This window comes from Lethenteron reissneri, chromosome 27 (assembly GCF_015708825.2).
Source record: "Lethenteron reissneri isolate LAM-NWPU_2019-01 chromosome 27, ASM1570882v1, whole genome shotgun sequence".
NCBI classification, from domain to species: Eukaryota; Metazoa; Chordata; class Hyperoartia; order Petromyzontiformes; family Petromyzontidae; genus Lethenteron; species Lethenteron reissneri.
Genome location: NC_083805.1, coordinates 14874396 through 15109482, shown reverse-complemented (window position 1 = coordinate 15109482; position 235087 = coordinate 14874396). Strand labels below are relative to the sequence as shown.

The window sequence follows — 235087 nt, the reverse complement described above, 5'->3', positions numbered from 1 at the left end:
TATAAATTTTGATGATCTTTATTTACATTTCAGACCAAAAGAAGTACCAAAAAGCATGTTTCCTACTTGAACATAAATGTTTCTCTTTTATATACATTTCAGACCAAAGTACCAAAAAGCATGTTTCCTACTTGAACATAAATGTTTCTCTTTTATATACATTTCAGACCAAAGTACCAAAAAGCATGTTTCTTACTTGAACATAAAAACGTTAGTTTCATGCTATTATCAATATGGCTGCGGCTACTTTCATGACGTTTGCATTTGTCAGAGAGATGTTTGAGGTCTCTTACCCCCGTCGTTGTCCACAAAACTTCAGTGCCGACACTTTGAAATAAAAGACAGGGAAAACAAAAAAGAGAATTGCTAACATCACATCCAGCCAGCCACCTCCGTTTCTCATAACAAGCGCGGGTGAAGCTTCGTGTGTAGCTTCGTCCTCTGTCACTGGCCTGCTGCTGGATTTGTAAATCGGGTTGGTCCGGTCCGAGATCCTTTATCTTTTTTATTTCTTCCAGCGAAAGCCTTGTGAAAGGGTTTTTTTGTAAATAAATTACAGAATTTGGATGAACTGCTGCCATTGTTTACACAAAAAATTTGATCAGCCTAGCAAGTGTCAAAGTGGTGTCGCCTTCGCACTCGCAGTAGTGGCCTACAGCGTAAATTTGAATGACAGGTGACGAGAACCAATCAGATTGGATAAAATAACATGTATCCAATTCTGATTGGCCAGGGACGCAACGACTTGCGCCCCGAGGAGAATCTTTAAGAAACCAATTAGAGACCAGCTTCAGGTCACATGCTGTCCGAAAATGTAAAGTCTCACATAGACATCCATTTGTCCGGCGCCCCGCATGAAACACATTGAAAAACATAGAAAATAGTTGACCGATTAAAGCCAGTTTTTATTAAATGCTGATGCTTTTCTTACTACCAGCCGGCACATCGTATGAAAAAAATATTTTATTTATGTATTTTTATATAAATTTTGCATATGTATATTTCTTGAATATTGATGGGGGCGGCGCCCCTGCGCCCTCTATTGACGAGCCGCCACTGCATCAGACCCAATGGTTCAAACTTTATTTGAAGCTTTCGTGACTGCAGGAATTACTCTTTGGTTCTTTCGGTAAAGCCACGTAGAAAGAAAATAAATGTAATAGAATACGACGTTTCGATTGCAACACAAGCAACTGTCATCAGATAGAACTAAATTTGAGAAAGAGATAAAACACAGACACACAACATAGACACACAGATACCCAATGCCTATTGCTTCTGTTGCAATCGAAACGTCGTATTCTATTATTTAATTTGTTAAATTTATTTTCTTTCTACGTGACTTTACCGAAAGAACCAAAGAGTAGACCCCATGGTGTTAAGCGCAGAGCCCACCCCATATGAACTTTATCTCTGGCCCACGTTCACGTAGCAGGGCCATTGTTCGCGATGCTAATTATGTACTATAGAATTAAGGGAATGTTGTTTATGTTACGTGTTTATTTTTGTCGTTTACATGACATACTTGTAATGATTCATTGGGAATGTCGCGTTGAGCGGTGGTTGCACAATCAATAATAAAAACGTGTGATTGGAACCGCTGGGCTCAACTTTCAGATTTACTTGAACTGGCCCAAAACTACACACAGCAGATGACGCTTCGGGCAATGACCCTTCATAAGCGCAGTAACCAGAGGAGAGCCAGAGAGATACCGCTAGTGGATAATACACGTTGAAGACTGTACTTTACACCGTGGGGTCTGATGAGAATGAAATTAAAAACATCCATATTAGAGGTTTTTGGGTTAGATCGCGTAAATGTGTCGTTAAATCCGCCACCATCCCACAACCAATTAGGTTTGTCATGTAAACAAAACATTAACAATTCATTGAATTGTAAATGCTGTACTAGAAACGAATTAGATTTTTTTTTTTACATGACAAACCTTACTAATTGGCTGTGGGGTGGTGGTATAACGACACATTTATATTTACGCGATTGAACCCAGAAACCTCTATTATGGATAATATTGGTCGCGAAAGCCAAGCACGTGTTACATTTAAGAACATCTTGACTTAACGCTTTCGTGACTGCAGAAATTCTTTTTTTTTATCTATGTGGCTTTACCGAAAGACACAAAGAATCTTTAAGAATTTTTTTTATGACCGGTTTTTAAAGTCCACTTTTAGCTTTAAATTAATTAATGTATTCACGTGTGGTGCCACAACCTCAAGGCCACTCTGCAAGCACCCCCCCCCCGGCCCCCCCACACACACAGCGCACACACATATTGTCCTGGCGTGGGATTGCTTGGCACAAAGGGGTTTAATCCGAAGGGTTCCTATGAGGAAAGTCCCACGGTTTCCTGGTGCCAGGGGATTGGCCGACCATCGCAGGACAATTTACATCGAATTGGCTGAATAGTGTATGGGCGCAAAAAAGGTTACCGGGCCAGCTACGATGAGTCATTCACGGCGTTGGGAGAAGGTCGGGCAAAAAAAGCGAGAAAAGCAGACGATGAGGTCAGGGGAGCACAGCGCCACGATCCCACCTGACCCCCATACTGAATACACATCCGTAGGGTGTGTATTCGGTATGGGTATTGTAGAGACACGTATTGTAGAGACACGTTCTGCTGATCTCCACCGCAATACATTTCTAAAGACACAGAGACGATATTCCGGATATGATGCCTGAGGAAGTTAATTCTGATCTTCTCCATGATCAGACGATATCTTTTCTTTCTTTAGCAAGGCTGATGTAGATGTGGAGCAACAACTACAATTTCACATTCAGGTGGTCAAGATAGATAACTGCGTCAGGAGCAGCGGAGTGTATCGTCGTGATGTCTCCTTCGCATTTGTGGATCGGGCATTCCATCGTTATATGTTGTACGATCTGTTCTGGATGGTTTGTGTGGATGCGATTTAGGGTGAACCATAAGCTTCGTGGATATGACATCAAAGTAACGGGACTGGCTCTCACATTTGATTTCTTTCAACCAGGTAAGAATGCAAGAGACCAGCCTGAGTCTCATTTGCAAGAGAGACCTGGGTGGTCACCAAAATTACAAAAGCAAACACAACCAAAATGAATTAGAGCGATGAAGCAAACAGACATCAAAGCAAAACAACTGCACCATATGATAAATGAAAAATATTGCTTAAGCATGAAACAATGTTGAATAATATATGCCCTGTAACCTAGTGTAAGTCGGCTGGGGCCAGATTATTTTTAGGCTGATCAAAGTACAATTATGAATAAATTACACAAGCAACTGTCTCTCCTCATCCCTGTCACCATAGCGTTGGTGTACGGTACCTTTTCTGGAAGATTTTTGCTGTTTTTTCCTGAATTTTTCTGTTTGCGCATAGTCACTTTAAGATGTTTTCTTGATCATGTTTTTGTTTGTTGCGGTTGCACCCGATTCAAGAGCCGAATGGCTCACAGGGCTATACCAAATAAATGAAACTGAAACTGAAACAATTCACGTCGTTAACTTCCTCCCCTTTGTTGCCACAATTTGCCCATTCCATAGAGTGCCCCGAAATGTTGTGTTCAGACACGTTATACAGTCAAGTTGTACTGTACACAAGACATATCCCGATGCTCGACTTTTAGAAATACAGTAGTCAATAAAAGAGTTCTACGAGTTTGGTTTAAATATGATTGGTTTAATATTGAGAATTTATAAAAAAAAGTCACTAAAATGTACAATACAGCAATATATTACAACACCATCATAATACACAAGGCAGCCACGCTGGGCGAATTTGGATGTTTCTCCTACCACTCCTTAGATCTTTGATGAGCTGTGTATGTTTGACTGTTGGACCCTTTAGCATTTAGACCAAATCACAACAATCCTAAACAAGGCCTGGTTTAACTTGGGTAACTTACAGCTGAGACCCAGATGAAATTAAGCCCCGAGTACACGAGGTTGTGAATGTAATAATAATATTAAATCATGAAACAATTTGTAATGCGCACACATTTCGACCAACAGACAAGTAAGTCGTTGTGTTGGCGCGAATTCGGAGGCGCGATGCGCACAGGCTCACAGTTCCTCGTGCGCTGGCCTGAACAAGGGTTGCACATTCAGCTGGGTCCTAACGCGAGAGCAGGGGTCGGCAACTTGCAGCTTCGGAGCCGCATTTGGCTCTTAAAGGACTGCTTCGTGACGTTATTTATTAAGGACCGTCTCAAACGCACATGCATTGCGGCTCTTGAAACATTGAGGGGTTTTTTCACCGAATTTGAAAATAAATGGCTCGTTTTGTGATTTTGGTGTTCGACCCCTGCGCTAGAGGGAGTGTGAATGCTTCCTTTGTGGGAGACAGAGTTCCATATGACGGGAGCGGCCACAGAGAAGCGCCACTCAGCCAGGATCGACGGTCTTGGCTCCGCAGACGATCAACAGAAGTCGAACTTGGGACGCGCTCCAAAGAACGTGGCACTTTTTCGCCGTGGTCAAAGTGTTAAGGAGAGTGAAGAGATACCGCCGCTTGATGTGTCCCTCCCTCCAGCCTGCCAGCCAGGCAGCAAAGCTTTTTTCTAATAGATTATGATAGTGTGATAGAACATCCCGCGCATTTGCGTTACAAGTTCACGTTATGAGTAACACACATTATCTTCTCAACGGTGTCAATAACCAACTTCTCCACCGCCGCCGCAGCAGGAATGGCAGTGAAGCAATCGCCTGAAGAAGGGACGCAGTCTCTTGTTGGCGAAGAGAAAACGCTGCGATGGATTATTGTGCCGATGCGACGCAGCCTGGACGACCTCCTCAGCCGGAAGGGCCTTCGCATGGCCAGCATCCTCTCGATCAGCAGCTCGAATCGTTTCGCGCGGAGTGCGAGCCGCCCTGTGCGAACGCACACCACGCAACCAAAAGACAAGTCAAAAAGTGTTCTTGCTCGGGAAAACATTGCAGTGGTGATCATCTTATTGGTGACCAAAGTGGGAGGTTGATATCTGGATAAGATGACCATCTGTGAATGTGTGCTTTATTGTTCTACCACAGTACCTTCGATTAGCACTGTTGCACTCCTTATTATGTTTTCGTATTGTTTGTTGTTGTAACGTTCTGACCTGCGCCTACTGGACATCTGTGAAAAAGAGCTTTTTCGCTCATTGGATTCCTCCAGTCTAAATGTATAATCTGATTCTGGCTACGCATGGTGTGAAAGAAGTTCAACTTACGTAACGGGAAAAGTCTGCTTCACTCATTGTGTCTGCGTGTGGAGTAGTTCTATACATGTCGGTGATGTGTTCTGCTGGTCACACCACCCCCTTTTCAGGCGTCCCGACCTTAATAGGTGCTCGCTAGTAGTACTTTTCCCCAACAATCTGTCAAATAGTAAAAATAATAACCTCTATTGTATACAGTACCTTTCATCTGAAGTATCTCAAAGCGCTGTACTTACAAATAAAACTACTCACAAGTAGAGATCAAATCTAAGCGAAATAGAAAGCTGATGAATAACAATGTCAATGACTACACCCGAAAATCCAATCAAATTAAGAACTATGATAACAGTGAATAATAATTACAGAATAATCCAAACAGACAACAGTTGAAGGCTACATTGCAGTGACGGTGCATTTGCTGTTACCAGTGGAGACAGCAATGGTCTCTTTGGAGGCACGCTTGTGAAATAAAAAGTGTATTTTGTGTAGAGAACACGAGATACCAGGCATTAGTTCAATTTGTGAGAGTGACCTGGGACACGAGATTGTCAGTAGGAGATAACGATTTTTACATGCTTAATCCCAATTTGGTAATTTGTGGGTGTTTTTAGAATTTGGCAAATTTGGACCCGGACGCCACTGTGTGGCTGGTGCCAACTGTCCCACAAGAAGGATGGGAAGTGGATGAGCAATGCTCATAACAGCGAGCAGAGCACGGGCAGATAGATCAGAACAAGCAACAACCGTGGGGAGTGGTGCCAGTGTATTTGCCTGTGTTACATCCTCAACACTTGGATCTGTCCCGTGACTTTATATTGGCAAACCCACACCACTATACTTGGCCTCAAAGTGCACCTCATCCTGGCACAAGCGCTGTAGCAGCATCACCACCACTGGCCGGCCAATGGTGGATGTTGTTGCTCTTGTCGTAGTGTGTGTGTCTGTAGTCACTTACTGCTGCTGCTTATTGCAGGAATCTGTAGCCAAACTCCTGTTGCAGTCGGATGCTGCAGCTGGGCTGGGGTCAACCGGGGTCATGGTCAAGTTGCCCCCGTTTGTTGAAGCCTCGGCAGCTTCGGCTTTCGGGCCACAAGGTGGATTTGGGTCCCGCTGTGCAACTGACGATGTGACCAGGCACTCGTGACTTTGAGATGTGCCATCAGCTTCCTGCCGAGTGCAGGAAGCCAAGGCTGGGCACTGCTGCGCAGAGCGAGCTGTAGTCAGGTCCTCCTGAATCAGAAGTGTTCCAGCAGTGTCCCTCTTACGGCCGAGAGCAAAGACAAGAGCCTCCTCTATGACTTGGTCTGCCCAGTTATCATGTGACGGCGAGGCAATGCCCTGGTTATCACTGCTCGCCAAGGTTGCATCCGGGTGTACGTGTAGTGCTGCGCCTGGGTCCTTCGCATCACGGAGTGGAGCAGCGGAACCGCATGTGTTGCCGGACGGTGGCCCTGGGCCCTCTTCATCGTCGAGGTCAGGGGCGGCCGATTGGGCAGGAGGCATCCTCGGGGCCCGTACCCATTCGTGATCCATGGCACCGTGCGGCGTGAGGCGCCACTCCGGATCCCACCTGCGAGAAGGGGCAGTGACAACGTCGTCTGTTTGGTTGGCAGGGCCGCTCGAGAGAACGGCGATCCATCTCGGGATTCCTGACTCTGGAAGAGATCGCTCGAGTAGCACCGGAGCGGTGCTGGTGGTTAACCTCGGAAATAACGGCGCTTGTGGTGATGAGCATTGGCTGTGTCGCGTGACCGATGCGCACTGGCTTCCATTTAAAAGTACTGCAATTACCTCGTGCAAGCTGAGAAACACGAACCGTGACTACACGCTGAGACAAAGTCCTGTAGTGGGAGGGGATTTCTCGTTCTCCTCTGCCGCTCCCACAGTCTGGAACTCCTTTCCCCCACGCATCCGTGCGGTGAGGTGCAAACCAAACTGCCCAAAAACACGTGTACTCTGGAGAAACTCGTGTATTCTACCCAGCTACCCGGGATGCTATGGTGAAGCTTACAAAAACATTTACCCTGCTGATTTTGTCAAACGCCGCCAATTGCTCAATTGGCGACTTATTCACCTGGGTGGGGGAGAGACGGTGAGGGGGGGGAGAAGGGAAGTGAGAGTGCCCTTTGTGATTCCACGGCTGCTGCTGCATTCGAAAAAAAGTAAGCGCGTCGCGTACTGCAGGCAGCTCCGAATGAAGTCGATGAAGAGCTCGTCCGTCGTTCCGAGCGCCAGCGGGAGGGCTCGGCTCCCCGGGGCCCTCACGAGGCGGCGGTGCAGCTGGGCACGGCCGCTGTCATCTGGCGGAGCAACAAGGGCAGAGGTCGCAAACGGGTTTTGATTCCTTACCCGTACCAGGCCGCACCAGGGTCGCAAACGGGTGGGTACCCGTACCCGGGTATCGGGTACCTGATTGCGACCTCTGGGATGAAGCCATGTTGCAGGCGCGGGTGGGTTGATTCTAGGAACTTGAATTGTGAGAAGAGACAAGACGTTGGGAAATGAGTGACAAACGGTGACTCACCAGTGACTCACGGCCTACCCGTACCCGGCCGCACCAGGGTCGCAAACCGGTACCCGTACCCGGGTATCGGGTAGGGTACGGGTATCGGGTACCCGGTTGCGACCTCTGACCAAGGGGCCGTCCATAAATGACGTCACGCGATTTTGGACGATTTTTGACCCCCCCCTCCTTCGTCACAAAAAGTCAGACCCCCCCCTCCTTAAATAAGACGTCACAAAGCTATGCCCCCCCCTCCCCCCAAAATAAAACATGCTTAAAATCGCTTTAAATTATTGTCATTGTAGTGCGTATTTAATGTGGCGCTGCACTCTGATGTTGTAGGAGGAAACGTTTATTTAAAAGTATATTTAATTAAGTAGAACGTGTTGTCTATATTTATTTAAAGTTGCGCATTTTGATGTGACGTCACATTTCTCACCCCCCCCCATCGTCACACATCGTCACAAATGTTTGACCCCCCCCCTAGGTGCGTGACGTCATTTATGGACGTCAAAGATGCATTTCAGCGTGCGCCACTACAGTCGACGAAACACCGCACGACGCTTCAACGCCACCATTGGACACAGCCAATCCACTGCTGGATGAAGGTCGCCGCCATCTGTATGTATGTTGAACTTCTTTCGAATTGTACGCAGCCGACCGTGCTAATTGGAGGTGCAGGGCAAGGACACCAAACTAAACACAAAAAGCAGTTTTAAAGAAATTAGTTTTCAATTTTGAGTTGCAAATGCATATAGCTCCAATGGCATCCTAATATCGGAAGAGCGTCCCAAACGACCGCAGAAGCGCATCCAAAAGCACGCAATGCAGCGACGGTCTTTGTTCGATGGGTAGCCAAATAGCCACTGCGAGGGTGACCTGAGTTTGCGTGATGGTTTATGCTCCTTGATGAGATCAGTAAGGTATTGTGGTTCATTTGGGGCAAGCACTTTGTGTTTAATGAGTGCAACGTTTTCATGTATTCGTTCAGCAACCGGAAGCCAATACAGCTCAGTGGATGGACGCGGTCGCATCTTGCAGTACCCGTCACGACACGTGCCAAAGAAATGTGTACTCGCTGAATTATTTGGCAACCTCTCGCGGCCCTGCGATGTGACGATCCGCCCCGCACCTGCGCTCCATCTCCACAGTGCCGTCCTCTCGGGAACATTCCTTCGTTTTGGCTGCCACTCCGCCGTCGTTCCTGTCCTCTGGCCCTTGTCCCATCTAGCTACGACGTGTCCCTGCCCAAGGGCCAATGACTTTTATTATCAGTCACTGTAAACGTAGAAGTTAAGTAAAATGTGCCCCCAGCCATCCGTGCTGTTTATTGTCTTTCCGCCGCACTTCAAATTAGCACGGTTGGCTCCGCGTGGTGCGAAAGAAGTTCAGCATACATGCAGAAAAAAAACTCATGTAGGTGAAGTACCGGTGAGGACGCTTGACACCGAGGTTGAGGCACACGTGTATTTATTTTACAAGTCGTCACGACAGGACAGTACTAGAGGGGGTATCGGCCCCCTCACCCGTATACTGGGGATACACCACTAGCTATCCCTGACCTACCCCGAGTCCTCCACTAATGGGCTAGGGGAGGCTGTCTGGCCCGACACTGGTGAGTCGGGCTACGGTACCCGGAGTCCCAGAGTGCTGACTCTGGTTCACGGGACCACGCCACTGGCTCGGTCCTGCGCGGCCCTGACAAGGGCGGCGTCTCAGGGGAGTCCAGGGCTCTAGCTACCCAGGTCTTCAATCTTCCCTCCTTTGTTCTAATACTGAGCCCCGAGCTCTCTCTGTCATCCCCTTTTATATCCCCCCCAGGATCACAACCCCGGGCAGCCCTACCCCCAGGCTGCCCGATGCGGACGTCGTTGCGGGCACCCCCCCCCCCCCCGTGTACTCCCGGAGCTCCGCCCACTGTGTTTGTTCGCCGTTTGATCCTATGTACAAACAGCCCCTCGATAACAGCCCTACATAGGTAGTGATGAGAAGGAAACTGGCACTATTTGGAATCATATGTAGGATGGACAACAGGAAAACTAAAAGTGTTTTGTTGTTCGGAAAAATGGAAGGAGCCGGTAAGAGAGGAATAACTAAATGGCTTAATGACGATATAACGAGATTGGTGCCAGAAAAATGTGGTCACTACTCGATAATATTGGTACATGACGGAGGAAAGTGGAAACAAATGACGACATCTGCAGTGGACACCTACGGCCTATCTGCCCATGCATCGTAATGATGATAATGATCAGTCATTACCACGTGTCAAACCTGTTGAGAAATGTTATTATAATCCATGCGCATGCCATGGTGGCGAGAGGTTATCTCCCTCGCCATGGTAGGCAGGAGGTCGTGGGTTCGATCCCGACCCTGACGCCTGCTGTAATACAGCAAACCCTTCCCTCTCGCAGGTTTAGCCATCGCGGTTTCGCACCAAATTTGATTGAGGTATAGTTCGCTTATCGCGCCCACCATGTTGCTCGACCATTTGCGGTTGACCACGAGATGAATATACGCGTCGTAACTGCACTGCTCGCGATGATGATGCTGCCGTAGAAGCAATGCACGTGTGCTGCCTTATCTCCAGCGTGTCTCCCAAGCGGCCCATCGCGGGTCCCTGGTCACGCGGTGTTCCTTCTTCAAGCTATTTTCAACACGATGGAATATTAATCGTGTTTTACATCCAAAAATACGGTCTGTTTCATGTTTGGGTTGATGCAGGGTAACGTAAAACTAAAGGAGGGATGGGTGTCGCATTTTTAACCGTGAGCCAAACCCCTCGTTTTCCCATTTGCCTTTGAATTTGTGGGTCGCGGATTTGCAGAATGTGGATATTTTCAAGAACATGGGCAAGAGTTTGTCGTATTTGGAGTTCGCGTGTTCTCTCTTTCCCCGTGTGATGAAGTAAGCCACTTCGATGAGCGTATCATCATGCGCGGCCAGGTCTGCAAAAGAGCTCATAGCACGGTTGGCTACGTACGGTGCGAAAGAAGTTCAACGTACCTGGTAAGTCGTACGTTTGAACTAAAAGAGATCATGCCTTGATACCACCACTAGAGGGCAGCATCGACCACGTGGTGGATAGCAAAGCCCAAGGGCCACGTGAGGCCAATCGTCACCGGCAATGGTTGCCAGCAACAAAAGCCAATCGTTAAAAACTCGCCGCTCAAAAGTCTGAACAGATCTGATCGCAGCTCCCCCTAGCGGGAAACTGCGACGGCGATTTCCAATCAGCTCACTGCACGAGTGGGGAGCGGTGGTGTCGCGGTTAGCGCGCTGCGCTACGAACCCGGCGACCCGAGTTCGATTCCCACTTCACGGCCACCAACACCGATTATCTGAACCCGTCCTGGGCCTCCCCCCTAGGGAATATTTGTTTTGTTGGCATGCGGACAGGTGAACGTGGAAGCGTTCTTATTGCTTTTCCAGTAAGAAAAACTTATAATGGAATTTGCTGTTAAAAAGGGCCATTTCCCGAAACGTCACCTTATCAGTGCCGGATTATCCTAGTAGCAAAAGTAGCTACATATGCTACGGGCCCCGCATTTTCAAAGGCTCTGCGCTAAATGCTTTCAAGTGATCAATTCAGGTTCATTGATTCTGCACTTGCTCTAATACTAAAGTACTATACTGCCTTCAACTTTTATGAACGACTGGGTGTTTAAGGTTAGCGATTTGTCGTATTATCTGGCTGTATAGCAAATTAAAAAATACAATTACTTCACTATGCAAGTTACAAATTTGTGTTTTAATATTTATGTGTTTTTTTTATTTAGGGCCCCTTTATAACATATGCTACAGGCACTGCACTAGCTTAATCTGGCACTCCACCTTACATATGTTTTTTATTTTAAGGACACAGTGTTATTGACGAATGTGTTGATGTTGTTTGTATGGACTGTGCTTTGTGCACCGCTGCCAACACAGCATCAGCATTGTACTTAAAAACGTCTGCCGCTCTTGGCTACAGAAACCTCCGTCACTCCGTTCCAAGTTGCCGCAGCTGCTCGCGGTGAACGCGTTGCTGGTGACGGCTGCCGACAACAATTGTGATGGAAATAAATTCCCCAGTAGATCGTGGCCCAAAGGAAGCTTCGGGTCACTCGTATGCAATGAAGTTTCGTTTAGGACTGTGGTTTAGATATATTAATATCCCAGTAGCGTAGGCTGGGCTGGTTCTGGCATGTTCAGTATGTGCAGTCACAATACAATTGGGATAATACTGTGTAACTTTTAAATGCTAGCCCTTGCCACAGGAATGTGGAATTGTCAAGCTGGCTCAGAAAGAAGCACGGTTCCACCTTTGTAAAAGTATGAAGGCGTTTTACCTTTGTCGCTACAAACTACTGTAAACATTCATAGTCTTGGTTCTTTCGGTAAAGTCACGTAGAAGGGAAACAATAAAATAAGAAAAATAAAGAATAATAAAATTCTCACGACGTTTCGACTGCAACACAAGCAATCATCATCAGGTGTGAAAAACACAGCAAGAAATTTTGAAGAAAAAAAACGCCACTTTTTTCAAATTTTCTTGCTGTGTTTTTCACACCTGATGACGATTGCTTGTGTTGCAGTCGAAACGTCGTGATAATTTTCTATTTTTATTCTTTTATTGTATCCCTTCTACGTGACTTTACCGAAAGAAGCAATAATATTAATCACTGTAGTCACGAAAGCTTTAATTAAAAATGTACTGTAAACATTGTTTTTTAACGAGAGAATACATTTCCAATTCACAAAATACAACCCTTCCCGTACCTGTCTCTTTACATAACAAACATAAAAACATTTAACACATCCCATGAGCCACATGGCATTCTGGGAGTGATTTTTTCCAGCAGCATTGGTTCAGCACAAGCAAACGCGTTGGACCGATTTCGACATTCAATGTCTCATCAGCGGACTCGCGCTCGTTCAGACCAACAATGCTGGTGAACTGACATTGGCAAGGACCCCCTCTCGATGAGGCATGGGTCCTCGTTTGACACGCACACACACACATAAAAACACAGATGGAACACATAATCAGCGTCGACATAATAATTAAGCAGATAGTCCGACTTATTTTGGTCTACTTGTGTATATTTATTACCCACATTCTTCACAAGTGTTATGTTGTAGTAATAGGGTTTTACCCTTTCAACTGGTACAAAAACTGACACCTTTACACAAGGGATCATGTTTGCAATAACCACAACACAAGCAGTCAAAATGCAAACAAAAAGAAACAACTCTGATAATGATAATGATATGCACTGTCCTTGAAGTTGATTGGTCCACACCCGAGACAGCTTTCCTTAGAGCCTAGTCCCCATTGGTGTTGGGACCAGATGACGCCAAAAGGCGCACAACTCAAAAACAGCGCACTATCAGAGTATTGGGAGCTCGGGGTAAGCATTTACACTATGAGACCTCCTTTACCTGATAATGATCATTATCATTATCAGAGTTGTTTCTTTTTGTTTGCATTTTGACTGCTTGTGTTGTGGTTATTGCAAACATGGTCCCTTCGTTACGCGCCGAACGAGTGAAAGTTGCTCTTTCAATGCAGCGTGCACATCAGAGTTACAAACAGCGCGTCGCAGACATAGGCAGTGACAGTGTGAAACCCACCGAAAAATTCAAGTTGGACACTGGACTCTTCGATCATGTTCTGGGGCGGGAGTCCAAACACCTGACAGAAAACAAAGACAAAGATCCCCCATAGAACCTTTAACAGACCGTTGGGGGACAAGTGCTGTTGGCGAGCACCTATTGAGGCCGACACAGCACACAGGAGTGGGTGGGTTGTCAGCAGCACCCCCGGCCGCCTTTGTCTCCCTAGCGGCAAATGTTTACACATCACACCAGGTAATCGTTTGAGGCCGAGTCTACCTAGGGGACGCCCAGGACCGGTTTAAATATTCGCTGTCACCGTTTTTGGCCGTGAGCAGGAATCTAACTCGGGTCGCCGGGTTCGTAGCGCGGTGCGCTAACCGCTGCGCCACCGCTCCTCACAAACACTTGCACGCACACGTGCACATTCACATGACATTCACATGACATTCACACGGAGCTTGTGAATGAATAGAGAGGTGACGATTAATCCCCACGGCGAGTCCAGAAATTAGCGATGAATCGGAAGTTACTAGTTAAGAATCAATTATTTTTGGTTTCATTTTCACCATCTTGCTTGTACTGTTTCTCGGGTTATTTGTGTTGTATTACTTCCTCTCTGGTTTGTGCAGTTAGTTTGCTCCAATCGCCTACGTGAAACACGCACGTATGATATTTGCATAACACGTAAAATAATAGATTTTCGTATAAACGATTTGATGCATGCATCGCGAGAATTGGTTTCCATCTACAAATCGATGCACGATTTACACGCCTGGCAAAGGACACACTTACAGGAGCAGCTCAGTGCAATGACACTGGCCTCGACGTAGGAATGTGGAATTTCCACCTCAGGGCTAGTTACATATTGGGAAATTACTCAGTCCATCGTTTCTCCACGTTCAATACTTGTAGTCCCGTTTTGTGGAAAAAAAAACAATGATTTTTCTTTCGGTAAACAATGTGGAAATTCCACTGCTGATTAAAATCTGAATTTGAAGCTTCCGTGACTGCAGGAATCCATTCGCATTGGTTCTTTCGGTAAAGTCACGTAGGTGGAAAAAAATAATAATAGATCACGACGTTTCGATCGCCACGCAAGCAATCGTCTTCAGGTGGGAGATAGAAACAGGCTGCTGAAACAAGTCCTTATATAGAGAGCCGAGAGGGGTGGGGGGTGCCGCATCGGGCAAGAGGGTGGGGGCTAGAGATTGTGCCTAAGCGAGTTGGAAATCCAAAGATGGGAACCGAGATGGGGGGGAAGGGGGGGTTGATGCACCTCCAGGTGGCCATTGTATTGTGAGAGATGAGCATTTCAATGTGTAGTGACGGTATATCCGCCACTAGGGGGATAAAGCGCGCAACAGGAGACACAGACAGAGAGAGAGATACACACAGAGAGACAGAGAGAGAGACACACACGGAGAGACACATAGAGCGAGAGACACACCTAGAGAGAGACACAGAGAGAAAGACACACACAGAGAGAGACACACACAGAGACACACACAGAGGGACACACCCAGAGAGAGAGAGAGAGACACACACACAGAAAGACACCCACACACAGAGAGAAACACACACACAAAGTGACACAGAGAGAGACACACACATACACACACAGAGACACGAAGAGAGAGAGAGAGAGACAAACAGGGAGACACAGAGAGAGAGACACAGAGAGACACACAAACCGAGAGACACACACACAGAAAGACACACACACAGAGACACACACACAACAACATCACATCCAGTTATAATCTGCTAAAAAACGAGAGCCACCGCCACATCGAGGGAAAGGGGGCAACGTTGGCTTTGTTAGTGAGACATTTAGCCCGTTAAAGTAAAGACATTTAACTTGGTAATGTAACTCAGAGAGTCGGAAATAACTGCTGACAATGGCAGGTAGGATGGAAACATCAACAACCAGTTAAGGCTTTACCTGGTTAATAACGTCCTAGATTTGAAGTTTTCGTGACTGCAAGGATCCAAACTATTTGGTACTTTCGGTAAAGTCACGTAGATGAAAAAAAAATATTTAATTTTGTTATTTTCATTTTATTTGTATTATTATTTTTATTTTTCATCTACCTGACTTTACCGAAAGAACCAAAGAGTATAATAACGTCCTTCCAATGATTTCTCAATTTGTACCCATCTTCTCGGTTGAAGTTATGTCTGTGTTTATTTATCTGGATGGCTTCATGAACAAATCTTTGATGGTAGCCCGAAGGTTTGCCGAGTACCTTGGTCTCAGAAAAAACAATGTCGTGTGAGCCCACCGCGTTCAAGCAGTGATCAGCCACGGCAGAGGTATTGGTTCTGCCGTGTTTCAAATCTGACTTGTGTTCGCGAACACGGTCCGAGACATGGCGTTTAGTTTCCCCAATGTAACTGCTACCGCAGACGCAACTTATTTTGTAGACACCAGGGTACTGCATGTCAGGAATCACATCTTTCACAGATGGGATCAGGTCACGGATTTTGTGTACTGTGTTGAATCGAACCTGGATCTTGTGTTTGTTCAAGATTTTGGAAATCTTTTTGGTAACCCCTGCTATGTATGGCAAGGTGATGGTTTTGATTGGGTCCCAAGATGGTTCTCTACCCAATAGCTATATAGCTCAGTGGGCATTACCTGGTAAAAAAACAACTTTTTAAAGAGTTTCTAGTTTAGTCGAGTGTGAGGCCACGGCATTTGTAACGGTGACAAAAAAATATTGATTTTGCCAAATGCCACGAGACATCTGGACAGTCGCCGCCAAAGTGGCATGTGTGCAAGTGGCGTCGTACCTCCATAATAGAATGCAGCTGGTCTTCGTTCGTGTGTCCTGGGAATAGCGTCTGGCCTGAGTGCAGCTCTGCCAGAGTGCAGCCCAGGGACCACATGTCGGCAGGGAAGCTGTAGCCCAGATCCAGTATGACTTCGGGTGCTCGGTAGTGTCGGGTCTGGATCTTAGTGAAGTCTGTTTGCCATGTGGTGGCACAGGCACAAAGACAAAGGTCCCCGTTATAGTCTTCACAGACCGTTAAGGCAAGTGCAGCTGACTAGCACCTATGAAGGCTGGCATGGCACACGAGAGGGGTGGGTGGTAAGGCCCATTGAGCTGTATAGCTTTTTTCAGAATGGACCTGGCCACAAATGATAGCTCAACAAAGTGGATTATCACGTGGAAATGTATAGCTGCCAAATACTCTAAACGTATGTTGATTATAAATGTGGAGGGGAAAAGCGGAGGACCCGGAGAAAAATGAACTCGACCACAAGTAGAACATGCAAACTCCAAATATACAACAGGTGTCAGGATCAGGATCGAACTCACGACCTCCTGCATACCAGGCAAGAGAGTTAACATCTCGCCACCGCGGCGCCACAGTGGAATGGACCCAGGTATCATAGATGAACAGATTGGGGTTGCCTGACGGATAGAGTAGCTGCTATCCATACTGTGTAATTTCTACACACGAATGCACACACACAGAGAGACTTACTGAGTCTCAAGACTATTTCAAGTGAGTCCTGCACTGGGATATTTTGCCAATTCCTTTTTAAGGACTAATTTGGAAGTGGAGAAATGTGTTAATTACTCTGCAATACTGACTGTAAATTATTGGTAAGACGCTTTGATTGAATTGCACTAACAATCACACCACCGCTTCCTATAACGGGCTGGTTAAAATTAATAACATGTTTCTCTCCGTCACTGGTGGTAAAAATCCTGGACATTGGACATATGGGCGTACGGTACTGGTCTTTTTTTTTCTGTAGACCTCATCAATAAGAAGGGGAGTCGGCAGAAACGTCAACATTTTCGACATTTTTTCTGAGTGACCTCTTTGTTATTTTTCATCATTGATCGCCACACGAACATTTGCACATTGGATCGCCTGGCTGGGACTTGTTGGAACTGCGCGGGCTGCCCCCGGCTGTCCCTGGGGTTCGTTGTTTCACACCTCTGATTAGCACGGTTGGCTACATACGATGCAAAAGACGTTCAACATACATACATACATTGTTGTTGTTCTCATTGTTGTTGGTGCTGGGCCCTGGTAAATTAATCTTCGGCTGTGTTTCCCTGCCCTGACCGATGTGGCCGGATAGAGGGGGTTAAACGGGGGCGCCACGGGCTGGAGAAGAGATGGACTGATGTGTCACAGGAGGATGTGGAGCTGAGTGGACTTGCGGATCACTGTGTCCAAATCGGCCTCTGTGGAGGGGGCTAGTGAAAGGACGCTACTGGGCAGTGGGAGGCAATCGCCCTCCTGCAACAATGGAGGACGGAGGAGCGATGCTCACAACAACCAGTGAAGCGCCGGGTAGATAAAATACAGCAAGTTGGCACAGTGGGGAGCACAAGTGGTGCATCTGCCAGTCATCTCAGTCAGTCAACCCATGGCACCTGGGTCCGTCCCATTACCTTCTGCACCTAGCCTGGGCACATCAGTCAACCCATAGCACCTGGGTCTGTCCCGTGACCTGCCAGCAGCAGCGAGCCGTTCAAAGTGCACCTGGCCTGGCAATATGCGAACGGTGGCTGCTGTCTTTGACCACCGCAACTCCTAGCCGAATGCACTTGAACTTTTGTGATTATTGAAAAGCAACCTTGAGATGTGACCACGTTCTTAGAAAATGAATTCGATCTGTTGTTGGGAAAGAGCGCCGCAAACTCACGCTCTTCATGATCGAAACAGCTGCAGCCAAAGTCGAAGAGCTTCACTTCGCCAGCCTCATAACTGCAGATGCCGATGTTCCCCTGAGAGGAGGAAACGGGACACACTTCGTTACTCCGAGCTCGGTCACCATCAACACCGGCAGCCAGTCGAGTAACGAGCGTGGGGGGCAGGGGGTGTCTTGGCGGCCTCCCCTGGTGGCCAAAGCTACGAGCTGGGCAGTCCCCACTCTTGACAATCACCATGACAACAGCGTAAAAGAACAACAATTATTTAAAACGCGGTTTTAATGTATTTTTTTTTTTATTCAAAAGCTTTCATTTACGTTCCAAGTTGTATTTTAATTTAATCAGCGCAGCCATTTAATAATTGGAGAGAGTTCCCACGGAGCTGTCCGTGGCCGCATTTTGAGGCAGGCGGGAGCATCCCGACCGCGTGAAATGTTCGAGACCGCGAGCGTTTCGATGTGATTCGCGGCAACAGGAGCGGCGATATACAATGGCCCATAGGTGCGACCCTGGGAGACAAATCAAATACTGAGGCTCCACCTAACCGATTGCCGGCATCCCCCCCTACCCCCCGAGCTGAGGGTCGTTAAAAGTGGAGGGGACAAATCCACGTCACCACAGGGAAAGCGAGATAGAGACATGCAAACTCAAAATATACAGGCATCAGAGTCGGGGATCGAACCCACGACCTCCTGTAATCCAGGCGAGGTAGTTAACATCTCGCCACCGTGGCACCCCACTTGTTTTGAGCATCCCTCCCCCCGCACCGTGGGGACAAAGTCAACAAAAATAAAACAATGTCAGGCGGTCTTTCTCTCTCTCTCGCAGAAGAGCCAGGAATAAAAATGTATCCGGACCGGAAACAAATAATGAGGCAATCCACTTACGCACAACGGCACAACTATTTTCAGCCGCAATTATCTGGTGGCTGAGGTCTCGAATATATTCCGGGCCCAACCCGGCGCTGTCAGCTCGGTGGCGTTGGGAGGTTGGGAGGCCTCGGAATATATTCCTGTGAGATACCAACGCGTCCGCTGGGAGCTCAGCGAGCGGGTCGGTGTTTAAAACGGCTCGTCAGCGTCGTCACTCGCCGGCTTGAGGTCACCGTGGATCACGTTCACGTCACGGAGCTGCTGGAGGCTCTTGAGCAGCGAGATGGCGAAGAGGCGCACCGTCTCCAGGACAAACCCCTGGCGATGGGTCAGCTTCAGCTGCGACCGCAGATTTCCGCTGTAACAGACGACGTGCGTGTGTGTGTGCATCGTGCGTCGCCCTCGATCAGCACGGTTGGCTACGTACGGTGCGAAAGAAGTTCAATGTCCAGTCTGTTCTCCTATAACGCGGCAGTAGTTGCGTTCCTGAAGAACACCGCGTTATGGAAAAATCGTGATAATGCCGTGAGATGCGTACGCAGGCTGAACAAAGACTGAGGCGCGTGGGTAGCATCTATAAGCATCCAGCAGCATCCCGCCTTGCGTGATGCTACGACGAGGGAGCCGCACGATCACTTATTCCGACTCGCGCGACGTAGTTCCGTTCACTCGATCGCGTTTCATCAACTTCGCACCCGCGTTATAAAAAAATGTGTTCCCTAATAAATTCATCATCGCGTTGTATCCAATTCGCGTTATGAAAACACGCATTGTAGGAGAACAAACACGTATCGTCCAGGATTACCAAAGTGAGTGAGTCTTGTCGGGATAGATGGGTGCGTTTCACTGTAAGATGTAGGTTGTACTGATGAATGCCTGGTAATTCTTAGTATTGGTTTTTGTAGCCTATATCATAATCGTATTGTGTTAATATACAGTGTGAAAACTGCAGTATAATCGGCAAGAGTGGTGGTGCAGAGTTTCGTGCATTGGACTCTGAACCCGAAGGGCTGAGTTCGACTCCCGAACTCAGCAGCGCCACGTGACACCTGAACCGGTCCTCTGGTGGTGAAGTATGGTCAAACATTTCGAGTTAAAGCTTTCGTGACTGCAGGGATTCATCTTCTTGGTTCTTTCGGTAAAGTCACGTAGAAGGGAAGTAATAAAATAATAAAAATAAAACATAATAAAATAATTCTCACCAGGTCTGTCGAGGCGACAGCGTCTATGGTCAAACAACCCCCCATGACCGCCCCAGTGTGGGGGTGAATCTCGTCCAGCAGTGCCAGTTAATTATCATCTTCGCTCGAAGAGATGAGGGCTGGAGGTGGAAACTGGTGGCAGCGGAGTGACGCCCAAAGGAGGAAAGGCACCAAGAGGATGACCACGATGGAAACGGGACGACGAGGTGGCGAGATGTTAACTACCTCGCCTGGTATACAGAATGGCATGGGTTCGATCCCAACCATGATGCCTGCTGTATATTTGGAGTTTGCATGTCCTTTCGCCCCATGGTCGCGTGGAGTTTTCTTCGAGTCCTCCAGTTTTTCCTTACACATTTAGAAGCAATACATTTCCACGTGATAAGCCACTTGGCTGAACTATCATTTGTGGCCAGGTCACTTCTGAAAAAGAGCTATACTGTATTGCTCAGTGGGCCTTACCTGGTAAAATAAAAGTATAGTTGATAGTGTTTTTTTTATCATGTGCATGAGTGAGGCGGGTTATATCAGCGTAAGAGCATGACGGATGGCAACAACTTTGGCTCAGGTGGCTTCCTAATATCGGAAGGAAGAGCATTCCAGACGGCCGCAGACGCGCATCTGAAAGCGCGCGATGCGGTGACCGTCTTTGTTAAATGGTGAACCAAAAGCCGCTTCTGCTGCAAGGACGACCCGAGTTCGCGTGATGTTGGCTTATGCTCCTTGGCCAGATCAGCGAGGTATCTTTGTGTGTAACGAGCGTGACCTCATAACGTATTCGTTCGGCAAGCGGAAGCGTCACAATGCACGTTTTACTGGTAGGAACCTTCTGGTTACACCAGCTCACAGGGGATTATTGTGTCCGTCCGTCGAGCAGGGAGGGACTGGGTGGGGAGGGAGGGGCTGGGTGGGGAGGGGAGGGTGGGGAGGAGCTGGCTGGGGAGAGTGGGGAGGGACTGGGTGGGGAGGGTGGGGAGGGGCTGGGTGGGGAGGGTGGGGCTGGATGTGGGGTGGGGAGGGGCTGGTCACCCCGTGGTGCCCTTATAAAACTCAACGTTTAACCTACTCACGCCGGCTTGTGCCCGCCCTCACAGTCGGGAATATTTGCGGAATACACCACGCCGCCGTTGACCCTGGCCATTGACCGAGCAACCCATCGTTCCTACCAGCTCCCTCCGCAGGAATGTGTTCCATTTAGATTTAAAAGTGTCCCCCCTGTGCGACTCGTGTGTGCTTACTTCAACAGCTCGAAGACCACGCACTCGCGGCCGCGAAAAGAGAAGTGCTCCATCATGCGGATGATTTTGCTGCTCTCTCTCGCCGTCTGCAGCCTCTTGAGAATCTCAATCTCCCGCCGATGAACGCTCTCGTTGAACCTGTTGATGAGGCCGCATGGCCGCGTGGACACTGTGAGCCAGGCGTCAATTGCTGATGTAATTGCTTTGGGCAGCCTGCTTCATTGCAGTGGCGTGGCGAGAGGTGGGGCCGGCAGGGGGTGCCTTGCCCCCCCCCCCCCACCGCCGCCCCCCCTTTAGTGGCCAAAGCTACGAGTTGGGGCACCCTCTTGACAACCACCAGGAGATGTGTTTTCAGCAGCAGTGTCAGCGACTAAAAACGTATTTTAAACGCGGCTTAAATTCGTTTACGTTTTATTTTAATTTAATGAGAGCAGCAAACGTTTGGCTTCCGCAAAAAATTCGCCAAGCTAATATTCGGGGCCCCACCTGACCGATAATGTAGTGACTATGCCCACTGATAATGTAGTTTACGACGCCACTGATAGTGTAGTTACTGCTTCATTGACCTCGCCAGCTGCCGTGCGCATTCATGTCTGGCTGTGCCCAGCAAGCCGGCTATGTGCTCGGTACTCCTACAGTGCCCAACAACTGCATTGTGTCATTCTAGATTTGAAGTTTTCGTGACTGCAAGGATCCATACTCTTTGGTCTTTTCGGTAAAGTCACGTAGGTGAAAAATAATAAATAAATAATGTTTTTTTTCACCTACGTGACTTTACCGAAAGAACAAAACAGAACTGGATTGTGCTGCAGTTAAGATTGATTTAACTCGCAATCACATGACTGTGGTGAGTTTCATTCCAAATTGTGAATCAATACAGCATATTCAACTATCCAGGGGTCGATTCAATTGGTCTAGCACTTTGTGTGAAGTCAAAACACCGTAGTGGTAATTTTATAAACTGTCGCTTGCCATAGCAATGTGGAATTTCCATCACCGGTTCAGGGCCTCCAACAAAGATAAGCGCCAGGACAAAACAACGATCGGTCGATTCTTTACGACAAATTTTGGTTTTGTTCACTGAAAAACTCCATTATCTTAACTTAAACATAATGTATTCCTATATTAGTGCTTTTTCGCATAGAGATCTGCGGAAAATTGTTATATTTTCAGGATTATCCGCGTTTTTGAATCATCAGCGACCGTCCTCCCGGTCATTAGCGCGGATAATCGAGAGTCAACGGTGTACATTTTACGTGGAGATCGAGATGCGAAGGAGACACATTGTCTGCTTATTTATTTCGTTATTTGTATTTGTAGTGGGTTCACAAGCGACAGAGACGTTGTAGTCGAGGCACACTATTTATTATAACTTTACAGGGTAACAATGGAAGGGGTAACGGCCCCTTCACCCGTACTGGACTGGGATACACCCCGAGGCTATCTGCCTCACTGTTATGCTCCCAGGTCCTCCGCTAAGGGTGCTAGGGGAGGCTATCTGACCTGGCCCTGGTCAAGGCACAGGTCACGACACCCAGCCAGACAGACCCGGCTCTTAGAAGAACATCGGCTCTTGGGCTCTGGGGCTCTGGGGCCGCGCCACTGGCTTGCTCTGCCCGGTCCTGAGAAGGACAGCGAGTCGGAGGAGTTCCAGGGCCTATCTGCCCGGTCTTCGGTCTTCACTGGCTCTTCGCTCTTTAGCTCCCCAACACTTCTCCTCGAGCTCTCTGGCTCCCCGCCTTTAATACCAACTTGCCACCGAGGGGTGGGGCTGTGTGGGATCACAGCATCCTCCCACAGCCCCCCAGGGTGGTAACCGTTTGCGGACGTGGATGTGGACACCCCTGTGTACCCGTCCGTTTTCCTCCCGTAACACCCCTACATATTCACGACAACGCTCTCTGCGGTGAACCCATTTGCTCTCATGTCTCGGCAGAGACGAAGAGGCGGATTTGAGAATTTGAGAAACTTGCGCCGTCGCTTCAATTGCCGCGCCGGGAGATATACAATGAATTGCTTCGTGCGGTGGCAGTGCCGCGTGTTTGAAACACGAAACGACGCGCGCGACACCGCGTCGGCAAACACCGCCGAGCCGAGCCGAGCGACGTAAACCCGCCCGCGAGCTCACCGGGCTCGATTGAGCACCTTGACGGCGACGAACTCCTTGCTCTTGTGGTCCAGGCACTTGAGCACCTTCCCGAAGCTGCCCTGGCCCAGTACGTCCAGCACCTCGTAGCGGTAGAGGAGGTGTTCGTGCCAAACCTTTGCGCGCAGGTGCCACGGGGGGTAGAGGAGGGTGGGGGTGCAGTGAGAGTGAAAATCGGATGGCTCGCCAGAGCTGCAGCTTCCACGTTCGATTCACAATTTGCAGTCGATCCTCGATGGTTATTCAGCGGCTTTGGTTGGCGTGGGCTGGGGAAGGGGGCGCGGGATTTAAAAAAACGCCGGATTATCGCAGCATGATTTAAAATAGCTATATTTTTGCACATTATTGAATCACGTGTTTTTAGGTTGCTAGTCTTTGACGTTTTGTTTACTATCCATAATGCGGATTTTTTTTGGGGTTAGATCGCGTAAATATAAATGTGTCGTTAAACCCGCCACCACCCGACACAGCCAATTAGTAAGTTTTGTCACGTAAATAGAACATGCCAATTCGTTACTAGTAGAACACACCAGTGTGTTGGAGAGCAAATCCACAACATTTACAATGTGAGTACGACGTTTACTATATCGAATTGGTTTAAATAAACACAAAAACAGACAAATATCCTACTGTAAAAGTTACTATAATTACTGTACCGTATGTACCACTCCGATCTCGAAGACTCTGCATGGGGTGATGATATGAGGGTGTAGAATTGGAGGTGGCTATTCAGTCTGAATCCAACTCCCATCAGCTGTGATGGAGGTTCGCCGGATCGGCCCGGGACAGCCGGATAATGTTGGAAGCCGGATTATCGCGCGCCAGATAATTGATGATCTACCGTAGTTTACTTCGGGTTAGATCACTATGTAGGTATAATGCCAACATTACACCATCTTAGCTTATGTTATATCTATAGAGCGCCTTTATTCAAGGTGCTTAACATAGTAAAAAATAAACGATATAACACAAGAATGATTTAGATGGCAGGGGCCTGCAAGGGATGAGGAGTGGGTGACCGCGATCGAGGTTAAGTAGAGATCACGAAAGGGTTGGGGGGGACGGTGAGGAGTGGAGGGGCGGGGGGAGGGAAGAGGAAGAGAATGATCAATGGAGAAGAGGTGAGGCTTCAAGAGAGACATGGAGGGAGGTCAAGTAGGGGAGGGGCTGCTTAGCAGTATATTCCACTACCTGACAGAGCCAATCAGAATTTTTAAAATATTTATTGGAGAAATCCGATGAGCTATAAAGCTCTTGTTCACAGATGTCCAGTCGGGGCACGGGGTCAGAACGTTACATCAACAACAAAATATAAAAACACGATAGAAGCACAAAGTGTAAGAAAGGTAAGCAAATCACAAAAAAACTAAACACATTTTTTAAAATTTTACCTGATAAAGCCCACTGAGCTATGAGCTTATTTGTCAGAAGCGACCACAAATTAGAGCTCAACGAAGTGGGTTATATTTTTTATTTAAAGCTTTCGTGACTGCAGGGATTCATATTCTTGGTTCTTTCGGTAAAATCACGTAGAAGGGAAATAATAAAATAATATAAATATAATAATTAAAAAAATATATATACAATAAAAAAGATACAATAAAACTTGTTTCAAATTTATATTATTTATTATTTCCCTTCTATATGACTTTACCGAAAGAACCAATAATATGAAGTGGGTTATCGTGTGAAACAGTATAGCAGCCCAATAATCTAAGTAATCAAATTGAATTTGTCGCATGGGCAAATTTGCCAATTGATTTGGAAATCTACCTGCTTTTGTTCTATGCAACCCCTGTAGACACTCCCTTCACATGCAACGTGCTGGCTACCGTCGTATCAGCTGTGCTGGCCGGGTCACCCACGGACTGACTGATACAGGCGTAGCATCGTGCGTTGATTACAATAAACTATTACAAAAACATTTACTTTACAAGGTAATGCCCACTGAGATATATAACTCTTTTTGCAGAAGCCACCTGGCTACAAAGGAAAGCTCAACGAAGTGGCTTATCATGTGGACATTTGTAGCAGACAAATACTCAAAATGTATAATGTTTCTAAATATGGAGGGGGAAAACCGGAAACCCCGGAGAAAAATCCACGCGAACACAGTGAGAGGGAACGCGCAAACTCCAAATATACAGGCTTCAGGGTCGAGATGGAACCCACGACCTCCTGTAAACCAGGCGAGGTAGTTAACACCTCGCCGCAGTGGCACCCTACATGCAAATGCGTGGCAGGGACGTGCGGTCAGGGGAGGCAGGGGAGGCAGAGCCTCATCTGTCATACTCCAATGAAAATAGCTGTTACGAAAATAAAAAGAATAAGCAAATAAAATAAATATTAAGATTTTTCCACTGATGTGTCATTTCTGTACGATTCCAATCATTTTTATCGTCACAATCGCCAAATTTGCGGAGCTCCGCTGCAAATACAGGAAGAGACGAGAGGTGAGGCAGAGACGAGCTCAGCCTCTCCTCTGATTGCGCAACCCCTCAGTAACTGGATGGAGCGCGGGCAATAAGCGCGTGCCTGTTACTATCTCAGTATGTCACCAATGTAATGTTTGTAGACCCCTTCATTTCATGTGCTCGCCTTCCATACTCCAGGTAACTTATTTCACGTACGTGTATAAAGATATTTAGGCTCGCTGGTCTCGTCATGAAACTGCAATGAAAAAGCACCAGGGGAGGCAGCTATCACATCTGCCTCACTGAGGGGGACGTGTCTAACACGCCCCCCTCTGTGAGGACACGCCTCTCTCCGTGAGACCACGCCCCCCTCAGTGTGTGAATCTGGCTCTGACACTTGCCAATGGCCTCCCAAGCCATGGACCTCACCGCACGTCACTGATGCGTGGAGGGTTTGTGGGTGGCCAGGGAGTCTAACCGGAATGTAGTGGCCGTCGGCTCCATAACAGGTGACTTTGCCACGTCCCATCCTCCGTGGCGTCGCGCTGTAATACCAGATCTCCTTGCAAGCGCTCAGCTCCTTGCGCTCGCGTTTGTTAATGCGGGGTCCGTACATCTTCATAATGTCTGCGAACAAGTGTGCAGGACACAAACAAAGATCCCCCGTGTCGCCTCGACAGACTGCTGAGGCAAGCGCTGTTTAGCGAGCGGCACCGATGAAGGCCGGAACGGTACACGACAGGGTGGTGGGTGTCCAGCACCACGCCCGGCCGCCTTTGTCTCCCCAGTGGCGATGTTTTACACACCGCACGACGAGGTACTCATTTGAGGCTGTGTCGACCTAGGGAAGGCCCAAGACCGCTTCAAATAATTGTTACTGGTGATGTACACACACACATCCACTACATAAATTAGAGTCACATTTCCGTTAAACTAACCTATGATCAAACCATCCCGAATTGCGCCTGAGCAGGTTTGAGCCTACACACCAGGCGTCAGTAGTCTGCATGGCTATGTGGTGGGCAGCAGAGGGCAGTGACGAAACACGATTTATTGTACTCTACTTCTATGCTCCCACGTCTGAGCTCCCCTCCTTCACCAACCCGCCCTGACGAGTGCAGTGAAGTGCGATCAAATGACTCCCACGACCCGTACGGCATGAGGTGACCCTCATCCAGCAGTGGATTGACACATGGCGTTACAGGATCCATCCGTATGCACGGTTTTTATTTTTTTATTTTGATCCTGGAAGGATATTGGGCAGAGTTGACCCCCCTGACGAGGATCTGAACTCGTGGCCTTCCGGTTGTGAGCCGGGCGACAGCCGGTGCGACACAGCGCCGCCTGAACCTGCGAAGTCAATCGTTCCAGTAAACGTGGAACGTTGGGTCAACATGTGTCGCAACGGTCCCAACCCCGTGCCAACATTAGCCCGTCGTCGGTGTGTTTAGTTTGGGTGGTGAATTATGGATCCAGACCTTTTGAAGAGAAGCGGGTGTCACGGTCATTCTTCACCCCGTCCGAGTGAGGCAGGGCTGGACTTCCCCTCTGACCGTTCGAGGGCACGCGCTCAACTCGGGCACGGACGTCACAGGTGAACCGAACGGCCTGGCGACACGAGGCGAGGTCAAGAGGTCAGTGGCTTCAAGTAATCATAAATAATACTTTCATTTTTATATAGCGTCATTCATGCCAACAGCATCCCACAATGATGTGGAATGAGTGCTGCTTACAATGTGGGACATACAGGCAGAGCCGCGATTAAGCGCTCAAGATGCGCTCCTGAAGAAGTGAGCGCTAAGAGGGGTTATCAAGGCCGTAATTATAATATATATTGGGGGGAAACGTCGTGATATGCTCAAATGTCCCCCCCCCCCCCAATATATTGCTATAAAATAGATTTTTGTTTATATGATTGTGGTTATGATTGTACTTTATTAATCCCTAATCTCTGCCATTACATACAATGAAACAAGAAAAGGTAAAAAAAACAGAGCAATGAAATACAATACACTATTAGACATTATTGTAAAAAAATAAATCAATAATCCATCCTATGTGTTAGTGATTTTTTTTATATTTTAGGCAGGAAATGGCAGAAAATTTGTTTTCAAACTTAGATTTTTTTTTCTGGGGGGGGGGGGGGGGGCAGACCCCCTGGAAGATTTGGTCCCCCCCAATGTTGACTCCATGGCTACGGCCTTGCATTGTATAAATGGACATGCGTTCCCGACAGCGCTATTTTTCGTATGAGCAATGTACGAGTGCTTCATTGGGGTATCGGTCATAGCGCTAACAATAATACAGATGGTAAACGTTAATTCATAAGTAAACAACAATTTATGATACTATCATTATTATGCACTGCACTCACGAGGGCATTCTATTGTACTACTGCATGGCAGCGGTGGGAGATGAGGTTGGAGGAGCTACGCTCCCAATCTGGGTCTTCGTGATGTCCTCAGTCAACATTTATGTGGCGAGGTTTCTTTTTGAAATGGAGCCTGAGACGATTACTTGTGTTGCGATCGAAACGTCGTGATATTGTTATTATTTTATTATTTGTTCTATCTACGTGGCTTTACCGAAAGAACCCAAAGAATATTTTCTTAATTGTTTTCGTATTTTTTTTTTCTGGGGTGGCACGTGCTCCACCAATGAGCCGATCGAAATCCCTAATTTCGATCGGATCATTGGGGTGACCCCCACTGCCACTGTGTAGCATATTATTACGTGCCAGGGACTCTATGAGATGATTGGACAATAGTCTGAGTCCATATTTGGCAATAAGTAACGGCAAAGGAGTTATGTGTGACTCTCAGAATTGTGCGCAGTTGCGTATACAGGACACGACTTCCTTGAAGGCATTCACCTTCAGCGAGCGCGATGCCGATCACACACGGTTCGAATTCGACCCTCGATCGATGGCTGCGCCATCGCCGCACACGCGTCGAATAAAAGGCAAGGGACATGTCCTTACTTGCTAACAACTCCTATCATTTTTCATTGCTGGAAGGGTTGCCCCCCTTACCTGAAAATCCTGGCTCTGCCATTGTCTGCCTGTATGGTCAATTGTGAAACCATTCCTGAGAGATTAATGCCAATTGTGAGTACATTGAAGATCTGAGAAAAGTCAAGGAAAATCTGGAGAAAACCAAAACGAGACTTGGCTCCCAGTGCCTTCCACGTTGTTTCAACAGTTATTAAGGAAGAACCCAGCAAACATGCTGATACCCAGTGAACATGCCAATGTCCGGCCAACATTGGCACGTGGTTGGAACCGTTGGACAAACGTTGGCCCAACGGTGGCCCAACGTTCCTTGTTTACTGGGCACTTGGAGGGAGAGCGATGTTTTTGCCAGTGACCACGAAGCTACGGACTGGCTTGAGGGGCGAGACCAGGAGTCCTTCCGGGCGGAGATTCAAGCCTGAGGACATCTCTTGCAACGATGCATTTGGGGTTCGAGACTCAAGAGCTTTTGTAGTCGTACCTTGATTAAAACAAAATGTAAACGCCTGCGTAAGCAAAATACGTTTTTTTCTTTATTTGGTGCAATTGTGAACAACAGCCATATCAGACATGAGTACATCTAATCACCATACTAATTGGGTTCACTGCTGCTCAAAGACTCACTCCTACAATGCGTGTGGCGAAATTAGGAGATTTACATGTACTCGTCATTTGAAGGCCTGAAGACCAGAATCGATGATCTCGAAGACAATGTGTTCAGGGAGGCAGTCCCATATCCGAACAGCAGAGTGAAGAAAGCTTCTGATCAGGGAGGAATGTTCTAGAAACTGTTCATCTCCTTTGGCATGCTCTAAGCCAGTGATGCGGCAAGGGACGAGTCTATTCCAGGTGAACAAATTTCCCCACAAAATTGTGATCACGTGATTGTAAGTAGAGTGCTCTTTGGCAAACAACCAGCCAGATGGCACAGAAAACCAACAGATGTGCACCGAGTTTGCGGACCGAGTATTTATCTAAGATTGCCGGTCTATGTACTCGGTAGACATCTGTTGCACGCCACGGCAGCAGACACTCGCAAGACTGCACCGTGCTTTGCGTAGTCTCAGGTCAATTGCTTAGGCGCCCTTTGCCGGTTTTAGTGAAAGTGTTCATCGCTGGGAGATTGAGATTCTGAAAAGGGTTCCCGTCGGATCGAGAGAGGAACGACGACTTCGTTCGCCTGTTGCACAACTCTGATGGACAACTTGTTGGGCAACTCTGATGGACAACTCTGATGGGCAACTTGTTGGGCAACTCTGACGGACAACTCTGATGGACAAATGGCGCTCCCAGACACGCGTAAGATTTTAGCAGATTCCAACGATGCGTGCATTCTCCCAGCAACTTTCAACGCTCTGATATGGCCACAGCTGCCCCATACGCCTTCATGGGTACGTCCTCCCTCCCCTTACCTGTTGCTCGGCAATTTCTTCCCGACGGCTCCCAATGGCAGGGGAAGGTGGCCTCTTGAACACGCTCTGTTTCAATATCCCGAGGAGCCTGCAGGCAACAACGCACATTTCTCATATGAGAGTTCATCACTAGCTGTGGGTGGAGGTGTACGTGTGTGATCCAGCACTTTGGAGGTGAATGGTTGGTGGATTTGCAGACGTATGAGGCTTACAAACCCACTGGGCCGCGAGGTGACCAGGGCGTGGCAGTACAGCAAATTGATGATTGAATCCAACTTTGCAGAGTTTTTAGTGTCTTCTACCCGAATGTGCTGGCTTTCTCCGGGTACTCAGTTTATTCCCACTCGCCGAAAATTAATGTATATATGTATGTTGAACTTCTTTCGCCCCGTACGTAGCCAACCGTGCTAATTGGAAGTGCCGGGGATAGACAACAAACTAAACACAAAAAGTAGTTCTAAAGAAACTGGTTTTCAATCTAGATGATCTAAAAGTGCATAGCTAAAGTGGCTTCCGAATATCGGAGAGAAGAGCGTTCCAGAAGGCCATGGAAGCGCATCTTGAAAGCGCGCTACGCAGTAGACGTATTTGTTCGTGATGGTGATGATGATGACGATGATGCGGCTAATCAATCCCCAACCAGGACTCAAACTCATTGCCACTTCTTCTTGGTTCTTTCGGTAAAGTCACGTAGAATGGACAGACCTGCTCTCCACCTGAGGACGGCTGCTTGCGTTGTGGCCGAAACATCGTGAAAATTCCATTCTACGTGACTTTACCGAAAGAACCAAGAAGATGAATCCCTGCAGTCACGAAAGCTTTAAATCGAAATTCATTGCCACTTTTTTGCAAAATTGAGTTGGGTGCTTTGGCCACTCCGCTTAATGCACCACGTGGCTGGATCAGTGGAATTTACACGCACGCTCGTGCAACAGCCAAAGCCTCAACGAGGGGTCTATTCGAGATAGTGACGGATGTTTGTTTTTGTTTTTAAACACGTATACAAATATGATGTCGGCTATAATTATAAACATTGTTTTAGTTGCACCGTGCATTGGGTTTAGAGGAAGACAGCCTCACAGTTACGGTATTAATAAATAAACATATTGAAAGGTACAATACTCACAATTAAGTTAACATGCGTTTTGCTTTCATGGGCATGTCAGTTATCAAACAAGCCTGGTGGTGTTCAGAAACAAACACCAGCAGTAGCGTTACTAGATTTTTCACGCTGTGTGTAATTATTATAAATGTATATTTTTCATTTGTAACAATGTTTTCGTTTGCATTCATGGTTAATTGTTGGAATTTTTTTTTATAATTGTTCTTAACATTTTCTTGTTAACTGGGCCCCGTATGAGTCGCATAACGCTGCCACTTACACACTCCTCCCCATAGTTGCGCCCTGGCTGCGAGGATGACGACACTGGCTGACACTTGTCCCACACATGGACCCGTGACTTTTTAAATCCTTTATATTAAGTTCACTTGCTTGCTTGCTTGCGCGCTTACGACCGTGCAAATCTTTCGGTCGTTTTTTAACCCACTTCCCGTGATCCAATCGAGCTGACATTTTGCACACAGACTCGTTGTTCGTGACAATTTATTTTCGTGAAATTTTTTTTCCAAAATTTTACACTTTTTAGGATTTTTTTTTATATTTAATTACCAATTGCTTAATGGTGGCAGGCAATCATCTGACCCATAGGTGGCAGCCATCTCAAGCCAGAGGACGAGAGGACTCTAGCCGCCACGCATATAAAGGATTTATAGTGAAATGAAACACTTTGTTTTTACGGGTTAATTTTTTTTCACAACCTCTTGTTGAGTTATTGAAGATGGGCACTAGGTGGAGGCAACGCGCCGAGTAATTCCTGGTGAGAAGCGCGTGTCACTAATAATACTCGGTGCTGCTGCCAGGGCTCGCATGAGTCTGGGACGGTGCACATCTTCAACTGGTTACACCGGGCCGTCGAATAATGGAAATTACACGTTCCTGTGCCAGGAAGGCAGGCTACCGATTTCGACTTGCTTTCCCATAAAAAGTAAAATTTTAACAATATTTCTCTATACTCTTTGGTTTTTTCGGTAAAGTCACGTAGGTTAAAAAAGAAAACAAATACATATTTCTCTACTTATTATTTATATTATTTACCATATATTTTTGTTATAGACGTGGCTATCTGCCCATGATGATGATGATGATATTTCTTACGCGATATATTTGTTGCACTCGGTTGCACTTTATTTTGCTCAGTCGGTGTTAGCCGCTGAGATCGTGGTGGGGTTTCTTTTCATTCCTGTTGATCCATGCTCCTGTACTGATGCCTACTTTATTGGGGGGGGGGGGGTGATATTGGAATGTAAAATAAAGATGTATTGATTCTATCGTTGCGTGTGACAATATGGTTCAGGACCTACATGCCAAAGCGGATGTCTGCTATCTACGACGAGAGGGCTTCAGGAGAGATACAGAGTTGGTGTCGTTTTGCTGTTCCTCCTCCGTTGAAGGAACACAGACTGCAGTGGTCTGCTGAGCGGTCCGCAGTTTGGGTTGTATGATAACAGTTGGGCTGTGCTTGTCTTTAATTGCCCGTTCGTGAAAGCAAAGTGCGCATCAGCCGAAAAGACGAAGAGAGACCCAGGGAGCTCCCTTGAATAGTCTCAGCGGGCTTTCAAAGGGGTGAAAAATGTAACTGGAGATGGTAATTTTTTGTATTGTGTTTTTTTTTATTGAGCAAGAGTCCATGGGATAGAGAAATGTTCTTCATTGCAAGGCCCGCGGGCCACTGGCGGCCCCTGGTGGCCTTTAGTGCGGCCCCTGACGCGCGGCTCTCAACAATACACAACACGTGAAAACAACCCCCACCATCATCATCGTGCTGTTGTCAAACCCTCAGTGGGGGAGGAATTTCACCTATCTGTTAGAGTTTTTAACAGACAACGAGACAAGAAGTTACAGCTTCTCGAGACGCTGGCCTTTCTTTCAATCGTGCTGTGACGGTTTCACCTGAAGACGGAAGCTTGTGTTGCCTCCGAAACGTCGTGATTTTTATTTTACTTTTATTAATTTTAATTAAAAATTTTACCTACGTGACTTTACCGAAAAAACACAAGAGTATGAATCATTGCAGTCACGAAAGCTTAAAATCTAGAATTAAACCCCCAATGGTTTCAAATGTGTGGCAGAACCTCACACTGCTGATGTCTTATCAGCGAAAGTGGTCTCCCTCTGAAAATGAGTGAAGAACACCGCTGTAAATCGTCAAGTCATCGTGATAGCCCAGAGTCTACGGTGGAAATTACACCTTCCTATGGCGGGGACGAGTCTATCCACAGGACAACCACTGTCCTGTGGCGGCCCTCACACTAATGTCTTATCGGCGAAAGTGGCCCCCCTTTAAAAACGAGTGAAGGACACGAGCGGAAAGGGAAGGATGATTGGGCTCACTGCCCTACTCACGTAGTAGGGGCAACGTTCGGTAACGTGGTATTCTTATGGGAGGGGAAGGAGAGGGAAGGGGTGGATATACCTAAACAGAACAGCAAAATGAAATGACGTAGACACGCTGAGCGAACTTGCCTATAACAACTATAAGCTAAAGCATTTTTTTTTATTTTACCTGGTAAGGCCCACTGAGCTGTAAAGCTCTTTTTCAGAAGCGACCTGGCCACCAATGAGAGCTCAACAAAGCGGCTTATCACGTGGAAGTGTATAGCAGCCAAATACTCTGAACGCGTGTTTCTAAATGTGGAAGGAAAACCCGGAGGACCCGGAGAAAAATCCACCCGACCACGGGAAGGGAGAGACACGAGAACTCCAAATATAGAGCAGCAGTCAGGCGTCAGGGATCGGGATCGAACCCACGGACCTTCCTACATACCCGGCGAGGGAGTTAACATCTCACCACCGAGGCGTCCCTTGCCTATCCATGGGATGGTGCGTTGGGAGTCTATCCCCCCTCCCACCCGGGTCCCCAACAATGTGCTCACTCACGCTGAGTTCAATAAGGACGGGGATCATTTTTTTAGAACTGCTATTTGTGTTTACGTAGTTTTTTGTCCTTCCCCGCACCTCCGATTAGCATGGTTTGCGACGTACACTGCGAAAGAAATTCAACATACATACATTGTAGAGGTGTATTTGTTATATCGACACGTTTAGGATGCAGTGAACGAAAATGACATTTTTCATTCGTACAGACTTGCAATGGGAAACCCAGTGAATGTAACTTTGGAGTTTGAGCAGTGATAGTAAGCGTGTAGTAATGCGATTAGAGTTGACTCTTGCGATACTCGTAATGAATTGTGAGAATCGATGCTATCGTTCGTATCCAAGAACAATTACTGAAGTCACACGATAATTGTCTAAATTATAAAATAAACAGACGAGCAAGAAGCGGTTGGAGTACTTTGAGAAAACGTAACTTAATATATATTTGCTTTGGTTACCAGGTTGTTTACACCAGAAAGCCTCGCTGAGGCTCTGCTCTTTTAACAAGGGTCCTGCAACATTAGAATCAGAATATTTATTTATACACTGGAGGAATCCGATGAGCTATTAAGCTCTTTTCACACATATGTCCAGTGGGAGCGAATCACAACGTTACAATTGCAAACAATACAAAAACACGATTAGAGTGCAAAGTATAGGAAAGGTAAACAAATGACTGAAGAAATCTATATAAATAAAACTGAACTATTTTTTATCGTACCAGGTCAAGCCCACCTCTTTCAGAAGCGACCTGGCCACAAATGATAGCTCAATGAAGTGGCTTATCATGTGATAAATATATAGCAGCAAAATTATCTAAATCATCTTCCACACGTTTCTAAATGTGGAGCGACAAATCGGAGGACCCGGAGAAATAAACCCACGCGACCATGGGGAGAACACGCAAACTCCAAATATACAGGCATCAGCGGTTGGGATCGAACCTTCGGCCTCCTGCATACCAGCCAAGGAAGATAACATCACACCGCCCCTTAAATCAATAATAAACATAAGTTCAATCTTGCCAGTCAGGGGCAATGTTGCTGCAGCTGCTTGCAATCACAATTGAGTGATTTGCAGGAAATGTATCAGCATTGGGATGTTTGCCCAATGCCAGTTACATTGTATATTGTGTTTTTTTTTTAAATCTGTGGGCGGAAACCGGAAAACCCCATGCAAAACGCGGGGGAGAACATACACACTCCATGCAGGAAAGGTGCCCGAGTCGGGAGTCGAACCCAGGACACTTTTTTGCCGTGACGGCCGCGAGGCCTACCACCTGCGCCAGGGCTCCCGCCCAACTAGTAATGAAGTCATACTCTTAGGTTTTTTCGGTAAAGTCACGTAGGTAAAAATAAATAATGAAAATAATATAAATAATAATAGAAATAAAATAATAAATCACTAGTGATTTATTATTTTATTTCTATTATTATTCTATTATTTTCATTATTTATTTTTACCTACGTGACTTTACCGAAATAACCTAAGCGTATGAATCCTTGCAGGTAACGAAAGCTTCAAATCTAGAATTAGTAATGAAGTCATCATATCTGGGTGCCAGGTGGAGTATGTTTTCATACTGAAGCATTGACACTGATACGGCATAATAGCGGGTTTTTTGGGTTAGATCGCGGAAATATAAATGTGTCATATTCTTGGTTCTTACGTGACTTTACCGAAAGAACCAAGAATATGAATCCCTGCAGTCACGAAAGCTTTAAATCAAAATATAAATGTGTCGTTAAACCCGCCACCACCCGACACGGAAAATGAGTAAGGTTTGTGTGCACGTGCTGTTTACGTAACAACCCTTACTAATTGGCCATGTAGGTTGGTGGCGGCTTTACTGACACATCTATATTTACGCGATCTAACCCAAAACACCTCTATTATGGATAATATTGGTCGCGAAAGCCTACGGCGTGTTCAACTGGCTGGCGAGGTGAATGGCACACGAGCTGAGAAGTCGACAAGGAAGTATGAAGAGATGCATGCTGGGAATTACTTCTAGAAAGAGGAACACATGGATCAGAGAACAAACTGCAACATCGCATTGCTCGAGGAAAATAATTACGCTTGGGCAGTATTAGTTCACGTTACTAGAAGGCAGAGGTGTGGACTCGAGTCATGTGACTTGGACTCGAGTCAGACTCGAGTCATGAATTTGATGACTTCAGACTCGACTTGGACTTGCATGACAATGACTTTGTCCCACCTCTGAGGTGTGGACTCGAGTCATGTGACTTGGACTCGAGTCAGACTCGAGTCATGAATTTGATGACTTCAGACTCGACTTGGACTTGCATGACAATGACTTTGTCCCACCTCTGAGGTGTGGACTCGAGTCATGTGACTTGGACTCGAGTCAGACTCGAGTCATGGATTTGATGACTTCAGACTCGACTTGGACTTGCATGACAATGACTTTGTCCCACCTCTGCTAGAAGGGATGGTGACGGATGGTGGAAAGTGTTGACATTGGCAGTCAATGGAGGGTTCGATCCTGACACCTGCTGTATATTTTGAGTTCTTGTGTCGGTGGATTTTTCTCCGGGTCCTCCGGGTTTTCCTTCCACATTTAGAAACACGCGTTCAGAGTATTCGGTTGCGAAACATTACCACGTGATAAGCCACTTCGTTGGGCTATCATTTGTGGCTAAGTCCCTTCTGAAAAAGAGCTATATAGCTCATTGGGCCCTACCTTATAAAATAAAAAATAGTTTAGTTTAATATATTCGAGTCATCCACACTGTGTTCGACCACCGCACTGCAGGGCACAACGCCCCTCTCTCTCTCTCTCTGCTTCTACTTTATAATTCCCACCAATCGTCTCTCTTTTCCCAAGCTCGTACAATAAATAACCTCGGTCAATTCAAGACACGTGCTACGCTCTTATCTATTTCATCTTTAATCGTGCTCTTTTGTTTGCTGGCCACTCGATGTTTTGGGCCTTTGATCCTGTGCTCAGCAACTGTGTACACAAACACAGGATGACCCACCGTGGAGATGGAATCGTGAGATCAGCTGATGTGCAGGAACCCGATGGATTGTTGTGTCAAAGGAAAGGCGATGACTCGAGGACATTGTCATCCAGCAGTGGATAACACAAAGCTGCTGATAATTCTTTGAACTTTATTCTCTTGGTGAGAACCCATCGGAGAACCCTGGGTCAACAAGGGACAACGCAGCGGCACACTGCGGTGCACGTGTCCTCATAACCACTCTGAATATTCAAACTCCATTTTCTTTATCCACGTGTGTAAAAGGCAGGCTGCAGGATCACCTCTGCCACTATTGCTATGAATGCTTTAATCAAGCTCCGTTATGTCTCAGGCTGTATGTACAGTGCCGAGAACAAGTTTGTGAACCCCAATGATAATGATGTAAATTCTATAGTTTTACCATGATAGCCTTCTTGAATCAAAAACCGGTCTTTTCTTAAATATCCAATATGGGTTATGTTAAATATTTCCATGTCTTTTGGAACAAAATGATGGATGAATTAAATAAACAATGAGTAATTGAGTTTCAGGGTATTTGGGAAAATTGTTGGACCCCTGGTTTCATTCTCTGAAATAAAATAATTAGAATCAGGTGTTTACATCATTAGGTAGATCTTCAGGGGTGAGTTTGGGAGGCCACACCCTATATAATGATCAGAAACGTTGTGAGTGTGGTCTTCACCATGCAGGTGTACGGGAAACAAGTTATGCCACGGTCAAAATAAATCTCTGAGGACCTCAGAACAAAAGAGTTATTGATGCTCATAAGTCCGGAAAGGGTTACAAAATAATTTTGAAGGATTTGGGGCTCTACCAATCCACTGTCAGAAAAAAGTCTACAAATGGCGAAAGTTCAAGACCACAGTCACTCGACCCAGGAGTGGTCGTCCGACCAACATCTCACTAGGAACAAACTGGAAAATCATTAAGGAAGTCACAAAGAACCCCAGAGAAACATCCAGAGATCTACATGTCACTCTCTTCTTGGCTAATGTGTTTATGACTCAACAATCAGAAAAAAGACTGAACACGAATGGTGTTCATGGGAGGATGGCAAGGATAAACCCACTGCTCTCCAAAAAGAACATTGCTGTCTGTCTGAAGTTCGCCGAAGGGCACATAGATGATCCACAAGACTTGTAGAACAATGTTCTCTGGACGGACGAGTTACATGTAAACTTTTTGGCCTCGATGAGAAACGTCATGTTTGGCGAAAACCAAACACTGCTTTCGAACAGACAAACCTCATCCTCACCGTCAAACATCGTGATGGTGGTGGTGGGAATGAGGTTGTTTGGGGCTGCTTTGCTGCCTCAGGACCTGGACGGCTTGCTATCATTGAGACAACCATGAATTCTGCATTGTATCAGAACATTCTAGAGGAGATTGTCAGGCCATCTGTCCGTGAGCTGAAGCTGAAGCCGAAAGTGGGTCTTGCAGCAAGACAATTGTCCTAAACATACAAGCAGATCTCCAAAAGAATGGCTGCAGAAGAATAAAATCTGCAGTTAAACAATGGCCAAGTCAAAGTCTGGACCTAAACCCAATCTAAATGATGTGGCAGAACCTGAAGCGAGCTGTCCATGCAAGGCAACCATCAAATGTCACAGAGTTCAAGGAGTTCTGTCAGGAGGTATGGGCCAACATTCTTGTTCAGTGAATGGGCCAACATTCCTCAAATTCGATGTGAGAGAGACTGACCAACGGTTCCAAGAAACGCTTCGTTGCAGTTATTGCTGCTTAAGGGAGTGTCACCAGTTACTGGATCTAAAGATTCACATACTTTTTCGCACGTGGTTCTTGAATGTAGAATCCTTTGAGGATAAATAAATGTTAAAAGAGTATCATGTTTTTGCGGCATTTGTTTAACTAGGTTATCTTTGTCTATTATTAGGGACTTAGATTAAGATCTAATAACATTTAAGGTTTGAAATATGTAAAATATGTGAAAATCCTACGGGGTTCACACACTTTTTCTTGCCACTGTACGATTTATTTACACGCGTACGTGACAGGATTTTGTTGACGCAATTTATTTTTTTGTTTCTTTGTATACAAGCACCGTTTATTGTTTGTCCAGTTTTCAGTGAGTTCTGGCGTGGCTTTCGTGTCAATAATGTGTCGTTGTTCGTCTGCTCTGGCTCGTTTGTCACATTCCCACCGTGCGATGCCCCTGTAAATGCCACCACTGCCGACCGCCTTGGGCTGTGGTCGTCTTCGTAACAGAGCTGCTTAGATTTCGATTTAAAGCTTTCGTGACTGCAGGGATTCATCTTCTTGGTTCTTTCGGTAAAGTAACGTAGAAGGGAAATAATAAAATAATAAAAATAAAACATAATAAGATAATTCTCAAAGTGAGAATTCTCAAAGTGAGAATTATTTTATTATGTTTTATTTTTATGATTATATTATTTCCCTTCTACGTGACTTTACCGAAAGAACCAAGAAGAAGAGCTGCTTAGCTCAATGGGGGCCTCGCCAGCTGGCACGGAGTCTGAGTGAGTGGTACCGCCGCGAACCGAGCTCGATTCCGGCTTGCGGCCAACACCGGTGACGATTATCTGAACCGTTACCTGTGCCTCCTCTAGGTCGACTCGGCCTCGAATGAGTACCTGGTGCGGCGTGTAAACATCGCCACTGGGGAGACAAAGGCGGTCTGAGCGTGGTGTTGGCCACTCACCCCCTCGTGTGCCATGCCGGCCTTCATAGGTGCTACTCGGTAACAGCACTTGCCCCAACAGCCTGTTAAGGCTATACGGGAGATCTTTGTCTTTGTGGTAACCGCGGAGCTCCGGTGTCAACTTAAACCGCCTAAGGAGATTGAAGAGGAGAGAGAGAGACGTGCTAAAATTCTCAACAAATAATGAACGCCACACACGCCAGGTGAACGCACGCGCACACACACACACGAACTCGTGAGTTGCACAGAAAGGTCTGCGCTGAATAATGTTGGCAGGTGTGAGTCTCGATGACTTCTCCGCAGTGCGTTTCTTCTTCCGCTGTTCAAATGCAAAGGCACAGCAGAAGTTCGATGCTGACTTGAAGCTTGCTGACCAATAATCACCCCAATGTGGCCGGCCTGGCCAGACCTCAGAAGTCAAGCGACGCGCAGCCCCGGACGGATGGAACCCCCCCCCCCCCCTACGGTGCACTGGGACGCGTGGCTGTGGGCTGCTGTGGGCGCTGCGTTGTCAGCAGAGGACGAGAGTGATGCAAAATCCATTGCTGTGCTGCACGATGCTCCCACGTTTGTACTCCCCGCCATTCACCAACAGTCGTGGCCGGTGTGGTGAAGTTTGGGCAAATGACCCCCATGATTTAAAGCTTTCGTGACTGCAGGGATTCATCTTCTTGGTTCTTTCGGTAAAGTCACGTAGAAGGGAAATAATAAAATAATACAAATAAAACATAATAAAATAATTCTCACGACGTTTCGGCCACAACGCAAGCAGCCGTCCTCAGGTGAAGAACAGGTCTGTCGGGAAGACAGCGTTTGAATGCATTCATGACTTTACCGAAAGAACCAAGAAGATGACCGCCATGAGTTTCACATCGGTGTGAGGGGGGGGGGGGGGTGCGCCTTATTTGGCAATGGGATTTGACAAATCGGGCTGAATGTATGCGTGCGCCTATTCAAGATCCCTGCACCCCATTCGTGAAGTTGCGCGTCTTGAGCCGTGTGAAGGCAACCCTGTGCGTGGCTTCTCCTGTGTTGTACATACACCGGTGGGCCGCAGGTTAACTACGGCGTTCAGCTCGTGCAGCATCTGAAACTCTTAATTCTAGTTATATTCTTAGGTTTTTTTCGGTAAAGTCACGTAGGTAAAACATTTAAATTAATAAAAGTTAAATAAAAATAAAATAATATAATAAAATATTTGTATTAATTTTTATTTTTTACCTACGTGACTTTATTGAAAAAACCTAAGAATATGAATCCTTGCAGTCACGAAAGCTTCAAACCTAAGAATATGAATCCTTGCAACGCCATACGAGCTTCAAATCTTGAAGCTTTCGTGACTGCAAGGATTCATACTCTTAGGTTTTTTCGGTGAAGTCACGTAGGTAAAAATTTTAAATTCAAATTAATAAAAGTAATAAAGTTATTACTTTTATTAATTTTTATTTCATTTTTTAAAATAAAAATGTATAAAAAAAATGATAAAAGTAATAAAGTTATTACTTTTTATAAATTTTTAGTTTATTTTTTAAAATTAAAATTAATACAAAATTTATAAAAGTAATAAAGTTATTACTTTTATTAATTTTAATTTAATTTTCTACCTACGTGACTTTACCGAAAAAACCTAAGGTCTAAAAATTCAACCCAATTGTACACACGAACGCCGTACGAGCGTCTTGCCACGCGTGAACCCACACTACCTTGCAGATCTCGTCGAGGAGCGTAAGGCATCACTCGAGCCCCGGTCATCCTCGCTGCAGGTTTTGGCTGGCCATCGAACAAAGACGGTCGCCGCATCGTGCGCTTCTGCGGGCCGTCTGGAACGCTCTCTCTCTTCCGATATTCGGAAGCCACTGGGGAGCGATGCGCTTTTACATCTAGACTGAAAACTCGTTTCTTTAGAACTGCTTTTTGTATTTCATTTGCTGTCCTTCCCCCGCGCACCTCCGATTGGCATGGTTGGCTATGTACGGTGCGAAAGAAGTTCAACAATCATACATCTGCCCAGGAACGCCACCACCTTGGCTTGTGCAGCTCCCCCGACTCTCCAACATGGAGCTGCCACGGTGAGGTGTTGGATTCGGCCTAGGCTCTGTTGCAACTGATGATTGTCCTCGGTGAGACCCCCCCCCCCCCCACGTGTCTCACCGCCTGTCTCCTCGACTCCAAGCCGCTTGTTCCTTCCCGTATTAAATCACCTCGAGAAGGGAATGCGTTGGCTCTGCTGCAGGTGTTCCTGCCAGCCAAAGCCTGGCATTACATAACCAGTCTCGCCAGCGATAAAGAGAAAGATCTCCCATACAGCCATAATAGGCTGCGGCAAATGCTGTTAGCGAGCACCTATTAATGTGCTGGCTGGCGGGCACACGAGGGGATGGGTGGCCAGCACCACGCCTGGCCGCCCAGTATCTCCCCCGCTGCTGATGTTTACACACCGCACCAGGTACTCATTTCGGGCTGTGTCGACCAAGGAGAGAGCCCAGGATCGCTTTAGATATTCCTCGCCGATGTTGGCCGCGAGCTAGAATCGAACTCGGGTCACCGGCTTGGAAGCGTCAGCGCCACCGCTCACCTACCCTCCCAAGCACAAGCGTCACCCCTTTTGACCTTGTGTGCGACCCGGCCACGTTTAGCCATCAACATTGAGCACGAAGAGATCGATAAGAGATCGATAAGAGGTCACTTTCTCGTGAACAGGAGTACACGTTGTGTGCAATGGGCTCTCATCACCCCCTGCGGTCACTCCCCGTGTAGGGCACCGGCATTTAACCCCCCCCCCCCCATGTAATAGAAACCCAAACTGCCTAAAATAATCGATATCTTTATAATTTGTTTTCATTGAAAAACAATACTTGTTAAGAGGGGTTTAAGGGTTTGTCTGTTAAGAGATATAAACCACTTCAGCAGTTTTTTCTTGCTGTGGTCGTCCCACCTGATGACGATTTGCTTGTGTTGCGATCGAAACGTGACTTCACCGAAAGAACCAAAGAGTATGTATGGATTCCTGCAGTCACGAAAGCTTCAAATCAGATACACAGTCGTACCCCGGTTTAGGTCGGAGATGCGTTCCTGAAAGGTGCGAAACGACGTCTATCAAAGCGATGTACAGGGTGTAGGTGCAGGTGGAGGCTAAGACTGAGAGGTGACAGATTCGAGGAAGGATGGACGATGCTGTCTGCCACGTGTGGGGTTGAGGCGATGCAAATCGGGTAGCGGTATTCATAATATAGAGACGTGTTGGCGAAACGATATTGAAGGGGGATAAGTAAATCGGGGCATTGTCGTGCTACTCGGTAACGATTGACACGCCGATTTAAAAGTTGCTCATCAAGAATGAAAATGTTTTTATCTTCAGGCCCCATGGTGTAAAGTGCAGTCTCTGGTTCTCCAATAATAATTGACATTTGCAAAGCGCAGATCCCGATGCGCCGTGTAGAGAAAACAGAAAACAACCGGAACAAAATTCATATTCTTGGTTCTTTCGGTAAAGTCACGTAGAAGGGAAATAATAAAATAATAAAACATGATAAAATTCTCACGACGTTTCGGCCACAACGCAAGCAGCCGTCCTCAGGTCTTTCCTGCAGCTCTGTTCTTCACTGAGGACGGCTGCTTGAGTTGTGGCCGAAACGTCGTGAGATATAAAAAAATGTTTTATTATTGTATTATTTCCCTTCTACGTGACTTTACCGAAAGAACCAAGGATATGAATCCCTGCAGTCACGAAAGCTTTAAATCGAAATTTAAACACATTCCTGCGGAGGGAGCTGGTAGGAACGTTGGGTTGCTCGGTCAATGGCCAGGGTCAACGGCGGCGTGGTGTATTCCGCAAATATGCCCGACTGTGAGGGCGGGCACAAGCCGGCGTGAGTAGGTTAAACGTTGAGTTGTATAAGAGCACCACGGGGTGACCAGCCCCTCCCCACCCAGCCCCACCTCTCCCACCCCCCACCCAGCCCCACCCTCCCCACCCACCCACCCTCCCCACCCAGCCCTCTCCACCCAGCCCCACCCCTCCCATTTTTGGATGCACGACGGACGGACACAATAATCCCCTGTGGGCTGGTGGAACCAGGTGGTTCCTACCAGTACCAGAACCAAGTCTGTCTCTCTGGCCTCTCTGTGTCTGTGCTACGAAGAAGGGCCATTGTCCGAACTGTCATCTGTTGTATACGTATCCTTTTTAAGCCCCACAGTGTTATCGCTGAACGTGTTGAGTTGTTTTGTTGTTTGGGTGTGCTCCATTGCCATTCCTTCCACCTCTATCCAGCAAATAGGCCGGGACCGTGCGGGTGTTTGCGTGTCAGGAGGTGTCACTTGGCACGAATTCCTCAAAATCAACAAACACATTTCGCCTCGTGTGTCTCTCTCACACGCAAAGACACAGATTCCCCCCCCCCCCCCACCGTGTAGCCTTCGCAGACTGTTGGGGCAAGTGCTGTTGGCGAGTAGGACCTATGAAGGCCGACACGACACACGAGGGGGTGGGTGGCCAATTTCACGCCCGGCCGCCTTTGTCTCCCTAATGGCAATTTTTTTTTCTTTCATTTTTACACCGCACCAGGTACTCATTTGAGGCTGAGTCGACCTAGGGGAGGCCCAGGACCGGGTCAGACAATCTTCGATCTCGGGGTCGCCGGGTTCGTAGCGCAGCGCTAACCACTACGCTACCGCTGCCCGCTCTCTCTCTCTCTCTCTCACTCCTCCCTCCCTCCACGAGGGCTTTAATAGAAACCAGGCCCTTTTACAGTCACTCTGGCACAAGCTGCCTCGTGACACCAACACACACCTCCTCCCACGCACATCTCCCCCCCCCAACACTTCTCGGGGGTGAGTAAATAACTGTTGCGTGTATGTCTCTCTCTCTCTTCTCAAAATCAGCAATGCTAAACCTCAGCTAGGCTGGCTGTCCAGAAGCAGTGGTGGAAATTCCACGTTTTCGCGTGGCACGCCGATGAGGGCAATGAAAAAGATGAGCACTGAATGTTGAATTGTCACGAAATAATACACAGGTTTTTTGTTGTTGTTGTTGTATCAACTCCGGAAAGATGATAGATAGGGCTTAGTCGATTGACCCCCCCAACCCCCTCGTCATAATTCAAACTTGTGGCTATATCGCTGCTGGCATGCATGCCTCTTGCACAGTGTCACGAGTCATGGAGGCAGGGGGGTTGTTTGACCATATTTCACCAAGCTGGTGAGTGCGGGTTGATGGTGACGGATGATGTGATGGAAGCGATGCTGTGACGTGCCAATGGATTTGAGAATGAAAAGCAGCGTGGACAATGTGCCTGAATATAGTTTCCAATCGGCGCATGGCCGTATACAGTGTTGGCACATTAAACTAAATTATTTATTATTAAGAAGCGACCTGGCTGTCGCTTTATATAGCAGTGGCCAAAATGCTCTATAAACGTGTGATGTTGATTCTAAATGGTGGGTGGGTGCTGGTGGGTGGTGGTGGGTGCTAGTGGGTGGATTGGTGGTGGGTGGGTGGTGAATGGTGATGAGTGGTGGTGGGTGTGGGTGGGTGGTGGTGGGTGAGTGGATGGGTGAGTGAGTGGGTGAGTGAGTGGGTGAATGGGAAGGTAAGTGAGTGAGTGGGTGAGTGGGAAGGTGAGTGGGTGAGTGGGTGGGTGAGTGAGTGGGTGAGTGAGTGGGTGAATGGGAAGGTAAGTGAGTAGGTGGGTGAGTGGGTGGGTGAGTGGGTGGTTGAGTGGGTGGGTGGTTGAGTGGGTGGGTGAGTGGTTGAGTGGGTGGGTGAGTGGTTGAGTGGGTGGGTGGGTGGTTGAGTGGGTGGGTGGGTGGTTGAGTGGGTGGGTGGGTGAGTGGGTGGGTGGGTGGTTGAGTGGGTGGGTGAGTGGTTGAGTGGGTGGGTGGGTGGTTGAGTGGGTGGGTGGGTGGTTGAGTGGGTGGGTGGGTGGTTGAGTGGGTGGGTGAGTGGTTGAGTGGGTGGGTGGGTGGTTGAGTGGGTGGGTGGGTGGTTGAGTGGGTGGGTGAGTGGTTGAGTGGGTGGGTGGGTGGTTGAGTGGGTGGGTGGGTGGTTGAGTGGGTGGGTGGGTGGTTGAGTGGGTGGGTGGGTGGTTGAGTGGGTGGGTGGGTGGTTGAGTGGGTGGGTGGGTGGGTGGTTGAGTGGGTGGGTGGGTGGGTGGTTGAGTGGGTGGGTGGGTGGGTGGTTGAGTGGGTGGGTGGGTTTGGGGAAACCGGAGGACCCAGATAAAAACTCCACGCGACCACGGCGAGAGAGAAAGGGACACGCAGACTCCCAACATCCAGCAGCCGCATCCATCACTTGCCTCCCTCCACTCTGCCTCTCTCTCTCTCACGAACAAAGACAACCCACCCCCTCCACCATCACCTTGACAAGATTGTTGGGGGTAAGTGCCGTTAGCGAGCAGCGATGTGTCCTACACATCGCACCAGGTACTCATTTGAGGCTGAGTCGACCTAGGGGGGCGGCTGGAAAGGGGGGGGGGTCCTGGCCCCGGTTCAGACAATCGTCGCCGGTGTTGGCCGTGAGCGCGAATCGAACTCGATGATCGCCGGGTTCAGTAGCGTGGCGCGCTAACCACGACACGGCCGCTCTCTTGCCAAACCCAACCCTCCATCCTCCTCCTCCTCACCATCACCATCATCACCACCACCACCAACCATCATCCACCCTCTTCCTCACCATCATCACCACCATCATCTTCACCATCATCACCACCACCATCATCACCACCACCAACCATCACCCACCCTCTTCCTCACCACCATCATCACCACCACCAACCACCCTCTTCCTCACCATCACCACCACCATCATCATCATCACCAACCACCCTCCTCCTCACCATCATCACCACCACCACCATCATCATTATCACCACCATCATCATCACCACCAACCATCAACCACCCTCTTCCTCACCATCACCACCACCATCATTCTCCACCCTCTTTCTCACCACCATCATCACCACCACCCTCTTCCTCACCATCATCATCACCACCACCACCATCATCATCACCACCATCATCATCATCATCACCACCATCATCATCACCACCAACCATCAACCACCCTCTTCCTCACCATCACCATCATTCTCCACCCTCTTTCTTACCACCATCATCACCACCACCCTCTTCCTCACCATCACCACCACCACCATCATCATCACCACCAACCATCATCAACCACCCTCTTCCTCACCATCAACACCACCATCCTCCTCCTGCTAACCCAGAGAGTGGCTCAAACAAAAGTCTCCCTCTGCCTCTCCGCTCCCCCATCCCCCACGTCTCCCTCCCTCGCAGCAGCAACTTCTCCCCCTGCACTCTCCACCCCCTTCCCCCCCGACTCTCTCTCCCCAAATCTCTCACTGCCTCTCCAGACATTCGGCCAAAAAAATGTTTGGTCCTGGCGTCACAAATTGAGCCACGTACTGTACGGCCCGTGGCGGCATTTCAGAGTGGAGGAGGAGGAGAGAGGGAGGAGGAGGAGAGAGAGCGGCCAAACTTTTAGCTCCCTAGGAGGAGGAGAGAGGAGGAGAGGGGGAGAGGCGCGACTTTTAGCTCCCAAGGAGGCCGCCACGGAGCGAAAACAGCCGCCTCACATTGCCTGAGGTGAGGCCCGCAGACTCGCTCACTCACACAGACACACAGACACTCACACAGACACACAGACACTCACTCACACAGACACTCACACAGACACACAGACACTCACTCACACAGACACTCACTCACTCACACAGACACACAGACACTCACTCACAGAGACATTCATTCACACACTCACACAAACACTCACACACTCACTCACACAGACACTCACTCACACAGACTCTCACACAGCCACTCACACAGACACTCACACAGACACTCACACAGACACTCACACAGACACTCACTCACACAGGCACTCACTCACACAGGCACTCACTCACACAGGCACTCACACAGACTCATTCACACAGACACACACTCACTCACACAGACACACAGAGACTCACACAGACACACACTCACTCACACAGACACACACAGACACTCACACAGACACTCACACAGACACTCACACAGACACTCACTCACACAGGCACTCACTCACACAGGCACTCACTCACACAGGCACTCACACACACAGGCACTCACACAGACTCATTCACACAGACACACACTCACTCACACAGACACACAGAGACTCACACAGACACACACTCACTCACACAGACACACACAGACACTCACACAGACACTCACAGAGACACTCACACAGACACTTACTCACGCAGACACTCACTCACACAGACACTCACACAGACACTCACTCACAGAGACATTCACACACACAGACACTCACACACTCACACAGACACTCACTCACAGAGACATTCACACAAGACACTCACACAGGCACTCACTCTCACAGACACTCACACAGACACACAGACACTCACTCACACAGACACTAACACAGACACTCACTCACGCAGACACTCACTCACACAGACACTCACACACTCACACAGACACTCACTCACAGAGACATTCACACACACAGACACTCACACACTCACACAGACACTCACTCACAGAGACATTCACACACAGACACTCACACAGGCACTCACTCACACAGACACTCACACAGACACACAGACACTCACTCACACAGACACTAACACAGACACTCACTCACAAAGACATTCACTCAGACACTCACACACACAGACACTCACACAGACACTCACTCACACAGACACTCACACAGACACTCACTCAGACACTCACTCACTCAGACACTCACACAGACACTCACTCACTCAGACACTCACTCAGAGACTCACTCAGACACTCACACAGACACTCACTCACTCAGAGACTCACTCAGACACTCACACAGACACTCACTCACACAGACACTCACACAGACACTCACTCACTCAGACACTCACTCAGAGACTCACTCAGACACTCACACAGACACTCACTCACTGAGACACTCACTCCGACACTCGCAGAGAGACAGAGTGTGTTGACAGACAGGATCAGGGAGAAGTGGCAGAAGAGAGGGAGTTGACGAAGAACAGTTACGTTTATGGAGAGAGATGCGTTAATGGAGACATACGTTGGACCATAGATAAGTCGACGGAGAGATACGTTGATGGAGAGATACGTTGGAGAGAGATAAATGGATACAGATATACGTTGGAGAGAGATATGTTGATGCAGAGATAAGTTGGAGAGAGATACGTCGACTGAGAGATAAGTTGATGCGGTGAGAGAGACAGAGAAGTGGATGGAGAGATAAGCTGATGAAAGGAATACTTCGTTGTAAAAAGAGAGAAAGGCTTGATTGGTAAAGTAACAGTTTTTGGGGGAGACTGAAGTCGATTCAGAGACGTGACTTTACGTACAGCGGAGCTGATAACCGAGAGAGTGACACGAGGCGTGTGATGCGGGGAACAGAGAAAGCGAGATTTACGGAGAGAGGAAAGAGTGTAGTTAGTATAGAGAGAGAGTGAGATAAGTTGACGTTGGGAAGAAAGTTTTAGGAGACAGATGCAAGAGCAGCTGATGGTGTGGATAGAAATGTGTTGCAGGAGGACGAATATTGTTCGGAGATGAACTTCGATGCAGCGAAGCTAAACGGAACGAGAGGGGGGGGGGGGTGGGCGAGGTTGACAATAGAGAGATGGGGGGAGATAACCCGGTACAAATCGTGCGACTTTGGGTCAACGTTGTTGGCACTTTTGTTAGAAGCGTTGGGCGTTGGCTCCATGTTACCAGGGAAGGTGATGTAGAGAGAGAGACACACAGAGGAGTTGATATTGAGAGTGTGGCCCTGATGGAGTTGCTATTGAGTGTGGAGTGAAGTTGAAGGGGAGATGGTCGATTTCGATTTAAAGCGTTCGTGACTGCAGGGATTAATCTTCTTGGTTCTGTCGGTAAAGTCACGTAGAAGTGACTTTCCCTACGTGAAAGAACCAATAAGAGATGGTCGATGTCGAGGCAACTTGCTCTGGTTACACACAACCGTCCACTCACTCCCCCCCTACTCATTCTGCCCTTCGATGGGCTCGGTGCCTACTTAAGCCCGCATACCTGTCAACCTCTTATCAGTGCCTGCCCTTGTTACAGACCAATTCGGATCTTATTGGTCACCCCGTGCCCCTTATACATCTCAACGTTCATCCTGTAAAGTCCCATCACAAGGCAGAAAAACAAACAAATAGACAAAAACAATTTTTTAACAACTGTACTCCGTATGGACATGAAAACTCAATTTCCCTGTACAAGAATACAGGTAAACCGTATGGTTTGACAATTCCTTTTATTAATTTTAATTTTACCTACGTGACTTTACCAAAAAAACCTAAGAATATGAATACGCAGTCGTATTTTTGTATCATTATTATTATTGTTGTGCATTCATGTTACACCGTGGCTGGTGGATATACTCTTGTGTTTTTTCTGAGCCCTTCACTTGTGGCTGGAGAGAAGCCACCCACTCACCACGGCGGCGACTTTTTCCAGCGTGTATTTAATCCCCCCCCCGTGTTGATCAAGCGTTTAGGCCCTTAATGCGGAGTGCTTTTCAACAAATTAGGACCGCGCGGGGACGATTAGCTCACGGGGAAGGCCCCGTGCTGCGAACAGCAGCCCTACTCTTAGGTTTGTTCGGTAAAGTCACGTAGGTAAAAATAAAATAATTAAAATTAATAGAAGTAAAAATAGAAATTAAATAATAAATCACGACGTTTCGGAGGCAACACAAGTCTCCGTCATCAGGTGGGACCGTCACAGCTAAATTTACTGCACCACACTTGATCACACTTGATGCAGTAAATTTAGCTGTGACGATCCCACCTGATGACGGAGACTTGTGTTGCCTCCGAAACGTCGTGATTTATTATTTTATTTCTATTATTCTATTAATTTTATTTTTACCTACGTGACTACCGAAAAAACCTAAGGGTATGAATCCTTGCAGTCACGAAAGCTCAAATCTAGAACAGCAGCCCTATCTTTGCGGTGGGGCCCTCAAATCAACGCACGTATTTACAGCGGCTCCCTCTTGCTCAATGCCACCGTCGCCACCGCGCGAACGAGCAGCTTCGTAATTGCCCGCGAGCGGAGGCGACGAGTGTGGAAATCAGCCAGGGCCTGCGATAGTGTCGACTTCACCGCTGGAAACAAGAATCCAGATGGTTGGTAATGGCTGCGCAGAGCGGTGCCTCGGAGGTCAGGTGACGGGTGCGCAGCAACTGCTGGATCAAGCAGGATGAAGGAAGCGATGGCGATGAGGAAGACATTGTTATTGGCCGTTGGTGACCTCTTAAAAGCCAAGGATTGTTTCATAGATATCATCGTAAAGAGAGGGTCCTTGGCTGTCAGATCGGCAGTCGGCCAACAATTTATTCAAGCGAGCCTGGTACTGATGATTAGGCGCTGTGTGCCGAAATCGGGCCCGAGTGTTGCTTGTCTTGAAATAATTTCGCTGAAATGATGCACTCCCAGAAGGCTGTGTGGCTGACGGGACGTGTAAAAAATTACTTTCATAGATATTATTTTGTGACGTGGAGAGATGGATACGTTAAGTAGACTTTGTTTAGTTGTTTACCTTGAAGCAAGAAATAGTTTGACATTTATTTAAATTTGCAAGCCCTTTGTCAAAGTGCTGGTGCCCTGTCAGGCATGGCGGGAAAGGGAAAGGGCCCAGGACTGATTCACATATCCACTCGCCAATTTACGTTTTTAACTTTGGCCATAAATCGAACCCAGTACTCCCACGTTCGTCGCGCAGTGCGCAAAACGCTACACATCTTGTCAGGCGCGTGTTAAATCTGCAAATACTCTTTTTGTTGTTAAATGTGCATGCGAAAAGATAACCCATTTAAAGCAGAGATTTAACAGTTGCTGTAAAGTCCATGGGTTCTATTTACAACGTGGATCGTGCGCATTTCGTGATGCGTCGTATTAGCCATTGGCTTGTTTTTGTATTTTATCCCACTCAGAGCTGCCATTCAATTCAACGCACAAGTCACTTTACTTGACCCTCCCACTCGTGAATTTTGGACAGCAGAGGGACGAACATTTTCAAACAATTATCGCACTCAACTCAAAAATAAACAACAGTGAGGCTGAAACATTTAGTTTTTTGCCTTCCCGCCCCCCTCATAAAGGAAATATTAAGGAAGTTGATGTCGGTTTGAAATTGACGAAGCTAAGTCTGAATGTGGGTTGAGTGAAACTACTGTCGTGGATGTCGTCATCTATGACGTAAATCGAGTAGTTAATGACATTAATGGCATTAACTACTCCCACACCTCCGATTAGCACGGTTGACTACGTACGGTGAAAAAGAAGTGCAACGTACATCCATTGACGTAATTGGAAGTCAATTTCCAACGCCTCGATGCCCACACAAGAATTGGGGCAATGCTCACCTCTATTGCCATCCCCGAGCCAGTGAAGGAAATTCCATATTCCCATGATGGGACCTGTCTTCTACTAATACTATCATGACTTTATCGACTCTGGAGGACACATGGGACCGAGCCTTGAATTTCGATTCAATATCAGCCGGTAGCCGGCAAGCATCACGGAATGAAACGACAGTAAAATATAAGCAGCGTTACTCCGTGCATTGATTAGCACGCTGGCACCACGAAACCGGCAGATTCGATTGTGTCTAACATCGGTGGAGAGTAAATTCTACGCTCGTCCTGCCACCTCCACTCTGCTGGATGCCACCTCTCTGCTCGGGCTACGTAAGCGGCACGTTCGGCCACGCACAGTGTTCAACATGCGCACATGCGTACGAAGGGGAGCGCCGTCGGAAGTCCGCTGTTGTACTGCACTTCTGCTCTCGCGTCCGCGGTGCCCGCCTTCACCAAACCAAGCGCTGACGAGCGAGGTGAAGTACGGTCGAATAACCCCCGCGACCCACGCGGTGCCGGGGAGGCCTTCTCAGTTTTCTGTGTCATTTGTGGCCCTTGCCAAGTGTAAAAATGCAGCACCAGGGCTATTTTGGAACACAACAACAGAGGGCAGGGGGTGGATCAGGGCCGCACCCCGATAGCTCAGGGGGGACACTACAAACCACACGCCGTCCTTCTCCCCAATCTCTCTCTGTATTCCCCCACCCTTTCACCCTTTTGCCATTCCTATGATGTACTCATCGTACGTGTACGTCATCACTATCGGTACCGAGGCTCCTACAAAGCCATGCGGGAGGGCGTGTGGCACAGTTTGGCGCCAGCTATCGTGGCGTGCGGTCGTGTCGCTACGGTTCTCTGCGGTGAGTAGCAATGTCTTTAAAAACAACGGCGCTTTGCCTCTCTAAATAAAATTCACGCCGAGCCGCTTGCCCGTTCCGAGATTCGGCGGTGAACGGGACGACGCACCCTGCAACTTGCAGACGTGTCGGAACGGGAGAGGGGTTAACTTGCGACGACAATATCCCGGGGTCAACGGCTTCCATTAGAAGCGTACACCACCTTCGCAGGCCCTGCACGTGGCTTGAAACGCGGGCCCGAGGCTCTGCGACAGGATGAAAACCCAGAGTGAAAGTTCACTAGGAGGTGCACGCGCTGTCCTTTTGCCGATCCACTGCTGAAATGACCGCCTCCCCCCACACACCGTGCGGGTCCCACGGGAGGTTCTTTGACCATACTTCCCCATTCTGGTCAGCGCCGGTTGGTGAAGGCGGGCGGCATTGACGTCGAGGGAGTAGAAGTACCGGTGCAATGATTGAATCTGCCATGCTGCCTTCTGTGGCCCACCGCGTAGCCGAGCAGCAGCCGGTGACGTTCCTCGTTGCGCGTGGTGGTGATCGCCCACCCACGCACCACCCACGCACCACCCACGCACCATCCACGCACCACCCACGCACCACCCACGCAACATCCACGCAACATCCACGCACCATCCACGCACCATCCACGCCAAGGCCTCGCGTGGCTCTTGTGGCCATGACAGTTTTGGCGCGAGCGGCAGATGTAGTGGAACGTTGAGCGTGTAGAAGGTCAAAGTGGCTTAGCGCTTGCTTGGGCACGAGGCTCTGCTCATCTCTAATTTACAGCCCCCTGAGCAGCATGTGTTGAAAATTCCACATTGCCATGGCAGGGGGGGGGGGGGGTGCCGAGTGTTTAGTTAAACAATCACTGTTCACATCCCGCGGCGCTCATTTGATCTCATCCCAGGATGGAGGGATGGCGGAGAGGGTGGGAAGCTGATGGAATCCTCGACCGTTATTTGACCCTCTGCATCTCTTTGTTCGGACAGCGAAGCTCTGCTCACAGTGGCCAAACGTCATGCGACTACAACTAATACTCGTATTATTTTTTGTCGCGTATTTTTTTTTTTTAGCAAACGCACATGAATAGCGAGTGAGCGTCCCGTGTTGTGTATTGGCAGTGGCAGTGAGTGATGTTTACAGAGAAAGGAGGCTCGGTTCCGCTCAGCGATAAACGCACATTCTTGTCCGCATTGACGTCACCGTACCTAAAAATCTCTCGTTCTTGCCAAATTTACTTCTCTCTTTTTTTTTCATCATCGCCGGCCAAGGAGCGCGGAGCCGAGCGGTTGAAGTCAAAACTGTTGTTGTGTTTCATAAGTGTGGACGGCTTGGCTCACGTCGTTTCGTGGGCATGCAAAAACTCACATCTGCTGGGAATTACATTTCACTGGTGAATTCAGATGTCACCGACTTATGAATAATGACTGCATACATACCTATCCAAGAGACAAAGACAAAGCTCCCCCGTATAGCCTTAACAGACTGTAGGGGCAAGTGCTGTTAGCGTGCACCTATGAAGGCCGCCACGGCACACGAGGTGGTGGGTGGCCAGCACCACGCCCGACCGACCGCCTTTGTCTCCCTAGTGGCGATGTTTACACACCACACCAGGTAGTCATTTGAGGCTGAGTCGACCTAGGGGAGGCCCGGGACCGGTTCAGATAATCGTCACTGGTGTTGGTCGTGAGCGGGAATCGAACCCGTGTCGCCGGGTTCCAAGCGCAGCGCGCTAACCGCTACACTACCGCTCCCCACAACTAACTCAGCTACCACCCCCTTATCTACCCACTCACCTACCTACCTACACATCTACCCACCCACTCATCAACCTATAACCCACCCACTCAACTACCTACATATTTACCTACCCCCTCACCTATATACAAACGTATATAAGAGCTTTATAACTCGTCGGATTCCTCCAGTATAAATAAATATTCTGATTCTGAAATCTGCCGACCCACTCGTCTTCCGACCTCCCACTCCTGGTGGGTAACACACTAGTTACATCGTTTAACTCGTATCTAGGGTTGAATTTCTATGATACATTGGAGTATCAAATATCAGTAATAATCGTAGCATCTGTTTAGCAAGATATAATTATGCCACGTTGGCCGTGGGTCATTACGTTTTTCTGAAATGCGCCCGATCTGGTCATATCTCAGAAAACGAAGCCGGTTCCAGCCATCGCGCTGCACATTCGTAGCGGCGTTAAATCTGCACCTCTTTTCCCTTTCCTTCCCTTTTCTTTCCTGCTCATTGCCCCCGCCAATCTGCCCTGTTACACAACCGACTCGACTCCCCTTCCCGTTGTATAATGACTAGAGCAGCAGGCTTAAGTTGAGTGAAGCGCAGATGAGGAACCTTGTTCAGTAACATTTATTCATACTGGACGTATTTTGAAAAGCACAAAACCATCCGTACGGATTTGAAATGCAAGGCTATGGGAAACTGACATGGTAATCATCGTCGTGTCGTGAAATGTTATATTGTGTCGTGAACATTTGTATCACGGCCACCCTCCCAGTAAACGCGCAAGGTGTCGCCAATGTCGACGTGGTCAGGAACATTGGACCAACGTTGGCCCAGCGTTCCATATTTACTGGGCTACTTACGTACACAAACGACCCGTACACCTGCCCATCTAAACCTCTATCTACCCATCCATCCACCTGCCCAAACGGGTGGGTGGTACTGCAGTCGCACCTACGATTAGCACGGTTGGCTACGTACGGTGCAAAAGAAGTTCCACATACGTGCATAGTTAGATCCTTTGAAACGTACCAAGTGGGAAAAAAACAATGGGTGATAAAGATAAGGATCTGGGACCATGGAAAAACAGCAATGCAAAACGTGACCGTACACATTGACTGCATCCCACATCCAGCCAGGCTGTGATGTTTCCAAATTGCTGGAAGATTCTTGAATTAAATCCCAAGATGGGAGTCGAATTATCTCCATAACACCTACAGGAGAACATGAGAAACCACTCGGTGGGATGTGAATAGTGTTAGTCGTTTGGATCGACTATCCCCCACCCCCCAGTCTGCCCCCCCCCCCCCCCCCCACCAGCATGGGAATGTGGAATTGCCACCGCCGTCTCAGGGCTGCCAACGTTAACGAGCGCCGCTCTGTCACTCGTCTTTGTTTGGCCGCGGTGGCACTTTGACTGCTGACACAACTTGGCCAGAACAGCTGGAAAACGCAGAAGGGCTCCCAATTGTGGGTTGATGAATTCACATCCAGGTCATGCCAACTGACCACCGACACCATCACCCACCGCCGCCAGCAAAGTGAGCCTTCGTGGCCCAGATCACTCTTGTGAATGAGGCTATGCGGAAATCAACTTGACTTGCCCGGGGCGAAATGCGTATCACGTCGTGAGGTTGGTGGCACGTTCCCAGTGCCCGTGTTCAGGTGGGACTGGGCCCCTTCGTAGGACTGTATAACTTGCCCCGGCTGACTTAGAAATACCGATGAGTAAAATAACGGAATAAAAACTAAACCCAGAGGGAGATTTACTCGCAGACAACGTAACACAAAAACCCGTTATTATAATAATAATAAGATCATAATTTTCACATTTATAAATCGTAACAAAAAATACCAAATGATTATGGCTCAACACACATTCAGGTATGGGGACACGGCCATACAGCTGCCGCATGTATTATTTGATAGCCTTGTGAAATGAAGGCCTACTTATGCCATGTCAGTTATGGAGTACGTTTGACCATACACCACCACACTGGTCAGTGCGGGGGTGTTGGTGAAGAGGTAAGGGTGGCAGCGGGTGGGTGGGAGGGTGCCGATAACCGGGACCGGTGCAGATATCACTCGCCACTGACATTATCTGTGGCCAGTAATCATCAAACTTGGGTCACCTGGTTCACAGCGCGGTGCGTCAACCGCTGCGCCTCCGCTCCGCCCCATGTGTGTGCGTGAAAAATCCACGCGTGGTTCCAACTCCCCAAACGGGTTTCCAGCGAAAAAAATAAAAATAAAGTCGGGAGTGAGCGATGGAACCACGGCAATGGCCATGCTCCACCGCAGGATTGTCGCGAGCTGGACCGGCTGGCGACAACTCCCCACGCAACTCGAAAGTCACGATCGCCGACGCCGATATTGCGAGGGATATGACGGCGACAGCGCCGCTGAGGGAATCCGGCGAGCCAGAGATTGTGGTTAGCGGAGAAAGAGCGGTAATCGTTTTTTGCCCTCGTGCTTCGAGGGGCTGCGAGGGCGCTCCGGTAACGGAAACCCGAGCCGGGGGGCAGCTGCAGGATGGGGGGGGGGGGGGCGGTGGCGTGCGTACATGGGCAAGGCCCCCCATTAAACATTCATGGGAGAGGGGGATAGCTGGCACATTCGACCCCTGCAAAGTGCCGCCGTGGTTTTTTGTCTCGCATGTTTAATCCAGAGGGAGTGATTCACGACTCTTGATGAGTGATCCCACCGGTGACGATGATGATGATGATAATTCACCGCGAACGGAAAGTTGGTGTTCACACCTCGGCGTTGGCCAAAGCAATCGCGGCAATATTTCAAGGGGACCTTTTAGCCCACCTAATCCAGCGTCGCTCAAGTGTTAATCCAGCATTGCGACCAGCATTAATCCAGCATTACAACAGCATTCGTCGAGAATTCCGGGCAGCATTAATCCAACATGAGAGGAGGATTAACCCTGGATCCCACGGACGTGAACCCATCATCCAATCAGGATTAAAGTACCTAGCCGGCGTGGCTCGGTGGGATGGCGAGTGGCTCGCAATTGGGAAGGTTGCGAGTTCAAATCCTGGTTGGGGGTTCACTCAGCCCATCATCCCTTTGGGGTCGATAAAATACGCACCACTGTGTGTGGGGAAGGCAACAGTGGTTGTCCTGTGGATAGACTCGTCCCCACGATAGGAAGGTGTAATATCCACCGCAGGCTCAGGGCTATACACGGATATAAGCACTGTCACAATGCTCATTTGAGCAGCAAATCACTGACTTGACGATCTACAGCGGTATTCTTCGCTCATTTTCAGAGGGGGGGGGCACTTTCGCCGATAAGACATCATCAGTGTGTGAGGGCCGCCACACATTTGAAACAATTGGGTTTTGACAGCAGCACGATGATGCGGGGGGGGGGGGTGTTTTTATCCTTTTTGTATTGTCGGAGGCCGCACTAAAGGCCCCCGGGCCTTGCAACGAAGAACACTTATCTACAGTAAACCAGCTGCCCTCCAGTATTAATCCATTGTGCTGTCTCAATTAACTTGTTATTTATTCTTTATTCAATGCGAATTAATCCAGAGCGTTAACATTCACGTAATTTCACTGCCCAGGTGTGTTGTGGGATTCGAGCTGAACGCCGCGTTAGCAGGTAGAAGGTGAAAATACGCTGAGCGGGTTCACCGTGATCACTCGCCATTTGTATCGTCCGTGGCCAGGAATGAAAATCGGGTCATCGGGTTCGTGGCGCAGTGCGCCACAACCATTTCTTCCTCTCACTCCACCCAATGCGTGCTTGAGATACGTGCACTGTTCCAACTCCGCAAAGTGGTTTCCAGTTAAAATGCAGTTGGAGTGAGCGATTGGGGCAACACAGAACCATGGCAAAGGGCCATTCTCCCCGCAAGATGATCGCAACGATGAGTTGTGTGATGGAGGCGATGCGTTGTGTCAGGATAAAAAAAATGATAGCGGAGAGACGAATTATGTGGAGATACATTCTGCTTTGCTATTTTGTTATTTCTATTTTCCACAATGACGCGAATGATTGTTTTGAGTAGCCACAATTAGGCAGGAGCGGTTTAATGTGCTTACAATTTAGTTGTGGGCAATTTTCAAAAGTATTATCTGTCCAGGTGCCACTATGGGTAGTTAAAATCAATCTCATGGGTCAAATCAGCGCATCATCTCTGCGATTGATTCAATGAGTACTCCTTTGTGGAACGTTATACTCAAACAACTATTTTTTATTTTACCAGGTCAGGCTCACTGAGCTACATAGCTCTTTTTCACAAGCTACCTGGCCACACACGACAGCTCAACGAAGTGTGTATGTGTATATATATAGAACGTCTTTCGCACCGTACGTAGCAAATCGTGCTAGTCGGAGGCGGATTGTCACGTGGAAATAACTAGCAGCAAAATACTCTAAAAGCGTGATGTTGTTTCTAAACATGGAGGGAAAACCCGGAGGACCCGGATAAAAATCCACGCGACCACGGGGAGAACGTGCAAACTCCAAATAGACAGGCGTCAGGGTTGGGATCGAACCCACGACCTCCTGTATATCAGACGATGTAGTTAACATTTCGCCACCATAGTGCCCCAACACCCGGGCAGCTGTAGCCGCAATCTATCCGTTGCCTCTGTAAACAATGGCTCTGACTGCGAAGCTACACAGTCGCAATTTCACCAGAATTCCAATGGGATTGCATCATCATTCTCGACAGAAAGTATTCGTCACTGCAACTGCAAGCACATTCCATTGGTTCTCACACAAACAAGCCTCAGCTTTTATCCGGCATTTCTCCAACATCTCTGCCCGAATGTTCCCATCATTCCGACAGCATTCCACCAGTAGCTGTTGCTCAGGCTCTATCAGCCTTCCACGAATTCTGCGGGTCAGAATTCCTCCGGCATTCCGACAACATTCCACAAGCATAATTTGCAAGCTCATATTCTCTCTCGGGCTCATGGGCATCCCCATTAGCTGAAGAAAAAAACATTACAATAGTTCAGTGCACATGTGTTTAGTTCTACACAGTATCGTTAAATATATTTTGTTGTTTTTTAATATATATATTTTAATCTATATACAGTATACGCAGTGCCGGATTATCCTAGTAGCAAAAGTAGCTGCATTTGCTACAGGCCCCGCACTTTCAAGGGCCCCGCGCTAAATGCCTTCAAGCTATCAATTCCGGTTTAGTGATTCTACACTTGCTCTATTACTATAGTACTATACCGCCTTCGACTTTTGTGAATGACTGGGTGTTTAAGGTTAGCGATTTGTCGTAGTATCTGGCTGTATAGCAAATGAAAAAATACCTTAACTTTACTATGCAAGTAAAATTTTGCGTTTTAATATTTGTGTTTTTATTTTATTTATGGCTCCTTTATAACATATGCTACAGGCCCCGCACTAGCTTAATCCGGCACTGAGTATATGGGATGTTCCCTGATCCATGTGATTATCTGTCAGTGTGATTCTTAACACACGTTAAAGGCGTCGTGTTGACTTGATGCCTTGCAATAGGGTATCTGTTTGGTGTTTGAGCATCTTAACATCTGTTTTGTTGCCAGAATGGTTAAAGCCTATTCTTATTTTTACATCGTTTCGATAAATTTCGATTTAAAGCTTTCGTGACTGCAGGGATTCATCTTCTTGGTTCTTTCGGTAAAGTCACGTAGAAGGGAAATAATAAAATAATAAAAAATAAAACATAATAAAATACAATTCTCACGACGTTTAGGCCACAACGCAAGCAGCCGTCCTCAGGTGAAGAACAGGTCTGTCGGAAAGACAGCGTCTGAATGAACACCACCAGGCTTGGCAGCGTATATTTAAGCTGGGTTAGGGGAGGAAGGGCGCCTTGGCAAAGGAATTTGCATATCAACAGAGGAATTTAGCATATGACCTTTGTGGAGATCGAGCCATTAGATCAGTTCCTATACACGAGTGACATGGATCGTGGAATCGCAGGGCCCGGCGGGATGGCGTCGACACAGGAAGGTCACCGTCCATACCTGATGATGATTATGATGCGGTTTATTCTGCTCATCTCCGCTGGTGGCCCAAACCAGTGGTAGGAAATTCCACATTCTTTTGGCAGAGGGTTCCCTCTGTCGATTTCCCTCAAAGTGGTGTGCATTTGTCCAGTGCCGTAAGGATGATGAGCCCTGGCCAGGATTTAAACTTGAACTTTCAGACTTGAGAGATGAGCAATCTAACCATAGTGCCACCTGGGCATATAATACGTACTGTATAATACAGAGCATATACAGTGAACAGTAAAACCTCGTTATTTGGGTATTTGATCGTTTGTAATTGGGGATCATTCGGCACGGCTGCGCTTTCGGCATATATACCATATTAGTAATTCGCCACGAGCCGAATTCCCGTACCGGATGACCCAATTTCGGCATGCAGTCTAGTGGCAGCGTGTGTGGTGAGCGTTAGTGCAGACCTGTTGTTGTGGATTTTACCTTTTTTTACACACTTTTATTTAACTCACTCTGTCGTTGTTGTTGTCGTTGTCGTATCCTAAAATCTTATAACTCAATTTTAACCCACTTCCCAATAGGTTATCGACTGCAAACTTGGTATACTTATGTCATACTGATGACAATACTATATTCTATAATAAAAAAAAATATTTTTTAAACATTCTTTTTTCATATGTTATGTTTCGGCTTGGGTCTAATTGTCCACGCTCAACTAACGTTGGCTGTAATTGCCCACGGTCCCTTACGTTGTGGCAAGCTTCGGGGCCACTTTCTGGAGTCGTGGAGTTCTGCCATTACTAGTACATTTCATAAAAGTGTGTTTTAAAAAAAAAGTTGAGAAAAAAATATTGCTTATTTCCATCAAAGCCTGGTTCGCCTCAAATGTCGACAAATTAACTCGTGGTTAGTGACGGCCTTTTATTCGTGTCAGGAGTTTGATGGCTTATGGACGCCAACAACCAAACAAAACGAGTCGACGACTTCCCAATGGCGCTTTAAAAATATTCTTCCACGGACCTCTGGCCCTGCGTCACAACGATGAAGGATTATCCTCTGCGAGCGTGTTTATCGGTGGGAGTGTGCGCGCGCGTGCATGGTGCATACGCGCGTTGCCTTTTGAAAGTCTGTGCGGAGCCAAGCCCCATCTGCAAGTCTGGACCATAAATGACCACGTGAGGCTGATTTAATAGCTCTGACCTAGATTGGGAGCTGAGGAAACAGCGGCTCGCCTCAATCAAAATCCACTTTGCCCCTCCCCCACCTTTTCTCTGGATTGCGATATTGCATCGGGGAGTAAGATGCACCCCAAAATCGTGCGCGGTGTTAACAAGAGTTATACAAATCTCGTCTCGCACGCACACGCGCGCGCATACCGGACTATTAGGCGCCGTGGTGGCGAGATGTTAACTACCTTGCCTGGTATGCAGGAAGTTGTGGGTTCGATTCCCACCCTGAAGCCGGTAATATTTGGAATTTGCATGTTCACTCCTCCCCGTGGTCACATCGGTTTTTCTCCAGGTCCTCTGGTTTTTTGCCTCCACGTTTAGAGTCAACATGCTTTCGGAGTATTTGGCTGCTATAAATTGCCACGTGACAACCCACTACATTGGACTGTCATTTATGGCCAGGTCGCTTGTGGAAAAATAACTACGTAGCTCAATGGGCCCTACCTGGTAAAATAAAAATAGTAAGAGTAGATATAAGACATCACTCCCCCCCCCCCCCCCCCCGTGTATTTTAAAGCTGTGTGGAGATTACGGCTCCAATGAGCAGCATGGCAGCGATCGTCCACTCGGTCGGCATCTGCGAGTCGGCAGTGGAAATTCCACGTTCTCATTGATAGAGTGAATCTCTGCACAGGCATTGCCGAGGTATCGTGAGCGTAGTTTACCTCTCACCCTCTGCCCAAAACCAGAATATTATGAACTCAAGGATCTTCCGATTGGAAGTCCACCATTATATGGCCACATTAACTAGGAGTCAATGTTGTTGGCTATTACGCATTGCTAGAGCTGGGCTGTAGTCTTGATTGTTTAATGAATCTACGACTTTATAGATTTTCTGTTCATTTACTCGAATCTTCCTTTGTATGGCTGATGTTGATGTAGAGCAACAGCTATAATTTTAGAGCCAGATAATTGCATCAGGGGTAGCGGAGTGGTGTATCACTGCTGTCACGATGTCCCCTTTTTTGCGGATTAGGCGCCGAGTCGTATGTTCGATGGTCCTGTCTGGGTTACCTTGTCGCACGCCGGAGGGTTTTTAATTTCCCATTTGTGCATCAAGTAACCGCATCTGCCATGGTGTGTACTCTCCGATTACATGCCACCCAATTACTAAAATAATCTGATAACATGAAAATAGTTTTGGGGGAAAAAAATATATCGCCTTTGCTCCCTCATTTCCCGCTGAATGGGAAGTGATGGGCGGAATTTGGGCAAGTCATTGGGATCATTGTCACGTTGGGTGTGGCTTGTAGGGAGTTTTCTCACCTTTAGGAGGCAGGATATGGGATGGCCATCATATTTAAGGGCCTTGAGTAAAAACACATTTTTGTGTAAATTCACCGAGTCGACAAATTGTGCATGCTCTGCTCAATACTTTACCAAATAGTTTTGGGAGGTTTACGGCTCAAATCTAAAGGCCGCCCTGATTAATACTATGAGTGTATTATGTGTATGTGTGTACATACGTTGAACCTCTTTCACACCGTACGTAGCCAGCCCAACCGTGCTTGTAATGCGCACACCGTCTGCTTCACAGCAGACGTTAAAGTTCGCTTGACATCATTTCGCAAGGGTAGATGGTCGTGTGCTGGCGTCACGGTCCCAATTTGATAAAATTACCCCCCCTTCCCCCACTGTACACATTAGGAATCATTGCCCCTCACCCCCACTCCCCCCACTGCGAAACACTTAGCAGGACCCTCCTGAAAAAGCCAAGAGACTCGGTGAGGCTTTCGTGGATAAACAAGGGTAGTAGTATATTACTACTCCTAATAACAATGGAGATGTTGTTGGCTTTTGGTCGTTATGATGGAACAGATGAAGATGGCTGTTGCACAGTGCTCGTCGTTTAGGCCCATGGTGTTTTTGTTGAGCCCAGGCCATGGGTTTTCAGCCTTGTTGTTTTACTTGCTATAACAAAAAATTATCAGGACCAGAGGGCATTTCTCAAGCACTGTGTTATGTGTTGTTTTTCTGAATGTCAATTTTAGCGGTCATATTTTCTTTCTTTTTGCTTCTATTTTTTTTTGCAACTGAAAAATGTGGATGATGCAAGAAAATCTTTTTTTTGTCCCTTGTGTCAAACCAAAAATGTTCCCTCTCCATACTTTCGGTCGTATTTTTAAAAAAAAAAAACACACGCGCACATTTACGCCAATTACTTGCTTACGGTGATGTCAAGTCGACGCAGGAAATAATTACGGCAATTTCCAAATTACGCGGCGCTGATAAACATGAAACGTTTGAAAACGTCGGCTTAACGTTACCGACGATCGGGTGAAGACGCAGCCCTGCAAGATCTTGCTCACGCCACTGCTGCTTGTAGAAGGGCCTCGACGAAAAGGGTTTGTTGGCCTCCTCTTCCCTGGCCAGACATTATGAAAGAGGTCGGAATACCCACACTTTTCTCCACCACACGTGAACTGACAATCGACTAAACTGTGGTGCAACTGTTTACGCTGCCTGGCGAACAGATGCGGTGGGGGAGGGCGGGGAATTTAAGAGACTTGCATGATACTGTAGCAATAATGTTACTGGTTACTTTTTTTTTTATACAATACTAACACTGCCCGGGCACTGCGGTGGCGAGATGGCGCTGTGGTGGCGAGATGTTAACTCCCTCACCTGGTATGCAGGAGGTCGTTGGGTTCGATCCCAACCCTGACGCCTGCTGTGTATTTGGAGTTTGCGTGTCTCTCTCTCTCTCCCCGTGGTTGCCGTGGATTTTTCCCCGGGTCCTTTGGTTTTTCCCTCCACATTTAGAATCAACATGAGTTTTACGAGTAATTTAGCTGCTCTAAAGTTGCACGCGATAAGCCACTTCATTGCGCTATCATTTGTTGCCAGGCTATTTCTATTAAAAGTCATACAGCTCAGTGGGCCTTACCTGGTCAAATAAAAAAATGTTTCTAGATTACTTCGTGGGATCAACAGCCAGAAAACCCCGTTTCTAAAATAGTATGATGATGCTTTCTGTTATCTGCTACCCTTTTATCCACAAATCTTGTCATGCAGGGGAACCCCACTCAGTCATTTCACGGCTGTTACCCATCGGAACAGCATTTCACGTTATCCGTTGATTCACAGATAACAGGCAGATGTGGCGTAAACGATGAATAGGGAATGTTGACTTTGCTCCGGGTGTGGGGAGGAATGTGCAACGCATTCATACTGTTATCCGTGATTATGCGGATAACAGAACTTTATACATTGATCAGGAATATTATTTTCGCTGGGTAAAGCTGACTTCACACACCTCAGGGAGGCTGAGTCAAGTTTGTGTGTCTGCGTGCGACACTGTGATTCCACTTCGTAGCACTTCCTCACCCATTCAAGGCTTGGCTAGTTCATTACAGGCCACTTGAGAATCTGCGATCAACTCCGATCATCATCGTCATCCGCTATGATCTTTACCAGGGTCATGGGTAACAACGCTTCATTGGCCTTCTCTTTGTTTGGCTGATGTTGTCGAGCTCCAGCTATAATTTATCATTGAGGTGGTTGAGCCAGGTGATTGCGTCGGGAGTAGCGGAGTGTATCGTTGTGATGATGCCTCCTTCGTATTTGTAAATTGGCCATTGGGTCCTTTTACATTCCGTGGTCTGTTCTCGGTGACCACAGTCTCCGCACACCGCAGGAGATTTGATAAATGTTCCATTTTGTGCATTAAATATTCGCATTTGCTCCTGCTATAGTTTGCGTGTGGACGCGGTTGAGGGGTTGTGCCCATGAGCTTCGCCTTCACGAGATGTTTGTTTGTCACTTCCTGACCCTATGGGCCACAAACCGAAATCTTCATAGGGCCGAGAGTCACAGACCACACATATCGTGTGAGGTTGTCCGTGGAGTTTTTTGGATTTAGAAATCTGCGGGAGCGCCCTGGGAGTACTCTTGTGTCGCTCCGCTGCCAGGGGTGAGTGCCCTCGGCTAATTACGCTTCCGCAGATTTTTTTTCCCCCCCGTTTAAAATAAGACTCGTATTGAAAAGTTACAAATTTCCTCTCGTCTCTAATCGAGCAGCACTTGAACTGCCCAGAAGCCGTATGTTCTTCACCTGGCTTGGTTTGGCCACCCCTGATCTATCAGCTGCTGGATGAAGGCCCCTACCCCACATCCCCCCCCTCTCTCTCACCCCCCTTGCTCCTCCCCCCCTTTCTTACCTATATAACCTCTTGCTACGGCAGCTCTCTCGCCCACTGAATTGGCATTGTTGCTGCATTGGCATTGCTGCTGCATTGGCATTGCTGCTGCATTGGCATTGTTGTTGAATTGGCATTGCTGCTGCATTGGCATTGCTGCTGCATTGGCATTGCTGCTGCATTGGCATTGATGCTACATTGGCATTGTTGCTGCATTGGCATTGCTGCTACATTGGCATTGTTGCTGGTATTGGCATTGTTGCTGCATTGGCATTGTTGCTGCATTGGCATTGTTGCTGAATTGGGCATTGTTGCTGCATTGGCATTGCTGCTGCATTGGCATTGTTGCTGCATTGGCATTGCTGTTACAGTGGCATTGCTGCTACATTGGCATTGTTGCTGCATTGGCATTGCTGTTACAGTGGCATTGCTGCTACATGTATATGTTAAAGCGTATCGCTCCCAATGGCTTCCAAATTTCGGGAGAGCGTTCCAGACGGCCGCAAAAGCGCATCTGAAAGCGCACGATGCGGTGGCCGTCTTAGTTAGTGATGGTGATGGTGATGACGATGATGCGGTTAATCAACCCCCAACCAGGACTCAAACTTATTGCCACTTTTAGCGAAATTGAGTTGGGTGCTTTGACCACTTCACTGCATGCACCACGTGACTGGATCAGTGGAATTTACACGCACACTCGTGCAACATTTAATACTAGCCTTTTGCCCGTCCAAGGACGGGTGTATTTCAGTAAATCTGAAACTTGCAAGCAAAAAGCAGACCGCGACGTGATATTCATTGCATCCATTCGTGTGCAATTTGTAAGGCCGCAGTGACACAGACCTATTTCATTTAAAGGTTATAATCCCTTGTTCATCATGACGTCCTTTTTACTTTGATGTCTCAACAGCGTTACAGAGACCGCGTGAAGTGAGGGTTCTGCCTTTGTAGTGAGGGTTGTGAGTTGACGCCGAGGAGGGGGGTGGAGGCACCTCGCCCCCCCCCCCCATGTGGAGTGACGTCACCCGATAATTATTATGAATGGGGGGGGGTCTATTTGAAGGACCTCTTCATGATTATTAATGAGGGGGGCTGTTTGATGTGGAGTGACGTCACCCACTCATGATTATTGAGGGGGGGGGTCCATGTGGAGGACGTCACCTGTTCATGATTATTAATGAGGGGGGCTGGCCGACGTGGAGTGACGTCACGCACGGGACACACAGACATTCTTGGCTCATTATAGTAGTAAATGGCTCGGTATGGGGGGCTAACGGGGGTGGGAGAATTTCAAAGTGCTGGATTATTGCAGGCTGGTGGTGGCTCGTGACCAGCAGAAGCATGTATTGTTAAAATTAAGTAATATTATAGTAGAAATTACCTATTACACTGATCAACACACTTTTTCTGGCATAAGGTATTCCAACGGTTTTAAGGTAATTTTAGGATGTTGATTCCAAATATGGCATCAGTTTTTGTCTATCACATCAGGTTTTTGAGATATCAAATATTGCATTTTTAATAAAAACTGCAGAAGAAAAATATTAAATAAATGTGGATATCTACATAAAATTATATTATAAACACACTATCCTAAATATACAGCACCATATTTTAACACTAAAGCAGTCACTGACTCGCAACAACTTGCAATCATAAGCGACAGAGTTAATTTCGGGTAAAATCAATGAAAATGATTTGGAATCAGCACCCTGAAATTAGTCTAAAACAGCTGCAAAAGTCCAGGCCAGAATTGTTTTGTTGTTGACCAGTGTTATCACGCAAACTCCGGTCATCCTTGCAGCAACTTTTGGCTGACCCATCGCACAAAGACGCGTCTGCGGCCGTCCGGAATGCCCTGGCTTCCGATATGACGGAGCCACCGGGAGGGAACTAAGAGCACTTTTAAGTCATCTCGAGTGCCAAACTCATTTCTTCACAACTGCTTATTTTGTTTCGATTTAAAGCTTTCGTGACTGCAGGGATTCATCTTCTTGGTTCTTTCGGTAAAGTCACGTAGAATGGAAATAAAAAAATAATATACTATTTTATTATGTTTTATTTTTATTATTTTATCATTTCCATTCTACGTGACTCTACCGAAAGAACCAAGAAGATGCTTATTTTGTGTCGAGTTTGTCGTCCTTCGATCAGCACGGTTGGCTACGTACGGTGCGAAAGAAGTTCGGCACATTGTAGGCGTATTGCACAGCTCGGTGAATGGATGGTGTTGGTGGTGGTGGTGATGGGCCCATCATCCAGTAGAGCCCCCGATGCTTACAGTAAGTCGGCCGGCCCCGACGAGACTTCTTAACGCAACTAAATGTTTTTTTTCCGCCGGTTGCTGTGGCGACCCCAAGTGTTGGATTGTGTTTCGGACCGCAAGGGGAAGAACGAAGCTGGGGCTGGAACGCGTGCACGGGACAAGGAGCACTGTCTGTGTGGGGGGGAGGTGGGGGGCAAGGGTGGGGGAGGGGGGGCAAGAGTAGGGGGGGGCAAGAGGTGGTGTGGGGGGGTGGTGTGGGGGGTGGTGTGGGGGGGATGGAGAGGGGGGTGTGTGGGGGGGGTGTGTGGATGGAGAGGGGGTGGTGTGGGCGGGTGGTGCAGGGATTGAGTTAACGTGCCAGACTGTACCACTTGTGAGAGAGTTGGGGTTGGGGGGGTTGCTGGGATGTGGAAGTGCCCGACTGTACCACTTGTGGGAAAGTGAGTAGGGGGGGAAATTTTGCGCTTGGGATGGAGTTGACTAAAAAGCACGATGAACTCTTTTAGATTGACCATTTGTGTGGAGTTTGCGTGTATCTTGCTCCCCGTGGTCACGTGGATTTTACTCGGGATTTACCCGCCACATTTAGAAACGTGTCAAGAGTACTTGGCTAGTCGAAATTTCCACTTGATGATCATCCACTTTGCCGAGCTATCATTTGCGGCCAGGTCGCTTCTGAAAAAAACACATCTATGTAGCTCAGTAGGCCTTACTTGGTAAAATAAAAAAATAGTTTTGTTGAATTATAATTAAGAAGTACTGTGTTGAAAGTTGGTTACAGAATGATAGGCCATTATTATCAACGACAGTTAATAAACAATGATTGTGATTAACAATTGGTGATCACGATTTTTTAAAAATCCGATGACTTAAAGATTGAGAAATGAAAGGCACAAGGCTGTACCATTGCAAAGAGTAGGGGAGAGAGAAGTTGGATAGAGGCCAGGCCACTGAATGAACAAGGCCTGCTCATATCTGGATTTCAGATTCGAATTGACGACGACCATTCCCACCTAGACGACCGTGTTCGTGTTTTAAGGCGGCGTGAAAACACGGAGGAGGCTTCCCTCGATGGAACCGTCGAGCAAACCACTCTAGTCTAAGCTGCTTCAACGGAGGAGGAAGAGAAGGAAGAGCAAACCTCCGCAAACTCTCGCCTGAAGCCCTCTCGTCCTGGCTTAGCGGACCTCGACATTGGCATTCATCAAAATCTTTATTTATCCTGGAGAAATCCGATGAGCTGTGAAGCTCTTTTTGCACAGATGTCCTGTAGGGGGCATCTGTGCAACAACAAACAATACAAAATTAACACCATAGGAATACAAATTAAACGGAAGGTAAGCCGATCACTAAAACGAATTAAATAACATGGATAACGTGTTTTAAGTTCAAATCTAGGTCCTGCACATATTGCCACCGTCGTACGTGACAATCGAATGTGGAATGGAGCCTACGGTATTTTTCTTGGGGAGGGCACCGGCCGATGTCGGCGGGATCACGGGCCACACTGCTGAACTCCGGTCACCCTCGCAGCAGCAGCAGCAGCAGCAGCTTTTGGCGAGCATTCGAACAAGGACGGTTACTTCTTCTTGGTTCCTTCGGTAAAGTCACGTAGAATGGAAATAATAAAAATAAAACATAAGAAGACAGAGTCTGAAATTCATTCAGTCTGTCTTCTCGACAGACCTATTCTTCACCTGAGGACGGCTGCTTGCGTTGTGGCCGAAACGTCGTGAGAATTATTTTATAATGTTTTATTTTTATTATTTTATTATTTCCATTCTATGTGACTTTACCGAAAGAACCAAGAAGATGAATCCCTGCAGTCACGAAAGCTTTAAATCGAAATTTAAGGACGGTTACGGCATCGCGCGCTTTCAGGTGCGCTTCTGCGGCCGGTTGGAACGCTCTTCCGAGATTAGGAAGTCGCACGAGCTATGCACGTTTAAATCTATATTTAAAAAAAAACTAATTTCTTCGCGGCTGCTTTTTGTGTGTTTGGTTTGTTGTCCTTCCCGCACGGTGGGCTACGTACGGCGCGAAAGAAGTTAAATATATATTCATGCATGATACTCGGAGAACTCAAAACTGGTCCAGTCTTCCGCTGCCAAAGCAAGTGCTCCTGCTGGAGAGAGTTGGCGCAGTGTAGGGGCCGATAAGACCGCAATGTTATTCTATTTGTTTATTCGGCAAAACAGAGCCTCGGAGTGTGTTTTTATTAGTTTGTTACGGTAAACCGATGCCTTTACCTTGATGACCTACAACATTTCCATATAATAAAAATAAATTCCCAACTTTCAACATTTCAGTATTACATAATATTCGAAGAGCAAGCGATTTGTATTCCCTTTGGCAATCCACCGCTGGATCTTTGCCATCGAGGCTTCTCGACCATACTCCGCCATTCTGTGTAAGGGGCCTCACCCCCGTTCCATTCTCGCTTCACTCGCCCAGCACTCGCCATCATGGCGAGGTATGGTCAAAACAACCCCCCATGGCTGACACAGGGTGATCGGGAGTGGGGGTGGCGGTCTTCACTCAACAAAGGATTGACGAAAAAATTCAGAATTAGAATTGAGAATTATTGTATTATGTTTTATTTTGTATTATTTTATTATTTCCATTCTACGTGACTTTACCGAAAGAACCAAGAAGAAAAAATTCAGTGCATTATTACGTTTGCGCTCGGGAGTTTCGATGTTCAAACCTTGGTCGTGGTTTGACTCGGCCCATCATTCCTCTGCGGTGAATAAAACGAGTACCACAGTGTGGTAAGTCGGTAAGCGGTTTGCCTCTGGACAGACTGGCCTTCACCATAGGAATGTGGAACTTCCACCGCTGGCCATGGCCTGCCAACGGAGATGAGTGCCCCCCCCCGCCCACACTCGTTTGGGCAGAGATACTTTGACCTTTGGCTCGTAGAAATCGTAAAATATCGTCTCCGAATATAAGCGACAATCATCTGTCTCTCTCCTCGCTCTGCGTGTAAATATTACTGGCCGAAACATTAGCTTATGTATCTTTCCAATTATAAGACAGTGGTTGTTATTGATGATAGTGCTGAGAGTATCTTTAGCATATGCTGGGCCTCAATTTGGCTGCGGTAGTAGGAACTAACCTTAGTATTTTTAAACTTGTTTTTCAAATCGCTGCTGCTGCTACTGAAGCAGTGGCGGTCTTAAGGAATCATCAAAATCATCAGCCATGTTCCATCCACTGCTGGATGAAGGCCTCCCCAAGCTGTTACCATCTCTAATGATTACGCGATGCAATAAAGATTCCCCATGTAGCTTTAACAGAGTTTTGAGGCAAGTGCTAAGAGCAAACACCTACGAAGGCTGGCACGGCACACGAGGGGGTGGGTGGTCAGAACCATGCCCGGCCGCGTTTGTCTCCCGAATGACGATTTTTACACACCGCATCAGGTATTCACTTGAGGCTGAGTCGACCTAGAGGAGGCCCAGGACCAGTTCACATAATCATCACCGATGTTTGCCGTGAGCAGGAATAGAACACCGGGTTCGTAGTGCAGCTTACTAACCACTACACTACCGCTCCCCACTTACACACACACACATATAGACACCGATATTGGCTGTGCGCGGAAATTGAACTCGGCTCCACCGAGCACGAGCCGATTTCATCGCTTCATCTCCTCGGTAGACGTACACCTTCCTGCCAAATGGTCCATTCGGTTTTTGCTTGTCCGCAAAGGGGGCCATGTGTGCTTAAAAAAACAAATCAGTGGCACATTTGCCCACGTGACAGCGTGGTTTGTGCGACTGCGTTGGGTGATGGAGGGCCTTGTACAACAGCTCCGATTGACGTCACTCCTATGGCAGACCGAACCCGAAAGGAAAACCCAATTGTGATACGGGATAACGATAAACGTGAGAGCCTGCGTATGAAATTTGATTGTGTAAGTGTTATCCGCTCACATGTGTGAGTTTATCTTCAGGCTCGTCGGTTTCCTCCCACATGTTAAATTACTCGGTCAAATAATTCCCCAAAGATCCCTAGGGCCCTCGTGTATAATTGAATCCTGAGTCTCCAGAGAGGATGTCCTGAAAAAAATTACAAGACTAATAATTAGTGTATTTTACTCCTCTTTGAAAGTAACAATATTGTATCATACCCAACGTGGGCACATGGTTGATACAAATTCTGTGGTGAATCATCATCATCATCATCACTTTTAATAATATTCAAAGGTCACCCGAAATCAACACCATTTCCTAATCAACTTTTAGCAGTTGCTATTCAAGGATAGACTCAAGGTGAATGCTAGACGTAAAAAAAGAAATCCACATTTTCTAAATTTACCCCTGCAGCACCGTCTTTGCACGGACAATAACATGTCCGTGCATGACCACATGCATACGTGCACATGGTCCCAGGCATGAGAGCTGGGGGCTGTGATCGTGGTGTTGCGCGTGTGTGTGTGTGTGCGCTTGTGTGTGTGTGGGTGAGGAGTGGAGAGTGGGGCGCGGTGGTGTAGCGGTTAGTGCTCCGCGCTTTGAACCCAGTGATGTGAGTTTCCAATCACAGCCAATACCAGTGACGCTTATCTGAACCGGTCCTGAGCGTCCCCTAGGTTCGCTCAGCTTCAAATGAGTACCTGGTGCAATGTGTAAACATCGTCACTGGGGAGACAAAGGCGGCCGGGTGTGGTGCTGGCCACCCACCCCCCCCCCCCTCGTGTGCCGTGCCGGCCTTCATAGTTACTCGTTAGCAGCACTTGCCCCAAGTCTGTTAAATGCTTTATGGGAGAAATTTAGTCTTTTTTGTTTGTATATGTGTGTGTGAGTGTCAATGTATATATGGTTTACTGTGTGTTTGTGTGTTTATTGTATGTGTGTGTTTGTTGAAGCATAGACGTTTTACTCTGTGTCTGCGTGTTTATGTTGCGTTTGTGTGAACATAGCCACGTGTTTACTTCAGGCGCAGATAAAATTATCGCTTCTATAAAAATTGACTCGCCACGATTTATGCGTCACACTTGCTCTTTGAAGAACAGGTCATATTGACACGAACGAATGACGCCCGTTTATTCCCAGTTTTCCCGCTTGTGCTCAGATTGCGTTTTCTCAAAGCTGCCACGCGTAACGCATTTCTCTGTCGCATATTTGTTGATCATCATCACACCGTCACACATCAACTGCAACTAAAATAATTTTACCAGTTAAGACTCGCTGAGCTATATAGCTTTTTTTCACAAGCGACCTGGCCACAAATTATTTCTCAAATAGCCTTTTGCCCGTCCAAGGTGTATTGCAGTAAATCTGACACTTGCCAGCGAAAAGCAGATCGCGACGTGATATATTCATTGCATCAATGCGTGTGCAATTTGTAAGGCCGCAGTGACACAGACATATTTCATTTAAAGGTTATAATCCCTTGTTCATCATGACGTCCTTTTTACTTCAATGTCTCAACAGCGTTACGGAGATCGCGTGACGTGAGGGTTCTGCCTTTGTAGTGAGGGTTGTAAGTTTACGCCGAGGAAGGGGGAGGAGGCGCCTCGCCCCCCATGTGGAGTGACGTCAGCCGCTAATTATTATGAATGGGGGGGGGTCAATTTGGAGTGAATGTCACCTGCTCATGATTATTAATGAGGGGGGCTGGTCGACGTGGAGTGACGTCACGAGCGTTGCACACAGACATTCTTGGCTCATTTTATTTCTCAACGAAGTGGCTTATCACGTGGAAATTTAAAGCAGCCAAATACTCTAAACGCGTGTTTCCAAATGTGGAGGGAAAACCCGCAGAAAAAGCCACGCGACCAAGCGGAGAACTTGCTAACACCAAATATACCGTGGTGACCCTTTTGTAAATCGTTACACCGTCACATATACGCCCGTGCTGTTGTCATCCGACTTGCCGGGGGACCGTGTTATTGGCGGATATGTGAAAAATGTGGACAGTGTGAACATCGATAGGAAACCACCATTACACCCGTATTTAGGTCGCTGGGCAAAAACCAAGTGCCCACCCCACAGTAGTAAATCAAGTTGTTACGTGATACAAACGTGGCCGACTTAACACTGCGGCAGCAGCAACCACCGTTGTGTTAGAGAGCTATCCGTGCACACTCAACAATTGGGAAATTACGTTTTGCCAGTGGTTACAACCAGAATCATCAGGGAGTTGCCAGAATGGCTTGACTCTGCTTTAGAAGTGCGTGACACTCTGGTCATCCTCGCAGCGGCGGCTTCTGGCTGGCCATCAAACAAAGGCGGTCACCGTATCGTGCGCTTTCAGGTGCACTTTTGCGGCGGTCTGGAACGCTCTTCCTTCCGATATTAGGAAGCCGCTGGAGCTGTGAACTTTTAAATCCAGATTGAAAACTCATTTCACTGGAACTGCTCTTTGTGTTTAGTCTGTTGTCCTCCCCCCACACCTCCGATTAGCACAGTTGACTACGTACGGCACGAAAGAAGTTCAACATACACACGTACATTAAGAACACGCGACCGTATCTGAAGACATATTTGTTAACTTCTACAGGAAATTGCATTTACACCCACGTGTACCTAACGTGCTGCCGGCAGATAGAACTGGCGACCACTGGATCTGCTAACAACTGCAGCGCAGGAGCGTCCCGCTTCTCCTCTTATGTTCACATGGCTTGGTAATTGTGTCACGTTGTTGCTCGCAGGAAATGAAGTCGGAGCTTTCAAGGTGCTTCGCCGAGTGAGACGTCACAAGGTCGCCCAACGATGCAACGCCACCGCCTCCAAGTGCGACATCTCCTCCCCAAGATGCACTGCTACCTACCCAGGATGCACATCTCCGTGGTCGTGCTGTGGTTGGCCGGCTGGGCAGAGGCACAAGTCAACCCGAGTAAGTGCGGAAAGCGATCGTTGCCCCCACCATGCTCGTGCGTGCGCCAAGCAGAGGTCGCAAACGGGTTTTGATTCCTTACCCGTACCCGGCCGCACCAGGGTCGTAAACGGGTACCCGTACCCTACCCGATACCCAGCTACCCGTACCCGGCCGGGTATCGGGTAGGGTACGGGTACGGGTACCCGATTGCGACCTCTGGGATGAAGCCATGTTGCAGGCGTGGGTGGGTTGATTCTAGGAACTTGAATTGTGAGAAGAGACAAGACGTTGGGAAATGAGTGACAAACGCTTACTCACCAGTGACTCACGGTTTACCCATACCCGGACCCGGCCGCACCAGGGTCGCAAACGGGTACCCGTACCCGGGTATCGGGTAGGGTACGGGTATCGGGTACCTTATTGCGACCTCTGGCGCCAAGCGATGTCCCCGTTTGTGGCGAAGGCTCGTTGGCAGGGGGTCATGGGACAGACTCCAAATGCTTTGGTTTAACAGACCATGGTTAACAGTGTAGAGAGCGCTCATGGTTCGAAGGCAAAGATTGCCCGCATAGCCTGCATGGAATATCGGGGAGAGTGCTGTTGAGCGAGCACATAGGAAGGCCAGAGTGGGGCTTGAGTGGGTGGTGTGGCTAGTGCCCTGCCCAGCCGCATTTGTCTTCCCAATGATGTTCATACACAACATCCCTCTTGCGGGCGAGTCGACCGAGGGGAGCGCCTGCAGCAAGTTCTGACATCGCTCGCCACCGATGTTAGCCATGGCCGGTAATCGAACTCTGGGTGGCTCCATGCCTGCACGGTGCTGCTTATGCGTGTGCAGCTTATCCAGGTCACGTGACTCGCAGTGGGGAAGTTTGCGAGTTCAATCCCTGGCTGGGGTCCAACTGGCGCCGCCATCATCCAGAATCAAAATAATTATTTGCACTGGAGAAATCCAAAGAGCTATGAAGCTCCATTGTCACAGATGTCCAGTAGGAATTTTATTTGTATCCCTCTCTTTGGCGGATAACATCAAATCAACAGCGGACGGTGCTCATTTCCATCATCGGCGGCCCTGAGTTTGTGTTGTAAATTCCACATTCCTATGGTGACTTTGCACAAAAGGCATTTATTTATTTAGTTATTTATTTACTTATTCAATGGAGATGACGATGGTGGGCTGAGTCGTGGGGAGCGGTGGCACAGCGGTTAGTGCGCCGCGCTATGAACTTGGTAGCCTAAGTTCGATTTCTGCTCACGGGCAATACCAGTGACGATTATCTGAATCAGTTCCGAGCCTCCCCAAGGTTGACCTAGCCTGAAATTAGTCATTTGTCCAATGTGTTAACATCACCTCTCGAGAGACAAACGCGGCCAGGCGTGGTGGTGGCCAACCATCCCCTTCGTGTGCCGTGCCGGCCTTCATAGGTGCTCGCGAACAGCACTTAGGCTATACGGGGGCTCTTTACCACTTCGCCGGGGGTCTGTGTTTCCGATCCGCACGTTACATACATAGCGGGTACCAAACAGCGACCTCAACTTTTTCCCCAACGGTCTGTTAAAGGCTACACGGGGGGTGGCCGAGTCAAACCTCAACATGGGGTTTGAACTCGGTGACGTGGTCAAGCGGCAGCCCGCTTGCTGCAAAGGGTTTGCCGTGGCTTCGCGTGGAATTTCTCACACGTTTCGTAAATTCGCACACCAAAAACCACGTGGGCAACATCGCCCCCCTACTGACAGTTGACACTCGTCTGGGAATGCGCGCGGTACCTTCTTGCGCTACGAGGATGGCGCGGATATCGAAACGTACGAAAGGACCGTCGTGAGCAGAGCGCTCGCCACAGCGCCACCCAGCCGCACACGAATGGACCGTTCCAATTCCCGTCTCCACCCGCCGCACCCCCCCACTTCCCCTCCCTCCCCCACCCCTCCCCTAGCTCCCCCTCATGCTTGGCCTGGATGCGAGCTGGCAGTCACTTCGTGCTGTCAGCCCCTGCTTGTGAAAGCCCATATGCGGAGCACATTTCTTGCAACGCTGCCACGCAACGCAGCCAGATGTTCCGATCGGCCCAAACCCCCCCTTGGGGATCGCCTGTTGATGAGCCGACTGACCGGCCAATTGTCAAAGCGTTGCTCGTGCGGGCGGCTTTTTGGAGCGAGACGTTTTTGCAAAGCGGAGCGTCGTCGCAGAGTCATGCCGTTGGAACGATGGCGCGGTGCGTGGTGAGAGTGGCCGAAATGTTTTCGCCCTCGCCTGATGTACAGGAGGTCGTGGGTTCGATCCCGACCCTGACACCTGTTGTGTATTTGGAGTTTGCGGTGTCTTTCTCTTTCCCCGAGGTCACGTGGATTTTTCTCCGCGTCCTCCGGTTTTCCCCTCCACATTTAAAATCAACATCACCACGCGTTTAGAGGCTTTGACGGCTATAAATTTCCACGTGATGATAAGTCGCTTCTGAAAAAGAGCTATATAGCTCAGTGGGCCTTGCCGGGTAAAATCAAAACAAATTCGTTTAGATAGTAACTGCCATCCTCACGACCCTCCACGGTCGTCCCTTCCACGAGTTTCTTGCTGTGTGATGAAGAGATGATAAGAAGCCAATGAGGGGGCAGGGAGATCGGCTAAGCGGCAGCGTGAGAGCAGGGAACGAGCTTTGCTGTGTTCGTGTTTATTTCTCAATTAGGGGGGAGCGCGTTGTGAGAAAGGGCAGAGAAGCGTGGAGAAGTGCAGTCTGGGAATTCATTATACCGGGGGACACAAAGAGGAACGAATGCGTGAGAGAAACGTTCGTAGTTTAAAGACGTAATTGCTAACTGTTAAGAAAAGTAATTGCGCTTGGGCAGGATGCAGCACGGCTGAAAGGGACGATGGCTGGTGGTCGAGACTAATGTTGAACTGGCAGCCAAGGGATGGAGGACGTCCATGAGTGTGTTGTATGTATGTGTGTTGAACTTATGTCGCAACGTACGTAGCCAACCGGGCTAATTGGGGGAAGGACAACAAACTAAACACATAAAGCGGTTGTCATGAAATTAGTTTTCCATCCACGTTTCGAATCAACGGGCATTTAGTATATTTGGCTGCCATAAATTACCACGTGATCAGCCACTTCAGTTGAGCTATCATTTGTGGCCAGGTCAGGTTGTGAAAAAGAGCTACATGGCTCGCTGGGCCTTACCTGGTAAGATAAACTAGTTAAGATAAAAAAATAACTAAAATACTACAGTATTTATGATCTATAGTAATCCAGCTGCCCTCCAGTATTAATCCACTCTGCAGGCACAGTTAACTTGTTATACCACTGCCCTTCATGCCCTGTTCAAAGTCCATTAATCCAGAGCATTTATGTTCACATAATTTCACTGCCCAAGTATGTTGTGCGATTTTAGCTAAACGCCGAATGAGCAGGTGAAAATATACCGAGCGTCACTTTCTCTTGCATGGGAGATCAGGTCCACCATGATCACTCGCCATTTGTGTTGTCCGTGGCCAGGAATCAAACTCGTGGCGCAGTGCGCCGCAACTATCGCTCTTTCTCGCTCCACCCAATGCGTGCTTAAAATCCGTGCGCGATTCCAACTCCGGTTGCCCCATGGACAGACTCGCGCCTGCCATAGGAATTGCGTAATTTGCGCCATTGGCTCATGGCTGTGGACCGGAGATGAGCGCTGCCTCTGTGATCGTTTGAGCCGCGAAATCGCCCTTGAGTGGGGAAGCGGCGTTGAGATCCAGCGGTAATGATTCACTTTGAGGGCTCGCTGTGTCTCTCCTCATCCCTGGCCGACCACTGCAAGCTCCCCCCCACTAGTGGCGCACGCCCCAGACCCATCAGCACGTCCTCACCACCTCCATGATCTCCGTCATCTCCGCACGTCCAATTCACAGGGTCGGCTACGTACGGCGCGAAATAAGTTCGGCCTACGTACACACGCCAAGTTCAATCGACACCCATCAGCGCCCTATGATTGTGGAACGGGCGTGCATCTGTGCCAAGCTATTGTAAACGGTTTTCACCTGAGGACGGCTGCTTGCGTTGTGGCCGAAACGTCGTGAGAATTGTTTTATTATGTTTTATTTTTATTATTTGATTACTTCCCTTCTACGTGACTTTACCGAAAGAACCAAGAAGATGATGTATCTTGGTTGCTTTTCATGATTAAGGGAATTCTTCCAAACAATTCCCCCTCGCAATCAGTCGTTGCCTATTTCATCGTCAACATCCTGATCTGCTGTGGTTTCCAGTCGCATTCCTCCCAACAATGCTTCCAGATTTTTTTCTTCGAAAACTTGTTGTGCATGGCGTTTGTTTTTCTGTCTCCTATTCATGTGGAAGACCACCATTGCCGCCTGCTTTATTAGGCCCTTCAATCACTTCCTCCAATAATTGTATTCATTTCCTGCGATTCGTACTTTTACCACAGTAAACAACACTTGGTCGCACAACAATCTGTTCTGGTTCCCATTAAGTACTCTTGAAATTGCTGTTACGTTGGCGGTAGCAGGTAATAATAACAAGGGCAACCTCCAGTTGTCTACGTATGGTGCGAAAGAAGTTCACTTTTTTTTTATTCTGTGTAGCCGATTTAAGGCGCAGTGCAAGCTGAACCTATTCTCCACCCCCACCTTGATCAATAACAAATACCGCCTTTCGCTCTCCGTTCCCATCCCTTTGCGGTCCACCAACCCCAGGCTTATGCAGGTACGCGCTGGGCATGCAGGAAGGGCGAATCCCCGATGAAGACATCACAGCCAGCAGCCAGTGGTACGAGACCACTGCTGCTCACTACGCCAGGTGACTTAACGCATTGGCACCGCCTGCCGCGCCACCGCGACACGCGCTCACACACGCTGCCTGCACGCAGCACACCCACGTTGCAGCACACCCTCGTCACACATTCGTGCTATCTTAACAACAATAACAACAATCGCCATTCGCCACGACGTGGCGGTAACGTCACTGCGGCACCTGTGCCGGGCTAAGTGCACTTTAAGGCCACGTTGAAGTGTCGAACGCCCGCTGGCAGGAGGTCACGGGACAGACCCAGGTGTCATTGTTTGACTGACTGAGATGACTGACTGATGCACCCTCTGTGCCCGTACTGTGCCAACTTGCTGTGTTTTAGCCGCCCGGCACTCAGCTCGTTGTTGTGAGCGTCGCTCCTCTGCCCTCCGGTGTTACTGGAGGGCGACTGGCTCCAACTGCCCAGTAGCGTCCTTCACAAGCCTCCTCCACAGAAGCCGATCTTGACACCGCTGGTCCCAGTCATCAGCAAGTCCACTCAGCTCCACACCCTCTTGTACCACATCACTCCATGCTAACTCACACACCTACACACTTACTCGTATACACACCTATGGGCGCAACAACATCGGCTGCCACTAACCGGTGGTAAAATCACCATGGTTCGTGTGTCATGGTTGATGTTCCCACCATTTCGGAATCTGGGTTTCGGCCACCAGTGATAAAACTGGGTTCTCAGTTGTAGTGATTTGTGTCACCAACGACTGTACTAAAATGAAACATGGTGGGTTCGGTTGATCGCTTAATTTTCCATACGAGTAGCGCACAGTTTTAACCGTTTTCTTACCTTACGAAAAAAATAAACCACTCGGTTGAAGGTGTATACGAATGGTGCCACCTAGTGTGAAAAAATAGGCCACAAATCTGATGGGAGTTGGCAAGGGCGCTGTATAAATCCGAAATAGAGTAGAATAGAAACACCGTCGTCTAATCTCGGGGGTGGGTGGAGCAACCCGGCTGGTTCCTCTGCCTGCCTGCACTCGATGGAATTAAAAGTGGAGAATTCGCATTGGTTGGCGATTCAGCACTCGCCGGTTTGCTCCCGGTCACTGCCTTCACCCGGCGGTCAATCGCCTCCTGACAATCGTGATCTCAGCCCGTAACACGTCGCACAGCATTCAACTCGAGAGGTGCGAGGAGGAACCGCGGACAAGCGGGAAGGCGGCCACACCAAGAATTGCCCAAGCTCTGCGATCCTCAATGTATACTAAAGCGTTAACGGCCGATTAACGAGCATTTAGATGTGGGAGGAAACCACGGCACCTGGAGAAGCCCACGCGTGCGAGGGGGAAATGCTCTGTCCCACACAGATGGAACAAGTGGAGTGCACATTTTTGCTGTCCTGAATTTTTCTGGCAAGCCCAGGGTATGACACCTCGACACCCACGGGAAGGAAGTTTCGCAACATTTGAGTGATCCGCCAATTCAAGAAACGTGTGTCCCACGCTCTTTACCTTTTACAACTCTGATAATGCCGTGACGTTTTTGGGCATTCTGTGGTAAAACCTCAACGACCAATCGAAGCAACTGCAGAAGGAGAAGCGGCTCTTTCGGGAGGGCCGGTGTGCGACGTCATGTGACATTGCCAACTGGAAATTGATTTGTTGGGTGACATGACCTCAATTGCACAATTAGAACAACATTGGCGGACGGGGGGGGGAACAAAAATATAATCACAATTGGTATTGCAGTATCACCGCCGCCGTCTCCGTCATCATAAACACCATCGTCAACATCATCGTCCTCATCGAGGAGACGCGTGGATACTTACTGCAACACTGTGGCCAGTCTGGAGTCTGCACAGCTGTCCACATGTGTGGAATATTCACTTTATCTGCCTTGGCAACCGTCTTGCCAGGCAAAAAAGAGAGAGATTCCTATCCCCCTCCCTCCCCGCCGCCTTTATTGCTTTTTTTTCTAAATCCGCTGAGATTTGGGGAAGGGGGTTTTGTTTTCTGTGCGTGTATCCCCATAACCGCCCCCCCCTCGGCCAACCCCCACCCCCAGCCATTTTCTTGGACTCGGCCGCTGTGGGAAAAGAAACAGATGGGGAACACAGCCTGTGCCAACTCGAGTGTCCAAACAAGCCAGCACTCGGCCGTGCAATGCTTCTGGCCGTTCCGGGAGACTGTCCAATTTAGCGATGGGGCCATCGCCCATCTCCATTGGCTGCCCTGAGATTGTAGGTTTTAAATTCCAGATGCCTACGGCTGGAGCCAGTCTTATCGAAACCTGGCACTGAGTGATACTCGATCAATCCCTAAGGGATGATGATGATGATGGTGGTCATGATGATTGACCAAACTGACCTCCGACCTTGATTGGAACATTTCGAGGTATGCAGTAGGGGGAAGGACAACAAATCATTCGGAACGCATCAAGTCTCATCAGATCTCAGAAGCTAAGCTGAGTTGATCCTAGTTAAACCTTTGGATAGGTGACGAACAGTGCCTTCCAGGCATTATATGGTTGGGTCGGCAAGGTGGCCAGGAGATGGCGGTACAACAATGGGTGAAAGTAAAAATATTATTAAAGTTAATTGGGTACCGGTCTGTCGACTGAATCTATCTGTGTGGCACTTTGAGCGTAATTGGCACGTACGCGTGGGTTTCCCTGGATACTCCCGATTTCATCGTGCCAACGACTCACGAATTTAATTGGTCAGACACCCCAATTCATAACTGTCCTGAGAATGAGTCTATGAGTCTCAGCGAGGGCTGAATAAATATCATAAGGTTTTGAATAATGCATCGATTAATTGATTACAACTGATTCTTATACTCGCGATACATGCACCGAATCGTGTGCATGAGAAATGATGATTCGAAAACGTGTGCAAATAGTATGCCAACAATACGTATTACATTTGAGCTGACGGCAGTAAACAAACACTGTACGACACGGAGGCTTTCACGACCAATATTATTCATCATAAAGGTTTTTGGTTTTAGATCGCTTTATTTATAAATGTGTCGCAACCCTCCACCACCCGACACTGCCAATCAGTAAAAAATGTGTCACGTTGACAAAAGACAAATAGTTCACTACTTTAGCCCAGAAGAGTGAATCCACAACATTTACAAATTTTGAGTAGGACCAGCGAAACATTGTGGTAATTGCCAGCGAAACGTCGTACCCAAAAATTGTAAATGTTGTGGATTCACTCTTCAATGTGACACATTTTTTACTGATTGGCCATCTCGGGTGGTGGAGGGTTGCGACACATTTATAAATAACGCGATCTGACCCAAAGACCTTTATTATAAACACTGTACGAATTGAAACAACAACAAGAAACAAAACAAAGAATCTTAGGACTCCCTCACGCTAGGCTTCCCTGGGTAAATTAACGGGCCGTTGTTTGTTTTGGACGCCGACCGTGACCTAGGCTCGACTCGGAGGAGGGCGACGGGGCCTGGTGCCCTCTGGGCTCCATCAGCCCCCAGAGCATGGAGTTCCTGCAGGTCGACCTGCGCGAGCTGCACTTCATCACGCTCGTCGGCACGCAAGGTGACTGGGCCCCCCCCCCCCCCCCAAAACAGAAATAAAAACCTCGCGTCTGTTCACTCGCTCGCTCGCCGGAAGAAGGATCGCTGACCGACGGATTCAAAAGTGAATTAGTTTTGGCCTACGAGATGAAAGCTCTTTTATAAGTTCGTTTAGCCAGTGTATTTTGTCCCCCCTAACATCCAGGGCACCCGGTGGCATTGGTGTTTATAAAGCAGTCGCCTGCTGGTGAGACTCGATGAATTTGAAACCGGGCCAAAGTTTAGAAATTCCCCCAGAGTATTTGGCATCGGGAGGATATTGCCTCGTAAGCCCGATGCCACGGGGCGCCCAGAAGTTACGGACGAAACTAAATGGCTGAGATAACTGGCGGAGGGTTTTTTTTCTGAGATCGAATGGAATTAAAATTCAGTGCTTTGGTCAGTGGCCCTTCTTGCGAGGGGAAGGCTTTCAACATAAACCGCTACTTGCGGGCAACAAAGACTCAATGCGAGTGTGAGATCAAGGGTGTGCGGTGCGGTGAGCAGTTGTTACCCCGCTGAATGTGGACCACCAGGGGATACGGATCTTGTCCGGCTTCCTCTAGCTCGAACTGGACATCTGGCACTCCACCAGCGTCACTCCTGTGCAGGTTTCCTGGCTTGGTAGGGGACTTGGGATTGTGGTCTGGAGTGTGTAGACCTTGTGGAATCATCTCTCTGTTGTGATCACTTTTTGGTTATTTGTGCTTTTTGTTTTGGTGCCATTTCATAATTTGTTTATTCATTTTTGATTTTGCTTGGTGTAGTAGGGGCTTTCATTTACTTGGTAGTAGTGGCTGTACATGGCAATTGGTCCTTACATCTTCTTGTTTCTTTCGGTAAAGTCACGTAGAAGGGAAGTAATAAAATAATAAAAATAAAACATAATAAAACAATTCTCACGACGTTTCGGCTACAACGCAAGCAGCCGTCTTCAGGTGAAGAATGAGACACTACCAATCTAGGAGCTTATATATAAGCTGCATTGGGGGTTGAAGAGCGCCTTAACAAAAAGAATGTGCATGTGAAGAGGGATTTAGCATATTCATGGAAAATGCGTAGGCGTTGGGCGGGGGGGTGTCAAAGTCATATTATGCCCATGCATTATGCAGGATCAGCAGCAACCAAGGGGGGTGCAGGGATTAGCAGTAACAAAGGAAAGGAATGTTAATGATATGTAGCTGCAGTTACTCAACAACCACGTAGAAAACTAAAGTATAAACTACATAAAAAACTAAAGTATAAACTGCATCGCACCATCAGTATACTTACTATACTCTATAATAAGCTGAGTTACTAACAGCAAGTAATACATTACAATTTTACCTCGTAAAAATTCTATAATATGCTTCCATCTAAACCTTATTCTCTTACATCACACGAGCATATACCGTACTATATACTGCCATAGATAAACCCAACATTAAATTATATACTGTATTGCTGTAAACCAACCTATATCTTATACATTTAATATCACACTATGTATTATTCTACACACCCTAATGTGTATCGAAATGGTTTATTACGTCCTTCCAATGATTGCTGAGCCAGAATCCATCTTCTCGGTTAAAGTTGTCTCTGTGTTTGTATATGTGGATCGCCTCATGAACGAATCTCTCATGATACCCAGATGGCTTGCAGAGAACCTCTGTCTTGGAGAAGTCAATATCATGTGAGCCCACTGAGTTGTAACAGTGATCTGCCACGGCTGAGGTGTTAGTCCTACCGTGTTTCAGGTCAGCTTTATGTTCACGGATGCGGTCCGAGACATGTCGTTTGGTTTCCCCAATGTAACTGCTACCACAGAGGCAACTTAGTTTGTAGACGCCAGGGTACTGTATGTCTGGAACCACATCTTTTACAGACGGTACCAGATCACGGATTTTATGTACTGTGTTGAATCGGACCTGGATCTTGTGTTTAATCAGGATTTTGGAGATCTTTTTTGTGACCCCAGCAATGTAGGGTAAGGTGATGGTCTTGAAAGGCTCCTCAACAGGATCCTTCTTGATGGTTGGAGTGATGGCTTTGCTGATTGTATAGTCGGAGTAACCATTTGCCTTAAGAGCTTGGCGTACGTGTTTGAGTTCACTGGAAATGTGTTCATGGTCGGAGATGCATTGGGCTCTATGATATAGAGTCTTGATGAGGGAATTCTTCTGAGATGGATGGTGGTGGGAATCCGGTTTTAGATAAGCATCCGTGTGGGTGGCTTTCCTGTAGACAGAGTGGCTCATTGAACCATCAGGTCTCCTTTTGATTAGGACATCCAAAAAGGGTAGCTTGCCATCATTTTCGACTTCCATGGTGAATCTGATGGCTGGGTGTATGGAATTGATGTGGTCGAGAAATTGGTCTAGAGCAGGCCGGCCATGTGGCCAGATGACAAAAGTGTCGTCTACGTACCTCTTCCATAAGGTCGGGCGTAGAGTGGCAGTCTGGATGGCGTCCGTCTCAAATTTCTCCATGAAGATGTTGGCTACAACCGGAGATAGGGGGGAGCCCATTGGGGTGCCCTCAATTTGCTTGTAGAAGGTTCCATTCCAGGTGAAGTATGTATTGGTTAAGCAGTGTCTCACCAGGGGGGGTACCCCAGCATTCAGTCCTTGATGAACCAAGTCTTCAATGATTGCGATGGTGTCAGGCACAGGTACCTTGGTGAACAAGGAAACCACATCAAAACTGACAAGCAGGTCGTCTGGGGACAGGGCAATCCCCTTGATTGTCGATACCAGGTCAGTAGAGTTTAGTACTGCAGAGGTGGTTTTTCCAGTGAAAGGCCGTAGGATTTCGGACAAAAAACGAGCCAGTTTGTAAGTGGGGGAGTTGATAGTAGAGACAATGGGACGAAGAGGTGTATCTTCTTTATGTATCTTTGGCAAGCCGTACAATCTTGGTGGTCTGGCTGCAGAAGGTTTCAACGAGAACTGTTTGGTCTGATCAATTAATGCGGTTGAAGCAGAAATGATGTTGTTGGTTTTGGAGACGAGGCTGTTGGTGGGGTCTCTTTTTATTTTTGTATAGCTGCCATCGTTTAGTAGTTCTTGAATTTTGTTGTTGTATTCTGTTTTGTCCATGATGACAGTGGCATTGCCTTTGTCGGCTGAGAGGATGACAATGTCATCCCTCTTTTTTAATTGAGCTAATTCAAAACGCTCCTCTTTGCTGAAATTTGAGACGGACGCCATCCAGACTGCCACTCTACGCCCGACCTTATGGAAGAGGTACGTAGACGACACTTTTGTCATCTGGCCACATGGCCGGCCTGCTCTAGACCAATTTCTCGACCACATCAATTCCATACACCCAGCCATCAGATTCACCATGGAAGTCGAAAATGATGGCAAGCTACCCTTTTTGGATGTCCTAATCAAAAGGAGACCTGATGGTTCAATGAGCCACTCTGTCTACAGGAAAGCCACCCACACGGATGCTTATCTAAAACCGGATTCCCACCACCATCCATCTCAGAAGAATTCCCTCATCAAGACTCTATATCATAGAGCCCAATGCATCTCCGACCATGAACACATTTCCAGTGAACTCAAACACGTACGCCAAGCTCTTAAGGCAAATGGTTACTCCGACTATACAATCAGCAAAGCCATCACTCCAACCATCAAGAAGGATCCTGTTGAGGAGCCTTTCAAGACCATCACCTTACCCTACATTGCTGGGGTCACAAAAAAGATCTCCAAAATCCTGATTAAACACAAGATCCAGGTCCGATTCAACACAGTACATAAAATCCGTGATCTGGTACCGTCTGTAAAAGATGTGGTTCCAGACATACAGTACCCTGGCGTCTACAAACTAAGTTGCCTCTGTGGTAGCAGTTACATTGGGGAAACCAAACGACATGTCTCGGACCGCATCCGTGAACATAAAGCTGACCTGAAACACGGTAGGACTAACACCTCAGCCGTGGCAGATCACTGTTACAACTCAGTGGGCTCACATGATATTGACTTCTCCAAGACAGAGGTTCTCTGCAAGCCATCTGGCTATCATGAGAGATTCGTTCATGAGGCGATCCACATATACAAACACAGAGACAACTTTAACCGAGAAGATGGATTCTGGCTCAGCAATCATTGGAAGGACGTAATAAACCATTTCGATACACATTAGGGTGTGTAGAATAATACATAGTGTGATATTAAATGTATAAGATATAGGTTGGTTTACAGCAATACAGTATATCATTTAATGTTGGGTTTATCTATGGCAGTATATAGTACGGTATATGCTCGTGTGATGTAAGAGAATAAGGTTTAGATGGAAGCATATTATAGAATTTTTACGAGGTAAAATTGTAATGTATTACTTGCTGTTAGTAACTCAGCTTATTATAGAGTATAGTAAGTATACTGATGGTGCGATGCAGTTTATACTTTAGTTTTTTATGTAGTTTATACTTTAGTTTTCTACGTGGTTGTTGAGTAACTGCAGCTACATATCATTAACATTCCTTTCCTTTGTTACTGCTAATCCCTGCACCCCCCTTGGTTGCTGCTGATCCTGCATAATGCATGGGCATAATATGACTTTGACACCCCCCCGCCCAACGCCTACGCATTTTCCATGAATATGCTAAATCCCTCTTCACATGCACATTCTTTTTGTTAAGGCGCTCTTCAACCCCCAATGCAGCTTATATATAAGCTCCTAGTTTGGTAGTGTCTCATTCTTCACCTGAAGACGGCTGCTTGCGTTGTAGCCGAAACGTCGTGAGAATTGTTTTATTATGTTTTATTTTTATTATTTTATTACTTCCCTTCTACGTGACTTTACCGAAAGAAACAAGAAGATGAATCCCTGCAGTCACGAAAGCTTTAAATCGAAATTTGGTCCTTACATATAAGGAATGTACAGCGTTATGGGATGCTATTAGCATGCATAGTGCAATATATATTCAAACAAAGTTTAATTACCCGTAAAAAGAGCTTTATAGCTCATGGAATTCCTCCAGTATAAATAAAAATTCTGATCCTGAGCTCAGCAGTGTCCTTGCTCGTGTCACCAGGCCGAGCTGGTGGCGCTATTGAAAGAAGTAACGCCCCCCCCACCCACCCCCCCCCCCAGAACTCTGCGTGCTGATTCTTGCCCAAATGAAGAAATGAAGATGGATCCCTAATTAGGCGAATAAAAAAGTGCACCCGTAGATGGCGAGATTTCGGACGGAACTATAAACCTGTTGAGGAATTTGACAGCCTTATATGAATGAGGCTTAACAACAGCCTTATATGACATCGGCATTGCAGGGAGCAGCATTCTTCTTAAATAGGCCACCTTAACACAATTGTACAATGCCCATAGCCTGTTGCTGTTTATTAATTCTCGACAGATGTCCAGCTTGGCAGAGCACAGCTCGAAGTATCACACGAGGTTGTTGATCCCTCGTCCTAGGGGGTTAAAATTTATCACGATCGAATGATGACGACAATAACAACAACCGCCAAAATAGTGTTACCCTCCAGAGTGCCATAACATGCCAAAGCCACCGAAAGGGCCGCTGACTACTCGCTGCATGGCTCCGTGGGAAGTTCAGCAACGACGGTGCCCGTAGGAGGTAGCGCAGACAGTAGGTCTGGTGACAAGCCATCTGCGTGCACGTCTAGTGCTGTGACCTCGTATTGGGGGGGTGCGTTAATGCCGGGGATTCTGCTATCCTGACCGTTGATGCAAAAAAAAAGTTACTCGTGAATTTAGCAGAAGCAGGACCCTCTTGAAAAAAAATGTGTCTTCAGACTCAGGAAGGTAGACAAACTCTCTTGTTTGCATTGCAACATTGGTCATTCTTGTGGTATTTTGAGATGAACTTGTCACTCCTATATGAATGTGGATTTTTTTACAACTGTGGTGCATGTGTGGGTGTGCACATGTTTCTGCGTGCCTGCGTGGATGCTTGTGTGCGTTTGTGTATATGCATGTGTGTGTGCGTGGGGAGTGGTAGTGTAGTGGTTAGCGCACTGCGCTTGAATCCCGGTGACCTGCGTTGGATTCCCGCTCACGTCCAACACCAGTAACGATTATCTGAACCGATCCTGGGCCTCCCCTATGTCGACTCAGCCTCAAATGAGTACCTGGTACAGTGTGTAAACATCGCCACTGGGGAGACAAAGGCGATTGGGCGTGGTGCTGGCCACCACCCCCTCGTGTACCGTACTGGCCTTCATAGGTGCTCGCTAACAGCACTTACCCCAACAGTGTTAAGGCTATATATGGGATCTGTGTCTGTGTGTTTGACTCATTCGCCATTACGCATAGAAATCATCGCCTCCCCCCTCCTGACAGACTAGCCGGCCTTCATAGATGCTCGCTAACAGCACTTGCCCCAACAGTCTGTCAAGGCTACACGGGGGATCTTTGTCCTTGTGTGTGTTTGCTCCAGGCCGGCACGCGGAAGGCACGGGGAATGAGTACGCAACCGCTTACCGGCTCGAGTACTCGCGGGACGGCTCTCGCTGGGTCATGTGGCACGACCGGCGCGGCGAGGAGGTGTGTATCAACCATTGCCGTCATCATCATCTTCGTGATGAGACAAATCAACGATTCACCGCCGCATTTAGCGATGAATTTGATTGTCGTGATTCGGGGGGGGGGGGGTCACGAATTCAGTACTGATTATGGATTTCTTTTTTGTGTCTCGCTTTCATCGTCCCGTTTGTATTGTTTATGGTTGTTTTTGGCTCATTTGTACAGTTTCGTTCACGCCATTAGGCAAAAATGCAAATTATATCGCTTGCGGAAACCTGCAATGACCAGTGCTCAAACACACGATTCAACATCTAGGAAAGCCTCCTCTAGGCCCCTGCGCAGGGGAGGGTTCCTGCTGCAATGGCGCATTTGTTCCAATTCCATTCACGTTGTTTTCTTTTAGATCGTGGCTATCGTGTGCGATTGCTGTTACGATCTGAAGGGAAATCGTCTGCAGAACTTTCGCAACGAGTATCTCTCGCTCTCTCTACGTGTGCGCCGTGTACCTTCTCAAAGACATCGGCGATCATCGTCTTCCTTCCGTGTAGTTTCAGTTCTTAAGTCGGGTTTCATCAATAAAAATACACCATCTCCGTAGCTCTGCTCGTGATATTTACTCCCGGTTGCATCCAATTGTTCAAATTGCTCGTCGAACTTAATTCACTGCCTTCCCCAGCTTCGTGTTGCTCAGACAAAGCCACATTCATATTCAGTCTGTTGTTTTCTTGTATGTATCTTGAACTTCTTTCGCTCCGTACGTAGCCAACCCGTGCTAATCGGAGGTGCGATTACATGTCCAGGAAATCTAAGAAACCGGGGTTGTAAAGCCCCTCATTAAATGTCCAAAATCTCACCCTGCCTTTCTCGACATTTTCCTCCTGTACCTGCTGCTGTCCGTAATACATTTCTTTTAACTCGTCCCTTGTCTGTCCATGACATTTGGAAAATCGTTCTTTTAAAAAAAAAACCCAACATACCCTGTTGCTTGTCGCTTGCTCTGTAGGTTTGCAGTGAGTAATGCAATGTTGCCTCCTGTTTAGAAATTTACCGCAGAAATGCTGTCGACAGAAATGCCTCTTAAGGCCCCTCAATAGCTTATTTATAGACACGAAGGCGGCTCAACTTTCAAACGCCCCGGGACCGTTTATTGGTCAATGCTGCCGGCATCCACAGGACCACTGTTCCTACCATGAGCAATGTCTGTACGCGTAACGTTGAACTTCTTTCGCACCGTATGTAGACAAACGGCGCTAATCGGAGCAGTGCCCTTCTCAAGGGCATCGCGAAGTGCGCGCAGTGAGCTGTTGCGCTGCGGCAGTTGATCTGACATTTCAATCCTCGGGGCTGGAATGAAGCCACGGCCGTGTCGAGTGACAAACCAAATAGGATGTATTATGCATTCGTTACGCAGGCCGATGGCGGCCGGGCTGGGAACGTCAAACTCCCGCAGGGCTTTACAACCATGGATTCATAGACTTGAATCGAAGGTGACGGAAAGCTGGACTGGAACCCGCAATCTCCGTGGTGTTCTGTTTTCCAACGCCACGTGTACGGAACAGCATCTACGAATGCAGTCCGTTCAAACGACAAATGATCTCGCCACCTGTGTCATTGTCCCCGGTCTTAAAACAGACAACGATGTGTATATATATATGTCTGTGCGTGCATGCGTAAGTGTGGAGAAGCAGTGTAGCGGTTAGCGCACTGCTACGATTCAATCATTGCAGGGATATAAAAAAATAATCGTTGTTGAATCAAATCATGATGCAGAATCGATCGTAGCAATCCATCGAATCTTCATGGGGGATGTGAATCATTATTAACCTAGTCACAATGGCCTAACCCTTTACAGCCTCGTTTTTCTCTCAAACTTTTGTGTTTCTCCACAAGTTTATCCCAATTGTGTTGTCAATGTTGTGTCACGAGATGAATAAAATAATCCATTCCGAACTCCCGCGGAGCAGTAAAAGCCGCCGCTTTAGAGAATGTCCCACAGAAGCAGATATAGAACTACTTCTGAGATCCCCTTCAGGTGACCTTGTGCGCACATTCGAGGACAGGAACATTCCACACACTCCTACTACAGAGCAGTGCAGCCATTTTATTTTCGAGAACGGCCCACAGAAGTGGATGCGACAGAGCAACCCTTGAAATCCCGAGCAAGTGACGTCATATCCACTCTGCCACAGGGAGTAATGTTCATGGCATGACAGTCAAACCAAGATGTTTAATTCTCACAGCTGGATTTAGCCAAAGTGCAAAACCGAATTTAATGTGATGTCTTTTTTTCGTCTGCAGCCAATTGGACACTGGGCTGAGTCCACCAGCTCGCGAGACTTGGGAGCCAAATTTAATCAGGGATGGCTGAAACCTGGATTCAAACTCAGGATTTTAGGGGTGGCAACTTAGTAAACTCTGGCATGGTATCAGCCCCTCAAACCACACAGCTCAGGGATTTCATAAAATCATTGCATTATTATCTCGGGGAAGGTCTCAAGACTCATTTTAATCAGGTGGGTTCTGCATTGGGGATATTGGGCCATATCCTCTTTTTTAGAAATATAAAAATTATTTCGTGTTAAAAATCACGGGCGAGTGAAACGCATCTCAGCCATGGCCAGAGCTATCAGTGGAAATGAGCGCCACACCAATGCTGGCTTGATCAGTGGCCGCCCTGCCGAATGCTACTGCTCACGGCTCCAATCACACTCCACCTGCCCAACTCCCCAGCCAGCTGTAGCCCAGTCAGCTCAGAACACTGCCCCCTCCTCCACACTCCGCTCGCCGTGAGTTCCGAGTCTGAGTCTGGCAAACCATCTGATGTATTTGTTTAATGTAAGCTTGAGTTACCCACGAAATTCCGAGTCTCAAACCTCTTTTCACGGAGGGTCCTGCCAATTAATTTTTTTACAGTTGAGGGCGATGTTGCTAGATGTAACCCCAATGCAAATAATTTACCGGCAATTTTCGTTATCATTGTTGGACAGTTGGCCAACACCAGTTACATTTCACTTTTTTTTTGTATGGGAGGAAACTGGAGAACCCGGAGGAAACCCATGCACAACAGTGGGGAAGAGAACACACAAACTCGACCGCGAATCTGGGATCCAAAACCCATGGCTATCTTGCTCGTGAGGCCGACGAACGCAACCAGTAGCACCGCCGCGCCACCCAAAACACAACGCCCACGCGAGACTCACCGTGGCAGGGAGCCAGGGCCGTGCTGGCATCGCCGTTGGTCGCGTGGCGGGCGGCGCGCGTCTCCGCAGGTGGTGGGGGGGGCCGGGTGCTGGCGGCCCCGCGCGGAGCCCCTCCCCGGGCACATTGTGCGTGCCAGGACTCGTCGCCAGACCTGCGCACACGCTGGAGAAGGGCCGTAGCGGGTGGCGAGATGTTAACTTCCTCGCCTGATATGCAGGAGGTCGAGGGTTCGATCCCGACCCTGACGCCTGCTTTATATTTGGACTTTACCGTGTCTCTTTCTCTCCAATGTGGTCGTGTGGTTTTTCTCCGGGCCCCTCCGGTTTTTCCCTCCACATTTACAAATGTGCGTTTTAGAATTTTTGGCCGCTATAAATGTCCACGTGATAAGCCACTTTGTTGAGCTATCATTTGTGGCCAGGTCACTTCTGAAAAAGAGCTACATAGCTCAGTGGGCCTTATCTGGTAACATAAAAAATAGTTAAATAGGGTGATGCATATCTGTAGGAAGACCTCTTGTTGCCTTTACACAAAGCGGTTGGCTGGGTGTTGTGCTCGCCGCGCAAACCTCATCGTGTTTCCTGCCGGAAGCATTAATAGGCGAGACGGGGGATCTTTGTCTTTGTGTGTGTGTGTGTGCAGGTCATCGAGGGAAACGTGAACACCTATGAGCTGGTGCTCAAGGACCTGAGCCCGCCAATCATCGCGCGCATCATCCGCTTCGTGCCCGTGGCCGACCGCCTCATGAGCGTGTGCATGCGCGTCGAGCTGTACGGCTGCCAGTGGCTGGGTCAGCATTGCCCCACACACAGAGACAAAGATCCCCCGCATGGTTTTTTTACCAAACTGTTGGGGCAAGTGCTGTTAGCGAGCACCGTTGCCCCCCCACACACATGTACGTTCGATAAAATTTTGCCCGTGGCGTGCCATGGGAAGGGGAGTCGGGTCGGTTGCACAACAGGGCAGATTGAGGGGGGTGGGGATGCTGGGACAGAAGTCCCCAAGAGGGACAAAGAGGGCAACGGCTCAAGATGAGCAGCAGGGAGAGAGAAGAAGCGCTGGGCAGGACAGGGAGGAGGAGGGGAAGAAGGAACGACTGGGACAAGATGCCAAGGATGAGAGGAGGGTGATGATGATGAGAGGGAGAGAGACGGAAGAAGCAAGCAGGAGTGAGCTGCACGGAGGAGCAACAGGGGTCGGGTGGGGAGAGGGGAGGGATTCAGAGTGGGGGTGGCCACCGCAGAAGTCACGTGGTTTACGGGAGGCTTGAGATGGTCTGGATGGTTTGATGATTGTCGCGGGCATGAATCCACGCGAGTATCATGATCGCAGCAAATTATATTAATGGATCGTTGCAGCCCGAATCTGAACCAATACAGTGCCCCCTTCATTCCCACCCACAATAGGGGACCAATATTTCCATTGTAATATCTCCACCCCCCTCCCCCCCCCCCATTTATACACAGCTCTTAGCTGCGGTAGCGTGCACATTGTTAAATACTCACTTACCTCCGTTAACACTGCATGCTACCTAGAGCCAGGCTATCTCAACCAATCACAGAACAATGCTTGTGGAGGGGGGGGTGGGGTTTGGGGGGGTTTCCCGCCTTCAAGAGGCAGAATGTGGGCGGCGGATGCCATTTTTAACGAGGGCCCGAGGAATCGGAACGTTACGATGAGGACACAACAATGTGTAGACCAGGCTAACATTGTGGGACAAGGGTCTCCTTCGGATCGCTGAGAGGAAGGGGGGGGGGGCAGCCATACCACGCGTTACGGTGTGGGTGACATTTTCCAATGTGGGAGCCTCAGTGCGTTAGGCCTCAATGACGTACATTGCAGCGTGTGGTCTGCAGCTGTGAATCGGTGCGCCCGACTGCCAGACCACGGCGTGTTAATGTGTTATTGTGTGATGTTGATGTAATGGGCATCTTCTCAAGCAGCCTTGGTCCAGTTTTCCAAAGCCATGACCATTGATGCACATCAGCTGCATGCGGTGCTCGAAACCTCTCCTAGGTCCACTCGGCCTTAAAGCAGTTCCCAAGCGCAGTGCGTGAACATCTGTAATGGGGTGGCTTGGCAGGTTGTTGGCCACACGCCACTCCTTTGTGTGCCGTTCCAGCCGTAGTAGATGCACTCTTTCGTACACCGAGGCTGAATGGGTATGTTTGTCCCACTGTGTGCGTGCGCGCGTTACTGTGTCTTTGTGTATGTACGTACGCTGAACTTCTTTCTCACCATACGCAGCCAACCGTGCTAATCGGAGGTTATTGGGGAGGATAAGAAACAAAACACAAAGAGCAGTCCTAAACAAATGAGTTTTCAATCGAGATGATTTAAAAGTGTATCGCTTCCGTGGCTTCTGAATGAACCCTGTGTGCTATTCCGTGTCTCTGTGCCGTCACCCCCCCCCCCCCCCCATTGGCTCTCATCACAGATGGCCTCGTCGCGTATCGAGCACCGGTGGGACACTCCATGTTGCCCAACGACCTTCGTGTCATCGCGCTCAATGACTCGACGTACGACGGGAGCTCGGATAACATGTGAGACGCTCGCCCGCTCGTTCACTCATTCGCTAAAACAACAAACGCAACAACCGCCGTTCGCCAGCTGGCGGCGGTGATATCACTGCGGCACTTGTGCCAGGCTAGGTGCACACCGAGGCTACATGATGTGTCGAAGACAGGATGTCACGGGATAGACCCAGGGTGCCATCGGTTGACGGATTTTAGATTGGGCCCTTTACAGCAGGAAGGGCCCATTGAGCCATTAGTCTATATTTCATGGGCATCCTGAGATGACTGTGCCAACTTCTTGTATTTTAACCGCCAGGCGCCTCGCTCGTTGTTGTGAGCGTTGCTCCTTGCTCGCAAGAATACAAAGATCCCCCGTGTAGCCTGAACAGACTGTTGGAGAAAGTGCTGTTAGCGAGCACCTATGAAGGCCGGCAAGGCATACGAGGGTGTGGGTGGCCAACACCACGCCTTTGTCTCCCGAGTGACGATGTTTACACATCGCACCAGTTACTCATTTGATGCTAAGTCTATCTAGGGGAGGCCCAGGACCAGTTCAGATAATTATTAATCGTCACAGGTGATGGCCGTGAGCAGGAATCGAGCTCGTGTCGCCGGGTTCGTAGCGCAGCATGCTAACCGCTACACTACCGCTCCCCACAAGTGAACAGACACACACACACGTCAACAATGGGGCCATGTTGGCCTCGACAGGTGCTCGCCAACAGCGCTTTGCCAAACTCGTCCGTGAGACTAAGACTCGGGGGGGACCTTTGTCTGTGCGTGTGTGTGTGTGTGCGCCTACACGCACAGAGCGGTGTACGACGGCCTGGGGCAGCTGACGGACGGTGTGTGGGGTCTGGACGATTTCTCCATGTCCCACGAGTACCAGGTAAGTGTGCCGCATCAGGGGCCGGGGAAGTTTCGGCCGGGATGCTGCCGCAAGCGGTGTGTTTGGTCAGCAGAGGTTCCCCGCATGATCTCCCCGCCGTGGTAATTGAATAGTTTTTGTTTGAAATCACCGCTTCTGTCCATCCAGCAGTGTAAATGGGACGCCCGCGGTGAGTCGGTCAGCAGGTCACGGGGTAAAGCATGGGTAACTCGCGTCCCTTCCGAGACGTCTGGCTCGGCGTCGAAGAGTTGGCCAAAATTACCTTCAATTCCCAAAATACCCTGCTTAAAGGGGCTTAGCATATAAACATATAACGTTGCAAATGTCAACTTGCCAATTGCACGGTTGGCTACGCACGGTGTCGAAAGGAGTTCGACTTACGTGCAACAGAGATAAACACTGCCCGACACTTGCTTTGGGCACTGTTTCTTACTCGACTCGCGGGATAACGCTACGGTGATTTGGTCATGAAGTTTCTTGTTCTCACAACGCGAAGGTGAATGTCGACCAGTGGAGAGGAGTTCTACCACAAAAAGGGCAAAGATAAAGATCCCCTGCAGGTAGCCTACATAGGCTGTTGGGGCAAGTGCTGTTAGTGAACACCTATGAAGGCCAACACGGCTCAATACGCAGTGGGTGGCCAGCACCACGCTCGCCCACCTTTTTTCTCCCCATCAGTGATGTTTGCACACCACAACAGGTACTCAATTAAAGCTGAGTCGACCTAGGGGAGGCTAAGGACTGATTCAAATATGCATCACCGATGTTTGTAAGCCGTGAGGAGGAATCGAACTCGGGTCGCTGGGTTCGTAGCACACACTACCGCTACACTCCCGCTCCCCACGCACACGTGCACACACGCGCACACGCACACATGTCAGATTCTACGACGCGACCACACATTTTTTTCCCTTTAAAACGCAGGGGCAAACCGTGCGTCGGGGATTACCAAGTTTGATTTCACCACAGGTGTGGCCAGGCTACGACTACGTGGGCTGGAGCAATGACTCGCTCGCAGAGGACTACGTGGAGATGGACTTCTTGTTCGACAGCGTGCGCAACTTCACCGCCATGAAGGTACGCAACCTCTTCAGCACGTGGATCAACGTTGGTTGATGGGGAGCAACAGCTAGAAGTTTACATCCTTCGCGTGGCTTCCCTCTGTTCGGCAACAAATCACGACTAATGCCATCATCAACTGCGGCAACCGAACATTGTTCGTCGATTTCCTCGTCTCCAGAGCAGCCACCGTAACGGCCGCCCCTCTGGGTGAGCGTCTGAACAGCTGAGCGTCCCCCATTCGGACAACGTAAACCATTGGCTCAAGTGCTGTTAGGGAGCGCCTGTTTAATCCTGCACGGTATTAGAGTGAGGTGGTGGGGACAAGCGCCATGCATGTCCGAGCCACATTTGTCTTCTCTAATACCCGGGAAATTATTTTAGGCAGAGCAAACCCAAGTGGGAATTTCTGTTGCCCGCTGGTAATTAGCGGTATTGCCTATAAGGTCAGAGGTCCACCAGCATTGAGTCAAGCAAGCCTGACTCTGCCGACGAGACACTGTGAGTCAAAAACGGTCCAGGGTTTTGCTTGTCTTGAATCAACGCTGTTGAAATTACGCACTCCCAGAATGCCATGCGACTGGTGAATTGCGTAACAAATACTTTCTGTTGTTTTAATTTTCTATGTGGAGAGTCGGAGATGCTAAACAGACATTGTCTGGGCCTATTTATTTTATTAGTCATTTATAGATCATTTCACGGACTGTCTGATTTCGCGACGCTTAGATTCTTACGTACGGTGCGAAAGAAGTTCAACATACGTACGTACACATACCGACCGATTGCTGCACCCACCCCACCGAGCTAACGATCGACGTCTCTCCCCGCCCCCGGCCTTACGCGCAGATCCACTGCAACAACATGTTTTCCCACGGCGTCAAGATCTTCTCTCGCGTCTCCTGCACGTTCGCCCGGCGCCCCGGCGCACTCTGGGAGCCCGGCCATGTGAGCGTCACCACGGTGACGGACCACGTCAACCCGAGCGCCCGCTTCGTCACCGTGCCGCTGGGCCACCGGCCCGCCCGCCACATCCGCTGCCAGTTCTACTTTGCCGACACGTGGCTCCTCATCAGCGAGATCTCCTTTCAGTCTGGTGCGTGCGTCGCGGCGGTGGCGAGCTTGATGGGAGGGGATTTGAGCGGGCGGGCGGCGGACTCGGCGATCGTCTTTAACGCGGCCGTTTCGCGAGTGGTTCGGCGGTTGCTCCGGATGGCTCCTCGGCTTTCTTTTTCTTTTCCGTGCGGGGAGATTCTTCAGCTCCTGGTGACGCTCCCCAGCTCGTAGAGCCAAACGTCGGACGTTGTGCCGAGGGACGCGCGGTACGATCCAGGAGCACGTCGGAGAGGAATGCCTTTGCCTGCTCTTGCTCTTCTCCATCGCAGACAGCCGAGTTCAGTAGCCGAGCTCGGAGAACCCTGCGCGTGGAAACTGATGAGTTGTTGCCAAATTTGCGGTCATGGCCACTTTGCAGCCAAGACACAGGGCACATGGGAGGCAGTGGCTGCTTGCCTCTCCCACCCGCAAAACGAACCCCCTCAACCGTTGCCGAATGTGTCGGCGCCTGCTTTAACGACGCGTGGGCGGCTGGCTCCCAAGTGAATTGGAGCGGCCAAGCAGGAGTCGCACATATGTTCGAGGCTCGGAGGCTGTGTCTCAAACGTACCGGCGTTATTCTGCTTAATTGTTTTTGCGTTCCTAAACATTCGAGACGATGAAAGATTGCTTCAGAAAGTGCCACCGTGATAAGGCGCCGGTCGCCGATTGTTTAGTTGGGAACCAGAGTTCAAGACCGAGAGGAGAATGGATAAAGCTGGGATGGGCGAGATACTGCAAGAGAGGTCACTGTGTTGATCTTGTCACAGCTGAAAGGTCATTCAGAAGGACGGAAGCAATAGCCGGCTCTGGTACTGGCTGTGGTGGACCTCTTGACCTTGATGTGGCCTTTAACTGTTGGAATTCTATTTCGACACACGCACCTCCGCATAACTTGCAGAGAGCTGAAATGAACTTGAATCGATTGAGAGTGAGCACGTGGGTATGTGAGAGAGAGTGTCTTGTTATTGTGCATACAGTCGTTAACGTTCAGCACGACGAGCCTGGCGACCTGAGTTTGATTCCAGCTCACAAATATCTGGGCCTCCACCAGGTCGACTTAGATGAGTACATCAACGCTGGGGAGGCAAAGGTAGCTGGGCATGGTGCCGGCCACACCACCCCCAGCTCGTGTGGCCCGTGCCGGCCTTCACAGCACTTGCCCCCGACACGGGGTATCTTTGTCTTTGTGCACATCAGGCACGGCGGTTTACAACACGACGGTGCCGGCCATCACCACGCCCCGCCGGTGGGAAACGACGAACGTGTCGACGCCCCCCTACACCCAGCTCACTCCCAGCACGGGTACGCACCCAGCCACGCGCACACACAGCGACGGCACGGAACCGCCGCTCTCTTTACGTAAGGAGGGGGAGGGAGTCAATCAGCCGCTCGGGCGGCGGTGGCGATGCTGCACGCGGCTGCTGTAACCCGGCGCTGTTGTGGAGGCAGCAGCAGCAGCAGTGAGGGTTGATGGATAATTGCACAAACCCATGTCTAATTTCAGAGGGGGGGGGGGCACTATCACCGATAAGACATCAGTGTGAGGGCCACCACACCGCCTGCAAAGGGGTTGTTTTCACGTGTTGTGTATTGTCGGGGGCCGCACGTCAGGGGGCCTTGCAATGAAGAACACTGGGATAGAATGTTTTTCCTCTTCGCACGCGTGGGTTTCCTCCAGGTGCTCCGGTTGTCACTACATCACTGTGTTTCAAGTTCCTTGGACAATAATTCTTATTATTATGCTGTTGGTGACTGTGTTGGTGAATGATAATGGTTGTAATATCGATCATGATGGGAATGGTAATTATGATCATTGTTATTTGAGGGTTATAATGGTGGTCATGTGATGCTGCTGCTGATGATGATGATCAACATTGATCCACAAGAGTTACATGATGATATGAGCAAAGTACTTGGGGCCATGGCAATGGTGACCAGGTGAAGGCAATCATCGCTATATCGCAACATCACAAGTAAAAATAATATATAAAATTCTCCTGGCTGGCTTTGTCCTTACCCCGCACCTCTGATTAGCACAGTTGGCTACTTACGGTACGAGAGAAGCTCAAGACACATCGTATGGCCCATTTGAATTACTGGTGTTGTCAGTTGAGGATTACACGTCCTTAGACGTTCAACGTACATATGTGCATTCGGTTGGCTAAATCCGAAGCACTCATTGAAGCTGTCACAAAACACATAGGCCCTAATATGAATACAACAACGACGTGATGACGATGCTGACGATGCCGGCGACGGTGACTATGGCTGCAGGCCTGGTGGAGACGGCGGGGGCTGGTAGTCACACCGTGCTCATCAGCTGCCTCGTCGTGATTATCCTCCTCCTCGTCGCCATCATCGCACTCATCCTGTGGAGGCAGTGCTGGGGGCGGCGCACACGCAAGGTGTGTGCCATTCCAGGAAATCTACCATTCTACTTTTTGTCAGCTTTAATAATACACCACACTAGGCGACGTATTTGAATGCAGTTACCACCTCTTCCGGTGTTTGCGAGATATTCCTCTTCCCATGACACGTGACGGATTTGTATAAAGGTGGCGACCCCCATCGGACACATGACCGCGCTGTCGTGTGGCAGGGCCCGCGGAGGATCGTGGAGGAAGACCTCCTCGTGCGCCTATCCCTCCCGTCGGACACGGTCATCATCAACAGCGGGGTGGCCGTATCGGGGCAAGAGGCCGCAGGGTCACGGGGTCAGGAGGTCACGGGGACTCTCCACGCCAACCCCATGTACGAGCGGATCTACCCAGCAGATCCCGACTACCAGGTGCGTAGCTGTTGTGCGCAAAGTCTGGTCCAAGTCGTTCCTCTTGCGGTTAGGGTTAAGGGCTGTCCCCCCGCTCCTCCCATTGGTTCCAGGTGTGCCATGGTGACGAGATGTTAAATACCTCGCCTGGTATGCAGGAGGTCATGGGTTCGATCCTGACCCTGACGCCTGTATATTTGGACTTTGCCTGTCTATCTCCTTGTGGTCGTGTAGATTTTTCTCCGGGTCCTCCGGTTTTGCCCTCCACATTTAGAAACGTGGAGGACGTCCATGAGTGTGTTGTATGTATGTGTGTTGAACTTATTTCGCAACGTACGTAGCCAACCGTGCTTATTGGGGGAAGGACAACAAACTAAACACAAAAAGCAGTTGAAATGAAATGAGTTTTCTATCCACGTTTCGAATCAACGGGTATTTCGAATATTTGCCTGCAAAACATTTCCACGTGATAAGCCACTTCGTTGAGCTATCATTTGTGGCCAGGTCGCTTCTGAAAAGACCTGTACAGCTCAGCGGGCCTTACCCGGTAAAATAAAAAAGTTTAGTTAATAGCTCCTTTCTATTTCAGTTGCTTCTGTCCAGTGTTTGCCTCCAAGCTCTCTCCGTTGCCATCTCGTCCGCCGTCTCCCTCTGCTTCTGTGTCTCCACTCCGTCGTTAATTCCGTCTCTCCCGTTTCCCATCGGTTGTTCTCACGACGTGTCCTTGTTTTCGCTTGTCTCACGACAGCAGCGTCGGCGAGCCCTGTTCAGCCCAGCACCTCTCCGTCATTGTGTCTTGGTTGCAAAGTGGCTCGTTCGCTTGCTCGCGCGCGATCACGAGGCTCGGGTGCCTGCCGTTTTCCTTTGACGGCGTTTGTTCGCTGAGTGTTTGTTTGTTTCACCTTCCCCCGCACCTCCCGACTAGCACCGTTTGGCTACGTGTGGTGCGAAATAAGATCCCCCATGTAACCTTAACAGACCGTTGGGGCAAGTACTGTTAGCAAGCACCTATGAAGGCTGGCATGGCACACGAGGGCATGGGTGGCCAACACAACACCTGCCCGCCTTTGTCTTTATTGTGGTAATGTTTACACACCGCAGCAGGTACTCATTTGAGGCCGAGTTGACCTAGGGGAGGCCCAGGACCGGTTCAGATAATTGACACTGGTGTTGGTCGTGAACGGGAATCGAATTCGGGTTGCCGGATACGTAGCGCGCTATCCCAACCGCTACGACTTCCGCTCCCCTCTGTGTCGAGTGCAGGAGCCGCTCCGCCTCATGGCCACGGCGGGGGTCAGCAAGGTCAAACTCCCGGAGCTGACGCAGAGCGCGGAGGACGCCGGTAAACCGATCTCCGCGCCGTCCCGTCGCGCCGTCCACTCGGCTCGCCCAGCGTGACGTCGCGAGACACCGTCGCAGTCAGGGGGGTCCCACTATTGGCCGGCCTCCAGTTTCCTGCCGCGTGTGCACGCGCGCATGGGAGTATAGTTCCCGATATTTTTCCGCGCGGTTATCCATGGGCGCAGCGACGTGGATCGTGGCGGCGACTTGCCGCCACTTATCCGCTCTTATTGCCGGCGAGAAAATGTGGGTTATTGAAAGAAAGGAAAAAATCCATCCACGGATAAAAAGGAACTTTTCGGCGCTGCAGCTGCAGCTGCTGCATGTGCGTTGGCAGGGGTGCACAGGCACAATAAACAAATAAACCTCAACACATTCGTAAATAACATTGTGACCTTAAAATAAAACATATAAGTAAAAGGGCAAGCTTTCGAGCAATGACGAATGGCCATTGCTCGAAACATTGCCAACTTATACACCCACTAATAATTGGCGGATTGTATCGGGCAAGGGATCGGCAAGAAAAATAATAATAATAACAAGAAGAGCCACCGTTTTCGAATTCGGTAAAAAAAACCCTAAGCACTTGGTGAGCACGAGGCGGTGGTCCCGAACAACTGCCCCCTGCACACACGCGCTCGCGTCCCCCTTTCAGTGTGCAGCGGCGATTACGCGGAGCCCGACCTCACGAAGGCGACGCCGCACCAGTGCTTCAACGACGGCGTGTCGCACTACGCCGAGGCCGACGTGGTCAGCCTGCAGGGCGTCACGGGCAGCAACACGTACGCCGTGCCGGGCCTCACGAGCGACGTGCTGGGCCAGCGCGACGTCAGCGCCGGCGAGTTCCCGCGCGGCCTCCTCTCCTTCCGCGAGAAGCTCGGCGAGGGACAGTTCGGAGAGGTGCGCTGGCTGGCTCGCTCACCACTCACCGCTCACTGCTCCTTACTCGCGCGAGCCAAACTTGCGTCGCCACTCACCTGTAGCAGCTGGGCTATAGGCACTCTATAGGCACTCATCTTTAGCTGGGCTATAGGGTTATAGGCACTCACCTATAGCAGCTGGGCTATAGGTACTCACCTATAGCAGCTGAGCTATAGGTACTCACCTATAGCAGCTGAGCTATAGGTACTCACCTATAGCAGCTGGGCTATAGGTACTCACCTATAGCAGCTGGGCTATAGGTACTCACCCATAGCAGCTGGGAAATAGGCACTCACCCAGGTCACCCGAGTTAGATTCCCGCTCATGGCCAACACCAGTGATGGTTTTCCGAACTGGTCCTGGGCCTCCCCTAGGTCGACTCGGCCTCAAATGAGTATTTGGTGTGGTATGTAAACATTCCCACTGGAGAGGTAAAGGCAGTCGGGCGTGGTGCTGGCCACCCACCCCCTCGAATGCCGTGCCGGCCTTCATAGGTGCTCACTAACAGCACTTGCCCCAACAGTCTGTTAAGGCTATACTTTGTGTCTTTGTCTTTTGGGTCGGCCATAACCACACGTGTATGTGGCGGTTACGGCCATGCCCGTGCGCGTATGGTCCGGCCATACCCCTGTGTGTGTAGGGGGGGGGCGCCCCGGCCATACCCGCGCGTGTGTGTGTGTGTCACACCCCAGTAGTAAGCAAGGCCTGACACGGGGGGCCCCGTGTGTGTGTGAGCGCAGGTTCACCTCTGCGAGGCTGTGGGGCTACAGGAGTTTGTGGGGGAGGACTTCACCTTCGACGTCCCCAAGGGCGCGCCCGTGCTCGTGGCCGTCAAGATGCTGCGTGCGGACGCCACTAAGAATGCGAGGTGCGGGGGGCGCAGATGCAAGTGCACGTCCACACGCAGACACGCGCGCGTGCGCAAGCACACACACGGACATGGAGGAATCGGTGAAACTCTTCATAGGCCAGACGGATCTAGGTTCAGTTCAGATATTGCTCTCCGCTGATGTTAGCTATGGACTGGGAATCGAACTCAGGTGTCCAGGGTGGGCAGATCCCTGGCTCAAACAAACTAAGGGAGGAGGCATCTGTCTGGGCTGGCATCACCGATGTATCATGTGCAGGGGCAGTGGTGGCTACGCACATGGCCTGTAATCCAGTACTGTGGAGGCAGCGAGGGTTGTGAAACTCCCTTCCCGTAGACGTTGAGGTTATATACCCTGGCTTGCCGGGACAATTCAGGACTGCAAAAATGCAAACTCCACCTGTTCCGTTCTGTACGGGATAGAGTGTCCTCCCCCCCCTCGCACGCGTGGGGTTCCCCCGTGCACTCTGGTTTCCTCCCACATGTAAGCCCTCATTCATTGGCTATTAACACCTTCACATGTAGAGGATGGCAGAGCTCGGGTAATTGTTGGTGCCGGCTCGCTGCGTGGCTGCCCTCCTGCTTGTCTGTGGTTCCTCCTCACACCTCTGAGTTATTCTCTTACAAGTTTAAGTCGTCATCAGGGCGCGCGCATCTCTTGACCGCGTGCGCGTGCTTCTCTCACCCTTTCTCTCCCTCGCTGCCGCCGCTCGCTCGTCCAGGAACGACTTTCTCAAGGAGATCAAGATCATGTCTCGGCTGAAGGACCCCAACATCGTGCGGCTGCTGGGCGTGTGCATGCGGGACGACCCCTTGTCCATGATCACCGAGTACATGGTCAACGGTGACCTCAACCAGTTCCTCTCGCGGCTTCCCTCGGTCATCGGGTGAGCTGCCCCCCCCCACCCACCCACGGGCACACAGCCGGCGTGGGGCCACGCGGGACCCCAAGAAAAATTTCACGCGACCACAGGGATAGGCATGACACACAAAATCCAAATATACAGGGGCCGGGGTCGGGATCTAGCCCATGCCCTCCTGCATACCAGGCGAGGTAGTTAACATCTCACCACCGTGGCACCCCAGGTGACGGCCGCAGTAGTTCCACGCGCAGTAGTTCCACGACGTCAACTTCTGGCACCGTTCTCTGACAACACGGTCTTGCACCAGCTCGCTGTGAGTGTTCCGAGTGGCAATTTCTTTGTCTCGTGCCTTGACACAGACGGGACGACTTGACTTTAATGATAGGGCTCACGGGACCTGACGCTCTAAAACTAATTTACCAACTTGCGTTATTCAAACATGGCCTGGTAAGGTGAAACCTCTCGAAGCCAGCCTTGATGATGGCAGAGCGGAAAGTTCGCCTCCAGCAGAGCGCGTAGTGGTAGTGGTGCAATCGGTGACCACGTACGGTTGAATTTATTCAGATACATAAGTACAAAAAAACTAAACGGAAGAGCAGAAGTTCATCCTCTAGCAGAGCGCGTGTTGGTCTGACGGGCACGTCACTCCACCGCCCGCTCCGCTAGTGACAACCCAACCGTTGCCCTCTCTGTCATTTTCAGGTCTGAATGCACAAACGTCAAAATAATTATTCATGTGCTTACAAATATTTAGATTACATTATTTTTGCCCAGCAACAAAAACTCATTTCTGTCCCTCCAAAGGAATATTTTGACGTACAGCCAACGAAAACAGTTGGGTCATTGCACAGTGCGCTCACTGCCGTGCCAACCATAATTGAGTATTATGCTCGTAACTGTCGTTTTTACGGTTGCTGAATGAATACGATATAAGATCGCGCCCATTACACACAAAGTGCTTGCCACAAATGAACCACAATACCTTGCTGATCTCGTCAAGGAGCATAAACCGTCACGCAAGCTCCGGTCATCCTCGCAGCGGATTTTGGATAACCATTGAACAAAGACGGTCACCGCTTCACGCGATTTCAGATGCGCTTCTACAGCCGTCTGGAATGCTCTTCCTTACGATATTAGGAAGCCACTGGAGCTACGCACTTTTAAATCATCATCTAGATTGAAAATTAATTTCTTTAGAACTGCTTTTTGTGTTTGGTTTGTTGTCCTACCCCCCCCCCCCCCCCGATTAGCACGGTTGGCTAAGCATGGTGCGAAAGAAGTTCAACATACATGATTTGATATGTGACCCCCTAGTGTTGCACGGCTTCGCTCAGTCGTGTTTTTATTTTCACCGAGAGCTCTCTTGCTCGCCTCTCCCGACCACAACGCTCACGGGAGATGTGTGGGGGTCTCCGTCTCTCGCCCCGTCTCTCCCGCGTGCCAACGCTGCCGCCGCCGCCACCACACCAGGCTCGACAAGTTGGTGTACATGGCCAGCCAGATCGTGTCGGGCATGGCCTACCTGTCGTCCCTCAATTTTGTGCACCGGGACCTGGCCACTCGCAACTGCCTGGTAGGGGAGCACCACACGATCAAGATCGCCGACTTCGGCATGAGCCGAAACCTGTACAGTGGGGACTACTACCGCATCCAGGGCCGTGCCGTGCTGCCCATCCGCTGGATGGCCTGGGAGAGCATCCTGCTGGTACGTGTGCCCGGCCCACACCCTAAACGCAACCAAACTTATTTTTATATTTTACCAGGTAAGGCCCACTGAGCTTTGTAGCTATTTTTCAGAAGTGACCTGGCTATCACAAATGATAGCCCAATGAAGTGGCTTGTCATGTGGACATTTATTAAGAGCAGCCAAATAGTCTAAACGCGTGATGTTGATTCTAAATGTGGAGGGAAAAACCGGAGGACCTGGAGAAAAATCCACGCGACCACGGGGAGAACATACACACTCCAAATATACAGCAGGCGTCAGGGTCGGGATCGAACCCACGATCTCCTGTATACCAGGCGAGGTAGTTAACATCTCGCCTACCCGCTTGAGCACTGCCGTGCAGCATGAGCGTATGGCGGCTAGCCAGTGATCCGCACAGCAGAGCAAAGACCAGCGCTGCTAGGTATGAAATGTGTTCTGCCTTTCGGACTTTTAATGGACAATTTCATACGCATTCTTCTGGGGGGGATTTTCCGATCACTTTTGTAATAATTTATCACATCTTTGGTGGCGGCGCATGCCTGTAATTCAGCACTGTGGAGGAGGCAGTGAGGGTTGGTCTATCACACAAATGTTGTGAAACTTCCCTTCTTATGGACGTTGAGGAAGCTATTGTTGTATGTGTTGTGATTATGAAATTTTGATGAAAATAATAAAAATTAATAATTTTCCGAAAAATGCGCAAATCGCATTAATTATGATAGTGTGTGTATTAATATGCATAAATTATGATAATGCGTGTGATTATATGCATAAATTATGATAATCGTAGTAATTTATGCGGAGGTTTGCGATTATGTTAATGTGTGCAGTTATGATAATTTGCTTAGTTTCGTTTATCCAGAGTTATCAATCAGGATAACACGATTATCATAGATTCATTTACCGATTATCCTAGTGTGTGTTATAATATTTTAGGTCTCCATTTTCATATCTCATCGCAGGATACAGCTCTTATGAATAAGATGGTTTTGCATGGACTTGGAAAGAACACTCAATATGCTTCTGTGATAACAATTTTATTCTAACAAGCACGCGACATTCTATCATGCAGGTCAAACATGAGTCAATAATTCATGGGCAAGATTATGCAATTAACTAATATGAACGACAAAAACTTATGCAGTTGCGAAATTATGCAATTATGCAATATGAATAACGAAAACTCTTATGCATTTATGTAACTCGACGGCAGCAACTGCTTTGCACGATCAGTTGATATTGAACGCACCACCTCGAAATGGCAACCCTTTTTGAAACGCAAAGATCACTTTTTGAAAGTCTTATTCGTGTGCGTGCTGTGTGTGCGTTGTCCTCTCGTAATATTAATTGTGTCGTTAGCTTGTGTGGTGTGGGAGGATACGAACAGCTGCTGCTGCTCCCTCGCTCGGCGTGTCGCTCGGCTTTTGCTCTCTCTCTCTCTCTCCACTGCTGGATTGAGCAGCGTTGGCACGATGTTCCTTGAAGAAACTTGCTTGCTTGGCGCTTGATGGTTCCGGGGGCTTGGTGCTGCTCGTGCGCTCTCTCTTTCTACTGCTAGATGACGAGTTGGCACGATGCTGTCCTTGAAGATGCTCGGTCGCTCGTGTCGCTCGGTGTTGCTCGGTGGCGCAAGGTGTCGCTCGTTGTCGCTCGATGGCGCGCGGTGGCGCACGGAGGCGCAAGGTGGCGCACGGTGGCGCAAGGTGGCGCACGGTCAGCGCTCGTTCAGCGATCTCCGCCTTTCCTGCGGGTTGTTCGCTGGTCGTCACTCTGACGAGGAGCGATGCTTCGTTCGTGGCAGGGTGGACGTTGGCGTCTTTGTTGGCTTCACTCGCAGCTCTGCGACTCAGGGTAGCGATTCCTCTCAGGTGGTGCAGACCTCGGCTTGTAGCTACGCGTCGCTACTCCGCAAACCTCGTCATTCTGAATGACAGGAGCTTCTTCGTTGGCGGCGACGAGGAGAGATGGTTGTCGCCCTGGAGAACTCTGGTGGGGCCTTAGCCCGGAGACGAGATGAGATGTAGGCCGGAGCTCGTGAAGATCTGTGGTGGAGCCGAAGATGGGCTCGTAGCCCGGATGATATCTTGTGTTGGAGCCGAAGCCCGGACGATATGTGATGGGGGCCAGAGCCCCTGTCGATCTGCGTTGGAGCCAAAGCCCGGATGATATGCTTTGTATGGATTTTCCTTCGGTTTATATCGGAAACTTCCACTCGGCTTCCCGAGTTGTTCAAAGGCTGTGTCATAAAACCTTCCTGTGGGCTGAACCATCTGCGTCCGTGTGTGTGTCCGTCCGTGTGTTTCGCGTGCGTGTTTGTCCGTGTTGTGGGGAGACAAAGGCGGTTGTTTCCACGGTGGGAGCACCCGGCGCATGCGCTTATTTATTCGAAGACGTGTTTATTTCCTTTGAGCCATTGCCCCTTTTATGGGTGTCATTTCCTAGCTTGGTGCCTGTGTGTGGAGATCCTCTCGGAAAGACAAAGGCGGCCGTGTTGCTCGCTTCCCATGGGTGTTGTGTTTGGTTAATTTTGAGAGCCTTCTCCGCCCTTGATTCCTCTTCTACTTTAATTCCGTACTTATTATTTGACTTCTTGTGATTATTTAATCTGATATCCCGGCTTATCTTTGTTCAGAATATAATTATCTCTTCCTCCGTGTCTCCTGGTTCTGCAACCCCCCGCCTGCAATTCCCCCCCTCCCTTGTTCCTCTTGTGTGAATTTAGGGGAGTTTTTTTTTTTATTACCTTATTGCCCCCCCTGTCATGTCCTCTTTCCTTTGAAATGAGGTATGCGCGCATCTGTGGAAGTGTGGGGGCCTCTGTGGAAGTGTGGGGGCGTGTTCGTTCCCACGTGGCCCCGTGTCTATTAAAAAAACAATATTATATATGATGGCAGAATAAGCCTTAAAAAAAATAATATTAAAAAAAATAAAAAGGGGGTACATACACAACAGTCCGCCCGTTTGAAAATTATCAGGGGTCGATTTGGCCACTGGCGAATTTTCAAACAAAGTAATGCCCCCTTTTTATGTCATGAATCCCATCAGCCGCCCTTACTCTCGGCGGTTATTTCTTACGACGCGCGTGCACGTATTACCATCTTAACCTGGTTACATCTGAAATAAGCAAAGAAAATAAACAACACGTTAACATCGATATTGCGTTACATCGGTTCTCATACATCATAACTCCGGCGAATATTAATTTTTGTTTTTGTTAAATCCTGGTTACATTTGAATTAAGCAAAGAAAATAACAACCCGTTAACATCGATATTGCGTTACATCGGTTCTCATACATCATAACTCTGACGAACATTCATTTTGTTTTGTTAAATCCTGGGAAACGCTAGGTAGCGGTTTCGAACGCATTTATGCGTTACCTTCCTCATGTTGCCTGGTTTACCACTTATCACTTTGATAATTTGATCACGGTTTTCGGGTTCGTTTTTGTAGTTTCCTCTCTCACTCTCTCGCGTCGTGGGAGTGTGTGGTGAAAAATTGTGCTGCACGTAACCAGAATTCGCGCACACGACCCATTTTGACACTTGGTTCGTGGCATTCGCTCTCTCTGCGATTACATGCACATTTGCCGAGTCAGTGTGTCGACTTAATTCTGTGCCTCGTAATGTTGCCCTCTTTGTTTTTACGAGTGTGTTAGATTCCAACACCATTCCTGATATGTCATGAACATTCGTCTCCATTTTAGCACTCCGATCCACATACATTTTGGTTTCCCTTGGATATTTTCCATTCAAAGGCTCACGCCTGCGCTCCTCAGGGCGTGTCTCTGTGTTCTCTCTTTGTCTCTGCTGTCTGCTATCCACCGTCCGATCACACTTCAATTCAGCCCTGTCACTTGCAGCCTGCTCAGGGTTTAACACCTCGGCGGGTGGGGCGCGTGTTGGCCGCTCGCTCGCACTCACTGTGGATGGTTCATCACGTATTTGGACCGCATTCTGTGTTATTCCTCTATTCCCTCTTGGTATAGCCGGTGGAGGAATTGGTCGGAATTGGATCGATTGTGTTTGACCTCCCATCCTGCGATTCTCCTGAATGTCCGCATCCATACCTCCGCGGTCTGTGTAACACCTTCCCGCTAGGTGGTTATCTTGCCATCTCTGTGCGTAATTTGAACCTTGCGTGTGTCGTGGGATGGGGTGTTGATATGGTTCTGCTCTGAACCTCTCCCTCCTGCGATTCTCGTACATTTTTAGCCCAGTATTTCTCCCATTTGGGTGCCAAATTTTTCCTGGATTGTTACCTCGCCATCTTTGTGGGTAATTTTGATCTTGTGTGTGTCGTGGCATGGGGTGTTGGTATGGTTCTATTCTGAACCTCCCCCTCCTGCGATTCTCCTGAATGTTCGGCTTTGTGCCGCTCTCATTCTCGTGCCAACCTCTCTCTGGGTTATTTTGCCATGTGTGCGTGCGTTTCTGCTCCGTCCTGCATGGTGGGACTGCTCGGTGATTTTTATTCCTCTCTGAGAGGCTGGGTTCCTCATCCCTCTCCCTGTGTTCTGGATCCGAATTATGATTCTTAGCTCTGTATAACCATGCCATGTACGCCTTGCTCTCTATGCGGCGTAAGGATGCGGTTTCTGGATTCAAAACCATTCTCACCCTTTCTGTAATCTCTGGGCTCAAGGATTCAAAAAACATAATTTTGAACATTTTATCTCCTTCGTGGTATTGATTCACATCGCCTGCGTAATACGCTCTTTTAAATTGGACGAGGTAGTCACGTGGATCTTGGTCCATGCCCTGGGTCATCGATTTTACAGCATAAAACCCCTCCGTGAGTGTCGAATATTCTCCAAACTTCCGAATCACTGCCAGGCTCAGTTGTTTAAAATCATTTCTAACCTTGTGTGGTAGTGACTTTACCCATGGAATGGATTCTTTATGTAAGGTCCGTTTCAACAAACTCGCTTTTTCATCCCGTCTCCTCAGCCCTCTAATCATTGCCTCCTCTTCTACGGTTGCGATATGTGTGTGGATATCCATAGTCTTATTGTGGGGGTCAAAATCGGGAATTCTGACTAGAGCCTTGTCCATCAATTTAAGGGTTTTACTGGTGAATAGGTATTCCGAAAGTTGATCGCCGACAGCGTCATCATCAAACAAGTTATCATCAGGCAATCTGTCACTTTGGTCTGTGCTGTGTCGAGCGTGTTGCCATTTCTCTTCAGTTTTTGCCTCTGCCCTTAGTGGAGCATGTCCTGTCGACTTTACTTTAACATTTTTCCTCCCTCTCTCGAATTGTGAGGGTTTCCCTTTGTCAAGGATTTTTTGTTCGACATCCATAATTTTTGTGCGATTAGTCCCTGGACTCTGTCCACGTACCCAAGAGTGTGATTTACTGTTACTTCCATATTTATTCTGCGGATCAACGTCTGTGAGTTTCGCTGGTGTCGCGAGTACTGATTTCTCTCCCGTTTCCTTTCCAAATTTTTCCTCATTCCACAATCCCTGTCTGTATGCCTGTGTGAGAAGGAATGAGTCCTGTCCTGCCTTCTCTGCAGTTTTTGCATCGTGTTCGCCTTCGTTACATTTTATCCAGTCAATTAGTTTCCCCCGAGGTGTGTTCGTGTTATCGATACAGCTCCCTTCCCATATGTCTCTCTGACTGTACTGCTTTGTAACAGATTGGTCGGTACGTTTAAATACGAGCTCCCCGTATCCCGTAACCCATTCAAAAATTATTCTTAATCCCAGCATCTCAAGGTGTGGCGGGAGTTACTTTGACATTCCCTTTCAGAGTGCATATAAAACAATTATCTCACAGAGTGTAGTCAATTCGACTCGAGCTATCTGTTATTTTCCGATTCAGAGTGCGTACCTCTAACACCATTTATCACAGGATGCAATTGGTTTGATACGATATTATCTTAATTCCACTGTCTCTGTTTTAACCTGCTATTCTGGGTTTTAACCTTAGAGGGCGTTTTTTGTTTTCCGCCCGTTCACAATTACCATGCAATGTTCGATCCTGATATTCTGGTTAACACGAAGTGATTCATTCCATCATCCATGCAAAACACTGTCTGTGAGAGATCCCGGACGACGCCACCCATTATGTTGTATGTGTTGTGATTATGAAATTTTGATGAAAATAATAAAAATTAATAATTTTCCGAAAAATGCGCAAATCGCATTAATTATGATAGTGTGTGTATTAATATGCATAAATTATGATAATGCGTGTGATTATATGCATAAATTATGATAATCGTAGTAATTTATGCGGAGGTTTGCGATTATGTTAATGTGTGCAGTTATGATAATTTGCTTAGTTTCGTTTATCCAGAGTTATCAATCAGGATAACACGATTATCATAGATTCATTTACCGATTATCCTAGTGTGTGTTATAATATTTTAGGTCTCCATTTTCATATCTCATCGCAGGATACAGCTCTTATGAATAAGATGGTTTTGCATGGACTTGGAAAGAACACTCAATATGCTTCTGTGATAACAATTTTATTCTAACAAGCACGCGACATTCTATCATGCAGGTCAAACATGAGTCAATAATTCATGGGCAAGATTATGCAATTAACTAATATGAACGACAAAAACTTATGCAGTTGCGAAATTATGCAATTATGCAATATGAATAACGAAAACTCTTATGCATTTATGTAACTCGACGGCAGCAACTGCTTTGCACGATCAGTTGATATTGAACGCACCACCTCGAAATGGCAACCCTTTTTGAAACGCAAAGATCACTTTTTGAAAGTCTTATTCGTGTGCGTGCTGTGTGTGCGTTGTCCTCTCGTAATATTAATTGTGTCGTTAGCTTGTGTGGTGTGGGAGGATACGAACAGCTGCTGCTGCTCCCTCGCTCGGCGTGTCGCTCGGCTTTTGCTCTCTCTCTCTCTCTCCACTGCTGGATTGAGCAGCGTTGGCACGATGTTCCTTGAAGAAACTTGCTTGCTTGGCGCTTGATGGTTCCGGGGGCTTGGTGCTGCTCGTGCGCTCTCTCTTTCTACTGCTAGATGACGAGTTGGCACGATGCTGTCCTTGAAGATGCTCGGTCGCTCGTGTCGCTCGGTGTTGCTCGGTGGCGCAAGGTGTCGCTCGTTGTCGCTCGATGGCGCGCGGTGGCGCACGGAGGCGCAAGGTGGCGCACGGTGGCGCAAGGTGGCGCACGGTCAGCGCTCGTTCAGCGATCTCCGCCTTTCCTGCGGGTTGTTCGCTGGTCGTCACTCTGACGAGGAGCGATGCTTCGTTCGTGGCAGGGTGGACGTTGGCGTCTTTGTTGGCTTCACTCGCAGCTCTGCGACTCAGGGTAGCGATTCCTCTCAGGTGGTGCAGACCTCGGCTTGTAGCTACGCGTCGCTACTCCGCAAACCTCGTCATTCTGAATGACAGGAGCTTCTTCGTTGGCGGCGACGAGGAGAGATGGTTGTCGCCCTGGAGAACTCTGGTGGGGCCTTAGCCCGGAGACGAGATGAGATGTAGGCCGGAGCTCGTGAAGATCTGTGGTGGAGCCGAAGATGGGCTCGTAGCCCGGATGATATCTTGTGTTGGAGCCGAAGCCCGGACGATATGTGATGGGGGCCAGAGCCCCTGTCGATCTGCGTTGGAGCCAAAGCCCGGATGATATGCTTTGTATGGATTTTCCTTCGGTTTATATCGGAAACTTCCACTCGGCTTCCCGAGTTGTTCAAAGGCTGTGTCATAAAACCTTCCTGTGGGCTGAACCATCTGCGTCCGTGTGTGTGTCCGTCCGTGTGTTTCGCGTGCGTGTTTGTCCGTGTTGTGGGGAGACAAAGGCGGTTGTTTCCACGGTGGGAGCACCCGGCGCATGCGCTTATTTATTCGAAGACGTGTTTATTTCCTTTGAGCCATTGCCCCTTTTATGGGTGTCATTTCCTAGCTTGGTGCCTGTGTGTGGAGATCCTCTCGGAAAGACAAAGGCGGCCGTGTTGCTCGCTTCCCATGGGTGTTGTGTTTGGTTAATTTTGAGAGCCTTCTCCGCCCTTGATTCCTCTTCTACTTTAATTCCGTACTTATTATTTGACTTCTTGTGATTATTTAATCTGATATCCCGGCTTATCTTTGTTCAGAATATAATTATCTCTTCCTCCGTGTCTCCTGGTTCTGCAACCCCCCGCCTGCAATTCCCCCCCTCCCTTGTTCCTCTTGTGTGAATTTAGGGGAGTTTTTTTTTTTATTACCTTATTGCCCCCCCTGTCATGTCCTCTTTCCTTTGAAATGAGGTATGCGCGCATCTGTGGAAGTGTGGGGGCCTCTGTGGAAGTGTGGGGGCGTGTTCGTTCCCACGTGGCCCCGTGTCTATTAAAAAAACAATATTATATATGATGGCAGAATAAGCCTTAAAAAAAATAATATTAAAAAAAATAAAAAGGGGGTACATACACAACACTATACCCCTAGCTCGCCAGGAGACAGCGGTACAGCAGAAATGTGGACTCCACCAGTTCCGTCTGTATGGGATCGAGCATCTCCCCCTCACATGCGTGGGTTTTCTGGAGGTGCTCTGGTTTCCCCCCCCCCCCCCCCCCCCCCACATGTAAAACGCTCACAAATTGGCCCCTAACACCTTTATATATCGAGGACTGCAGAGCTTGGGCAATCTTTTGGGTGCCCCACTCACCGCGTGGCTGCTGCCTCCCCGCCTGTCTGTGGTTCCTCCTCGCGCCTCTCGAGCCATTCTCTCTCTACGAGAGCGGGCGCAGGCCGCGGTGCATTACAGGGTGAAATTCTTATTATATTCCGTGCTTTCAAAAGCGGTGTCACGCGAACACCGCTCTCGGTGGGAAGAGCACGGACGTGGCGTTAGGGAAGTGATGTCACCTCCTGCGGTGTCATGTTTTCGGATTAGTCTGAGAAACAAGCTGAACATCGGATCTTCCGACAATCATTTGTTTTGGATCAGTTTCAATATAGGGCACACATTTGATATGAGCGGCTTTATATTCCCCTGGTTTGTCAGTATGTACATACGTGTACAGCTCTTTAGTAAATCCACTGTTTCATGAAAGCCTCGATCCCCAACGTGGGTCGTGGTGGTTATTCGACCAAACTTCACCATGCTGGTCACCGCGGCTCGGTGCAGGCGGGTAGCATAGACACGGGAGCGTCAAAGTACAGTACAACAACGGACCATGCAGCACTGGCCTGCGCTGACCATCACGTAGTACTGAGAGCAGCCTGATAGCATTGTTGATTGCGCACGGTAGTTGCCCATCCTCCCATGCTGTGTGGGTCACGGGAGTTATCTGACTATACTTCACCCCATAGGTCAATGCGGGTTTTGGTTGAAAGTGAGGGGAGCATAGTGCAGACATCTGCTGGCAATGTATCAGAATCGTGATCTTTATTTAGACTGGAGGAATCTGATGGGCTATGAAGCTCTTTTTCATAGATGTCCAGTAAATGTACTCGCATAGCAGCCTCCTGCACAACACGTGTTTCACTCGTGGTGGTCGCCCATCCAAGCACTGACCAGGCTCAACCCCTGCTTAGTTTCCGACATCTGATGAGATCGGGTGCATTCTGGGAGACTTTGTTCATGGGCCATTGCACTGTTCTAAGGCGGTGTTGATGGTGATAATGGCAGAATTGCTGAAGAAAACTATTCGATGCGTAATGCCGATACGTAATGCCGATACGATGAAATATGTTTTCTTTCAAGTGCAGTATTGCCTTGTTATTAATCACGAGGGATACGTTCCGGAGATGCTTGTGAATAGCAAATTTGGCGGATAATGATATTGGCCTAAGAAAACGTATATCTTTTGAATTAGTTACCTTAAATTAGTACATGCATACAAAAAGCTATTAAACACACGAAAATGATCGTAACAAAAATAATCGCTTATAATGAACATAAAGGAAATAAAAAAATACATTGAAGTATAAAAACATTGTTTACAAATGAACTTAACTTAAATTATGATTCTATGCGTCATCACTTTATCTCGTGATTTTATCTCATCACTTTCTCTCAGTGCAGTCATGTAGAGTTCGAGGCGCAATTCGCGGATAGCCAAAATCACGGATAGCAAGTTAGTGAAGAACGAGGGAATACTCTCATAGATTCGGTGTTACTGGTCGAATCACCGAAACCGAGCTTACATTTTAAAATACAAAATTACTATTGGACTCGAGGGCAAGCCATTCATTTGTCAAATGGCGATTGAATCTGAACCGGCTCTCACCTGTGATTATAATTAATAAAGTACTGTACAAAGTGCATAAGCAGGGGTGTATAAGCATTAAAAAATATATTAAATTTTGTTCATTAACACTGGCTTTGTTGTGAGAAGCTTAATGCACAGAAGCATGTGTAATATGCTCGCAATTTGAGCAGTGTGTAGTCAATTAACTGCTTCAGAGCCATTAGACTGGCACGCAAGAAATCACAGCGATGCCCCCAAGCGTTGGCTCACCGCGAGGCGGTGTTCACAACAAAGGTGATGCGTTTTTATTTGTACGTAAAGTGCAACCGGGAATCGATAGCATTGAATTGTGATTTTTAGATCAGCTTCTTGCAACAAACCGGGCTTGTTATGACGCCGCGCTAGGACAGCCTGCAGGGCACCGCATTTAGAAATGCGGCGATCGATGACGTCTCCGTGCCTCGCGTGACTCTTCGACTTGTGTAAATATTTGCGGACGGTCAGCGATTGTCTACGCGTTATGAGAAAGGCGATATTTATGACATTCCTCCTGGCCCTAGGCCATGAAATGTGAACGCTGTGTTTTGGCACCGATCAAACATTTGCGCTGTGAACCCAAGTGGCAAGGGGTGGGGGGGGGTGGTGGGGCACCGCGGTGCCAGATGTTAACCACCTCGCCGCGTATACAGGAGGTCGTGGGTTCGATCCCGACTCTGACGCCTGTATATTTGGAGTTTGCGTGTTCTCCCCATGGTTGCGTGGATTTTTCTCCGGTTTATCCCTCCGCATTTAGAAACCTGCATTTAGATTGTTTGGCTGCTATAAATTTCCACATGATAAGCCACCTTGTTGAGCTTTCATTTGTGGCCAGGTCGCTTCTGAAAAAGAGCTATATGGCTGAGTGGGTCTTACCTGGTAAAATATAAACATAGCGATGAGGAGGAAACAGATCAGCGGTGGGATACAACAACAGTGGCAGTGATGGTAGCAGTATCAGAGAGACGAATAGGTGACGGATCGACGATGAGAGTGGCAGTAGCCAGATCCGTGACAGGCACCCTACAGAGTCTGTGTTCCGTCTCTGTCGGCCAACAGGGGAAGTTCACGCCTGCGTCCGACGTGTGGGCGTTCGGCGTGACGCTGTGGGAGATGCTCACACTGTGCAGGGAGCAGCCATACGGGGCGCTCACCGACGAGCAGGTCATCGAGAACACGGGCGAGTTCTTCAGGGACCAGGGCCGACAGGTAAGCGGCGGCACGAGCGTGCGGACTTGTGCGAGGCTCGTGAAGGACGCCGCTGGGCAGTTGGAGGCAGTCGCTCTCCAGCGACAACGGAGGGCTACGGGAGGAGCGATGCTCACAACAACCAAGAGCGGAGCGCCGGGGGGCTAAAATGCAGCGAGTTGGCACAGTAGGTAGTGCATAGGCAGGTCGTTTCACTCAGTCAACCCGTGGCACCACCTGGGTCTGTCCCGTGACTCCCTGCGAGTGGGGGTTTGACACTTCACGTGGCCTTAAAGTGCACCTAGCCTGGCACAAACGCCATGGGGATGTCACTGCCACTTAGTGGTGAATGGCGACTGTTGTTGTCACATAGTCACTGTAAGATGTTTTCTTGTTCATGTTTTAGTTTTTTGTTTGTTGCCGTTGCACCCGATTCAAGAGCCGAATGGCTCACAGGGCTATACGAAATAAATTAAACTGAAACTGATGCCATACCAGCCTTCACAGGTGCTCGCTAACAGCACTTTTCCCAACACCCTGTGTAGGCTATGCAGGGGATCTCTGCCCGCACGATCCTATAAATTATCCCAATTCAGGAATCCAAATTCTGTTTGAGAATTAATTCGTTCATTTGTTTACATTACGGCCACAGGGTTTACGATAAAAAAAGAATTGACATACGCGACGTGAAAACAAGCGATTCAGATAAGCGCGATTCGACGCATCGTCGCACGCGCGCGAACGCATGTCAAAACACGACGAGTGGCCGCTTCCTGGCGGAACCAGGGGTCATGCAAGCAGAGGGTCGAAGAAGCAAATTTGTCATCGTGAAAATTCAAGCGAGCTGCATAAACGTAAAATATGCCATACATCCCCCCCCCCCCCGCGTTCACCAATCTCCAGCATTAAGCGTGGCTGTGACTGAACACGTATTGCCACGAACTCAAACATGAATGAAATGTAAAAACCTTCTGTACGACAAAAAATAAAGTTTAAAGTGAAGGGTCACTATTTGCTCAAATGAGCAAATGGTGAGCTCCCTGAGCCAGTGGCGGAAATTCCACATTAGCATGGTGGGTGCCAGTCTGTCCGTAGGTAGTTTGACCACCAATACAAGGTTCTGAATTAGTATTGACCCCAGAGCAAAAAGGGGGATTTCAACGCGCGCGGCCTTGCGATCGCGAGTGAATCTCTCGCCCACCACCACATTTAGACCCCGCGGTGTTTTCCGTGCAAGCATACTTTTACAACCTTTATAAAGAAAACATATTTAGAACTTAAACGAGAAGCTTCGCAAAAATACAAACAAATATTCCACTCACAGCCACAGCAGCACCAGCAGAGGTAGCAGCAGGGGGTGCCCCAGTCGAGAAGGGCCTGGAATTTCGTGAGGAACCACCTCACTACAGCCGCATTCCTCCTCGGCGAGCTTCACGAAAATGAAAACACCTTTGCCATTGTCCCAGCTGAGTTGTTCGCTCAGACCTGTGTGACAGGCATGCTCGGCAGGTGTCTGCTATGACCGCGTGAGAGGTGACGGCCACTCCCTGCTGTCCTGCCCACCCCGGCTCGACAGCTCGAGCGAGTGCTACGGGAGGGCGTGACGGCTGCGTTGATATCGCGCGCGTGTCTGTGTGCGTGCATGTTTTTGTGTTTACCAGTGGGGAGTGGTAGCGCAGTGGTTAGCGCCACTGCGCGACGAACCTGGTGACCCAAGTGCGAATTGGCCAAAGCCAGTGATGATTATCCGAACCGATCGTGCGCCTCCCCTAGGTCGACTCGGCCGCAAATGAGCACCTGGTGCGGTGTGTAAACATTGCCACTCGGGAGACAAAGGCGGCCGGGTGTGGTGTTGGCCACCCACCTCCTTGTGTGGCGTGCCAGCCTTCGTTATTGCTACTTGCTAACAGCACTTGCCCCAACAGTCTGTTAAGGCTACATGGGGGATCTTTGTCTTTGGTTGTGTTTACGAGTGATCAGCGAGACAGCACCAGGGCCATCTTTGACTAATGGTCTCCGATGAAACACAATAACTCGACCACACGTTTGTCAGTGACACTGGTGGCCTTCTTGGTTCTTTCGGTAAAGTCACGTAGAAGGGAAGTAATAAAATAATAAAAATAAAACATAATAAAACAATTCTCACGACGTTTCGGCCACAACGCAAGCAGCCGTCCTCAGGTGAAAACCAGGTCCGTCGAGGCGACAGAGTCTGAATGAAACAGCACACGGGCTTGGAGCATATATATAAGCTGGGCGCATTGACAAAGGAATTTGCATATCAACAGGAATTTAGCATATTTATGGGAAATGCAGGAATGTAATTAGTACTGCATATGCATGTGCATTATGCAGGATTAACAGCATCAAAGGGAGCTGTAGTTACTGCTGCTGCAGTAGTTGCTGCTGCTGCTGCAGTTTCTGCTGCTGCTGCAGTTGCTGCTGCTGCTGCAGTTGCTGCTGCTGCTGCACTTGCTGCTGCTGCTGCACTTGCTGCTGCTGCTGCACTTGCTGCTGCTGCTGCAGTTGCTGCCTTATCCATTTTAATATAACACTATGTATTATTCTACCCACCCTAATGTGTATCATACTGCTATATGTTTACTGTACAATTACGACACCATACATTACTCTGCACACTGCACCATGCCAGTGAGTGGAACGCGGTCTGAAAGTCACCGTTAACGTGAACACAATCAGTTAAGATCCGAAATGGTTTATTACGTCCTTCCAATGATTGCTAAGCCAGAATCCATCTTCTCGGTTGAAATTGTCTCTGTGTTTGTATATGTGGATCGCCTCATGAACGAATCTCTCATGATAGCCAGATGGCTTGCAGAGAACCTCTGTCTTGGAGAAGTCAATGTCATGTGAGCCCACTGAATTGTAACAGTGATCTGCCACGGCTGAGGTGTTTGTCCTACCGTGTTTCAGGTCTGCCTTATGTTCACGGATGCGGTCCGAGACATGTCGTTTGGTTTCTCCAATGTAACTGCTACCACAGAGGCAACTTAGTTTGTAGACGCCAGGGTACTGTATGTCTGGAACCACATCTTTTACAGACGGGACCAGATCACGGATTTTATGTACTGTGTTGAATCGGACCTGGATCTTGTGTTTAATCAGGATTTTGGAGATCTTTTTTGTGACCCCAGCAATGTAGGGTAAGGTGATGGTCTTGAAAGGCTCCTCAACAGGATCCTTCTTGATGGTTGGAGTGATGGCTTTGCGGATTGTGTAGTCGGAGTAACCATTAGCCTTAAGAGCTTGGCGTACGTGTTTGAGTTCACTGGAAATGTGTTCATGGTCGGAGATGCATTGGGCTCTATGATATAGAGTCTTGATGAGGGAATTCTTCTGGGATGGATGGTGGTGGGAATCCGGTTTTAGATAAGCATCCGTGTGGGTGGCTTTCCTGTAGACAGAGTGGCTCATTGAACCATCAGGTCTCCTTTTGATTAGGACATCCAAAAAGGGTAGCTTGCCATCATTTTCGACTTCCATGGTGAATCTGATGGCTGGGTGTATGGAATTGATGTGGTCGAGAAATTGGTCTAGAGCAGGCCGGCCATGTGGCCAGATGACAAAAGTGTCGTCTACGTACCTCTTCCATAAGGTCGGGCGTAGAGTGGCAGTCTGGATGGCGTCCGTCTCAAATTTCTCCATGAAGATGTTGGCTACAATCGGAGATAGGGGGGAGCCCATTGGGGTGCCCTCAATTTGCTTGTAGAAGGTTCCATTCCAGGTGAAGTATGTATTGGTTAAGCAGTGTCTCACCAGGGGGGGTACCCCAGCATTCAGTCCTTGATGAACCAAGTCTTCAATGATTGCGATGGTGTCAGGCACAGGCACCTTGGTGAACAAGGAAACCACATCAAAACTGACAAGCAGGTCGTCTGGGGACAGGGCAATCCCCTTGATTGTCGATACCAGGTCAGTAGAGTTTAGTACTGCAGAGGTGGTTTTTCCAGTGAAAGGCCGTAGGATTTCGGACAAAAAACGAGCCAGTTTGTAAGTGGGGGAGTTGATAGTAGAGACAATGGGACGAAGAGGTGTATCTTCTTTATGTATCTTTGGCAAGCCGTACAATCTTGGTGGCCTGGCTGCAGAAGGTTTCAACGAGAACTGTTTGGTCTGATCAATTAATGCGGTTGAAGCAGAAATGATGTTGTTGGTTTTGGAGACGAGGCTTTTTAAAAAGAGACCCCACCAACAGCCTCGTCTCCAAAACCAACAACATCATTTCTGCTTCAACCGCATTAATTGATCAGACCAAACAGTTCTCGTTGAAACCTTCTGCAGCCAGGCCACCAAGATTGTACGGCTTGCCAAAGATACATAAAGAAGATACACCTCTTCGTCCCATTGTCTCTACTATCAACTCCCCCACTTACAAACTGGCTCGTTTTTTGTCCGAAATCCTACGGCCTTTCACTGGAAAAACCACCTCTGCAGTACTAAACTCTACTGACCTGGTATCGACAATCAAGGGGATTGCCCTGTCCCCAGACGACCTGCTTGTCAGTTTTGATGTGGTTTCCTTGTTCACCAAGGTGCCTGTGCCTGACACCATCGCAATCATTGAAGACTTGGTTCATCAAGGACTGAATGCTGGGGTACCCCCCCTGGTGAGACACTGCTTAACCAATACATACTTCACCTGGAATGGAACCTTCTACAAGCAAATTGAGGGCACCCCAATGGGCTCCCCCCTATCTCCGGTTGTAGCCAACATCTTCATGGAGAAATTTGAGACGGACGCCATCCAGACTGCCACCCTACGCCCGACCTTATGGAAGAGGTACGTAGACGACACTTTTGTCATCTGGCCACATGGCCGGCCTGCTCTAGACCAATTTCTCGACCACATCAATTCCATACACCCAGCCATCAGATTCACCATGGAAGTCGAAAATGATGGCAAGCTACCCTTTTTGGATGTCCTAATCAAAAGGAGACCTGATGGTTCAATGAGCCACTCTGTCTACAGGAAAGCCACCCACACGGATGCTTATCTAAAACCGGATTCCCACCACCATCCATCCCAGAAGAATTCCCTCATCAAGACTCTATATCATAGAGCCCAATGCATCTCCGACCATGAACACATTTCCAGTGAACTCAAACACGTACGCCAAGCTCTTAAGGCTAATGGTTACTCCGACTACACAATCCGCAAAGCCATCACTCCAACCATCAAGAAGGATCCTGTTGAGGAGCCTTTCAAGACCATCACCTTACCCTACATTGCTGGGGTCACAAAAAAGATCTCCAAAATCCTGATTAAACACAAGATCCAGGTCCGATTCAACACAGTACATAAAATCCGTGATCTGGTCCCGTCTGTAAAAGATGTGGTTCCAGACATACAGTACCCTGGCGTCTACAAACTAAGTTGCCTCTGTGGTAGCAGTTACATTGGAGAAACCAAACGACATGTCTCGGACCGCATCCGTGAACATAAGGCAGACCTGAAACACGGTAGGACAAACACCTCAGCCGTGGCAGATCACTGTTACAATTCAGTGGGCTCACATGACATTGACTTCTCCAAGACAGAGGTTCTCTGCAAGCCATCTGGCTATCATGAGAGATTCGTTCATGAGGCGATCCACATATACAAACACAGAGACAATTTCAACCGAGAAGATGGATTCTGGCTTAGCAATCATTGGAAGGACGTAATAAACCATTTCGGATCTTAACTGATTGTGTTCACGTTAACGGTGACTTTCAGACCGCGTTCCACTCACTGGCATGGTGCAGTGTGCAGAGTAATGTATGGTGTCGTAATTGTACAGTAAACATATAGCAGTATGATACACATTAGGGTGGGTAGAATAATACATAGTGTTATATTAAAATGGATAAGGCAGCAACTGCAGCAGCAGCAGCAAGTGCAGCAGCAGCAAGTGCAGCAGCAGCAGCAAGTGCAGCAGCAGCAGCAAGTGCAGCAGCAGCAGCAACTGCAGCAGCAGCAGCAACTGCAGCAGCAGCAGAAACTGCAGCAGCAGCAGCAACTACTGCAGCAGCAGTAACTACAGCTCCCTTTGATGCTGTTAATCCTGCATAATGCACATGCATATGCAGTACTAATTACATTCCTGCATTTCCCATAAATATGCTAAATTCCTGTTGATATGCAAATTCCTTTGTCAATGCGCCCAGCTTATATATATGCTCCAAGCCCGTGTGCTGTTTCATTCAGACTCTGTCGCCTCGACGGACCTGGTTTTCACCTGAGGACGGCTGCTTGCGTTGTGGCCGAAACGTCGTGAGAATTGTTTTATTATGTTTTATTTTTATTATTTTATTACTTCCCTTCTACGTGACTTTACCGAAAGAACCAAGAAGATGAATCCCTGCAGTCACGAAAGCTTTAAATCGAAATTTAACTGGTGGCCTTGATAAATATATTACAGGCAACGTTTCGAGGCAATGCCCCTTCTTCACAGCACGTTGTTATTTGTGCTTGTGCACCACTGCCAAACGCAGCGTCACCAAAATGTTTTTTTGATTCTGATGAAGCGGCATGCCCGTGTGTGATGAGCTTTGGTTTTCTCGTCAGAGGAAGCTAGTCTTGATCGACGACTGGATGAATGTTTTTCCCCACGCTGAAGCGGCTGGACTTAATTGCAATTAAGTCGTCACCGTAAGCCATTCTGTGCCCACTGTTGAATGAATACTACCCCATGTTAATGCTGTGTGCGTTATTGTGTATCCATATTGATGCATGTGTGCGTGCTCATGTGCTTGTGTAAGTGTTGACTCAAAAGAGTAAGTGTTGACTCAAAAGAGTAGCTGGTGCGGTGTATAAACATCGCCACTGGGGAGACAAAGGCGGCCGGGCGTGGTGCTGACAACCAAACCACCTCGTGCGCCGTGCCGGCCTTCATAGGTGCTCGCTAACAGCACTCGCCCCACCATATTGTTAAGGCTATACGTGTTGTGCCTTTGTGTGCTCCCCCCCCGAACCCACCCCTCTCACCGCCCAGACGGTGCTGCCCAGACCGGCCCTGTGCCCTGAGCCGCTGTACGAGCTGATGTGCGCGTGCTGGAGACGGGACTCGCGCGCCCGGCCCTCCTTCCCGCAGCTGCACAACGTGCTACGCGCCCTCCAGCCGTAGGCACGCGCAAGCGCGCATGGTCACTCGCGCAGTCACAATCAACACAAAGACGGAACAAAGACGAAAGATTTCCCCCGTACAGCCTGGACAGACTGTCGGGGCGAGTGCTGTTGGCGAGCACCTATGAAGGACGGCACGGCGCACAAAGGGGGTGGGTGGCCAACACCGCGCCCGGCCGCCTTTGTCTCCCCAGTGCTCATTTGAGGCCGAGTCGACCTAGGGGAGGCCCAGGACCAGTTCAAATAATCGTCACTGGTGTTGGTCATGAACGGGAATCGAACTCGGAACGGGGGGGTTCATAGTGCAGTGCGCTAACCGCTGCACTACCGCTCCCCACTCACACAGTCACACTCACACACACTGTCACACTACAACGAAAGCAAAAATTGCCGTTCACCACTGAGTGGCGGTGACGTTACCATGGTGCTTGTGCACATTGAGGCCACGTGAAGTGTCAAAGGTTCGTTGGCAGGAGGTCATGGGACAGATACAGGTGCCTTGGGTTGATTGAAATGACTGGCAGATGCATCAGCTGTGCTCTCCACTGTGCCAAACTTGCTGCGTTTTAGCCGCCCGGCGCTCCACTCGTTGTGAGCGTCGCTCTTCCAGCCTCCGTTGTCGTTGGAGGGTGACTGCCTATAACTCCCCAGCAGCTTCCATCATGTGCCTCCTCCACAGAGGGCAATCTTGACACTGCTGGTACCAGTCATCGGCAAGTCCAATCAGCTCCACATCTTTCTGTACCACATCAGTCCATCTCTTCTCTATCTTCTCTAGCCTGTGCCGTGCCCATTTAGTCCCATCTATTTGACCAAATATAATCTGCTTGTGCATAAGGTGGCTGGGCATTCGGGCTACATGACCCAGCCAACGCAGCCTCGCTTGTTGGAGTAGCTTACCGATGGGATCTGTTTGCTCACACAATCCAGTCTGGTTAAACCCAGGATGGATCATAGGCAGGCCAGCCTGAATGTGTCAAACCAGCGCAGATGTTCCTTTGGAGGGTTCCACGTTGCACACGCATGGAGAAGGGAGAGCATAACTGTAGCCTGAGAAGACCAGAAGCTTCGTGTGGAGCGACAGACCAGGGGGCTTCTGCACAGCATTACGCAGCTGATGAAAGATAATGCCGCTAGACTGATTTTAAACGAGACCTCTGGTTCCAAACCAGTGCTGGTTATAAGCACACTGACCAGGTATAGAAACTTTTCCACTCTCTCCACAACTGCCCCAGCTCTTAGTGACTCGCTCTAGGTTCAGCAGAGTCTACAACTTCTCAGAGTGAGCAGCAATCACCAGTTCATACATAACATGGTTGACCAAATGGGAGCCATCTCTTGACCACACCCAGACATTGATGAGCATACTATTGTATATTACCAGATGGAACTTCCTCTGGTATAACGATGGAAAGCTTCTCAAACTACGTGGTTGCAAAAATATGTTAAATAATGTAACAGCCAGAGGACATTCCCTGTCACACCCTAAAGTGGACCTGACTGCTGGTCACACAGCTTTACCCAGGCCTGCCCACCATCATGAAGGTCCTCAAAATAAGTTATACATACATACATGAAGGATAACCCAGAACCATAGCATATAGATGGTATCATAGGCCTTGGTCAGGTCAAAAAAGCAGAGATGTAGGTCCCAGTAAAATCCTGTACATATCTGCTGTATCAGTCAGACAGAGAAGAATGAATATGTGCAGGACCGCCTGAACCTAAAACACATTGAGGCTCCGCAAGCATCTCCTCAGCGTGCCTGGCAAGACGATATTGAATAATCTTTACCAGGACCCTTCCCAGCACACAGAGGAGACAGATCCCTTGGTAGTTGTTGCAATCAATACGGTCCCCCTTCTTAAAGAAGGGGACCACCAGGGCATCCTTCAAATCTTGCGGAACCTTTGCTGGAGTCCAGACAGTTTTGACTATGTAATTTAGGCCAGTCTGCAGATCAATGCCACCCTCCCTCAACAATACGCTTGGGAGATCATCTCTGCCTGGCACTTTTCCTGGTCTCAGACTCTGGATTACTCTTCATATTTCTCAACAAATGGTACCTCAGCCAGCCACTCACAGTGTGTGGCTACATCTTCCAGTATTTGAGGCACTGCAGCCCCAGCAGGGTCATCCCCACCTTTCTCCGTGCTGTTTTCTGGGCTAAATAGTCCAGCAGGTGGTATTGCTTGGACCTGGCGTGCATCTGCGATGTGTAGATGTGCCAATGCTGGAAAGCCTGTTGGTGATTACAAGTCCATGGGCTGCTCAGATGTCTAGCAGCCTCCTTCCGTTATTATTAAGCTGATGTGGCCCATGCCGTCCAATCAGTCCAGCCCAGGTGTTGGTGTCATGACCCACTTGGACATTAATGTCACCCAACAGGGTAACTCTAATCTGAGGGGCCACTTTAGCTAGCACCTGTGACAGGAGGTGATAGAAGGCATCTTGACTCATCAGCCTTACCTGCATCCCCCCAGCTGTTCGTTTTCGATGGGAGTATAAGCCATCACCACTATTTCTCGCCTCCTATTGATGGGGAGGTGAGTCCACAACACTATGGGACTTGCAGCTCCCAGACCTCACTGCCCTGCTCCCAGACTCCATTATTTTGCTCATAAGCAGAGCCACTGCATTTTATGTGGTTATTTCCTGCCGTGAGTGCAGGACTGTCCACCCCTCGTGATGAACCAGAACTAGTCCACCAGCCCTCCTGTATTCCAGAGGTCCAGGCGATACCGGTCCCAGCTCCTGACAGAGAAACGGCAGCCTCTCCCCGACAGCAGGCATTCGTACATTCCATGTGGCTACTCGCAGTGGTGTTATGCTGTTTCTGGAGGAACCCCGACGGTGGGGGTTCGGTGTCCTGGCTCCACCATGAACACCAGTTCTCCTCTGGGCCTTCCGGCAAAAGCTTATTATGATCTTTTATTCGTGGTTTTTGGTTGAGTGAGTTTTAAGGTTAAGGGGTTACCAGCCCCTCGCAGCCGCCGAAGGGATGGGGGGTTGTTTTTGCCAGTCAGCTGTTGAACGTGTGTGCATTTCTTTCCAACACACCAGTTGTGCTGAAGCAGTAATATATTGGCACGCATGTCCACGTGACAACCTCATTAATTGGCTGTGTTGGGCGGAGGAGGGTTTACGACAGACATTTTATTTTCGTGATCTGACCCAAACAAAAAAAACAATTATGAATCATACGTGAAAGGTGTTTACATCACGCGATCAGAAGTCAGCAGAGCATGCTGATGATCTCACCACCTGATATATTGTTTTCTCTCCAAGAAGCAACAACTGGTCTTTGTGAAATTTCACAAAGGTAAAAATAACTGCGGAGTTTGTAGGCCGAATTCACCTGCATTAAGGATCATTATAGCCTTCCCTACGGGAGCGGTGAAACCAATTTCTTATAAATCGGAAACGTCAAATGTGGTGGCAACGTGCGGGCCTCCTGCGAGTGGCCAGCTACTGCTGCTGCTGTACCACGGAGAGGTCCCTTCAGACCCATCGCTCAGGCGGTTCGGATGCTCGTGCATTCACTTGGGTCGCCGCGATGTGACGCTTCTACGATATGCCGTAACGATGTAAGGCCCACGATAACCGCGTCGTCGGTTTTGTGTCAGAAACCAAAAAAACATCGTGATCATCATTTCTGTTTTTTAAACTCTTTTCTTAAATGTGTCACATCCTGACAAAGTATTTATGAAATTTACAATCTCAATAAATAAAGGTGTAAATAAGTAGCTATTATCCGTTAAACTAGCGCCTTGCGAAATGTTTTTTTTAGTTTTCTTGGAGTAATTGGCGGGGTGGCAACATCGTCGTTTCTTGGCTGCTTGAATCATTTGCGAGGGACTGATGACGTGTCGCGTTCGCGGTTGCAGAGCCGCAATGATTCAGTGCCAGGATTGTGGGCGGGCTTACGTTGACCGAACTGCAGTCGGAAGAACTTTTGAACTTAAATCGCATACGTACTGGTTTTACAGCAAAGCACAACGCTACGATGCAAATGTGAAAATGACATTACACAGTTACGGGAAACCCGATACGGTACCACGACAATCGATATTATTTCGAATTGTATCGTAATGAATTATATCGCGGCGAGCCTAGTATTCGTCAGAAAGACAGGGAGAGAGCGTCTGGTGACCATGGCCACTGTCTCCTCGACACTGATGTTCACACGCCACACCGGCTACTCGTTTTAGGCCGAGTCGCACCTATGGGCCATTGAGACCAAAGGTCAAGGTTCGGTTACCAATTGCCACTGACGTGCATCAGCCCAGGAATCGAAAGCCAGATCACCGGAGTCGTGGTGCAGAGCGCACGAACCACTATGCCATCTCACACGCACGCGAAGACGACACGCGCACACACGCGCGCACACGTCTGCACACCACCGTGGTGCCAATACAGTATTTATGCAATCGTCTAAAAAGAGAGGCGACGCTCAGTGAAATCTTAACTCGCAATATTTTACGGGCAAAAAAAAACAACCTCCAGCATTGTGTAGTCACGAGTCGATCGCATTCGAGACGCGCGCTGTGAAATTCTACTCCTGTGCTCGTTGAGCCCGCTAGCAGCACAGCGACTGTGTGCCTAGGGGGTGTGGGGGACTACCCTAGAGTCCCCTGTGCATCACGTCCGGACAGGGGTGGGCACTTTATAGATGCCCCACTTAAACAAAAAGAAGTAATGGGGAGTAACGATAGAGGAGACATTTTTTTTTTATATCAAAGCCTCTATTCTACTCGTGCCTCCCACAAATCTCAGTGCACATATTCAAGACATTGACACTCGCCTGGATTGCTCTGTTCAGCGTAGCCGCTGTGATTTGCACTCCATGTTCAATGATGCCTTGTAAGCTGAGGTCATTGATTATGTCGCGGTTTTGTTTAATACAAAAAAAAAATCCCCCCGTGTCGCCCTTAACAGACTGTTGGGGCAAATGCTGTTAGCGAGCACCTATTTATGTCGGTATGGCATACACGGGTGGGTGGCTAGCACCACGCCCGGCCGCCTTTGTCTTCCTGGTGCTGATGTTCAAACACTGCACCAGGTAATCATTTGAGGCTGGGTCGCCCCTAGGGGAGGCCCAATCCCGGTTCAGATAATCGTCACTGTTGGTCATGAGCAGTAATCGAACTTGGGTCGCCGGGTTCGTAACGCAGTGCGCTAATCACTGCATCACCGCTCTTCACTTTTGTCGCATACACACGGTCTTTGGTGCCATGGTGGCGAGATGTTAACTACCTCCCTGGTATACAGGAGGCCGTGGGTTCGATCCCGACGCTGACGCCTGATGTATATTTGGAGTTTGCGTGTCTCTCTCTCGCCGTGGTCGCGTGGATTTTTCTCCGGGTCCTCCGGTTTTTCCCTCCACATTTATAATCATCATCACCACGCGCTTGGAGTATCTGGCTGCTATAAATGTCCACACGACGATAAGCCACTTCGTCGTGCTATCGTTTGTGATGACCAGGTCGCTTCTGAAAAAAACAGTTACATAGCTCAGTGGGCCTTGCCCGCTGGTAAAATAAAATTTGAAAAAAAAATTGTGACCCCCCACGAGAAACCCAGTGTGGAGCGAATGTAAAGGAGTGGGGGGGCACGTAATTGTTCCACCTCCACCCGATCCAGCTCGCGTAAAATAAAAAAATCACGCGCTGCGCTACAACCGAGCGTCCATTGGACGTCGGTGGGGCATCTAGAGATGGATCGCGCTGCCTAGGAAGTGATGCATCGGTAGAGGGGAGGAGGGGGGGATGCGACGGCAATGCATCGGTTAACATCCAACTCTTGTGGCTCCATGATGCGCGCGTGGGAATCGATGTTGTTTGATTTGTGCAAACGAGGTGCAAATATTACGGTGAGCACAAACGAGACGGTATAAAAATAAAGAGAGAGAGTGGGGTCTCGAATAAAATGCGACCGCCAAATCACGGCAATTAATCAAATTTCTGGAGATGGCGGAATTTTGGGGGGGGGGGGGTGGGGGTGAATAAATGACACCCCTATTTTTTAAACAAGCGCAGCAAAGCCAGTCTGTTAAGCGAGCCTCCCGCATTCAGATGTCGCTGGGTGCGGCGACAATACACGCGCACACGAGCGCGCGCGCGTGTGTATTCCGTCGACTGGTAGGTTGAGGGTTTTGGTAGATCACGCAGAGACGGAGTCGCTACCCATCGGACGGGGGGGGGGGGGGTGGCGGGGGGGGGCGCTTGTACATGAAGCAGCACGGCAAGTAGGTTCGGAGATGCTATTTGTAAAGCGGAGTGTTCTCCCTTCACGTTGCCGTGGATTTCCTCCGGCATGCCAAAGAGTAATTGTAACGGGCCAAATATCCCAAGCAGGGCCCTCCTGAACATGAGTCTTGAGACTCGGTGAGGCTTTCCTGGGTTAAAAAAAAAGAATTTATTGTTGTTATTGTTTTATATATATAATGTATGTAAGGCTGTTACAAATCCATTGGCACTGCACCTTGATGAGCGCTAATCAAACTGTAAGATGATAACCGAGAGCCTTGGCAATTGCTCCGTAGTAAGCCTTAATCGCAGTTTGTACATTTTTTTTTAAGTAACGCATCTTGCAACGTACAGGGGTTTTGTTTATAGTCTTTTCTGCATCACGTTGCCATTACTTTTGTGTGGGATTACGTGGTTCGATCCCTGACCGCGTTACATCGCAAAAAAAAATAACTCAATACGTTCGTCAAGAAGACAGTGACCCTCAAAGAAAAAATGCACAGTGGGTGACGTTTCGGGCGATGGCCCTTCTTCGTAGCGGTGGGCCATGGTTCCAAACGTCACCTTTTATTTTATATTTTGACGAATGTGTCGAGTTATTTTATTGGCTGCGTGTGTGCACCGTGCATTATTCGTCACATTATGTTCCACGTCAACACAGACAGAACTCAGAACACATTATTGAACGACACGTGAAACCCGCTTCAGTGCCGTGTCCAGCTTGGTCCACTAAAGAGCAAATACACTGCCATCTGTTTTGTTTGTTTGTTATAACTTCAGAGTCGTGTCTCCGTGTTCAAACAAGCACTGGGGCGCGGTGCTCATCCTGTAAGTTGGCCCCTAAGCCAGTGGGTGGAAATTCCACGTTCATATGACAGCGGCAAGTCTACCCAACAAACCGTATTTGTTGACTCCTGGAAAAGTCTTGCAACAAAAAAATCATACGATGCCGATTACTTTCTTTCAAATGAACGTCCGTGCGACATTCATTTGACCTTGAAAAGTCACGTGCCGCGATGCGTACTCCCATCGGCTGTCGATGTCGCGTGAACCCAACCTTGCCGACACCATCGTTTCCCACTTTAGTTTCCGTAGAATCATTTTGAAATGCTTTTAAAAGGAAAATTAAAGTCATCGTGAAAACGTAACAAACCGGTACATGCCACGCAACGATAATCGGATTATGCACTGAAAATGTAAAGGCAGTTGTATGAGATTACCATGCCTGCATTTTAGTAATCCGATTACAGAACTTCTTGTGAGTAATCCGATTACAGTAACCCATCGGCTTCTCGGCACTGGCCACTAACGCACCAAACTGCACTTTGGGGCCAATTCACACGCTGCTGAAATGTAGGAAACGCACATCATCATCATCAGCATCATCGCCTACGCGGCGGTTCGCATCATTGTTGTTGTTGTTGTTGACGGTTGAGACACCTGGCAAATCTTCACCGCAATTGGACAAGACGTAAAACATTCGTCAACGCACGAATCGCGAGGCACCTTGGACCTTCAAGCGCCGCCGAGGCCGAGTGCGCACAGTAACGGACGACACAGAAGCACATGGCGCCTGGGGTTGTGTGCACGCGGACGCTTCTGTCGAATGTATTTGATCATTGCAGGCTCATCCGTTAATCAGAGGTCTATCCTGCTCATCGTCTGGGCTATATCGGTTTGTTACGTGCGTGCCACCGATTTCGTAAATCCTACGTTTGGTTTTCTATTTTGTAAAATGTTTTTCAAATACAAGTTTATGGAGTTGGAGAGTGTCGTCGGTGTGAGTCATTTTAATTGTGGTTTCCGATTACTTATTTTTACACTTCACAACGAAGATTGAGATCGCATTACCTCTCATAAATGATGATCGGGTATACATTAAAGTTTAGTATGAAATCGTGTTTCTATATGATGATAGTCTGGAGCAGATGGCGGAAACTCCACGTTCCTATGGGGCACAGTGGAGGCGAGGAGATGTTATCTCCCTCGCCCGGTATGCAGGAGGACGTAGGTTCGATCCCAACCCGGACGATGCCTGTTGGATATTTGGAATATCTCCCGGTGGTCGCGTGGATGTTCCTCTGGGTCCGGTTTTGCCCTCCAAATTTAGAAACAACATGCATTTCGATTATTTGGCTGATAATATAAATTTCCGCATGTGATGATATAAGCCCCTTTGATGAGCTATCGTGCGTGGCCAGGTTGCCTCTGAAAATAGCTCAAATAGCTCAAAGCCGAGTGGGCTTCACCTGGTAAAATAACAGTTACGTCTTGTAGTTTAGGCCCGTTTCTCTACACAACAAACACAGGTAACCTACAAATTGGTACCCATTTGATCAATCCAGGAGGAAAAAAATATCAACTTCAATTTCGACAAAATATTTTTCAAAATAATTGTTTCCGATCCGTATGTCACAGCGGGGAGTTGTGCACTGATTAAAAACCATTCTTTATTCGGAACATTGTCACGATACTTCTTGATTGTCACGCGGGGCTCTTGTTTTCACTTCAACAATCCGTTAAGGAGCTAAAGACCAATGTCGAGATCTGTTCGCCACGACGAGAGGGCTTCAGGAGACAAAGTTCGTGTAAGTTTTGCTATGCGTCCTCCGTTGAAGGCGCACGGACTCCGTTGGCTTACTACGTGGTCCATAGCTTGGGTTGCATGGCCACACTCGCGCCACTGTGGCTTGTGTCTTTAACGTTCCCTTCATAAAGGAGACGCGCATTGGCCTGTTGATGTTCTGATGCGGTTGTTGGTTACACGAGCATCTTCGAGAAGGAATGTCAAGGCCCGGAGAGGGTGTGATGTTTGGGTCTCGAATGAGTTTATTCAGGATGTCCGCATTATCCCACTGGTCGCCACCATCAGAATCTAAATATATGTTTATACTGGAGGAATCCGATGAGCTATAAAGCTATTTTTCACAAATATCCAGAAGAGGCGGGTGATAAGGTTACAACAACAATCAATTAAAAAACACAACAATCGTTCAAAGTACAAGAAAGAAAAACAAATCACGTAAAAATTAAACTTAACAATTCCCATGCTACGAGGCAGCCCGGTGATGTATTCATTTATTTTTCAGAAGCGACCTGGCCATAAATGACAGCTCAAAAAGGTGGCTTATGAAGTGGAAATTTATAGAAGTTTTTTGGGTTAGATCACATTAATATAAATGTGTCGTTAAACCTGCCACCACTCGACAGTCAATCATTAAGGTTTGTCACGTAAACAGAACGTGTCAATTCGTTACTAGTACAGCGCACCGGTGTGTTGGAGAGTAAACCCACAACATTTACAATTCGTTTTGTCAGTAAGTACAACTGATGTTAGTTGCCATGTTTTGTTTACGTGGCAAACCTTACTAATTGGCTGTATGGATCTAACCCAAAAACCTCTTATGGATAATATTGGACGCGAAAGCCTATAGGTTACACTGGAAATGTATCGTAGCAAAATAATCTAAATAATCTCAATGCATGTTTCGAAATGCGGAGGGATAAACCGGCGGACCCGGATATAAAAAAAAATTCCACGCAACCACGGGGACAACGTGCAAACTCCAAATATACAGCAGGCGCCAGGATTGAGGATCGAACCCACATTCTCCTGCTTACCGGTCAAGGTAGATAACATCACACCACTGTAGCGCCCCATATAATAAATAAATAAATACAAGTTCAAATTCTTTGGGGCTTTCGGTGAAGAATATGAATTCCTGCAGTCACGAAAGCTTTATGTCAAGATTTCATACAAGTTAAAATTGCACGATCAATTCCCAAGCCTGGGAACGGAATTGACGGTGATGCAAGAATCCATCCTTCCAGATTCGGGGTGAAATTGCAGGAGGCTGATAGCAGCGCTATTCGTTGGCGAGGTACAACTGTCGACACGTACGGGGTTCACGGCGAGTTCTCGGTCGGCTGACGTCAATGACAACTCGGCGAGCGAATAGCCAGAAGCAAGCAAATGTGTACGGACGAGTGCGTGTGAAACGTGACGAGCGTCACAGAAATGCGAGAAACAATTCGCCTTCTCCCTCCATACACACACACCCACACGAACCTCGAGCTGAGCTGACAATGCCGATGTTCACGCGGGGCGGGCAAATGAAGCATTTTATATTCGATGCGATCTAAGCCCCCCCCCCAAAAAAAAAAACCTCCGTTCTTCTTGGTTCTTTCGGTAAAGTCACGTAGAAGGGAAGTAATAAAATAATAAAAATAAAACATAATTAAATAATATATATTAAACATAATAAAATTAAATATATTATTTTTTATTATTATTAATCATTAATAATAAAACATAATAAAATAATATATATTATTTTATTATGTTTTATTTTTATTATTTTATTACTTCCCTTCTACGTGACTTTACCGAAAGAACCAAGAAGATGAATCCCTGCAGTCACGAAAGCTTTAAATCGAAATAAACCCTCCGTGTGAATAATATTGGTCGCGAAAAGCCTACGCGTTACATGAAAGTTAAGAGATTATTTTGGAGAATATTGTCCTTTTGAAGGTGTTTGTTCACACGTGGGGAGAAGGTTACGAAGGTTTTTGGGAAGGTCTTAAATATGAGTGGCGGCTCCCCTCTCACTTGTGACATCAACACAACTTCTGAATGCATGATGTTTGTTTCTAAATGTGTGTGGCACATTAGGAATGGATCACTCTTTTAATTATATCCTTGTGCAGCAAGAGAGTAAAGTGTGGTTCTGTGAAAGTCCTCATGTGCTGTGCAGTGCATCAATGCACGTGTGTGTACAGCAGCATGTGATCACTGAGTCGGGTCTGTAGGTGGCTGGCAGGGTTATTGAATGACCGCGCGGCATACACCAGCCACATGGTTAATGGCGACTCGGAATAATTGCTGTGTGACACGTGCTGTTGCATTTTATAGGTAAAGGATCCAAATGTTGTTTTTGATCGTTATATAAATGTTCTAGACTTCTTCTAGACTTGCTATAGACGTTAAGCTTGGCTTTGAATTGTTCGTTTGTGATATATGCAATTAGATGGGTTTTAGCACTGTGCATTGTCAGGATGACGCACTGTAATTACCTACTGTCATTGTAATTCTCTAACCCTAATACTGTTTAGTCTATAACCATGCCCATGTACCCAGAGTATGACTACTTGCAATGCTATTGAGAATAGAACACATGTAAAGTAGGAAGCTGTACAATGGTGATATACAGTACGTATACTGTACACATAAAGTACATATAATGGGTGTAAGATACCGATATAAGTGGATGGTATAGATAGACATACAGCTTAGGATTAAAGGAATATTCGAATAGTGATGTGCAAATGTGATTGTCAAAGACAAAGATGGGTTATCAGTAGTAGAATTGGGTTTAAGAGAAAACTGTTAATGAAGAACCGCACGGATACACCAGCCACATGGTTAATGGTGACTCGGAATAATTGCTGTGTGCGACACGTGCTGGTGCATTTTACAGAGTGACGGTGCTGTTCTTCACAAGATTGCTATTAACCACAATAAATGTGCTTGCCCTCGATTTGGAGCACCTGCCCACGTCCTTCATTTCGAGTGTGCAACATGTGGAGGGCAAAAACCGGAGGGACCCGGAGAAAAATCCAGGCAACCACGGAGAGAGAGAGAGAGAGACGGGCAAAATCCAAAAATACAAAAGGCATCATCAGGGTCCGGGATCAAACCCACGACCTCCTGCGGACCAGGCGAGGGGGATAACATCTCGCTATCATGGCGCCCCATACAAACGTGGAATTTTCACCAAATTGATGTAATTTGAGAAGGCGAATCGGTTAAGGTCACGGTGGCGATGCATTTACTGCGTGCAAGCATCTTTGGTGAAAACGGTGGTTGGTGTAGAATTGTTGGTAGACAATCATTGTTAAACAATGATTGGTCTACAGAGCACACACAACCTTGGGTCGTCGCCACGTGCTCCGCCTGCGATGTGGTTGCATGTTGTCATTCCAAGCTACTTAAACTCTACGGGGTAGGAGCGATCGAATGCGTCTACATCTGACGCAACTGGATTTTAATTATTATGTCATTTTTTTTTTACAATTGCAAATGGCACGGCGACCTGTTGCCGGTGACGATTTGCGTTCAAATTACCCCCGGCACATCGTGACCTTTTCTCAGGGTTCGGTATTCGCCCAGCAGGTGTGGGGGAAGTGCCTGGCACGGATGCCCGAGGGATGCGGCAAGACCGAATTGCGATCGCTTCTTCAACAACGCAAGGGGAGCGAACTGACGCGAACGCACGTGTCGCGTTCATGTTAGTACGCCCCACGGAGGCATCGAATTCGCCTGCAGGCTTCACCGTTGTGGCGGATTACTCGCCTCCTCTTGCAGTATGGTGGCAATTTGTGTAAGAGGCTAAATGGCAATGTTGAGATCTGTCTGCCACGACACTGGCACTGCCCCATGCTCGTAGACACTTTGGGTAGAATGTGTATGCTGCTGCTGCTGCATTGGCAGTAGTGCACAAGCAAATAGAACAACTCAACACATTCACTCTTGATTTGAAGCTTTCGTGACTGCAGGAATCCATACTCTTTGGTTCTTTCGGTAAAGTCACGTAGTTAGAAATAAAATATTTAAATAAAAGTCACGTAGTTGGAAATAAAATATTTAAATATTTAAATATTTTATTTCTAACTACGTGACTTTACTCAACACATTCATCAATAACAGTGGCCTTTTATAGAAACAAATATATATATATATATAAAAGGCAAAGTTCCGGGTAATAAACCTTCCTCATAAAAAAAGATCGAGAGAGCGATGTTTGCTCTCCATCTCTGGCCTTGATGTGCTACTGCTGCTACTGCTGCGAAGAGCCGTTGCCCGAAACGTCGCCTATCATGTGCTTTTCATATTAAGTTCCACACGGTGCACGATTGAGGAATGTGTTGAGTTTATTTTGTACCGTACATATAATTGGCGAATTTTTGGGCGATGTCTCTCTTGCTCATACCAAAGCCGGCATTGCTCATGGCGAAGGGGGTGAATTATTTACAGGCTCTGTTTCATACCTGTGTCCAAGTTGTTCCAATAAAGAATGCAGTTTCCTCCGAAGGGATGCGATTTGCTGTGGGCCATGTATGCAGTCAGTTAAGTTTACGAACCCATTTGGCAATAATTATCTCAGAAAGTCCCCCCACACAAGAAAGCGCCAAGCAGCGCTTAACCTCCTTTGGCTGCTCTGGGTTAGAGGTGGACATTCCACGCTATTATTGTGTTCGAAATGTCTGTCTGTCAACTACTACTGTACTTCATAAACCAATGCTTGGTTCATGTATACAGTATTAGGTTGCCAGGCCAGTGGTGGCTTTTACACGTGGCCTCTAACACAGCACTGTGGAGGGAGCGAGGGTTGGTGACTCACACACCAATGTTGTAAAACTCCCTTACTGTGGGCGTCGAGAAGGAGTCATACCCCGATTTGCCAGTAGGTGGCACACGCAAATATGGACTCCATCTGTTCCATCTGTGCGGGATAGAGTGTTTCCCCCTCGCACGCGTGTGCGTTTTCTCCGAGTGCTCCGGTTTCCTCCCACGTGTAAACACGCATTAATTGGCAGATAACACCTGCATATGTAGAGGACCGCAGAGCTTAGAGGGGGAGGCTCCTGCCTTCCTACTCGTCTGCTGCTCCTCGCGCCTCTTGAGTCGTCCTCTCTCTGCCAGAGGGAGCGAATACTGAGAGCGGCGCTTTACGAGTTGAACTTATTACAATGTAGGAAATATGTAACTGCCATGGTGGCAAGACTTATACCAAACGTTAATTAACCTGCAATCCAGCTCCATGAAGCAAACGGTATGCCTGGCCTTAACATAAGGTGACTTGGTGACCTTAATCCATTTAGCATTCTTTGTTTACAGCTCTTTGCCAAATCTGTTGGCCATGGGGCGTTGCTTGACCATACTTCACCCCAATGCGAATTGCAAATGGTGGGGGGAGTCTGGTTCAGATATCACTCAGAATCAGAATATCTCTACTGGAGGAATCCGATGAGCTACAAAGATATTTTTTCACAGATGTCCAGTCGGATGTTAGCCGTGGCCAGGGATCGAATTAAGGTCACTTGCTGCATCCCTATGTGTTTTGTCCCCTTTTACAATAAAACAATTCTGGTATAACCTGAACTGGGAATTTGAGAAATATGTATTTTACACTGTAGCAATACACTAATCAGGCTCATCACAATGTATATAATATGTATAATCGGTGACGTTTTGGGCAATGGCTCTTCTGCACAGCACACAACCTATTCAGCTGCATCCCCATCTGCATTAAGTGAAGACATTAGAACATCAACCGAGGCCTCCGAGTTTAGATGGTCAAATAGACAAATACAGATAAACTGTACACGTATATTTTTTACTTGTTTACCTTTAGGAAAGCCTGTATAAGTGACAAATACAGTACACATGTTTAATTATCATTAATATTTAGTTTAATTTCGGGTTAGATTGTCGTGTGGGTATTAACGCCAATGCGTTGAACGATAGCCCTCCAACCGAGCGACAAAACCAATCAAATCAAGTTATCACGTCGTCGGAAAATGTGCCTATTGACTTGGTTTATCAGCGAAACCGGAGGAATGTTAAAAAGCAAGGGCGATGTTGACAGTAGTTGTTTATTCTATGACGTTTTTGGGGGGGGGGGCATGTATAAAGAAATTAGTTTTCAATCTAGATGATAGCTCCCTGTGGCTACCTAATATGGGAAGGAAGAACGTTCCAGACGGCCGCAGAAGAGCATCTGAAAGCGTCGCGCGACGCGGTGACCGTCTTTGTTAGATGATTAGCTTAAAGCTGCTGTGTGGATGACCGGAGGCTTTCATGACGAGATGAAAACCCATCATCATCAGGATGATGATGATGGGTTTTTATCAGGATGATGATGGTTTGCCATATTGAACCCACATTTTCTGGATTAAAAAAAATGCCACACGTACCAGAGAGCACACAAACCCCCCACAATTTCAGACATTGAGCACGCAAACTCCCCACAATGTCAGACATGGGGGCCGTCTTTCCCTCCTGCCACTTACGGGGGGCAGCCACTCCACTGCCATAGCATACGTGGACGCTCACACGAAACGTGGCTCCATCTTGAGCGTGATCCACCAATCCCCACTGCCCGAGTGAGTGGGCAGCAGAGACCAGCCGTTCATTGGCCCCATCAATCGCGCACGGGACGTTAAAAAAATCAACCTTTGATCGCTCTCTTCACACAGCCACAGAGTTTTTATTTGTTGTATCGTACAGCCTCAATCTCGGTTGTGAAATGTTACAGATAAGAGGTGGGGTGGGTTGGGAGGTGACCCTGGCTGACCACAGACGAACCGGCGCTCTATAAGAGGGACGGCTGGGGGGTTGTTGGGATCCAAGGACACGCGGAGTCGGTGTCGAGACGACTTGACAGAGAGAGAGAGAGGAGGATGGACGCCCGCATGTCGCTGCGTCTCAAGGTCCTCAGCTTGCTCCTCTTCCTTGCGGCGGCCGCCTGCCTCGGCGGAAGCCTCTACCTGATGCACAGCGCGCTGCGCTCCAACTCGGGTTACGGAGTGGGGAGCTGCAGCTACGAGGACATGACGGACGAGGGCGACGGAGGAGGAGGCCGTGGCGGCGCTCACCATAACGACAACTGTCGTGAACAACAACAACAAAAGCAGCAGCAGCAGCAGCATGAACGTCCTGGAGGAGATCCTGGAGGAGACCTTGGAGGATCTGTCCAAAGTCCGGCGGGGGCTAGGTCCCGGAACGACGACGACGACGACAATGAAGACGACGACGTCGATGAGGATGACTACTCCAAGGTGTTCCGTTCCAGGAATCAAGGGGCCATCGCCCTGATGATGGTGTCCGCGGCCCTCTTGGTGGGGTCCATCGCCGCGCTCGTCCTCGGCTGCCGGGCACAGCGGCGCCTCCCGGCCGTGGGCCTCGCCGTGGACCTCGCCGTGGGCGGCAAGGAGAAGGAGGCCTCGGCCCCGAACGTCTACGTGGTGATGGAGGAGCCGGCCCTGGACGAGAAGCAGTGGGGTCTGCCGCCTCCACTGCCGCCGGCGGGGGCCGTCGGCGGCCCGTGGGCCCAGCCCGTGGCGCTGCCCTCGTACAGCGAGGCGTGCAGCGTGCCCGAGGGTGCGGGGCAAGCGGCGCCTTGAGGGGCAGCAGCTAGGGGGGGGGGGGGCAGCAGCAAGGAGGGCAGCACCGTACGTAGCCAACCGTGCTTCATCGGAGGTGCGGGGAGGGAAGGACAACAAACTAAACGCACAAAGCAGTTACGAAGCAATGAGCTTTGTCAGGTCCTCGATGATTTAAAAGTGCCATGGCTCCCGGGGGCTTCCGAAGGAAGAGCGTTCCAGACGGCCGCAGAAGCGCGCATCTGAAAGCGCGCGTGTTTCATTGTCGGATCATCATCGGTGGCGCATGGTCAGTCCACTGCTGGACGAAGACCCCCAATATTCCACCTCTCACCTCTCCGCCTGCGATGTCATTGACATTGTGTGAGCATCGCTGCTCTCGTTCCCGCAAAGAAACAAGGGCGCGAGGAGACATTCTCTGGACGTCTGGACGCGTCTCGTCGCCAGCCGATCTCAACGCATCTCGCCACTTGCGCGAACAATTGGGGTGGGTGGGTGGGGGTGGATTTTCTCACAGCGAGGAACGTGTGTGGCCAACCATCCATCCGCCTTTGCCACAATATTCAACCACTCGTCGTGAGATACACTATGGAGGGGGGACCCGATAGAAGTTGTGGCATTGCGACTCGTGAAATGTTGGGGGTTTGTACAGAATTTACGGGGAGCGGTGGTGCAGCGGTTAGCGCTACGCTGCGCTACGAACCCGGCGACCCGAGTTCGATTCCCGCTCGCGGCCAACACCCAGTGACGATTATCTGAACCGGTCCTGGGCCTTCCCTAGGTCGACTCGGCCTTGAATGAGTACCTGGTGTGGTGTGTAACATCGCCACTGGAGAGACAAAGGCGGTCGGGCGTGGTGCTGGACACCCACCCCTTCGTGTACCGTCCCAGCCTTCATAGGTGCTCGCTAACAGCACTTGCCTCTTCAGTCTATTAAGGCTATACGGGGGATCTTTGTATTTCTTCACATGGCATCGCGGCTCTTGAAATGTTGGGTTTAGTACAGAATTCGAAAAAAAAAATTCTCTTCTCGTTATTTTGGTTTCCGATCCCTAATTTGGAGTAGAGCTCAGACATTGGCAGTGAAAATTCAGGCAAATCGCATTTTTATTCACGCTTCGGGAATGCTGCAGTGAAAAGATGCCCCCCCTGCCCCCCCCCGTCTATTTTCGTGAATAGCTCAATGGTTTACTGGTGTGCAGTGTATTGCAAACCACCCTTGCTGCACGCAGGCCGACACACAGGGACAGATCAAGGCTTTCACGCCTGAGAGATTAGTACAACGTTGACTAAATGCCGGGCCGTGGTGGCTACGAACCTCGCCTCAATTGCAAACTAGTTTGTTTAGAACTGCCTTTTGTGTTGAGTGTGTTGTCCTCACCCTACCCCCGCACCTCCTATTAGCACGGTTGGCTAGGTACGGTGCGTAAAAAGTTCAACATACATTCAGACGCCTGCAATCCAGCACTGGAGGCAGCCAGGGTCGGTGGATCACGCACAGAAACAAATGTTGTGAAACTCTTCCCCGTGGGCGTCGAGGAGGTTGCTGTACCCTGGCTCGCGGGGAGACGGCGGTGGAGGAAATAAAGACGAATCGCCATCTATGCCATCTGTATGGGATAGAGTTTCGCCGCCTAACACAACGTGCGTTTTCTCCAGGTGCTCCGGTTTCCTCTCGCATGTTTAAACACTCATTAATTGGCTGAAAACATCTTAATATGTAGGGAACCGCAGATCTTGGGCAATTGTTGTTAGCCGTCTGGCTCACCGTTTTGGCTGCTGCCTTCTCCCTCGTCTGGTTCCTCCCAGCACTTCTTGAGTCATTCTCTCGCCGTCTTCGAGAGTGAGCGAATGTTGTGCGGCGCGCTATTAGCTAAAATGTATCGATATATGTTTATTCATGAACCAAAGATGATGATGCAAACATTTGAAAATACGGTCAGAATCGTGACTCAACTGATTTTTTTCCTTTGATTTTATATACACGAAAAAATGACACGGCATATAACTGGGTGAACATATTTTGCACGCTGTAGTCATACTGTACTTGCAAATCGTTGTTATTTGCCCGCATGTGTAAAAGGCGTGAGGGTGGGGAAAGAGTTTCTTGGATTGAAGAAAGAAGAACTCTTGAAGGTGGAAAATTAAGGACGCTCACCAAATCGGCCGGTCCTAAAAAAACGTGGCGATGTTATAACATTTGTTGTTTCCGGATCGGTGTGGGGGGGGGGGGATATGAAATCAAAAGGAACCCATGTATATTGAGAAGTCACTGAAAAACGATAATTGCTCAGTACACATTCAAAGGTTGGGTCAACTTTGGCATGCGGCTGGATCCGTTGATCCAACGGCGGCCCCAACGTTTGATGCTCGCTGGGTAGGCGGGGAGGCAAATACATTGGCAATACTGTCTATGCACAAAGTATCACCAATTTTTATACCAGTGCTAAACGGTGATAGCAATTGCGCTTCATCAGGATTTGTTATTGTTGTTGTTAACTGGCTGCAATTAGTTCGGGAAATGTGGGCAAAGTGTGTGACCGTGTCATGATTGAAAGCAACAAGAACGATGAATTCGCGTTATTATTTTTCTCGCTGTATCCCATTTGTGTCGCCTGCCTCGTGCGTTGCGTCTCGTTGTTTACTCCCATAAGCAACGCAATGATTCATCAACATTGAATTATTTAATACATGCACAGTCTGTACGTTTATTGATTGCAATCGATTAATCATTAAATACCTATTACAAGTCTCGCTCGGTCTCGACCAGTGTTCAGGAGGGTCCTGCCTTACATGTTTCGCTCGCTTTTGAATATATAAATGTTTTGTGTTGCACCCTGGACAAAACCACACTCGCATACGAGGACAGCGCTCAACCCCCTTGCCCATAACTGTCGGCAGCCTACTTGCTGTACTACCTTCTTGCAGGGGCGTCAATACCCTGGATGTTGGTCTTTCAGACACGTCATTTATGTGCGATTCACCTGCAATTTACTCAAATTCCACATACACATTTGTTCTTAAACGGAGTTTCATTCCTTAATTACATTTTTTGCGATGTGATGTTTCATTTTACGCGGTGGTGTTACCATGAGCGTTTACGCTTTTATGAGGTTGTTACTGTTTTATCGTTTAATTTTGTTTAATGTTTTTAGCTCTGTACAACACCGTATTGCCTCCGGGTGAATATTGCTGTAAACGTGTAAATTAAAATTACGGTATTAAAGCTCGGAGTGACGTGTGAACATGCTTAACATTCCTGGTTGAGTTTAAAGTGCAATCAATCCACAACACGTTCATTCTTTTCTGATCTTCCAGATATTTTGTATCAAGTACCAGTACGGATTCTCAAAATGATCAGATCATTCTGATGATTGGGAGCACGTCCCAAATAGCCACGGAGAAAACAGCACTTGATATAAAAAAGGCGGTACACGACTCCCAATAATCTCAACGCGACGCTGATGTAATATTTATCTCTCTCTCTCTGGGAGATATTGATCCATCGCCGATTGCAGTGTTTAGCTGCTGAGAAGAGAAATAGGGGGCATTTGCTCACCTCTCTGTTTTCACTCGCGGTACAATCCGCAAACACATCACAGAGCCATATGATGAGCACTGTTGGCTATGTACGGCGCGAAAGAAGTTCAACGAAGTGTGAGCCCTCCCTGTCCACGAGGGTTACATTCTTGAAAACGCTCGCGAATGCAGAAACCTTGTTCCAATGGGGGGGGGGGAAAATGGGGTTCCGTTCCGTAATATTGTTCTAGGTTCGCGGGGCGTTCTTACAAAACGACCGTTCTCTGAATCCAATACGGTATTTAATCTCGCCACATGACAACAATGCAGAATGATAACAATCGCAATTTCAACTTGGCACTTGCGCCGCACAGAGGAGCGAGGAGGGACCAAAGGATGAGCGGAAAAGAGAAGCCACGTGATGAGCCGGCACCAATGCCCCCCTCCCAAGCTCTGTGGTCCTCTATATACGAAGGTGTTAGCGGACAATTAATGAGCGTTTTTAAAAGTGGGAGGAAAAACCGGAGCACCCGGAGGTAACCCACGCGTGCGAGGGGGGCAACCTTCGGGCCAGCCCAGGGTATAGCGCTTCTTCGACACACACGGGAAGGGAGTTTACCAACATTTGCGTGGCGATTTACCAACCCTCGCTGCCTCCACAGTGCTGGATTGCAGACATGCACAGTCACCAGCGCCCGTCCGGCTGTGGTGATGCTGAGATGTTGTGACATTATACTGGTAGGAACCTCCTGGTTACACCAGCCCACATGGGATTATTGTGTCCGTCGTGCAGGGAGGGGCTGGGTGGGGAAGGGAGGGTGGGGAGGGGCTGGGTGGGGAGGATGGGGCTTGGGTGGGGAGGGGCTGGGTGGGGAGGGTGGAGAGGGGCTGGGTGGGGAGGGTGGGGCTGGGTGGGTAGGGGCTGGTCACCCCGTGGTGCCCTTATAAAACTCAACGTTTAACCTACTCACGCCGGCTTGTGCCCGCCCTCACAGCCGGGCATATTTGCGGAATACACCACGCCGCCGTTGACCCTGGCCATTGACCGAGCAACCCAACGTTCCTACCAGCTCCCTCCGCAGGAATGTGTTATAGGAGTGCGTGGGTTTTATCCTCGCATGCAAAATGTGGAATTGGCACCGCTGGCTTAGGGCAGTTCGTGGGGATTATATTATCACCGACTCGCACACATTTGAACAAGGAAATGTTTTGGCTGCGAGTTAAAGGTATTTCAACAAAATGTAGGCTACACACACACACGCCTCTTATTTCCACCACTGCACGGTGACTCAATGTCCTCTTAAAATATAATAAAAACGTACAGCCCTTTGGCAATCGACAGCTGGATGAAGACCTCCGCATGCCATGTCGGTTATGAGGATTGTTTGACCATACTTCACCACGCTGGTCAGTTGAGGTTGGAGCCCCGGTCCTGTTCGGATAACACTCGCTACTGATGTTAGCCTTGGCTGGGAATCGAACTCGGCTAAACCGGGTCTGGAGTGCTGCGTGCCAACCGCTCTGCCATTCATCTTTATTTGCATACCACCAGGACCGAGACGTAGCCATTATGAGCTCACCGAGGTTATCGACCCGCCGGATTTTATGATTTCCTTATCGCGAGAACGCTCGGTTACTTGAGACTTTTGCGAAATCATGAGCACCAGGAAATGGAACAGGCGTTGGACTTGGGGGGGGGGGTGAAAAAGGTGAATGTCTCCTACCACGAAGGGACGAACTGTGCCTCTGTGCCATCCAATCGGTCATCGGTGCGATTGCAAAAAGGTAGAACTCCTCTTACCGCGGCGATGTTGGAGTCGACGATTGTGGATCCTGTTACAGCGCGAGTTTGCTCCCGTTGTCGGTGAAACAAAACAATTACAGATAATCAGGCTTGGGGGACGAACCAGATAATCGTGGATAATGGGAAAAAATAGAGGCACGAATAACAGGAAGTGTTGTGGACTCCACGGCTGCTGCTGCTGCTGCTGCAGATGAGTCGCATGGAATAGTTTCGCGGAAAATATGAATTTGACTATTTTATTCTGCGCATGCATTTTAAGTGGAGCCGCCTTGCATCGCCGACGAACAGAACGGCGTTTAAGGAAACCATTGTTACCTTTTTACAAATCGACGAAACTTGTGTTTTCAGATATTTTGACAACAATAAAAACAAATATTCCTTTTAGCCAGTAAAGCTTCAAGTAGTCTTTAAAAGGTTACCTTTCATTGAAGTTCTGGCATGGGATGTTCTTTGATTGTTTATGCTTTACAACGAAGCTTGAAAGCATTTACGAATCTCAGATTTCCAAACCACCCCAACCTTCAAATAATTGACCAATGTATGCATTCTCTGTTATGGTTCCGATTTGTGTCCACAATATGCGATCACATATCACCGTGAGGGTGGAGTAATGCATGTTTCATCAACTTAGCCCACTCACTCATTCAAACGCACAAAAGCGTAACAGAATCCATGTGCATGCATGGTCGCATGCACATGGATGTATTTAAATCATTTATATTAAGTTCGCTTGCTTGCTTGCTTGCGTGCTTGCTTGCTTATGACCGTGCAAATCTTTCGGTCGTTTTTTAACCCACTTCCCGTGATCCAATCGAGCTGGCATTTTGCACACAGACTCGTTGTGCGAGACAATTAATGTTCGTGAAAATTTTTTTTCAAAATTTTACACTGTTTAGGGAAAACAAATTAAATATTTAATTACCTATTGCTTAATACTGGCAGACAATCATCTGACCCATAGGTGGCAGCCATCTCAAGCCGGAGGACGAGAGGACTCTAGCCGCCACGCATATAAAGGATTTATAGTGAAAAACTTTGTTTTTACGGGTTATACTTATTATTCGTTTGCCATTCACCTGGCACTGTGGTCGAGACCACTCCGCTCACCATCGGGCTCAAATTTCGCCCGAGGTCCGGCTCGGATATTTATCCATCAGTCCAGCCAGGGTGGATGAATTGAGTACCATTTTTGTGAGGCGTCGACAAGTGGTCGTCCTGTGGGAACTCGGACCCGCCAAAGGAATGTGGAATTGCCACCTACTGTCGTGGTTCAGGATCGTGAACAGCGATGAGCGCTGCCGAATGAGCAATCGAGCAGGGTGACACTTTTGACCATTTTATCTGAAGATGTTCGTTTAAAAGCAACGCATGAAAAATGTGAATGTTAGCATTCGTAACTGCCAAAGAGTTCTTACCGAGTTATTAATTACTATGATCAACTCATCGACCGTACAGATTTACAGACCCTATGTACTATTTTTATTTTACCAGGTAAGGCCCACTGAGCTGTGCAGCTCTTTTTCAGAAGCGGCCTGGCCACAAATGATAGCTCAATGAAGTGGCCTATCACGTGGCAAATGTATCGTAGCCCAATACTCTAAACCAGGGGTCGGGAACCTTTTTGACTGGGAGAGCCATAAAAGCCAAATATTTCTAAATATATTTCATTGAGAGCCATATAGTAATTTTTAACGTATAATAAATTAAATATGTCTTACTTTTAATGCGACTTCTGGTGCTGCATGGTTTTGCTGATGGCCTTGTAGTCTGGTTAATACGTAGTGAGGTTGAGCTTCATGCAGGCGTTGAGGCCCCGTGACCCGTGAAATTTATCTTCAAAACTAATTTCTGTTTACTTAAAAATGACACAGTATTATTAAGCAATATCACAAGTATTTTAAAATCAGTTCCAAACTGATTTTTTATTTTATTTTTTTCAACTCTAAATTGTCTGGGAGCCATATGCCGTCACCGAAAGAGCCATATATGGCTCGCGAGCCATAGGTTCTCGACCGCTGCTCTAAACGCATGTTTATAAATGTGAAAGGAAAAAATGGAGGATGCGGAGAAAAATCCATGCGACGATGGGGAAAACACGCAAACTCCAAATATAGAGCAGGCAAGAGGGTCGGAATCGAACCCACGACTTCCTGAACACCAGGCGAGATCGTTAACATCTCGTCACCGTGGCAACCCTATGACCGTGTGTGCGTGTCATTTTATGTTCGTGACCTTGTTATTGCTCCACCACTCGGGCAATATAACGAAGGGCCCTCCTTGCGGCACGTTTTACATGACTCGCCACTCACTCCCCATCGATCTCACAACCAGTGTCGCAGGCGACGGACCTGCCCACGGACCCACACAATCTCACCGCACAACCCGAGTCCACGCGACGAGTTATCAGCGGCGTCCAAATTCCATTGCCACGTGAGCTTTACTGGACAAAGTGGTTGTCGAAGCAGGGCGGTCGGCGCTACTGCCTTTAATTGCAGATGAAAACTTATCACCTTGTGCAATAGAACCCACCCCCCCCCCCCCCCCCCAATGCAAACCACGTAGCCACAGGTTACCAGAATTGGGTACTGTTGATCATCGTCATCATCCAAGTCCAGTCATTAAACATGTCCGTTCTTTAACTGAGAATGATATCGCGTGCCCGCGAGCAGTCAACCGTGGCGCCGCTTACCCGGACATTTGTCAATCCACTGACCGGATGAGGGCCACTTATGTGGTTTTGTGGGCCGCTTTTTGACCGCGCCCACTCTGGTCAACATTGGGTGGTGAAGGGCAGGTGGCCCATGACCACCGGTTCGGACTCATAGATTTTGCTGTGGCCAGGGGAGTCAGGATCGTGGGGGCCATAGCGCAGTGTTATGGACCACCGGGCCACCGCTGCCCCACCCCAGCATTATTTCGCTGCCGAGGTGAAACGCAAGATGCGCGTGGAGGATGCCGGGGGGCCTTCGTGGAAGGTAGCTAGGTGCAAGCGATATGGAAGTTCAGAAGAAGGGCGTTGTGTCGATGCAATCGGGGAGAGAGGAGGCTGGGACCTGTGCATCAGAGGAGCGGTGCGACGCAGTGGTGAGCGCACTGCACTAGGAACCAGCCCCCCCCCCCCCCCCCCCCGAGTTCGATTCCCGCTCACGACCAACACCAGTGACGGTTTATCTGAAACGTTCCTGGGCCTCAACTCAGCCTCAGATGAGTACCTGGTGCGATGTGTAAACATCGCCATTGGGGAGACAAAGACGGCCGGGCGTGGTGTTGGCCACCCAACCCCCTCGTGTGCCGTGCCGGCCTTCGTAGGTGCTACTCGATAACAGCACTTGCCCCTACAGTCTATTAAGGCTACACGGAGGGGGGGGGGTCTTTGTCTTTGTTTGAAGGACAGGCCACGGAGATGAGATCGGTGGCTCTCCAACATCATCGGCAAATAAAATAAATATCAACATACAGTACCCATTATATTCTGATCGTATTGCCCCTCCACCATCGCGCCCCCACCTGGATCCACCAGTGGGATTGGCGCGGCACAACGGATGTCAACAGGGCGGGAAGAGCTGTGACGTCAGTTGACAAATAACAATGTGAACGTCGGTCCAACGTTGGCACGCTGTTCACTGGGTGGCGAGATACTGAGAGAGCAGACCTTTAAGAACCTTGTAAATGCCTTATCGTTGCACAACCTTATTACAGACCAATTCAGACCTCGACTTAAAAGCTGTCGTGACTGCAGGAATACATATTCTATGGGTCTTTCGGTAAAGCCACGTAGATAGAAAAATAATTTACAAAAATATCACGACGTTTCGATCGCAACACAAGCAATCGTCTTCAGGTGAGGCTGATTGTGTTGCGATCGAAACGTCGCGATATTTTTATTTTTCTATCTACGTGGCTTTACCGAAAGACCCATAGAAAACAATTCACCCCGTGCCCCTTATACATCTCAACGTTCATCCTGCAAAGTCCCAACACAATGGAGAAGCACGAACGACCGCACCCATCCTGCGCACTGCCCTTGGGCACAGCTCGGGGCGGTAAGGGGCCGTCCATAAATGACGTCACGCGATTTTGGACGATTTTTTACCCCCCCCCCCCACCTTCGTCACACGGCGTCACAAAAAGTCAGACCCCCCCCCCCTCAAATATAACGTCACAAAGCTCTGCCCCCCCCCCCCCAAAAAAATAAAACATGCTTCAAATCGCTTTAAGCTATTGTCATTGCAGTGCGTATTTAATGTGGCGCTGCACTCTGATGTTGTAGGAGAAAACATTTATTAAAAAGTCCATTTAATTAAGTAGAACGTGTTGTCTATATTTATTTAAAGTTGCGTATTTTTATGTGAAGTCACATTTCTCAACACCCCCCCCCTTCCCTAGGTGCGTGACGTCATTTATGGACGGCTCCAAACGCTGCTGTGCCCATAGTCGCCGGTGCTGTGGCGTGGCTTGTGTGTTTGGGAAATCCTTAATTCCCGATCAAATGTGTCGGCTGCTGCGGAGATCGCCGCCACTCTCCAGAGTAAAAAAAAAATCTGTTCCACGACTCTTTTTTTATTTGGCCGTATGCCATTTTTTGTTGTTACTCTTAGGTTTTTTCGGTAAAGTCACGTAGGTAAAAAATAAAAATAAAAAATACCTACGTGACTTTACCGAAAAAAAAACTAAGAGTATGAATCCTTGCAGTCACGAAAGCTTCAAATCTAGAATTTTTTGTTGTTGCCCGCATTGAAACGGCTGTATGCCGCACTCAATTGCCCTGTAAAAGGATGCGGGGTAAACCGCATGGGTTGACAGCTGTGGCAACGGCAATGTGTGTGTGGGGGAGAGGAGGGGAAACCCCACCCGCGTTACTGGGCAAAACTTCACGAGAGATGATGGCGGTATTTGCATAGCAGCTGGACTCGGCGCTGTTCGTCATCAGCGCGATGACGACGATGTGGTGGATTTCGATTTCGCGATTCACGTTCGAACCACAACGAGCGTCTTTGAAGGAAGTTTTATTGGTCTCAGGGAGCGGGGGGAAGAAGGCACTTGCAAGGAAGTGGTCGGCGAGTCCCACAATACAAATATTTGTTTTCTTCAAATTATATTACATCCGATGCTTATGACACGTTACAACGCAAGCCCTGGCCACTGAATCGTTTATTTGAAAAAAATGTGTCAATTTCAAACCGGGCGGAGGAGTGCCATTGCTTTTATATATACAAAGATAAAAGAACCCCCCCTCTTGTAAGCCTTTACAGACTGTTGGGGCAAGTGCTGTTCGCGAGTAGCACCTGCGAAGGCCAGCACTGTGGCACATGAGGGGGGAGGGGGGGCAGCAACACGCCCCGGCCACCTTTGCCTCCCCCAGTGGAGATCTTTCGCACAGGGCACCAGGTACTCATTTGAGGCCAAGTCGACCTAGAGGAGGCCCAGTCGACCTAGAGGAGGCCCAGGATCACACAAGAGCCGTGCTTCAAATCGGTGGCTACAAACAATGCCGAGATCATCCCCGACCTTTGCATCGGCCAGCGTGGAACAAAACCCCGGAACGGAATGAAAATGCGTTCAAAGCGCTCTCCAGTCTCGTCCAGACGCAACGCAATTCATAGGGCAAGGGCCGTTTCAAAACCAGCGATGTTGCTTAACTATCTAATGATGCGCGTGTGCGCTCTTCGATTATAAAGTAATCATCACTGACGATGAGAAAAAGGGTCCTCATGTGGTGGATCGTTTCCTATAGTAGGGTTCCGTGCATCATCTCCCCCCTCGGGCATGGACATTTAAAAAACCATATACATTTACAAACGCGTGACACCATAGGTTTTGGGATTCGTTTTAAAATGTGACGTAAAACTGATTTGTGATACGCACACAGTGGATTGGACGTCAGTTTGTGGGTCAGTGCCAAAAGTGGATATAAAAAAAATCACGGCGCCTAGCAAAGGGGAAACACATTGGCCGATATCACCTGTGCCCTGACCACGAGAACGACCACGGCCACGTTGACGCCAATAAAACTTTGCATGGGCAACCACAGTCCTCGAACACCTTGCCCAACATCCGGCATCGTGACGCAACCAACGAACCCGATCACCGTGACAGAGCAAACGTTGCGCCTACCCCTCTGTTTTGTAGACGAGAATGGATTGCCATCCGTCACCAGCAGCGCGTTATCTACGGAAGTTCAACTTCTTGCGCCACCGGTACGTGGCCAACCGTGCTGAGCGGGGCTACGGGGTTCTGGTGGTGCGAATTCCTAGCTGGCAAGTGCCGCAAAAGACACACAAAGATGCCCCGTATAGCCTTAACAGACTGGAGGGGCAAGTGTTTAGCGAGCACCTATGAAGGCCGGAACGATACACGAGGGGGTGGGTGGCCAGCACCACGCCCGACCGCCTTTGTCTCCCCAGTGGCGATGTTTACACATCGCACCAGGTACACATTTGAGGCCGAGTCGACCCAGAGGAGGCCGAGGATCGGTTCAGATAATCGTCACTGGTGTTGTCCGCGAGCGGGAATCGAACTCCGGTCGTCGGGTTCGTGGTGCAGCGCGCTACCGCTACACCACCGCTCCCCACGCACACACGCTCGATCGATCCAGGCGAGAACTTCACCACATCGCCGTGGCAAGTGCAGCGGGGAGGGCCTCTCGTCGCACTGCGATGCTGAAACATCATCAGCACTCGGCCGGACGAGCGGCAGGCCACCGCCGAAGGTCCGAAAACCGCTCCTCGGCAACTTCTCTCGGACTCCCTCCCAATTGTCTCGACTGCCCGAGTTCGTGTAACCTCGCTCTCAATTCGCTGGGCTTTTTGTAGGCGGCGGCATCCGTGACAAAGGAAGATCTCGGACGGGTGCACCGTTTTGACGTGCTCTGCCGTGCAGAGTATGACCACCCAACACCGCCAGTGCCGGCGTGCGCACAGCTCAGGTGCTGCGGTGGCTCAACTTTGTTGTGGTTTGCCCCTGCGCCCCCCCTCGCCCCCAAACTTTCAACATCGTCTTGTCCACACGCAATCCCTCTACCCGTACCATGACAGGCCGATGCCAGGACCCGACAAAGCAGTCTCGCTCCCACCAAGTGGGGAGAGACTCGCAGGCCAGAGAGGACGAAGAATGAGAATCCAACCCCCCCCCCCTTCCTCGTCCAGGGACGTGACACAACCGTTACTCGGAATCATTGCTACTGCTCGGCTTTCCCTTCTGTGGTGCTTTTGATTTAATAAGATATCGTTACACGTGCAATACACATTAATAACGTGATGATCTCAATGGGCTCTCAGCCGATTTGATTAAGGTCAGCGATTGTGTAGCCAGGGGAAAGGGTTGAGCCTCGTTACACAAAGCAGACGTCAAGGTCGGGACTTGGAAACTAAACTATTTAAACGAAAAACTATTTTGTATTTATAGCTCTTTTGCAAAGCGACCTGGCCACAAATGATAGCTCAACGAAGTTGGCTTTCATGCGGAAATGTATTGCAGCCAAATACTCTAAACGCACGTTGATTCTAAATGTGGAGGGAAAAGCCAGAAGACCCCGAATAAAAATGAACACGTGACCATGGGAAGAACATGCAAACAAATATACTGGCGTTAGGGTCGGGATCGAGCCCACGACCTCCTGTATACCAGACGAGGTAGTTAACATCTCGCCACTGCGGCGCTATGGCTTGTCGAAAATATACAAACCATGCAGTGATATTCCCTCGTGTTTTAATCAACTGGTCACAGGAAGTGTATGCATGACCCGCCCCCTACTGGACATCATTCATAGCTCATCGGATTCCTCCAGTCTCAATACAGATTCTGATCCTATGATGTCGTCCATGAGCCCAGATCAGATATTTCACTGGTCACTACGCACCTGAGGTGGGATCCAGTTTCTTCACGTGGCCAAAGACAGACTGAATTACGTGATAACCACTTGAAATGACCGAGTTATCAAATAATTCACTCTTGTTGCCCGTACATATAATAAATCGGTGCTACGAAAGCTTCTCGAGCAAAGTTGGTACCAATTTACGTTCTGATCCATGGACGAATGTGGCCCACCAAAGTCAAGGCTAAAGACAGGCAACAGTTGGTCACCCGTGGAATTTTCTCAGATCGTGGCTCCTTCGACTCGTGGCCTCTCGAGTGGCCTGGGAGATACGGCTCGCCGAGACATCAAGAGGCACGGATCAGTGAGATGAGACAGAGAGGTGCACGAGAGACAGAAATGAGAGCGCCGTTGAAAAAGGGATTGAGGCTAGCGAGTAAAAGTGAGGTAAGGAGATCCGGGGTGCGGAGGCATGGAAAAGCAGTCACGTGCGCAGACTTCTAACGACGTCACAAAACCCACGTGACGTAAAGAGGCCATGGCGATGTCACTTGGCCTGCCGGCACTATGTGGCAATTTTAATTTGAGGCCCGTCAGAAAGAAAAAAAAGCAGCAGGTGAAGATCCCGGGTCTTCAGACAGCAAAAGGGTCGAGAAACCAACGAAAGTAACGGTAGCGGTGCGTGAGAATCCAGCGCTGCTGGTGAAGTTCACACCGCAAGTTTTGGGCCCTACGCTGTGAAACCCGGCGAATACGACCCAACTCTCAGGATGGTTATCGTGCGACCAGTTCTGGTTAGAAATGCTCCTTGAGATTCCAGGGCAATGCCTCGGTAACAAAGCAGACGTCACACCCCCCCCCCCCCCCCCCCCCCCCCGTTCCAGCACCACATAACACTCTCCCGGTCGTCAAAGGTGCCCTCCTGGAGTTTACGCGCTTGTGGATGCATATTCAGAGCGCCAGTGACAAAAATATTTACACTGTCAGGGCACATTCAGGGACCCACAATCAGAAGAGTGGCCTCTACTGTGACTTAATGGTGATTGGTACTACACTTTATCCACCCTGGAGGGATGATGGGCCGCTGAGTCGACCCCATGACTGGAATTTCGACTTGGCAAACGTTGGCATTGTGAGTCGAACATTCAGGACAACAGTGCCAGCTGTTCAGTTGCTGAATATATATTATATGTATTATTTATTATTTATTTGTGTACCTCACTACAATTGTATGGTCATGAGCTCAACTGGTGGGGGGTGGGGGTCGCTTCAGCCCCCCCCCCGCCCCCCCCCGCCCCCCCATGGATCTCTCCGTGGTTTATGAAAATAAATTAGCACCAACCAATTCGTCAGAAGTCAACAACAGTGGCCGTCATACCGAGAGACTGGCCTCGGCCATAGGAACTTGGAAGTTTCACCGCCGGCTCAGGGCCACCAATGGACACACATGAGCACCGCCCTCACCGCCCGCCCCCCCCCCCCCCCCCCGCCAGATGCTCGCTCGGTGAGAACTTTGTTGTGGGCTGGACACGCGCTCGTGGTGGCGCTCACAGCAGCAGGTAGGTGGTGGGCACGTAGCCCTGGGCCGGGCCCGTCTGCCTCTTCACCAGCGTCCAGCCCTGCCCCGTGTCGGCCTCCACCACCCACAGCACCTCGCCCTCCGCCACAGCTATGGTTCCATCCGAATCGCCTGCACGCACGCACCCACCACCACCCACGATACAACATTGGCATGTTTCCTGGGTTGTTGCGGCCGCTGATAATGATGCCGCTGATGCTGCTGCGAGTGCACATCCGCACGTTTACCAGGGAAGGCGTAGGCGGCTCGACACTGCTTGAACGGTTCCTTCTGGGGCTCCGCCTCGTAAATATCATCGTCGTCATCAAACTCGTCGTCAAACGATTCGGACGAGGTGGGCTGCGAGGGGCGGCACGTGGTCGTGGGGCTGCCGGGACAGAAAGACAGGAGACGGAATGGGACAGTGTGGGGAGTTCAGAGAGAGAGAGGGACTGTGAAAAAAATTGCCGGCTTGATCCACAGACGACGAGGTCCTGATTCTCATCAATTCAACTCAGAAATCGCACTCAGCCTGGGGGCCCACAGCGGTCAGTGGACCGCGGCCAAAGGCACCACAGGGAGGGAGGGGGGGAGAGCCCCGTTCGATCCCTACTGCAACAGAGCTGGTGGTCGCTTTCACCCAAATCATGTTGCGCGCTGTGGTCACAGTGCAAATCCCATTGTGATGTACGGAAGTGAATCCCTAAATGTATTTGTCTGCCTGTGGCTGCAGCTATCCCAATGAGAGGCAGGATGAGTAGCTAGTTAAGTCGAATGGCTGACCAAAAATTGTAATCGCCGACTTCCTTTATGATCGAGTATGAGGCTTCCTAGACAATGGCCACTGGCCCGATATCCTGAAGGCAGGAAACCCCGACACAAGCCACGCCCAAACGTGATGCAGGCAATGTTGCCGATGACATCACCAAGCCCCGCCCATCGATTCTCCTCCAACGGCACACGTTCGAGTAACCGAAATGACAATCAGCTCTCATCCACACCACGCCGGGGAAAGGTCAGGGAGGCCAAGGTTACGAATCTCACATGCTGGATTATTCGCTTACGGCACGAATGCACTCACCCACCCGAAAAGCAGCCTTAGAGCCAGGCCGCAATGTACGTGTTTATGTATGTATGTATTTTGAACTTCTTTCGCACCGTACGTAGCCAACTGTGCTAATCAGAAGTGCGAGGGAAGGACAACATGTAAATGCACGTGTGTGTGTGTGCATGCACGTGTTATGGGTAGCGGTGGCGTAGCGGTTAGCACATTGCTCTACAAGCCCGGTGACCCGAGCTCGATTCCCTTCAGAGCCAACACCAGTGACGATTATCTGAACCGCTCTTGGGCCTCCCGAAGGGTGACTCAGCCTCAAAAGAGTACCTGGTTCTACTGGTGAAACAAAGGCGGCCGGGCGTGGTGTTGGCCATCTACCCCCTCGTGTTGACATTGCTGGCCTTCAAAGGTGCTCACTAACCACACTTGCCACAACAGTCTGTTAAGGCTACATGGGGGATCTTTGTGTTTGTGTGCCCATCTGTGTGTGGCAAGTAGGGGGGGGGGGGTGTGGTAGTGTAGCGGTTAGCGCACCAAACTACAAACCCAGCGACCAGAGTTCAGTTCCCGCTCACGACCAATAACTTTTGCGAATATTTGAACCGTTCCTCTAGGTCGACTCAGCATTTAGTGAATACATGGTGCGGTGTGTAAACATCAGCACTGGGGAAACAAAGGCGGTCGGGCATGGTGCTGGTCACCCACCCCATCGTGTGTCATGCCAACCTTCATAAGTGCTCGCTTACAGTACTTTCCCCAAAAGTCTGTGAAGGTTATACGGGGATCTTTGTCTTTGTGGAGAGTTTTGGTGATAACTGAACCCCATCCTGGGCCTCTCTATGTGTTGACCCAACCTGAATTAAGTGCAAACATCTTTACTGGGCAAGGCAAATGCGGCCAAATATGGCGCTGGTCACACGAGTGCCTTGTGGGGCACGTTCAGCCTCAACAGGTGTGGCCCATGCACAGCATAAGCCCCAACAGTCTATACACGCTGTACCAGGAGGCGGTGGTGGGGGGGCTCTTCATTGATCTGTGTGCGTATGGGAGTGTCATGTGGCTCGGGGTGCTGACTGTTGATAAGGGAATTCCATTCACACACGATGGCATCGCACCTCTCCGGCGGTCCCTGAGAGACTCGGTAGGAGCTCGTGCGAGAGGAGATGGAACGCGACAGGGGTTTTCCATCCACCTCCACCATCCAGGTCTGCACGCGCGCGCACACACACACACACAAAGACAACGATCACCGACATAGCCTGTAGTAGACCGATGGAGCAAGTGCTGCGAGTGAGCACCTAAGAAGTCCAGCATGGCGCACGAGGTGGTGGGTTGCCAGCATCAAGCCCGGCCGCCTTTGTCTCCCGAGTGCTGGTGTTCTACACACCGCACCAGGTACTCGACCTAGGGGAGGCCCAGGAGCGATTCAATTATTTGCCACCGTTATTGGTCTTGAGCGGGAATAAAACTCGGGGTCACCTTGGTTGTAGCGCAGTGTGCTAACGACAATACTCCCGCTCCCCACACCCCTGCACAGGCATGCAGGGAAATGCACACACATTGTGTACAGCCCTTTGTCCATCTGCTACTGGATGAAGGCCTTCCAAAGCCACATCGGTCATTGAGGTTGTGTTACCATACTTAACCATGCAAGTCAGTGTCTCACAAACTGCCTCGTACTGTCCCACCAACTGCCTCGTACTGTCTCACAAACTGCCTCGTACTGTCTCACAAACTGCCTCGTATTGTCCCACCAACTGCCTCGTACTGTCCCACCAACTGCCTCGCACTGTCCCACCAACTGCCTCGTACTGTCCCACCAACTGCCTCGCACTGTCCCACAAACTGATCAGATTATTTCCTCTCCCCTTCTGTTTTCCATTTTCAAAACCATCTCAGTCATATCTCCAGCTGATCCTTTTGGGATACAACAAAACAAACATGCAGACAATACGTCGCCTTTACATATTCGTCTCTCCACATGAAATTTTAAGCATATGTTATATAATACATCGGCCGCAGAACCCTCTTCCAGGAGGGCATCCTCTCAGGAGCATTAATTCAAATGCCAGTACTGGTTTTTCGACATACCAGTGTCTCGTCAGCAGAGTCAGGCTCAATGCTAGAAAACTGCCGAGGTTACAGGCAAGGTACGCCTCTTCAAGATATTGGTAAACACTCGTTAGTTGGCCGATAACACCTTAATATAGAGAGGACTGCAGAGCTTGGACAACTGCAATGTTGGCGCAGCCTCGTCACGTGGTCGCTCGCACTTCGAAGTAGTTTTTTTTATTTTGCGTTCCTGAAGAACACCGCGTAATGGAAAAATGGCATGAAAAAATCATAACATGCGATGAAGCACAGTCCGCAATAATGGCGTGAGATGCGCACGCAGGATGAACAAATACTGAGGCGCTTGGGTAGCATCTAGAAGCATCCAGCAGCATCCCGCTGTGTGTGATGATGCTACACTGAGGCAGCCGTACAACCGCTTATTCCAACTTGCACGACATAGTTCAGTTCACTCAATCGCGTGATTTCCAATTCGCGTCCGCATTGATATAAAAATGAGTTCCCCAATACATTCATCGCATAATATCCAATTTGCTTCACGGAGAACAAACTTCGTCACAGGATACAGACGATCACCATCACGAGATACAGCGCAGCGCTCCGACCGCGGCACCACCGCTCCATTACCTCGTACTTGTGCAGCTCCTGTTTGAGCTTATCGAGTCGCAGCTTGTTCTCGTGGATCTGCGGGTCGAGGATGGCCGTGTCTCCCAGCTGCGGGTTCTTAGTGTACACGTCGCGCATCTTTTGCAGCGCCACGCTGCGACCCAGGCAGGACGCATGCGCGCACACGGAGCACACACGCACAGAAAAAAAGACAACGATCCCCCACATAGCCTTAACAGACTGTAGGAGCAAGTGCTGTTAGCGAGCACCCATTAAAGGCAAGCAAGTGGGTAAAGACACACACAGCTTCCTCGTAGCCTGACACGCTTGCCAGGGGCAAGGGTTGTTATCGAGCATGTATGAAGGCAAGTGCAAGCACGTCACTCATAGGGGATATTTGGCCAGCACCATGCCCGGCCACCAAGATGTTGGCCATGAGCAACAATCGAACTCGGGTCGCCGGATTCGTTGCGCTGCCTCCTGGCGAGTGCTTGCGAACCAACAATGGCGGTGCAGCACAAAAGTATTGGGCAGGTAATGACTCATCCACTCAGACGTTCCATTAATCGCCGAGATTCGATGAAAGAATCGATTCTTTCGTCTCAATTTTTATCATCTCATTTAGTTTGGTTATGGTTGGTTTTTTTGGCCTGTTCATCCTGTTTTGTTTACAGCATGAGCGTAAATGTCACACCACTCATTGGAACAGAATAGGAAGTAATAAGCCACGCGGGAGATCGTGTGGCGTAGTTTGGCACCAGCTATCATCGAGTATGATCATGTCGCTATGGTTCGCTGTGGTAAGTACAATGTCTTTAAAATAACGGCGCTAAGCTTCTCTCACTAAAATTAACGCCAAACACTTGCGCGTTCCGACATTCCGTGGTGAACGGGACCCCACCCAATAACTTGCAGACATCTCGGAACGGGAAAGCGTTAAGAATCCGTTTTTATTGATGGATCAATACTTGCTTACAAAGCTTTACTGGAATTTCCATGAATGGCTCATAGCCACCTACAGAGTTAAGTGCTGGCCCCATGCTCCGTTGAGTATGGGGGCATTCTTTAGCTTGATTCAGTATGCACTGTGGTGGCTTCTATAGAGTTCTAAATGCCAATGTTGAGTTCCTGCTAGTAGCCACGAGAGGGCTTCAGGAGAGAGAGTTCGTGTCGTTTTACTATTCCTCCTCCACTGTATGAGCGTAGACTAGTGGCTCACTACACGGTCCAAAGTTTGGGTTGCATGGCCGCAGTCGCACTGCTGTGGCTTGTGTCTTTAATTTTCCCTATGTGAAGGAGATGTGTGCAGATGCGGTTGATGGTTACAGGGGTGTCTTTGAGAAATATCAAAGTCAGGAGGTGCTTTGTTTGGGTCTTGAATTTAGGTGTTTATTCCACTGTTCGTCAGAGTTTTTCTGGAGCTGGGTGAGATTCTAGGATGGTGACTGCACGATCCCACAAGGGGGGAATCAGGACTTGAGCAGCAGTGAGATACATTGTTGAGGTCTTGGGTTGATGGGTACGGATGTTGTTGGCAAGAAAACGTGTAAATCGTGTGAAATAGGATGTGTGCGAACGAGACAGTACAATAGTTTCCATTCACCGCGCATGGACACGCACCACTGGTCCGACTCCTTGGTGATGTCACGGTTTAATTCATCCATCTTGTGCTGCAGCTTCTTGCGCCTTTGTTCGGGGGGTAGGTGGCTGAAGTCTTCAGCTGGGGGGCCCTAGACACGTGCGCACACACACATTCAATACGGTTGGCGCGATATGGCAATTACATATTTAAAACCATTCAACTAAATGATTTAACTTTTGGGGCAAGTGCAGTTAGCAAGCACCTATGAAGGTCGGCACGGCACACGAATGCTAATATTTTACACACTGCACAAGGTACTGATTCGAATCAACCTCGGGGAGGGCCAGGTCTTGTTGAGATAATCGTCACTGGTGTTGGTCACGAGCGGGAATTGAACTCGGGTGGCCAGGTTTGTACAACAGCACACTAACCACCAGTGGCGGCTCGTGAAATTGCCACTAGGTGGGGCTGTTGTGCGTGACCTCTGAAAAGATGGTGTTCTAATTAAGAAAAACCTCGTTATGTTATTGGCCTTCCCGTGAAAGTTATATAACTGTCTTATCTATCGACGGTAAGCATTTATAAACAATACGAAACAAAACAACAAATCACTCAAATGCTGTCCCCATGGCCTTCAAGTCCACACTACACAACCCCTAAAGAACAATTAAAGATCAGGAGCCAGTTGCTTGACATTCAACTTCTCCTGCAAAGTCATCCTTCAAATGTAATATTAGGAGTGGCTCCACAGTGTTCGTTGCTAATTATTTGTTCGCTGCACCTGCTGCCATCACCATTGCTGTTGTTTACTTCTAGAGCGTGTAGGCCGCGACCTCCTATATTTGCACACTGCAACTTAGCGTTGTGACATCGTCTCATTACAGCCATCGGCGCCTTTTTCACCACCCTGAATGGGTCTCAAAGGGCATGGTTAGAATGTGAAGCTAATCGCAATGAATGAAGGAATATCTCTCACTCCGACACCTTCACAGCCACCGAGACCTCCGCGAGGCACAAATCAGACTGTGGTGCTGCAGGGGTTTCTAATATGAACAACTTAAAACGTGATCTTTATTAGGCAATTCACGTTGAAAGAATCATTATATTTATTTTTAAAAATAAACAACTAAATAATCGACAGAAAAGTATTTTTATTAGAAAAATAATTTATCATCTCCAGCTGCTTGGTGGGGCAGTGCCCCAATGCCTCTAGTGGACGGACCTGCCTGCTAATCACGACTCTACCCCTCTCCACGTACACACACACACACCTTGGTACGTTTCCAGGGCCAAAGAATGAGCTTCCCTTTGCCAGATGCTCCCAGGTCATGTGACCCCGCCTGGCTAAGATCTTCGAAGGAGACGTCGCCTGGAATCTGGAAGCCTGACTTGTAGGCCTCGATGACTCGCTGTGCATCCTGAGCAGGCAAATGCAAAAAAAATACAACAGAGAAAGTCGGGCGAGTTTAACAATAATGCATTGCAGATCACGACACGACACTGATACCACAATCGGGATCAAATAAAAAACACGACAGAACAACGCCGCACCACTTGATGCGCTATGGTAGGAAGGAATCAACTCGCAGACTAAAGGTTAGGGGTCAACTAAGCCCATCATCCCTCTTTATTAAATACAATTATTACCTTTTGTGGGAAGTCAACAGCATAGATTGTTGGGAGTTTCAAAAGTGGGGACCCTATGGCTATGGAAAGACCGGTCCCGCCATAACAATGTGGAATTTTCAACACAACTATGCATGCATGTGTGTTGAACTTCTTTCGCACCGTACATAGCCAACCAAGCTAATCGGAAGTGCGGGGGAAGGACAACAAACGAAACACAAAAAGCAGTTCTAAGGAAATGAGTTTTCAACCTAGATTTAAAAGTGCACGTGTGTACCGTATGCATATGCGTAGCTGTACGCGTCTGCGCGTGCGTAATGTGCCGGGTACGCACCGTGTCGGGCTGCACCGAGTCCGCCGCCTTCTTCATGCCCTCGACGCACTTGGACATAATGGGCAGCACCTCCTGCTCCCTGGAGGCGGTGATGGTGAGGGCGGCGCCCACCGCGCTCACCCTCTGCCCGTCGAGCTCCTGCAGGGACTGCACGCACACGCGGGGGGGGGGGGGGGGTGAGGAGGGGTTACTGACAATACCTCCCACCCCAACGCGCACGCGCTTGACGTGACGGACGCACGCGGCAGCGCGGGGGCCGGGCGCGCGGTCACCTTCAACACGCCGGGCATGATGGTGAAGTAGTGCTTCTTCTGCTCTTCGTTGAAGGTGGCGTGCAGCATCGCGTAGTCGGCCTTGCTCTCATCGTGCGCGCGCTGCCTCTGGGCGGCCTGCTGCTTGACCTGCACACGCACACGCGCGAGTCGCCATTGAGCAGCCCGGCTCAATATTTACGAAAATTAAACAATGTACACTCGTTTAGCGGCATCTAAACGCAACCGCCCCTCCGGACGCTTTCGCCAGGTCGGTGGGGGAGGGAAATAAAACCCGACAATGAGCTGTCCATTCGTGAAAACAAGCGTGACCTTAAGTCTCAACTGCACAGAGTTCAGGAGGAAGATAATTGCGGGCAGCAGGAGCAGAAGCCGAGAAAGAGCGACAAGCAATCAATCAATCATCGAACATCGGGCCGGTTAAACCACTGCTTTTGTCGGCAATCGCAATGAAGGCATCGAGGGGAAGCATTGGCGGGGAGAAGTGGGGGCGGGGTTTTGAAGTGTGCTGCGGAAGGAGACTGTCACGCATCGCGTGGGTGGCAAGAAGAACCCACACGGTTAGGGCCCGACGAGAAATCGGCGAAATAGCAGAGATCTATACGCCGTGATAGAAGGACACAGAGATTAGGTGGGCCCGGAAAACCTGGGGGCAGTGTTTTGGACTTTTGGTAAAGTGGAGGGAAAATGGAACAGAGGTGGACAAGAGTCTAGGATAGACAGACAGCGTTGTAAATGTAACCGTTTGGAAATCCGGGTGGAGTTGCTTCATCATCATCAAGGTCACAAAACGACTGAGAGAGGGAGAGGAGGAGGAAACTATCATTAGATATGCTTTTTAAAAATCAGAGTGGCGCACATCCCCGCTGGTAACCCTGAGCCGTAGGAATATTCCACATTCCCATGACCCTGACCAATCCTAACAAGTGACCACTACCGACTTAGCATAGACTGGTACTGGCTTGGTCCAAGCTGCATGGAGCATGGGCCGAATTATAAATGTGGACTTTGAAATGTGATATTATACCTGTGAGGTTAACCTCCGAGCCAATATTAGTGGGTATTTTATTAATTCGTAAATGTTTAAGGTTACGAGTTACAATTCCATTCGAGACTTAATTTCGGCCATCATCTCATCGTTCTTAGGTCGAATTAAAACAGGTACCACTTTGTGGGAAGTCAACAAATGGTTCGATGTAGAAACCGGCCCCCTCTACCAGTGACTCAGCGTTGTGCTCTTTTTCTTGAGCGTTGCGGCCTTTAGACTTTTTTTATTTACCGTACAAAGCGTCACCGAGTTTCAGGACTAAAGCGGGTTTCCGCTAAGGACATATCCACGGTTAACTGCCTTGCCATAACACCACACCTCTGAGCCACGTTCGTTTTGGAAGATCATTCAGTTACTGCTTACACAGGCTCTCCTTTACCTTATCAATCTCGGCCTTGATGCCTTCCGATTCCGTTTTCTCCAGGAGCTGCTGCGCTTTCTCCCACTCCCGGAATTCCCGCTCGTACCGTTTCCTGGCCTGCATCGGAAGCACGTGACACGCACGACATTATATAGGCGCACGTAAATACATGCGCTTGAGAAAATACGCACGCTCTCAGGTTCAAGGAATTGATTTCAGGTGGAAAGGCCCCGTTGCGCTAAGCCAGTGGTTCAAGCTTTTTTGGCTAATGTACCCCTTGGTTGAATTTCGTTTCAACCGAGTTCTGACCCAACATGGTTCTGAGAAAGAAAAAAAAGTATGAATCATGAAACAATTGTTCATTATGTGAGGTAAAGCCTAACTAGCTTGAAACTGCAAGTGAATTAAACGAAGTTAAACGGACGCTCTGCATGCGTGACGTAATTTGTTCGCGCTCGCTGATGACCCTTGGAAACCCCGTCGTTTGCAATCAATGAGCTTAGAAAGGCCTTTTATATCGTTATAGGTTATCATATGGGCTTTACATTTTATCGTAGTTACTTTACATTGGCAGATTCATACGTGATTATTACACACATTTATAAATCACCTCGCGTAACCCTGGGACATTGCCACGTACCCCCAGGGGTCTGCGTAGCCCCGGTTGAGAATCACTGCGCTAAGCGTCTCTTTTACAAGGACGGCCAGGGATATCCGAGGTCATCGCCAGTGATTGCAGTTACAGGACATCACAGGGTGGACGGAATGTGCAAACTAACAAGAGAAAATAGCAACAAATTTAGACCAAAGGCAAGAAATAGTATTTATATATACAAATAAAAAACAGTGCCAAATATATCGTCATGTACGGATGTAAATAAACCATACATACAGCCTCAGGTATAACAGAGCTTGGTTAAAGCATTCATGTGTGCTGAACTTCTTTCGCACCATATGTAGCCAACCGTGCTCATCGGAGATGCGGGGGAAGGACACCAAACTAAGGACAAAGAGCAGTTCTAAAGAAATTAGTTTTCAATCTACATTTGACAACTAATTTCTTCAGCAGTTTTCAATTCACAGCAATAGTGGCAGAGGTGATCCTGCAGCATGGGCTTAACACACCTGGATAACAAGGGTGAATTTTTAAGATTAAGGTTGGTTACACGTGCGCAGAGCCGGCCCAGCCACTAAGCGACCCTTGCAATTGCAAAGGGCCCCGTGGCCAGCAGAGGGCCCCCTAGAGTCACTGCTAGCTAGTGGGTGAAAAAAAATCATACATCAAAGGGGCCTGCAACCAAATTTTGCTTCGGGCCCCCAAGGGTCTAGGGCCGGTTCTGCACGTGCGAACATAATACAGGTAGGAACAACAGTTCCACACTGCCCACCAGGGATTATTTGTCTGTCTGTCGTGCATATCCACGCCCTCGATTTGTATTTCACAGAGCGCTTCGGGCGGGCTCAGCACCACGTGACGCGCCGCCCCACGCAGCTTGCGCCGCGTGACACGGATCGCACGAATGCGCTGTCCAACCAAGTTCCTACCTGCCCACTCCGAAGGAACGTGTTAAGAAACACCGTTCAAGCCGGGTGACGGTGGTGGCTACGCACGTGGTTGCCTGTAATCCAGCACTGCGGAGGCAGCGAAGAGGATTGGTGGATCACCGGACAAAATGTTGGGGAAACTCCCTTTCCTTGGGCAACTCGGAGGAGCGAGACGTACCCTGGCTCACCTGGAGAATGCGGTACAGAAAATGTGGGCTACGCCTGTTCCATCTCTATGGGATTCGTCTCCGTGTGCCGAGGCCTCCTCCCGAATGTAAACTCTTATGAACTGGATGAAAACATCTTGATATATGAAGGTCATAGAGCTTGGGCAATTGTCGGCGCCAGATCACCGCCTCACTGCTGCCTTTCGAACGCATCTGTGGTTCCTTCTCGCGCCTCCGATTCGTTCTCTCTCACCGAGAGCATATACTGTGCGGCGCATTACAAGTTGAAATTAATTTTGACTATCTATGGTATATAAATTGTAAAAAAAACAATGCAAATTCCGGTCATTCCCTTAGCAGCGTTTGGCTAACCATCGAATAAGGACGGTCACTACAGCGCTTTCAGATGCGCTTCTGCGGCCGTCTGGAACGCTCTTCCTTCCAATATTAGGAAGCCACTGGAGCTATGCACTTTTAAATCATCTAGATTGAAAACTCTTTCTTGAGAACTGATTTTTGTGTTTAGTTTGTTGTCCTTCCCCCGCGCCTCCAATCAGCACGGTTAGCTACGTCAGATGCGAAATAAGTTCAAAATACATACGTTAAGTCATATGCAGCAGTGAGAAAATTAACCCACTCACACAGATGGGGCAGCAGCTGCAGTACGCAAGTGTGACCGATGCTTGCTGGCCTTCTCTCCCGTGCGTAAGCATATGAAAGTATGTTTTGACTGCTGTGGACGTGCTGCTGCTGTTGCTGCGAGTGTAAGCTTGTATCTCTCACCACTTCAAGCTGCTTTCCACAATTCTCCAGGTTTTGCTGATGGCGCTTTCCATCCATTATCATCTAAAATGCACGCCCAGAAACACGCATGTGTAAAAACGCGCACGCGTGCACACACCACAGTTAGAGACAGAGAAGTGCTTCAACGCACCTGCAAATCCATTCTCACGCGCGCCGTCCGGCTCCACAGGTGAAGGTACGAGATGATACGGGGTGGGGGCTCGCAGATCGGAGATTTGAGATCAGAGCTGGCACCCACGGTGCTAATACTGGCTACTCGCTTAATTTGGGATATTCCATCTGGGAAAATGTTACATTTCGGTTTACTTGACATGTATGTGTGTGTAAGCATGTGTGAGTATATATTTTATATTGTGAGGAGCGTTAGTTTTGCGGTTAGCGCGCTGAGCTGCAAATCCGGCGATCCGACTTAGATTCCCACTCACAGCCAACACCAGTGATGATTATCTGAACCTGTCCTGGGCCTCCCCTAGGTCGACTCAGCCTCAAGTGTGTAAACATCACCATCGGGGAAATAAAGGTGACTGGGCATGGCGTTGGCCACCCACCCCCGCGTGTGCCATGCCTGCTTTCATAGGTGCTGGTCGCTAACAGCACTTGCCCCAACAGTCTGTTAAGGCTATACGGAGGCCCTTTGCATGCATATCGTGTGTGCGCGTGCATGCCTCTCACCGTCTTGCGCTCGTGCTTGACCGTCGTGTGCACGCGCAGCAGCTCCGTCGCGACCTTCCCCATGAGCGTCTCGGCCACGAGCTCCCTCTGGCCCGCGAAGTCGCCCACCTCGTTTGTCAGGTTCTCCATCGCGCACACGTACGTGTACCTGTGCCGGACACGCGCACGGGATGACGACGTTGAGGAAGAGGAGGTGGAGGAGATGGCGCCACTCACTATTAAACTGATTAAACTATTTTCTATTGTACCAGGTAAGGCCCACTCAGCTGTATGGCCTCTTTTTCAGAAGTGACCTGGCCATAAATGAGAGTTCAACGAAGTGGCTTTTCACGTGGAAATTTAAAGCAGCCAAATAGTCTAAACAACACGTGATGTTGATTCGAAACGTGGAGGGGAAAACCGGAGGCCCTGGAGAAGAAGCTAAACGACCACAAGGAGAGAGACACGCAAACTCCAAATAAACAGGTCGGGATCGAACCCACGACCTCCTGTATACCAGGCGAGGTAGTTAACACATCTCGCCAACGTGGTGAGAGACAGCACAAGGAAATCAAGTACTTAATTCGTTAACGTCACCAAATCATATTTCACGGGTCCCGAGGGGGAATTGACCAGTGTCACGAGGCGGACACTAGATGGCGGTATATAAAGGTCACTGAAATTGCTGCCAGGATTGTTAAGTGTTCTCTCCCACCACGTTAATGGGTTTTCTTCGGATACTCTGCTTTTTCTTCTAAAATGCAAAATACTCAATGTGCAAATTATAGAGACGCAGATTACACCCTGCTGGGGAAAAGTATCGCGACGTGTTGAACGTTTCCTTGACGGGAAAATAATTACCGTATTTTTTAGTTCTTTCGGTAAAGTCACGTGGGTATAAAATACAAATAAATTAAAAATAAATAAATTCAAATAAAAAACAGAATAAAAATAAATCAAATCACGATGTTTTGGAAGCAACACAAGCCTCCGTCATCAGGTGGGACAGCCACAGCAAGAAATTATTTTATTTATTTTTATTTTATACCTACGTGACTTTACCGAAACTACTAAAGAGTATGGATCATTGCAGTCACGAAAGCTTAAGATCTCGATTAAATTGCCGTATTATCATTATTGTCTTCCGAAGCAATACCATGGGGCCCGAAACCTTCTCTTCTCCATATTCTTGGGGTTTTGTCGGTAAAGTCACGTAGGTAAAAAATTAAAATTAAAATTAATAAAAGTAAAATAAAAATGAAATAAAAATTACGACGTTTTATTTTTATTTTATTTTTATTTAACTTTTATTCATTTAAATTTTTTACCTATGTGACTTTACCGAAAATCCCAAAAATATGAATCCTTGCAGTCACGAAAGCTTCAAATCTAGAATTAATACCTTCTCTTCTCTCTTTATTCCCTCTCACATTGAACTGCAACCAGGCAAGGAATCTAGGCAAGATGTTGTGGCCTACTTCTAAAGGCTCTGACCAAACATATTAAGGCATAATACAATAAGTGCTGATCATGTATGTAGGTTGAACTTCTTTCACACCGTACGTAACCAACCGTGACAATCGGAGATGGGGGGGTGGGGGTAGGACAACAAACCAAACACAAAAAGCAATTATCAAGAAATTCGTTTTCAATCTAGATTATTTAAAAGTGCATAGCTCCAGTGGCTTCCTAACATCGGAAGGAAGAGCATTCCAGACAGCCGCAGAAGCGCATCTGAAAGGGCGCGATGCGGGGACCGACTTTGTTCGATGGCTCAGCCAAATGCCACTGTTGCGAGGATGACTGGAGGTCGCGTGATGGTTTATGTTCATTGACGAGATCCGCGAGGTATTTATGGTTCATTTGTAGCAAGCACTCTGTGTATAATGAGTGAATTGAAGTACGTCTTTAAATATGTAAAGGTACAGCTCTGCAACTACGTGACCACTGCTGGTGGATGGGCCTCCAACAGAGGGAGCTCTATAAAACGCCTCTCTCGGGGGTGTATTTGGTCTACTCTTCCACACCGGTGGAACCCACACTTTACCCCACCGCACACGACCTGCCGATCAACCGCGGCGTAACCCACTCATAGGTGGAGTTAAGCAGTCGTGAGGAAGGGGAGGGGGAGGATCTAAAAAAAACTTGCACCGTTGTTTCAACCGCTGTGACGGGAGAACGACTCGGCAGCCTTCGGTTCGCAAGTCCAAGGGCACGTCCCCAAACGTGCAACGTGACCGGGACGCAATCAGGAACCTCCTCCGATTACCACAACGGCGCCTTTTCCATTCACCGTAAATACCGGCAGTCCCTTGTTTTTGCCAGGAAGAGGGGGCCTTTGCCAAATGTTGGCGCTATCGAATCCTTTCCAATCGTTTCACAGAAGCCTCGTACGTAACAAGCCCTTTCGTCGTCACGTTCTCGCCGCTTTTTCGACGACGCGTCAATTTTCGGACCACGAGCACAACTTTTTTTATTTCCGGCGGGAAGCAAAGCCGGCGCCTCCTGGTACATAACCCAGGTCCCTCCATTGCGCAGGTCTTGCTGGGGCTAAGTCTACGCTGCACAGACATTGACACCGATGCCCATAAGAAAGAGTGACCTTAACAGCTCCTTAACGGCTCCACAGCCACCCAGCAAAATTCCAAGCCTCCCTCTCAAAGCTCAAACGCGCAGGAGTGTTTATTGAGAGACGTCAAATGAATGAAATCTATTTTTTCATCTTTCCCTGACTCGTGATAATGATAATTTCAGTTTTAAACGGCGTCATATGTGCGATTGATTCTCACAACACTGTCCAGTAATTACATATATGTATAAAAAAAGTCTGACTAAGGGCTAAAATCCTATTTATAGCAATTAAGAAAATGAAATGCTCAGAAAATAGAAATGAATAAACAAATCAAGAAATGGCGGTTAAAAAAAAAGTTATGAACAACAAAAACAGTTATCACAACAGAGGTATTAAAAATAATGTGTGGAACAATTATGGACACAGCTCTTAGCTTCTCACACCAGCAAGAGGAATTAGTTCACAGAGTGGCTTAACGTACCGAATCTCATCGTCCTCCTTCGAACTTTTCTTGGGCTGGTATTTCTTGACAAGTGATCTACGCGAGCGCACACACACATACAGCAACAGTTATTAGAAGCAGAAATTGAAGAGGAATACACCGTGCGAGGCTGGCTGGCTCGGTGGTAGCATGTCCGCAACTGATCAACGAGACATGGAATGAAGGTGTCAGCTCATCATCAGGCAATCCACTGCTGGAAGAAGGCCTCCCCCAGTGGCCACCACCATCTCTCACGGTGCTGTGTCGCGAAGATCCATCCAGCACCTGCACATGAAGTGAGTTTGTTGCTCCATAGACGAGGTGGAGGTTCTCTCAGACGCATTCCGCTCCTTGGCTGCCACTCGGTTATTAGTTTAGACCTGTTTCGATGAGGTACGTGCACATCATCAAAACAAAACTCAAATAAAACATCTTCATCGGTACCGAGGCTCCCACAAGGCCATGCGGGAGGGCGTGCGGCAGAGTTTGGCGCGAGCTATCGTAGAGTGTGGTTGTGTCACTACAGCCCTCTGCGGTGAGTACAATGTCTTTAAAAACAACGGCTCTATGCCTCTCTAAAATTAATGCTAACAGCTTGCGCATTCCGATATTCAGAGGTGAACGGGACACTCACCCTGCAACTTGCAGAGGCCGGCGATGATGACGGTGCTTATTCTGGGATCTTTCGGTAAAGTCACGTAGAAAAGGAAAAATAAAATAATAAAAATAAACATAATAAAATTCTCACGACGTTTCGGCCACAACACAAGCAGCCGTCCGTTGGGTTGTGGCGGAAACGTCGTGAGAATTTTATTATGCTTTATTTTTATCATTTTATTATTTCCCTTCTACGTTACTTTATCGAAAGATCCCAGAATATGAATCCCTGCAGTCACGAAAGCTTTACATCGAAAGATGAGGGTGCGATCAGACTCATGTCATGGACCCAGGAAATTTAAACTACCAACCCTAAACTTCCCACTTGAGTCGCTTCTAGAGACATCTCTAATCCAACACTTAAATGGCACAAAAAAACGAATATAAAAAATTTGTATTTTACCAGGTAAGGCCCACCGAGCTATAAAACTATTTCTTTAAAAGTGACCTGACCACAAATGATACCTCAACGAAGTGACTTATCAAGTGGAAATTTACTGCGGCCGAATACTCTAAACGCACGTTTCTAAGTGTGGAGGCAAAAAGCGGAGGACCCGGAGAAAAGTCCACGCGACCACAGGGAGAGTGAACATGCAAACTCCACCTATCGAGGCATCGTCGGGGTTGGGATCGAACTCCCCACTTGCTGTACATCAGGCGAGGGAGTTAACATCTCGCCAACAGGGCACTTTTTCGTGCTGTATAATGTATTTCTTCGGTTCATAATCATTGGTGACTTATCCGAGACCATCACCCCTGCCGCACCGTGTGGCTCCATCTCTGTATGTTGAATTTTTTTCAAACCGGATATAGCCAACCATGCTAATCAGAGGTGCGGAGGAAGGTCAACAAACTAAACACAAAAAGCAGTTTTAAATATCTATGCATGTGACCCACAAACTGCCACCTCCAAGTCACAGGATTACCAGCGTGCACCACCACTTTTCAGTGACGACGATGACTGCGACGGTGACATGGTCAGGCAGACATAAAATAAAATCCCGAGGTACAACGAGTTTGCCGAGCGGGTGGGAAAACTACAGAAACATCCAGTCAGACATGGAACCGACCGGGAGCCAATGTTGGGCCAACGGTTCCAAACTGAATGCCAACGTTGGCCCAAAGCTGCGCGTCTACCAGGGATTGCGATGTCATGCAATTGTCCCTCAAACCCGCACGCCTGCAAGTGCCCTGGCGATGAATGTCAAGAGCCGCCACCGCTACCGCCGGAGCCAGAGGGTACGAGCCACACCGCACACAAGCATTCCTCAAATTCCACCACTTCTGCACTGTACAGCTTTGACGTCGTGACTACGGCGACGCCAGGGATTCACTCAAGCCCATCCTTCCCTCAGTGGCCGATGAAAAAAAAACGACTGCGGACAACGAATAGTGGTCATTCCGGTTTTTAAGCGTCGTGCAAACGTGGAATTTCCACCGCTGGACCAATGGATAGAGATTGCCGCCGCATGACCTTACGCGAGTATATGGGAGGACATTGAATGTTTTGGGAGGACATTGAATGTTCTACTTGAGATTATGTCATCCTGCCAACAATTGCATAACTGCCACATTCCCCATACTTGTGCGTGCCGGGCACCCGAGTGGATCGGTGCCTGGGGAGCTGTGGCGACCCCCAGTTCGATTTCCACTCGCAACTAATAACAGCGGCGAAGCTTTGAATCCGGTCCTGGGCCTCTCCGAGGTCGACTTGGCCTTAAATGAGGAGATGAAGGCGGCCAGGCGTGGTGCTGACCACCCGTCCCCTTGTGTGCCATGCAGGCCTTCATAGGTGCTCACGAACAGCACTTGCCCCAACAGTCTGTTTAAGGCAGTATGGGGAATCTTTGTTGTTTGTTTGTATAGATGTACTATCACTTGCCTCTGCAGTGCCAGGCTGAATTACGTGACCATTTGTCCTTAATGTTCAAGTAAGAAGCATTGGTATAGTAGACCACGCATATCAATTGGCGAAGTGGTGTTTGTACTTGGCTAAGGTCTCCCTTGAATTGACTCGGCCTAAACTCAGTGACATGATGGGAGTGTGTAAACATCAGGAGTGGGGAGATTAAAGCGTGCCTGTGTATGGACACAACGAACTTTCACGCACAATGCTAGCCTTAATGAACACTCACTGACAGCAAATGTTCCTGTAATCTACAAGGCTGATACTAGGGACCCGGGTTCCAGTCGTCAGCAAGTTAACCTGCTTGTTCCCTTGCATAATCAACCAACCCCCAGTTTTCAGGACAATGGATTACAGGTGTGTCACTGCTGATGTTATCAACACAACTCAATGAGTGTTGCTTGAGATGGAGCCACGTTAGAGTGGAGTCAAATCTGTCGACGCATGATCCAAGTGTCTCATTTCACGTTGATTTTGTTTAACCAGGTGAGAATTTAAGAGGCCAGTGAGAGTCTCGTTTGCAAGAGTGACTCCCGGGTCACCGAACTGGCACGAAAGTAAAACAAAGTACAGCATTGAGGCAAATAGAAATCAGAACACGAACAACAAAAAACACCCTCACCTGGGGGAAAGGTCTGGTGTGTGGAGCCACACTACCGAGGGCCTGAAGCCTGACAGCCAAGCGATTGTTTTAAAATCCATTTTGTGTAAATGGGGGTTAAGGACCGGGTGTCAACTCCACATTGTAGATGTTGAATTTTAAATGGGGATAAATCAAAGGCAGAGCTTCCCCCCTTTGGTTAAACGAGCAGTGGGGATCGCAAAGCCCGTGACGACTCCAAATTAATGGTCATGGAAACGCAAGGGAACGTTCACAATTCGCAACTGTTGTTTTTTGGCCATGTGTAGGCGTATCATTCCAACAGCTGTCCACCCATTGCTGTTACATTTGTTGGAAATTAAGTTCTCAATAAGAAAAGTAATGGGCTGAAACTCATCTCTGTTGGAAGCCCTGAGCCAGTTGTGAAACTCCACATTCCATGGCAGGCGCCAGTCTACACATAGAAGAACCACTACCATGAAGTGGAACTCATTTTATTGGCTCATGCCTGTGTCTCCGTATCTCTTGTTTGTATCTCCGTGTGTCTCCGTCTCTGTGTGCATCTCCGTCTATCTATGTGCCTCATGTCTTTGTGTCTCCATGCCTCTCTATGTGTATCTCCATGTCTCTAAGCATATCTCTGTGCCTCTGTCGATGTCTCTGTCTCGCTCTCTCTTTGCGGGTCTCTCCGTGTCTATCTCTGATCTCTGTATTATCAGTGTGCAGCGTGTGTTCAAAGTGACACGGGATCTCATAAAAATGATGACAATTAATAAACGTGTATAAACGCCAAACTCACCCGAAAATAAACCAGTTAAAACCAGACTCTCTGGTTCTTTCGGTAAAGTCACGTAGATAGAAAAAATAATAAAAGAGAACACGACGTTTCGGTCGCAACACAAGCGGTCCGTCTTCAGGTGAGAAAAATGATCTGTCGTTGTGGCTTTATATAGGAACGGGAGGGGGGGGAAGGAGTTTTGTCGAGCCGTGGCTGTAGGAGTTCACGAGGGGGGGGGGGGGGGGGTTGTGGCGTGCAGGGATGGGTGGGGCTGGAGAAATTAGCAAGTAAGGAAGCTCGAATTAGTAATCGGACGATGACAACCGGGTGGGTGAGTGAACATCATAGCAGTTAAAACTTGGCGCGGTTGATCACATCCTTCCAATGATTGCTCAATCTGAATCCATCTTCTCGATTAAAGTTTTGTCTGTGTTTGTATATCTTGATGGCCTCATGAACAAATCTCTGATGGTGGCCCGAGGGTTTGCAGAGCACCTTGGTCTCGGAGAAAACAATGTCACGTGTGCCCACAGCGTTGAAACAATGATCCGCCACCGCCGAGGTGTTGGCTCTGCAGTGTTTCAAATCTGCTTTGTGTTCGCGAATCCGGTCTGAGACACGTCGCTTCGTTTCACCAATGTAACTGCTGTCGCAGACACAACTCAGCTTATAGACACCAGAACATTACATGTCCAGAATCGCAACCTTCACCGATGGGATAAAATCACAGATTTTGTGTACTGTATTGACCCGAACTTGGATCTTGTGTTTGTTCAAGATTTTGGCAATCCTTTTTATAAACCCCTGCTATGTAGTTTTCTCACCTGAAGACAGACGCTTGTGTTGCGACCGAAACGTCATGTTCTCTTTTATTATTTTTTCTATCTACGTGACTTTACCGAACGAACCAGAAAGCATGGATTCCTGCAGTCACGAAAGCTTCAAATCAACAGTTTTATGCAATCAATTAACCAGAACCGCAACCGTCTATAAGCCTATATTGGACCAATTGAGCTGTGTCCAGATTAACACGCAGGATTGAGGCGTCTCTACCTCAAACAGTTTATAGTTAAGCTAACCAAACCAGACGATATATCTGGTTCCAATACGCCGATCATTCGGCAGCAAATTCAAATTCTGGTTGGGGGTCGGCTCTGCCCCCAATCCCTCTCCAGGCTTCATCAAACGAACGCGAATTTGTTTGGGGAAGCAAACAGCAGCCAAGATAAGCAGCCACTGCCCCCATCCTCTACGCTCCACTCTGCTCCCACCATAGGAATGTAGAATTTCCAGCAGTGGTTCAATGCCAGCCATCTGAAATATCAACATCCTGCTTCGTGCTTGTGCAGGAAGTCACCTGGTCAAGAACTATTCCAGGCACCTTGACTATCCCCCCCCCCTCTGCCCTGTCTTCGTTAAGCCCACAGGCGGCGTTCCACAGGCTCCAGTCGGCGTGATGACGAACTTGAGTGGTAATTTCACTGCTCTTCGGCTGAGCAGTCAGCTGCCAGATTTAAGAACGAGATAACCATCGTGCGGGCCCACGTTCCAGTCTCTCTCTGCTCCCTGCACGCGCTCTCCACTCCAGCAAGCAAGGGCTTCCACCTAAGCCGGTAATCAACTTTCGATCAGTACAAAAGAAATCGCCCTTTCATTTCTGCTGCCCCTGTAATCTGTAAACTCCGCACAGCGACCCTCTGGAGAAGTCCAGGGCTTAACGCCTTTCTCTTATCCTCTTCCTTTTTACTACTATTACTACTACTATTTTTATTTTACCAGGTAAGTCCCACTGAACTATGTAGCTATTGATCAAAAGAGACCTGCCCACAAATGATAGCTCAACGAAGTGGCTTATCACGTGGACATTTATAGCAGCCAAATGCTCTAAACGCATATTGATTCTAAATGTGGAGGTAAAAACCGGAAAAATATGACGCGACCACAGGGGAGAGAGATATGCAAACTTTAAATATAGAGGCATCAGGGTCGGGATCGAACTCATGACCTCCTGTGTACTTTGCCTCGCTTCCCCTGAACGTCCGCGTCCCAAAAGGGCTCCACACTGCGTCTTGACACGCATTTGTATTGGGCGCCATCTTAATCCACGTGTTCTAACCCCTCCAGTATCCGTACGTCACGAAGCCACCGGGTCAACAACATAAGCGGCCAGAGCCATTCGCGTGCCAAATGCATGAGACGCGCACAAAGATCCCCCGTATAGCCTTTAACAGACTGTTGGGGTAAGTGCTGTTCGTGAGCACCTATTAAGGCCGGCACGACACACAAGGGGATGGGTAGTCAGCACGACGCCCAGCCGCATTCATCTCCTCAGTGCTGATGTTTACACACTGCACTGTTTCAGTTTCATTTCATTTATTATTTAATTTATTTGGTATAGCCCTGTGAGCCATTCGGCTCTTGAATCGGGTGCCCATTTGTGGCTGAGTCGGTTCAGATAATCGTCATTGGTGTTGGTCGTGAGTGGGACTCGAACTTACGTCGTCGGGTTCAAAGCCCACACGCATACGGTAACGCTCACAGGCTCAGATATTACCTTGTTGAATCTTCCTTGCTGTTAGCTTGACATGCAAGTCCAATATGTGAGTGTGTTCGTGCATGGCGAGTGATGGTGCAGCGGTTAGCGCACTGTGCTACAGACACGACGACCCGGTCGGTGGTTCGATTCCCGCTCACAAACCAACATCGGTGATGAATATCTGACCTGGCCCAGAGCCTCGCCTAGGTACACTCAGCCTTAAAGGTATACTTTGTGGGATGCGTGTGCAAACATCAGTATTGAGGAGACAAAGGTGGACGGGCGTGGTGCTGGCCTCACGACCCTCCCTGGTGCGCCGTGCCGGCCTCAAAAGGCGCTCGCTAATAGCACTTGCCCCAGACGGTCTGTTCGAGGCTACCTGGGGGATATTTGTCTTGGCGAGAGTGAAGCCTGCACAGTGGTGAGAAGTCAGAAGCCGTTGGACGGGTTAGAAGGGATTTTTTGAGTGAGCAGACAAACACGTGCCCGGTAAACGTGTTGAAACACACACGGTTACAACTATCCTGACACACGCACGCACACGCACGCACGCACGCGCGTATATCTCTATGGTAAACCCAGATACACACAACTTAGACAAAAATCCCCCCATTGAGCCGCATAGACGGGGAAAGTGGCTTTCGAAGAGCAATGTGGTTCAGGAGCCAAATTCCAGTGTCGATGTTCGCTGACACGCATACGTTCGGACACATACAAAGACAAAGATCCCACAGTATAGCCTTAAAACACTGTTGGGGCAAGTGCTGTTAACGAGCACATATGAAGGTCGGCACGGCACACGAGGGGGTGGGTGGCCAACACCACACCCGGCCGCCTTTGTCTCCCCAGTGGCGATGTGTACAAGCACCGCACCAGGTACTCATTTGAGGCTGAGTCGACCTAAGGGAGGCCCAGGACCGGTTCTGATAATCGCCACTGGTGTTGGCCGTGAGCGAGATTCGAACTCGGATCGCCAGGTTCGGTGCGCAGCGCGCTAACCGCTACACTACCAACTCCTCACATACACATAGACACAAACATATGCACACATACTCTTTGGTTCTTTCGGTAAAGCCACGTAGGTATAAAATAAATCACACACACACTCAGAGACACGTGCTCACATTTACACAGAGACCCGCATGGACACATGCACCTACAAGTACAACAACAAACATGCAGAGAGATACAAAGACAAAGCTCCACCCTATATAGACTTTGACACGTATGAAGGCAGACACCGCGCACACGTGGAGGTGGGTGGCCAACACCACACCTCTCCAGTGCCGATGCCTACACAACCACGTCAGGTATTCATTTCAGGTTGTGTCGACCTAGAGGAGGCACAGGACCAGTTCAAACATCCGCCACTATGATTGGTCATGATCGGGTAATCAAACTCGAGTTGCTGGCTTTGCAGGGCAGTGCGCTAACCACTGCGCCACCGCTCCCAACTGGGGATACAGACACACACACAATTACTCAATTTGGACTGCACACACTGCTCAGAGTAACTTTACGTGCTATGAAGAAGAGCCATGGCCTAAAACATCGAGTAATATAGATGTATTTATATTTAATTTTATGGAGCATTATTAACGAATGTGTTGAGTTTTTTTATTATTATTAAGAGTTAGCGAGCGCCTATTAAACCCAGCAACAAGACGCAGCTCACGCGTGTTGGGCCGCAGCGCGGAGTTATAATTTAGTCAGACGTAACCCTTACACAATGGACAGCAGCGATTAGAAGCCTGAAACACCAACAACAACAAGGATGACATTTGTTAATAACGGCACGCTAAAGAGAGCAGTCTCATTAGGAACAATGGACACGTTGAATTATGGAGCTCCGGATCTTATTGTTCGAGACGGAACGGATGTTTGCAGCGCCCCTGACCCGGGTTCAGTCAAACTTGTGCGCCAGTGAGTGCAGCGAGGAAGGGGGGGAGGGGTGGGTATGGGGAGACAACTGGAGTTCAACAAATGGACATCCTCCTCCCTTGCCGAACCCCTACAGCTTCAAACGAGCGGGCGGCGGCGCCGACGTTGACGACAACGTGGAACGCAGACATGTCCACACACACAAAGAGACACGCACGTACACACACACAGACAGACGTAGAACATAAACAAAGAGACAGAGCCCCCGTATAGCCTTGGACAGATTGTGGGGCAAGCGAAGTTAGTGAGGACCTACGAAGGCCGGCATGGCACATGACGGGGTGGGTGGCCAACACGCCGCCTGGCCGCCTTTGTCTCCCCTGTAGCGATATTTACACACCACGCCAGGTACTTATGTGAGGCTGAGTCGACCTAGGGGAGGTTCAGGACCGGTTCAGATATTCGTCACTGGTGTTGGCCGTGAGCAGGAATCCAACTCGGGTCGCCGGGTTAGTAGCGCACCGCAGCGCGCCAACCGCTACACTACCGCTCCCCAGACACATGCACGCACGCACACAGACAGACAAAGTAATACAAAAATAAAGACAGGGACCTCATGTAGCCTTGGACAGATTGTGGGGAAAGTGAAGTTAGTGAGGACCTTTCAAGGACAGCACGGCATACAACGGAGTGGGTGGCCAACATCATGCCCGGACGCCTTTGTCTCCCCAGTGCCAAAGTTTACACACCACACCACATCGTCATACGAGGCTGAATTGACCGAGGGGAGCTTCAGGACCAGTTCAAATGTTCTTCGCCGTTATTGGTCGCGAGTGAGAATCGAACTCGGGTGGCCGGGTTCGTAGAGCAGCACGCTAACAACTGCGCCTCCGCTCCCCCAATAAAAAACACCCACAGACATATATACACACAGACATTAAACATGCAAAATGCAGACATTCCCCATATAGCTTATGCGGGCTGTTGGGGCAAATTATTTTGGCGGGCACCTATTAATGGGGGCCATGGTCTACTTAAGGACCTTGTGGCCAGCATCAAACCAGGCCGCCTTTGTCTCCCCAATACTGATGTATGTACACGCATCGCAGCAGGTGTTCCTTTAAGACTACGGCTACCCAGGGAGGAACCAGAAACAGGTCCAGATAATCGCCCTCTGATGTTGGTTGTGGGATCTAAACTCAGGTCGCCGGGTTCGTATCACAGCACGCTAACTGTTACACTGACAGGCAGACACACACATCAATTTACACATGGACATACAGAGGTAAACAGAGATGCCAAGAGACGCAGGCCCTTACTTGGAGACACAGACACATGACAATAGATACAGACACAAAGTGCCTCGGTGGCGAGATGTTAACTACCTCGCCTGGTTCACAAGAGGTCGTAGGTGCGATCCCAACCCTGACACTTGTATATTTGAAGTTGGCATGTTCTCTCTCTCCGTGTTGGCGTGGATTTTTCTGCCGTTCCTCCACATTCAGGATCAACATGCATTCAAAGTATTTGGGCTGCTGTACATTTCCACGTGATAAGCTACTTCGTTGAGCTATCATTTGTGATTGCCAGGTCGCTTCTATATTCAGGTGCACACACATTGCCAGTGGGGAGGACACAACACACAGTGTTGGGGAGAAGTAACGCATTACCCTCCGATCAAATTAACAAACTAAACAAACCGTAAACACTATCACCCCTTTTTCCGCGTGTGTGTATTCAGACGACAATTGTTTAGAATGTTCTGGATGATGATTTGTATTTGCGATAAAAACAAACTAAACTTCTTCCACAATCAATTTAGAGGGAGAAATTATTGTCCATAATCGATCTGATTAAACGCTTTTATTTAACTCACTCTGTCTGTTGTCGTATCCTCAAAAAATATTGTAACTCAATTTTTACCCACTTCCCAATGTGCTGTCGACTGCAAATTTGGTATACTTATGTCATACTGGGGACGAAACTATATTCTATCACTAAAAATAAAACAAATATATTTTTAAAACAATATTTTTTTATATGTTATGTTTCTGCTTGGCTCTAATTGTCCACGCTCAACTGACGTTGGCTGTAAACCACCACGGCCCCTTGCGCTATGCCAAGCTTCGGGGACACTTCCTGGAGTTCTGCCATTACTCGTACGGTACATTTCATTAAAGCATGTTTAAAAAAAAAGTAGTTTTAAATAACTTATTTGTCAGTCAATTAGTAAGGTTTGTCATGTAAACACACCGGTGTGTTGAAGAGTAAACCAACAGCGTTTACAAATAATTAAGCCAGCAGCTTGAGGAGAGCAATATTAAAAGTAATTGTATTGAATAGAAAAAACACACACAACTGAAACCGTTACAGCTGGAGTGCATTCGGTTGCAATTTTCGACTGCACATTCGCCAAATTAAGTTCCTTTCACTATTGAAGTCCCATTAAAAGTTTTGTTTACTATGGCCTTCAAGTTGACCTTGGTTTGGGTGCGCTGTGTGGCTTGCGAGTGGCATTTAATTTTATATATTTCTGTTGTCTTGTACAGCATTGCAAGATGCAGTTTTGCATGAACGACGCCACATATAAAAAAAAACAATCAGAATTACATGAATCCGAGGTTTGCACCATCCAATCATTTACATATACAGTATATGCAGTCGCGTGTTTCACCGGGGTGTGATATTCGCCAAATGAACGCTTTCCGTTCAAGTTACGGCTCTTAATTATTCGTAGACGCATCGCAACATCTTCACTATCAAGAGTAAGGCTACAGATACCCTGGGGACACCCCTTCGCAAATGAAACGTTCCGTCGTGAGGGATTGTTCAGGTGAAACATTTGAATATTAATCATCATCATTCTCTTCCATTCTTGAGCATGGCAGCAATACGTTCAGGGAGCTAAATGCCAACATCGAGGTCCTGCTGACCACGAGAGCGTAGATTACGGTGGGTTTATGAGACGATTCATCGTTTGGGTCACATGGCCAATCTCACTACTGTGGCTTGTCTCGAACCCTTTCCCATTCCGATGACGTAGGTGTACGTCATCAGCTTCTTCTTCTAATTCCGGATGAAAAACTAAAATAAAATAACTGTATTGGTACCGAGGCTCTCGCAAGGCCATGCGGGAGGGCATGTGGCACAGTTTGGTGCCAGTGGTCATGTCGCTACGATTCTCTGCGGCGAGTAGCAATGGCTTTGAAAACAACGGCGCATTGCCTCTCTAAATAAAATTAACGCTGACCCGCTTGCGAGATTCAGCGGTGAACGGCACCCACCCTGCAACTTGCAGATATCTCAACGTGAAAGGGTTAATATATCTCTATGTATCTATAAGGGTTTCCATGTATCTCCGTGTCTATGTCTCGATGTATGTCTACAAGTCTGTGTGTGTGTTTCTGGTTTTACGATATAGTGCGTGGTTACGGTTGCATGGCCATAATCGCACTACTGTGGCTTGTATTTGATTTTACATTCATGAAGGAGGTGGGCTACACATCGGCCTGTTGATGTTCTTGTGTGGACGGCAGCTACACTAGTGTCTTCGAGGAATTTCAATGTACGTCGTCCGACATTGGGAAGCCATTGGAGCCGCGCACTTTTAAATCTAGATCGAAACCTCATTTATTTAATGACTGCTTTTATGTTTAATTTATTGTCCCCCCCCCGAACCGCACCTCCGCTTAGCACGGTTGGCTACGTACGGTGCGAAAGAAGTTCAACAACACATAGGGACATACATGGCAGTCGTTAACGTCAATGGACGTGAGCAACAATGATGGAAATAAAAGTGACAATGGCGCGACGCGATGACTGTGCGGCTGGTCGTGGCTCCTGCCCGGGGGACCTCACCGGAGCTGCTTGGCGTAGGCCAGCTCTATATCCGCCTTCTCCCGCGCAAACTTGGACAGCTTGTCGACAAACTCCAGCCCCCACGCCGTGTGCTTCTCCACATTGTCCAGCTGGTCCTGCACGCACGCAACAGACAAAGAAAAAAAGATCCCCCGTGTGGCCTTTTAAAACAGACTGTTGGTCGGTGCAAGTGCTGGTAGCGAACACCTATCTCAGAATAAGAATATTTGTTTATACTGAAGGAATCGAATGAGCTGTAATGCTCTTTTTCACAGATGTCCAGTGGGGGGCGGGTCAGAACGTTAAAGGGCCACGCGGCACACGAGGGGGTGAGTAGCCGGCACCATTCCCCGGTCACCTTTGTTTCCCCAGTGAACACACACACAAAGAGAAAGATCTCCCGTAAAACAGACTGTTGTACGTATGTTGAACTTCTGTCGCAATGTACAAAGCTAACCGTGCTAATCGGACCACTGTTGAGGCGTGAAAAGGACCACTGTTGAGGCACGTGCTGGTAGCTAACACCTATTTAAAGGCAGCACACGAAGGAACCAAGCCTCACAATATTTGTCTTCCCAGTGCACACACGAAGACAACAATCCCCCTTATAGCCTTAACAGACTTTTGGAGCAAGTGCTGTTCACGAGCACCTATGAAGGCCGGCAAGGTACACGAGGAGGTGGGTTTGCCAGCACCACGCCCGGCCGCCTTTGTCTCCTGAGTGGCAATGTTTACACATTCGACTAGGTACTCTTTTAAGGCTGAGTCGACCTAAGGTAGGCCCAGGACTGGTTCAGATAATCGTCAGTGGCGTTCGCCGTCAGCGGGAATTGAGCTCAGGTCGCTGGGTTCACAGCACAGCACGCTAACCGCTAAATTACCGCACCCCACACACTCAAACGTTCTCTATTGCGCTGCACAGCCTCGATATCCAAAAATACGATGGTCCTCTCTCAAAGTATCCACCTACACTGCCTGCGGAAGGGTTTGGTCATCAAATGGCATCTGTCAGTCTCCATTGGCAACAGTCCTGGCTTTAATATGATCCACCCTCGTACATGTACAGCGCTGTGTAAATGCACTGCCGGATGAGCCCCCCCCCCCCCCGCATCGCGTTCCAACACGACTCTGACTTTGTCTTCACGTGCGTCTGGATTTGGGGGTTATGTAATGGCTGACACAATGCTGTTGAAATTATGCACTCCCAGAAGGCCTTGATGCTCATGGGTTGCATAAGAAATAATTTAATGATGGAGAGACTGAGATGTAAAGGGGACATTGTTAACCGATTTATTTGTTTATTATTCATCTATTTCCACAACGAAGCAAATTATTATTCTGAGCACAGCTGGAAGAGGGGCCTTCCCCATCCCGTACAGATAATGAGCCCTATTTGCTCATGCATCACCTCGCCGGTACGTGCGGGTTTGTGAAGGTGGGTTGGCACATGGGTGTAGGAAAATAGATGCACAGCATAACATTGGATTTTGCTGCACTGAACAAATTTTTTTTTTATATTGTTCATACATGCAGGCAAATACACATTTTTTTCATTATATTATTTAAAATATTATTTTTTACCAGGTAAGGCCCACTGAGCTATGTAGCTCTATCATGTTGAAATTTATAGCAACCAAATACCCTAAACACAGGTTTATAAATGTCGAGGGGAAAAACTGGAAGACCCGGAGAAAAATCAATGCGACCATGGGAAAAACATGCAAACAAAAAATATACAAGGTTCACGGTGGGGATCGAACCCATGACTTCGTGCATACCAGGCGAGGAACTTCACATCTCGCCACTGTGCACAGCACTCTGTTGTGCAGCCCCACAGCCTGTAATGCGTGTAAGGCATGGAAGTCCCTCATCCGAGCACTATCCAGCCTGAACCCGGGTGAGCTTCCAAGATACGATGGGTTAAGATGCATTCTGGGTGAATTGCTCATACATGCAAGCAAACACATATATATTCTTGGTTCTTTCGGTAAAGTCACGTAGAAGGAAAACAATAAAATAATAAAAATATAAAACAAAAACATTTTCTTGCTGTGGATTTCACATCTGATGATGATTGCTTGTGTTGCAATCGAAACGTCGTGAGAATTGTATTGTTTTATATTTTTATTATTTTATTGAGTTCCCTTCTACGTGACTTTACCGAAAGAACCAAGAAAATGAATCCCTGCAGTCACGAAAGCTTTAAATCAAAATTCAAATAGATATAATGAAAATATTGGCCAAACATCCCAGGCAGCAGCCCATCCTGAAAGTAATAACAATGACACTTATGTAAACAGGAAAGTCTCACTTAGTCTAAAGAGTTTTTTTTAAGGAGGGTCTTTCATTGGGATGTTTGGCCAGGAAATTCTAGGTCCAATAAGCTGGGTAAGACAGTATATTAAGTACATAAGCAAGTTTAACAATTTGACACAACTGTTTAACACGTAGGCTTTCGCGACCATGTTTTGTTGGCACGTTTCCATGACAACCCTTAATAAATGGCTGTCGGGTGGTGGTGGGTTTAACGACACATATATATTTACACGATCTAACCGAAAAAAAACTATTTTGGATGCAACTGAGGCATCAAATGGAAAGTTCTTGGGCGAATATAACGGTGAGAGCTCAATGGAAGGAAGGGAGAGGTCGCAAACGGGTTTTGATTCCTTACCCGTACCCGGCCGCACCAGGGTCGCAATCGGGTACCCGTACCCTACCCGACACCCAGCTACCCGTACCTGGCCGGGTATCGGGTAGGGTACGGGTATCCGATTGCGACCTCTGGGATGAAGCCATATTGCAGGCACGGGTGGGTTGATTCTACAAACTTGAATTGTGAGAAGAGACAAGACGTTGGGAAATGAGTGACAAACGGTTACTCACCAGTGACTCACGACCCGGCTACCCGTACCCAGTCGGGTACGGGTAGCCGGGTATCGGGTAGGGTACGGGTATCTTGTACCCGATTGCGACCTCTGAAGGAAGGTCGTGATTGCCGACGATGCCTTTGAGAGAAGACGCCACAGGGAGACATTTAGGCTTATTTCACTTTAAGAAGTTTTTTCGTGTGTGGGAGGAAACACAAGCACCTGGAGAAAACCCATCGCACAGACGCACAGATGGGCATAGCACTCAACAATCGCACATGGATGGGTCATGAACCCATTTGCGGTACTGCAATATGCTGGTTGCCCTCGCGACCCAACAGCAACAACAGGCTTGGAGGTGACAAAATTCCACCCGATCTGCTAACCCTCATCTCCAAAACAAACTAAGTAGGCGCCACCCCACTCGGATCAGACTGAACTCAGAGAGTATTAACACTCGTTATTAAGATGCGTTTACCAATCAAATTACAGATGTTCAATGCAAGACCCAAGTCCAAAGTGGATGCACTCACACAAGCTATGGAAAGGGGGTGGTGGGGGAAATATTTTCAATTTGCGGCTCTTGATTGCAGTGGAGGAAATTCCACATTTCTGTGCCTGCTAGTCGTCTCTCCATAGGATTAACACCGTCGCCGATTAATCACCATACAGCGGGAAGTATTGACCCTGGAGTAAGAGTCTAACTTATATGAGTCTCTGATTACGAGTTCAGCCTGGCCAGACGGGAGGTATGAAACTAAACTTCTAAACTTTTATTTATCTTACCAGGTAAGGCCCACTCGACTATATAGCTATACTCTTTGGTTCTTTCGGTAAAGTCACGTAGGTATAAAATAAAATAAATCACGACGTTTCGGGCGCAACACAATCGTCCATCATCAGGTGGGAAGCATGGTCTGCTGCTGAGACAGAACGTTTTAAAAGGTTTGAAATGGGTGTAGCTGCCTCAGCAGCAGACCATGCTTTCCCACCTGATGATGGACGCTTGTGTTGCGCCCGAAAGGTCGTGATTTATTTTATTTTATACCTACGTGACTTTTCCGAAAGAACCAAAGAGTATGGATTCCTGCAATCACGAAAGCTTCAAATCAAAGCTGTATAGCTATTTTTAAGAAGCGACCTGGCCACAAATGACATCCCAACGAAGTGGCTTATCACGTGGAAATGTATAGCAGCCAAATACACGAAAAGCGTGATGTTAATTCCAAATGTGGAGGGAAAAACCAGGGGACCTGGATTAAAAAATCGACACGGCCACAGGGAGAACATACCAATTCCAAATATACTGGCGTCAGGGTCGGAATCCAAACAACGACCTCCTGTATACCAGGCGAGAGAGTTAACATCTGACATTGTGCTCATGAACAATAGGGCGGCAACTCTCGGAGCAAGTGCCTCGACAAGCACAATCGAAGAATGCCTTTATAAAGAGCAGGAGTGCGAGCGCATCTCAGCAATGCCGCACAAAACCGCCGACGGGCACTTTTAGTTAGTAAAGAGAAAGGGAGAGAACGCATCTTGAGCCTGGACTTGGACATGGGCAGGGAGCCGACAGCACGGATGGCAGGGTGTGGGGTAGGGGAGGAGGAAATTTCAGATCATGGGGGCATTAAAAGAGAAGAAATATAATGCTTCTGCAGAACAGAGCATGTTCCTCCGCTATTCAATGACATTTGTGAAACAACTGGACATCTGTGAAAAAATGCTTTTGAGCTCATCGGATTCCTCCAGCATAAATAAAGATACCGATTCTGATATCTGGATCCCTGAGTCTGTGGACATTTTTAAAGGTCGTCTTAAAACATATCCATACACATTTCGGGCATGCAATTTGTAGCCAATTCCACAAATGGTTTGTGTAGCATGAAATGTGATTGTTTTTTCGTTTCTTAGTTTTTAGTTTCACGAGTTATTGCCATGTCGAGTGTCTTCTGCAGCCGTGTCTTGTCGAGAGTTTTGAGATCCTTGATGAAAGGTGCTTTATAAATACAATCATCGTCATTATTAAACCACAGCGGGGCATGGAGGGACACGGGCAGAAACCATGTGCATAACTTAATACTCCAGCAAGCGTAACGGAGGCTCGCTCACCCGTCAGACCGGTTTGGCTATTGCTGCTGCTGACAGACCAACTGCCAGGCATGAACTATTCATGTCGTCTCATGATAGGTGAGACAGTTTATCCTTTGTTGTACGCTTCTTTAGAAGGCAACACACACACGTAATGTATCCTAAGCGTAACACAGCATCGCCTCTCAACTGGTTGTGGACAAGCTTGTCAGCTGTTCTTACCGCATGGACCTTTTTTTGTGACGACAAACGGACGAGTGCCGTCTACGTAATTTTAAAAAAAAGAGAGTCGGGCAAGTTCGGCCTGGACACAAGTCAAGAAAAGTGGGACTTGTCTCCAAAATCATCTTACAGGGCAGAAGACAACCCAAGGTCTCGTGCGCCAACACGGACTTAACAGCCGGCACGACACCTGGCAATAGCCAACGAAGGGCAGGCCAAACGTGGAGAGTTGGGCAGGGGAGGAGGCATCATTGGTGCCCACAGGACCATCGCAGGTCACGGGATGGATGATGACAATGATGAGCGTCTACAGGCGGTGAGTTCGGTAGCTTCGACATGATAACCACGGCTGTCCGCAGGTGGTGACCTCAACACGACCCCGAGGCGTGACTCACCTTGCTCAGGCACAGGAGCGTCAAGAGCGTGGGGGCAGGGGGTGTCTTGCCCCCCCCCCTCTCCCCCGTGGATAAAGCTACGAGTTGGGGACCCCTTGATAACCGCCACAAGAAATGTTTTCAACAACAGTGTCAAAGAACAAAAACACGCATTTAAAACGCGACTTCTATTTAGATATTTTGAAATGCTCTCATTTACGTTCCACGTTTTATTTTAACTTTAATCGGAGCAGTAAATCGTCTGGCGACCATGCGAGACAAATCACAGTATTGCTCCCCCCCCCTCGCCAACCTGGCCGTTTGCCGCACCGCCTCAGCTGATAATCTCGTCACTTACGACACTGCTCAGACGCTAAGCACCGAGATGATGATGAGCAGCAGCGAGATGACGATCAGCACCAGAGATGATGATGAGCAGCACCAGAGATGATGATGAGCAGCAGCGAGATGACGATCAGCATCAGAGATGATGATGAGCAGCACCAGAGATGACGATCAGCACCAGAGATGATGAGCAGCACCGAGCAGCGTCGGCTTACGCGGCGAATGTTCGGGTGGCCCAGCGGGAGCGCCTTCGCCACCGCTCACTGCGGAGGTTCGTAGGTTCACGGTTCGAATCCAGCGTCGTCTGCTTTGACCAGTCGCTGTTAAAGAGATCCCCCCCCCCCTCCGCCGGCATCGTTCACAATAAATAAACCCTTTGGTGGCGCTGCCGTCTGGGTCCAACGCGGCCGGCGAAATTACTCGGTTGGAACTGCACAGAAGCAGTCATCGCCCCCAGATGAGACTACCGCCCTCGTCTCTCGAGTTATCACCCCTGGTTAAACGATAAAGTTGCTCATTGCGAGCAGTATTGCTGTCCAGGAAGTGGAATTACACCAAACTTAGAACTCTGCTCGATTCATCTATATATAGCATGGCTGTGTACTTACAACTCATATGAAGAGTATTCCAAAGGGAAAACAATCCCCCAGAATGCACCCCAACCTCATCATATTTCGAGAAGCTAAGCAGTGTTGACCCTGGCCAGTGCCTGGAATAGGGCGACGACCACGCGTAAAACACGTGTTGTGTAGAAGGCTACTGCAGGACTACAATGCGAGTAGATTGCTGTACTGTACTATACTGAAACACCTATGTTCCCCACTATCACCAAACAGCACTGACCTACGTGGTGAAGTATGGTCAAATGACCCCCATGACCCGCACTGGCATGGGGAGGCCCTCATCCATCAGTGGATTAACAATAGGTGCTGCACATGTTCATGCAACATCTAACCAAATAAATGCATTAGTGTAACGTCAGACTTGGCATAAGCAGATGATACATCATGACAGACTTCTCCAGATAACCAACCATTTCCCCCACCTCTGCCTACCTCCCTGCTCGCTCTACTGCAATTACTTGCTGCTGACCCAAGTTCAATTCCCGCTCATGACCAAAATCAGTGATGAATATTTGGAGCGGTCCTGGGTCTCCCCAGGATCGACTCAGCCTCAAACGAGTACCTGGTGTGATGTGTAAACATCGCCACTAGGAAGACAAAGGCGGCCGGACATTGTGCTGGCCACCCTCCCCTCGTGTGCGCTCGCTAACAGAACTTGCCCCAACAGTTTGCTAAAGGCTATATGGGGGATCTTTGTCTTTGTTGTGCACTGGGAAGACAAAGACGGCCAAGGCTTGGTGCCGGCCACCCACCCCCTTCTCGTGACGTGTTGGCCTTTAAAAATGTGTTCGCTACCAGCACTTCCTACAAAAGTCTGCTAAAGGCTCCACCGTGGATCCTTGTCTTTTGTGACCAGCCCAGGTGATGATAAATGTCACGTGGGAGAACAACATAAATCATCCTCCCAGCTCCTGCACACGCCATCCAAGCAGACGACCAGTGCTGGAACACATTCCTGCGGAGGGAGCTGGTAGGAACGTTGGGTTGCTCGGTCAATGGCCAGGGTCAACGGCGGCGTGGTGTATTCCGCAAATATGCCCGACTGTGAGGGCGGGCACAAGCCGGCGTGAGTAGGTTAAACGTTGAGTTTTATAAGGGCACCACGGGGTGACCAGCCCCACCCCTCCCACCCCCCACCCAGCCCCACCCTCTCCACCCAGCCACTCCCCTTCCGACCCAGCCCCTCCCCACCCAGCCCCACCCCTCCTATTTTTGGATGCACGACGGACAGACACAATAATCCCCTGTTGAACTGGTGGAACCAGGTGGTTCCTACCAGTATTATCCTAGTAGCAAAAGTAGCTACACAAATGCTACGGGCCCCGCACTTTCAGGGCTCCGCGCTAAATGCTTTCAAGCTATAAATTCCGGCTCAGTGATTCTGCACTTGCTCTATTACTATAGTACTATACTGCCTTCAACTTTTATGAACGACTGGGCCGTTTAAGGTTAGCGATTTGTCGTATTATCTGGCTGTATATAGCAAATAAAAAAGACAATTACTTTACTATGCAAGTAAAAAAACTGTGTTTTAATTTTTAGTTTATTTAGGGCCCCGTCATAACATATGCTACAGGCCTCGCACTAGCTTAATCCGGCACTGCAGACGACAGTGCACGTTTTATTTACGTGCCCACTGATGAGGCATTCGCAAAGATCACGCGCGTCTTGAGACGGAGAGCTATTTGTGCCGGAGCTGTCGCTACACTCTCTTTAATTGTGCGTTAAACCGGCCCCCCGGGGGTTGGGGGGGGGGGCAGCCTAATGTAGAAGCCCTCCCCCGTCCGTCTCCGATAGGCTGGAGCGGAACCACAAAAGCCCCCCCCCCCCCCCCATTTGTGTTGTCACAGGACACCCAGAGAACTGGTTTCACACCGCGAGTGACTCATGATAGGTATACAGTATTGAAGAGCGGACATGTACCAGCGAAAATCTATATTTTTCAATCCACTGCCAGACAAAGGCTTCCCCCCCACCATGCCACAGGCCGTGATGGGAGAGTTGTTTGACCATACTTCACCAACGCTGGTCAGCGAGACCTGGTGATTGGTGAGCAACATAGAAGTGCAGACAGAGACGTCCTTAGGGTTATACCGGCGGCGAATCCGAGGCGACCGCCCCGGGCCCCGCTCTTTGGGGAGGGGGGGGGCACGCTTCGACGTCACGCTGTCAGATGTCATACTTCCGACCCTGAGTGTAGTACAGCAAAGCATCCGGCCACCCTTACATCCCACGTCAACCTGTTTGCACACGATGGTGACCCATCCAAGCCGCACACTATCCAGGCTCAGTCCAGCTTCGTCTTCCGAGATCTGACGATGTCAGGGCGAAATTATTCAGGGGGGTTTACAAAAAAACTAAAAATGTCAACGGTTCAGTTTGTGCGATTTTAGCACGTAGCAAACACCACCACCACCATAACACTGGTCAACAATTAAAATAATTTTTTTTCTGGCCTGGACTGCTGTTTTAGACTAATTTCAGGGTGCTGATTCCAAATCTGATCCAAGATTCGCTCTATCATATCTCATTTTTATGCTATCGGCATACCCCATTTTCATTGATTTTACCCTAAATTAACTCGGTCACTTATGATTGCAAGTTGTTGCGAGTCAGTGACTGCTTTAGTGTTAAAATATGGTGCTGTATTTTTAGGAAAGTGTGTTTATAATATCATTTTATGTAGATATCCACATTTATTTAATCTTTTTCTTCTGCAGTTTTTATTGAAAATGCAATATTTGATATCTCTAAAACCTGATGTGATAGACAAAAACTGATGCCAGATTTGGAATCAGCACCCCAAAATTACATTAGAAACCGTTGGAATACCTTATGCCAGAAAAAGTGTGTTGACCATAATCATCCCCGTTTGGCGGTTTGCGAGGCTCGCTAAACGCGTTGTGTTCGTGGTGGTGCTGCGGCCTATTCTGATTACTTAGTTTTTTTAGGAATGTGGGGAGGTCGTTGACTTTAGAGCTCTCTTTAATTAAAGCTTGGGCTTTTGCCTGTTAAACAAATGGAATGCGGATGATACATTACCACGTAAAAAAAGACCTAAGAAAAATAAACAATCCGCTCAACGTGTAGATAAAAAAACGAGAGACTTAAACATTGCGTTAAGAGCCACTAATTAATGTGTCAAAGTGAGGCGTTAATGTAATTAAAGTCGTTTTGGAGAATTGTGAATGACAAAATAAATAAGCAGGCAATATAGCTCCTTCGCATATATCTCTCTCTTGTCATCATCATCTTCTATGTATATAAAATGGAAATTTGTGAATGTGTGTCTGTTCGAAATGTTTAGCATACTTCCCAACATGCAACAAACTTGAAATTTGGCATGTGGGTCGCTTCCAGACTGTACACAATGCAAAAAGTGTAAAAATACACTTTTGTATTTGGGGGGGGGGGGGGGGGCGGCGCAATAATGGATATATTTTGCACGGCAAGTGAGCAGGGACGTCACATCTGTGATGTCACCCGCATGCGGCAGCGTCACGTAGTGCCTGCTGACGTCACGCAGTGCCTGCTGACGTCACGTATCCCCCCCACCCCCACTCTCCGCGTAGGCCGTGTATTAATCCAAGACAAGAATCCAAGTCTCGGGCGAAGCCGGGTAGTAAAGCTAGTAAAATATAAAAGTACATCTTACACAACGAATCAACTGCATGACATTCTGGGAGGGCGTAAATTCAGCAGCATTGATTCAAATACAAGCAAAAAACAACGGTTTTGACACACAGCGTCTCATCAGCAGGGTCAGGCTTGAGAGTTAAGGATAATACAATTTTGCGTCGCACTAAAGGACCCATATCGTAAAGAGACGTGGGCCTTGCTTGTGAGCTCAGCAGGTCACCGGCACCGATTCAAGCTGTATTCACGCTAAGTCACCAAACACTGGTCAGTGCTGTTCTGTGTGTATGCGTTTTCCGTTTCAGCATCTGAGTAAAGCTCTTGGGGCTTTCTCTATCGTCCGTGGCTTTTCACACAAGCCAAGATGCCCGCGATTCAGTCCAGGTGAAAAGAAAGTGGAGGGCTGTAAGAGATTACACATGGGTAATGCGTTTCAACAGCAATGCTGCAGCCACTTTTGAAGTCTTTACAGAAGGAAAGCCTCTGCCAACATGTGAAAAGATTGTAAAATATTAATCGGTGTATGCCCACCCATGCATACAGTGCACATAAACGAACAAGAAAAGCCTAAGTGAATGCGGGCATTGGCAACCCTGAGCCAGTGCTGGAAATTCCACATTTCCAATCACTATTGACGGCCTATGACCCCCAGAGTTGACTGCCAACCAGCATTTGATGACCCCCGTGCGTTGTGGAATCTGCCTCCATGCCACTCACCTAGATGGAAAAAACCTCATAGCTCTGACTCAGCATTACAGACTCTTGGGGCAAGTTATGTTAGCGAGCACCTATTAAGGTCGGGCAGTGCCAGAGATAGATTATGGTGTGGTCAGTACCACAGACTCCTAACCACCTTTGTCTTCCTCGTGGTGATGTATAATGCTATGACTAAACGACTGTACTGCGTACTTATCTTAGGCTGAGCCAACCTAATAGAGGGCCCAGAACAGGCTCCAATACAAATTGCCACAACTCACGTGAGCCAATGGCAGGGAAATAAACCCACGTAGCCTAAGGTGCAAACTACTACACAGGCAATACCTGCGTTTACATACAAGTAAATACGAAACCACACCACACACACACAACATTCGCTGCCAACGGTGGTAACGATGCTTATCGAATCTCAAGCACCAATTTGCACGTGAAAAAGAAGCAAGCAAGAAGTGCCCTTTGGAGCTGCACCGAGAGACAGTATACGCACGTGGATTGGAGAACACATGCAAGCCAGAAGCATCGTATTAGCTGTTTCGGAAAAGTAAGTGTGGCTTGGACAAGAAGGAAACTTTTTTTAAAGGGATGATGGCCAGCGGTCAAAACTAATGATGGGGTGGCAGCTAATGGAAAGAACATTGGCCGAGAAGATGTCCACAGCAGAGACGGAACACTGAAATCGTCTTGCGTGCAGGAGCTACGTGGATTGCTGCAAGGCCACGAGAGATGGCGATGACTTCTAAGGGAGGCATTCATTGAGCAGTGGACAGATCATGGCTGATCTTCTTGTCGTATGGCTGCTGATGTAGATGCACAGCAACAACTACAATGTTACATTCAGGTGGTGAAGCCAGGTAACTGCACCAGGAGCAGCGAAGTGTATCACTGCGATGTCTCCTTCGTATTATTATTACAACATACATTATTTATATGTTGTACGGTCTGTTCTGGATGACCGGTGGTACACACTGCAGAGTTTTTAATTATCCATTTGTGGATCAGGTATGATGATATGGCGGCATATGTAGTTATCGGCGAAATATTGAAAAAAATGATTGATTCTTGACTCGAGTGGCGATCCTTAATCGGGGGACAGCTCAATCCACAGGAAGGGTTGGGGAGGTGGTGAAACATTCCTGCGGAGGGAGCTGGTAGGAACGTTGGGTTGCTCGGTCAATGGCCAGGGGCAACGGCAGCGTGGTGTATTCCGCAAATATGCCCGACTGTCAAGGCGGGCACAAGCCAGCGTGAGTAGGTTAAACGTTGAGTTTTATAAGGGCACCACGGGGTGACCAGCCCCTCCCCACCCAGCCCCACCCCTCCCACCCCCCACCCAGCCCCATCCTCCCCACCCAGCCCCTCCCTGCACGACGGACGAAAGGACACAATAATCTCCTGTGGGCTGGTGTAACCAGGAGGTTCCTATCAGTATTATCTCCAACCCCTATTGACCACACTCACTGTGCGATTGTGAACATGCAACCCAATCTATGGACCACATCGTAAACCACTGCGGTCCGCGCGCTCCTTCAACGGAGCAAAAGTACACGAACGAACTCTCGTCGTGGTCAGCAGACCTCGACATTGGCATTCAGCTCCTGGGCGTATCGCTGCGATGCACAAAAATAGTAGAACGGAGCGGAGCGCGTGGGCACGGCACGTTGAACATTAACCTCCTGACACATTCACAAAACTGTACAAGGCCACTTCAGATAGATCCTGAGGTGCCCTTGCACTTCTGGCAGCTGCTGTCACCTGCCCCACAGATAAGCTGGGCACACATGCCCGAGCGGAGCACAGATTGTGTGTCAGCAGCAATCAGTGTACACACACACACATAGACAAGACATGAGGGCCCGCATTATGGCTTACGGACAAGTCAGCCGTGCTGGCTTATAAAGACTTAACGAGGCTGCTTGTCGGTACGACTCAACGAGGGTTATTGCCAATGAGACAAGGAGCGGTGGGTAGTGGTTAGCGCACTGCACGAGAAAACACGGCGGCCGAAGTTAGATTTCCGCTCATGGCCAACACCAGTGGCGATTACTTGAACTGGTGCTGGGCCTCCCCTCGGTTGACTCTGCCTCAAATGAGTACCTGGTGCAGTGTATAAACATCGCCACTGGGGAGACAAAGGCCGCCAGGCGCGGTGCTGGCTGCCCACCCCTCGTGAAATCCGGCTCGGCACACTGGTGCTCGCGAACAGCACTTGCCCCAACAGTCTGTTAAGGCTATACGGGGGATCTTTGTCTTTGTTTTGGTAAGGACAGGGCAAGTCATTGCTGCTTTTCTGATAGAGAGATCGGCCTTAGCCATATGAATATAACATTTCCACCACAAGCTCAGGGCCACCAATGGACGAATAGTATCAACAAGGCTGGATTATTGCAACTCACTCCTGTACGGGACGTCTGGCAAAAACATTCCCAAGCTGCAGCGTGTAAAACATTCTTTGGCACATGTCGTGATAGGTACTGCAAGATCTGATCGTGTCCGTCCAGTGCTCGCCGAGCTGCATTGGCTTCCGGTTCCTGAACGAATGCATGATATGGTCGCACTCATTACTCACAAAGTGCTTGCCACAAATGAGCCACAATACCTTGCTGATTATCATCAAGGAGCATATAAACAAATCATGCAAAGTCTGGTCACCTTTAGAGCGGCTTTTGGCTAACCATCGAACAAAGACGGTCAATGGTGCAAAAGACGTTCAACAAAAATGCATTTGAACGACGGTGTGGGGTGGGGGCACACACTTTGAATGACATCGAGGGTGGCGGGAACCTACAGCCCATGGCCGCACAAGACTTCCACGCACACGGGAACGATCCCGCAAGCGATGTTTATCCGTCACCGCGAGCAGCTTTGCCGCACCAATCGGCTTTACAATGACTGCCTCTATAAGTTCCGGCAAGGCACACAGTCTTCTGTCAGAGCAAGAGCCTCTTGCAGTGACAGGAGTTTGAGGTATCTGGTCATCTAATCGAAGGTCCTAAGCCAGAGCTAGAAATGCGCACGTTCCTATGGTAGAGTAGAGTTCATTCATATAAATTGAGAACCATGTTAAGGATCATGAGTGCATTGTGTAGTTACTTAACCATCAAGCCTGCTTTACGTGTGTGATGTGCGCACCAAAGTTATATATGGCAAACACTAATTAGGAAAGGGGCCAAGCCCTTGCCGTTAAAGAGACTTGCGGCATTCCTGAACAAAACAACAGACCTGCTATTCTTCCTTTTGGCAGTAACCGGTCTCTCTTTACAAATAAGTCGTCACAGTCACCACTAAGTGAAGGTCACCACATCAATCGCGCCAGCCTTTGAGACCGCATGAAGTGTCGAAGGCTCGTGTACACTTATACAAAAGCAAAGATCTCCTCGCATACCTTTTAACACACTGTAGGGGCAAGTGCTGTCAGCGAGCACCTATAAAGGTTGACATACACAAAACAAAGATCCCCGTATAGCCTTTAATAGACTGTAGGGGAAAGTGCTGTTCGCGGGCACCTATGAACGAGGGAACGGTACACGAGGTGGTGCGTGGCCAGCAACATGCCCCGACCACACCTTCATTTCCCCAGTACCGAAGGGAGGGCCCCAAGACCGGTTCAGACATTCGTCACTGGTGTTGGTGGCGAGCGAGAATAGATCGCCGGTTTCGCAGCGCGCTAACCACTGCACCACATGTACACACAGACACACACACACACGTGTGCACGCTAACTGAACATTTAATTGATCTTGAAACAACTACAGTCCACGCTCGCGTCTAATTAATTAACACTGCACACACTGCGCACACTGTGGCCTGGGCGGCACATTGCTGTGACAACGGCAGCAACATAATGGTCACATTGTGTGGCTGCTGGTTACTTTGGCTGAAACTGCTGCCACATTTTTCTCAATAGTCCCTCTCTTCAGCCTTTGAGCCATGGGACCACTTTAATGTCCCCTCTCCAAAGGTGATGGGCCACGGTGGCTCAGTGGTTAGCACGCTGCATTATGAACCAGGCGACGGGGTTCAATAATGCAGAGCTGTATTTTCGATTCCCACTCCCAGCCAACATTGGTGACGAATATCTGAACCGGTCGGTGGGCCTCCTCTAGGTTGACTCGGCCTTAAATGGGTACCCTGTGTAGTGTGTAAACATCAGCGCTGAGAGGACAGAGGCGGCCGGGCGTTGTGCTGGCCACCCATCCCCTTATAGGTGCTCGAGAAGAGCACTTGCCTCTCAAAGTCTGTTCAAGGCTAAGGGGCCGTCCATAAATGACGTCACGCACCTAGGGGGTGGGTCAGACATTTGTGACGAGTGGGGGGGGGGGGTTGAGAAATGTGACCGTCACATCAAAATGCGCTACTTTAAATAAATATAGACAACACGTTCTACTTAATTAAATAGACTTTTTAATAAATGTTTTCTCCTACAACATCAGAGTGCAGTGGCACATTAAATACGCACTACAATGGCAATAGTTTAAAGCGACTTGAAGCATGTTTTATTTGGGGGGGGGCAGAGCTTTGTGACGTCATGTTTGAGGGGGGGTCTGACTTTTTGTGACGCCGTGTGACAATGGGTGGGGGGGGTCAAAAATCGTCCAAAATCGCGTGACGTCATTTATGGACGGCCCCTAATACTCTGGATCTTTGGATGGCGGGCAAAACGATAACAGCTCAGTGGTTCGCGCACTGCACTACAAATCCGATCACCCGAGTTTCAATCTCTACCACGGCTAACCGATCATTTGGCGACCGACATATGAACAGGTCCTGGGGCCGCCTCTGCGATACAAAGAAAACGGACGTGTCCGTGGGACTAAGACTACGTAACAACACCTGAAGAGGGGGGGAGGGGAAGGGCGCGGGGGAGGGGAGAACGTGCACGTGCATCATCTTCCAGTGGTGCAGTGCGATTACGCAACTGCCAAACAAAGAAAAAAAAACCCGGAACTTTGAACGTCAGCAGCTATCTCAGAGATGTCGGCGACAAACCTGCTGCACGGGGAGTCAGTCGCACGCGGTTCTGTTTCGGGACTGGTCTTCGTGACGTCATGTATTAGGGACTCGACGTTTCGTAGCCACATTTGCATTGCGAGCACCTACGGACGTGAGGACGGAACACGAGGGGGGGGCGTGGCCAGAACCATGCACCGACCACGCCTGCGTCCCTTGTTGTTATTTTGGTTTCCGATCCCTGGAGCGATCTCGACAACAAAGACGATCCTGGGGAGAAACTAAGACCTGGTGGCAACCCCACCTGGGCTTTCCGGCATGCGGTTGGAGAGCATTGGACGAACGTTGACGCAACGTTGCGCGTCTTCTACTGGGGTGCCTGGCGTGGTGTGTAAACATGAACACTGGAGATAGACACCCACACCACCTACACCACCACTCCCGCTCGTGAGCCGTGACGCGGTCTGGATAGGTGCTCGCCAATGGCACGTGTCGTGAAAAGGCCCGCATGGCGACATCTCTGTGTTTGTTCTGATGGAGGCGTTTGGCACCGTCTGCACCGTGTGTGTGTGTGCGTGTAGATGATTTGTGTAATGGGCTGTAGAGACCTGTATAGTTGCAGGTGTACGCTTTATTGCGCTTTGGTTAACCACGTGAGAACCTGGCTCACCAAAATGACAAACGCGACATGTACGTTGACCTTCTTTCGCACCGTACGTAGCCAACCGCGCTAGAGATCACATGTATAGTATGTAGAACTTCTTTCGCTCCGTACGTGGCCAACCGCGCTAATCCGAGATGCGAGGGAAGGACAACAAACAGAACACAAGAAGCTGACCTCAAGAGATGGGTTTTCGATCTGGTTGTAGGCAACGTACAACAGTGAAGCGACTGAAACTCACGGCATGTACCAATATACGCGCGTGCGTGAATGACGGTGAGATGGATTTGTATATTCAGCATTCTGTACGCAGGTGATTTGTGTATTTGCTGTGCAATATGAACCAGGATAAAGGTGAACAGCGGTGGTGACGTCTATTGCAGCGGGTCTGGGGTCAACCAACAGGTCATGTGTGTTGTACGTACGTACGTTGAACGTCTTTCGCACCGTACGTAGCCAACCGCGCTAATCGAAAGTGCGGGGGAAAGGAAAATGAATGATGCTGATTGTGTGCCTTTACTGCCTGGTCTAATATTCTGGTACAAGCTAGGTGTGGTTGATTGTGTAGTGGACTGTAGGTGCGTGTTTTGTTTCGCGTGTGTTGTGCCGCGTACACGTTTCACGTGTGGGGAGCGGTGGCGCGGTGGTCGGCGTTACTTCGGTACGAACGCGGGCCCCGCCACCTACGTTCGATTCCCAGTCCACGGCTATCCATCATTGGCGAGTGATACCTGAACCGAACCTGGGCCTCTACCCTCCACCCACCCCCCCTAAGATCGACGCAGCCTCAAGAGGAGCACCTGGCGCGCTGCGTAAACATCAGCGCTGGTGAAGACAAAAGGTGGCCGGGGGTGTGGTGCTGGCCACCCACCCCCCACCTCGTGTGCCGTGCCGTCCCCTCCATAGGTGCAACTCGCTAACAGCCCCAGCCCCAAAAGTCTGTTGAAGACTATACGGGGGGCGGATCTATGTATTTGAATTGGGGATTGTGTTGTTTTTCCGTGCACTCGATTACGTGGGCAGTTGGACACGTAGTAGGCTTTCGCGACCAATAATAGTACAATGTTTTGGGTTAGATTGCGTAAATATAAATGTGTCGTTAACACACCACTACCCGACACAGCCAATGAGTAAGGGTTGTCACGAAAACAAAATTACGTCAACCGACAACATCATCCATTGTAATGTATGACTACGTTTATCTTCCCCTGTGATATTTGCACCTAGTAGGCTCACAGTGATGACATAACCTTTACTCTATTTAAGACCGAAACAGGAATACTTCTTTACAAGTCTGACAAATCGCCTGATGAAGCTGGTTATAATCACCAGTGAAACGTCGTGCTCGATTCGTAAATGTTTGTGGGTTAACTATACCAGTGTGTTGAAGTAATAACTAATGTGCACGTCTTGTTTACGTGCAAAACCCTTAATCGGCCAAAGTGTTTAGATGTCAGCAAGGCTGTCCATGGGGGGTTGAAGGGCCCGGGGGAAGTCACGCTGTGTGACCCCCCCCCCCCCCACCGGCCTTCAAACTAAAACGTAAGAATTACATCTGACACCGCGTGCCATCGAAGCGCGGGGCCCGGGACGGTCGCCCAAATTCGCTGTACCCGAGAGACAGCTCTGGGTGTCAGTGTGTGTGTGTGATTGGGGATTGGTGTATATTATTATTTTCCACGTCCACACCGGGATTGTACACGCGTGTGTTGATGTGTATCGCTTATTGAGGCACACCATGTGTGGGTGGTGAGGTGAACGTGTCCTTCCAGTCCCTTGTGCAGTTCGTGCAGGAATTTGTTTTACTGACCTGGCACGCATCTCTAAGTTATATACATCCCTACATTACACACAACCATCCCTTACACATATCCCAACATTACACACATCCCTACATTACACACATCCCTACATTATACACAACCATACCTTACACACATCCCTACATTACACACAATCATCCCTTACACATATCCCTACATTACACACAACCATCCCTTACACACATCCCAACATTACACACATCCCTACATTACACACATTCATCCCTTACACACATCCCTACCGTACACACAAGCATACATTACACACAAGCATACATTACACACATCCCTACATTGCACACAACCATACCTTACACACAACCATACATTACACACACCCCTACCTTACTAACATCCCTACATTACACACAACCATATCTTACACACAACCCTACATTACACACAAAGCCTACCTTACACACAACTCTACGTTACACGGATCCATCCCTGCGTAACACACATCCCTACATTAAGCAAATTCCTACATTACACACATCCCTACGCTACTTACCAGAGGTGTGGACTCGAGTCATGTGACTTGGACTCGAGTCAGACTCGAGTCATGAATTTGATGACTTCAGACTCGACTTGGACTTGCATAACAATGACTTTGTCCCACCTCTGAGGTGTGGACTCGAGTCATGTGACTTGGACTCGAGTCAGACTCGAGTCATGAATTTGATGACTTCAGACTCGACTTGGACTTGCATAACAATGACTTTGTCCCACCTCTGCTACTTACATCCCTACCTTACACATTCCTACGTAACATACGACCTTACATTACAAACCGCTAAAACGTCGGTTGTTGTTAACCACCTCCTGAAATGCCACACTCGCGCTACGAGAGCCAGATTTACCACTGGACAACAACTTTTTAAATTCCTGTGAATTGGTACTCGGCTTATCCACCCCAAAACTATGTCGTTGACAATGATGATCACGGTAGTGGTGGTGATGTGGTGATGATACAGTTTGTGAGAAAGAAGCGGTGCAAAGCCGGTCCGGTTACATATGCACACATAGACCCCAGTCAAATCAAGCTGATTTGTTCAAGCACGTGAGAATTTAAAGAGACCAGCATAGTCTAATTGCGACAGTGACCAGGGTATAACGATGTTGATGACGGTGATGCTTGTGATGCTGATAGTGATGATGGTTACGGGGCTGATGAAGCTGGTGACGATGTTCAAGAGTTTGATGATGTTGATGAGGAAGATGAAAGTGGTGATGAGGTTGATGACGGTGGTGATGATTACGATGGCGAGGTTCATGAAGTTGGTAATAATGAGGCTGATTACAGTTGTGAGTGAAGAGGTTGATGACGATGATGATGTTGAAGTTGGTGAGAAGGTTGATGATGACGGTGATCAAGTTTGTGGCGATGATGTAATTGACGATTAGCCTGGGCGGGATGACGAGTCACGCTGGCATCGTCACCCATCCGGGTCTAAGACCTCACTTTTTCTCCAGGCGCGAGGCTGAGATTGGAACCCACACCTCCCCACACACCTGTGTGTGTTAGGCGCACGCTATCATACAGCGCACCCACACACGCTCACGCCTGTGAACGTGTACCTCGCCGCGCTCTGTCCCCGCAACTCACCCACAGCTCCATGCCCCAGCTCATGGTGGCGGTGGCGGAGGCCGCGGCACGGCGGCTGAGAACGAGCGCGGAGGATAAGAAGGAGAATAAAATCAAATAAACACGAGCACAGGATAAGGAGGATGAGGAAGCGCAGAATGTGGCTCACGCTCGCTCTCTCGCTGGGACACGACGCTCCGCCCCCTACTAAGCCCCCCCCCACTCCGCGACCAGGGGGAGGGGCTTCCAATGCAGGTGTTGGGGACACGACGAAGCACCCTCCTCCGGGACCAGGGGGAGAGGCTTCCAATGCAGGTGTACGGGACATGAGGCTCCACCTCCTTAAGCACCCCCCCCCCTTCTCCGGGACCAGGGGGGGGGGGGGCTTCCAATGCAGGTGTGGGGGACACGAGACTCCACCCCCTATTAAGGACTAACCCCTTCCGCGACCAGGAGGAGGAGCTTCCATTCCAGGTGTGGGGGATATGAGGCTCCACCCCCTTAAGCAACCCTCTCCTCCGGGACCAGGGGGAGGGGCTTCCAATGCAGGTGTGGGGGACATGAGGCTCCACCCCCTTAAGCAACCCCCCCCTTCTCCGGGACCAGGGGGAGGGGCTTCCAATCCAGGTGTGGGGGACATGAGGCTCCACCTCCTTAAGCACCCCCCCCCCCTTCTCCGGGACCAGGGAGAGGGGCTTCCAATCCAGGTGTGGGGGACATGAGGCTCCACCCCCTATTAAGCCCCCCCTTTCGCGACCAGGAGGAGGGGCTTCCAATCCAGGTGTGGGGGACACGAGACTCCACCCCCTATTAAGGATCCCCCCCTTCCGTGACCAGGAGGAGGGGCTTCCAATGCAGGTGTACTTCGTTGGATGTGGTGCAAATGCAGAGATTTAAAAAAATCTACACGTTCGTCAATAACACCGCCTTAACGGAACAGATATATTAAATAGCGGCTTTTTGGGCAATGACCAGGAGGCGGGGTGTGAAATACAGGTGTATGGGAAACGAGGCTCCGCCCTCATACGAATATGGTGGAAATTACACATTCGTATGGCAGGACCAAGTACTCCATGGGACAATTGTTGACTTTCCACAAATCGGTACTCCTTTTATGAAACCCGGACGGCTTATTGGGTTAAGCTGAAACCCTTATGTTGAGGAGTACGTTGCACTAATCGTGGTGGGGTAGATTATTAATAGGTACCGTGAGATGGGATTATACATTAACAAGCCTAAATAAAGTCTTAGGATTTGGATGGATGTTGCGATCAGCCAGCGTACAGGATCCCACTGCTGTGCAAAGTTTAACCCTTACCCTGAGCTTACATAAGAGAAACCTAATCACATTTAAACTAAACTTTTTATTTTACCAGGTAAGGCCCACTGAAATATATAGCCATTTTTCAGACCCCACTGGCCACAAATTATCATGTGAAAATGTATAGCAGTCACATACTCTAAACGCACGTTTCTAAATGTGGAGCGAAAAACCGGAAGACCCGGAGAAAAATCCACGCGACCAAGGGGAGAACATGCAATCACCTCACGCATCCGCCTGTGACTTGACCAAGGTGATTCATGCAAATTAGGCCTGGTCTATTGAGTTTTCACCCGGTTAAATAGATAATCTAAGCCTCTATTTAAGGAACGAAACAGGAGTACTTCTCCACAAATCTGGCTGTACTCAGATTGTAAATGTTGTGGCTTTGCTCTTCAAAACACCCGTGTGCTGTACGAGTAACGAATTGGCACGTTCTGTTTAAGTGACAAACCTTAGTAATTGGCTGTATCGGGTGGTGGCGGGTTTAGCTACACATTTATATACTTATACATACATGATCTAACCCAAAAAAAACTATATTATGGATAAACAGATGAACTTGACTTATCTTTCGATTTAAATTTCGATTTAAAGCTTTCGTGACTGCAGGGATTCATATTCTTGGATCTTTCGGTAAAGTCACGTAGAAGGGAAATAATACAATAATGAAAATAAAACGTAATAAAATTCTCACGACGTTCGGCCACAACGCAAGCAGCCGTCCTCAGGTGAAGAACAGAGCTGTCGGGAAGACAGCGTCCTAATGAACACTGCTTAGCTTGGCAGCGTATTTTAAGCTGGGTGGGAGGAGCAGAGCGCCTTGACAAAGGAGTTTACATATCAACAGAGGAATTTAGCATATTGACGCTAAAGAACTTAACTTATGAGCATATCTGTATTAGTATCGCGTGTTGTGCCAAAGTCACATCTCTCTGTACGATGGGTGACCGGGCCTTTCCTCGTGTGGCCCCCAAGCTGTGGAATTCACTTCCATTGGACGCTCGCTCTATTGACTCCCTCGCATTACTCGAATCGCGCCTTGAGACACAACTCATGTTTAAGGGCTTTTAATCGATTTCTTCACTCCTTTATTTTTGGGGTTAGATTTGATTGGTGTGAGCCTGCCCTGTGCGTGTCTGTTTTGTAGTGTCTTATAACCTCCCGGTGAAAACACCCATACGCCTCGGTAATTTTGCTGGAGCAGTCGACACCTGATGACGGTTGCTTGTGTTGCTTCCGAAACGTCGTGATTTAATTTATTTGTTTTCATTTTAATTTATTTTATATATTGTTACCTACGTGACTTTACCGAAAGAACCAAAGAGTATAGTGTAAATTATAGATTATTTATAGCATCAATGTAGTTTAGCCACGTTACACTGTATAAATAGGGATATCATATTAAGGTATTACTCTTCTGATTATAATCGGTTCGATTACTTGACTAATTAGATAACATGACATAATTGGGGAGGGGGATGTCACCTGTGTTCCCACGTGTGCCAACTGGACAGGCTGCGATGAGCCGGGCTTTGCATCGGCATCATCAACCGCATGACACTGGGCATGGCGTGTAGGGGTTTCTCGCCTTCAGGAGGCAATGGGGAGGCGGGCGCCATTTTGTGTGTGAGTAATCAACCATAACTAAGTTATATGATTACAATTTCAGTCGATTCATCGACTTAAGTGCCTAATCGTCTTAGCTCTATGTGGAACAGTTTTGTTGTTAATATGATAATACGTGTGGTGCGGCCCTGCTGTGTGCTTGCAAAATACAATAGTACAGTAATACCCCGGTTTAGGTCGGGAATACGTTCCTGAAAGGTGCGGCGACGAATATCAAGGCGATGTAAATCAAAGCAATTTACAGAGAAGCTGGAGGCGAAGGCTGAGGCGACGGATACCATAAATTACGGATGCTCTCAGCGACATAAGTGTGGGTTGAGGCGACGCAAATCAAGTAGTGGGTATTAATAAATTGACGACATATTTGCGAAACTACGTAAAAGGGGGTGACGTAAATCAGGATATTTCGTAATGTATCATTTAAAAAATGCCCTATATCCAATAAATCATTGAGTGTCAAGACTTTTTCAGGGGCCTTGCATTGGGATGTTTGGTCAATTGCTTTAAAGTATGTTTTGTTAACCTACAGGGAAATTATTTGGCAAGAAAACACTACAATGATGATTACGAATCCTCGTTGCAGTATCCCAGCAAACATGTAACGTTGGACATTCTTAGTACAACGTCAACCAACGTTGGCCCAACATTGCATGTTACCGGGATGTTTTTTATACGCTGCAGGACAAACATTAATACCAGGCAGGCAACGATAAAATTTCATAAAATCAATTTGCACTCCTGATTGATGGATTATAATAATGTTAAGATGCCCCGTCAGCGGTCTAAGTGACACCCTAGAAAACATGGAAAGTTGAACCAATGTTGCATGCACTTTGTCCCAACGTTGGCCCAAAGTTGCACTTTACTGGGACACTGCCATTGACGCATACAAATCTTGGAAAAGACACCAGAGTGACGGCAAATAAGTGGCATAATGGTGCACTTAACCGGAGCTTTGGAGTATCGATTCTCATTCACGAAGAATCCAAATCCTGTCCAAGAGCCCAGGATCTCACAGTAAATACGCCAACGTTGTAATTTGGTTGTGTAGGAACCGTTCGATCCACGTTGGGCCCACGTTCCATGTTTACTGGCGACACCCAGCCTCTACACTTATGCATTACACGTGTTGCTCTTTTATAGATCCAGCAGGATATTATGGTCACCACAAGATAAGCTTCGTTTCACTACACATGCTTTAAAATCAAACGTGAGAAAAGTTCGTCGTAAAAACATAAATTGTACGTAGTGATACCGAGCTGATGTCGTTGGAAACCAAACAAAACTCAAACATGGGAATAATTATAAAATCCACAAAGGTAAGCATCATATTTGGCCTGCAGTAAAGTCTCACCTTACACAGTGGGGCTTGCACAATGTTAACTATCAAAGGCCCGAAAATTATTTCAACCCGACACATCACATCCAATGTATCACTCTCTCTATAGCTGTGGCTACTGGAGACAAGTGCCTACTCCAGTCTATAAACTACAGTATTCTGTGAGATATTAAACCCTTGCTTGTAAGATATGCAAGACAAGTAAAACAACCCCCTTTGCATGACCATCCCACACCTCTGATTAGCACGGTTGGCTACGTACGGTGCAAAAGAAGTTCAACATCCATACATATTAGCAATGGCATCCCAATGAACATGGAATGTTGGGCCAACATTCCTCCAACGTTTACCACATTGGTTCTCGTCACCTGTCATTCAAATTTACGCTGTAGGCCACTACTGCGAGTGCGAAGGCGACACCACTTTGACACTTGCTAGGCTGATCAAATTTTTTGTGTAAACAATGGCAGCAGTTCATCCAAATTCTGTAATTTATTTACAAAAAAACCCTTTCACAAGGCTTTCGCTGGAAGAAATAAAAAAGATAAAGGATCTCGGACCGGACCAACCCGATTTACAAATCCAGCAGCAGGCCAGTGACAGAGGACGAAGCTACACACGAAGCTTCACCCGCGCTTGTTATGAGAAACGGAGGTGGCTGGCTGGATGTGATGTTAGCAATTCTCTTTTTTGTTTTCCCTGTCTTTTATTTCAAAGTGTCGGCACTGAAGTTTTGTGGACAACGACGAAGGTAAGAGACCTCAAACATCTCTCTGACAAATGCAAACGTCATGAAAGTAGCCGCAGCCATATTGATAATAGCATGAAACTAACGTTTTTATGTTCAAGTAGGAAACATGCTTTTTGGTACTTTGGTCTGAAATGTATATAAAAGAGAAACATTTATGTTCAAGTAGGAAACATGCTTTTTGGTACTTTGGTCTGAAATGTATATAAAAGAGAAACATTTATGTTCAAGTAGGAAACATGCTTTTTGGTACTTCTTTTGGTCTGAAATGTAAATAAAGATCATCAAAATTTATATTCAAGTAGTCAAAATGGTTTTTGGTACTGCTTTATATTTATTTGCCCCCCTCAATAAAATAAAAAAAATGCGCCCCCCCAAAAATAAATATCACCAGCCGCCACTGTTACCAACCAATATAAAAAATATATATAATGCGTATTCTAGCATAGGATCCCAATGCGCAATGCATGAAAAGCAGGAAACAAAAACAGAACCAAGGCAACCGATCAAACTAAAGAGGGAAGTCCAGTTTAAAGAGATGGGTTTTCAAAGCAGATGTAAATACATCTACCGACTCTGATTGCCTGATTTCAAGTGGCAAGGCGTTCCACAGCTTTGGTGCCACGCTAACAAAAGCCAGATCACCAAAAGAGCGCAGCCTAGACCTCGGAATGCTGAGCAGTTGGAGATCAACATATCTTAAGGACCTTGATGGAATATATAAATGTATTAGTTACTGCAAGTAATGTGGGGTGAGCCCTTTTAAAGCCTTATCGGTTAATAGTAGTAACTTAAAATCCACTCGGAATTTGACCGGTAGCCAATGAAGAGATAAGAGGACTGATGTAGTGTGCTCATGTAATCGTGTACGTACGTGTAAGCACTCTAGCAGCTGCATTCTGAACAAGCTGGAGTCGGCCCAGTGCTTTGCTCGGTATCCCAACCAGTAAGGCGTTGCAGTAGTCGAGTCGGGATGACACAAAAGCATGGACCAGTCTCTCCAAGTCAGCAGGTGACAGGAAGCGATGCATTCTGGCAATATTTCTTAGGTGGAAAAATGCATTTTAACGACCTTAGAGAAATGTGTCTCAAAGAATAATGACCGGTCAAACTGAACACCAAGGTTTCTGACCTCCCGTGTGGGACTGACATGGTGACCATCAATCAACAAACGAGACGAACCAATTTTTGAAAGATGCCGAGGGGAGCCGATGAATATGGCTTCAGTCTTGTCGGCATGTAATAGCAAAACGTTTTGCCGCAACCATGAATTCACTACAGTTAGTGATGCATATAACGCAGAAGATACTGTTGCATAGTCTGAGATTCCATTGCGAACCCAGTAAATATGGGACGTTGGTATAACGTTCCATGTTTACTGATGATTGTACCTAAATGTAAATCCCCATCAGTCCATTACCCAATGCCGGCCCTCACAATGTCATTCCAAAAATATATATTAAGCGATTTGTTTACCTTCATCCAGAAATTGTTTGCCTGGTAGGATGGGGATGGTTTCGTTTAAGTTATATGTTTTTAGAGAGATGTGTTTGCCTTTCCTGTACTTTGCACTCTTATCGTGTTTTCCCCCATTGTTTGTTGCTGTAACGTTCTAACCCCGTGCCCCTCCTGGACATGTGTGGAATAAAAAAAGATTTATAGCTCCATACCTGTCAACCCCTCATCAGTGCCTTAGCTTATTACAGGCCAATTCAGAGCGTATTGGTCACCCCGTGCCCTAATAAATCTCAACGTTCATCCGACAAAGACCCATCACAAGGAGAGAAACACAAACAAATAGACACATTTTTTCGTGTGTGCCCGTATTGAAACGTCTGTACGCCGTAAGGACCTGCAAACTCAATTTCCCTGGACAAGAATGTGGGGTTAAACTGTGCGGGTTGACAGCTATTGTAGTTCATCGGATTCCACCTACAAACAACATATTCCTATTCTACTACCACGCGGCAGCGCTCGGCTATTCATACTCTTTGGTTCTTTCGGTAAAGTCACGTAGGTATCAAATAAAAGTAATTAAATCACGACGGTTTCGATTGCAACACAAGAAATCATCATCAGGTGGGAAAACCACAGCAATTTTTTTTGCTGATGATGCTTGTGTTGAAATCGAAACGTCGTGATTTAATTTGTTTTTATTTTATTCCTACGTGACTTTACCGAAAGAACCAAAGAGAATGGATCCCTGCAGGCACGAAAACTTCAAATCTAGATTCGCTTAGCTATTGCTAGAATTCCGAGAACGGGGGGCACGACGCCGTGACGTCTTCGCCTGCGTGATGACGTCGTGACGTCTTCGCCTGCGTGATGACGTCGTGACGGCTTCGCCTGCGTGATGACGTCGTGACGTCTTCGCCTGCGTGATAACGTCGTGCCGTCTTCACCAGCGTAATGACGTCGTGACGTCTTCGCCTGCGTAATGACGTCGTGACGGCTTCGCCTGCGTGATGACGTCGTGACGTCTTCGCCTGCGTGATAACGTCGTGCCGTCTTCACCTGCGTAATGACGTCGTGACGTCTTCGCCTGCGTAATGACGTCGTGACGTCTCGCTTGCGTGATGACGTAACCAAATCGTGGCTTGTCAAGTTTTGTTGTGGGAACTGCAACATTGTTTGTTTACGCATTCAAGCGCTCGCACGCGAAACAAAACACCGGGCAGAGTTCCCAAACTCTCATTCTCCCGGGAATTTCTCGGCGCCCTGGGCTTTTCTCAAGGCGCGGAAACCAAATGACACCGGCCGTTCCGCCAGCCGCGGCCCCGCGTTCGGCAGCCGGCTCCCTCCTAGGCCTTTAGCCGAGGCCTTGCCCGCCGCCTCGCCCTCGCCTGGATTCCCTGCGGGGATTGGGTGACCCCGGCTCGGTCGAGACCCTCGGGTCCGCAAGGTGCGGGATAGGCATGGCGTGAGGCGGCGGTGAAGGTGGCAAAGGCGGGCGAAGCGAGGCGATGGCTTCTGCTACTGCCTCCTCTTCTGCTGCTGCTGTGTCCGCAGCAGAGGCGGAGCGAGGAGCCGCGGACGGTCTGGACCCCAGGATCAAGGTGCTCGATTTGGGAAAGGGTGGTTCTCACACACGCGCACGTGTTTGTGTGTTTGTATAACATCACTTGCTCCTACAGTCTTAAGTGTATTATAGGGGTGGATCTTTGCGTGTGAGTTTCTGGCATATGTCTATATTCCGATGTGTTGAGATGTAATAGATACGACAGTGTTCTTCACTAATTGTCAGATGGGGGCCACTTTCATTGATAAGACATCAGTGTGAGGTCAAATGTGAAACCGTTGGGGTTTGGCAGCATGATAGGGATTTTTCACTTTTGTATATTGTCGGGGGTGGCACTGCAGGGGCCCGAACTAAAAGGTCATCAGGGGTCGCCGGTGGCCAGCGGGCCTTGCAATGAAGAACGCAGAGATACAACGATTTACGTGACAAGCACCGATCAAATGTCGACAAAACAGTCGTATGAAGAATATACTGGGTGTGCGCCAAGTGTAATGCCGCTTCGTCTTTATTTATGAACTTTTCATCGACCTACATTTTTTTAAAGTCTTAATTTGCGAATGGCATTCTTTCCAGGAGCGTAGTTTACAATAATAATTCCATTTATATAGCGCTTTTCATCAAGGATCTCAAAGCGCTGTACAGGACACAGCAGCAGCAGACACTTAGCATAAAAATAATACTGGTAGGAACCACCTGGTTCCACCAGCCCACAGGGGATTATTGTGTCCGTCCGTCGTGCATCAAAAAATGGGAGGGGTGGGGCTGGGTGGGGAGGGGCTGGGTGGGGAGGGTGGGGCTGGGTGGGAGGGGCTGGGTGGGGAGGGGCTGGTCACCCCGTGGTGCCCTTATAAAACTCAACGTTTAACCTACTCACACCGGCTTGTGCGCGCCCTCACAGTCGGCCATATTTGCGGAATACACCACGCTGCCGTTGACCCTGGCCATTGACCGAGCAACCCAACGTTTCTACCAGCTCCCTCCGCAGGAATGTGTTGTTGCTGAGATGTATCATCCGTCATGGGGCGAAATAGATGAAAATCTGAGGTTAGCCAGGACTGGGATGTACGTTGGATGGAGGCAGAATAGTACCCCCGAACGGGTCCTGTGGTCTCTGATGTCCTCAGGCTTGCGTAAGGCTTGGCGTTATCTTGTTGTAGAATGACTTCTGCCAATCTGCAAGTCTGGACGCGTTCACCAATTACGGATTGAAAAAAATCGTCTTCAGCGTTACAATTTTTTGCAATTTCTATATTGTGTAAGAAATAAAGTGTTTGAAAGAAATGAGGCATTCATTTGAGGTATCCCTGGCGGTAACGCATTCACCGCATGTTGCAGAGGTTCATGGTTCGAGTTCAGCGGCCACCGTGGTTCATACTTGTGGGTGTCTTACCCATAAAATAATAAGTAATATTTAAAACAAACTTTTAAAAAACACGCTTTTATGAAATGTACGGTACTAGTAATGGCAGAACTCCACGACTCCAGGAAGTGGCCGCAAAGCTTGCCATAACGTAAGGGGCTGTGGTGATTTACAGCCAACGTCAGTTGAGCGTGGACAATTAGACCCAAGCCGAAACATAACATATAAAAAAGAATGTTTAAAAAATATTAATATATTTATGATAGAATATAGTATTGTCATCAGTATGACATAAGTATCCCAAATTTGCAGTCGATACCACATTGGGAAGTGGGTTAAAATTGAGTTACAAGATTTGAGGATACAACGACGACAACAACAGTTAATAATAAAATATTTAAAAATACTTTTTTTATGAAATGTACTATCCGAGCTGCCCCTGCCCCCTTCGCCCCTCCCCTCCTTCCACATTCCGCGCCCCTGGGCATGGCTCCCCGAGGCTTGCCGAGACTTAAGGGACCGTGGTGATTTACAGGCAACGTCAGTTGAGCGTGGACAATTCGAGCCGTAAAAAGATTGTTTAAAAAATATATATTTTAATGATATAATATAGTATTGTCATCAGTATGACATAGCTATACGAAGTTTGCAGTCGATACGACTTTGGGAATACGGTTGAAATTGAGTTACAAGATTTAGTTTTTTGAGGATACAACAGACGAAGTGAGTTAAATAAAAGCGTGTAATAATAAAAAGCGTGTAAATACTTAACGCTGTCCGCTTTACAGTGGAGGCTTAAGGTCCCGCGTCATCTTTTGCAAGAGCAGGCCTTCATATGCCAGCGTCAGTGTCCAGATTAAAACGACTACCAGCAAATTACTCAATTGGAATATCATTTTGCGACTGCGAAAAACTTTGCATGATCCTCCTGAAAAGGAGTCTTGAGAATCGGTGAGGCTTTCCTGGATAAACAAACATAATCGTAATAACATACTATACAGTACACGTTATTTTAAGTGTACGTTTAAAAAGGTCCAAATCCCATTCAGACGGGACATTTATTTGGCTAGAGAGACCTGCAAATACAGATTTGATAGTCTGTAAGAGAGGGGAGTTCAGTGAGGCAATGTCTTTCATTGGAGACCTGGGAAAGACATGGCTTGATCAGGTATGGAAGATAATAAAGTAATGCGTGGTAGTATGCGTCGTGCAATTTATGCATTAGGTACCAAAAATAAAAAAAAAGTATGTAAAGTATATTCTTGGTTCTTTCGGTAAAGTCACGTAGAAATAATAAAATAATAAAATTTAAACAATTAAATTCTCACGACGTTTCGATTGCAACACAAGCAATCATCATCAGGTGTGAAAAAAGTTTGATGATTGCTTGTGTTGCAATCGAAACGTGGTGAGAATTTTATTGGTTTATTTTTTATTAGTTTATTGTTGTATTATTATTATTTTATTATTTCCCTTCTACGTGACTTTACCGAAAGAATCAAGAATATGAATCCCTGCAGTCACGAAAGCTTTATATCGAAATATGTACAGTATATTAAACAAATAACTTCAGTTAAAAGATTACATCTATTTAGAGACATTCAGCAGCTTAGAGGCTAATCCCTATGTCTGAGCACTGAACCAGCACAGCTGAAAGACCCTGAGTTCAAATCCGGACAGCTTCTTGCATATAATAACACCCCTGTTCTCGATTGGAGTGAGTTGATGGGCTCATACTCTTTGGTTCTTTCGGTAAAGTCACGTAGGTGAAAAAAGAATCAAATAAAAATAGAAAATAAGAATAAAATAATAGAAATAACTAAATTAAATCACGACGTTTCGATTGCAAAACAAGCAATCATCATCAGGTGTGGAAATCACAGCTTGTGTTGCAATCGAAACGTCGTGATTTAATTTAGTTATTTCTATTTTTTTTATTCACCTACGTGACTTTACCGAAAGAACCAAAGAGTATGGATCCTTGCAGTCACGAAAACTTCAAATCTTTATGTGCTCAGCCTGGTCAGTAGTAGCTAAAGAAACAAAAACACCTTTTTACATTGGGTTTTGTACCTGGATTTTTAATGAAATGAGCTTTGAGAAAAAATTCTAGAACAGATTGTCATTGGGTGAACCACTCTTCCATACAACTAAAGTATCATGTCTTAACGGTTGAGATAGACCCCTGAATCATATCACATAAGGCCTACAACGATTTATTTTCCCACACTCAAGCATGGGGCAATGGCCATCTGAATGTTGACAGTCCTCAACCAGCAGTGAAAATTGTGTACATTGTTATGGTGTGAGCATGTCTCTGCATAGGACATCTGTGTGACTTTAGGATGATTATCCACTGTGATGAGTGAGTAGTAAAGGAGTTTGAGATACGAATGTAACAGTAAAACCTTTGATTGCGAGCATAATTGGTTCCGGAAACGTGTTTGTAATCCAAAGCACTCGTATATCAAAGCACTCGTATATCAGTTGTGATCACGTGACGCTCGGCAGACAAAGCGTATACACGTACTACTCGCATTGCAAGACCTCGCTCGTTTATCAAATTAATATTTACTTAAAAAATTTGCTCGTCTTGCAAAATACTCGCAGACCAAGTTACTCGCAATCCAAGGTTTTACTGTATAACCTCTTGTTGCAACAGCCCTTTCTTGTTCAGCAGTTCTACTGCTGTATCTTTCTACCTGATGACGATTGCTTGTGTTGCGATCAAACATCGTGATTATTTATTTTTCCGACCTACGTGACTTTGCCGAAATAACCTGCAGCCACGAAAACTTCAAATCAATATAGTGCAGTTGGAACACTGGTAGGGAAATAAAATAAACTTGAAATATGTCAAATGTTTAATTGCACGGTCTCGTCACACTGCATTCTATGCTGAAATTCACAGTGTACAGTCCTGGTCAGTCGTTGACAACGACCCTGAAAGACTGAACCACTTCCCTCGTGTGCGTGTGCAAACAAGGGACAGGATGTGAACCAAAGGGAGGAGAGACAATGGTTAGAAAACAAACGCAGTGGGAGGCTGAGGAAGAACAGCAAGATGATTGTGTGTACTTGTGCTATGGCTGCATATGGTTACTCATAGCTTGTACAACTACATGCGCAGTCCATTGCACGGACAGTATTAGCAATTATGGATATTTTACTCTCTTTTTTCGAATCCCACTCGAGGGTCAACTCGGTCCATGCTTCCTCTGAGGTCGATAAAATAAGTAACATTTTCTGGGCAGTCAGTAATGTTTTTCACCGGGAGAGACTGGTCCCTACCATGGGAATTGAAAACTCATTTCTTTAGAACTCCTTTTTATGCTAAATTTGTTCTCCCCCCCCCACACCTCCGATGAGCACGGTTAGCTACATATGGTGCGAAAGAAGTTCTACATACATGCACACGTTATAACTGGCATGGGGCTGCCAATAGAGACGAGCACCATCCAATTTCTTGTTTTAGCAGGGAAACAGACTTTGGTTTGATACAAAACTGGGCTCAAGGAACAGAACAGATAGACTGTTGATTATAAAGACTGCGGGGGCGGTGACTGTGCCCTCACTTTCATTCATGCCGCTTCCCCATCCCACAACACAGTTTCCACTCAAACGTGTGTCTTTTAACCCTCGCTCAGAAAGCCAAGGAGGATATCAATTGGGGGCTCAGTGGCAGACAAGTGCCCATGGGGCAAATACTTGTACAGATTTGCACAAGAGGGGACCCAAAAGCCACACTGTTAATCGCTGCCCTTCTCCCTCTCTTTCTCACGCACCTTTTCCAGGAGGAACTGGAGAAATTAAACCAAGCAAGTGAAGAAATCAATGAGCTGGAAGTAAAACTCACAGTAAGTCAACGTCGTCTGAGTTCAATTCTCAGTCGTGCCCAACAGTGATGGTTGAAATCTGAACCGGTCCTGGTCGCAACCGTTCAAAAATGTGTACTAACCTATGTGGTGTGAGCCCTGGGGAGCCCTTCATCGAGAAAATGATTGACAACAGGTAGCAAATTATTATATTATTTTAGATGCATGCTTGCAGCATGTCTCCCCACAGACGTGTAGAGGCACGCACAATGCTCACTTGGTCCAAGAGTTGAACCGGTTTAACCGTTTTCAGTATTATGATTACCGAGTTGTCTTGTTTTGCATTAGGGACTTGTATTTGTACCACAACGTTTATGAGCGTGTGTTTGCTCAAACGAGCATGCCGCAGTGCCAATTTTATTTGGCGGCCGTGAGCCAGTGGGGGAAATTGCACATAACCATGGTAGGGACCAGGCTGTCCACATGACAAGCACTGTTGGCTGTGTACAAAGTGGTACTCGTTTAATTAATTATAGGGGGTGATGGGCTAAGTTGAACTCACGCGGGGTTGTGAATTCACAAAGTTCCCAAGGTGAGACGATCGTTTAGGCATAACGCCACCTGGTCAATAAAATTACCATTGCAGTTACAGTGAGAAGTTGTAGTTGGTCGTAAATGCAGCAGTTACTGAACCCAATTAAAATGATTCAGCCAAGTTACAGCAGTGAGGTGAGCAATATTGGGCAAGCAAAGACTTAATTATCTGGACCCCTTGGCACTTGGCGGACACCCTAATGATGCTGTTATATTCCGTAATTTTCAGCATCATGTGTGTAAGTTTGCTTGTGTGTATCTCTACATGTGTGTGTGTCTATAGAGTGAGTTCCACTGCACGTGTGTGTGTATTCATTTACATGTGATTGGGTAACTATATGCTTGGGTATATATATATGCACGTGCGAGAATGTGTACTCACCCATGTGTATATGCGTGTCTGTTTAAATATAGACTTAAAGCTTTCGTAACTGCAGGAATTCATATTCTTGGGTCACGTAGATAGGTTAAAAGAAAATAACAAAAAAAGAACCAAAAACTCGGACGTTTCGATCGCAAAACAAGCGGTTGTCTGCAGGAAAAGGAAGACGACCGCTTCTGTTGCGTTCGAAACGACGTAGTTTTTTGTTTGTTATTTTCTTTGTACTTATCTATGTTATGCTATGGGTCTTTTGGTTAAGACACGTAGATAGAAAAATAATAAAAATATCACGACGTTTCGATCACAACACAAGCAATCGTCCTCACGTGAAGAACCTTGTAAACGCCTTATCGTTGCACAACCTTATTACAGACCAATTCAGACCTCGACTTAAAGCTGCCGTGACTGCAGGAATACATATTCTATGGGTCTTTCGGTAAAGCCACATAGATAGAAAAATAATTAACAAAAATATCACGACGTTTCGATCGCAACACAAGCAATCGTCTTCAGGTGAGGCTGATTGTGTTGCGATCGAAACGTCGCGATATTTTTATTATTTTTCTATCTACGTGGCTTTACTGTAAGACCCATAGAACATGTATTCCTGCAGTCACGAAAGCTTTAAGTCAACATCTATCTAGTGACTTTACCGAAAGACCCAAGATAATACGTGTCTGTTTACTTGGGTGTTTGTCTGTGAGTAGGGGGAGGAGATGCGTGTGTCCAGACCTGCATGCGTGTGTTGACGTGTGTGCTCAGTGCACCTTTGTTCTCACAGCTCGGCATGCCAGTGTGTGTACGTTTCAACGTGTGCCCGTGTTCGCCCCCAGGCTACCAGAGCTGAGTACTGCAGGGTTCTGTCTGAATCGGCCAAGAAGCTAAATGTGTGCGCAACGAAGTTGGGCAGCTGTGTGGAGCGGGCACGGCCTTATTATGAAGCCAGACGGCAAGCCAAAGAGGTCAGTATTTTGTCTGCAGGTGTGTATGTAAAGGCGTCTGTGTGTGTTTATTTGAACTGGTCCTCCCCTTGGTCGACTGAGCCTCAAAAGAGTTCCTGGTACGGTTTGTAAACATTGGAACTTGGGAGGCAAATGCGGGCGGGCGTGGTGTTGGCCACCTAGTGTGCCTTGCCAACCTTCACAGGTGCTCGCTAACAGCACTTGCGTCAACAGTCTATTAAGGCTTTACGAGGGATTTTTGTCTTCATTAAGCCTTCAAAGTGCACTTGGCACAGGTGCCGTGGTGACGTCACCGTCACTTAGTGGCAAATGGCGGGTATTGGTATTGTTAAAGCTCCGAGACGTGCCTGGCAGAGGTCGCAATCGGGTACCCGATACCCGTACCCTACCCGATACCTGGCTACCCGTACCCTTACCGACCGGGTACGGGTAGCCGTTTGCGACCCTGGTGCGGCCGGGTACGGGTACGGGTAGGCCGTGAGTCACTGGTGAGTAACCGTTTGTCACTCATTTCCCAACGTCTTGTCTCTTCTCACAATTCAAATTCCTAGAATCAACCCATCCGCGCCTGCTACATGGCTTCATCCCAGAGGTCGCAATCGGGTACCCGATACCCGGCTACCCGTACCCAGCCGGGTATCGGGTACCCGTTTGCGACCCTGGTGCGGCCGGGTACGGGTAAGGAATCAAAACCCGTTTGCGACCTCTGGTGCCTGGTTTGGCTGAGACAGTCCCGGTTTAAGAAAAGTTGTCCTTGTGTCTAAAAGCATTTGCCAAAAATTGGGACATTGTCCCACTTTCTGATTATCTGGCCTCATGCTCGGCTCATGATGCGGGCAAAGGTTTGAAGCTACCTGAGTAGTGGGTGGGGTTGGCAAAGGAGTGAGCTTAGCAATGTAAAAGTGGGTGGGGCTGAAGGAAAGGGGCTGCCATCTCACCATGTGTCCTCCACTACAATCACGCTGACTGGACTTGGATTTCTGGATATTCTTGGCCTCTCCTCGATACATTCAGCCTTAAATGTGTCGTGGGTTGAATAACTAGAAGAGAGCTTCTCTGAGGCAACACAGTTTTTATTTAACAATTAACACAGAGAGGTAACGGCCCCTCACACCCGATAAACTATGGAGGTTACTCTCCAGACTAATACGCCTCTTATTGGCTAATCTACAAGTCCTCCCTGAGTGAAGCTTGAATCTTCACTGGTATATAAGCTGGAGCCGACCCTTGCCAGGGGTACGGCTCTGCCCTTGAGGCTCTTCAGTCTTCAGGAGGCTTCTTGCCTTCAGCTGGACGACGACTGCCGGGACCGTTCAGAGGTCCGGCTTTTATAGAGAGCCGTGGCTCGCTCTGCCCCGGCCACGCCTTCCTTCTCGAACCTTCGAGAAGGATCCGGGGATGATGTCCTCCCCCAGCCCCCCCTCCTGGGGTCTGGGGTCTGCCCCTTTTACATACTGTTACATAGGGTAACCGTTGGGCGCTATGGCCCATCGACTCTCAGCATTTGGGCTCAGCCCCTTTGTTGCCCCTTATTGCCCTGTGGCCGGTATTGCCGGCAACTGCATGGGAACGGCGCATCTTGGCCCAATAACAGCGTTACAAATGCATAGGAGATATGGTGTGCCGATGTCAGTGCTGTGAAGCTAAAGGTTTTCGGGTATAGAGTCGTGCTTACCTTAAAAGGTATTACGTCCTTTAAGGCTAAACTGGAGATCTTAGTTTGTATCCAGACATTGCCGCCACATAGTGCCGATTGGCAGCTGTCTTTGTTGTCTATGGATGTGTGTTTTGGTGTATTTGGGTCAATAGAGTTGACTGCGCGGATTAGATAACCTACACAAGTTATAGATATCAAATTGACCATTAATCGATCCAGCCTGGCAGCAGTTTGTATCCAGACATTGCTGCCACTTAGTGCTGATTGGCAGCTGTTATTATTGTCTATGGATGTGTGTTTTGGTGGTTTTGGTGTATTTGGATTAATAGAAGTGACCACGTGGATTTGAGAACCTATCCAAGTTATAGATATTATATTGACCATTAATAAAGATAATGAGGGCTTTGGCAGTTTACGTGGAAAGAATGATCGCCAATGGTCAAGACTAATGACAGAGTGGCAGCCAAAGGACCAAATATGCCCGAGAATATGTCCACCACGAGATGGAGCAATGAAATGGGCTCATGAGTAAGTACAAGATGGATTGTTTCAATTTAGATTTGAAGTTTTCGTGACTATGGATTGTTTCATCGCAAGACTGTGAACAATTTTTTGGGAAGGCCTTGTTTCAGCAGTGGATTGATCATGGCTAATGATGAGTGTTTAGCATATATGTTTCTTTGTGTATGATTGTATTTGCAAACATGTTTAATGTGTGCGTGTCCACATGTATGCTTGTGTGTGCACGTACCTGTGTGTGTGCACGTGTGTGTCTGTACGTGTGTGTGCGCGCGTGCGTATGTGTGTGTGCGTATGTGTGAGCGTGTTTCAGGCCCAGGCGGAGGCACAGCGCGCTGCACTGCGGTACGAGCGCGCCGTCAGCATGCACGCCGCCGCCAGGGAGATGGTGTGCGTGGCCGAGCAGGGCCTGGCCTGCAGGGGCGGCACCCTCGATCCAGCCTGGCAAGAGATGCTCAATCATGCCACCATAAAGGTATTGTAATATACGTGTGTGTGTGTGTGGAGGGAGCGGTATCGTAGCGGTTAACACACTGCGCCACGAACCTGGCGACCCGAGTTCGATGGCCAATGCTAGTGAAGATTATCTGAACCGGTCTTGGGCCTCGCCTTGGTTGACTGAGCCTCAAATGAGTACCTGGTGTGTGATGTGTAAAGATCAATACTCGGGACACAACAATTGCAGCATGTGTGTATACACACACACACAAACCCTCATCTCTAAGACTGTCCTTGTAATGGGAGATGGGCGATTTCATGAGAAGGGTTCGTCCGAAACTAGGGTAGTGGGATTGCTAATTTAGTACAACTAACCAAGGGATATGAAGATTTAAATAGGCCTGTTGCAGAGACAAACAATAGTACAGGAGTGTCCTGCCAGCCATCAACCACCACAATGGCAAGCTGCGCGATCTAGAAGAGGGGAAAAAAGTGCCAGTGCACAGTGGCATTAACCACATTGGTTTGTGATGACAACTTTTCGATGTTGACCTTGCACAGCACCTACCCCTGTGGTCTATATGCTACATATCTCTAAACACAGAACCTTCGTCTTTGATCATTGTCGCCCCCGCACGTGCGCTGCAGGTGAATGATGCAGAGGCCGACCGCCTGCACAGTGAGAGGGAACACCAAAGCCGGGCGCTCCGCTCCCAGAATGCCGAGCGGCACCTGCAACAGCTGGCATCGTCGCTGCGCCGCGTGGTGATGAAGTCGCGACCGTACTTCACTCTCAAGGCGACGCTGGGAACTCAGCTCGAGGTCTTGAGTGCACTAAATGCCCTCTTCCTCGTCATCCTCGTGTGTTCACCGTCACGGTAGAGGATAGAAGATAGCGGCTTGAACGTTTTGAAATAGGACATGGGAGGAAAGCGTCGATTGTGATGGGTGGGATGCTTTTGAAAAGCAACGAGTAAATAAGCCTGTGGCCTTTTAAGGACACGTGCATTCACAGGATGCTAGGAACCTTAATGAAAGGATATGGTAAGTAACTTGATACTTGAGAATAGAACATTGGCCATGAAGTTTTGTGGGTGTAATCAAGGAGAGGAGGTTGAGGTGGAGGAAGCACCAGTGCAGCGTAAAGGAAGGACATGTAACCAAGACATGCACAGGAGTGGCAGCCGGAGGTCGGCAACCATGCACAATATCTAAAGCCAGGTAGTGATGATGATTATAATGAGACGTAAGAGTGATCTTGGATGTTGGGTGTTGATTGAAACATTAGCATATCTCGCCAAAGTTAAGGAAGCGATAGCAAGGAGTGGTGGCATCAACAATTAATTTCTTGTCGGGGTTGGATTCAACTTGTTATAGTCCTAGTGTCAGTTCAATTACGTGAGTAACATTTTATGGGATGCAATAGAGGTTGACCCATAGAAAGACTTGGCCCCACCATAGGAATGTGGACTTTCCACTGCCACTGGACAAGATCACTCTCCTTGAAATTGAATAAACAGTATAGGATGATTTGTGTGGGGTCAGTGGGCACAGATCATAAGATCACTCCACTTGAAACCCAGCCAAGGCGCAGGTGGCTGCCGAGAGTCAAGCTCAGCATCTCAGTTGTGCCGGCTCAGGGTTCTGTCACTGCCAATGTGAATTTGACGAGAGGGATGTAGTCCCAGTCCTTGAATTCGTTATCTCAGAGGTGCTGCTTCATGCCTCTCACGGGGCCATGAGTAGCCCTTTTCGGTACAAGAGCTCTGCAATAAGTCTTCCGAAACAGTCACCCTGAGCCCACTGAACCACCCATCCACATTGTGTACGGTGCAGTTCGCATTTGTGTTAAACGATCCACCCTGTTGTACATTGCAGGAGAACAAATCCAACGTGACGTCGCTGGAAAAGAAGGCCCGCGATGCCAAAGCTCGCTATGCAGCCGCCCTGCGGAGCCTTGAGAAGATCAGTGAGGAGATGCACAAAGAACGGCAGCTTCGGCCCCAGCAGCAGCAGAAGCAGCCGTCCCCGCAGCCCGGCCAGCTGCCGACCCAGCAACAGGAACCTGATCAAGAGAACCAGCAAATCAATCAACAACACAGGCATCAAGAGCTGCCAAATGACCTTCAGCGAGACTGGGGGCAAAGCGCCAAACAGAACAACGACCGACAGCAGGGAAACGGTCAAAGCCAACAGGAGTCGATCGATAATCGGCAGCAGACATCCGTGCAAAAGCAAATTCACAGAGGAGAGTGTGCACCACAAACACAGAGCCGGCAGCAAACCCAGTCATGGAAATCCAGCAATAAGGAAGCAGGAAGTCCTGGCGATGGAACTGCATCCCCGGAGTGGGATTCCCATGATCCCCTGGGTGTTGCTCCGCTCTCCGCCGTTCCCACCATCAAGCTGAGCCGCGCGGAGACAGGCGCCACCTCGGAGTCTGGTTCGGATGAGGATTTCATCGAGGCGGTGCAAGTGAACGTGCCGACGCTCACCTGCGTTCCAGAGCTCGATGCCGTGGGCGAATTTTACCTGCCGGAAGACGAGGTGGAGGAGGAGGAGGAGAAGAACGTTGTGCAGTGGGATGGTCTGCCACCACGGCAGGGCAGGAAGCAGCCAGAGCGAAGTGTACGCGATGTCTTGGGGGCGGAGGGCCAGGCCATGCCCCCGCTATTCCGGGACGGATCGGAAGGTGGCACTACCCACTCCCTAGCGGCGCTCAACGCCCTCCGCTCCGACGCTGACCTGGAATTCGCGCTGAGCTTCCATGCCGCGGAATCGGAGCTGGCGCTGCCACCGGACACGTGGCCCGAGCCAGACGGCGACTCGCTGTCGCTGGGAAGCCTGCGCAGCTTCGCATCCGACCTGCAGAAGTGCGACTCGGTGGATCACCTGGCCGGGCTGGCCGACACCCTGAGTCTGTGTGGGAGCGACGGAGGAGCCGGGCCGAGGGCAGGAGGTGAGGGGCGAAGAGGGACAGGGACGGCGGTGTCGACAGAGGCACAGGCGGCCGCGGCCGCAGGGGGCTCGGCACTCTGGGTGCGAGGGAGCAGTAAGCAGCACCAGCGCAGCATCAGCATGTGACTGCGGTGGTCGGTGTTTCGACAGTACATGCAATTGACCCTGGAGGGTGAGCGTGTGAGTAAGTAAGGGGGGTTACCTATCAAGACAACAAGTGTCTCCGTGTTCAAATGAGTGTGGCGTGGCACTCCTCCATTGGCTCTTCATTGCTGATTGTGGAAATGCTGCATTCCTTTGTCAGCCCAGTCTCTGCTGATGACTTCCCACACACAAGTGCTCAGCTAATTGACCCAGGAGCCATGGTAAGGGCAGTGTGCTCAGTTGGCCCTGGGCAGCTAGAATTTGAATTTTACAACATTTTCATTGATAAATTGAATGCTCTGGAACAAGCACAACCAGGCTGGATATGTAGAGAGATTATTATTGAATTAAAATACCAAATTAATGAGCAATGCGGCAGTGCTTATCTCCTTTGTTGGCGCCCCCTGAGTCAGGGGTGGAAACTTTACTTTTTTGCCGCAGGATTTAATCTCGGGCTGTCCACAAAGCGCCCACCCACCTCAATCAACCCTGATAGGATGAAGGACTTTCTAAAAGAGAAAAGTCTCTAGCCCTTGAACTGGCTGCCTGCCTGCCCCTCTTGAAATTTAAGCTTGAGTGGAAGAAGGGGAGAAGGAAGGTAGAGGTCGGAGTCAGCAGTGGAGATGACTTGGGGAGGGGCGGGAGGGCGTTCCACACAATGCGGACAACAGAATAGTCACTTTCTGTGCAGCACTAATCATCTGCCCGCTCGTTTGAACACTGAGACACGTGTATTGAACGCATGTGGGACGACGGCCTGATTTGCAAAATCACAATGTGTGTGTGTCTACGTGGAAACGAGCCCTTTTTGAGTTGTCCTCTGCTTTACTTAACGCTGACCCCCTATATCACGTGCACTCCAATAACACTACTGATAAGCGTTTAATGCTCTGTGCGCAACCAACATTGTAACGCTATTCGTATCGCCTGCTTGACGGCTAGGGACGAATAGCAAATCGTACTATTTAAATAACGGGTCACTGCTGTCATCCATCAAGTATCGGATGTCTGAAAGAGTTATTATTTGGATTTTGCTGGTGTGCAATGCCACTTCTAGGTGTCTGGGGGTATGTGGGGTAAATGTCTGTGTCCGCGTATGCATGAAAACATATTGTACAGCACTGGAATTTGATATGCAGCAAGCTTGGCAGCTTGAATGTTAAATATAACTTATTTTTTGTAAGCTATTTTTTTATATTATATCAAACGCATAGAGAACAAAATAATTTAGGCTTAATTTAATAACCTACTAAGTGGCGTTTAGTTGTGCATTTTACATATTCAACTTAGCACCTGTGAATATATTCGAAAATCTATCGAGTTGACTAAGATGGCGCAGAATACTCGGTGGTTGTCATACAGCAACTGAGGTGGCACTACTGGAATCCAGAGTTTGTGTGTCTCACCTGTGATTGAAATGGGCATTCTCAGTTCTAGAGAGGTGATGAGGCTCAATCTGACCAACAAATACTGCATAAAAATAAAACTCAATAAGTGCGGTCTATGGTCAATTCTTCAGCCAAGCTCCGATTAAAATCTAAGCACTCTTTGTAAAACGTGTAAAGGAGGAGAAATCTCGCTTTGAGTGGCAGAGGCTGATTGAAGTAGTTCAGTTATATCTCTCCGAGGGCTGTTCTGGGATGTGATCTTCTGCCGGCTATTTGAATTTCAGAAGAATGCTTATTTTGTCTCGTGTCATTACCGTACTGTGATACGTAGTCATAGAAAATACATTGTTTTGTAAGTGGAGCGAGTTGTACATAGAACATGATCAGTCTTAACTGAAGGTCCACTCTACTATGCGTTTCACATGAGAGCCATCGCCACCCGTGTTGAGAGTGAACTTTGCCTGGATACATTGCCTTAACCAGAGTGTATGGCGCTGTGTGTGTACGTTGGTTGGTCGGTCTCTCGTGTGGGTATGAACAACACCAGCGTTGCTAGAGCCAACTGATATTGAGTAGCAGAAAATGTATCGCATAACTTTCACTGATGCTGCCCCCCCCCCTCCCTATGACTAGCACACTGGACTTGCAATCCAGAGGTTACCTATTCGATCTCACACAGCTGTTAAACAGAGGGCAGGTTTCTTAAACCGCCCTCCCCCCCCAGGCTCTGTCCACCCAGCAGTATAAATGGGCGCACCACAGTTGATCGGCAGGTCATGTGTGGTGGGTAAAGCGTGGGTATCCCCACCTCTTCCAAGACGTGTGGTCAGTATGGAAGAGTAGGATAAAATACCGTACAAGGGGACTAATAGAGCTGCTCCCCTTAGAGGAGTCGCTTCTACCGACAGTGGTGTGAGCACGATATTGCAACAACAACAAAGATATAATTGAATGCTCGAAATCAAAATAGGTGTTTAAAGGTCAAAGTGTCTCTAGCTCAAACTAACGTGACGTGACACTCGTCTCTATCGTATGTATGTTGAACTTATTTTGCACCGTATGTAGCCAAGCGTGCTGTTGGTGGCCCTCAGCCAGCAATGGAAATCCGACATTGTTAGCCTGCCACAAATTGGTACACACAGACAGACGATGGGCTGAGTTGAACTGCTCTCTGACCATACTCTTTGTTTTTTGCGGTAAAGTCACGTAGGCTAAAAAATTAAATAATGTAAAATGAAAACAACTCAATTAAATCACGACGTTTCGGGCACAACACAAGCTGTCCGTCTTCAGGTGGGGACAAAACACAGCGAAAGAAGAATCGCTTAAGTATGCCGTGTTGCGCCCCAAACGTCGTGATTTAATGTAGTTTTCATATTTATTTTATTTTTTACCTACGTGACTTTACCGAAAAAACCAAAGAGTATGGATCCTTTCAGTCACGAAAACATGAAATCTAGAACTGCTCCCTGACCGTTTGTTGAAATGAAAACCTTCCAACAGCTCTAGACACGGTGGTGCCTGGGTTTGTTACTAAAAAAATAGCTGCGATTTAACACAAGGGTGGTTTAAATATATATTTATTTTTTTGCTTGTGTTGAATGTAGTGTATTGTGAGTTCAAGTAGCTGTGCGCACTTTTACACGATAGGTAATACGTGGTTTGTGCTTTATGTTCTGGACAGAAAAATGTAGAAAGTTTAACTTAAATATAATTGTATTTTTTATGTGGCTGTCAAAACCTGGCATGACCGAACTACTGATTCATTAATCTTACGCCTTACGCACTGTGCACTCTTGGGTAATCATGCATTGCTGTAATCAGATTCGTTTTGCTCAGCTGGAACTGATTACTTATGAGGATGACTCTCAATTACAAATAATTGAAAGGTAGTTAAAACTAATTGACATGGGGAAATGATTGTGTCAGCAGCTTGGGTTAATAAAATCCATAAATGACGATAAAGCCCCACCATCGTAACAGGGCTAAGCTGTAAAACTACGAGTTTCAAATAACACACGCACAGACACGTGTACTCGGCACACGAGTGCGTTAAGCAAAAATCAGTCGGCATTTCCTGCAGTAGTGCATTGTGGTCCTCTTGTCCTAGGTCACTGTCAAAATAAATGTGAGTACACGTGACCGGACTGACTTAATTTATTCATTATTATTTTTGTTACGCGCACAAAATGAGCCTGAAAGTCTGAAAGTATGTATAATGTATGTTGAACTTCGTTTGCATCGTACTTATAGCCAACCGTGCTTAATCGGAGGTGCGAAAATACACTCCGTGGTCACATCTAACCGTGGAAGTGGAGACGTACATGGGTTTCCGCAGGCAGACTTCGCAGCAGAGAGCATTTGTGACGACTGTACCGATGAGTCCGAAAATGACAAAACCGGTCCACAGTTTGTCTATCGCTGCGTCGGTGCTGCCTGTCATTCGGTCACATTTGCTCAAATGTATTCGGTTGGTGACCTCTTAAGACAAGAGCCACAGTGCAGTTCTGCAGGAACTGTCGGTGGCTTTCTTGCATACGCTCAGAGGCATGGCGCTGTTTGCAGGTGGTGCCGTGTTCTTTTAAACTTTAGCTGATGCAAGGACGGCAGTGGTCGGGTGAAGACGGAATCCACCACAGGCTGAAATCTAATTAGAGTGCTGTTGGGTTGACATTAACGACAACATATTAGAATTGAACAAGTTAATTATTATTATTATTATGTTCATTTGAAAATGCTAAATATGAGATTATTGTTACATTGCTTCTAAAACATGGAGCAATCAGTCGACAGACTGATTATATTGCATCAGCCCCAATTCTGACCAATATACATCCGGTTAATATATATACTGCGGAAATCAAAACACATTGTACAACGTGAATCAATCACTGTCGCTGCACTAATAATATAAAATGTGTGTGTGGGGGCTACGGCGGCAAATAAATACTAACGGACTACGTAATCAACCGTGACGCTTATGCACTGTGTCAGCAAAGGTATCACCTTCTCAAGTGACAGCATTAAACATTTATATAGACTGCATTGACGCGGCAGTCAAAAGCGATGCCGTGTATGACCATAGTGCTCAACGCTAGCGCACACTTTTTAAAGGCCCTCGCACACCATACAGGTGTTCTTCTATAGGCGTAGCCACTGCCAGTGACTTCGTGTATGCCCCGTAGCACACGTGGTGCCGTATAGCCGGTGATCTTTTAAAGCAGATAAAAATGGAACCGTTACATTTGTTGTGAACATCAACTCATTTGACGTCGGTCTTTTGCTGCTCTTAGCAATTGTTGGATGGTGGTTTTCTCATGGAAATCCTACATTGCCATGAAATGTGGCCGGTCCCTGCATTGATATGATCACTCTTGATTTATGCTACTGTTGTAGGTACACGTACAGTAATTTGTCAGTCCACTGCTGGATGAAGGCCTCCCCACACTGCAAGCTATGAGGGGGGGGCATTATATTTCACGTTACGTCTACTACCACCACGCTGGTCCATGTATGTTGACGGAAATGGGGAGCATAGATGAGGGAACATAGACGTGCAGTACAACATTGCATTCTGTTGCGCCACATTCTACTGACCACCATGTAGCACAGCTCCGCATCCGCCAATGACAGCCTGGCAAGCGTGGGTGGTTGTCTATCCGAGTATTATCTCGGATCAAACCCTGCTTAGCTTCTGAGATGTGACAAAATTGGGTGCATTTTCGTCACATGCTTTTCGGGTCGATGGACTTGCCGGCATTGCACCACGTTGAATGGGCAAGCAGTCAGCCACACTAACGACTGTGAGCCCGTGCAGCGCTCGGTTGAAAGTTTGTTTCGAGTCGTGCTAAGCCTGGAACTTTAAATGTGTAAATTGTTCACATTTATTTGCACCAATGTTGGACGAGTGTCCACAAACACTTAATGTTTAAAATAAGACTACTGAAGCTGGTGTCTGCTGCTGGGCTACGGCGATAAAGTGTGATTGCACGTGCGCTTGATGTACAATGACATGCGTGTACGTGTGTATGATCATACGTAAAGTGAATGTATGCAAACGTGTTGTGCGTCTACGTGTAGTGAGTTTACCCGAAATGTATGGCAAAGTACATCATGCGTATGCACAATAGAACAATAAAGAATGTTGTTGCATTTTTTATTCCTGCATTTTGTTCCATTCATTTCAATGCACAGCGTCATGCAATTTGCAGTATACTTCTTATTGATGAGAGGATCAGTCCGCCGGTAAATCATCCCGTGTTCAACTGCAGGCAACCGCAAAGGTATCTAGAGTTATTTTCACAGATGAGATTCTGCCAATTGCGTCCCCCATATCAACCCACCTGGGTAAGTAGAATTTCACTATACCCACTATATGCAGTGCATCTATTTTAAGTCTTATGTACTTGACAGGGGTGGAGCTGTAGCCCAGTGGTTAGCGCCGCTGGCTTTTGAACCGAGCAACCGGAGTGTTTTATGCCCGGCTATCGGAATCAGAATATGTATTTATACTGGAGGAATCCGATGAGCGACAAAGATGTCCAGTATCATCGACCTGGATAACCCTCTTTGCCAACCTGCACTGACCAATCCGGTGAAGTATGGTTAAACAGCCCCACGAATGTTATGGTTTGGAGAAGCCTTCGTCCTGCAGTGGATCTACACAGAGCTGTTAATCATTAATTTTACGAACATATTCTTGGTGCTCGTTTCGTTTGGCACTAAGCCGGTGATAATTCCATATTTCTGTGTTGGGAGTCCAGCCAATACGATTTGACAACCATGGTAACATTCAAAGGTGGCACTTCTTATCTTTCTTGTCACCCTGGATAAAATGTGACAAGAAGACACCGCACATTGTATTGGCGTGGCACCCAGAGGTCAGCATTCAAGGGGATTATGACTAACTCGCCTGGTATAAAGGAGGTCGTGGGTTCGATTCCGACCCTGGCGCCTGCTGTATATTTGGAGTTTGCATGTTCGCTCTCCCTGTGGCCGTGTGGACTTTTCTCCGGGTCCTCCGGTTTTTCCCTCCATTTAGAATCAACATCAGGCGTTTATAATATTTGGCCACTGCTATCAATGTCCACATGATAAGCCGCTTAGTTGAGCTATCATTTGTGGCCAGGTCGCTTCTGAAAAAGAGCTACTTAGCTCGGTCGGCCCTACCTGGTAAACATCAAATATAGTTTAGTTTCGAGTAGACCTTGTCGCTGGGGGACCAATGAGCAGGATGACTTCTCAACGCGAGATCCTTTTTCCTCCCTGAAGGGTGGCAGGAATTGTGGCGCAACATCGCCGCACACGAGGAGCTCGTTACCGACTTGTATGTAGTGACATAGAATCGGTCACGTCGCAGCATAGCGCTGGCTGCTGGCGGGGAAGGGGATCTGCAGCTACAGCAGCCCTCACTGACAGCAGGCCAGGTAATAGACCAGGGAGGGATCTACGGGAAGGGGCACACCGAGAACCCACTAGTAGGTTCCAGAAGGGGGCGTGGCTGGGGGCGGAGCCAGGCCACGCTGACAGTAAAAGAAGGGCCCCGGGAGGGGACCTCGAGGCTATCGTGTGCAGTGGGATCCCGTCGTGCTGCTGGAGTCTTCGCCGCTGTCTCCGTCTTCACCATCTCGGTGTCGCCAGTCAGGCAGTCTACCAGCTGCCTTGACTGGGAACCGTAGTTCAAATAGTGACGAGTTACCAAGTGTTAACTGTCAGGCCGCCGTGTTAATAAACAGAGTGCCTCCTACTCTTAGTGTCTCCAAGTCAGTCACTACACATACAATAACTCTCGGGGGTTCAACTCCTATTTAAGACACCGTGGTCAGCCCTAAATCATTGCAGAACAGCGCACGGAAGATGCGGTCACCTACATTGATGATGGAAAATGAAGAAGAGTCCGCAATGTGACTGCTGCGATCCAAAGAGCCAGAACATGGATGAGGTGATCCAGCACTGCCCCCCGCACCGCCGATTCACAGAGCTTTCTCACGTGATCCCACACTGCCCCCCACACCGATTCGCAGAGCATGGAACACGAGATCGATCACTGCCGCCTGCATCGCCGAATTGGCGGCAATTTCACAGACACCCACCAAGCTTCCACAGAGGCAACCGGATGGCTAAATCACCTCCATAACCACAACAGATAACCTTTGTCGCGGATATGGAAGAAGAGGACACGTTTCGTCTCGCTCAATCCTCCGTGACCTTCAGTCCATCCCGAGTCACTCCCGCCGGCCCCCTGCAGCGAGAGCGGCCGGTGCGTCGTCATGTTTTGTTGTCGGCGGGCGGTGGCAAAATACAACGCCACTGAATAACGAATGCGTCGGTAAAATATTCACGAGCTCCGAGTCGGAATTCAACACTCGGCAGCGGGCAGCGTGACGCGAGTGGCGCATATCCACTTTCGTTGCATGCGACGGTAAGGCTCCTTTTGTGCGAGGCTGGTTGCGACGCTGCGCTTCCATTTGGGAGATGTGACCTGGGAGACAGGAACATGTTTGGCCGCAGCTGTGCCAAAGTTGCGACGTTTTGGTGGAGACCTGGGGCCGCTCTACCAGCAGGTATGTGGACACGCGGTGGCGGTGGCCGGGGCTGCGATTGTGTTTCGGCGAACGGTGGCAATAGAGAGGGCTCGTGTGCCGTGCCGCAATAAGCGGTGACCGTGCCACGTGGCAGTGGTTCTCAATCCACGTTTTGGCGACTGCTACCCCTTGGTTGAATTTAGTTTCAACCGAGTACGCCCACTTGTTCTGAGCCAAACATGGTTCTGAGAAAGAAAGAAATGTATGAATGAATGAACATCAATATTTTAACCGATTCGTCCATTTTGTGTAGGTATATCCTAACTCGCTCGTAACTGCAAGCGAATAAAGTAAATTAATAAGCACTCTGCTTGCGTGATGTAATTTGTTCGCGCTCGCGGCTTCCTCTTGGAAACCCCGTTGTTTACGATCAATGAGTTTACAAAGGTATTTTTTTTATCGTTTTAGGTTATCATATGGCCATATGGGATTTAAATGTTATCGTAGTTATTTTATATTGGCAGATTCATACATGATTTTTCACCAATGACTCACGTATGATGTAATTTCACGCAATTTATCAATCACCTCGCGTACCCCGTTGGTACATTGCCACGTGCCCCCAGGGGGTCCGCGTACCCCCCCCCCCCCCCGGTTGAGAACCACGTATGGGACTGCACCAGCCTGCCGACCGAGTCGCCCTTTGAAGATGAGCAGTGAACTCGTGAGACACCGAGAAGTACAAACAAGACCAGGTGGTTTCCTTATTAAAATATGTTCCGCTGGAAAATATTGCTCGGAGGGCACGTTGGTCGTGAGCCTGAAAGGTTGCCTTATATTGTGTTTGGTGATTGCAGCCTGCCATTTACGGTTTGTTTGTTTGTTATATTAAATATTCACTCGCACTGATGTGTAAAATGCTGTGTTGCGTAACAAAGCGTGTTTTTGTTAGGACATACGGAATTCAAATAATTACTGCATTGTATATATTTGTGCGTGGAAGTGGTGGAATGTGCTATCCAAGCCATTACAAATAATGGCGGGGGGGGGGGGGGGCGGCAGCGGTTTATTGAATGAGACGAGGATTGTGCATCGGATGAGGCACGGGTTCTGTGTTGGACGAGTACGGGAATCATTGCCGACTCAAGTTTGAGTCCCGGCCAGATGTTGGAGGGATTGTAAGCTGCTGCAGGGCTGCATTGTGGGCAACAGCCTCCTGTGCAACAAAACCAATTGTTGCATTAGACTCGCCACGGTGGCTCGGAGATGTTATCTTCATCTCCTGGTATGCAGGAGGCCGTGGGTTCGATCCCGAATCTGACGCCTGCTGCTGTATATTTGGAGTTTGCGGTGTCTCTCCGTGGTCGCGTGGATGTTTTTTTTCTGGGTCCTCCGGTTTTCCCCTCCACATTTAGAAACACGCGTTCAGAGTATTTGGCTGCTATAAATTTCCACGTGACAAGCCACTTCGTTGGAGCTATAAGTTGTGGCCAGGTCACTTCTGAAAAAAGAGCCATATAGCTCAGAGGGCCTCACCTCGTACAATAAAATACCTGTAGTTTTAGTTTACTCCTGCACGTGTCCCCACATCTATGCTGCCAGCTTTCACCGACCCGTTCTGACCAGCGTGGTGAAGTATTGCAAAATAACATCCACGACCTGCACAGCGGGGAGAGGAGACCCTCATACAGCAGTGGATTGACAAACGGGGCTGTCGGTGTACATTTGCAATGACACTTGCCCCTCCGGCATGCAAAGCTAACGCAGGTGAATTGTGTTTGCGGTAATGTTTACAGCCAGGAGCAGAGGGCACGCGCTGCTATTAATGAAGACATGAGGCCGCATGGAGCCTACTGCCCAGTTCGGCCTCCACAGCCACGCCACTCACAAGGCAGAGGTGAAGAAGGGAGACAGAGATGGGGTTTCAGGCA

At 48.3% G+C, this 235087-nt stretch overlaps 4 protein-coding genes across 4 annotated transcripts; 2 read left to right on the top strand and 2 right to left on the bottom strand.

Moving 5' to 3' along the window:
* Positions 1–3723: 3723 nt before the first annotated feature.
* Positions 3724–53745, bottom strand: LOC133348635 (dual specificity tyrosine-phosphorylation-regulated kinase 4-like). Its single transcript, XM_061561560.1, has 13 exons — positions 53686–53745; positions 30269–30356; positions 27325–27454; positions 26325–26473; positions 23415–23548; positions 21287–21424; positions 19066–19204; positions 17968–18049; positions 16089–16261; positions 13311–13371; positions 7371–7491; positions 6147–6761; positions 3724–4865 (listed from the first exon to the last, which is right to left on the bottom strand). Exons 4-13 carry the CDS (start codon positions 26466–26468, stop codon positions 4646–4648), a joined length of 1827 nt encoding a protein of 608 aa, XP_061417544.1. The 5' UTR covers positions 26469–26473; positions 27325–27454; positions 30269–30356; positions 53686–53745; the 3' UTR covers positions 3724–4645.
* Positions 47355–129226, top strand: DDR2 (discoidin domain receptor tyrosine kinase 2). Its single transcript, XM_061561559.1, has 20 exons — positions 47355–47561; positions 75256–75440; positions 80110–80212; positions 83610–83731; positions 90146–90252; positions 94075–94222; positions 95870–95975; positions 96759–96837; positions 97807–97914; positions 98743–98989; positions 100189–100293; positions 101266–101396; positions 101591–101779; positions 103022–103100; positions 103755–103999; positions 104761–104888; positions 105611–105775; positions 107222–107456; positions 118709–118858; positions 125833–129226. Exons 2-20 carry the CDS (start codon positions 75317–75319, stop codon positions 125962–125964), a joined length of 2703 nt encoding a protein of 900 aa, XP_061417543.1. The 5' UTR covers positions 47355–47561; positions 75256–75316; the 3' UTR covers positions 125965–129226.
* A 23462-nt stretch (positions 129227–152688) lies between these two features.
* Positions 152689–204547, bottom strand: LOC133348633 (formin-binding protein 1-like). Its single transcript, XM_061561558.1, has 14 exons — positions 204381–204547; positions 184466–184581; positions 172249–172305; positions 169217–169364; positions 168524–168586; positions 166047–166145; positions 164620–164748; positions 164348–164494; positions 163659–163805; positions 162426–162535; positions 160827–160959; positions 159242–159333; positions 157318–157457; positions 152689–157201 (listed from the first exon to the last, which is right to left on the bottom strand). Exons 1-14 carry the CDS (start codon positions 204402–204404, stop codon positions 157059–157061), a joined length of 1548 nt encoding a protein of 515 aa, XP_061417542.1. The 5' UTR covers positions 204405–204547; the 3' UTR covers positions 152689–157058.
* A 7433-nt stretch (positions 204548–211980) lies between these two features.
* Positions 211981–230791, top strand: SH3BP5L (SH3 binding domain protein 5 like). Its single transcript, XM_061561557.1, has 6 exons — positions 211981–212452; positions 217570–217632; positions 219400–219528; positions 222018–222179; positions 222791–222964; positions 224021–230791. Exons 1-6 carry the CDS (start codon positions 212360–212362, stop codon positions 225224–225226), a joined length of 1827 nt encoding a protein of 608 aa, XP_061417541.1. The 5' UTR covers positions 211981–212359; the 3' UTR covers positions 225227–230791.
* The last annotated feature ends 4296 nt before the right edge of the window (positions 230792–235087 follow it).

What these genes read in the sequence shown, in the direction of transcription:
- LOC133348633 (XM_061561558.1), bottom strand. Translation starts at nt 204,404, where the DNA reads ATGAGCTGGGGCATGGAGCTGTGG. An exon ending in TCTCAGGGACCGCCGGAGAG is followed by an intron (nt 157,458 to 159,241) that starts GTGCGATGCCAT and finishes CTGTCCCGGCAG; the next exon opens with CCCCACGACCACGTGCCGCC. An exon ending in AGCCGCCTACGCCTTCCCTG is followed by an intron (nt 157,202 to 157,317) that starts GTAAACGTGCGG and finishes GCGTGCGTGCAG; the next exon opens with GCGATTCGGATGGAACCATA.
- LOC133348635 (XM_061561560.1), bottom strand. Translation starts at nt 26,468, where the DNA reads ATGAAGATGTACGGACCCCGCATTAACAAACGCGAGCGCAAGGAGCTG. An exon ending in AGCTGCATTCTATTATGGAG is followed by an intron (nt 13,372 to 16,088) that starts GTACGACGCCAC and finishes GTTTTCTGTCAG; the next exon opens with GTGTTTGGACTCCCGCCCCA. An exon ending in TTCATTCGGAGCTGCCTGCA is followed by an intron (nt 6,762 to 7,370) that starts GTACGCGACGCG and finishes CCCTTCTCGCAG; the next exon opens with GTGGGATCCGGAGTGGCGCC.
- SH3BP5L (XM_061561557.1), top strand. Translation starts at nt 212,360, where the DNA reads ATGGCTTCTGCTACTGCCTCCTCTTCTGCTGCTGCTGTGTCCGCAGCA. An exon ending in GTCTGGACCCCAGGATCAAG is followed by an intron (nt 212,453 to 217,569) that starts GTGCTCGATTTG and finishes CACCTTTTCCAG; the next exon opens with GAGGAACTGGAGAAATTAAA. An exon ending in TCAATCATGCCACCATAAAG is followed by an intron (nt 222,180 to 222,790) that starts GTATTGTAATAT and finishes CGTGCGCTGCAG; the next exon opens with GTGAATGATGCAGAGGCCGA.
- DDR2 (XM_061561559.1), top strand. Translation starts at nt 75,317, where the DNA reads ATGCAACGCCACCGCCTCCAAGTGCGACATCTCCTCCCCAAGATGCAC. An exon ending in CAGCAGATCCCGACTACCAG is followed by an intron (nt 101,780 to 103,021) that starts GTGCGTAGCTGT and finishes TGTCGAGTGCAG; the next exon opens with GAGCCGCTCCGCCTCATGGC. An exon ending in GCAGAGCGCGGAGGACGCCG is followed by an intron (nt 103,101 to 103,754) that starts GTAAACCGATCT and finishes TCCCCCTTTCAG; the next exon opens with TGTGCAGCGGCGATTACGCG.